The 288358-nt window shown below is 39.9% G+C and overlaps 3 protein-coding genes and 5 pseudogenes across 9 annotated transcripts; 3 read left to right on the top strand and 5 right to left on the bottom strand.

Moving 5' to 3' along the window:
• On the bottom strand, nucleotides 30995-39041 carry LOC148002260 (vomeronasal type-2 receptor 116-like; annotated as a pseudogene).
• On the bottom strand, nucleotides 56800-57699 carry Vom2r-ps107 (vomeronasal 2 receptor, pseudogene 107; annotated as a pseudogene).
• LOC148002259 (igE-binding protein-like) lies at nucleotides 104283-105566 on the bottom strand. The gene has a single exon (XM_087579492.1). The coding sequence runs from the start codon at nucleotides 105564-105566 to the stop codon at nucleotides 104283-104285; it is 1284 nt and encodes a 427-aa protein (XP_087435618.1).
• LOC148002258 (endogenous retrovirus group K member 13-1 Env polyprotein-like) lies at nucleotides 113582-114337 on the top strand. The gene has a single exon (XM_087579491.1). The coding sequence runs from the start codon at nucleotides 113582-113584 to the stop codon at nucleotides 114335-114337; it is 756 nt and encodes a 251-aa protein (XP_087435617.1).
• On the bottom strand, nucleotides 122604-150259 carry LOC148002257 (vomeronasal type-2 receptor 116-like; annotated as a pseudogene).
• On the top strand, nucleotides 159700-192973 carry LOC148002256 (vomeronasal type-2 receptor 116-like; annotated as a pseudogene).
• LOC148002255 (vomeronasal type-2 receptor 116-like) lies at nucleotides 206059-215925 on the top strand (annotated as a pseudogene).
• Nucleotides 266049-274544, bottom strand: LOC148002254 (paired immunoglobulin-like type 2 receptor beta). 7 transcript variants are annotated; one of them, XM_087579561.1, is made up of 5 exons: nucleotides 274005-274544; nucleotides 273324-273739; nucleotides 270794-270983; nucleotides 268986-269016; nucleotides 266049-266374 (listed from the first exon to the last, which is right to left on the bottom strand). In XM_087579561.1, exons 1-4 carry the CDS (start codon nucleotides 274016-274018, stop codon nucleotides 269004-269006), a joined length of 633 nt encoding a protein of 210 aa, XP_087435687.1. In that variant the 5' UTR covers nucleotides 274019-274544; the 3' UTR covers nucleotides 266049-266374; nucleotides 268986-269003. The 7 variants fall into 7 exon arrangements, with proteins under 7 accessions (XP_087435687.1, XP_087435683.1, XP_087435684.1 ...); XM_087579557.1 differs by having other exon boundaries at nucleotides 266049-267955; nucleotides 273324-273710; XM_087579558.1 differs by having other exon boundaries at nucleotides 273324-273710.

Below are 288358 nucleotides of genomic sequence, written 5' to 3'. Positions count from 1 at the left end.
GTTCTTCTATGAAGTTATGATAGAATTCTGCACTGAACCCATCTGGACCTGGACTCTTTTTGATTGGGAGACCTTTAATGACTGCTTCTATTTCTTTAGGAGTTATGGGATTGTTTAAATGGTTTATTTGTTCCTGATTTAACTTCGGTACCTGGTATCTGTCTAGGAAATTGTCCATTTCCTCCAGATTTTCAAGTTTTCTTGAATATAGTCTTTTGTAATAGGATCTGATGACTTTTTGAATTTCCCCTGGCTCTGTTGTTATGTCTCCTTTTTTATATCGGATTTTGTTAATTTGGACACACTCTCTGTGTCCTTTGGTTAGTCTGGCAAAGGGTTTATCTATCTTGTTGATTTTTTTAAAAGAACCAGCTTTTAGTTCTGTTGATTGTTTGTATAATCCTTTTTGTTTCTACATGGTTGATTTCAGCTCGGAGTTTGATTATTTCCTGCCTTCTACTCTTCCTGGGTGTGTTTGCTTCTTTTTGTTCTAGAACTTTTAGGTGTGCTGTCAAGTTGCTGATATATGCTCTCTCCTGTTTCTTTCTGCAGGCACTCAAAGCTATGAGTTTTCCTCTTAGCACAGCTTTCATTGTTTCCCATAAGTTTGGGTATGTTGTACCTTCATTTTCATTAAATTCTAAGAAGTCTTTAATTTCTCTATTTATTTCTTCCTTGACCATGTTGTCATTGACCAGGTTATCATTGAGTAGAGCATTGTTCAACTTCCATGTATATGTGGGCATTCTTTCCTTATTGTTATTGAAGATGAGCTTTAGCCCATGGTGGTCTGATAGGACGCTTGGGATTATTTCTATCTTTCTGTATCTGTTGAGGCCTGTTTTATGACTGATTGTATGGTCAATTTTGGATAAAGTACCATGAGGTGGTGAGAAGAGGGTATATCCTTTTGTTTTAGGATAGAATGTTCTATAAATATCTGTTAAATCCATTTGGTTCATTAGTTCTCTTAGTCTGTATGTGTCTGTTTAATTTATGTTTCCATGATCTGTCCATTTATGAGAGTGGGGTGTTGAAATCTCCTACTATGATTTTGTGAGGAGCAATGTGTGATTTGTGTGTTGGTAAGGTTTGTTTTATGTATGTAGGTTCTCTTCTATTTGGAGCATAGATATTTAGGATTGAAAGTTGATCTTGGTGGATTTTTTTGATGAATATGAAGTGTCCTTCCTTATCTTTTTTGATGACTTTGGTTTGAAAATTGATTTTAAACGGTATTAGAATGGCTACTCCTGCTTGCTTCTTCAGACCACTTGCTTGGAAAGTTGTTTTCCAGCCTTTTACTCTGAGGTAGTATCTGTCTTTGTCTTGGAGGTGTGTTTATTGTAGGCAGCATAGTGTTGGGTCCTCATTGTATATTCAGTTTGTTAATATGTGTCTTTTTATTGGGGAATTGAGTCCATTGATGTTGAGAGGTATTAAGGAATAGTGATTGTTGCTTCCTGTTATATTCGTGTTTGGATGTGAGATTATGCTTGTGCTTTTCTTCTCTTTCTTTTGTTGCCAAACAATTAATTTCTTGCTTTTTCTAGTGTGAAGCTTGCCTCCTTGTGTCAGCCTTTACCATTTATTATCCTTTGTAAGGCCGGATTTGTGGAAAGATATTGTGTAAATTTGGTTTTGTCATGGAACAACTTGGTTTCTCCATTTATGTTAATTGAGAATTTTGCTGGATACAGTAACCTGGGCCGTCATTTGTGTTCTCTTTGCGTCTGTATGACATATGTCCAGGATCTTCTGGCTTTCATAGTCTCTGGTGAGAAGTCTGATGTGATTCTGATACGTCTGTCTTCATATGTTTCTTGACTTTTTTTCCCTTACTGCTTTTAATATTTTTTTCTTTGTTTTGTGCATTTGGTGTTTTGACTATTTTGTGATGGGAGGGGTTTCTTTTCTGGTTCAATCTATTTGGAGTTCGGTAGGCTTTTTGTATGTTTATGGACATCTCTTTCTTTAGGGTAGGGAAGTTTTCTTCTATGATTTTTTTTTTATTAACTTGAGTATTTCTTATATACATTTCGAGTGTTATTCCCTTTCCAGGTTTCCGGGCAAACATCCCCCTCCCCCCACCCCTTCCTTATGAGTGTTCCCCTCCCAACCCTCCCCCCATTGCCGCCCTCCCCCCAACAGTCTAGCTCACTGGGGTTCAGTCTTAGCAGGACCCAGGGCTTCCCCTTCCACTGGTGCTCTTACTAGGATATTCATTGATACCTATGAGGTAAGAGTCCAGGGTCAGTCCATGTATAGTCTTTAGGTAGTGGCTAAGTCCCTGGAAGCTCTGGTTGCTTGGCATTGTTGTACATATTGGGTCTCGAGCCTCTTCAAGCTCTTCCAGTTCTTTCTCTGATTCCTTCAACGGGGGTCCTATTCTCAGTTCAGTGGTTTGCTGCTGGCATTTGCCTCTGTATTTGCTGTATTCTGGCTGTGTCTCTCAGGAGCGATCTACATCCAGCTCCTGTCAGTCTGCACTTCTTTGCTTCATCCATCTTGTCTAATTGGGTGGCTGTATATGTATGGGCCACATGTGGGGCAGGCTCTGAATGGGTGTTCCTTCAGTCTCTGTTTTAATCTTTGCCTCTCTCTTCCCTGCCAAGGGTATTCTTGTTCCCCTTTTAAAGAAGAGGAGTGAAGCATTCACATTTTGGTCATCATTCTAGAGTTTCATGTGTTCTGGGCATCTATGGTGATTCCAGCACTTGGGCTAATATCCACTTATCAATGAGTGCACACCATGTGTGTTTTTCTGTGATTGGGTTACCTCACTCAGGATATTTTCCAGTTCCATCCATTTGCCTATGAATTTCATAAAGTCATTGTTTTTGATAGCTGAGTAATATTCCACTGTGTAGATGTACCACATTTTCTGTATCCATTCCTCTGTTGAAGGGCATCTGGGTTCTTTCCAGCTTCTGGCTATTATAAATAAGGCTGTGATGAACATAGTGGAGCACGTGTCTTTTTTATATGTTGGGGCATCTTTTGGGTATATGCCCAAGAGAGGTATAGCTGGATCCTCAGGCAGTTCAATGTCCAATTTTCTGAGGAACCTCCAGACTGATTTCCAGAATGGTTGTACCAGTCTGCAATCCCACCAACAATGGAGGAGTGTTCCTCTTTTCCGCATCCTGGCCAGCATCTGCTGTCACCTGAGTTTTTGATCTTAGCCATTCTCACTGGTGTGAGGTGAAATCTCAGGGTTGTTTTGATTTGCATTTCCCTTATGACTAAAGATGTTGAACATTTCTTTAGCTGTTTCTCAGCCATTCAGCATTTCTCAGCTGTGAATTCATTGTTTAGCTCTGAACCCCATTTTTTAATAGGGTTATTTGTCTCCCTGCGGTTTAACTTCTTGAGTTCTCTGTATATTTTGGATATAAGGCCTCTATCTGTTGTAGGATTGGTAAAGATCTTTTCCCAATCTGTTGGTTGCCGTTTTGTCCTAACCACAGTGTCCTTTGCCTTACAGAAGCTTTGCAGTTTTATGAGATCCCATTTGTCGATTCTTGATCTTAGAGCATAAGCCATTGGTGTTTTGTTCAGGAAATTTTTTCCAGTGCCCATGTGTTCCAGATGCTTCCCTAGTTTTTCTTCTATTAATTTGAGTGTGTCTGGTTTGATGTGGAGGTCCTTGATCCACTTGGACTTAAGCTTTGTACAGGGTGATAAGCATGGATCGATCTGCATTCTTCTACATGTTGACCTCCAGTTGAACCAGCACCATTTGCTGAAAATGCTATCTTTCTTCCATTTGATGGTTTTGGCTCCTTTGTCAAAAATCAAGTGGCCATAGGTGGGTGGGTTCATTTCTGGGTCTTCAATTCTATTCCATTGGTCTATCTGTCTGTCTCTGTACCAATACCATGCAGTTTTTATCACTATTGCTCTGTAATACTGCTTGAGTTCAGGGATAGTGATTCCCCCTGAAGTCCTTTTATTGTTGAGGATAGTTTTAGCTATCCTGGGTTTTTTGTTATTCCAGATGAATTTGCAAATTTTTCTGTCTATCTCTTTGAAGAATTGGATTGGTATTTTGATGGGGATTGCATTGAATCTGTAGATCGCTTTGGTAAAATGGCCATTTTTACTATATTAATCCTGCCAATCCATGAGCATGGGAGATCTTTCCATCTTCTGAGGTCTTCTTCAATTTCTTTCTTCAGTGTCTTGAAGTTCTTATTGTACAGATCTTTTACTTTCTTGGTTAAAGTCACACCGAGGTACATTATATTATTTGTGTCTATTATGAAGGGTGTTGTTTCCCTAATTTCTTTCTTGGCTTGTTTCTCTTTTGTGTAGAGGAAGGCTACTGATTTATTTGAGTTAATTTTATACCCAGCCACTTTGCTGAAGTTGTTTATCAGCTTTAGTAATTCTCTGGTGGAACTTTTGGGATCACTTAAATAAACTATCATATCATCTGCAAATAGTGATATTTTGACTTTTTCTTTTCTGATCTGTATCCCCTTGACCTCCTTTTGTTGTCTGATTGCTCTGGCTAGAACTTCAAGAACTATATTGAATAAGTAGGGAGAGAGTGGGCAGCCTTGTCTAGTCCCCGATTTTAGTGGGATTGCTTCAAGTTTCTCTCCATTTAGTTTAATGTTAGCAACTGGTTTGCTGTATATGGCTTTTACTATGTTTAGGTATGGGCCTTGAATTCCTATTCTTTCCAGGACTTTTATCATGAAGGGGTGTTGAATTTTGTCAAATGCTTTCTCAGCATCTAATGAAATGATCATGTGGTTTTGTTCTTTCAGTTTGTTTATATAATGGATCACATTGATGGTTTTCCATATATTAAACGATCCCTGCATGCCTGGGATGAAGCCTACTTGATCATGGTGGATGATTGTTTTGATGTGCTCTTGGATTCGGTTTGCCAGAATTTTATTGAGTATTTTTGCGTCGATATTCGTATGGGAAATTGGTCTGAAGTTCTCTTTCTTTGTTGGGTCTTTGTGTGGTTTAGGTATAAGAGTAATTGTGGCTTCATAGAAGGAATTCGGTAGTGATACATCTGTTTCAATTTTGTGGAATAGTTTGCATAATATTGGTATGAGGTCTTCTATGAAGGTTTGATAGAATTCTGCACTAAACCCGTCTGGACATGGGCTCTTTTTGGTTGGGAGACCTTTAATGACTGCTTCTATTTCCTTAGGAGTTATGGGGTTGTTTAACTGGTTTATCTGTTCCTGATTTAACTTCGGTACCTGGTATCTGTCTAGGAAATTGTCCATTTCCTGTAGATTTTCAAGTTTTGTTGAATATAGGCTTTTATAGTAAGATATGATGATTTTTTGAATTTCCTCTGAATCTGTAGTTATGTCTCCCTTTTAATTTCTGAATTTGTTAATTTGGACACACTCTCTGTGTCCTCTCGTTAGTCTGGCTAAGGGTTTATCTATCTTGTTGATTTTCTCAAAGAACCAACTTTTGGTTCTGTTGATCCTTTCTATGGTCCTTTTTGTTTCTACTTGGTTGATTTCAGCTCTGAGTTTGATTATTTCGTGTCTTCTACTCCTTCTGGGTGTATTTGCTTCTTTTTGTTCTAGAGCTTTTAGGTGTGCTCTCAACCTGCTGACATATGCTCTCTCCTGTTTCTTTCTGCAGGCACTCACCGCTATGAGTTTTCCTCTTAGCACAGCTTTCATTGTGTCCCATAAGTTTGGGTTTGTTGTACCTTCATTTTCATTAAATTCTAAAAAGTTTTTAATTTCTTTCTTTATTTCTTCCTTGACCAGGTTATCATTGAATAGAGCATTGTTCAATTTCCACGTATATGTGGGCATTCTTCCCTTATTGTTATTGAAGACCAGTTTTAGGCCGTGGTGGTCTGATAGCACGCATGGGATTATTTCTGTCTTTCTGTACCTGTTAAGGCCCATTTTTTGACTAATTATATGGTAAATTTTGGAGAAAGTACTATGAGGAGCTGAGAAGAAGGTATATCCTTTTGCTTTAGGATAGAATGTTCTATAAATATCTGTTAAGTCCATTTGGCTCATGACTTCTCTTAGTTTGTCTACGTCTCTGTTTAATTTCTGTTTCCATGATCTGTCCATTGATGAGAGTGGGGTGTTGAAATCTCCTACTATTATTGTGTGAGGTGCAATGTGTGTTTTGAGCTTTAGTAAGGTTTCTTTTACGTATGTAGGTGCCCTTGTATTTGGGCCATAGATATTTAGGATTGAGAGTTCATCTCGGTGGATTTTTCCTTTGATGAATATGAAGTGTCCTTCCTTATCTTTTTTGATGACTTTTAGTTGAAAATTGATATTATCTGATATTAGAATGGCTACTCCAGCTTACTTCTTCCGACCATTTGCTTGGAAAGTTGTTTTCCAGCCTTTCACTCTGAGGTAGTGTCTGTCTTTGTCTCTGAAGTGTGTTTCCTGTAGGCAGCAGCATGCAGGGTTCTCGTTGCGTATCCAGTTCGTTAATCTATGTCTTTTTATTGGGGAGATGAGGCCATTGATGTTGAGACATATTAAGGAATAGTGATTATTGCTTCTTGTTATATTCATATTTGGATGTGAGGTTATGTTTGTGTGCTTTTCTTCTCTTTGTTTTGTTGCCAAGATGCTTAGTTTCTTGCTTCTTCTAGGGTATAGCTTGCCTCCTTATGTTGGGCTTTACCATTTATTATCCTTTGTAGTGCTGGATTTGTAGAAAGATATTGTGTTAATTTGGTTTTGTCATGGAATATCTTGGTTTCTCCATCTATGTTAATTGAGAGTTTTGCAGGATACAGTAACCTGGGCTGGCATTTGTGTTCTCTTAGGGTCTGTATGACATCAGTCCAGGATCTTCTGGCCTTCATAGTTTCTGGCGAAAAGTCTGGTGTGATTCTGATAGGTCTGCCTTTATATGTTACTTGACCTTTTTCCCTTACTGCTTTTAATATTCTTTCTTTATTTTGTGCGTTTATTGTTTTGACTATTATGTGACAGGAGGTGTTTCTTTTCTGGTCCAATCTATTTGGAGTTCTGTAGGCTTCTTGTATGTTCATGGGAGTCTCTTAATTTAGGTTAGGGAAGTTTTCTTCTCTGATTTTGTTGAAGATATTTACTGGTCCTTTGAGCTGGGAGTCTTCACTCTCTTCTATACCTATTATCCTTAGGTTTGATCTTCTCATTGTGTCCTGGATTTCCTGTATGTTTTGGGTCAGTAGCTTTTTCCGCTTTACATTATCTTTGACAGTTGAGTCAATGATTTCTATGGTATCTTCTGCTCCTGAGATTCTCTTCCATCTCTTTTATTCTGTTGGTGAAGCTAGTATCTACAGCTCCTTGTCTCTTCTTTTGGTTTTCTATATCCAGGGTTGTTTCCATGTGTACTTTCTTGATTGCTTCTATTTCCATTTTTAATTCCTTCAACTGTTCGATTGTGTTTTCCTGGAATTCTTTCAGGGATTTTTGTGACTCCTCTCTATGGGCTTCTACTTGTTTATTTATGTTTTCCTGGTATTCTTTCAGGCATTTTTGCGATTCCTCTCTGTAGGCTTCTACCTGTTCTCTAAGGGAGTTCTTCATGTCTTTCTTGAAGTCCTCCAGCATCATGATTAAATATGATTTTGAAACTAGATCCTGCTTTTCTGGTGTCTTTGGATATTCCATGTTTGTTTTGATGGGAGAATTGGGCTCCGATGATGCCATGTAGTCTTGGTTTCTGTTGCTTGGGTTCCTGCGCTTGCCTCTCACCATCAGATTATCTCTAGTGTTACTTTGTTCTGCTATTTCTGACAGTGGCTAGACTGTCCTATAAGCCTGTGTGTCAGGAGTGCTGTAGACCCGTTTTCCTGTTTTCTTTCAGCCTGTTATGGGGACAGAGTGTTCTGTTTTCGGGCGTGTAGTTTTTCCTCTCTACAGGTCTTCAGCTGTTCCTGTGGGCCTGTGTCTTGAGTTCACCAGGCAGGTCTCTTGCAGCAGAAAAGTTAGTCTTACCTGTGGTCCCGAGGCTCAAGTTTGCTCGCGGTGTGCTGCCCACGAGCTCTCTGCTGCGGCAGCAACCAGGAAGATCTGCGCCGCCGTTTCCGGGAGCTTCAGTGCACCAGGGTTCCAGATGGCATTTGGTGTTTTCCTCTGGCGTCCGAGATGTGTGTGCAGAGTGCAGTCTCTTCTGGTTTCCCAGGCGTGTCTGCCTCTCTGAAGGTTTAGCTCTCCCTCCCACGGGATTTGGGTGCAGAGAACTGTTTATCCGGTCTGTTTCCTTCTTCTATGATTTTGTTGAAGATATTTACTGGTCCTTTGAGTTGGGAGTCTTCGTTCTCTTCTATACTTATTCTTAGGTTTGATCATCTCATTGTGTCCTGGATTTCCTTTATATTTTGGGTCAGTATCTTTTTCCATTTTATATTATCTTTGACAGTTCTTTCGATGATTTCTATGGAATCTTCTGCTCCTGAGATTCTCTCTTCTATCTCTTGCATTCTTTTGGTGATTCTTGTATCTATGGCTCCTTGTCTCTTCCTTTGGTTTTCTATATCCAGGATTGTCTCCTTTTGTGCTTTCTTTATTGCTTCTATTTCAAGTTTTAATTCCTTCACCTGTTTGACTGTGTTTTCTTGTAATTATTTCTGGGATTTTTGCATTTCCTCTCTATAGGCTTCTGCTTATTTATTTGTGTTTTCCTGCATTTCTCTAAGGGAGTTCTTTATGTCTTTCTTGAAGTCCTCCATCATCATGATCAAATGTCATTTTAAATCCAGATCTTGCTTTTCTGATGTGTTTGGATATTCAGTGTTTTCTTTGATGGGAAAATTGGGCTCCAATGATGCCATTTAGTCCTGGTTTCTTTTGCTTGGCTTCCTGTGCTTGCCTCTTGCCATTAGGTTGTCTCTGGTGTTACCTTGTTCTGCTCTTTCTGACAATGGTTAGACCGTCCTATAGGCCTGTGTGTCAGGTGTGCTGTAGACCTGTTTTCCTGTTTTCTTTCAGCCAGTTATGGGCACAGAGTGTTCTTCTTTCAGGTGTGTAGTCATTCCTGTGTCTACTGGTCTTCAGTTGTTCCTGTGGGCATGTGTCCTCAGTCCACCAGGCAGGTCACTTGGAGCAGAAAAGTTGGTCTTACCTCTGGTCTCAGGCCTGGAGTCCCTTCTCAAAGCCTGGATTTCAGCTCTCCATAAGGGCAGCAACCAGAAGGGCCTGCCCCATCTTCGCTTGGGACCCTGTGCACTTGGGGCCCAGATGGCACCAGGCATTTTCCTCTAGAGTCAGAAATGTGGGCAGAGAGTAGTCTCCTCTGGCCTCACAGGTGTGTCTGCCCCTCTGAAAGTCTATCTCTCTCTCCCAGGGGATTTGGGTGCAGGAAGCTGTTTGCCCAGGTCCCTTCAGATCCGGGGTTGTGTCTGGACCACAGCGTTGAGTATCCCTATCTTCCTGTTCCTAGAGGCCCTATACAGTTTCCTCTTGGGCCAGGGATGTGGGCAAGGGTGGGCAGTACTGGTGGCCTCCCCTGCCCTGCAGTCTCAGGAGTGCCCACCTGTCTGGGCAGTTAGCTCTCTCTCCTCAAGTTTTTTTCTTTGGGCCATTTGCTTGGAAAGTTGTTTTGTAGCCATTTACTCTGAGGTAGTGTCTGTTTTTGTCTCTGAAGTGTGTTTTCTGCATTGAGCAAAATGCTGGGTCCTCCTTATGTATCCCGTCTATTAGTCTATGTCTTTTTGTAGGGGAATTGAGTCTGTTGATTTTGAGAGATATTAAGGAATAGTGATTGTCGCTTCCTGTCATTTTCGTTGTTAGAGGTAGAATTATGTTTGTTTGTCTCTCTTTTAGATTCATTTCAAGGAAATTATATTCTTGCTTCTGTATGGCGTACTTTCTCTCCTTATGTTGGCATTTTCCATCTGTTATCCTTTGTAGGGCTGGATTTATAGAAAGATATTGTGTAAATTTGGTTTTGTTATGGAATATCTTGATTTCTCCATCGATGTTAATTGAGAGTTTTCTGGATACAGTAACTTGGGCTGGCATTTGTGTTCTTTTAGGGTCTGTATGACATCTGTTCAGGATCTTCTGGCTTTCATAGTCTTTGGTGAGAAGTCTGGTGTAATTCTTATAGGTCTGCCTTTATATGTCACTTGACCTTTTTTCCTTACTGCTTTTAATATACTTTCTTTGTTTTGTGCACTTGGTGTTTTAACTATATGTGACAGGAGGAATTTTTCTTCTGGTCCAATCTATTTGGAGTTCTGTAGGCTTCTTGTATGTTTATGGGCATCTCTTTAGATTAGGGAAGTTTTCTTCTATGATTCTGTTGAATATATTTATTGGCCCTTTAACTGGGAGTCTTCACTCTCTTCTATACTTATTATTCTTAGTTTTCATCTTCTCATTTTGTCCTGATTTCCTTTATGTTTTGGGCTAGAAGCGTTTTGTGTTTTACATTATATTTGACAGTTGTGTTGATGTTTTCTATGGTATCTTCTGCCCCTGAGATTCTCTCTTCTATCTCTTGTATTCTGTTGGTGATGCTTGTATCTATGGCTCCTTGTCTCTTCTTTAGGTTTTCTATTAGGGTTGTCTCCCTTTGTGCTTTCTTTAGTTTTCCATTTCCATTTTCATTTCCTGCAGCCATGATGTTCTGATTCCTAGGAATAAGAATTTGAAAGTGTAGGATGCTCATGTGAGAACCAATTACTACTTTGATGTAACTTCTCCTCCCTGGTGAGAGAACCTGCCACCTGGAGGTCTGTTCGCTGGGGACAAACAAACAGTGTCTCACCAGTAGCTGTAGGTAACCCTGAGAGGCAGAGGACAATTGTCCAGAGTCAGTTTTTTCTGTGTATCATTTGGGTTCCCAGGAATCACACCCACATCATTGAGCTAGGCAGTAGTCTCCATTTCCCACTGAGATATCTCATTGGCACATAATACTGTTTTTCCATTAATATGTAAGTTGAAATACTTTCCTTCAAATAAATTTAGAAAATATTATGTCTGTGATTTATCGCCATCAGCAATCCCCATCATTTTAAAAGACATGCTCTATTTTTGGACTGGAATTCACCAATTCTTCTAGACTAGATGGGTAGACGAGCCATGACTCGGCCTGTCTCTTGTTTGACCAGAGCTGGGATTGCAAATGCCTGCCACATCTATAGCTTATAATGTGTGAGTTCCAGATCCATCAAACTCAGGTCCACTTACCCATGTACCATGCATTTCTTGTGAGCAGCAGGCAGTGAAAGTTACCCTGATTCACGGTTGAGACAGTTGAATCCCCTTGCAGACCCTGAAAGGTATGTCAGGCGCATTGTCAGCCTCCCAGATGAGGGTGTCACTATCTGAACCTCCCCACAAACCCTGTAGAGAGGTTCGAGACAGACTAAGTCATGCAGAGCAATGCTCCAACCACCTCTTCCACAGGTGAGGAGGTGACCAGAGGTCATGTGGGCTCAAGACAGATCAGTCGTAGAGGCAGAACCATGACCCTGAATATGTTGATGAGGTCACCATCTACAAAACTGTCATGTTCAGAACTAAAGGTGTGCAATAATCACTCTGTCATCTGAGAGCTTCTGTCGTAAGTGTTGTAACACCACCTCTTGGGGAAGAGATCTGCTCTCTCAAAATCACTGCCAGAAACCCTCCTTTACCTCTAGCTGGCTAGTCCATCTCCTGCTGGCTAACCCTGGCCTGAAACGGAGGCAGAACAACACCTTCTCCTCCTTTCTCCTGGACCTGCCAACCTAGCCAGACCAGAGATCTCCATGGAAAACCTCTGGCATGGAGGCCCAAGTTTCTCACTAAATCCTCTCTCTGGCTCCCTTACATGCCTCTCATAATAAACTTCCCAACAGCCTCTGAGCTGACCCTTGGTATGACAGGTGCCCACCTGGCTGGAGTTTAGGCTTTACCCTGCTGACCTGTAGATGAAGGAACTGTGTCAATGTGTCAGCCATGCTTGTTCTCCATCCTGCCTCTCAGCTCTTCTTTGTTTTCAGACAAAACGAGGGGACCTGTAGTGTTATTGGTGTCTTGGGTCCAATCTGCCACAGAGCTTGGGCTGCTCAGGGAGGCACGACATGGGAAATTTGACTACATTTACCCACCATGCACTTATGTTGGTGTTGGGCTATGGGAAACTGCAGGACACCGTTCTGTGGCTGGGGAAACAAGGTCTGTGTTGCTGGACACAGTTAGAGATGGATTGGGAATCCAGGGTCTGCAAGGAGTCCAGGACCATCAGGTTTTTTTTTCCATTTTTATTAACTTGAATATTTCTTATTTACATTTCGATTGTTATTCCCCTTCCCAGTTTCCAGGCCAACATCTCCTAACCACTCCCCCTCCCCTTCGATATGGATGTTCCCCTCCCCATCCTCCCCACATTATTGCCCTCCCCAAAAAAAATCACGTTCACTGGGGGTTCAGTCTTGGCAGGACCAAGGACTTCCCCTTCCACTGGTGCTCTTACTAGGCTATTCATTGCTAGCTATGAGGTCAGAGTCCAGGGTCAGTCCATGTATAGTCTTTGGGTAGTGCTTAGTCCCTGGAAGCTCTGGTTGGTTGGCATTGTTGTTCATATGGGGTCTCAAGGCCCTTTAAGCTCTTCCAGTCCTTTCTAAGATTCCTTCAACGGGGGTCCCATTCTCAGTTCAGTGGTTTAATGATGGCATTCGCCTATGTATTTGCTGTATTCTGGGTGTGTCTCTCAGGAGACATCTACATCCAGTTCCTGTCAGCCTGCTTTGCTTCATCCATCTTATCTAGTTTGGTGGCTGTATATGTATGGGCCACATGTGGGGCAGGCTCTGAATGGGTGTTCCTTCTGCCTCTGTTCTAAACTTTGCCTCCCTATTCCCTCCCAAGGGTATTCTTGTTCCCCTTTTAAAGAAGGAGTGAAGCATTGGCATTTTGGACATCCTTCTTGAGTTTCATGTGTTCTGTGCATCTAGGGTAATTCAAGCATTTGGGCTAACAGCCACTTATCAATGAGTGCATACCATGTATGTCTTTCTGTGATTGGGTTACCTCACTCAGGATGATATTTTCCAGTTCCAACCATTTGCCTATGAATTTCATAAAGTCATTGTTTTTGATAGCTCAGCAATATTCCATTGTGTAGATGTACCACATTTTCTGTATCCATTCCTCTGTTGAAGGGCATCTGGGTTCTTTCCAGCTTCTGGCTATTATAAATAAGGTTGCTATGAGCATAGTGGAGCACGTGTCTTTGTTATATGTTGGGGCATCTTTTGGGTATATGCTGAAGAGAAGTATAGGTGGGTCCTCAGGTAGTTCAATGTCCAATTTTCTGAGGAACATCCAGACTGACTTCCAGAATGGTTGTACCAGTCTGCAATTCCACCAACAAGGGAGGAGTGTTCCTCTTTCTCCACATCCTCGCCAGCATCTGCTTTCACCTGAGTTTTTGATCTTAGCCATTCTCACTGGTGTGAGGTGAAATCTTAGGGTTGTGTTGATTTGCATTTCCCTTATGACTAAAGATGTTGAACATTTCTTTTTTTTTTTTTTTGGTTCTTTTTTTTTCGGAGCTGGGGACCGAACCCTGGGCCTTGTGCTTCCTAGGCAAGCGCTCTACCACTGAGCTAAATCCCCAATCCGTGAACATTTCTTTAGGTGTTTCTCAGCCATTCAGCATTCCTCAGCTGCGAATTCTTTGTTCAGCTCTGCACCCCATTTTTAAGTACGGTTATTTGTCTCCCTGTGGTCTAACTTCTTGTGTTCTTTGTATATTTTGAATATAAGCCCTCTATCCGTTGTAGGATTGGTAAAGATCTTTTCCCAATCTGTTGGTTGTGTTTTGTCCTAACCACAGTTTCCTTTGAATTACAGAAGCTTTGCAGTTTTATGAGATCCCATTTGTCGATTCCTGATCTTAGAGCATAAGCCATTGGTGTGTTGTTCAGGAAATTTTCTCCAGTACCCATGTGTTCGAGACGCTTCGCCATTTTTTCTTCTATTAGTTTGAGTGTATCTGGTTTGATGTGGAGGTCCTTGATCCACTTCGACTTAAGCTTTGTACAGGGAGATAAGCATGGACCAATCTGCATTCTTCTACATGTTGACCTCCAGTTGAACCAGCACCATATGCTGAAAATGCTATCTTTTTTCCCATTGGATGGTTTTGGCTCCTTTGTCAAAAATCAAGTGACCATAGGTGTGTGGGTTCAATTCTGGGTCTTCAATTCTATTCCATTGATCTATCTGTCTGTCTCTGTACCAATACCATGCAGTTTTTATCACTATTGCTCTGTAATACTGCTTGAGTTCAGGGATAGTGATTCCCCCTGAAGTCCTTTTATTGTTGAGGATAGTTTTAGCTATCCTGGGTTTTTTGTTATTCCAGATGAATTTGCAAATTGTTCTGTCTAACTCTCTGAAGAATTGGATTGGTATTTTGATGGGGATTGCATTGAATCTGTAGATCGCTTTTGGTAAAATGGCCATTTTTACTATATTAATCTTGCCAATCCATGAGCATGGGAGATCTTTCCATCTTCTAGGCTCTTCTTACTTCAGAGGCTTGACGTTCTTATTGTAGAGATCTTTTACTTGCTTGGTTAAAGTCACAATGAGGTATTTTATACTATTTGGGACTATTATGTGTTTTGGTGTTTTTTTTTCTTTTGGTTCTTTTTTTCGGTGCTGGGGACTGAACCCAGGGTCTTGTGCTTCCTAGGCAAGCGCTCTACCACTGAGCTAAATCCCCACCCCCTTTATTTGGGACTATTATGAAGGGTGTCGTTTCCCTAATTTCTTTCTCAGCTGGTTTCTCTTTCGTGTAGAGGAAGGCTACTGATTTATTTGAGTTAATTTTATACCCAGCCACTTTTCTGAAGGTTTTTTTTTATCAGGTTTAGTAGTTCTCTGGTGGAACTTTCGGGATCACTTAAATATACTATCATATCATCTGCAAATAGTGATATTTTGACTTCTTCTTTTCCAATCTGTATCCCCTTGATGTCCTTTTGTTGTCTGATTGCTCTGGCTAGAATTTCAAGAACTATATTAAGTAAGTAGGGAGAGAGTGGGCAGCCTTGTCTAGTCCCTGATTTTAGTGGGATTGCTTCAAGTTTCTCTCCATTCAGTTTAATGTTAGCTACTGGTTTGCTGTATATAGCTTTTACTGTGTTTAGGTATGGGCCTTGAATTCTTATTCTTTTCAGGATTTTTATCATGAAGGGGTGTTGAATTTTGTAGAATGCTTTCTCAGCATCTAATGAAATGTTCATGTGGTTTTTATCTTTCAGTTTGTTTATATAGTGGATTATGTTGATGATTTTCCATATATTAAAGCATCCCTGCATGCCTGGGATGAAGACTACTTCATAATGTTGGATGATTGTTTTGATGTGTTCTTTGATTCGGTTTGCCAAAATTTTATTGAGTATTTTTGCGTCGATATTCATAAGGGAGATTGGTCTGAAGTTCTCTTTCTTTATTGGGTCTTTGTGTGGTTTAGGTATAAGAGTAATTGTTGCTTCATAGAAGGAATTCGGTAGCACTCCATATGTTTAAATTTTGTGGAATAGTTTGGATAATATTGGTATGAGTTCTCCTATGAAGGTCTGATAGAATTCTGCACTGAACCCATCTGGACCTGGGCTCTTTTTTGTTGGGAGACCTTTAATTACTGCTTCTATTTCTATAGGAGTTATGGGGTTGTTTAAATGTTTTATCTCTTCCTGATTTAACTTTGGTACCTGGTATCTGTCTAGTAAATTGTCCATTTCGTGCAGATTTTCAAGTTTTGTTGAATATAGGCTTTTGTAGTAGGAGGTGATGATTTTTTGAATTTCCTCTGATTCTCTGTGTCCTCTGCTTAGTCTGGCTAAGGGTTTATCTATCTTGTTGATTTTCTCAAAAAACCAGCTTTTGGTTCTGTTGTTTCTTTGTATAGTCCTTTTTGTTTCTACATGTTCGATTTCAGCTATGAGCTTGGTAATTTCCTGCCATCTACTCCTCCTGGGTGTATTTGCTTCTTTTGTTTTAGATCTTTTAGGTGTGCTGTCAAGCTGCTGATATATGCTCTCTCCTGTTTCTTTCTGCAGGCATTCAGAGCTATGAGTTTTCCTCTTAGCACAGCTTCCATTGTGTCCCATAAGTTTGGGTATGTTGTAACTTAATTTTAACTGTTGAGTATTACACCATTGTACAAATCAGCCATATATTATTTATCCTTTCTCGAGTTGAGGGAAATCTGGTGTTGTTTACAGTTTGTGGTTATTGTGAAGAAAGCTGCTACGAACATAGTTAAGCAAGTATCCTTATGGGGTGGTAGAGCACCTTTTGTGTATATGCATAGGAGCAGAAGTCTGGTCTTGAAGTAGAATTATTGCCAATTTTCTGAAATACTACCAAATTGATTTCCACAAGTTTGTACTCCTGTCAGCAATGGAGGTGTATTTCTCTTGCTACACATCCTTGCCAGAAATTGTTGTCACTTGAGTTTTTTATTTTATCCATTCTGATGTGTGTGAGGCAGAATCTCAGAGTTGTTTCACTTTGCATTTCACTGATGAGTAGGGATGCTAAGCATTTCTTTAAGTGTTTCTTATCCATTCGCTCTTCCTCTGCTGAGAATTTTCTGTTTACCTCTATATTCCATTTTATATTTGGATTATTTCATGTTTCTAAATTTGAGTTCTTTATATATTTTGGATATTAACCCTCTCTTAGATGAAGAGTTGGTAAAGTTCTTCATTCAATCTGTAAGCTGTTGTTTTGTCCTATTTTGGTGTCCTCTGGCTTACAGAAGCAGTCAGTTTCATGAGGTTTTATTTATTTATTTATTTATTTATTTATTTATTTATTTATTTATTTATTTTTGAGCTGAGGACTGAACCCAGGGCCTTGCACTTGCTAGGCAAATGCTCTACCACTGAGCTAAATCCCCGACCCGAGGTCCTATTTATTAATTATTGATTTTTGTGCCTGGACCATATGTATTCTGCTTAGGAAGTTTTCTCCCGTACCAATGAGTTCAAGGCTCACTAATTTCTGATTTATTAGATTTAGTGTATCAGGTTTTATGTTAAGACATTTGATCCACTTGAACTCGAGTTTTGTGTAGGGTGATAAATATGTATCTATTTGCCTTCTTCTAAATGTAGACATACAGTTAGGCCAGCACCCCTTGTGAAAAATTCTTTCTTTTTCTAATTGTATATTTCTGGCAGTTTTATAAATAATCAAGTGTTATAATATGTCCACTACACTTCTGTAAATCTTCTTACCATGAACAAGAGTAAGTGAAGTTAAAGCTAGGTCAAGAGGAGGAAAATCCACCAGGTTACAGGAAATGGATATAGAAAAATTCCCGAGAGAATGTCACAAAGAGCACACAAGAGAGCACACAATGTAGAGAGGCACACAAGAAGTTTTAGGAGAGACATTAAATTTGATTGAGTTTTGATACATCTTGGAGAGGGAGAACATCTTTCTGGGAAGTCATGTGAGGAGTAGGAAATTTATTCTAAAACAAATCTAGATCCCACTGGGAGAAAGATGGTCTTCCAGAAGTGTTGATACTCCTGAGAGCACAGGTGAGACCTTCACTTCTACTCACATTCCTGGTCCAAGGGGAACCCACCTGGAGGCCTCAGGACACAGGAACTGAGGAGCATTCTTGAACAGTTCCCTTCCAGTTTCTGCCTGTGCCCAGTGCTGACCTGGTCCCACAGTTTTTTGTACCCAGCTCCCGATGGGAGAAAGCCAGTCTTCAGGAGTGCTGACACACAGGTTTAAAGGAGGGGGAGCCACTTTCAGAGACAGCAAGACAAGTTAACTCCAGAGACAAGTTAACCAGATGGTGAGACTCAAGTGCAGGAACCTAAGCAACAGAAATCAAGGACACTTGACACCATCAGAACCTAGTCCCTCCACCACAACAAGCCGTGGATACCTCAACATACGAGAAAAGCAAGGTTTTCATTTGAGGTCACAACTCATGATGATGTTAGAGGCCTTTAAGACAGACATAAATAACTCCCTTAAAGAAATATAGGACAACTACTAAAGCTGATAAACAACTTCAGCAAAGTGGCTGGGTATAAAATTAACTCAAATAAATCAGTAGCCTTCCTCTACACAAAGAGAAACAAGCTGAGAAAGAAATTAGGGAAATGACACCCTTCATAATAGTCCCAAATAATATAAAGTACCTCGGTGTGACTTTAACCAAGCAAGTAAAAAGATCTGTAGAATAAGAACTTCAAGCCTCTGAAGAAAGAAACTGAAGAAGACCTCAGAAGATGGAAAGATCTCCCATGCTCATGAATTGGCAGGATTAATATAGTAAAAATGGCCATTTTACCAAAAGCGATCTACAGATTCAATGCAATCCCTATCAAAATACCAATCCAATTCTTCAAAGAGTTAGACAGAACAATTTGCAAATTCATCTGGAATAACAAAAAACCCAGGATAGCTAAAACTATTGAAATGTAAATAAGAAATACTCAAGTTATTAAAAAAAGAAATATAGGACAACAGAGGGAAACAGGTAGAAACCCTTAAGGAAGAAACACAAAAATCAATCAAACAGGTGAAGGAATTGAATAAAACCATCCATGATCTAAAAATGGAACTAGAAACAATAAAGAAATCACAAAGGGAGACAAACCTGGAGACTGAAAACCAAGGAAAGAGATCAGGAGTTATAGATGCAAGCAAGCATTACCAACAAAATGTAAGTGATAGAAGAGAGAATCTCCGGGGCAGAAGATGTCATAGAAACCAGTGACACAACCATCACAGTAAATGTAAAATGAAAAAACTTCTATCCCAAAACATCCAGAAAATCTAGGACACAATGAGAAGATAAAATGTAAGGATAATGGTATAGAAGAGAGTTATATGAACAACAATGCCAACCAACCAGAGCTTCCAGGGACAAAGCCACTACCCAAAGACTATACATGGACTGACCCTTGACTCCAATTGCATAGGTAGCAATGAATGGCCTAGTAAGGGCACCAGTGGAAGGGGAAACCCTTGGTCCTGCCAAGACTGAACCCCTACTGAACATGATTGTTGTGGGGAGGGCGATGGGGGGAGGATGGGGAGGGCAACACCCATATAGAAGGGGAGGGGGAGGGGGAAGGGGAGGGGGATGTTGGCCTGGAAACTGGGAAGGGGAATCACATTTGAAATGTAAATAAGAAATACCCAATTTAATAAAGATGGAAAAAAAATAAAAAAAATGTACATAGATACAAGTGGCAAACATAATTGCCATTTACCTGTGGATTGTGACATATTTAGTTTAATGTAGGGCACAAAGGGTTGCATGATTAGCTTTCATTTTGTAAAGTGTTAAAAGTATTGTTAATTATAATTGTAAAGTAATAAAAAGGATAAATGACTTTATACTCTTAGAGAGGCTAAAATGTGAATGAAAAAGGAGGGTAACCACAACAGATGAGATAGGAGGATTATCAAGTTCAGGACATGGTTAATAAAGAGAGTTCGTTTCTTTAAAAAAGTCCAATAAAAAAGTACATGTTCCCCCGTTTAAAAAAAAAAGAGGAGAGCAAAGATTCCAAGTTCAAAGGCAAATAAATATCTTCAACAAAATTATGGAAGAAAATGTCCCTAATCTAAAGAAAGAGATGCCTGCAAATATACAAGAAGCCTACAGAACTCCAAATAGATTGGATCAGAAAAGAAATACCTCCTGTCACATAAGAGTCAAAACAACAAATGAACAAAACAAAGAGTATTACAAACAGTAAGGTTAAAAGGGCAAGTAACTATTAAAGGCAGACCTATCAGAATTACACTAGACTTTTCAACAGAGACTATGAAAGCCAGAAGATCCTGGACAGATATCATGGAAACCCTAAAAGAACACAAATGCCAGCCCAGGCTAGTGTATCCACCAAAACTCTCAATTAACAAACATAGAGAAATGAAGATAGACAAAACCAAATTTACACAATATCTTTCCACAAATCCAGCTCAACAAATGATAACAGGTGGAAAATCCCAATACAAGGAGGGAAACTGCACACCAGTAAAAGCGTGAACATTATCTTTTTTTGATTAACCCAAAAGAAGATATCCAAAAACATCAAAAATAATAGGAAATAGCGCTCATTGGTCCCTAATATCTATAAACATCAATGGACTCAGTTCCCCAATAAAAGACATAGAATATCAGACTGGATACACAAAGAGGACACAGCATTTTGCTGCATACAGGAAACACACCTTGGTGACAGACACTACCTCAGATGAAAAGGAAAGAAAACAAATTTCCAAGCAAGTTGTCCCAAGAAAAAAGGTGGAGTAGCCATTCTAACAAGGAATAAAATCAACTTTCAACCAAAAGTTATCAAAAAATATAAAGAAGAACACTTCATCAAAGGAAAAATGTACCAAGATGAACTCTCAATTCTGAATATATATGCCCCAAATGCAATGACACCTCCATTCATAAAAGAAACCTTACAAAAGCTCCAAGCATACATTGCACCTTACACAATTAGAGTGGGAGACTTCAACAGCCCACTTTCATCAATGAACAATTCATGGAAACAGAAACTAAACAGATATACAGAAAAACTAACAAGTCCTGAAACAAATGGATATAACATCTGTATAGAACTTTTCATCCTAAAACAAAAGAATATTCCTTTTTCTCAGCACTCCATGGTATTTTCTCCAGAATTGACCATAAAATCTGTAAATAAACAGACCTCAACAGAAACAAGAAGGTTGAAATACTACCATGCTTTTTATCAGATCACCATGGACTAAGATAAGTCTCCAATAACAACAAAACAACAGAAAGCCCACATACACATGAAAGATGAACAATGCACTCACTACTCAATGATAACTTGGTCAAGAAAGAAATAAAAAAAGAAATTAATGTTTTACAATTTAATGAAAATGAAGGCACAACATACCCAAACTATAATAATTTCTTCTATAATGTTGATGAAGATATTTAAGTTGGGAGTCTTCACTCTCTTCCATACTTATTATCCTTAGGTTTGATCTTATTATGGATTTCTTGGATGTTTTGTGTTAGGAGCTTTTTGCCTTTTACAATATCTTTGATGGTTGTGTTGATGTTTTCTATGGTATATTCTGCCCCCGAGATTCTCTCCTCTATCTCTTGTATTCTGTTGGTGATGCTTGCATCTATGACTCCTGATCTCTTCCCTAGGTTTTCTATCTGCAGAGTTGTCTCCCTTTGTGCTTTTTTATTGTTTCTATTTCCATTTTTGAATCCTGGATGGTTTTGTCCATATCCTTCATCTGTTTGGTTGTGTTTTCCTGTAATTCTTTAAGGGATTTTTAAAGGGATTTTTGTGTTTCCTCTTTAAGGGCTTCTACTTGTTTACTTGTGTTGTCCTGTATTTCTTTAAGGGAGTTATTTATGTCCTTATTAAAGTTCTCCATCATCATCATAAAACATAATTTTATATCTGAATATTGCTTTTCTGATGTGTTTGGATATCCAGTTTTTGCTTTGGTGGGAGAACTGGGCTATGATTATGTGAGGTAGCCTTGGTTTCCGTTGCTTATGTTCCTGTGCTTCCCTCTTGCCATCTGGTTGTCTCTGGTGTTGACTTGTCTTGCTGACTCTGAAAGTGTCTTGGCCCTCCTGTTGGCCTGTGTCCCAGCACTTTTGTAGATCTGTTTTCTTTAAGCCAGATCTGGGAACAGAGAGCTCTTCTCTCAAGTGTGTAGGCATTCCTGGTGACTGGCTTTCAGCTCTCAGGACAGGTAGAAACAGGAAGGTCCTGGTCCTTACTGCTCCTCAGTCCCTGTGACCATGGGTCACAGATGGAACTAGGCTATTTCCTCTTGGGTCAGGAATGTGGGCATAAAGTATTTGTCAACTCTGGGTTCTCAGGAGTGTCTGCGCTTCTGAGTGTCCAGCTTTCTCCTCCACGGGATTTGGGTGCAGGGAGTTGTGGTACTGGTTCAGTTCATTTCCAGATGCAGCCAGAAACCAGCCGTTTCCTGCTGCTGGATGCTCCTATCTTCCTGTATCCGGAGGCACTATGAAGTTCCCTCTTGGGCTGGGAATGTGTGAAGAATTGGGCAGAAGTGGGCAGAAGTGTCAGACTCTCCTGAGGTCTCAGGATTGTCTGCACTCTGGGAGTTCATCTCCCTCTCCCTCATGGGACTTGGGTACAGGGGGCGGTAGGATCACTTCAATTCAGTTCTTGGCACAGGCAGAAACCAGAAGGGTCCTGTCCCTGACTGCTCCTAGATCCCTGTGACCACAGGGCACAGATGGCACCAGGCAATTTCCTCTTGGGTCAGGAATGTGGGCAGAAACGTTTTATTGACTCTTGGTTCTCAGGAGTGTCCACACTTCTGAGTGTCCAGCTCTCTCCTCCACAGGATTTGGGTGCAGGGAGCTGTGGTACCACTTAAGTTCAGTTCCTGGCGCAGCCAGAAACCAGCTGGTTCCCGCTGCTGATTGCTTCTATCTTCCTGAATCCAGAGGCACTATGCAGTTTCCTCTTGGGCCGGGAATGTGGGAAGAAGTGGGCAGAAGGGGGCAGAAGTGGGCAGATGTGGATAGAAGTGGTGGTCTCTCCCGAGGTCTCAGGATTGTTTGCACTTCGGGGAATTCAGTTCTCTCCCCCATGGGATTTGGGAACTGGGAGCTGTGGGATGGTTCATTTCCCTCTCTGTCTCTTAGAAGTGATAACAGTGAGTACTTTCCATGATATAGCCTGAACTCTACCTGATCTAAATATTTATCCATTAAATAACATAGCCATTACCATTGAATTCAGCCTAATTGAAGTTCTATGTACAATACAGAAAGCACTGCCTCATTGACAGAAGATAAATGAATGACCAATCACCTCTTTCCCGATACACTCATTACTGCCCTCTGAAAACCAATGGGTGTGACCCCCACTATTTCTTTGCCTTGGCATTCTCATATGCCAAACTCTAATCAAACGGCCAGTTAATCTCTCCTGATAACATTTCAGGGCTTCTGTATCTTGAAACTCCAAACTCTTCAATAGTCTTCTCAGAGCACAGTTGCAAAGGTATAGCAGACTCTAGTGCAAGCTATGCCTACTAAGTCCTCATAACTCGAAGCCACTCTTTTGATGATTTTCTGAAATGTGCACTGTGAGTAAATACATGACAAAATGTATTCCAGGAAAACTTTTGCTATTTAATAACTAATTGATGTGCATTTCGCTCAAGAATATATCTTCCTCCATAGGATTTTTCCAGTTGCTCGTGGTTACTTGTGTATGTGGGAGGCATCCTGAACATCACCACATGGCATATCTATAGCTGTGCTTCTTCAGCTCTAGTTTAAGCTGTTGTGTTGGTGAAAATTTGATTGTGTAGCTCTGACTTTACTAAGAGACCTGACCTTACAACAAAATTTCCAATCCTCTGGCTCTCCTGAATTTCCCTCACCATTTTCAGAATGTTTCCTGAACTTTAGGTGGAAAAATAGCTTTGTAGGTATATCTGCTGGAACTGGGCTTGAAAACTCTCCATTTTCACTGGTTCTGCTTTTTTGTAATGATATCATACATTCAAGTAACCTTATGTAGACTGACCATGTAACAGGAATATATACATATAAATGTTGGTGTGCTACAACAAATAATGGGAATAGAGGCCATGTGCTATAAATATGACAAACTTTAAAATATAAAACAATTATAGGGGGTAGAGAGATGGCTCAGCGGTTAAGAGCACTGACTGCTCTTTCAGAGGCCCTGAGTTCCCAGCAACCACATGGTAGCTCACAACCATCTGTAATGGGATCCGATGATCTCTTCTGTTATGTCTGAAGTCAGCAACAGTGTACCCACATACATGAAATAAATAAATAAATCATAAAAACAATTATAATATACCATTTAACATTAAATACATAATTTTATTAGTAGGGCTATTCCAAATCACAATATAGGGAGCAGTATGTCACAGCTGAAAATTCATGTCTGCAAGAGTCTGAAGAAGATGGCTAAGTTGCATCTAATTTAGAAAAGAGATTCCTGAATATTAATGCTTAGGTTACTTTCCCTTTACAGTCACCACTGAAATCTTGTCCATGGGATGTAGTTCCAAGCATTGAGATAGATCCTTCTTATTAGGTTAGTATTCTCTGTCAATACTATCATACATATACCAGAAATGTGATTTTATTGTGATGTTATGTTCTAGTAAATTTAACAATGTGATGTAGTCATGACTTCTGATGTTGTAATTCATATGACTGGAATTAAAAATGTATTTAGCATTGCAAATTTGCTGAAGTCACAAATAATCAAACATACAAAGAAAATTTTACCTCAGATGTTGTAAGGAAAACTCTATACTAGCAACAAATACCAGTGACCATAGCCTGAGAATATAGATTACCCCAAATACTGTGTTGATGGTGCCTTTCTGCTGTTCTTTCACAGTAACAGAATGAATTAACATACAAATCAATACTGTTTAAAATTATATTACAGGAATAATTATGTGGTCAAGTTAAAATAAGCCTAGTAAATATATTTATGGAAAATTGTAAGACGATATCCTATATTATCTTAACCTTTGTTTTGGTAGATGTTGCAAACACATTTGGACATTGTGCAAGTATTCATCTGGCAGTCATGACTGCATCACATTGTTAATTTTACTAGGACTGAATATAAAGAGATGAGTTATAGTTGCCTGATTAAATGGCTAAAACAGCTCAAGATAATTTAGTACTTGACATAAAACACTCTACTATTACAAAACATAGACTGTGTAACCACTCTCTCAGGCTTCCAGCGTGTATCACAGATACACAAGATTTAAAACTGATAAACTTTGTTTACAGTACTCAAAATTCTAAAAGAAATATGAGGTATTCAAAAAACCTCTTATTTCCACTGAACTCTATTTCATCTGCATTTCAATGAGTTCATGTCAGGTCTTGCAAGAATAATATAACATTTGGGGATAAAGATACAACCTAGACGACAAGTGCTGGAGGCCAAGATGGAGAAGACTTCCACAGCCACCATGATCTTTCCTTTAGTACTGTGGTAGACAGGGAGAAATGTGACCCAAACACTGAGGAATACCAGCATGCTGATTTTTTAATAGGGTTATTTGTCTCCCTGCGGTGTAACTTTTTGAGTTCTTTGTATATTTTGGATATAAGGCCTCTATCTGTTGTAGGATTGGCAAAGATCTTTTCCCAATCTGTTGGTTGCCGTTTTGTCCTAACCACAGTGTCCTTTGAATTACAGAAGCTTTGGAGTTTTATGAGAACCCATTTGTCGATTCTTGATCTTAGAGCATAAGCCATTGGTGTTTTGTTCAGGAAATTTTTTCCAGTGCCCATGTGTTCCAGATGCTTCCCTAGTTTTTCTTCTATTAGTTTGAGTGTGTCTGGTTTGATGTGGAGGTCCTTGATCCACTTGGACTTAAGCTTTGTACAGGGTGATAAGCATGGATCTATCTGCATTCTTCTACATGTTGACCTCCAGTTGAACCAGCACCATTTGCTGAAAATGCTATCTTTTTTCCATTTGATGGTTTTGGAACCTTTGTCAAAAATCAGGTGCCCATAGGTGTGTGGGTTCATTTCTGGGTCTTCAATTCTGTTCCATTGGTCTATCTGTCTGTCTCTGTACCAGTACCATGCAGTTTTTATCACTATTGCTCTGTAATACTGCTTGAGTTCAGGGATAGTGATTCCCCCTGAAGTCCTTTTATTGTTGAGGATAGTTTTAGGTATCCTGGGTTTTTTGTTATTCCAGATGAATTTGCAAATTGTTCTGTCTAACTCTTTGAAGAATTGGATTGGTATTTTGATGGGGATTGCATTGAATCTGTAGATCGCTTTTGGTAAAATGGCCATTTTTACTATATTAATCCTGCCAATTCATGAGCATGGGAGATCTTTCCATCTTCTGAGGTCTTCTTCAATTTCTTCAGAGTCTTTAAGTTCTTATTGTACAAATCTTTTACTTGCTTGGTTAAAGTCACACTGAGGTACTTTATATTATTTGGGTCTACTAGGAAGGGTGTTGTTTCCCTAATTTCTTTCTCGGCTTGTTTCTCTTTTGTGTAGAGGAAGGCTACTGATTTATTTGAGTTAATTTTATACCCAGCCACTTTGCTGAAGTTGTTTATCAGCTTTAGTAGTTCTCTGGTGGAACTTTTGGGATCACTTAAATATACTATCATATCATCTGCAAATAGTGATATTTTGACTTCTTCTTTTCCAATCTGTATCCCCTTGATTGCTTTTGTTGTCTGATTGCTCTGGCTAGAACTTCAAGAACTATATTGAATAAGTAGGGAGAGAGTGGGCAGCCTTGTCTAGTCCCTGATTTTAGTGGGATTGCTTCAAGTTTCTCAACATTTAGTTTAATGTTAGCAACTGGTTTGCTCTATATGGCTTTTACTATGTTCAGGTATGGGCCTTGGATTCCTATTCTTTCCAGGACTTTTATCATGAAGGGGAGTTTAATTTTGTCAAATGCTTTCTCAGCATCTAATGAAATGATCATGTGGTTTTGTTCTTTCAGTTTGTTTGTATAATGGATCACGTTGATGGTTTTCCGTATATTAAACCATCCCTGCATGCCTGGGATGAAGCCTACTTGGTCATGGTGGATGATTGTTTTGATGTGCTCTTGGATTCGGTTTGCCAGAATTTTGTTGAGTATTTTTGCGTCGATATTCATAAGGGAAATTGGTCTGAAGTTCTCTTGCTCTCTTGTGTCTTTGTGTGGTTTAGGGATAAGAGTAATTGTGGTTTCATAGAAGGAATTCAGTAGTGCCCCATCTGTTTCAATTTTGTGGAATAGTTTGGATAATATTGGTATGAGGTATTCTATGAAGGTTTGATAGAATTCTGCACTAAACCCGTCTGGACCTGGGCTCTTTTTGGTTGGGAGATCTTTAATGACTGCTTCTATTTCCTTAGGAGTTATGGGGTTGTTTAACTGGTTTATCTGTTCCTGATTTAACTTCAGTACCTGGTATCTGTCTAGGAATTTGTCCATTTCCTGAAGATTTTGAAGTTTTGTTGAATATAGCTTTTTATAGTAAGATCTGATGATTTTTTGAATTTCCTCTGAATCTGTTGTTATGTCTCCCTTCATTTCTGATTTTGTTAATTTGGACGCACTCTCTGTGTCCTCTCGTTAGTCTGGCTAAGGGTTTATCTATCTTGTTGATTTTCTCAAAGAACCAACTTTTGGTTCTGTTGATTCTTTCTATGGTCCTTTTTGTTTCTACTTGGTTGATTTCAGCTCTGAGTTTGATTATTTCCTGCCTTCTACTCCTCCTGGGTGTATTTGCTTCTTTTTGTTCTAGAGCTTTTAGGTGTGCTGTCAAGCTGCTGACATATGCTCTTTCCTGTTTCTTTCAGCAGGCACTCAGCGTTATGAGTTTTCCTCTTAGCACAGCTTTCATTGTTTCCCATAAGTTTGTGTATGTTGTACCTTCATTTTCATTAAATTCTACAAAGTCTTTAATTTCTTTATTTCTTCCTTGACCAGGTTATCATTGAGTAGAGCATTGTTCAATTTCCACGTATATGTGGGCATTCTTCCCTTATTGTTCTTGGAGACCAGTTTTAGGCCGTGGTGGTCCGATAGCAGGAATGGGATTATTTCTATCTTTCTGTACCTGTTGAGGCCCGTTTTTTGACCAATTATATGGTCAATTTTGGAGAAAGTACCATGAGGAGCTGAGAAGGAGGTGTATCCTTTTGCTTTAGGATAGAATGTTCTATAAATATCTGTTAAGTCCATTTGGCTCATGACTTCTCTTAGTCTGTCTACGTCTCTGTTTTATTTTTGTTTCCATGATCTGTCCATTGATGACAGTGGGGTGTTGAAATCTACTATTATTGTGTGAGGTGCAATGTGTGTTTTGAGCTTTAGTAAGGTTTCTTTTACATATGTAGGTGCCCTTGTATTTGGGGCATAGATATTGAGGATTGAGAGTTCATCTTGGTGGATTTTTCCTTTGATGAATATGAAGTGTCCTTCCTTCGCTTTTTTGATGACTTTTAGTTGAAAATTGATTTTATTTGATATTAGAATGGCTACTCCAGCTTTCTTCTTCTGACCATTTGCTTGGAAAGTTGTTTTCCAGCCTTTCACTCTTAGGTAGTGTCTGTCTTTTTCTCTGAGGTGTGTTTCCTGTAGGCAGCAGAATGCAGGGTTCTCATTGCGTATCCAGTTTGTTAATCTATGTCTTTTTATTGGGGAGATGAGGCCATTGATGTTGAGACATATTAAGGAATAGTGATTATTGCTTCCTGTTATATTCATATTTGGATATGAAGTTATGTTTGTGTGCTTTTCTTCTCTTTGTTTTGTTGCCAAGACAATTAGTTTCTTGCTTCTTCTAGGGTATAGCTTGCCTCCTTATGTTGGGCTTTACCATTTATTATCCTTTGTAGTGCTGGATTTGTAGAAAGATACTGTGTAAATTTGGTTTTGTCATGGAATATCTTGGTTTCTCCATCTATGTTAATTGAGAGTTTTGCAGGATACAGTAACCTGGGCTGGCATTTGTGTTCTCTTAGGGTCTGTATGACATCTGTCCAGGATCTTCTGGCCTTCATAGTTTCTGGCGAAAAGTCTGGTGTGATTCTGATAGGTCTGCCTTTATATGTTACTTGACCTTTTTCCCTTAGAGCTTTTAATATTCTTTCTTTATTTTGTGCATTTGGTGTTTTGACTATTATGTGATGGGAGGTGTTTCTTTTCTGGTCCAATCTATTTGGAGTTCTGTAGGCTACTTGTATGTTCATGGGAGTCTCTTTCTTTAGGTTAGGGAAGTTTTCTTCTATAATTTTGTTGAAGATATTTACTGGCCCTTTGAGCTGGGAGTCTTCACTCTCTTCTATACCTATTATCCTTAGGTTTGATCTTCTCATTGAGTCCTGGATTTCCTGTATGTTTTGGGTCAGTAGCTTTTTCCGCTTTACATTATCTTTGACAGTTGAGTCAATGAATTCTATGGAATCTTCTGCTTTTGAGATTCTCTCTTCCATCTCTTGTATTCTGTTTGTGAAGCTCGTATCTACAGCTCCTTGTCTCTTCTTTTGGTTTTCTATATCCAGGGTTGTTTCCATGTGTTCTTTCTTGATTGCTTCTATTTCCACTTTTAATTCCTTCAACTGTTTGATTGTGTTTTCCTGGAATTTTTTCAGGGATTTTTGTGATTCCTCTCCGTAGGCTTCTACTCGTTTATTTATGTTTTTCTGTGTTTCTCTAAGGGAGTTCTTCACGTCTTTCTTGAAGTCCTCCAGCATCATGATCATATATGATTTTGAAACTAGATCTTGCTTTTCTGGTGTGTTTGGATATTCCGTGTTTGCTTTGGTGGGAGAATTGGGTTTGATGATGCCATGTAGTCTTGGTTTCTGTTGCTTGGGTTCCTGTGCTTGCCTCTCGCCCTCAGATTATCTCTAGTGTTACTTTGTTCTGCTATTTCTGACAGTGGCTAGACTGTCCTATAAGCCTCTGTGTCAGGAGTGCTGTAAACCTGTTTTCCTGTTTTCTTTCAGCCAGTTATGGGGACAGAGTATTCTGCTTTCGGGCGTGTAGTTTTCCTATCTACAGGTCTTCAGCTGTTCCTGTGGGCCTGTGTCTTGAGTTCACCAGGCAGGTCACTTGCAGCAGAAAAGTTGGTATTACCTGTGGTTCCGAGGCTCAAGTTTGCTCGTGGGGTGTTGCTTATGAGCTCTCCATGGCGGCAGCAACCAGGAAGATCTGTGCCGCCCTTTCCGGGAGCTTCAGTGCACCAGGGTTCCAGATGGCATTTGGTGTTTTCCTCTGTCATCAGAAATGTGTGCAGAGTGCAGTCTCTTCTGGTTTCCCAGGCCTGTCTGCCTCTCTGAAGGTGTAGCTCTCTCTCCCACGGGATTTGGGTGCAGAGAACTCTTTATCCGGTAGGTCCCTTCAGGTTCTGGTGGTGTCTCAGATGCAGCGGACCTGCTTCTCCTGGGCCCTCCTCTACAGGAACCCAGAGGCCGTATACAGTTTCCTCTTGGGCCAGGGATATGAGCAGGGGTGGGCAGTGTTGGTGGTCTCTTCCGCTCTGCAGCCTCAGGAGTGCCCACCTGACCAGGCGGTGAGGTATCTCTCCCATGGGGTTTGGGAGCAGAGAGCTGCTGCGGGCAGGGATCCTCGGGTTTGGGACTCCCCCCCTTGAATACTCATCCTTAATTGAAGCAGGTTAATTTCATAATCTGTGCCTGAACTGAGTATACTGAAGGGAGCCAGCTGTGCAATACCATACTCATAGCTTATTGCTCTTGATTATGGAAATGTATGTGGCAAGCTCCATTAAAATACTGTCAAATTGAGCCCATTCTGATGCTGGTCTATAATATTTTAATTGAAGTAAAAGAAATAATTTCTAATATATAGCCTTTGTTCCCATAATTTATGAGAACAAATGAAATGAATTTAAGAAATAATCTATAGTTGATTAGTTGATACAGTTTCATGAGGTATTTTAAGAATATTTCACTTGGTGGTACTGTACGATTTTTAGGACCTTAAATATGATGCCACTCCTTTCCAAGAACAAGGTGGGAAAAGATTCAGATTTTACTGTTGAGAACCTTAGTAGGGTATGAGACTGACAGCACCTTTAACAGAAACATTGTTTTATCTTGGTTTTTATTTCTATATGATTGGGGTGTTGACTGTCAATTTCACCCAGGTATAGATTTTTTCTTCCAGTCAGTTAAATAGTCTAGAAAACTTGTCTTCTAAAAAGATTCCCATGGTATTTGTTTAGTGTATGTGTGGGCCAATTTTAAAAAGTTACATCAGGGGGCTGGAGAGATGACTCAGCACTTAAGAGCATGGCTCCTCTTCCAGAGGTCTAGAGTTCAATTCCCAGCAACCACATGGTGGCTCACAACCATCTGTAAATGAGATCTGATCCCTCTTCTGACATGTCTGATGACAGCTACAGTGTACTCATACACATAAAATTAACAAATGAATCTTAAAAAAGGTAACATTGGTGACAGTCTACAGAATGAAAAGAAAAACCATTACCTTCAAGGGAGGAAAATCCATGCTTCCTCCATTTTTCATTCCTCGTATGTCTACTTCTTGAATAAGCATCTTGTGTATGGTGTGGGCCACAGCATATACAGCATTGTATGCATGGTAACTACTAGTACTTATAGCTATGTCAAAGTGGTACCAAGGTAACAATCCCAAGTTACCTCTAGATGAACAATTTTTTAATGATTTACAGGTAGCATAAAATATTGCACAATCAAAGTAAATCTCCCACAGTCTGGCAAGAAAAATGTCATCTGGGTATTTGGAAGGTCTCACTGTCTTTACAAACTCTTTAAAAGTAGAAATATTACCCTGGCGTTGTGAAAAGATGAGAGTCCCATGGAATGAGTCAAGAATTAAATGTCTCATAGAAGTGATGACTTCCCACTGTGAAGTGGTCACCCAGATTCTCCATGGAAGTATATATTCCCATCTTCTAAACCGCACACCTAAGGAAGAGTCAGTGTTAGCATAAATGATAACAACTTTGGCTGGGTTTCTCATAATCCGAATAGGATATTCATAAGCCTTATGTGAGTCCATCATGTGAGTATCTGGGATAAATTCCATGAAGGCTACACAGACTGTGTTTCTTTCCATTTGTGGAATCAAGTCTGTGACAAAGTTAACACCATTCTCATCCTCTGAGATGACCAGCCCCACCCAATTCCATCTGAAATGAACAAACAATGAGACCATGCCTAAGGCCAAAGAAGATTCTTTGGCAGCCATCTGATACAAAAAAGGAAACTTCTCAGAGTTATTCATACTTGGTTCAAATGGTCCAATGCTCAGCTGTAAAAATGAAAGCATGGATAGCCATTAATGAGGAGATTCAGGAAATAATCGCATATGAAACAGTGACTTAAAGTTTAGAAATCCAAATTTTTATTTAAAGTCAACTCTAGTACTCGGATATGAAACTGGAAAATGAGTTGAAACACTCCCTTTTGTTGTAGACAATGTGTATATCTTATGGCCAGTATGTACATTTCAAGCAGAAGGAATGCGAATATTATAATATCTCAAAGTATGTAGCTGTGAAGCTATGTATTTTAAAGGAATGTTTGGACAGTTGATTCATTGACACTGTGTATGTGTGTGTGTGTGTGTGTGTGTGTGTGTTTGTGTGTGTGTGTGTTTGTGTGTGTTTGTGTGCATAAAAGTGTTTGTGCCCAGCTTTCTACAGTGCATACAGCATTTGTATGCATGTGAAGGCTAAAAGAGGGCAGTAGGTGTTCTCTACTTTTCTTCACATATTCTTCTGAGGTAGAGTCTCTCTTCATCCCTGGGCTTTATGTCTTTTGCCGTGTGGAGAAGATAAGATGGACACAAGGATTTTCTTGTATCTGGTTTGCTGTCGTGAAGGTAAGTGTGAAGCTGACCTCCGAACTTTTACCCTCCTGATTGCACTGAAACCATTCTTGACTTTTGTGCTGTATTCCAGCCCAATAGTATTATTTTGAATCATGCAAAAATGAATCATTCCCTAATGATTTTTCATAGTACACAAATTATGGAATCAAACGAGAATATTTTGCTTTTTTTCACATGCATCTAATCTCACCTGTGGATATTATAAATACCCAAAAATAGGAAGAAATTAGGGAAGAAATTTCCCATGTTTTTCCTGTGATTGCAGCCACTGATTTTTCCTTGGTTTTGCATGTATAGTTCGGGATGAATATGTCTTGCCTTGTGAGCCATTTGAGGAAACTTAATACTGTCTCACTTTCAATAGACCCAGCATTGTGAATATTATATCCAAGTGTCACGTTAGGTAAAATAATGGGGTTTCTGTTTATCTCCTCTATGGCAAAAATCAAGGCCATCACATATTGGTAGTTGTATGGCGTGATCCTGTGTAGAAGACATAGGGATCATTAGAGCGTAATCTCACATCACTATTGGGGTGTTCAACTGAGCATATTCACTATTATGCATTGAATGAACACACCCCCTCAGAGCTTCAATGTTTGAACTGCATCTTCTTTCCCAAGATTGCTCATGTGTCATCAGCACCGGCTGTTGTCATGTTTAGCAGCTCCTATGGGGACTAATGCCTTTGTAAATATTTGAGCATAGATGAAGAAGCCTATATTTCATTCAGGAACAACCAGCAACTACATGTTTATCTTTAACATGGGATGTCTACTTGTTATAAAACTGAAAAATATATTTTACGTGGTTTGAGGGATTGGGAGTGTATAGGTTGTGAAAGGCCAGACCTAAGCAACACATGCTAAGAGTTCCTGATGAAAGCTGAAATGAAAAAAAATTCTATGCCCTTGTCCAAGGTTACACTTGTCAAGGCCTGTAGAGGTTTGGAGACAGTATTATGAATTAGTGAAATTTGAGGTGTTTGGTGATATTTTCTACCCCTTATACTTCTTGTCTACATCAAAGTTTCTGTATTCAGATCATATATTTGTATAACCTTTAAGATCTAAATGTTTACTTTTGTGCTTTGTTTTTTAGTGAGTTGGTCATTTGGTTCATAATTATGAAATTTTGTATATTCCAAACTCTACATATTCTTTCATCTATACGCATTTCTCTGCTATCTACAATGTATTCTAATTTATCTTTTTCTCTATCTATGTATACCTACATGCATAAATATAAAACATTTAATCTACACAGTTGTACAATGTTAGTTGTATGCACTATTCAGAACAGGACAAGAAACAGACATGCTATCATCTACAGGTAAAAAACCATGACACCTTTGGAAGATAAAATATTGGAAGGTGAGAGAGAAATTCTGAGTCCAGGAGGCATAGTCTACCCCAGGAAGTGAAATATTGGTTGGGCTTCCAATATCAAATGGTTGGATCTGAAAATGTTAATATGTAAGAGCCTATACGGTTTTAAATCTTTTTCTATCTCAACAGTCCTGATACAGTTCTGTGACTCCATGAGAAAATGTTCTGTTTGCTAATTCATTATCTTGTGCATTGTTCATATTTTGTATATGAAGCTAAGCACTCCAGATCATTAGTATTTAAAATTTACTTTTAATACATGGTTAAATTTTATGTATACTAAAAATTTCTTTACAACATATTTATGATTTGTTATTAGTACCTGTTTAATTACATCATTAATATTTTGTATGAGCAAACATTCAAAGTTATATAAAAATTTCTCACCAAAAATGAGGAGCCATGAAAAGATAATATTGAATTCCTGGTTTATTATATATCACCTGATATATAATTGGATGCAGGAATAAAAGGAAACAGTGTCTTTCATGATAAGGTAATTTTTTAAGCATAAGTAACATAATAACTGTGATTCTCTGTGCTATGTATTATCCACTGATTCGGAATGGAATGATGTCCTCATTGTATTTGAAGGATGAATTCCTCTCTGGACTAAATTCCACAATTAGGAAAGAAAGAGCTGGTTTATCATTTTCTCAACAGACTAACTGCAGTGCCTTGTGAATCCATTTCCAATTTGATGATGCCAGGTTCAATAATTTCATAGCTTTCTTTCTCAGTACATATATGAACCCACAAGTATTTGAAATGTTTGATAATCAAGTTACAAATCACTGGTTGTTTGAACACTGTTGGACCTTTATACTGATTTATGTCCTGGTTTTTACTTGAATTTATTCACTTGTTTATTTCTTGCAGAATTTTCTTTATTAAATTTATAAAATAATTTAAAATAATAAAATACAATCTTTCTAAGTATTTATGAACACTTACTTTTAACAATTGAGAGATATATGGCATATGGGTTAATTGAATCCTTTGAAATTGAAGTTCATCAAGTGTACTGTGTGTATATATCAGGATTAAACAAATTTCTCTGGACAATTAATTACCACTGCCAATAAAGTGCATGAGAAAAGAAATTATTCTTTTCTTTTAATGATTAACTTTTTAAATTTCTTTAATTTGACAAATAGGTAGGTACCAGTGATGTTACAACACAGGTTCTACTGATATAGAAATTCTGAGTGCAGGATTCCCAATGATCCTGGCCTTTCCCAACATGTCTGTGCCTATAGCACACTTCACAGTTTTGGAGGTCCACATATTGGAGCAGTGAAATAAATATGAATATTGTAAACCTGTAGCAATAGAATGCATACTCTTTTCCTCTATCATATCTTACAGGGAAAGCAAACATTTGAAATGCTAGAAAATAAAAATTCATATTGTAGTCGGACAAATGGTGTGGCAGCAAACCACATGAAACTCAAGAAGAAGGATGACCAAAGTGTGGATGCTTCAGTCATTCTTAAAAGGGGAAACAAAATATTCACAGGAAAGAATATGGAGACATAGTTTGAAGCAGAGACTGGAGGAATGGCCGTTCAAAGTCTGCTCCACCTGAGGATCCAGCCCATATATATACACCCAACAAAACTAAACAATATTGATGAAGCCAAAAGTGCATGGTGACAGGAGCCTGAAGTAGCTGTCTCATGAGAGGCACAGCCAGAACGTGACAAATACAGAGGCCAATGCTAGCAACCAACAATTGTGCTGATAACTGGGTCCCCCCTTGGAGAAGCTAAAAAAGTATTGAAGGAACTGAAGGGGCTTGCAACCCCATAAGAACAACAATACCAACCAACCAGAGCTCCTAAGGAGTAATCTTCTACTCCAAGACTAAAATGGACATACCCATAGCTCCAACTGCATATGTAGCAGAGGATGGCCTTCTTGGGCACCAATGGGAGGAGAAGCCCTTGGTCATGCCAAGAGTTGATCACCCAGTGTAGGGGAATGCCATAGAGGTGGGAAGGGGGACTGGTTTTGGAGGGAGAACACCCTCATAGTAGCAGGGGAGGTGGATGGGATAGGGGGATTATGGATGGGAATCCTGGAAAGGGAAAAACATTTGAAATGTAAATAAACAATATCCCCCCCCAAAAAGGAAGAAGGGAAGGAAGGATGAAAGAAAGAAAGAAGGAAAAAAAAGAAAGGTATGGTGTGTCAATTCAGAGAACAGGTTCCTTTTTCAGATGACCTGGATCAAAATTGCTGTATAGTAATCCCAACGTCATAAATACAAAAAATTTCCTGAACTCTACATACAGCCTGATATTACACCACCCACAGATAGGCAAACACACACACACACACACACACACACACACACACACACTGTCACACTTTTTTACATTCTTAAGCATACACTGGTTAACAACTAACACTCATGAAATTCTCATATTCAGATTCACATCCACCCCATACACCTTCACATACAATAACATGCCACAAACACAGGCAATCACACTATACATTCACACATATACACACATTCTCCTAAATACATTCCCAAACACAATTATTTGCATACAAACATTTATATATGCACTCAGACACCAATAAAGGTTTTTAAAGAAGCGACAATAAATTACTGAAAATGATGAAATACTTAAAAAAAGAATAATAATGTTTCTTTAAAAAACATTAAAATTCAATTCCTAAGAAAAGAATGAAGAAATTTATTTTATGAAACCAGCATTTAAAGATAGTATGTACAAAAAACAGACACATTTAATGTTTTGTCAAGATAATTGATATTTTCTCCCTTGATATTACTGGTAAATTTATTTTACAATAAAAAACAATTATCTAATGCAAATGAAATGGAAAATTAGAAAAATATTGCAATGGATTTTTCACAGAGTTCTTAAGGGAAAAAACTCATATTTCAAACAGAACTGAAGGAATTTTACAATAGCTGACTTATGAAGATTAAGAAAATTTATTCAGGTTAGTCAAACTGTAATGAGCACATTCAGGGAAGCATTTGAGAAGATGAAAAAGGTGGGAATAATATAAGGAATGAAAGGGGATGAACCTGGCTGAACAAGGGTGTGGCAGTGTGATGAGAGGGGAACGATATTGGAAGATGCAGTGGTGGGGCTGGTAGATGAGAGTATACAGGGGATGAATGTGATCATAGTGGATTGTAAAAATTGTAGTGTTCCACAAATTAAATATAAAGAAGTATTATATATGTTTTGAGGAGCTAAAATATACTTGTGAGAAATATGATAAAGACATTTTGGACTGGAAAATGGCTCCGTTTGTATAGTGCTAGCCTCAGAACAAAACACAAACCTCCTGTCTGCCTAAACATTACCTAAGGTATGATGAAACTGATAGACATGCTAATGTGATAGGGGAAAGTTCATGAGCTCTGAACACAAGACTAATAACTACAGTCAAATAAAGAATGTTGAGAGTGAGAGAAATATTCTCAGGAGACAGCATACCAATTGATTATGTAATAAATACCACAAGGTCACCATTGGAAATATAAATATAATCACATAAAGAATTAATGGGTTGAAATTATATACTTACAAATATATAGAATATATTTCAATGTATATGTAGTATGGGTAAATGGGAAAGTATAGATATGTATTAAAATTAATACAGGGTTCAATCAGCTTGACACAGCTCAATAGGTAAATGGTTGTAGCGAAAGTTAAAGGATAGGAATTTTAATTTTGTGGTCATTTAAACATGCTTTTGTATCCTAGCATTTCTACAGGCAGATGGAATGGGGATGCAGGCATATTTCATTTCTCAACTATCTAGGAAACACTGAATAGACAAATAAACAATGTTTCAGAGATTGTGGCAATCAGGGAATCATATGTTTATCCTTATGTGAGATGTGTCATACATGTGTCCTCACTAACACACACAGATACACAGACTCTTTAACTCTTTCTCTTTTTCTTACTCTCTCCATGTCTCTGTCTGTCTCTCATACACACACACAACACCCACAACACACACAAAGAAAGAGAAAGAGAGGGAGGGAAGGAGAGAGAGAGAGAGAGAGAGAGAGAGAGAGAGAGAGAGAGAGAGAATATTTAAACAAGCTCACATAAGGCTAAAATGAATGATTAATCACTTTCTTAGTCAGAGAAGCAGAACAGCACAATGACAATAGCAAGCATATACCACTGGTAGAAACACACATGAGAGAAAGTAAAGAGAATGCAAATACAGCAGCAAAAATTTAGGAGTTGTGGGGGAATATCAGAGATCCTAAGCATGTAAGTTGTATTTTGTTTTAGATATCTAGAATGGCAACACGTGACACTTCTGTGTCTGACAGGAGGAACAATTACTGCTCTCTGTGGCACCTTCTCTATTCACAGCACCAGAAGTCACCTGTTCAAATTCAGTGCAAGTCCGTTTCACTCTTTAGTAAACAGTTCTCTGATTGCTGTGGTGACATTCCTTAGAGTCAAATGAATGTTCCTGTACAGGTATACTTCAGACAGTAGAGAAAATTTAAAGATCACTGCTGTCTGCTCATAGTGCCTAGACTATCTGTCCTGTAATACCAAAGTGTGGGAAGACAGCTGTAAGGAAATAATTGTCTTCAAAGAGTTTGAAATAACCAAATAGAATAGGTAGTCTCCTGAGAAATATGGCACAGTCAGCAAGTCCCACCCAACTGTACCAACATTAGGAAGTGCACCAAAGGAATATTCAGTGGAAAGTCTTTGTAGAATTGACATTGTTCTGTCACCCTAAGCACTGAACTGTACCTATCGCACAAGACAGGATTCTAAGTTGCATCACTTGTCCTCCTGTGTGACAGAAGTGTTGAACTTGGCTCGAGATTGATTTTCTTCTCAGACTACATCCATAAAAATAGAAGATAATGGATGGAAAGAAAAAGTTATTGTAGTGGAAGAAGTGCTGTTGGGAATAAAAAATGAGATGGGTTAAGGCAGCACACTGGAGAATGTGGTTAGGTAGATCAGGCAGGAGACACTTACTGTGAACTGACATCTATGCTCTCTGCTCCTTCAGTGTGTTGGGAGGTTTGATAGGTACGAAGTGGTAAGAACGCACTGGTCACGAAGTGGTAAGAACGCACTGGTCACCAAATCCCCATCCTGGTATACATTGTCTGTGGAAGAAACAAAACATTTGTGGGTGAGCAATTTGCACAGGAGCATAGGAAACATGAGGGTAAAAGAGAAAAAAATTAAAGTGGGCATTGTCAGGGTTTCTTTGAGCAGAAACGTAATCTGTTGTGAAGCCAGGTGCTCACTTTCAGCAGCTGAATGTGTGGGTCCTTCTGTGGGTTTATAAGAGTTAAAGACATAGGAGTCCTTTGAACTACGTAGTCATTGCAAGACAGTTTTTTCCAGTTCCCTGGAGGAAATTTCAACAATTTGTACCTTCAGGCTTCACAGAGGAGGTCTTCTGTAAAAATGACAAACAGAACTGGAGCCTGAACCTTGCTGATCCGGCCCCACAGCACCCTGCTCCCAAACACCATGGGAGAGAGAGGTCATCGCAGAGACAGGTGGGCACTCCTGAGACTGCAGGGCAGGAGAGACCACAAGTACTGCCCACCCTTGTCCACATCCCTGGCCCAAGAGGAAATTGTATAGGGCCTCTGGGAACAGGAAGATAGGGGCACTCAAGCTGCAGGTACCCTGTGGCTCAGACTGCACCCAGATCTGAAGGGACCCGGTCAAAGAATTCCCTGCACCCAAATCTTGTGGGAGTGAGAGCTAGACCTTCAGAGGGGCAGACATGCCTGGGAAGCGAGAAGAGACTACTCTCTGACCATATTTCTGACTCTAGAGGAAAATGCCTAGTGCCATCATGGCCCCCTGTGCACAGGGACCAGAGAGAAGGCAGGGCAGGCCCTTCTGGTTGCTGCCCTCATGGAGAGCTGAAAGCCAGCCCCAAGGAGGGACTTCAGGCCTGAGACCAGAGGTAAGACCAACTTTTCTGCTCCAATTAACCGACCTGGTGGACTCAGGACAGATGCCCACAGGAGCAGCTGAAGACCAGTAGACAGGAAAGACTACATGCTTAAAAACAGAACACTCTCTTCCCATAACTGGCTGAAAGAAAACAGGAAAACAGGTCTACAGCACTCCTGAAACATAGGCCTATGGGATGGTCTAGTCACTGTCAAAAATAGCAGAAAAAGACAACACCAGAGACAAACTGATGGCGAGAGGGAAGCACAGGAACCCAAGCAACAGAAACCAAAATTACGTGGCATCATTGGATCCCAATTCTTCCCCCAAGGCAAATACTGAATATCTAAACACACCAGAAGAATAAGATCTATATTTTAAATCACATTTGCTCATGATGATGGAGGACTTCAAGAGAGACATAAAGAACTCCCTTAGAGAAATACAGGAAAACACAAATAAATAAGTAGACGACTATAGAGAGGAACAAAAAAAATCCCTGGAAAAATTACAGAAAAACACAATCAAACAGGTGGAGGAATTGAAAATGGAAATAGAAGCAATAAAGAAAGCACAAAGGGAGGCAACCCTAGATATAGAAAACCAAAGGAAGAGACAAGGAACCATAGATACAAGCATCACCAATAGAATACAAGAGATAGAAGAGAGAATCTCAGGAGCAGAAGATTCCACAGAAATTATTGACACAACTATCAAAGATAATGTAAAACGGACAAAGCTACTGGCCCAAAACATACAGGAAATACAGGACACAGTGAGAAGACCAAACCGAAGGATAATAGGTATAGAAGAGAGTGAAGACTCCCAACACAAGGAACAGTAAATATCTTCAACAAAATCATAGAAGAAAACTTCCCTGACCTACAGAAAGAGATGCCCATAAACATTACAAGAAGCCTACAGAACTTCAAAAAGATAAAACCAGAGATTTAAAAAGAAAGTCCTCCCATCACATAATAGCCAAAACACCAAATGCACAAAACAAAGAGAGAGTATTAAAAGCAGTAAGGGAAAAAGGTCAAGTAACATACAAAGCAGACCTATCAGAATCACACCAAACTTCTCACCAGAGACTATGAAAGTCAGAAGATCCTGGACAGATGTCATAAGATGTCATAAGAGAAGACAAATGCCAGCCCAGCTTATTGTATCCAGAAAAACTCTCAATTAACATAGATGGAGAAACCAAGATATTCTGTGACAGAACCAAATTTACACAATATCTCTCTACAAATCCAGGCCTAAAAAGGATAATAAATGGTAAAGCCCAACACAAGGAGGCAAGCTATACCATAGTAAAAGCAGGAAAATAATGGTTTTGCAACAAAACAAAGAGAATACAAGTACAGAAATGTAATGCCAAATCTAAATACAAATATATCAGGAAGCAACTATCACTATTCCTTAATATCTCTCAACATCAATGGACTCAATTCTCCAATAAAAAGACACAGATTGACAAACTGAATATGCAATGAGGACCCAGCATTTTGCTGCCTACAGGAAACACACCTCAGAGACAAAGACAGATACTACATCAGAGTGAAAGGCTGGAAAACAACTTTCCAAGCAAATGATCTGAAGAAGCAAGTGGGAGTAGCCATTCTAATATCGAATAAAATCAACGTTCAACCAAAAGTTATCAAAAATGATAAGGAAGGACACTTCATATTCATCAAAGGAAAAATCCACCAAGATGAACTCTCAATCCTACATAACTATGCTCCAAATATAAGGGCACCTACATACATGAAAGAAACCTTAGTAAAGCTCAAAGCACACATTACACCTCTCACAATAATAGGAGGAGATTTCAACACCCCACTCTCATCAATGGATAGATCATAGAAACCAAAATTAAACAGAGCCATAAACAGACTAACAGAAGTCATCAACCAAATGGACTTAACAGATATTTATAGAACATTCTATCCTAAAACAAAAGGATATACCTTCTTCTCACCACCTCATGGTATGCTCTCCAAAATTGACCATAGAATTGGTCATAAAACAGGCCTCAACAGATACAGAAAGATAGAAATAATCCGATGCATCCTATCCTACCAGCACCGGCTAAAGCTGGACTTCAATAACAATAAGGAAAGAATGCCTACATGTACATGGAAGTGGAACAATGCTCTACTCAATGATAATCTGGTCAGGGAAGAAATAAAGAAAGTAATTAAGGAATTCTTAGAATTTAATGAAAATGAAGGTACAACATACCCAAACTTACGGGAAACAATGAAAGCTGTGCTAAGAAGACAACTCATAATTCTGAGTGCCTGCAGAAAGAAACAGGAGAGAGCATATGTCAGCAGCTTGACAGCACACCTAAAAGCTCTAGAACAAAAAGAAGCAAATACACCCAGGAGGAGTAGAAGGCAGGAAATTATCAAGCTCAGAGCTGAAATCAATCATGTAGAAAGAAAAAGGACTATACAAAGAAAAAATAGAACCAAAAGTTGGTTTTTTTGAGAAAATCAACAAGATAGATAAACCCTTAGCCAGACTAAGCAGAGGACATAGAGATTGTGTCCAAATTAATAAAATCAGAAATGAAATGTGAGACATAACTACCAAATTAGAGGAAATTCAAAAAAATCAGATCCTTCCACAAAACCATATATTCAACAAAACTTGAAAATCTGCAGGAAATGGACAATTTCTTAGACGAATACCAGGTACCAAAGTTAAATCAGGAACAGATAAACCAGTTAAACAACCCCATAACTCCAAAAGGAATAGAAGCAGTCATTAAAGGTCTCCCAAACAAAAAGAACCCAGGTCAGATGGGTTCAGTGCAGAATTCTATCAGACCTTCATAGAAGACCAATAGTATTGAAATTATTCCATAGAATTGAAACAGATGGAGTGCTACTGAATTCTTTCTATGAAGCCACAATTACTCTTATACCGAAACCACACAAAGACCTAACAAAGAAAAGAGAACTTCAGACCAATTTCCCTTATGAATATCAATGCAAAAATACTCAATAAAATTCTGGCAAATCGAGTCCAAGAGCACATCAAAACAATCATTCACCATGATCAAGTAGGCTTCATCCCAGGCATGCAGGGATGGTTTAATATACGGAAAACAATCAATGTGATACATTATGTAAACAAACTGAAAGAACAAAACCACATGATCATTTTATTAGATGCTGAGAAAGCATTTGACAAAATTCAACACCCCTTCATGATAAAAGTCCTGGAAAGAATAGGAATTCAAGGCCCATACCTAAGCATAGTAAAAGCATATACAGCAAACGAGTAGCTAACATTAAACTAAATGGAGAGAAACTTGAAGCAATCCCACTAAAATCAGGGACTAGACAAGGCTGTCTACCCTTTCCCTACTTATTCAATATAGTTCTTGAAGTTCTAGCCAGAGCAATCAGAGAAGAGAAGGAGATCAAGGGGATACAGATTGGAAAAGAAGAAGTCAAAATATTACTATTTGCAGATGTTATGATAGTATATTTAAGTGATCCCAAAAGTTCCACCAGAGAACTAATAAACCAGATACATAATTCAGCAAAGTGGCTGGGTATAAAATTAACTCAAATAAATCTGTAGCCTTCTTCTACACAAAGGAGAAACAAGCCAAGAAAGAAATTAGGGAAATGACACCCTTCATAATAGACCCAAATAATATAAAGTACCTCGGTGTGACTTTAACCAAGCAAGCAAAATATCTGTACAATAAGAACTTCAAGCCTCTGAAGAAAGAAATTGAAGAAGACCTCAGAAGATGGAAAGATCTCCCATGCTCATGGATTGGCGGGATTAATATAGTAAAAATGGCCATTTTACTAAAAGCGATCTACAGATTCAATGCAATTCCCATCAAAATACCAATCCAATTCTTCAAAGAGTTAGACAGAACAATTTGCAAATTCATCTGGAATAACAAAAAACCCAGGATTTCCTCAACAATAAAAGGACTTCTGGGGAAATCACTATCCCTGAACTCAGCATTATTATAGAGCAATTGTGATAAAAAACTGCATGGTATTGGTACAGAGACAGACAGAGAGACCAATGGAATAGAATTGAAGACCCAGAAATGAACCCACACACCTATGGTCACTTGATTTTTGACAAAGGAGCCAAAACCATTGAAAAATAGCCTTTTCAGCAAATGTTGCTGGTTCAACTGGAGGTCAGCATGTAGAAGAATGCAAATCGATCCATGTTTATCACCCTGTAAAAAGCTCAAGTTCAAGTGGATCAAGGACCTCCACGTCAAACCAGATACACTCAAACTAATAGAAGAAAAAGTGGGGAAGCATCTCGAACACATGGGCACTGGAGAAAATTTCCTGAACAAAACACCAATGGCTTATGCTCTAAGATCAAGAATGGATAAATGGGATCTCATAAAACTGCAAAGCTTTTTGTAAGGCAAAGGACACTGTGGTTAGGACAAAACGGCAATCAACAGATGGGAAAAGATCTTTACCAATCCTACAAGTGATAGAGTGCTTTTATTTAAAATGTACAAAGAAATCAAGAAGTTAGACCTCAGGGAGACAAATAACCGTATTAAAAAAGGGGTTCAGAGCTAAACAAAGAATTCACAACTGAGGAATGAAGAATGGCTGAGAAACACCTAAAGAAATGTTCAACCTCTTTAGGCATAAGGGAAATGCAAATCAAAACAACCCTGAAATTTCACCTCACATCAGTGAGATTGGATAAGATCAAAAACTCAGGTGACAGCAGATGCTGGTGAGGATGTGGAGAAAGAGGAACACTCCTCCATTGTTGGTGGGATTGCAGAATGGTACAACCATTCTGGAAATCAGTCTGGAGGTTCCTCAGAATATTGGACATTGAACTTCCTGAGGACCCAGCTATACCTCTCTTGGCCATATACCCAAAAGATGCCCCAACATATAACAAAGACGCATGCCCCACTATGTTCATAGCAGCCTTTTTTATAATAGCCAGAAGGTGGAAAGAACCCAGATGCCCTTCAACAGAGGAATGGATACAGAAAATGTGGTACATCTACACAATGGAACATTATTCAGCTATCAAAAACAACGACTTTATGAAATTCATAGGCAAATGGTTGGAACTGGAAAATATCATCCTGAGTGAGGTAACCCTATTACATAAAAACAAACATGGTATGCACTCATTGATAAGTGGCTATTAGCCCAAATGCTTGAATTACCCTAGAGGCATAGAACACCCGAAAATCAAGAAGGATGACCAAAATGCGAATGCTTCACTCCTTCTTTAAAAGGGGAACAAGAATACCCTTGGTAGGGAATAGGAAGTCAAAGTTTAGAACAGTGGCAGAAGGAACACCCATTCAGAGCCTGCCCCACATGTGGCCCATACATATACAGCCACCAAACTTGATAAGATGGATGAAGCAAAGAAGTGCAGGCCAACAGGAACCAGATGTAGATCTCACCTGAGAGACACAGCCAGAATATTTCAAATACATAGACGAATGCCAGCAGCAAACCACTGAACTGAGAAATGGACCCCCGTTGAAGGAATCAGAGAAAGGACTGAAAGAACTTGAAGGTGCTTGAGACCCCATATGAACAACAACGCCAACCAACCAGAGCTTCCCGGGACTAAGCCATTACCCTAAATCTGTACATGGACTGACCCTGGGCTCCAACCTCATAGGTAGCAATGAATAGCCTAGTAAGAGCACCAGTGGAAGGGGAAGCCCTTGGTCCTGCCAAGACTGAATCCCCACTGAATGTGATTGTTGGGGGGAGCGTTGTAATGGGGTTATGATGAGGAGGGGAAGCCCATGTAGAAGGGGAATGGGAGGGATTAGGGGGATGTTCGCCGGGAAACCGTGAAGGTTAATAACAATCGAAATGTGAATAAGAAATACTCAAGTTAGAAATATAAAAAAATAAAATAAAAAGAGAAATAAAAAATAAAGTAAAAAATAAATATGGTCTTCACTAGTTCTGTCCACTCACCTGTAAAGTTTATGATTTCATTTGTCTTTTGTCGGTTCAAGAAATAGCTATAAAACGTGCTGTTTTTGCTTAATATTAATAACATGCATACCTTTTAGTACTGAGAAGTAGGCCTTCAATAATAACTTAGGAATCTCATGTCTGTGGACGATGTATTCCCCCTCCCAATAGGACTTATTTGCCTTTATCTATTCATGTAGGGTTGGGGATTGTGAGATTTGTCCTTTTTGCTTTGTGCTACTCATTAATGATGTCATTGTGAATGTCATCTTTTAGGCAGCCATATTGTTGAAATTTCATATATCATTTCAACACAGGGAAATAAAGCCTTAGATACTGAGACAGAGAGACAGTTGTCTAGGCATGCCTTTCTCACAGTGAACTTGAGCTCAGGTCCTAGCACAAGTATCAGACACTCAGGAGCCACATCAAACTCCAGGGGCAGGGATGAAATACTTCTGGCCTCTGAGTATATGTACATTCATGCAATCTCCCCTTACATACACCCACAAACCGACACACACACATACACAAGCACACACCCTTACTACATGTAATAATATAATAATAAGGCATAGATTCATAATGTGGAAGAAATAAAAAGTCATGATTGGTTAAGCATTCATTGTCCTAAGAAATTTCATGTATTATCTATAACTTCTGCTCAGAAACTTTCATTTTAGAGCAGATAGATTTCAGGTATTCAGTACTAACACAGGACATGTGGTTACATGACGAACATAAAAAGCATCTGGAAGTAGAGGAGCAACGTTTCCAATCATCTCACTCAGATTAATGTAAGGGAAAACACTGTTGTTTGCTTGTGTCCATATGAGCACTCCTTTCCTTCACAGATTCCTGCACATTGACACCTCACATTTTGGGGACATATGGAACACTTAAAGAACAAACATTTGTTTTCCATCTGATGTACGGTATTGTCTAAACAGTGACTGACATAGTATGTTACCTAACTTTGATACTAATAAATTATTTTTAAAAATTCCTCCATGGTTCCTGTATAGTACATAGCAATTTCCTCTGATATTGTCCTCTGAACTAGGAACCAAATGTTCAACTTTTTCCCACATAACATTTTAATAGATTCTCTTGGAGTTTTCCGTGATCAACTCCTATCATAATCCCTTTTTAGTCCTTCCATTTTTTCTCTTCACTGTGAATCACCCTCCCCAAAACAAGCAGTTCTACTGATGTTATCGATATCCTCACTGGAGCATGATCAAATACTCAGTGACCTGACTGTCTAAATAGGACTGTGTCCTTCCCCTTCCAGACCTCTACCAGAAGCCATCAATTGAACAGAGCCACTTCTCATTAGTTCCATCACCATCACACTTTTAACAATTATCTTCTGTAGATTCTTGCCTAGTCTACTATATCTTACAATTTTAATTTAATTTATTTTACTTTAAAAATTCATTTTACATCATAATCACAACTCCTCTCCTTCCTCTCTTCTCAGTCCCACCCTTACAAAAATGTCCCCCATTGCCCCTTCTCTAGTTCTCAGAGTACCACCCCATTTTATGCCATATGGTCTCACCAGAAGTAGCCACATTCACTCCCAATGAGCCCCAATTAAGCTGTTCAAGTTAGGGAAAGGAGATCCAATGGCAGAGAAGAGAGACAGAGACAGCCCATGCACTATTTGTTATGGGACCCACATGACTACCAAGCTTCACATTTGCTACTAATGTGTAGCTGGTATAGGTCCAAGTACTGTATGCCCCCCAGTGGGTGGCCAAGGCACTGTGGCTCCCCATGGCCCCAGGCTAGTTGATTAGGTGAACATTGTTGGCCTCTCTGACATATTGACTTCTAGCCCCCAATCTTACCAAAGAGTCTCCGGACTCTGTCTGTCCTTTGATTTTGGGTTCCTGTATCTGCCTCCTTGGATATATTGTGGGTGGTGGATTGATGTTCTCCTCCCTCCTCTAATAATCCTTCCTAACTACAGGAGGTGCCCAGTTCAGTCTCTATATCTCTTTCTGGTAACAATCTAAGATAAAGTCATCCACATAGATTCCCAATATCTTGTCCCATCTGAGGCCTTCATAAAGTCACTAGATATCACCCCAGTTTCTCTTCTTTGACTGAGGCTTTTAGGTGTAGGGATCATGACTGATGTCTTCCATACTTCCTCCTTTTAACTCATCTGTGTCTCATCAATATCACTTCAAAAGTATCCTCCTTGTTACTCAAAATCAGCAACAGCTCTAACCATGCATCCCCATAGGGATTCTCATGGGAGTAGAGATCATGAACATGACACCTGCTGCAGCAGGGTCCCAGACACAGACAAGACCCAGACCCTAGAAATCAATAAGTTCTTAGAAAGCAGTGAAGTCTGCCCACATCAATATGGCACAATGTAGCAGAACTGATTTTGGTGCAGCTTCAGGAATCATTTTCCACACATACATGCCAATTCCCAGCAGAGTTTGACTGATTGAGTTCTAGGCAGGGTCTGGCCTGGCTGTTTGGCCCAACTTTCTTTGCTTTTACCAGGTCTCTCAGCGTTTTCTTAGTAGGAGCAAAGAGACACAGAAAGGCTAACAGATTCAGTGGGAAAACTGCAGATTTTAATGTTTGCCCATGTTCCATAGCATCAAAGAATGATTTTTCTCCTGGAAGGATGACCCAAAACACAAGTATAAATTCAAGGTTACTTACATTGACCAAAGCATAGGGCAATGATGAAAAAAGAAACAGTAACATTGATTCTATCTGGGCTTGATCTTCGGATATACATCTCTACCTGCAATCTCAGATCTATGTTCTACTCTCCAGGCCATAGCTCAGCCTGCGTCCTGGGAGGCCTGCTGTCAACGAGTTCAACCAGAGGAGATACCAGCTGCAATCCCATGCTACATGGTACCAAGGCAAGCCCAGCAGGCTGTAAGAATGCTCCCTCTGCTCTGTGCTCCATCTTCTTGTCCACACCTCTACTTGCTATTGAGGATCTCCATTTCCTATCCAAGAATGACCTTGAAGTCCTACATATCCCCTTCAGTTCTCTGCATGCCAGGCAAGTGAGCATTCAAGAACAGGAACCACATCTTTAGCATCAGTGATATCCACAAGGATACTCTACTCCAGATTTCTTTACTGTCTGCCATCTCTAGGTAAAGGTCATCTGCTTGTTAACCGACCCAAGAAGGAGGTGGGACTGACAATATTGTCATTTTCAGATGCTGGATCTAAGCATTTTTACACAATAGGCTCTGGTGAATTCTCCAGGATCCTACCTGTCCCTTGTGGCCTTCCACACTTCTGCTACCTGCTGGCTAATTAATCCCAATTCATGGTCTCTGTCATAGTGCCTGGACTTAGTAGAATCTTCTTGGGACCCTGCTCTTGGGTATGATTCTGTCCAGTGAGGTTTAATCAGTCTCCTGGACTGCCATCCTGTTTTTCCAATAGCAGTGACTCTGCCATGTAGCCATGTTGCTTTCTCAGGGGCAGGGCACTTTCTGTGGAAGCACAGCCTGTGGTTTTGCATGCACACAGGGAGATTTTGTGAACCATGTGACCATGGGGTATGTCCAACTGGACAGTGGGAACCCAGAGTCCAGTGGCACATGTGTGTCCTGCCATGCACAGAATAAATATTAAATGAAAGGTAAACAATTAAACATATAGTGGTCTAGGAATGTTATTGCATGCCCTCAATAGTCATATATGGGAGACAGAGACAAAGGAAAATAGATCCTTGTAAGTTTGATGATAGCCTTGTCTGCAAGGGCTATACAGTGAGATCTTTTCCCCCAAAACCAAAATAAAATCGAAAAGCAAAACAAGTAAACAGAAAAACCCAACCAAACAACAAAACCTACGAACAAAAACCCAAAATGTCTATTCATGTTGGATGGTGTACTCGGTAGTAATGCCTGAGGTTGCCCTCTGTCCTCCATATACATGAACACACTCTTGCACATACATGCATCTTCATGCTGACAAGAATCATGCAAGGACCCTTTCACAGCTCTTATGCCACCAAATGTCTACCAGTTTCCATCCTGAGTAACTACGGCCCCTCCCAGCCCAAGGTCAGTGATTGTTCAGACTCCAGTTTCCACAGCATTCAGACTCTCTGATTTTATACCCAACTTGGTTGTACAATAGTAGCAGTGTGATAGAGAAGACTGAACACTTCCTTTTTGTCTGTGACCCTTCCATTCCAGAGACATCCCTCAAATACCACATACTACAGTCTCTGTGTTTCCTGATCCAGCAGATAACCTCATTAAGCACCCCAACCATTCTCTGTTCTTGTCATTACCTCCTTACCCACATGATCAGTGATCTTCCTTGTTTAGTGACAACACATAGACACAAAGTGGGTCTCCAAACTAAGCCACCCAGACTGGGGCATGGGGAAAGTAGTGAAGATGCTAGAGAGGGTGGTGGAAGGAGTTGGCAGGTGGTCCAGACAGGAGGCTCAGGCTGAAACTGAAGCTTTACAATTGCATAGTTGCCCTGCTGCCATCTGACCTCATGTTTCTCCCCTAGGATGGCATCATCATCTTCATCTTTCTTATCTGCTGCCCACCTCAGCATAAATACCTGCCTGCACCTCCCAAGGTGCAGTTGGCTAGTTCCCAAGAAGGGACTCTATACTGTGTCATAAATTCCCAGCGAGTGCAACTGTGTCCAGCTCAGTCTCTTCTGGAATGAGGTCTCCTAACTTCTGCTGATTGCCAGGACAGAAGCATTTATTTACATGAATCTTTGAGTTTGTGGTCAGAGAAACAAAGAAACTCTCCCTCTCTCCTCAGTGTTATGCATGTAGTTTAAAGAGCCAAACCAAAACCAAAGAAATGAACAAAAACAAAAGAGTATTTTTAAGAGGAATGGCTGTCAGGACTTCATCCCATTCTGTCAGATGCAGCAGCAGGAGATTCTCTGAATTCCAGGGCCACCTTAGAGACCCCATTATCAAAAACAAAACAAAACCAAACAACCAAAGAAAAACTAAGATATTGACAGTCACCAACAATCTTTATGTAAATCTGGAGAGATAACTGGTAAGATCCCCAGGGTCTCCACCTCCAACCAAGAGGGAACTAACTGATGACCTTACTCCATAACTTTTTGATGATTTACAGATTTGGTTTACTTTGCTATTGGTTTCATGATGAAGTTTCATGTAATGGAGGCTGGCCTCAAAGAGGTGCTAAGAATAGCCTTCAATTCAGTGATTCTCAGCCTTCCCAATGTAGTGACAACTTTTCCCCATTTGGTTGACTCCAATCATAAAATTAATTCATTGTTATTATATCACTGTTATCCATCTACTGTTGTGATCATAATTCAAACATATTATATGCAGGGTATCTGACATGCCACTCCTGTAAAAGGGAAGTTCTACCCTGTAAGAGGTTGTGACCCACAGGTTGAGAAGCAGTGCTTCAATTGGTAATCTCCCATCAATATATGTCAATAATTGGGACGACAGGCATGTTTTATGCCTAATTTCCTACAGTACCTATTTCTACTGACTACCCCAAGCTAGGGAACACATGTTATAAACATTGTTAGCCAGGATATAAGCCAATGGTTTTTCCCAGTTGGACCATAATGTTCACTTGTGGCAGATCAGAGATCCAGTCTCCCCAAGTGCCTTCAACAGGGGATGAGGTATATATGTGATTGCAGAATGTTGGCTCTGTGCTAAGTCTTCATTGTGAACATTTCTGTGTTTTTAACTTTGAGCAATGGGAAAGAACCTGGGAATTGATAAGACCATTTCAACAACTTCCTTTAAGCACCTTGTTGGTGTGTGCAGATGCCTGTGACATGAACCTAAAATGTGGACTCCTCTAGATGTCTTGACAGACCACCATCATGGCATCCTGCCTGTAAACACTTCAAGAATGTTCGGAGGAAACATAACTCCAGGGCCCATATCTCAGTGAAAGAATAATATGGTAGGTTCACTGGACCTCTTCGAGATTGGGTCCTATGAAGAAATAGGCTTCTCTGAGATGTTTTCAGTGAAACAGCTGTCTTTCACTGGGGGTTAGGAGGCAGTGTTACAGGGCTGTATGAACCCTCCTGAGTGATTATTAGTTACAGAGGGGAGTATACAGTATTGGCTGGTGCTGAGGTTCTGGTAAAACTTCATTTGCATAAAGAGAAATTCCAGGTGCTTGCTTGGCATGTCCTAATGGGAAGAAAGGAAGTTAAACCTATAATTTGGCCATTTTGCTATGACTACTTCAAGGCTAGTGGTGGTGGGGTCATACAGTCTCCTTGCTCCTAAGCATGCTGACCAGAGCAAAAAAAATATCCCTAACTCTGCTGTTCTCAGAATGTTATTTTCAGGGTTTGGACACAATTCGATTTTCTCCTTGCCCTGAAATGTCTCCCTGAGTTGCACAATGTTCTCTCCCACACTTATTAAAAAGTATCATTAACTCCAAGACCAAACAGGGAACAGCACAGTCAGGCTCTCAGGACCAGAGACACACAGGAAGACATGGGTTCTGAGGACTGGACATCAGAGCCCACATGGCAGAAGAGGGGTTATCTTCCTATCCCTGCCAGAGAACAGGGACATTTCACAGAACAATCCTGCAGCCAGGCATGTTGTGATTCCCAGAATAACAGAAGAAGAATTTGTAAATTGAGATCCTGATGTGTGGTCACCAATCACTACACTGATATAAACTCTCTCTCCTGGTGAGAGAACCAGGCACCTGGTGGTCTGTTAGCTTGGAAGAAACAAAGTCTGTATCACCAGGAGCCTGTGGGTGACCCTGAGAGACAGAGGACAATTGTCCAGAGTCAGTTTTCCCTGTAATCCATTTGGGTACCCAGGAGTTACACCCAGATCATTGAGCTGAGATATCTCACTGTCATATACTATTGTTTTTCCAATAGTACATTATTTGAAATACTTCCCTTCAAATAAATTTAGACGATGTTATGACCTTGATTTATCACCTTGAAAAATCCCCCTTGGTTTTTTTTTTTCATTTTCTTGTTTGTTTTTTTATGTTATTGGATTCCTTTTATTTATATTTCAAATCTTTCCTGGTTTCCTGTCCATAACCCCCCTAGCCAATGCCCCTACACTTCTTGTATAAGATTGTTGCCCCTACCCAAACACCTCCCATTCCTTCCTCACTGTCCTGACATTTTCCTACACTGGGGTCTACCCTTGGCAGGAACAAGTGCTTCCCATGTCATTCATGACCCAAAACATCAATGTTACACATGCAGCTGGAGCCATGTGTCTGTTCATGTGTAATCTTTGGGTAGTGGTTGAGTCCCTGGGAGCTCCTGTTGCGTGGTATTACAGTTCTTATTGTGTTACAAGTACTTTTGGCTCTTTCAATCCTTTCTCTAATTTCTCCAATGGGAACTCGATCCTCAGTTCAATGCTTTGCTGCTAGCATTTTCCTCTGTATTTGTCATGTTATGGCTGAGCCTCTCAGGAGACAGGTGTATCAGGCTCCTGTCAGCACGTATTTCTTGGCTTCATCAATATTGTCTAAATTTGGTATCTGTATCTATCTATCTATCTATCTATCTATCTATCTATCTATCTATCTATATATATATATATATATATATATAGGCTGGATCCCCCAGGTGGGGAAGGCTCTGATGGCCATTCCTTTAGTGTCTGTTCTAAACCTTGTCTCCATATTCTCTCCTATGAATATTTTTTCCCAGTCTGGACATTCCTCAGAAAATTGGATGTTGTACTACCTGAGGACCTAACTATACCTCTTCTGGGCATATACCCAAAAGATGCTCCAACATACAACAAAGACACATGCTCCACTATGATCATAGAAGCCTTATCTATAATAGCCAGAAGCTGGAAAGAACCCAGATGCCCTTCATCAGAGGAATGGATGCAGAAGATGTGGTACATCTACACAGTGGAATACTACTCAGCTATCAAAAACAACTTTATGAAATTCATAGGCAAATGGATGGAACTAGAAAATATCATCCTGAGTGAGTTAACCCAATCACGGAAAAGACACATGATATGCACTCATTGATAAGTGGATATTAGCCCAAATGCACAAATACGCTAGATGCACAGACCACATGAAACTCAAGAAAGATCACAAATATGTGGATGATTCACTCCTTCTTTAAAAGGGGAACAAAAATATATCCCATAGCAGTGGATAGGTAAGCAAAGTTTAGGACAGAGACTGAAGGAACAGCTATTCAGAGCCTGATCCACATGTGGCACATACATATACAACCAACAAAACTAGATAAGATGGATGAAGCTAAGAAGTCCAGGCTGACAGGAACCAGATGTAGTTCTCTCCTGAGAGACACAGCCAGAATATGTCAAATACAGAGGTGACCACCAGCAGTTAACTACTGAACCAAGAACATAACCTCTCTTGGAGGAATCAGAGAAAGGACTGAAAGAGCTGAAGGGGCTTGAGACCCCATAATAGAAACAATACCAACTAAGTAGAGCTTCCAGGGACTAAGCAACTGCCCAAAGATGATACATGGACTGACACTGGGCTCCAAATTAATAGGTATCAATGAATAGCCTTGTAGGGGCACCAGTGAAAGGGAAGCCCTTGGTCCTTCCGAGGCTGGACCCCCACTCTCTGGGATTGTTAGGAGGGGCGGTAATGGGGAGTGGATTGGAAGGGGAACACCCATATAGAAGGGAGGGGACACCCACATAGAAGGGGAGGGGAAGGGATTAGGGGGCTGATGGCCTGGAAACCAGGAAAGAGAATAACATTTGAAATGTAAATAAGAAATACCCAATTTAATAAAAATGGAAGGAAAGAAAAGGTTATTGTTTTTATTAGTTGAGTAGTACTCCATTGTTTAGATGTACTACATTTTCTGTATCCATTCCTCTGTTGAAGGGCATCTGGGTTCTTTCCAGCTTCTGGCTATTATAAATAAGGCTGCTAGAAACACAGTGGAAACTGTGTCTGTTATATGTTGGAGCATCTCTTAGGTATATGCTCAGGATTGGTATAGCTGGGTCCTCAGGTAGTGTTATATTCAAATTTCTGAAGAATCTCTAGACTGATTTCCAGAATGGTTGTCCCAGCTTGCAATACCACCAACAATGGAGGAGTGTTCGTCTTTCTCTATATCCTTGCCAGCATTTGTTATCACCGGAGTTTTTAATCTTAGCCATTCTGGCTAGAGTGAGGTGGAATCTCAGGGTTGTTTAGATTTGCATTTCAAAGATGACTAAGGATTGTGAAAATTTCTTTAGGTACTTCTCAGCCATTCGATATCCATCAGTTGAAAATTCTTTGTTTAGCTCTGTATCCAATTTTTAATAGGGTTATTTCACTCTCTGGAGTCTAACTTCTTGAGTTCTTTTTACATATTGGATATTAACTCCTTACCAGATACAGGATTGATAAAGATCTTTTCCCAATCTGTTGGTTGCCATTTTGTCCTAATTATAGTGCTCATTGCCTTACAGAAGCTTGGCAGTTTTATGAGGCCCATTTGTCAATTCTTATTCTTGGAGTATAAGCCATTGGTGTTTTGTCAAGAAAACTTCTTCAGTGCCCTTGTGTTTGAGGGTGTTCTCCACTTTTCTTCCTAGTAGTTTGAGTGTATATGTTTTTATGTGGAGAACTTTGATCCACTTGGATAGGGCGACAATAATGTGCCAGTTTGCATTCTTCTACATGCTGACCTCCAGTTGAACCAGCACCATTTTTTAAAAAATGCTACCTAGTTTTCACTGGATGGTTTTAACTCCTTTGTTAAATATCAAGTGATGACAGGTGTGTGGGTTCATTTCTGGGTCTTCAGTTTTATTCCCTTGATCTACCTGCCTATCTCTGTACTAATACCATACAGGTTTTATCACTTTTGCTATGTAATAGTGCTTGAGGTCAGGAATGGTGATTCCCCCAGAAGTTCTTTTGTTATTGAGAATAGGTTTTGCTATCTGGAATTTTTATTTGAAATGAATTTGTAAATTTCTCTTTCTAACTCTATGAAGAAGTGAGTTGAAATTTTGATGGGGATTGCAATGAATCTGTAGATTGCTTTTGACAAGATGGCCACTTTTACTATAAAACTATTATATTGCTTAACATTAAGCACATAATTTTATTAGTTGGGTTATTCCAAATCTTGATATAGGGAGCAGTATGTTACAATAGAAAATTCCTGTCTCCAAGAGTCTGAAGAAGATGGTTAAGTTACAACTAATTTAGAAAAGAGATTCCTGAATATTGGTGCTTAAGTTACTATCTCTTTATAGTCACCACTGAAATCTTGTCCATGGGATATAGTTCCAAGCATTGAGATGGATCCTTCCTATTAGGTTAGTATTCTCTGTCAATACTATCATACATATACCAGAAACATGGTTGTATTGTGATATTATATTCTAGTAAATTTAACATGTCATGTAGTCATGACTTCTGATATTGTAATTCATCTGACTGGAAAGGAACATGCTCTTTAGTATTGCAAAGTTGCTGAAGTTACAAATAATCAGACATACAAAAAATTTTACCTCAAATATTGTATGGAAAACTTTATGTTTGCAACAAATACCAGTGACCATTGCCTGAGAATACAGGTTACTTCAAATACTGTGTTCAGATATAATGGTACCTTTCTCCTGTCCTTTTATATAATAGAATGCATTAATATACAAATAAAGACTGTTTAAAATTACATGACAGGAACAAGTTTGTGGTCAAGTTACAATAAAACTTGTAAATCTATTTATGGTAAATTGTACAATATTTTCCTTTATTATCTAGGCCTCTGGTTTGGTACATAACTATAACATGTTGTTAATTTTATGAGAACTTAACATAGAGAGATGAGTTGTAGCTGTCTGATTAAATGTCTAAAAGAGCTCAAGATAATGTAGCCTTTGACATAAAACACTCTAATGTTACCACAGAATAGCTAATCACTCACTAAATCTTCTGGCAGGTGTCAAAGATATACAAGTTTTTAACCTGATAAACTTTATTTTGAGGACTCCAAACTCTAAAAGAAATATGAGGTATTCAAAAACCCTCTTATTTCCACTGAACTCTATTTCGTCTGCATTTCAATGAGTTCATGTCAGGTCTTGCAAGAATAATATAACATTTGAGGATAAAGATACAACCTAGAAGACCTGTGCTGGAGGCCAAAATGGAGAAGACTTCCACAACCACCATGATCTTTCCTTTAGTACTGTGGTAGACAGGGAGAAAGGTGATCCAAACACTGAGGAATACCAGCATGCTGAAGGTCAAGAACTTGGCTTCATTGAAGGCGTCAGGCAGGTTTCTGGCCATAAAAGCTACTGTGAAGCTCACTAGGGACAGAGCTCCAAGGTATCCCAGCACACAGTAGAAGGCTGTTACTGAGCCCTTGTTGCACATAATAATGATATGACCATGTTCAGAGTGTGCATCTGTGTCCACAAATGGAGGAGATATTCCCAGCCAGACTCCACAGAAGACAGTTTGTATTAGTGTACAGATGGGAATGATGAATTTCGGTGCTCCTGATATAAGCAAACACCTCAACCTTCGTCCTGGAGCTGTGCTCTTGAAGGCCAGGATGACTGTAATGGTTTTTGCCAAGACAGTAGAAACAGCCACTGTGAAAACAACTCCAAACGTGGTCTGCTGCAGGATGCAGGTGACTGCGTTGGGCTGACCAATGAATAGAAATGAGCAAAGAAAGCAGAAGGTGAGGGAGATGAGCAAGATGTAGCTGAGAGTACTGTTATTTGCCTTCACCACAGGAGTGTTTTGGTACTTTACAAAAATCCCCAGGACAAATGAGGTGAGGATAGAAAAGCATAGGGCCATGCTGGCGAGTGTCATCCCCAAGGGGTTTTCAAAAGCAAGAAATGTTACAGCTTTTTGGATGCAGAGAGTCCGATCTGTGTTAGCATACTGGTCCTCTGTACTTTTCACACACTGATCAATATCTGGCAAGAAATGCAATGTGACATGATACTACAAACTCGACATCTTCCTATTTGTACATTACCACGCGTGAATGTTGCTCATTCTGAAATGTAAGGCAAGTACTTTTCTGTGCACAGATGGAAATTGGTAACAACATGTTTCTTCTTTCAAGAGTATATCCAATAAATAAAAATTATGTAAATAAGCAAATGCGTTTTCTTTTTCATTTCTAATATGTATTCATGGCACTTTTTTCTTATCTCCAGATTAAAGCACTATTTTTATTCCTATAATATTTATGGTATGCTATGGTAATTTATACTGAGGAATCCATGAAGGGAATGTTATTTACTGTTACATATAGAATATTGAATATTATGTTCTCTGCAGCACGAAGACACTTGTTGGACACTATTACTATTTTTGTCTCATGTGAGAGAAAGTTAAAGACCCAAAAACATGCTGAAGTCTTTGGGAATCCTATTTATTGATATGAAGGCATAATGAACTAGCAACCATCCAAATTTATTTTTCCAAAATATCATCTCTGATGCTGGTTATTGTTTTCTTAACTTAGAACAAAATGAAGGCACATTTGAAATGGGAATATCAAATGAGAAAATGCCTCCATCTGGTTGGCCATAGGGAAGTCTGTGAGGTATTGTCTTAATGATTGTAGTTGGTGGTTCTCCCCATTTGTGGCCTTTGCCAACCTTGGAGATTCATCCTCAGTTATTTTAACAAATACATTAAATGGGCTATGGGGAGCAAGGCAGTAAGCAGCTCCATGGTCTCTCCTTTAGTTTCTGCCTCCAGATTCCTGCCTTGACTTTATTCCATAACTTCCCTTCATGATAAACTGTGAACTGGAAGGTGAAGTAATTTTTTTATTTTTGAAGTGAAGTAAATTCTTTACTTTGATGTTAATTTGGTGAAAGACATAACCAAATGTGAATATTGGAACAGTACACACATTTTTCTTGCACTAAGTTAGATTCCTAAAACCTAGACCCTGTTGGTTTAACTGAGGTACTAGGTAGTCATCTAAGTACGCTTAGGAAGATGACTTGCAAACTACCTAGAAAATGAAAGGAAGATACACTATGTTAAAATGGGGAACATAACTTTCTTTATATAATTTTTAGTTTCTACCACATAATGTTAACTTATTTTTAATTACATAGAAATTGTTGATGGATTGTGTTCATTTTTCCAGCTTTCCCATTCCCATTTTTCAAGTTGCCAACTTCTCAACACTATTTTGTGCAATACTGAGGCCCATGTGCTGTCTTCTGTCTACTTTAAAATATCTATTTTACATGTAAACTATTTCAGTTTACCTTTGGGTACACATATTGATTAGCCTTTATGTACAATTTTGGATATATATTGTATTAAGCTTGGTACTATGGCTGTTAAAATATTTCTTCCTCCTCTTTCACAATGTTTTAGAAACCTTATATGTATGATTTCTTGTGTGTTTTGAAGATATCTCTACTACTGGGACTATGTCTACAACTCTATATTCTGAGCGGTTGTGGTATTCTGTGATGAACTCTATGGGTTGGAAAGTGATCTTCTTGATAATAGGTGGAGAGTAAACTTAGCAGTGGGTAATACTATAACTCAATTTCAAATAAAGATATACTATCTGCTTCACAAGCCCATGTTATGTCCAGTTATGGAGATGATGGGCTCCTTCAAGCTATGTGTAGTGACACTGAACTGATAGGATCATCATGGCTAGTTGTTACAGTGGCTCATAGGTATCATAGGTAGGTAGGTCTGGTTGTTGCTTCTCCTCTTCAGAAGCTTGCACGATGCCTTCTGTTTCCATGAAAGCTACTAGTTAGGAGAGGTCATTTATGTCAGTCCTAACTCAGGAATCTCTGGATCAGTTTATGAAGTGCTGAGTATATTTGGCAATAGGCACTTACACCTCTTGGCCAGAACCTGGGTCAACAGAAGAGGCTATAAACTTTTGTAGATTCTTGGATATCCCTGAGCAACAAGTCCAAGAAGGCTTTTGGGACCTATCATTGGGGTATTGATTAGGTGGTCTTTGACTCAATCATGGACCATGGAGCAATATGTGGAATGTTACATACACTACAGGTCATTCCATTAAAAATTGACTTTGCTTTATTAGTTGCTTGGAAAGATTAATAGCTTCTCAGATAATGGGGACTGTATATATTAACCATAGCATTGACTTCATTTCTGCTCTTGGTGTTCTGCTATGTGTCTCTGTGTGCCTGTGTTTCTACCATTCTCCTCTCTCACTCTTTCTTTTTCTTCATCTTTCCTGTGATGCCTCTGGATCAGAAGTAAGTTTTGAATGATAGCTAGAACATTGTACTTTCCAATTGATTTCCTCGCTCACCATGATTTCTTGAAGGGAATCTACTATGCTATGAAACCATGAGCCCCAAATTATTTTCTTTGTTTTGTAGAAAACATTTTTTGTCCCACTACTACACAAGCGATTGAGACATGATTCAAAACCCTCCAGTATCACAAGTTCACCTCAAAAGAGGTGATAGAAAAAACCTAGAAACTTGGAGTTCATAGCACAGCTTCCTGACAACATCAGAGGATGCATAGTGTCTCCAGAAACCTCACATGTTTCTTGTCGTCTCAGGGATCTGGGCTTACCTCTTCTTGCTTCAGTGAGCTTTTACTTTCAAAACGTTCTAAATTTAATCTTTCCTGCTTCTATACATGTTCTGAGCGAGTGTTCTAATGTATTTGGATATTTTCAGAGTCTCTCTGAAGGCATTAAAAGTGTTACATATTGAGATTAAATATATTCTCTGTGACATTTGTTACTTAAGCTGCTTTAGAGTTTTCTGTGTCTTAATGAGCTTCCATCCATATTAGATGTTTTCTTTCTGAAATACCCTCTATATCACAGTAATATTCTTGGTATGTTTTATGCAAAGTCTTGTGCTTAGAGACTGTCTAATCCTCTGTCTACTAATCAGCAGTGAGAAAGCCTCTAGGTCGGTTTTGCATGTTTTCTCCTTGTTTATGTCTCAGATATGTGGTTTCTACAATAGCAATAGGAACTTAAGATTAAGTAGTGAGGAATTACCAATTATTTGGGGTTGTCTCTATTAGTTCATTGACTAACCCATTGAAAGATTGTAGCACATATGTGTCACGTGGCTATTTACTTGATAGCCAGTGGTGAATCTGCCATGCATTGTCTCTCCATATAGGATTGCTCCAGTGAAATTCTGTGTCTGTAAAGTACAGGTTCTGAAGCTTCAGCAGGTGTGGGTTTATTTATGACATTGTGAAAAGATTTTAGTATTAATTATGTTCCCCCATTCTTCCTCTTCTACTCTTCTAATCAATTGTGGACCACACTCCGCAAATGATTTCATTATTATATTTCTTTTAATCATATGTTTTCAGCATTATGAACCATTTCTAGCTTCCTGACTTCCATACATACTCAATTTGAAACTCTACCTAAAGTTTTAAAGACTATATATAAATATATAGATATAGATATAGATATATAGATATACACGCACATATATGATTGTCGGTGGCAGTATTACTTCTTTGTTTGCATTACCTCACTCAATTTTATTTGAATTAACATTCATTTTCCTGGGAGTGTGATCATTTCATATTCATAGATAAATTATTCTTTTATGTGTATTTGTATACAGTTTAATTAACCATTCATTAGTTGATTAATATGGAGGATATTTCATTGTCTTGACTCTTGTAAGTAAAAGAGCTATTATCATGAATGAGCATGTGTGCATAGCTGTAGATCATGTGTATTGGGTTGCTTTTGGAGATGATGCATGTGATTGTTGGTTTCTGACAACGTGACACATGTATAAACATGTGGAAAAAATAGTCTTACAAAAAGGAAAGCATCCATAAGGTTGACCTGTGGACAAGGTTTTGGTGTATTTTCTTTTCTTTTTTTTCATTCTGATTGACTTGGGTATTTCTTATTTACATTTTGATTGTTATTCCCTTTTCCAGTTTCCAGGCCAACATCCCCCTAAACCCTACCCCTCCCCTTCTCTATAGGTGTTCCCCTCCCCATGCTCCCCCCATTTCTGCTCTCCCCCCAACAATCACGTTCACTGTGGGTTCACCCTTGGTAGGACAAAGGACGTCCCCTTCCACTGGTGCTCTTACTAGCCTATTCATTGCTACCTATGAGGTTGGAGCCCAGGGTTGGAGTCCATGCATAGACTTGGGTAGTGCCTTAGTCCGTGGAAGCTCTGGTTGGTTGGAATTGTTGTTCATATGGGGTTTCAAGCTCCTTCAAGTTCTTTCAGTCCTTTCTATTATACCTTCAACGGGGGTCCCGTTCCCAGTTCAGTGGTTTAGTGATGGCATTCGCCTATGTATTTGCTGTATTCTGGTTGTGTCTCTCAGGAGAGATTTACATCCAGTTCCTGCCAGCCTGCACTTCTTGCTTCATCCATCTTGTCAATTGGGTGGCTGTATATGTATGGGCCACATGTGGGGCAGGCTCTGAATGGTTGTTCCATCTGCCTCTGTTCTAAATTTTGCCTCCCTATTTCCTCCCAAGTGTACTCTTGTTCCCCTTTTAAAGAAGGAGTGAAGCATTCACATTTTGATCATCTGTCTTGAGTTTCATGTGTTCTGTACATCTAGGGTAATTCAAGCATTTGGGCTAATATCCATTTATCAATGAGGGCATACCATGTGTGTTTTTCTGTGATTCAGTTACCTCACTCAGGATGATATTTTCCAGTAGCATCAATTTGCCTATGAATTTCATAAAGTCATTGTTTTTGATAGCTGAGAAATATTCCATTATGTAGATATTCCACATTTTCTGTATCCATTCCTCTGTTGAAGGGCATCTTGGGTCTTTCCAGCTTCTGGCTATTATAAATAAGGCTGGTATGAACATATTGGGCATGTGTCTTTGTTATATGTTGGGGCATATTTTGGGTATATGTCCAAGAGAGGTATAGTTGGGTCCTCAGGTAGTTCAATGTCCAATTTTCTGAGGAACCTCCAGACTGATTTCCAGAATGGTTGTACCAGTCTGCAATCCCAACAACAATGGAGGAGTGTTCCTCTTTCTCCACATCTTTGCCAGCATTTTCTGTCACCTGAGTTTTTGATCTTAGCCATTCTGAGTGGTGTGAGTTGAAATCTCAGGGTTGTTTTGATTTGCGTTTATCTTATGACTAAAGAGGTTGAACATTTCTTCAGGTGTTTCTCAACCATTTGACATTCCTCAGCCATGAATTCTTTGTTTATCTCTGAACCCCATCTTTTAATAGGGTTATTTGTCTCCCTGCAGTCTAACTTCTTGAGTTCTTTGTATATTTTGGATATAAGCCCTCTATCGGTTGTAGGATTGGTAAAGATCTTTTACCAATCTTTGCCATTTTGTCCTAACAAGTGTCCTTTGTCCTACAGAATCTTTGCAGTTTTTTGAGATCCCATTTGTCCATTCTTGATCTTAGAGCATAAGCCATTGGTGTTTTGTTCAGGAAATTTTCTCCAGTGCCCATGTGTTCAAGATGCTTCCCCACTTTTTTTTCTATTAGTTTGAGTGTATCTGGTTTGATGTGGAGGTCCTTGATCCACTTGGACTTAAGCTTTGTACAGGGTGATAAGCATGGATCGATCTGCATTCTTCTACATGCTGACTTCCAGTTGAACCAGCACCATTTGCTGAAAATGCTATCTTTTTTCCATTGGATGGTTTTGGCTCCTTTGTCAATAATCAAGTGACCATAGGTGTGTGGGTTCATTTCTGGGTCTTCAATTCTGTTCCACTGGTCTATCTGTCTGTCTCTGCACCAATACCATGCAGTTTTTATCACTATTGCTCTGTAATACTGCTTGAGTTCAGGGATAGTGATTCCCCCAGAAGTCCTTTTATTGTTGAGGATAATTTTAGCTCTCCTGGGCTTTTTGTTATTCCAGATGAATTTGCAAATTGTTCTGTCTAACTCTCTGAAGAATTGGATTAGTATTTTGATGGGGATTGCATTGAATCTGTAGATCGCTTTTGGTAAAATGGCCATTTTTAATATATCAATTCTGCCAATCCATAAGCATGGGAGATCTTTCCATCTTCTGAGATCTTCAATTTCTTTCTTTAGAGGCTTGAAGTTCTTATCATACAGATATTTCATTTGCTTGGTTACAGTCACACCGTGGTATTTTACATTATTTGTGACTATTATGAAGGGTGTCGTTTCCCTGATTTCTTTCTCAGCTTTGTTCTCTTTTGTGTAGAAGAAGGCTACTGATTTATTTGAGTTAATTTTATACCCAGCCACTTGCAGAAGTGTTTATCAGGTTTAGTAGTTCTCTGGTGGAACTTTTGGTGTCACTTAACGATACTATCATATCATCTGCAAATAGTGATATTTTGACTTTTTTTTCCCCAATCTGTATCCTTTGCTCTTCCCTTGTTGTCTGATTGCTCTGTCTAGGACTTCAAGAACCATTTTGAGTAAGTAGGGAGAGAGTGGGCAGCCTTGTCTAGACCCTGATTTTAGTGGGATTGCTTCAAGTTTCTCTCCATTTAGTTTAATATTAGCTACTTGCTTGCTGTATATGGTTTTTACTATGTTTAAGTATGGGCCTTGAATTCCTATTCTTTCCAGGACTTTTATCATGAAGGGGTGTTGAATTGTGTCAAATGCTTTCTCAGCATCTGATGAAATGATCGTGTGGTTTTTATCTTTCAGTTTCTTTGTATAGTGGATTATGTTGATGGTTTTCCATATATTAAACCATCCCTGCATGCCTTGAATGAAGCCTACTTGATCAAGGTGGATGATTTTTTTAATGTGCTCTTGGATTCAGTTTGTAAGAATTTTATTGAGTATCTCTGCGTCAATATTCATAAGGGAAATTGGTCTCAAGTTCTCTTTTTTGTTGGGTCTTTGTGTGGTTTAGGTATAAGTGTATTGTGGCTTCAAAGAAGGGATTCGGTAGCACTCCATCTGTTTCAATTGTGGAATAATTTCGATAGTATTGGTATGAGCTCTTCTATGAAGGTCTGATAAAATTCTGCACTGAATCCATTTAGACGTGAGCTCTTTTTTGGTTGGTAGACTTTTAATGACTGCTTCTATTTCTTTAGGAGTTATGGTGTTGTTTAAATGGTTTATTTATTCCTGATTTAAATTTGGTACCTGGTATCTGTCTAGGAAATTGTACATTTCCTCCAGATTTTCAAATTTTGTTGAATATAGGCTTTTGTAGTAGAAACTGATGATTTTTTGAATTTCCCCTGATTCTGTAGTTATGTCTCCCTTTTCATTTCTGATTTTGTTAATTTGAACACACTCTCTGTGTTTGGTTAGTCTGGCTAAGGGTTTATCTATCTTGTTGATTTTCTCAAAGAACCAGCTTTTGGTTCTGTTGATTGTTTGTATAGTCCTTTTTGTTTCTACTTGGTTGATTTCAGCTCTGAGTTTTATTATTTCCTGCCTTCTACTCCTCCTGGGTGTGTTTGCTTCTTTATGTTATAGAGCTTTTAGGTGTGCTGTCAAGCTACTGATATATGCTCTCTCCTGTTTCTTTCTGCAGGCACTCAGAGCTATGAGTTTTCCTCTTAGCACAACTCTCATCGTGTCCCATAAGTTTGGGTATGATGTACCTTCATTTTCACTAAGTTCTAAGAAGTTTTTAATTTCCTTCTTTATTTCTTACTTGACAAGGTTATCATTGAGTAGAGGATTGTTCAACTTCCACGTACATGTGGGCGTTCTTCCTTTATTGTTATTGAAAACCAGCTTTAGCCAGTGGTGGTCTGATAGGACTCATGGGATAATTTCTATCTTTCTGTATCAGTTGAGGCCCGCTTTATGCCCGATTATATGGTCAATTTTGCAGAAAGTACCATGAGCTGGTATGAAGAATGTATGTCCTTTTGTTTTAGGATAGAATGTTCTATAAGTATCTGTTAAAACCATTTGATTCATGACTTCTCTTAGTCTGTCTATGTCTCTGTTTAGTTTCTGTTTTCATAATCTGTCCATTGATTAGAGTGCGGTGTTGAAATGTCCTACTATTATTGTGTGAGGTACAATGTGTGCTTTGAGCTTTAGTAAGGATTCTTTTATGTATGTAGGTGCCCTTGTATTTGGAGCATAGATATTTAGGATTGAGAGTTCATTTTGGTGGATTTTTCCTTTGATGAATATGAAATGTCTTTCCTTATCTTTTTTGATGACTTTTGGTTGAAAATTGATTTTATTTGATATTAGAATGACTACTCCCACTTGCTCCTTCAGACCATTTGCTTGGAAAGTTGATTTCCAGCCTTTCACTCTGAGGCAGTGACTGTCTTTGTCTCTGAGGTGTGTTTCTTGTAGGCAGCAGAATGCAGGGTCTTCATTCTGTATCCAGTTTGTTAATCTATGCCTTTTTATTGGGGAATTGAGTCCATTGATGTTGAGAGATATTAAGGAATAGTGATTGTTGCTTCCTGTTATAGTGGTATTTGGATGTGAGTTTATGTTTGTGTGCTTTTCTTCTCTTTGTTTTGGTGCCAAGACGATTATTTTCTTGCTTTCTGTAGGGTGTAGCTTGACTCCTTGTGTTGGGCTTTACTATTTATTATTCTTTGTAGTGCTGAATTTGTAGAAAGATATTGTGTAAATTTGGTTGTCATGGAATAACTTGGTTTCTCCATCTATTTTAATTGTGAGTTTTGCTGGATGCAGTAACCTGGGCTGGCATTTGTGTTCTGTTAGGATCTGTATGACATCTGTCCAGGATCTTCTGTCTTTCATAGTCTCTGGTGAGATGTCTGGTGTGATTCTGATAGGTCTGCCTTTATATGTTACTTGATCTTTTCCCCTTACGGCTTTTAATATTCTGTCTTTGTTTTGTGCATTTGGTGTTTTGACTATTATGTGATGGGAGGAGTTTCTTTTCTGGTCCAATCTATTTGGAGTTCTGTAGGCTTTTTGTATGTTTGTGGGCATCTCTTTCTTTAGGTTAGGGAAGTTTTGTTCTCTGATTTTGTTGAAGATATTTACTGGTCCTTTGAGCTGGGAATCTTCACTCTCTTCTATGCCTATTATACTTAGGTTTGATCTTCTCATGGAGTCCTGGATTTCCTGTATGTTTTTGACCAGTACCTTTTTCCATTTCACATTATCTTTGACCATTGTGTTGATGATTTCTATGGAATCTTCTGCTCCTGAGATTCTCTCTTCTATCACTTGTATTCTGTTGGTGATGCTTGAATCTATGGCTCCTTGTCTCTTCCTTTGGTTTTCTATATCCAGGGTTGTCTCCCTTTGTGCTTTCTTGATTGCTTCTATTTCAATTTTTAATTCCTTCACCTGTTTGATTGTGTTTTCCTGGAATTCTTTCAGGGATTTTTGTGATTCCTCCATATAGGCTTCTACGTGTTTACTTATGTTTTCCTGCGTTTCTCTAACTGAGTTCTTTATGTCTTTCTTGAAGTCCTCCATCATCATAATCAAATGTAATTTAAAATCAAGATCTTGGTTTTCTGGTGTGTTTGTATATTCAGTGTTTGCTTTGGTGGGAGAATTCGGCTCCGATGAGGCCATGTAGTCTTGGTTTCTATTGCTTGGGTTCCTGCGCTTGCCTTTCGCCATCAGGTTGTCTCTGGTGTTACCTTGTTCTGCTATTTCTGACAGTAGCTAGACTGTCCTATAGGCCTGTTTTGTCAGGGGTGTTGTAGACCTGTTTTTCTGTTTTCTTTCAGCCAGTTATGGGTACAGAGTGTTCTGCTTTCAGGCGTGTAGTCTTTCCTGTCTACTGGTCTTTAGCTGTTCCTGTGGGCGTGTGTCATGAGTCCACCAGGCAGGTCACTTGCAGCAGAAAAGTTGGTCTTACCTCTGATCCTGGGCCTGAAGTCACTCCTGGAGGGCTGTGTTTCAGCTCTCCTTGAGGGCGGCAACCAGAAATGCCTGCCCCACCTTTTTCAGGCTACTTTGCACATGGGTCCCAGATGGCATTAGGCGTTTTCTTCTGGAGTGAGAAATGTGGGGACAGTGTAGTCTCTTCTGACTTCCCAGGCATATCTGCCCCTCTGAAGGTTTTACTCTCCCTCCCACAGGATTTGTGTGCAGGGAACTCTTGACCAGGTTCCTTCAGATCAGGGCAGTGTCCCTGGTGTATTTTCTCGATTGATGATTGATGTGGGATGGGATAGTTCAGTGTGGGTGTGGCTACTACTGGACAATTGATACTACATTGCTTCAGGAAGCATCCTGGCCAAACACTGAAGCAATAATGTAAGTTCCATTATCCCATGTCTTCTTTGTAATTTTCTGCCCCCAACTTTCTGCTTTCTATTTTTAGCCTGATTTCCTTACGTAGTGGTAAGCTCAGGGCTAAAACATGAAAGAAAGGATTTCTTCCCTTAACTATAATTTTAACGTTTTATGAGAGCAATACAGTCCCAACAAAGACACTATTCATTTACACAAAGTGGAAGGGAGTTATTTTTACCTTCCGGTAGGTTTTTCAATTTCTTTTCAGTGTTTAAATCTTTCAGTGTACTGATGTTTCCACCCCATTGTTTTAATTATTATCAGGTATATTTAGTTCCCATTGTTTACTTCCTGATTGGTTTGTTTTTTTTAAGAAGCCATTTTCTGAGTTAATATTGTGTCTTGTTACTTTGCTGAATGTGTGCATCAACTGTAGGATATTTCTTGTAATGTGTTTAGGGCCTATTAGGCATATATCCTGTTTGTTAAAGTACAGATATTTTGAGTTTCTCTTTTGTATTCTGCACTTCCTTTGTCTATTTCATTACGCTACTTCTCAAGATAAGATATAAAAAATTTATATAAAATGTATGTATTAGTTAATATTTTCTTGCCCCTGATTTAATAGAACTAGTTAAAGTGAATTTTATATTAGCAGTAGGATATATTTGCCTTTATCATGTCTATAAATACATACATCTAAAGGATGGAACCAAGATTGCATGATTTTCATCACATGTCCATTGCATATAATGCACCATTATATTATGTGCACCATTGCATGCATGTATTGCATGTGTGATTTATAATATATATATATATATAATTATCATATATACATGGTTGAATTAGTCATGGTTTCTATTCTTGCACAAACATCAGCAAAAAGAATCAAGTGTGGGGTGGGGGAGGGTTTGTTCAGCTTACACTTCCACGCTGTTCATCACCAAAGGATGTCAGGTCTAAAACTCTAAAAGGTCAGGAAGTAGGAGTTGATGCAGAGGCCATGGAGGGATGTTTCTTGTTTTTCATATTTAAAATAATTTTTATTAGTGGCATTTTCCCTTTAAGATAAAAACTTTCCTTAGTGACTTTACATATTTATCTTGGTAAGTAACAGTGATAATGCATAAATAAGTAAAAAGTATATGGTAATCCACATTGTGGCTTATTGACATGGTTTTAAAGGGGATTCCTCATTATTATAGCTATAGGTAGGTGCACAATTATATTATCCATGCTTGGCATTTGGGTTTTTTTCTCTTTTTTTCCCCATCTTTATTAACTTGAGTATTTCTTATTTACATTTCAATTTTTATTACCCTTCCCGGTTTCCAGGCCAACATCCCCCTAATCCCTCCCTTTGTCCTTCTATATGGATGTTCCCCATCCTCTCCCCATTACCACTGGAGGGATGTATCTTACTGGCTTGCTTAACCTGGATTCCTCAGTTTACTTTCTTGTAGAACCCAAGACTTCCAGCCCAGGGATGCTACCACCCACAAGGGGCCCTCCCTCCTTGATTACTAATTAAGAAAATACCTTACAACTGGATCTCTGGAGGCATTTCTCCAACTGAGACTCCTTTTTCTGTGACAACTCCAGCTTGTGTCAAGTTGATACACAAAACTGGCCAGTACAATGATATTCAGGAAGATTGATTAATTTTTGGGGGTGGATTTTACTCACCTAATTCAATATTTACTGATTATTACATGATGTATTTTTCCATGCTCAGCCATACCTGACAATACTAAGAAACATTTATGATGTCCTTTAGTCATCTTATGTCTTGGTTCAAACATTTTTAAAAAGCCATGATGAACTCTCACATGTGTGTAGCATCGCTTTCTTCATTCAGCAGGAATTTGCACATAACCCTAATTGTGCATCTACACAGATTTTATTACCTACTTATTTGAGCTACAGATAATCGGAAACAGGATATTACATTGGCAGAATATTATGCCATATATTGTTATGTATGAGGCCTATGAATCTTTTACTACCCATGCTATTTGGATTGAGTTTTTTTACTATATGTTGTTCTGTGCCAGAAATGAGTATGCTATCAAGGTTGGTCATAATGTGGTGTCAGATCCTTGGGCCTTGAATTACAAAGAGTTTCAAGCCATCATAGTACTAGTGGAGGTCACACCCATTTCCACTAAAAGGGAAGCCGCTTCTATTAACTACTAAGCCATCTCTTGAATGCCTGTATTAATTAAAAAGAAATCTACTGTCTATTAAGATCATATCCATTTTAGGATTTGTTCTGGGAATTTTTAAGATGACCTTGTGACAGATTAAAAGTTTTAATATGGTACAAATATAGGTAAAAATTCTGGACAAGATTAGACATAATTATTTGTATCTAGAAGGCACTTGTTACATTCTCTAGAAAAACTATTGTTAGCATCCTTTCACATTCTCAACAAGTATTAACCAAATTAAATATAGCTTGTAATCATATAAAGCTCTAAATGTAGACTAGAATAAGGAGCTATGTTGTTGAATATTACTATTAATTATGAGGACAAAATCTTAAGCATGATTAAAAACAGTGGTGAGAACCTCATCTTTAATGCACGCACTTGCCTGTTCCATTGGAAATTTCATTTTCTGGACATAGGACACAATCAAAACAGCAAGCAGCTTTCCCTTCCTGAAGAGATATTCTGAATCCAGGACCACAACTTTCACTGCATACAGAGACAGGAATCTGAGGATATTAAAGAAATTGGGATATAAAGAATTAGCCTGGTAACTAAAGTATATTACAGGATTGGGTAATAATGAATTTAATATTATGCATGCTCATTCTATTTATTTATGATAATTTATATTGCTAAAATACACATTATCTATAATATATCTATATCTATCTATCTATCTACTTATCACAGAATGAAGAGATTCAAATTGTGTACACACAAAAAAATTACACATTATCAAATAGGTATATATACGTACACATATATGTATATGTAAAATTAGAATTATGCATAACATTGGTAAGAATTTGCTAATCTTTGCAAAGGTAAACACATTAAGAAACACTTGAACATGGAAAGTAAGTTTGGCACTTTATCATTAGATTCATCTTTTAATTTATGTGGAGGCATCAGTCTCACCAAGGCATGTTACATGGTTTTTACCTGTGTTCTCTACAGAATAGTGTAGGATTCCACCCACCTGTTGCTCCACTCCTATACTCCACTCTATTCTGTCCTCAGAAATCGACAATTGTTGACCAGGTGGAAAATATGGAGAAAATGTTCCTACTTTCACTTTATATGTAAGACCTTGTGGAAAATCCCAGAAGTTCAGAATGTCATAATCTATGTGCAAGCTCTCTGAAGGATTCAAAGATATCGGCTCTCCACCAGGATTCATGAATTTAATGTTCTTCAGCAGGGAGTTCAGCTAAGGAAGATTTATGATTCATAATGGTAATTTTATAGGAGTCTGAATTATGTCATATTCACATATTCATTGATCCCAATAAAAAATGAAATAACATTAGGCATATATGATTGGGAAATATGTATACATACATTGAAGTGGCATCATAAGTACCATAATAGTATTTTAACAGGATAGTGAGATAAATCTACTGTTTCTTTTGCACCCTAATGATTTTCAGCACTGGTGAGCAAAGTTTATGTTACATGGACATTTTGCATATGAGACTGATAGTCTACAGGCATCTGGTTTTGTGTTATCAGTGTAAAATTGTCTGTGATATTTTGCACTCTGATTATGTCTAAGTGAGTTTTTGTCATTTGGGTTAATTGAGGTGTGAATACCCATCCTTAACTGAAGTAGGTTCATTTCATAATCTGTGCCTGAACTGAATATACTGAATGGAGCCAGTAAACAATAGCATACTCATAGCTAATTGCTTTGATTATGGAAATGTATGTGGCAAGCTTCGTTAAAATACTGTCAAATTGAATTCATACTGATGCTGGTCTATACTGTCTTATTGGCGTAAAAATTCATTTCTAATATATGGCATTTGTCCACATATTTTATGAGATCAAATAAAATGAATTTAAGAAAGTATCTATAATGTCATACAGACCCTAAGAAACACAAATGCCAGCCCAGGTTACTGTATCCTGCAAAACTCTCAATTAACATAGATGGAGAAACCAAGATATTCCATGACAAAACCAAATTTACACAATATCTTTCTACAAATCCAGCACTACAAAGGATAATAAATGGTAAAGCCCAACATAAGGAGGCAAGCTATACCCTAGAAGAAGCAAGAAACTAATCATCTTGGCAACAAAACAAAGAGAAGAAAAGCACACAAACATAACTTGATATCCAAATATGAATATAACAGGAAGCAATAATCACTATACCTTAATATCTCTCAACATCAATGGCCTCAACTCCCCAATAAAAAGACATAGATTAGCAAACTGAAGATGCAACGAGGACCCTGCATTCTGCTGCCTACAGGAAACACACCTCATAGACAAAGACAGACACTACCTCAGAGTGAAAGGCTGGAAAACAACTTTCCAAGCAAATGGTCGGATGAAGCAAGCTGGAATAGCCATTCTATTATCAAGTAAAATCAATTTTCAACTAAAATTCATCAAAAAAGATAAGGAAGGACACTTCATATTCATCAAAGGAAAAATCCACCAAGATGAACTCTCAATCCTAAATATCTATGCCCCAAATACAAGGGCACCTATGTACGTAAAAGAAACCTTACTAAAGTTCAAAACACACATTGCACCTCACACAATAATAGTAGGAGATTTCAACACCCCACTCTCATCAATGGGCAGATCATGGAAACAGAAATTAAACAGAGACGTAGACAGACTAAGAGAAGTCATGAGCCAAATGGACTTAACAGATATTTATAGAACATTCTATCCTAAATCAAAAGGATACACCTTCTTCTCAGCTCCTCATGGTACTTTCTCCAAAATTGACCATATAATTGGTCAAAGAACGGGCCTCAACAGAAAGATAGAAATAATCCCACGCATGTTATCGGAGCACCACGGCCTAAAACTGGTCTTCAATAACAATAAGGGAAGAATGCCCACATATACGTGGAAATTGAACAATGCTCAACTCAATGATAACCTGGTCAAGGAAGAAATAAAGAAAGAAATTAAAGACATTTTAGAATTTAATGAAAATGAAGGTACAATATACCCAAATTTATGGGACACAATGAAAGCTGTGCAAAGAGGAAAACTCATAGCGCTGAGTGCCTGCAGAAAGAAACAGGAGAGAGCATATGTCAGCAGCTTGACCGCACACCCAAAAGCTCTAGAACAAAAAGAAGCAAATACACCCAGGAGGAGTAGAAGGCAGGAAATAATCAAACTCAGAGCTGAAATCAACCAAGTAGAAACAAAAAGGACCATAGAAAGAATCAACAGAACCAAAAGTTGGTTCTTTGAGAAAATCAACAAGATAGATAAACCCTTAGCCAGACTAACAAGAGGACACAGCGAGTGTATCCAAATTAACAAAATCAGAAATGAAAAGGGAGACATAACTACAGATTCAGAGGAAATTCAAAAAATCATCAGATCTTAATATAAAAGCCTATATTCAACAAAACTTGAAAATCTACAGGAAATGGACAATTTCCTAGACAGATACCAGGTACCGAAGTTAAATCAGGAACAGATAAACCAGTTAAAGAACCCCATAATTCCTAAGGAAATAGAAGCAGTCATTAAAGTTCTCCCAACCAAAAAGAGCCCAGGTCCAGACAGGTTTAGTGCAGAATTCTATCAAACCTTCATAGAAGACCTCATACCAATATTATGCAAACTATTCCACAAAATTGAAACAGATGGATCACTACGGAATTCCTTCTATGAAGCCACAATTACTCTTATACCTAAACCACACAAAGACCCAACAAAGAAAGAGAACTTCAGACCAATTTCCCATACAAATATCGACGCAAAAATACTCAATAAAATTCTGGCAAACCAAATCCAAGAGCACATCAAAACAATCATTCACCATGATCAAGTAGGCTTCATCCCAGGCATGCAGGGATGGTTTAATATACGCAAAACCATCCACGTGATCCATTATATAAAGAAACTGAAAGAACAAAACCACATGATCATTTCATTAGATGCTTAGAAAACATTTGACAAGATTCAACACCCCTTAATGATAAAAGTCCTGGAAAGATCAGGAATTCAAGGCCCATCCCTAAACATAGTAAAAAGCCAAATACAGCAAACCAGTTGCTAACATTAAACTAAATGGAGAGAAACTTGAAGCAATCCCACTAAAATCAGGGACTAGACAAGGCTGCCCACTCTCTCCCTACTTATTTAAAAAGTTCTTGAAGTTCTAGCCAGAGCAATCAGACAACAAAAGGAGGTCAAGGGGATGCAGATTGGAAAAGAAGAAGTCAAAATATCACTATTTGCAGATGATATGATAGTATATTTAAGTGATTCCAAAAGTTCCACCAGAGAACTACTAAAGGTGATAAACAACTTCAGCAAAGTGGGTGGGTATAAAATTAACTCAGATAAATCAGTAGCCTTCCTCTACACAAAAGAGAAACAAGCCGAGAAAGAAATTAGGGAAATGACACCCTTCATAATAGACCCAAATAATACAAAGTACCTCGGTGTGACTTTAACCAAGCAAGTAAAAGATCTGTACAATAAGAACTTCAAGACTCTGAAGAAAGAAATTGAAGAAGACCTCAGAAGATAGAAAGATCTCCCATGCTCATGGATCGGCAGGATTAATATAGTAAAAATGGCCATTTTACCAAAAGCGATCTACAGATTCAATGCAATCCCCATCAAAATACCAATCCAATCTTTCAAAGAGTTAGACAGAAAAATTTGCAAATTCATCTGGAATAACAAAAAACCCAGGATAGCTAAAACTATCCTCAACAATAAAAGGACTTCAGGGGGAATCACTATCCCTGAACTCAAGCAGTATTACAGAGCAATAGTGATAAAAACTGCATGGTATTGGTACAGAGACAGACAGATAGACCAATGGAACAGAAATGAAGACCCAGAAATGAACCCATACACCTATGGGCACCTGATTTTGCAAAGGAGCCAAAGCCATCAAATGGAAAAAAGATAGAATTTTCAGCAAATGGTGGTGGTCCAACTGGAGGTCAACATGTAGAAGAATGCAGATTGATCCATGCTCATCACCCTGTACAAAGCTTAATTCCAAGTGGATCAAGGACCTCCATATCAAACCAGATACACTCAAACTAGTAGAAGAAAAACTAGGGAAGCATCTGGAACACATGGGCACTGGAAAAAAATTCCTGAACAAAACACCAATGGCTTATGCTCTAAGATCAAGAATCGACAAATGGGATCTCATAAAACTGCAAAGCTTCTGTAAGGCAAAAGACACTGTGGTTAGGACAAAATGGCAAACAACAGATTGGGAAAAGATCTTTACCAATCCTACAACAGATAGAGGCCTTATATCCAAAATATACAAAGAACTCAAGAAGTTAGACCGCAGGGAGACAAAGAACCCTATAAAAAATGGGGTTCAGAGGGGGAGGGGGGAGGGTGATGTTTGCCCGGAAACCGGGAAAGGGAATAACACTCGAAATGTATATAAGAAATACTCAAGTTAATAAAAAATGGGGTTCAGAGCTAAACAAAGAATTCACAGTTGAGGAATGCTGAATGGCTGAGAAACACCTGAATAAATTTTCAACATCTTTAGTCATAAGGGAAATGCAAATCAAAACAACCCTGAGATTTCACCTCACACCAGTGAGAATGGCTAAGACCAAAAACACATATGACAGCAGATGCTGGCGAGGATGGGGAGAAAGAGGAACACTCCTCCATTGTTGGTGAGATTGCAGACTGGTACAACCATTCTGGAAATCAGTGTGGAGGTTCTTCAGAAAATTGGACATTGAACTGCCTGAGAACCCAGCTATACCTCTCTTGGCCATATACCCAAAAGATGCCCCAACATATAAAAAAGACACGTCCTCCACTACATTCATCGCAGCTTTATTTATAATAGCCAGAAGCTGGAAAGAACCCAGATGCCCTTCAACAGAGGAATGGATACAGAAAATGTGGTACATCTACACAATGGAATATTACTCAGCTATCAAAAACAATGACTTTATGAAATTCGTAGGCAAATGGTTGGAACTGGAAAATATCATCTTGAGTGAGGTAACCCAATCGCAGAAAAACACACATGGTATGCACTCATTGATAAGTGGCTATTAGCCCAAATGCTTGAATTACTCTAGATGCCTAGAACAAATGAAACTCAAGGCGGATGATCAAAATGTGACTGCTTCATTCCTTCTTTAAAAGGTGAACAAGAATACCCTTTTGAGGGAATAGAGAGGCAAAGATTAAAACAGACACAGAAGGAACACCCATTCAGAGCCTGCCCCACATGTGGCCCATACATATACAGCCATCCAATTAGACAAGATGGATGAAGCAAAGAAGTGCAGGCCGAGAGGAGCTGGATATAGATCGCTCCTGAGAGACACAGCCAGAATACAGCAAACACAGAGGCGAATGCCAGCAGCAAACCACTGAACTGAGAATAGGATCCCAGTTGAAGGAATCAGAGAAAGAACTGGAAGAGCTTGAAGGGGCTCGAGACCCCATATGTACAACAATGCCAAGCAACCAGAGGTTCCAGGGACTAAGCCACTACCTAAAGCCTATACATGGACTGACCCTGGACTCTGACCTCATAGGTAGCAGTGAATATCCTAGTAAGAGCACCAGTGGAAGGGGAAGCCCTGGGTCCTGCTAAGACTGAACCCCCAGTGAACTAGATTGTTGGAGGGAGGGCGGCAATGGGGGGAGGGTGGGGAGGGGAACACCCATAAAGAAGGTGAGGGGGGAGGGGATGTTTGCCCGGAAACCGGGAAAGGGAATAACACTCAAAATGTATATAAGAAATACTCAAGTTAATAAAAAAAAAAGAAAGTATCTATAGTTGATACAGTTTCATGAGATATTTTAAGAATATATATCTTGCTGGTACTCTACAATTTTTAGGATCATAAACCTGTTGTCACTCCTTTTCATATATAAGAATAAGGTGGGGGAAAGATTGAGTTTTTACTGTTAAGAAAGTTAGAAGGTAATGAGATTGCCAGTGCCTTTAGCAGAAACATTTTGTTCCTTGGTTTTCATTTCTATATGATTGGGAAGTTGACTCTCAATTTCACTCAGGGATAGATTTTTCTTCCAGTCAGTAAAATAGTCTAGAAAACTTGTTTTCTAAAAGGACCCCCATTGAATTTGTTTAGAGTACATATGGGCCAATTTTAAAAAGTTACATTGGTGACACTGGCTAGAATCCAAAGAAAAACCATTACCTTCAAGGGGGGAAAATCCATGCTGCCTCCATTTTTCATTCCTTCTATGTCTATTTCTTGAATAAGCATCTTGTGCATGGTGTGGGCTACAGCATATACAGCATTGTATACATGGTAATTGCCAGTACTTACAGCTATGTCAAAGAGGTACCAAGGTAACAACCCCAAGTTACCTCTAGATGAACAATTTTTTAATGATTTACAGGTAGCATTAGATATTGCACAACCAAAGTAAATCTCCCACAGTCTTGCAAGAAAAATGTCATCTTGGTATTTGGAAGGTCTCACTGACTTTACAAACTCTTTAAAAGTAGAAATATCACCCTGGCATTTTGAAAAGATGAGAGTCCCATGGAATGAGTCAAGAATTAAATGTCTCATAGAAGTGACGACTCCCCATTGTGAAGTGGTCACCCAGATTCTCCACAGAAATATATATTCCCATCTTCTAAACAGCACACCTAAGGAAGAGTCAGTGTTAGCATAAATGATAACAACTTTGGCTGGGTTTCTCATAATCCAAATAGGGTATTCATAAGTGTTTTCCAGGTCCATCATGTGAGTAACTGGGATAAATTCCATGAAGGCTACACAGACTGTGTTTCTTTCCATTTGTGGAATCAAGTCTGTGACAAAGTTAACACCATTCTCATCCTCTGAGATGACCAGCCGCACCCAATTCCATTTGAAATGGACAAACAATGGGACCATGCCTAAGGCAAAAGAAGATTCTTTGGCAGCCATCTGATACAAAAAAGAAAACTCCTCAGAGTTATTCATACTTTGTTCAAAAAGTCGAATGCTCAGCTGTAAAAATGAAAGCAGGGATAGACATTAATGAGGAGGTTCTGGAAATCACAGAAAAATTGCATATGAAACAGTCACTTAAAGTTTAGAGATCCAAATTTTTACTTAAAGTCAAGTCTAGTACTGATATATGATTCTGGAAAATGAGTTGAAATACTCTCTTTTATTGTAGACCTGTGTGTATATTTTAAGGCCTGTATGTACATTTCAATCAGAAGAAATGTGAATATAGTAACATCTCAAAGTATGTAGCTTTAAAGTTATGTATTTTAAAGGAGTATTTGGACAGCTGGTTCATTGACTCTCTCTGTGTGTGTGTGTGTGTGTGTGTGTAAAAGTGTGTGTGACCAGCCTTCTACAGTGAATACAGAGTATGTATTAACGTGAAGGCTAAAAGAAGGCAGCAGGTGTTCTCTACTTTTTTCCACATATTCTTCTGAGGTAGGGTCTCTCTTCATCCTTGGGCTCCATGTGTTTTGCCCTGTGGAGAAGATAACATGGACACAGGGATTATCTTGTATCTGGTTTGTTGTCATGAGTGTAAGTGTGAAGATGGCATTCGAACTTTTATCCTCCTGATTGCACTGAAACTGTTCTTGACATTTGTGCTGTATTCCAGTCCACTACTATTATTTTGAATCATGCATAATGAAACATTTCCTTATGATTTTTCATGGTATACAAATTATGGAACCAAATGAGAATAGTTTCCTTTCTTCTCATGCATCTAATCTCACCTGTGGATATTTATAAAGACTCAAAAATATGCCAATTAAGGAAGAAATTTCCCATGTTGTTCCTGTGATTGCAGCCACAGATTTTCCCTTGGTTTTGCATGTATAGTTAGGAATGAGTCTGTCCTGCTCTGTGAGCCACTTGAGGAAACTTACTACAGTCTCATTACCAATGGCCCCATCACTGTGAATATTATATCCAAGTGTCATGTTAGGTAAAAGTATGGGGTTTCTGTTGATCTCCTCTATGGCAAAAATTAAGGCCATCACAAATTGGTAGTTTTGTGGAGCAATCCTGTGTAGAAAACCTAGGAATCATTAGAGCATAATCTCAAATCACATTGAGTCATTCAATTGAGTACATTCACTATTATATATTGAATGAACACACCCCCTCAGAGCTTCAATGTTCAAACTGCATCTTCTTTCCCAAGATTGCTCATGTGTCATTGTCACAGGTTTTTGTCATGTTTAGCAGCTCCTATGGGGACTAATTCCTTTGTAAATATTTGAGCATAGATGAAGAAGCCTATATTTCATTCAGGAAACAACCAGAAACTACATGTTTTTCTTTAACATGGATGTCTACCTGTTATAAAACTGAAAAAATATATTTAATGTGATTTGAGGGATTGCAAGTGTGTAGGTTGTGAAAGGCCAGACTGAACCAATACATACTAAGAGTTCCTGATGAAAGATGAAATGAAAAATGTTCTATGCCCTTGTCCAAGGTTATACTTGTCAAAGCCTGTATAGAGCTGGAGACAGGAATTATGAATTAGTGAAATTTGAGGTGTTTGATGATATTTTCTACCTCTTATACTTCTTTCTACCTCAATGCTTCTGTTTTCAGATTATGTAATTTAATATACTTTAAGATCTAAATAGTTTTTTGCTCTCTTTTTTAAGCAAGTTGGCCATTTGGTTCATAAGTATGAAATTTTATATATTCCAAATTCTACATACTCTTTCATCTACATGCATTCCTTTGGTAGCTACTAAGTGTTCTCATTTATCTTTTTATATCTCTCTATGTATGCATACACCTATATGCATAAATGTAAAAAAATTAATCTGCATATTTGTATAATGTTTCTTGTATGTATTATTCAGAACATAATAAGAAATAGACATGCTAACATGTACAGGTGAAAAGCTGTGACACCTTAGCAAGATAAAATACAGCAATGGTGATTGAGGAATGCTGAGTGCAGGAGGCATAGTCTTCCCCAGGAAGTGGAATATCGGTTGGGCTTCCAATATTAAATGCTTGGTTCTGAAAATGCTAATATGTAAGAGCCTATACAGTTTTTAATGTTTTTCTACCTCAACAGTCCTTATACAGTTTTGTGACTCCATGAGAAAACGTTTTGTTTGCTCATTCTGTATCTTGTGTATTGTCCATTACACAAGTGGGGGCTTAGAAGTTAATGCTGTCCTTTTATATAAAGTGTGTTTTCCTTTGTTGCAGTGAACAGCACTGCATTTCCTTGTGAGTCTGAAGAGTTGTTTTGTCACCCAGAGCTGATCATAGAAAGCTAGTATTTTACAATTTTACATATGTTTATAAATTTGAATAAAGAAAATTCTGTAAGACATAAACAAATGAATGAAATTAAGGGAAAACCAGGATGCTAATCAGTATAAAGTTCCAAAAGTGTTCCAAGAACTAGTTATTTGTAACTTGGTTATGAAGAAATTTGAACACTTTGGGGTTCATGTATTTACTGAGAAAGAAAGAAATAAAAACATTGAACCTAGCAAAATCAAATTGGAAAGGGATTCACAAGGCAATGCAGTTAGTCTGTAGAGGAAATAAGGATAAACCAAAACTTTAAGTTTCATATTGAGTAAATCTAATAGGGAAAACATTGAAGTAAATATAATCAAGAACATATTGTTCACCGCAAAGAAGGAAAACACACTACATAGGATAATAGAAAGGTCCAAAAGAAGGAGGATAACTACACTCTAGAAAGTTATCTTCTTGCAACAAACCAAGAAGAATATAGCCACACAAATGTAAATCCTCTTCTAAGAAGAAATATAACGTGTAACACTATTCATTGGGCATAACTTGCCAATAAAAACACATGGACTAACAGACTGACTACATAAATAGGACCCAGTGTTTTGCCGCATAAGAAAAAAATCTTCTAAGATGAACTCTCAATTCTGAACATTAATGTTCCAAAAGCAAGGGCACCAACATCTATAAAAAAATTTATTAAGCACAAACACAGTGCACCACAGAAAGGGAGATTTCAACACACCACTCTCATCAATGGACAAATCATGGAAACAGAAATTAAATGGAGAGAAAATGAAGCTAACAGAAATTATGAAACAAATGGATTTAACAGACATCTATAGAACATTTCATCCTAAAACAAAAGAATATACCATCTTCTCAGCACAGCATGGTACTTTATCAAAAATTGACCAAATAATTGGTCACAAACAGGATTGAAATAAACCTATGCATTCTGTCAGAACACTATGGACTAAGACTGCTCTTCAATAACAAGAAAAACACCAGAAATTCAACATACACATGGAAACTGAGGAATCCTCAACTCAATGACAAGTTGGTCAAAGAAGAAAGAAAGAAATTAAAGACTTTTTAGAATTTATTGAAAATGCAGGCACAATATAGCCGAACTTATGGGATACAATGAAAGCAGTGTTAAGCTTTGAGTGCCTCAAAAATGGAAAAAGCATAGACTAACAGTTTGACAGCACACTTGAAAGCTCCAGAAGAAAAAGAGGCTAATTCACCCAAGAGTAGACAGCAGGAAATAATCAAACTCAAAGCTGAGATCAACCAAATTGAGACAAAAAGAACTATTTACTGGGTCAACAAATCCAGGAGATGGTTCTTTGAGATAAACCCTTAGCAAACCACACCAGAAAGCAGAGAGACAGTATCCAAATCAACAAAGTCATAAATGAAAAGGGAGACAAAATTCAAGAAAGTGAGAGAGTTCAGAAAATTAGCAGATCCTACTTCAAAAGCCTATACTCAACAAAACTGGAAAATCTGGAAGAAATGGACAACTTTCTGGACAGATACCAGATAACAAAGTAATAAGAGGCTCAGATAAACCATCTAAACAGTCCCAAAACCCTTAAAGAAATAAAAGCAGCCATTAAAAGTCTTCCAACCAAAAAAGTCCATGGTCAGATGGGCCTAGTGCATAATTCTATCAGACATTCATAGAAGACCTAATATCAATAGTGTCCAAACAGTTCCACAAAATCGAAACAGAAAAAACACTACCCAATTCATTCTTTGAAGCCATAATTATGCTTATGCTTAAACCGCCCAAAAACCCAACAAAGAAAGAGAAGTTCAGACAAATTCCCCTTATGAATATTGATGCAAAAGTACAATCATATACTTGCAAACCAAGTCCAAGAACACATCAAATCTTTCCTCCATGATGACCAAGTCTGCTTCATCCCAGGGAGGCAAATATGTTTCAACATACAGAAATTCATCAACATACTCCTCTACTTAAAAAAACTCAAAGAACAAAACCACATAATCATCTCATTGGAATTTGAGAAAGCATTTGACAAAATTCAACACCCCTTCATGTTAGAAGTCCTTGAAAGATCAAGAATTCAAGACCCACATAAACAGTAAAATCAATATACAGCAAACCAGAAGCCAACATCAAACAAAATAGAGCAAAGCTTGAAGCAATCCACTTAAAACAGGTGCTGGACAAGGCTGCCTACTGTCTGTTCACCTATTAAATATAGTACTTGAAGTTCTATCGAGAGCAATCAGACAACAAAAGCAGATCAAAGGGATAAATTTGAAAGGAAGAAGTCAAAATATCACTATTTGCAGATGATATGATAGTACACTTAAGGGACCCCAAAAATTCCATGATAGAACTACTACAGCTGAAAAACAACATTAATAAAGTGGCTGGTTATAAAATTAACTCAAACAAATCGGGAGCCATCTTCTACTCAAAGGATAAACAAGCTAAGAGAGAAATTAGGGAAATGACATATTTCACAATAGCCACAAATGGTATAACTATTTGACTCTAACAAAGCAAGTGAAAATCTGTATGAAAAGAACTTCAAGTCTCTGAAAAAAGAAATCAAAGGTCTCAGGAGATGGAACAATCTCCTATGCTCATGGATTGGCAGGTTAATACAGTAAAAATGCCCATTTAGCCAAAAGTAAACTACAAATTCAATGAAATCCCCATCAAAATTCCAATGCAATTCTTCATAGAATTAGGAAGAGCAATTTGGAGATTCATTTGGAAAAGATAACACACCAGGATAATGAAAACTCTTCTCAACAATAAAAGCAGTTATGGGGGAATCACCATCCCTGACCTCAAGCTGTATTACACAGCAATAGTGATAAAAACTGCATGGTATGGGTACAGAGACAGGCAGGTAGATCAATGGAACTGAATTGAAGACCCAGAAATAAACCCACACAACTATGGTCACTTGATCTTTGATAAAGAAATTAAAAATACCCAGTGGAAAAAGACAACCTTTTCAACAAATAGTGCTGGTTGAATTGAAGGTCAGCATGTAGAAGAATGCAAATTGACCCATTCTTTTCACCTTGTATAAAGCTCAAGTCCAAGTGGATCAAAGACCCCATATCAAACCAGATACACTGAAACCAATAGAAGAGAATGTGAGGAAGAGCTTCAAACAAATAGGCACAGGGGAAAATTTCCTGAACAGAACACCAACGATGCATGTTCTAATATCAATAATTGACAAATGGGTCCTCATAAAATTGCAAAGCTTCTGTAAGTCAAAGGACACTTTCAATAGGACAAAATGGCAACTAACAGACTTGGAAAATTCTTTACCAATTCTATATCTGATAGAGAGCTAATATCCAATATATACAAACAACTCAAGACAGACACCAAAGAATCAAATAATCCTATGAAAAATGAGGTACAGACCTAAACAAATAGTTCTCAACTGAGGAATATTGAGTGGCTGAGAACTGTCTAAATAAATGTTCAACATCCTTAGTCATGAGGTAAGTGCAAATCAAAACAATCCTGAGATTCCACTTCACACCTGTCAGAATGGCCAAGATCAACAACTCAGGTGAAAACAGATGTTGGCAAGGATGTAGAGAAAGAGGAACACTCCTCCATTTTTCATGGGATTTCAAGCTGGTACAACCACTCTGGAAATCAGTCTGGAAATTCCTCAGAATATTGGACGTAGTACTCACTGAGGACCCAAATATACCACTGAAGAGCATATACCCAAAACATGCTCCAACGTATAACAAAGACACATGTCCAACTATGTTCAGAGCAGCCTTATTTAAAATACCCAGAAGTTGCATGCCCTTCAACAGGAGAATGGATACAGAACATGTGGTACATTTACACAATGGAGTACTACTCAGCTATCAAAAACAATGACTCCATGGATTTCATAGGCAAGTGGATGAAACTAGAAAATAACATCCTGAGTTAGGTAAATCATTCACAAAAGATCATACATGGCATACACTCACTGCTAGGTGGTTATTAGCTCAAAAGCCTTGAATACCTGAGAAAAATTCACAGATCATATGAAGTTCAAGAAGAAGGAAGGCCAAAAAGCAGATGATTCATTCCTTTTCATAATGGAGCACAAAATACTTTCAGGAAGAAATACACGGACAAAGAGTGGATCAGGGGATGAAGCAAAGGTCATCCAGATACTCCATATTTTGGGATTTATCCCATATGCTGCCAGCAAACTCAGTCACTATTGCTGATGCCAAGAACTGTTTTTTGACAGGAGGCAGATGTGCCTGTCTACTGAAATGCTCTGCCAGAGTCCTACTGCTACAGATGAATATGGTTGCAGCTAACCATTGAACTTTACATGGGGACCCCAATGGAGGAGTTAGAGAAAATGTTTAAGGAGTTGAAGGGGTTTGCAACAACACAGGAAACAACAATATCAACCAACCAAACCCTACCAGACCTCACAGGGATTAGACCACCAACCAATGAATACACATGGAGGGCCCATAACTCCAGCTACATATGTGGCAGAGGATGACATTGTCCAATATCAATGGGAGGAAAAGCCCTTGATCCTGTGAAGACTTGTTTCCCCAATGTATGGTAATGCCAGTGCACTAAGGATGGAGTGGGTGTGTGGAAATGGAAGCATCCTCATAGAAGCAGGGGAAGGGGGAAGGGAATATGGGACAGGGCAGACAGGGGATAACATTTGAAATGTAAATACATAAGTGCTTGCCTAGAAAGCACAAGGCCCTGGGTTCGGTCCCCAGCTCCAAAAAAAAAAAAAGAAAGAAAAAGGAAAGTAAATACATAAAATATTATCCAAGAAAAGAAAAATTAAAAAATATGATCTTGTGGAAAGCTGTATAATAAAGGTAAGAAGATCCCTAGAAGAAGAAAAATGAAAAATGTATCTAAATAATAATCAACACTGAAGCCATTGAAGATTTTACATCATGCAGTATTAAGTATTCAAGTTACTTTTCATATTTTGTACATGAAACTAAGCACTCCATCTTCAATAGTATTTATAACTTATTTTAATAGAATTTAAAATTTTATGTATACTAAAAATTTCTTTAAATATATTTATGATTTGTTACTAGTACCTGTTTTTTTTACATCATTAATATTTTGTATGAGTAGACATTCAAGATTATATAAAAATTTCTTACTAAGATAAGAGCCATAAAAGGAAAATGTTGAATTCCTGGTACATTATACATCAGCTGAATATATATATAATATTACATCATTCCATGCATTGGATGTAGGACTTTCATGATAAGGTCAACTCTACAAGTATAAGTAAGATAATAACTGTGATTCTCTGTGTTATGTATTATCCAAAGTTTTGGAACGGAATGATGTTCTCATTGTATTTGAAGAATAAATTCCTCAGATGGACTAAATTCCATAATTAGGAAAAAAGAGTTTATTTACCATTTCCTCCACAGACCAACTGTATTGCCTTGTGAATTCCTTTCCAATTTGATGATGCCAGGTTCAATATTTTCATTTCTTTCTTTCTCAGTGAATTTATGAACCCCCAAGTGTTTGAAACTCTTGATAATCAAGTTACAAATCACTGGTTGTTAGAACACTGTTGGACCTTTATACTGATTTATGTCCTGGTTTCCACTTGAATTCATTCATTTGTTTATGTCTTGAGGCATTTCCTTTATTAAATTTAATCAATTAATTTAAAATTATAAAATACCAGATTTCTAAGGATCCATGAGCACTTATTTTAACAAATGAGAGATGTAAAATTTCTGGAATGTGGCTATGGCATATGGGTTCATTCAATCCTTCGTAATTGAAGTTCATCAAGTATACTGTGTATGTATATTCTGAGGATTAAACAGATTTCTCTGGACAAATAATTACCACTGCCAATAAAGTGTGTGAGAAAAGAAATCATCCTTTTCTTTTAATGATTAACTTGATTAATTTCTTTAATATGACAAATAGATAGATACCAGTGATGGTAGGAGACAGGCTCTACTGAATCAGATATTCTGAGTGCGGGATTCCCAATGATCCTGGTCTTTTCCAAGAGGTCTGTGTCTAAAGCACACTTCACAGTTCCTGGGGTCCACATATTGGAGCAATGAAATAAATATGAACATTGTAAACCTCTAGCGATGGAGAGCATACTCTTTTCCTCTATCATATCTTTTTAATGGTAATGCACCCCTTTATTTTTTTAAGACTTATTTTATATATACAAGTACACTGTAGCTGTCCTCAGACACACCAGAAGAGGGCATCAGATCTCATTACAGATGGTTGTGAGCCACCATGTGGTTGCTGGGAATTGAACTCAGGACCTCTGGAAGAGCAGTCAGTGCTCTTAACCACTGAGCCATCTCTCCAGCCCCTCCTCTATCATATCTTACAGGGGAAACAAACATTTGAAATGCTAGAAAATAAAAAGTTCATATTGTGGTTGCAGAAATGGTGTGGCAGCAGACCACACGAAACTCAAGAAGAAGGACGACCAAAGTGTGGTTGCTTCAGTCCTTCTTAAAAGGGGGGACAAAAATATTCATAGGAGGGGATATTGAGACAAAGTTTGGAGCAGAGACTGAAGGAATGGCCATTCAAAGCCTGTCCCACCTGGGGATCCAGCCCATATATATATATGCACCCAACAAAACTAGACAATATTGATGAAGCCAAGAAGTGCATGCTGACAGGAGCCTGAAGTAGCTGTGTCCTGAGAGGCTCAGCTAGAGCATGACAAACACAGAGGCGAATGCTAGCAGCAAACCATTGTACTGAGAACTGTGTTCCTGTTGGAGGAGTTAGAGAAAGTATTGAAGGAAATGAAGGTGCTTGCAACCCCATAAGAACAACAATACCAACCAACCAACCAGAGCTTCTGGGGACTAAGTCACAACCCCAAGACTAAACATGGTCATACCCATGGCTCCAGCTGCATATGTAACAGAAGACAGCCTTCTTTGGTATCAATGGGAGGAGAAGCCCTTGGTCATGCCAAGACCTGATCATCCAGTGTAGGGAAATGTTAGAGCAGGGAGGTGGGAAGGGGGTCTGGTTGGGGAGGGAGAACACCCTTATAGTAGCAGGGAAGGTGGACAGGATAGGGGGTTTATTGATGGGAATCCTGGAAAGGGAGAAACATTTGAAATATAAATTAAAAATATCAAACTCAAGAAAAGGAAGGAAGGAAAGGAGGGAGGGAAAGAGAGAGAGAGAGAGAGAGAGAGAGAGAGAGAGAGAGAGAGAGAGAGAGAGAGAGAGAATATTAAACAAGCTCACTTAAGTCTAAAATGAGTGACTTAATCACTCTCCTAGTCAGAGAAGAGAATAGCACAATGACAATAGCAAGCATATGCCACCGGCAGAATTACAGATAGTAAAATGGAAACAGACATGACAGAAAGTAAAGGAGAAGGCAAATATATTAGCAAAAATTAGGAGTTGTGGGGGAAGATCAGAGATCCTAAGCATGTAGGTTGAATTTCTGTCTAGATATCTAGAAAGGCAACATTTGACACATCTGTGTCTGACAGGAGGAACAATTACTGCTCTCTGTAGCACCTTCTCTACTCACAGCACCAGAAGTCACCTGTTCAAATTCTGTGCAAGTCCGTTTCATTCTTTTAGTAAAGAGTTCTCTGATTGCTGTGGTGACATTCCTTAGTGTCAAATGAATATTCCTGTACAGGTATACTTCAGATACTAGAGAAAATTTAAAGATAACTGCTGTCTGCTCACAGTGCCTAGACTATCTATCCTGTAATACCAAAGTGTGGGAAGACAGCTGCAAGGAAACAATTGTCTTCAAAGAGTTTGAAATAACCAAATAGAATAGGTAATCTCCTGAGAAATATGGCACAATCAGCAAGTCCCACCCAACTGTACCGACATTAGGAAGTGCACCGAAGGAATATTCAGTGGAAAGTCTTTGTAGAATGGACATTGTTCTGTCACCCTAAGTACTGAACTGTACCTATCCCACAAGACAAGATTCTAAGTTGCATCATTCGTCCTGTGTGACAGGAGTGTTGGACCTGGCTGGAGATTGATTTTCTTCTCAGACTACACCCATAAAAATAGAAGATAATGGATGGAAAGAGAAACTTATTTGATGGAAGAAGTGCTGTTGGGAATAAATAATGAGATGGTTAAAGGTGCACACTGGAGAATGTGGTTAGGTAGATCAGGCAGCAGACACTTACCGTGCACTGACGTCTTTGTTCTCTGCCCCTTCAGTGTGTTGGGAGGTTTGATAGGTATAAAGTGGTAAGAATGCACTGATCACCATATCCCCATCCTGGTATACATTGTCTATGAAAGAAACAAAACACTCATGGGTGAACAATTTGCACAGAAGCATAGGAAGCTTCAGGGTAAAAAAAGAAAAAAATCCAAGTGGGCATTGTCAGGGTTCCTTTGAGCACAAACGTAATCTGCCGTTAAGCCAGGTGCTCACATTCAGTAGCTGAATGTGTGGGCCCTTCTGTGGGTTTATAAGAGTTACAGACATAGGAGTCCTTTGAACTAGTCATTGCAAGGCAGCTTTTTCCAGTCCCCTGGAGAAAATTCCAACACTTTGTACCTTGAGGCTTCACAGCTGAGGTCTTCTCTAAAAGTGACAAACACTTGTTGAAAAAACATGGCTGAGATTCAGATCATGCCCTCATAGTATTTTGTATTATTATTATGCCATTCAAATCCAAGAATGAAAAAGAAGTCACCACAAGAATAAAATAAGAATCCAATACAAATGCAGAAGATTGGTTCTTCTACAGGTGTCCATACGCTATTGGCACAAACACCATTTGATAAGAAGAAATTAGTATATACTTGAAGATTCAAAGTTAGATTGGTGAAGAAAGGATCTATCCTGAAAGGGTCCCTCTACATAAATAGGGAACAGTGCCCCCCTCTCTGTTCCAGAGAAAGAGGGTCTTGTATAAAATGTTTAGTGGAGATATTCTGCTTTCTCCAGGATTCCCAGAATCTACACAGATTTCACAGCAGAAGATACTCATTTCCTGATTGATATGCATATGTACATCATATACATATATGCTATATATACATTGACATCTGTATGTACATCTACATAGTGTCACCATTTTCCACTACATACTAAGGCAAGCTGGAACCAGTGTAGTTGGTTATTACTTTGAGATACCTGAGAATGTTGTTTTGATTAGGATTTGTTGTTGTGTAAGGACTTTGCAAGTTTGGTCTAGAAGTGCCATTGAGAGTTGAAATGCATTATTTTTTTCTGGAGGAGGTTAAAAGATAAAAATTGAAAGGCGTTCAGAGAGCAAAGGATTGACTTGTGGATTTTAGAAGGAAACAAAGACTGAATGTTTTTATGTGAAAAATCTAATGTTCTCCTTATTTGGGGCCAAAAAGTCAGCTTTAATTAACAAGCTACTCGAAATACTGAAGTAAATCATTTGCTTTGCTGGGAGACTGATCAGTTTGAGCTGAGAAACCAGTGTTGAGGAAGAAGAGACCTACATTTTGAGGGAAAATCTAATGGTAAGTATTTTCTGAGTGTGAGTACACAGAAGTTATGTTTTATACATGACCAATGTTGGGCCTTATACTGGAAGCCAAACTTGAAAATTTAAGAGACTTCAAGTGTTGGTTTTGAATTTATGAAGGGGTCAAGGAGAGAGGCTGAAGTTTGCCAATCTGTGGCAGGGCTAGAGTCCTTAAAAAGCACCCTGGAGAGACTATTGTATAAATTATAGTCCAGTTGCAGTAAGGGAGTCCAGCAGTTTTAGAGGTTCTGTTACCATGGCATGAACAACAGGAACAACAGCAGTAGAACACAGTCAGCCAGAGCCGAAGACAATTAGTGTGTTCTGCAGAGTAGAGCTGGAGCATTGGTCCATGGTCTTGGAGGAACCTAGAAAACATGACTGACTCCCAGACAAATGATATCGATTTATACCCCATAATTTCTCTCTTATTGTCTCCTCGCTTTCCATCACATTACATTCCCACAACTTTTCTAGCCTCTAGTGACCACTATTCTTCACACTATTTCTCTAGAAACAGAAAGATAATCACATACAAATGAAATGCGTATTTTTGTGTCTGTTCTATAAAACAACACTGTTTCCTTTTCTTCCTAACACAATTTGCTGTACACCCTTATGATTTTTTGTTTATATATGAATAATACTTCATTATGGAAACATATATTTAAAGAGAACAGAAATTCAGTCTTGATTTTAGTACTTTCTTTTTCCGTTTTAATTTTGTGTTTTTAACCCATTTTTATAATTGAGTTTGGTCAGTTCAGATATTTGAATTCATATTCAACTTCTAATAAAATTGTACATATTTTCTTTATAATGTAATATATTAAACAAAATTTACCCTCTTATCATCAAAAGGCATGAAACTGTATGAAGTATCACACATATAATCTTAAGATAAGAGTACTATGTGTATATCTGGCACCATAGAACACTTAATACATATATTTCTTCCAAACTATATGTAAATAAGACTTTGATCTCTATATCTATAATGTGCTACATGAGCATATGGAGAACCATGGTGGAGAATAAATTTTCAGTTCCTTCTCTGAAATTCATTTAAAATACTTTTGATGGTGGAAACAATCCTCAAATGCCCACATATTATGTTCTATGAGTATGACAATGTAAAAATACTGGAATCAAATGTTGGTTAAAATGTTTCTAAGAAGTATGCCAACAAGTTTCCCATACCTCTTTCCCTCTTTTCCCCAGTAATTTATCCATTCTTGATTTTTGTAAAATGTTTGAAGAAAATGTCTTGATTTAACTTTATATCCAAGACCTTATGGAAAATCCAAGATGTTTACAATGTAATATTCTGCATCTAGGTTTCTTTTCTAGTTCAGGTTTCCATAGCCTCCAGAAGAATTGTTAAAAATGTATCTTAAATTTGAAGTGTAGACTAAAAAGCTGCAAATTTGAAAAACAAAGACTAAAGTTACCCCTTTTATCTTTAGTAATTTTCTTAAATTAAATGTTAAAGCTGCAGAAATAAAAATGTAAATATTATAGGGAAATAATTCCTGAATCATGGGAAAATGTTAATAATTCTCAGGAGCACATGCTCTAATACAATGATAAAATTCAGTAAACATGGGAGACACAGACACTGAGAGAGTTTGGTTGAAGCAAAAGTCAAGCTCCAACAATTTATGTTTTCTCATAAACACTTAATACTACATAAGACAAAGTTTTTCTATTAGAAAAAAATTACTTCATAGCCACAAACTACACATGTTCTAGGAACAGCACAAAAAAATCATTCTTCAAAGCACATTGAAGTCATTGCACAACATGAATTCCCAAGCCATTTTGCATATCTACTGGCACTGTCCTTGTTCAGCTCATGTTTGGAAGCCATGTTGGTAAAAATTAATGTATTTTAATTCTGACATTAATAGAAGACATAATAACACAGCACCTCCCTGATCCTCGGGCATTTACAGATTTATCCTATTTCATAGTCAATGTTTCCTCAGGTTTAGGTGCCAGAATGTTTTACACACATATGCATTGTGACTTAGTGCCACAACATTGTGTTTTGATTGTTTCTCTGTTTTCTGGAATCATCTCTATCTGTTGCAAAGAGAAGTGTTCTTGTTGATATATGAGGAAAATACCATGTGTCAAGGATTGGGAGCTAGGAGTCTTCCAGGAAATGTGATTTGTTTGTCTTTGTGGGTGTTTAAGATACATCAATAAATATGGTCTTCACTAGTTCTGTCCACTCACCTGTAAAGTTTATGATTTCATTTGTCTTTAGTTGGTTCAAGAAATAGCTATAAAACTTGCTGTCTTTGTTTAGTATTAATATCATGCATAACTTTTAGTACTGAGAAGTAGGCCTTGGATAATAACTTGGGAATCTTACATCTGTGGATGATGTATTCCCCCTCCCAGTAGTACTTATTTGCCTGTATCTATTCATGTAAGGCTGGGGATTGTGAGATTTGTCCTTTTTGCTTTGTGCTACCAATTAATGTTGTCGTTGTGAATGTCTTCTTTTAGGCAGCCATATTGTTGAAATTTCATACATAATTTCAACAAAGGGAAATAAAGCCTTAGATACAGAGACAGACAGACAGTTGTCTAGGCAGGCCTTTCTCACAGTGAACTTGAGCTCAGGTCCTAGCACAAGTATCAGACACTCAGGAGCCACATCAAACTCCAGGGCCAGGGATGAAATACCTCTGGCCTCTGAATATATGTACATTCATTTAATCTCCCCTTACACCACACACACACACACACACACACACACACACACACACACACACAAAGACCCTTATTACATATAATAATATAATAATCAGGCATAGATTCATAATGTGGAACAAATAAAAGTCATGATTGTTTAAGGATTCATTGACATAAAACATTTCATATATCAACTATAACTTCTACTCAGAAACTTTCATTTTAGAACAGATATATTTCAGGTATTCAGTACTAACACAGGACGTTTGGTTACATGATGAACATGAAAAGCATCCAGAAGTAGAGCAGCAACGTTTCCAATCAACTCACTCAGATTAGTGTGAGGGAAAACACTGTTGTTTGCTTGTGTCCATATGAGCATTCCTTTCCTTCACAGATTCCTGCACATTGGCACCTCACATTTTGGGGACATATGGAACACTTAAAGAACAAACATTTGTTTCCCATCTGATGTATGGTATTGTCTAAACAGTGACTGACATAGTATGTTATCTAACTTTGATACTAATAAATTATTTTTAAAAATTCTTCTATGGATCCTGTATAGCACATAGCAACTTCCTCTGAAAGTGTCCTCTGAGCTAGGAACCAAATGTTCAATCTTTTCTCACATAACATTTTAATAGATTCTCTTGGAGTTTTCCGTGATCAACTCCTATCATAATCCCTTTTCAGTCCTTCCATTTTTTCTCTTCCTTGTGATTCTCCCTCCCCAAAACAAGCAGGTCCACTGATGTTATCCATATCGTCACTGGAGCATGATCAAATACTCAGTGACCTGACTGTCTAAATAGGACTGTGTCCTTCCCCTTCCAGACCTCTACCAGAAGCCATCAATTGAACAGAGCCACTTCTCATTAGTTCCATCACTGTCACACTTTTAACAATTATCTTCTGTAGATTCTTGCCTAGTCTACTATATCTTACAGGTTTTATTTAATTTATTTTACTTTAAAAATTCATTTTACATCATCATCACAACTCCTCTCCTTCCTCTCTTCTCAGTCCCACCCTTACAAAAATGTCCCCCATTGCCCCTTCTCTAGTTCTCAGAGTACCACCCCATTTTATGCCATATGGTCTCACCAGAAGTAGCCACATTCACTCCCAATGAGCCTCAACTTAGGGGAAGGAGATCAATGGCAGAGAAGATAGACAGAGACAGCCCATGCACTATTTGTTATGGGACCCACATGACTACCAAGCTTCACATTTGCTACAAATGTGTAGAGGGTATAGGTCTAAGTACTGTATGCCCCCCAGTGGGTGGCCAAGGCACTGTGGCTCCCCATGGCCCCAGGCTAGTTGACTAGGTGAACATTGTTGTCTCTCTGACATATTGACTTCTAGCCTTCAATCTTACCAAAGAGTCTCTGGACTCTGTCCTTTGATTTTGGGTTCCTGTATCTGCCTCCTTGGATATATTGTGGGTGATGGATTGATGTTCTCCTCCCTCCTCTAAAAATCCTTCCTAACTACAGGAGGTGCCCAGTTCAGTCTCTATATCTCTTTCTGGTAAGAATTTAAGATAAAGTCATCCAAATAGATTCCCAATATCCTGTCCCAACTGAGGCCTTCATAAAGTCACTAGATATCACCCCAGTTTCTCTTCTTGGACTGAGGCTTTGAGGTATAGGGATCGTGACAGATGTCGTCCATATTTCTTCCTTTTAACTCATCTGTGTCTCATCAATATCACTTCAAAAGTATCCTCCTTGGTACTCAAAATCAGCAACAGCTCTAATCATGCATCTCCATAGGGATTCTCATGGGAGTAGAGATCATGAACATGACACCTGCTGCAGCAGGATCCCAGACACAGACAAGACCCAGACCCTAGAAATCAATAAGTTCTTAGAAAGCAGTGAAGTCTGCCCACATCAATATGGCACAATGTAGCAGAACTGATTTTGGTGCAGCTTTAGGTATCATTTTCCACACATACATGCCAATTCCCAGCAGAGTTTGACTGATTGAGTTCTAGGCAGGGTCTGGCCTGGCTGTTTGGCCCAACTGTCCTTGCTTCTACCAGGTCTCTCAGCGTTTTCCTGGTAGGAGCAAAGAGACACAGAAAGGCTAACAGATTCAGTGGGAAAACTGCAGATTTTAATGCATGCCCATGTTACATAGTGTCAAAGAATGATTTTTCTCCTGGGAGGATGACCCAAAACAGAAACATAAATTCAAGGTTACTTACATTGACCAAAGCATAGGGCAATGATGAAAAAAGAAACAGTAACATTGATTCTATCTGGGCTTGATCTTCGGATATACATCTCTACCTGCAATCTCAGATCTATGTTCTACTCTCCAGGCCATAGCTCAGCCTGCATCCTGGGAGACCTGCTATCAACGAGTTCAACCAGAGGAGATACCAGCTGCAATCCCATGCTACATGGTACCAAGGCAAGCCCAGCAGGCTGTAAGAATGCTCCCTCTGCTCTGTGCTCCATCTTCTTGTCCACACCTCTACTTGCTATTGAGGTTCTCCATTTCCTATCCAAGAATGACCTTAAAGTCCTACATATCCCCTTCAGGTCTTTGCATGCCAGGCAAGTGCGCATTCAAGAACAGGAACCAAATCTTTAGCGTCAGTGATATCCACAAGGATGCTCTTCCAGATTTTCTTTACTGTCTGCCATCTCTAGGTAAAGGTAATTTGCTTGTTAACCTACCCAAGAAGGAGGGGACTGACAATATTGTCATTGTCAGAAGCTGGATCTGAGGCTCTGGTGAATTCTCCAGGATCCTACCTGCCCCTGTGGCCTTCCACACTGCTGCTAACTGCTGGATCCTTAATCCCAAGTCATGGTCTCTGTCCTAGCGTCTAGACTCAGTAGAATCTGCTTGGGACCCTGCTCTTGGGTATGTTTCTGTCCAGTGTGGTTTAATCAGTCTCCTGGACTGCCATCCTGTTTTACCAATAGCAGTGACTCTGCCATGTAGCCATGCTGCTTTCTCAGGGGCAGGACACTTTCTGTGGAAGCACAGACTGTGGTTTTGCATGCACAGAGGGAGCTTTTGTGAACCATGTTACCATGGGGTACGTTCAACTGGACAGTAGGAACCCAGAGTCCAGTGGCACATATGTGCCCTGCCATGCACAGAATAAATATTAAAAAATGAAAACAATTAAACCCATATTGGTCTAGCCATGTTCACGCATGCCCTCAATGGTCATATATGGGAGAGAGACACAAAGGATAGTAGATCCTTATAAGTTTGATGATAGCCTGGTCTGCAAGGGCTATACAGTGAGATCTTTTTCTCAAAAGCCAAAACAAAATCAAAGACCAAAACAAGGAGACAGAAAAACCCAACCAAACAACAAAACCTACAAACAAAAAATACAAGATGTCTCTTCATGTTGGATGGTGTCATGAGTAGTAATGCCTGAGGTTGCCATCTGGCCTCCATATACATGAACACACTCTTGCACATACATGCATCTTCATGCTGACAAGAATCATGCAAGGACCGTTTCACAGCTCTTATGCCACCAAATGTCTACCAGATTCCATCCTGAATAACTACGGCCCCACCCAGCCCATGATCAGTGATTGTTCAGACTTCAGTGTCCACAGCATTCAGATTTTCTGATTTTATACCCAATTTGGTTGTACAATGGTAGCAGTGGGATAGAAGAGGCTGTACATTTCCTTTTTGTCTGTGACACTTCCATTCCAGAGACATCCCTCAAATACCACATACTGCAGTCTCTGTGGGCCCTGACCCACCAGATAACCTCATTATGCACATCAACTATTCTCTATTCTTGTCATTACCTCCTTACTCACATGATCAATGATCTTCCTTGTTTAGTGACAACACACAGACACAAATGGGTCTCCAAATTAAGCCACCCAGACTGGGGCATGGGGAAAGTAGTGGAGATGCTAGAGAGGGTGGTAGAAGGAGGTGGCTGGTGGTGTAGACAGGAGGCTCTGGCTGAAACTAAAGCTTTACAATTGCATAGTTGCTCTGCTGCCATCTGTCTTCATGTTTCTCCCCTAGAATGACATCATCATCTTCATCTTCCTTATCTGCTGCCCACCTCAGCATTAGTACCTGTCTGTACCTCTCCCCAGAGTATGCCCAGGAAGGAACTCTATACTGTGTCCTAAAATCCCAGTGAGTGCAACTGGTTCCAGCTCAGCTCCTCTGGAATGAGGTCTCCCAACTTCTGCTGATTGCCAAGGACATTTACATGAATCACTGAGTTTGTGTTCACAGAAACAAAGAAACTCCCCCTCCCTCCTCAGTATTATGTATGTATTTTAAAGAGCCAAACTAACACCAAAGAAATGAACAAAAACAAGAGAGTATTAATAACCAGGCATAGCTGTCAGGACTTCATCCCATTCTGTCAGATGCAGCAGCAGGGGAATCTCTGAATTTCAGGGCCACCTTAGAGACCTCATTCTCAAAAACAAAACAAAACAACAACAACAAAAAACCAACCAAACAAAGAAAAACTAAGGTATTGACAGTCACCAACATTCTTTATGTAGATCTGGAGAGATAACTTGTAGGATCCTCAGGGTCTCCACCTCAAACCAAAAGGGGACTAACAGATGACCATACTCCATGATCTTTTTTGATGATTTAGAGATTTGGTTCACTTTGCTGTTGGTTTCATGATGAAGTTTCATGTAATGCAGGCTGGCCTCAGGTGCTAAGAATAGCCTTCCATTCAGTGATTCTCAGCCTTCCCAATGTAGTGACAGCTTTTCCCCTTCTGACTGACTCCAATCACAAAATTAATTCATTTTTATTACATAACTGTTATCCATCTATTATTGTGATCATAGTAGAAACATCTTGCATGCAGGATATCTGATATGCCACTCCTGTTAAAGGATAGTTCTACCATGTAAGAGGTTGTGACACACAAGTTGAGAAGCATTGCTCAACTGATAATCTTCCCATCACTATCTGTCAATAGTTGGGATGACGGGCATGTTATGATGCCCAATTTCCTCTGGTATCTTTTTTTATTGACTAACTCAGGTCAGGGAACACACATTAAAAACAGCGTTACCAGTGCAGAAGCCAATGATTTTTCCCAGTTGGACCATAATGTTCACTCGTGGCAGATCAGAGATCCAGTCTCCTTAAGTGTCTTCAAGAGGGGATTAAGTATCTATGTGATTTAAGAATGTTGACTCTGTGTAAGTCTTCACTGTGAGCATTTCTGTGTTTTTCCATTTGAACAATGGGAAAGAAACTGGGAATCAATAAGACCATTTGAACAACTTCTTTAAGGCACCTTTTTGGTGTGTGCAGATGCCTGTGGCATGGACCTAAAAAATAGACTCCTGTAGATGACTGGACAGACCACAATCATAACATCTTGCATGTGAACACTTAAAGAATGTTCAGAGGAGACACAGCTCCAGGGCCCATGGCTCAGGGAAGGAAAAATGTGAGTTCACAGGATCTCTTCTAGATTGAGTCCTGTGAAGAAATAGGCTTCTCTGAGATGTTTTCAGTGAAACAGCTGCCTTTCACTGGAGGTTAGGAGGCAGTGTTACAGGGCTGTATGAACCCTCCCAAGTGATTATTCGTTGCAGAGGGGACTATACAGTATTGGCTGGTGCTGGGTTTCTGGTAAAACTTCATTTGCATAAAGAGAAATTCCAGGTGCTTGCTTGTCATGTCCTATTGGGAAGAAAGGAAGTTAGACCTATAATTTGGCCATTTTGTTGTGACTACTTCAAGGAAAGTGGTGGTGGGGTCGTACAGTCTCCTTGCTCCTGAGCATGCTGACCAGAGCAAAGAAAAAAACATTCCTAACTCTGCTGGTCTCAGAATGTTATTTTCAGGGTTTGAACACAATTCGATTCTCTCCTTTCCCTGAAATGTCTCCCCGAGTTGCACAACATTGTCGCGCCCACCTCGTCCGGCAAGGAAGACGCAACACGGTTGGATTCTTCTCAACAGCCTTTACTGCAGGACACCTTCTTTGTTGATACAGGGAGGCGGCGGCAGCCAGCCCTAAGTGTTACAGCTCCAAGTGTTACAGCTCCAAGTGTTACAGCTTTAAGTGTTACCGCGCCGAGCGGCAAAGCCGCTCGGCTTATATACACAACAGTATGCTATTCTTTCAGGGATTGGTGGGGCACGAGTCACCCCACTGCCATCCCAGCTACTTGTCCTCCAGAGATTGGCGAGGCATGAACTCCCATTTAGCATAGTACCGCCCCAGCCAGACTGACGTCAGGTGCAAAACTCCACGCATGCTCAGTACTGTTGTTAGGAGGGCGCCAGATTCACCTCATTATCATACAGCTGTCGCACCGCTCCCTACATCTCCCCCTTTTTTGTTTAATAAAATGACTGGTCTAGATCTGGGTGTCACGTCAATCTTGTCATTGCTCCTGTCTTAGGTCGTTCCTGACGATGACTCGGCCTTACCCGTCGTTGGGTCACCCTATCGCCACCGGGCCCCATGTCTTAGGTTGGTCCGAGCTCGAGGAAAGTTGCCCGTCCCTGGATACAATGACCCCACATGACTGTGACAAAAATGATCTAGGGCAAACTCTTAATCTTTCAAAGAGGCCAGCCATACATTGGGAGAAGCACCATTGTCAATGGCAGTCATAGCCTGGTAAACAACCGCTTTGTGTCTGGCATGTTCTCTTTTTAAACGGCCAATAAGCCAGAGACATACTCCGCATCCCAGGAGGACAATAGCTCCCCAGGCAAACATGCCCGCCCACTCCTTAAAAAAGGAGAAAGCATTGGTAATCCATGAGGTAAAGTCTTCAATTGTGATGGGGTCCAGCCTAGTGCTGTTGAGGACAGCAATCTGCATCAGCAATTGTCTGGATAGTTGCTCTGCTTTCATGGACCAGTTTCCTTTCAGATAATTTGAGATTTCTTTGCTCTGTTGAGAATGCTGAGAAAAGTTGGCTTGCAAAGGAGTAATGCATAAACCTCTTAGGGAGTAAACGCAAGACAGCTGTGTCATATGATACAGTGCTTCAATTTGTTCTTGAACTAAATCTATCCTTTGATTGGCTAATAGAAGGCCAGATGCCAAATGAGTATTAAATTCTTCTTGTATCTCTAGCGCCATTGCAGTTCTTTCTACAATCTGATTGACAGTCTCAGCCGTCTGTATTTGATTGGTCATAGCAATTGCAGCTGTGGTAGCTGCGGCAGCAGACAGCACGATGGCTGAAATTATGGCTGCCGTAATTCCAAAATCTCTTTTGGTTCTCAGCAAATTGAGAATAGGAAAACTATCTGGGTTTGCCTCTACTGGGATTGGCACAAAGGAGGGAATCTTGAACATCACTGCGGTGTCATTGTTGCCATCCCAGCATTCAGCTAAATAGCAGACTACATCAGAGCTATTACAATTTAAAACACCATTGTTGACATTAGTGCTTATCAGAAAGAAAAAGGGTGATCTAACACATACTGAAGTACTAGTGGCAGTATTATGTTCCAAAAGGTTATTATATTGAATATTGGTCAACCTGGTATCATTTTTTCTGGTAGCCGAAACATTATACAGCGTGAAGTTCTCACCCATCAACCTAGCAAAGGGAGTCAGGGATGTATATGCCCCTTGCTCATTGGACAGCACCCATTGAAACCAAGGCCAGAGATTATGCTTGCCAGTCTTATTCTCCCCCCAGTCATACTGTACATGGCCAAGAGGAGGGGAAAATTCAAATCCCGGTAGGAATTGTTTTGTTCTATGGAATGGACTCTGACATGGGGTAAAATTAGGTGGAAACTCTTGATGCGGGGGGCAAGCGGGTAAGACTCTACGATGGGTAGAGCTATTCTGTGCATACTTACCTTGTCCTGGGCGTGATGGAACACTACAATTATGCATCACAATTAGTGTTGTAATGTTCAGATCAGCAGAACTATCGACTGACATGTCCTCGCTGGGTGAAGAGACTCCCTGGGCAATTTGACTCAAAGCAGCCAGGATGATCCCGGTGTTCATTGTGCTGTCACTTATAGGATTCAACCAATTAGCTAACGTGGCTCTATGCAACCAAATACAGGGCAAGGAAGAGTCTTTAATGGTAAAACATAAGGTATGCAACAGAGAAACGTTAGTGGCGGCATACCGTTGGGGCATTTCTCCAGTTGGCACTATACAAGGAACATCACGCAAACAGGAGGTAGAGAAAAAGGTTGGTAAAACAGTAGAATTGCTATGGACTGGCATGGGTACTGGCCAGGATCTGGCAATAGCCCACAGGGTGATCGAATTAACCTGTATTATCATTCCCAGTAGCAATAGTAGGGTTCATAGTCTCATCTTCAGGAAGAGCAGAAGGCAATTTTCGAGTCAAGCGCTCAGGTACCCAAATTGGATTTTCTTGATTCTGCGGAAAAACACAAACAGCTCCCCTAGATCTCGAGATCACCGGATCTGGGCCACACCATTTATCAGTTAAGACATCCTTCCACTTTACTACTGCATTAGTTATAGGTGTAGTAGCAGCATGGCGATCCACAGCAGAGCGGCCATGCGCATCCAAAACTAAGAAATTTAGAGTAAAAAGAGCTAAAGAAAGTTGTTCTTTTGGTGTTCGGCTGCTGGCAATTCCCTCTTTTTGTTTTTTTATCAGCTCTTTTAAGGTACGATGTACACTTTCCATAATTCCTTGACCTTGGGGATTGTATGGCAATCCTGTAGTATGTTTGACCTGCATTGTCTGGCAAAATGCCTGAAAGGACTTTGCAGTGTAGGCAGGCCCGTTGTCCGTCTTGAGACTATCAGGCTTTCCCCAGGCTGCCCATGCCTCTAAGCAATGGCTAATGGCATTAGGAGCCTTTTCACCAGTCATCAGAGTAGCATGTATAATACCAGAACATGTATCAACAGAAACATGAGCATATTTTAAATTTCCAAATTGAGATATGTGTGTAACATCCATCTGCCAAAGATTTAACGGGATCAGACCACGAGGGTTAATCCCTACATGAGGAGGGTGGTGAAATTGAACACAATTCTGGCAACTTAACACCACATCACGAGCAGCAGCTCTAGAGATTTTAAATTTTTGTTGAAGAGTAAAGGCAGGTACATGAAACTTTTGATGAAATTCTCTAGCGAGGTCAACCGGAGCAGCATGAAAAATAAACTCTCTACGAGTACTAGCATCCACCAGGGCGTTATTACTGGTCATGGGACCAGGCAAATTAGTATGGGCTCGAATATGTTGTATGAAAAATTTATTTTTTCTGGCCCAAATCAAATTTTGTAATTCTAAAAGAATTTGACATACAGTACTAGTCGACCGAATTGGCCCTGCAATTTCAAGTGAGCGCACCGCATTAACCACATAAGCAGAGTCAGAAATTAAATTAAAAGAATCATGAAATCTTTTGAAAACTTCCAATACAATTTTACATTCTGTAATTTGGGGGGTACCTGGACTATATTGAATTAATACTGGTTCTTGAGAATCAACCATATAGGCACCTACACCTGTTTTGGAGCCATCTGTATAAATATCTAATGCTCCAGACAAAGGCTCTGAGGCAGTGATCTTAGGAAAGATCACTGGATGTTCAGTAAAAAATTGTAGCAATGGATCCTTAGGATAATGATTGTCAAACTCTCCATCAAAACTACAGTGCAATATGGCCCAATCATCTATCAATGCACACAATGTTTCTACCTGAGTGGTTGTATATGGTATAATAATTTTCTTTGGTGAAATACCAAAATGCTGAATGCAAGATTTAACGCCTAATATAGCTAGCTGTGCAACAGCAGAAGGATAATATTCAAGGGTTTTATTAGGAGAAATATGGGGATAAATCCAAAGAAGTGGACCTTGTTGCCAAAATACTCCTGTAGGTTGACGAAAAGTTCTCAGTATACACAAAAGCAGATCTTCCTCTTCCTTATACCTTTTTAGTATTGCCTTTTCTAGTCTTTCTTCTACTTTCCTCAAGGATAATCGTGCTTCCTTGGTTAAAACACGGGGTGAAGTAAGCTGAGAATCCCCTTTCAGGATCTCATAAAGTGGTTGTAAATCTACATTGGGCATTTTTATATAGGGTCGAATCCAATTTATGCTTCCTAGTAATTTTTGAAAGTCATTTAATGTTTTTAAATGGTCTTTTCGTAATTCAATTTTTTGAGGAGAAATACTATGAGGAGTGATTTTTGTTCCTAAGTATTCTCCCATTTGGCCCATTTGGACTTTTTCAGGTGCTATGCACAATTGGTTGCTTTCAAGCGCCTTAACCACTTTTACATAAGCTACTTCCAGGGTGCCATGATCTTTAGCAGAAAGCAAGATATCATCCATGAAATGAATCATTCTTAATTTTGGGAATTGGTCACGTACAGGCCGTAGGGCCTGTCCTACATAAAGTTGACACATAGTAGGACTATTTGCCATACCTTGAGGTAAGACCACCCACTGATAGCGCTTATCAGGTTCCTCATTATTCATAGATGGCAAAGTAAATGCAAATCGCACGCTATCTTGTGGAGCAAGAAGGATAGAAAAAAAGCAATCTTTAATATCAATAATAATAATAGGCCATTCAGCAGGAATGCTGGAGAGTAATGGTATACCTTTCTGTATGGGACCCATTATTTGCATTTGAGAATTAATAGCTCTTAGATCATGTAATAACCGCCATTTTCCTGACTTTTTCTTAATAACAAATATAGGCGTATTCCAAGGTGATCTGGATGGTTGAATATGTCCTAATTGTAATTGTTCGAATACTAATTCGGCAGCAGCAATTAATTTTTCAGAGGATAGAGGCCATTGAGGAACCCATAAAGGCTCCTCCGTTTTCCATGTAATGGGTATTCCCCCCTCAACGGCCCCTAGGAAAAACCCAGACCCGTCCTGTCATGTTTTTGTTTTGACAGTACTGGGTCAACTCGTCCTTGTAATTTCTTTCCCAGACCCTTTCTAGGCACGTAACCCATTTTTGCCATCATATCCTGGACTTGTGGGGAGTAATCATTTGTCAGTCTCATGTCCAGCTCTACCAAAACATCTCTGCCCCACAGCGTTACTGGAATGTCTATAACATAAGGAGTGATCTTTCCTGATCTCCCTTCTGTATCTCTCCACGTCAATTCTTTTGAGCTCATTAAAGGAGCCATTTCGTACCCTAAACCACGTAGGGCCTGAGACGATGTTTGTGTAGGCCATCTGGGTGACCAGTCATGAGCAGAGATAATACTACGATCTGCTCCAGTATCCAATAGACCAAGGAATGAACGTCCCTCCACAGTCAATGTTAACATTGGACGATCACTCATTTCCAATGAGATAAAGGCAAATCGGGAACCTGTAGATCCCAAGCCCCTATCCCTTCTAATCCTATTTTCAGCAGGAAAGCGCTTATGTAAGCTGGGCAGAAGCAGCATTTGAGCGATTCTGTCTCCAGGGGAAATGGCAGTGACACCCTGGGGGGAGGCTACCAGCACTTTTACTGTACCTAAATAATCAGGATCAATTACTCCGGGCACAATCTGCAAACCGTCCAGGGCAGAGGAGGAGAATCCCAACAAAAGCCCAACTGTATCTTTAGGGAGGGTTCCTCTAAAATCTGTATCTACAGGCTGCACTCCCATTTGGGGGGTCAGTATGAGTCTGGTGGTGGAGTGGAGGTCCAGTCCTGCGGAGCCTTTAACGGCTCTCCTTCGGGTGGCGAAGGAAAGGCCAAGGCCTCTGATTGTCCTGTCCTTGTCTGTCGCCCTGCAGAGCCCCATATATTTGAGGGCCCTGGGGACGTGGGCCCCGTTGTCCGTTTTTTGGCTGTGCACCACCATATCCTGTCACTAGGGGTCGGCCATCCAAGTCTTTCACAGATCGACACTCATTTGCCCAGTGGTTTCCCTTCTTACATCGTGGACATAGTCCAGGCTGCTTGGGTCTATTGCTAATTTTCCCCCTACTCCTTTCAGGGCACTGTTTTCGATAATGCCCTTTATGGCCACATTGGAAACAGGTATCCGTGGTAGCGGTTTTCCCTAATTGTACCACAGCTGCCGCTAGACCAGCATTAGTCAATGGTCCTCCCAGTTCCCTGCAGACTTTCATCCAAATCTCTAAACCTTTATGTTTGTATGGTGTTATGGCATTCCTACATTCTTTTGTACATTGCTCATATACCAGCTGTTTAATGAGCGGCATGGCTGCATCAGGGTCTCCGAAGATTTTGGTAGCGGCCTCTACCATGCGGGCCACGAAGTCTGAAAACGGCTCTGTAGGTCCTTGCAGAACCTTGGTAAGGTTCCCGGAGACTGCGCCCCTATTAGGCAGTGCTTTCCATGCCTTGATGGCTACTCCATTAATTTGGCTATAAACTTGCTCTGGATAACCGGTCTGGTCCAGAGCGAATCTCCCTAGACCCAATAGCATGTCAGCATCCCAATGTCTCTGAGGGTCTGCTCCTGAGGCCAGATAAATGGCGGCCTGAGCATTAGCATGTTCAAAAAGATAAGATTTCCAATCCAAGTATTGACCTGAGGAGAGGCAGGCCTTAGCCAGACTCCCCCAATCCCCAGGGGTGAGGCAATACCTAGCAAGAGCCTCAACTTGAGCCACAACAAAAGCTGCACTGACCCCATAAGTTCTAACTGATTCTGCCAATTGCTTTATAGTCTTAAAGTCAACGGGTTCATGATATCGTTGCCCATTGGCATCCAAAAATACTGGGAAACTTAATCCCACTTCTCTCCATACCTCTGGGCAAAAGGAAGTACCTTTTGCAGGCCTCGCTATGCTTTTATGTTGAGGGTTGTACGGAGGTGCGTTTGGTATAACTACCTTTTTGCCTAATTGTCTGCCTCCTTGCCACGTGGTGTTAGCATGTGGCCAGTCTGGATCACATCTCTCCCCCTCATACTGAGCAGCCTCTTCCTCAAGATCAGCCTCACCATCCTCACTAAGTTCTGACTCATCTGACATTTCTAAAGTCAAGGCTTTTAAGGAGGGATATATCTTATCTATTTCCTGGTCCTGATTATCTCCTTTTTTATCTCTGCCTTCTCTCTGTTCCTTTTGTCTCCTTTTCTTTTCCTTTCTTTCTTTGGGACCTTTTCTCCCTCTGACATACTTTCTTGATGCTCTGCAAGGATTCTCTGACCTGTTCTAACGACTTCCTCACATCGCTTATCCTCTAAACAAGCACGGACTATTCGCCAAAGAGGCTTTGATCCGGGTCTAAGCTTGCCCTCTGTGGCTTCTTTATCTAGATCCCTTCTCAATTTGTCCCATGCTCACAAGGTAAGAGATCCTGACACTATAAACCACGGAGCACAACGATCGCATTCATCAAGAAAACTTGACAGGATTTTCCTTTCAACTTTTAGCTTACGCCGATTAAGGAGCTCCTGGAGAGCTGTCAGGAGTGGGCTGGAATGTGAGCTTCCCATACTCAATGAACTTATTTGCAAGCGGTTTTTTAGCAAGCTGGCCTGTTGGTTTATACCCAACTCCGTAGCCTGGCACCTGTTGGCTACTCCGAGCAAGTGCACTCCCGTCCGGGACGGTGGCAATTTTAAAGAAAGCAAACACACAACACAAAGACGAAAAGAAACAAAATTATAAAACCTGCCCACAAAGGAACAACTTGAAACAACATTGCTGCAGACCGCAGACCTTTTAGCCTCTAACCCAAGGCTCCCATCGTCTCTGCTCACCTCCAGAGAACTTTATCGTCCCTTACAAACTTTTCCGACGTCGCTCCTCCTGAAGCTGAAGAGTTCTGAGATCCACGAGGATGTCCTCGTCCCTGTACGGGCCACCACTTTGTCGCGCCCACCTCGTCCGGCAAGGAAGACGCAACACGGTTGGATTCTTCTCAACAGCCTTTACTGCAGGACACCTTCTTTGTTGATACAGGGAGGCGGCGGCAGCCAGCCCTAAGTGTTACAGCTCCAAGTGTTACAGCTCCAAGTGTTACAGCTTTAAGTGTTACCGCGCCGAGCGGCAAAGCCGCTCGGCTTATATACACAACAGTATGCTATTCTTTCAGGGATTGGTGGGGCACGAGTCACCCCACTGCCATCCCAGCTACTTGTCCTCCAGAGATTGGCGAGGCATGAACTCCCATTTAGCATAGTACCGCCCCAGCCAGGCTGACGTCAGGTGCAAAACTCCACGCATGCTCAGTACTGTTGTTAGGAGGGCGCCAGATTCACTTCATTATCATACAGCTGTCGCACCGCTCCCTACACAACATTCTCTCCCACGTTTATTAAAAAGTATCATTACCTCCAAGACCAAACAGGGAACAGCAAAGTCAGGCTCTCAGAACCAGAGACACACAAGAAGACATGGGTTCTGAAGACTGGACATCAGAGCCCACATGGCAGAAGAGGGGTTATCTTCCTATCCGTGCCAGAGAACAGGGATGTTTCACAAAACAATCCTGCAGCCATTCATGTTGTGATTCCCAGAATAACAGAAGAATTTGTAAATTGAGATCCTGATGTGTGGTCAGCAATCACTACACTGATGTTAACTCTCTTTCCTGGTGAAAGAACCAGGCATTTGTTGGTCTGTTAGCTGGAAACAAACAAAACCTGTCTCACCAGGAACCTTTGAGCGACCCTGAGAGGCAGAGGACAATTGTCCAGAGTTAGTTTTCCCTGTAATCCATTTGGGTCCACAGGAGTTACACCCAGGTCATTGGGCTAGGCAGCAGGCTGCATTTCCCACTGAGATATCTCACTGACACATACTATTGTTTTTCCAATAATATATAATTTGAAATACTTCCCTTCAAATAAATTTAAAAAATATTATGACCATGATTTATTACCTTGAGTAATCCCCCTTGGTTTTTTTTTTCTTTGGTTTTTGGTTTTTGTTTTATTGGATACTTTTGATTTGCATTTCAAATGTTATCCCCTTTCCTCGTTTCCTGTCCATGTGCCTCCTAGCCCATCCCCCTACCCTCTATAAGATTGTTCCCCCTCCCCAAATACCTCCCATTCTTGCCTCTCTGCCATGACATTTTTCTACACTGTGGTCTAACCTTGGCAGGAACAAGGGCTTCCCTTCCCATTGGTGCCCCAAAGGGCCATCCTCTGCTACAAATGAAGCTGAAGCCATGTGTCTGATCATGTGTAAGCTTTGGGTAGTGGTTGAATCCCTGGGAGCTCCTGTTGGGTGGCATTACAGTACTTATGGGTTTGCAAGTTCTTTCAACTTTTTTAATCCTTTCTCTAATTTCTCCAATGGGGACCCCATTCTCAGTTCAATGATTTGCTCCTAGCATTTGCCTTTGTATTTATCAAGTTCTAGCTGAGCAGCTCAAGAGACAGGAGTATCAGGCTCCTGTCAGCATGTACCTCATGGCTTCATCAATATTGTATAATTTTAGTAGCTACACACACACACACACACACACACACACACACACACACACACACACATATATATATATATATATATATATATAGGCTGGATCCCCATGGTGGCCGGCTGTGAATGGCCATTCATTCAGTCTCTGCTCCAAATTTTGTCTCCATATCCTCTCGTATCAATATTTTTCTTCCCAGTCTGGATGTTCCCCAGAAAATTGGATGTTGTACGGCCTGAGAACCCAGCTATACCACTCCTTGGCATTTACCGAAAAGATGCTTCAACATACAACAAAAACACATGCACCACTATGTTCATGGCAGCCTTATTTATAATAGCCAGAAGCTGGGAAAAACCCAGATACCCTTCAACAGAAGAATGGATACACAAAATGTGGGACATCTATACAACGGAATACTACTCAGCTATCAAAAACAATGACTTCATGAAAGTCATAGGTAAATGGATGGAACTAGAAAATATCATTCTTAGTGAGGAAACCCAATCACAAAAAAAAACACACACACACACACAAGGTATGCACTCATTGATAAGTGGATATTAGCCCCAATGCTCAAATAACCCAAGATGCACAGAACACATGAAACTCAAGTAGGATGACCAAAATGTGGATGCACCACGCCTTCTTTAAAAGGGGAGCAAAAATACAAATAGGAGGGGATATGTGTAGGGAGTGGCTAAAGATGGCGCCAACATCCGGTGGTCTTTTGTGGTAAACACCTACAGCGCATGTGTTGGCATACCCCCAGCACCTACAAGGCCAGAGTGATATTCATGCTAAATAGGTATTTCATACCCCACCAATCCCCAGTGGACAAATTTACAGCCACAGTCTGTTTTATATATAAGGCAAGTGCCTTTGTTCCTTGGGGTCCCCGTATTAACAATTAGGTGTTCCTGCAATAAAGGCTGTTAAGAAGAGTCCAACGGTGTTGCATCTTCCATGCTGGTCAGGGTGGGCGCTTCAACTGGTGGCCCGTACGGGGACCCCGAGTCTTATCTCTTGTGGATCTCAGAACTTTTCAGCCTCAGGACGGTGACATCAGAAAGCTCCCAGGTAAGGGACCAGCCAGTTCTCTGGAGGTAAGCAGAGACTGTAATAGTCCTGGACACAGGACTGTAAGGCTCCCGGGTAAAAGGGACTATAAAGTTCTCTGGAGTAAACAGAGACGGTGAGAGCCTTGGATTAGAGGAAAAAGGGGTTTGTGGAGCACAGCAATGTTGTCTTTCTCATTTGATCCTCTGTGGGTTGGACTAGCACTTTTGCCGTTTACTCTTTTTGTGTTGTGGTGTTGCTACTGTTTGAATTTCCACCGTCTGGGGCACGAATGCATTTGCTGGGAAGAGCCAACTAGTGATGGGCCACAGGATCGTGTGTAAATAAACATGCCAGCCCACCCTGCTCGTAAATCGATTGTAAAAACTCGTTAAGCATGGGAAACTCACACTCCACCCCACTCCTGTCAGCTCTTCAGGAGCTTCTTGGTCAGCGTAAGCTTAAAATCGAAAGGAAAATCCTGCTGAGTTTTCTTGATGAGTGTGATCGTTGTGCTCCGTGGTTTATAGTGTCAGGGACTCTTACTTTACAGGCATGGGACAAGTTAGGAAGAGATCTGGATAGGGAAATAACAGAGGGCACGCTTAAACCAGGGACAAAGTCGCTCTGGCGAATGGTCCGTGCCTGCTTAGAAGATAAACGATGTGAGGAAGCTATTAGAATAGGTCAGAGAATCCTTACAGAGCAACAAGAAAGCATGTCGGAGGGAGAAAAGGTCTCGAAGGGAGAAAAGAAAAGAAAAGGAGATTTAATTTTATGGACCCCGCTCTAGTGGCAGTGTGTTGGTTGATAGCCAACGTTAATTTTTGAAGCACAGTGTTTTATCTGTGCTTGTGCTCCCAGCCCACACAGTAGTGGGGGGTGAAACTAGCTGTAGATCTGCTGCAGTGAGCATGGAGACTTCTCAGTCTCACCCAATTTTTCTGGCTCTTCAAGAGCTGTTTAAAAGAAAAAGGCTTAGGATAAAAAGAAGCACTATAGAGAGATTTCTTAGTGAATGCGAAGCCATTGCACCTTGGCTCGCTGTCTCTGGGGATCTGAGGGTGGACAGCTGAGATAAGCTGGGAAAGATTTAAATTTCACTTGGGAGCAAGGAATCCTAAAGGCAGAGTTTCAGCCGGTATGGCACTTAATGTGTAGCTGCCTAGAAGATCAGAAGTGCTGTCAGCAGGCTATAAAAAAGGGACAGGCTTCGTTAGAAATGCTACAGGAGGAACAATCTGAAAAGGCTGAGAGTGAGGTGGGGAAAGACTCTAAAGAAACAAGAACAAGAAAAGCATTTCTGCCTTTAGTGGCCTGACCTTCAACTTTTGCTCACAGAAAGAGAGTGCTCATTAAGAGAAGTTCTTTAAGGGAGCCTACCTTATCTGCTGGCCTTATTCCAAGAGAGGAGTCAGTCTCCAGCATTAAGTTACATTTCCCGTTAGTCATCATTAACATGGAGAGTGCCTTTGATCCTATCCCCTCAGCAGCCAGCTCCTGCCCCTATGGTAAAAATGCCCCAGGTTTGGGGACAGAGAAGCCCCTAAAATAGTTTCAGAAAAAAAGAATCTACAACAAACTGCGAAAAACTTTGTTTTGCCAGTCAAAATTTAGAATTCAGGAATTTGTCTGTGGGCAAGGTCAAGATTAATGTTTTCTTTTCCATGGGCCTTTAGCCCACTGAGAAAGTTTGATAAAGGGCCGCTACTGAGGTCCTGAAAGTCCCAGGTGAACTGGTTACAATTCTTTTGTCAGCTACTTGACGGAAAAGATCATTTAAAAACATTAAATGATTTTCAGAAATTACTAGGAAGCATAAATTGGATTCGACCCTATATTAAAATGCCAAATATAGATTTACAGCCACTCTATGAGATCCTGAAAGGGGATTCTCAGCTTACTTAACCCCGTGCTTTAACCAAGGAAGCACGATTATCTTTAAGGAAAGTAGAAGAAAGACAGGAAAAGGCAATGCTAAGAAGGTACAAGGAAAAGGAGGATCTCTTTTTGTGTATACTGAGAACCTTTCGTCAGCCTACAGGAGTGCTATGGCAACAAGGACCGCTTCTGTGGATTTATCCGCATATTTCTCCAAATAAAACCCTTGAATATTATCCTTCTGCTGTTGCACAGCTTGTTATCTTAGTTGTTAAATCTTGTATTCAGCATTTTGGTATTTTACCCAAGAAAATTATTATACCATATACTGCAACTCATATGGAAACATTGTGTGCCTTGATAGATGATTGGGCCATATTACACTGTAGTTTTGATGGAGAGTTTAACAATCATTATTCTAAGGATCCTTTCCTACAATTTTTTTTACTGAACATCCAGTGATCTTTCCTAAGATCACTGCCTCAGAGCCTTTGTCTGGAGCGTTAGATATTTATACAGATGGCTCCAAAACAGGTGTAGGTGCCTATATGGTTGATTCTCAAGGACCAGTATTAATTCAATACAGTCCAGGCACCCCCCAAGTTATAGAATTCAAAATTGTATTGGAAGTTTTTAAAAGATTTCATGATTCTTTTAATTTAATTTCTGATTCTGCTTATGTAGTTAACGCTGTGTGATCACTTGAAATTGCAGGGCCAATTAGGTCAACTAGTACTGTATGTCAAATTCTTTTAGAATTACAAAATTGATTTGGGCCAGAAAGAATAAATTTTTCATACAACATATTCGAGCTCATACTAATTTGCCTGGTCCCATGGCCATAATTACGCCCTGGTAGATGCTAGTACTCCAATTGATCTCGCTAGAGAATTTCATCAAAAGTTTCATGTTCCTGCTTTCACACTTCAACAAAAATTTAAAATCTCTAGAGCTGCGGCTCCTGATGTGGTGTTATGTTGCCAGAATTGTGTTCAGTTTCACCACCCTCCTCAGGTGGGGATTAACCCTCGTGGTCTGATTCCACTAAAACTTTGGCAGATGGATGTCACACACATGTCTCAATTTGGAAATTTGAAATATGCTCATGTTTCTGTTGATACCTGTTCCGGTATTATATATGCCACTCTGGTGACTGGTGAAAAGGCTCGTAATGTCATTAGTCATTGCTTAGAGGTGTGGGCAGCCTGGGGAAAGCCTGATAGTCTCAAGACAGACAATGGGCCTGCCTACACTGCAAAGTCCTTTCAGGCATTTTGCCAGACAATGCAGGTCAGTCATACTACTGGATTACCATACAATCCCCAGGGTCAAGGAATTGTGGAAAGAGCACATCGTACCTTAAAAGAGCTTCTACAAAAACAAAAAGAGGGAATTGCTAGCGGCCGAACACCAAAAGAACAACTTTCTTTAGCTTTGTTTTCTCTAAATTTCTTAATTTTGGATGCGCATGGCTGCTTTTCTGTGGATCGCCATGCTGCTACTAAACCTATGACTAATGCAGACGTAAAGTGGAAGGATATCTTAACTGATGAATGGTGTGGCCCAGATCCCATAATTTCGAGATCTAGGGGAGCTGTTTGTGTTCTTCCACAGAATCAAGACAATCCAATCTGGGTGCCTGAACGTTTGACTCCCAAACTGCCTCCTGCTATTTCTAAAGATGAGACTACGAACTCTACTATTACTACTGGGAATGGTGATCCAGGTTAATTCACTCACGCTGTGGGCTATTGCCAGATCCTGGCCAGAACCTATGCCAGTTCATAGCAATTCTACTGTCTTGCCAACTTTTTTCTCCACCTCCTGTTTGCGTGGTGTTCCTTGTATAGTGCCAAATGGAGAATCGCCCCAACAGTATACTGCCACTAATCTTTCTTTTTTTACATACATTATGTTTCACTCTTAAAAATTCCTCCCAGCCTTGTATATGGCTGCAAAGGAACACATTGGCTAATTGGTTAGATCCTGTTAGCAATGTGATATGGGCACTGAGACCATCCTGGCTGCTTTGAGTCAAATTACCCAAGGAGCCTCTTCAGGCAGTGGAGACATGTCAGTCAATAATTCTGCTGATTTGAACATTACAACTTTGATTTTTATACATAATTGTAGTTTTCCATCACATCCGGGGCAAGGCATTCACACACTGCATAACTCTACCTGCCGTAGAGTCTTACCTACTTGCCCCCCATATCAAGAATTTCCACCTGATTTTACCCCATGTCAGAGTCCATTCCATAGAGAAAAACAATTCCTACCAGAATTTGAGTTTTCCCCTCCTCTTGACCAGGTACAGTATGATCGGGGGAAAAATAAGACTGGCAAGCAAAATTTTTGACCTTGGTATCAATGGGTATTATCAAATGAACAGGGAGCATACACATCTCTAATTCCTTTTCCCCAATTATTAGGTGAAGACTTTACATTGTATAATATTTCAGCCACTAGGACGAATAACAAAACCAGTTTAGTAAATGTAAAGATTAATGGCCTTTTGGCAAATGATACTGCCATTGGAGCTTCAGTATGTGTTAGACCACCTTTCTTCTTTCTGATAAGCACTAATGTAAGCAATAATGCTTTAAATTGTAATAGCTCTGATGTAGTTTGTTATTTAGCTGAATGCTGGGATGGCACCAATGATACCGCAGTGATGGTCAAGATTCCTTCTTTTGTGCCAGTCCCAATAGAAGCCAACCCAGATAATTTTCCCATACTTCATTTACTAAGAACTAAAAGGGATTTTGGTATTACGGCAGCTATAATTTCAGCCATTGTACTGTCAGCCGCTACAGCAACAACAGCCAAGATTGCTATGACTAATCAAGTACAGACGGCTGAGACTATCAACCAGATTGTGGAAAAAATCGCAGTGGCACTAGAGATACAAGAAGAATTTAATTCCCACTTGGCATCTGGTCTTCTATTAGCTAATCAATGGATAGATTTGATCCATGAACAAATTGAAGCATTATATTATATGACACAGTTGTCCTGTGTTTCCTCCCTTAGAGGCTTTAGTATTACTCCTTTGCAAGCTAACTTCTCTCAGTATTCTCAACAGAGCAAAGAAATCTCGAATTATCTGAAAGGAAACTGGTCCATGAAAGCAGAGCAATTATCAAGACAATTGCTTATGCAGATTGCTGTCCTTAACAACACTAGATTGGAACCTATCATGTTTGGAGATTTCACTTCATGGATTACCAATGCTTTCTCCTTTTTTAAAGAATGGTGTGGCATGTTTGCCTGGGTGGCCATTGTCCTCTTGGGATGTGGAGTATGTCTATGGCTTTTTTGCCGTTTACAACGAGAGCATGCCAGACACAAAGCGATTGTTTACCAAGCTATGGTTGCCATTGAAAGTGGTGCATCTCCCAACATATGGCTGGCCTCTTTGAAAAGTTAAGAGTTCGCCCTAGATCGTATTTTGTCATTTTGTCACTGTCATGTGAAACCATTGTATCCAGAGACGGGCAACTTTCCTCGGTCTCAGACCAACCTAAGGCAGGAGCCAGGTGGTGATAGGGTTAATCCAAGGATGGGTAAGGCCAAGCTATCGAGAGGAATGACCTAAGACAGGAGCAATGACAATATTAACGTGACACCCTGATCTAGACCAGTCATAGACAGAGGTGGCTACACCCCGTTTGAACATAAGGGCTGGTCAAATGCTCCTCTGCACAACCAACACATATAGCCCAGAATGGTGTGTTACAGCATAAGTTCATTTATTGCCATTAGGGTGCAGTCCTAACTGCAAGAGTGGCTCGGCATGGCTGAGCTGTGCACTCTGTGAGGCATGTCTGACCTCTCTCAGACCACTACCTCCATCTAATGGGTTCATTTTTAATAAAACAAAAAAGAGGGAGATGTAGGGAGCGGCTAAAGATGGCGCCGACATCCAGTGGTCATTTGTGGTAAACACCTACAGCACATGTGTTGGCATACCCCCAGCACCTACAAGGCCAGGGTGATATTCATGCTAAATAGGTATTTCATACTCCACCAATCCCCAGTGGACAAATTTACAGCCACAGTCTGTTTTGTATATAAGGCAAGTGCCTTTGCTCCTTGGGGTCCCCGTATTAACAATTAGGTGTTCCTGCAATAAAGGCTGTTAAGAAGAGCCGACGATGTTGTGTCTTCCTTGCTGGTCAGGGCGGGCGCTTCAGATATGCAGGCAAAGTTTAGAACAGAGACCAAAGGAATGGCCATTCAGAGCCTGGGTCACATGTGGCCCATACATATACAGCCACCAACTAAATGAAATGGATGAAGCTAAGAAGTGCAGGCTGACAGGAAACTGATTCAGATCTCTCCTGAGAGACACAGCCAGAATATGTCAAATTCAGAGGTGAATGCTAGCAGCAAACTACTGAGCCAAGAACAGGAGCCCGTTGGATGAGTCAGAGAAAGGACTGAAAGAGCTGAAGGGGCTTGAGATCCCATAAGAACAACAATGCCAACCAACTAGAGCTTCCAGGGACTAAGCCACTACCCAAGACTATACATGGACTCACCCTGGGCTCCAAATTCTAATATCAATGAATAGCCTTGTAGGGGCACCAGTGGAAGGGGAAGCCCTTGGTCTCTCAAAGGCTGGACCCCCAGTGTATGTGATTGTTGGGAGAGACCAGTAATGGGGGGTGGATTGGGAGGGGAACACCCATATAGAAGGGGAGGAGGAGGGCTTAGGGAGCTGATGGAGTGGAAACTGGGAAAGGTAATAACATTTGAAATGTAAATAAGAAATATCTAATTTAATGAAAACGGAAGAAAAGAGAAGTCATTGATTTTATTAGATGAGCAGCACTCCATTGTGTAGATGTACTACATTTTCTGTATCCATTCCTCTGTTGAAGGGCATTTAGGATCTTTCCACTATGAACATAGTGGACCATGTGTCTTTGATGTATGTTGGAGCATCACTTAGGTAAATGCCCAGGATTGGTATAGCTGGGTCCTCAGGTAGTTCTATATTCAAACATCTGAAGAATCGCTAGGCTGATTTCCAGAGTGGTTGTACCAACTGGCAATCCTACCAACCATGGAGGAATTTTCCTCTTTCTCCATATCCTTGCCAACATCTGCTGTCACCTGAGTTTTTATCTTAGCCATTCTGAGTGGTGTGAGGTGGAAACTCAGGGTTGTTTTGATTTGCATTTCCAAGATGACTAATGATTTTGAACATTTCTTTAGGGACTTCTCAGCCATTTGATATCCATCAGTTGAAAATTCTGTCTTTAGCTCTGTACCCCATTTTTTCTTCATCTTTATTATATTGGGTATTTCTTATTTACATTTCAATTATTATTACCTTTCCCGGTTTCCAGGCCAACATCCTCTTAATCCCTCCCTCTACCCCCATTACTCCCCTCCCCCCAACAATCCTGTTCACTGAGGGTTCAGTATTGGCAGGACCAAGAGCTTCCCCTTCCACTGGTGCCCTTACTAGGTTATTCATTGCTACCTATGCAGTTGGAGCCCAAGGTCAATCCATGTAGAGTCTTTGGGTAGTGGCTTAGTCCCTGGAAGCTCTGGTTGGTTGGCATTGTTCATATGTGGTCTCAAGCCCCTTCAAGCTCTTTTAGTCATTTCTCTGAATCCTTCAACAGGGATCCTGTTCTCAGTTCAGTGGTTTGCTGCAGGCATTAGCCTACAAATTTACCATATTCTGGCAGTGTCTCTCACGAGAGATCTACATCCAGTTCCTGTCGGCCTGCACTTCATTGCTTCATCCATCTTATCTAGTTTGGTGGCTGTATATGTATGGGCCACATGTGGGGCAGTCTCTGAACGTGTGTTCTTTCAGCCTCTGTTGTAAATTTGCCTCCCTATTCCCATACAAGTGTACTATTGTTCCTCGTTTAAAAAAAAAGAGTGAAGAATACACATTTTGGTCATCTTTCTTGAGTTTCATGTGTTCTGTGCATCTAGAGTGATTCGAGCATTTGGGCTAATGTTCAATTAACAATGAGTGCATACCATGTGTGTTTTTCTCTGATTGGGTTACCTCACTCAGGATGATATTTTCCAGATCCATCCATTTGCCTATGAATTTCATTGTTTTCGATAGCAGAGTAATATTCCATTGTATAGGCGTACCACATTTTCTGTATCCATTCCTCTGTTGAAGGGCATCTGGGTTCTTTTCAGCTGAGGAATATTCTCTCACTACTTATTCAATATAGTTCTTGAAGTTGTAGCCAGAGCAATCACACAACAAAAGGAGATCAAGGGGATACAGATTGGAAAAGAAGATGTCAAGATATCACTATTTGCAGATGATATGATAGTATATTTAAGTGATCCCAAAAGTTCCACCAGAGAACTACTAAAGCTGATAAACAACTTCAGCAAAGTGGCTGGGTATAAAATTAACTCAAATAAATCAGTAGCCTTCCTCTACACAAAAGAAAAACAAGCCGAGAAAGAAATTAGGGAAACAACACCCTTCATAATAGACCCAAATAATATAAAGTACCTTGGTGTGACTTGAACCAAGCAAGTAAAAGATCTGTACAATAAGAACTTCAAGACTCTGAAGAAAGAAATTGAAGAAGACCTCAGAAGATGGAAAGATCTCCCATGCTCATGGATTGGCAGGATTAATATAGTAAAAATGGCCATTTTACCAAAAGTGATCTACAGATTCAATGCAATCCCCATCAAAATAGCAATCCAATCCTTCAAAGAGTTAGACAGAACAATTTGCAAATTCATCTGGAATAACAAAAAACCCAGGATAGCTAAAACTATCCTCAACAATAAAAGGACTTCAGGGGGAATCACTATCCCTGAACTCAAGCAGTATTACAGAGCAATAGTGATAAAAACTGCATGGTATTGGTACAGAGACAGACAGATAGACCAATGGAACAGAATTGAAGACCCAGAAATGAACCCACACACCTATGGTCACTTGATTTTTTACAAAGGAGCCAAAACCATCCAATGGAAAAAAGATAGCATTTTTAGCAAATGGTGCTGGTTCAACTGGAGGACAACATGTGGAAGAAAGCAGATCGATCCATGCTTATCACCCTGTACAAAGCTTAAGTGAAAGCAGATCAAGGACCTCCAAATCAAACCAGATACACTCAAACTAATAGAAGAAAATTGGGGAAGCATCTCGAACACATGGGCACTGGAAAAAATTTCCTGAGCAAAACACCAATGGCTTATGCTCTAAGATCAAGAATCAACAAATGGGATCTCATCAAACTGCAAAGCTTCTGTAAGCAAAGGACACTGTGGTTAGGACAAAATGGCAACCAACAGACTGGGAAAAGGTCTTTACCAATGCTACAACAGATAGAGGGCTTATATCCAAAATATACAAAGAACTCAAGAAGTTAGACCGCAGGGAGACAAATAACCCTATTAAAAATATGAGGTTCAGAGCTAAACAAAGAATTCACAACTGAGGAATGCAGAATGGCTGAGAAACACCTAAAGAAATGTTCAACATCTTTAGTCATAAGGGAAATGCAAATCAAAACAAGCCTGAGAATTCACCTCACAGCAGTCAGAATGGCTAAGATCAAAAACTCAGGTGACAGCAGGTGCTGGCGAGGATGCAAAGAAAGAGGAACACTCCTCCATTGTTGGTGGGATTGCAGACTGGTACAACCATTCTGGAAATCAGTCTGGAGATTCCTAGAAAATTGGACATTGAACTGCCTGAGGCAGTTCTCCTGGGTATATACCCAAAAGATGCCCCAACATATAACAAAGACACGTGCTCCACTATGCTCATAGCAGCCTTATTTATAATAGCCAGAAGCTGGAAAAAAACCCAGATGCCCTTCAACAGAGGAATGGATACAGAAAATGCCGTACATCTACACAATGGAATATTACTCAGCTATCAAAAACAATGACTTTAGGAAATTCGTAGGCAAATGGTTGGAACTGGAAAATATCATCCTGAGAGAGGTAACCCAATCACAGAAAAACACACATGGTATGCACTCATTGATAAGTGGCTATTAGCCCAAATGCTTGAATTACCCTAGATGCCTAGAACAAATGAAACTCAAGACGGATGATCAAAATGTGAATGCTTTACTCCTTCTTTAAAAGGGGAACAAGAATACCCTTGGCAGGGAATAGAGAGGCAAAGATTAAAACAGAGACAGAAGGGACACCCATTCAGAGCCTGCCCCACATGTGGCCCATACATATACAGCCATCCAACTAGACAAGATGGATGAAGCAAAGAAGTGCAGGCCGACAGGAGCCGGATGTAGATCTCTCCTGAGAGACACACCCAGAATACAGCAAATGCAGAGGCGAATGCCAGCAGCAAACCACTGAACTGAGAACAGGACCCCTGTTTAAGGAATCAGAGAAAGAACTGGAAGAGCTTGAAGGGGCTCGAGACCCCATATGAACAACAATTCCAACCAACCAGAGCTTCCAGGGACTAAGCCACTACCTGAAGACTATACATGGACTGACCCTAGTCTTTGACCTCATAGGTAGCAATGAATATCCTAGAAAGATCACCAGGGGAAGGGGAAGCCCTTGGTCCTACTAAGACTGAACCCCAAGTGAATGTGACTGTTGGGGGGAGGGCAGCAATAGGGGGATGATGGGGGGGAACATACATAAAGAAGGGGAGGGGGAGGGGTTAGAGGGATGTTGGCCCAGAAATCGGGAAAGGGAATAACACTCGAAATGTAAATAAGAAATACTCATGTTAATAAAAAAATTAATAAAAAATAAATAAGGCAGTTATGAACATAGTGGAGCATGTGTCTTTTTTTATTTGTTGGAGCATCTCTTGGGTACATGCCCAAGAGAGGTATAGCTGAGTTCTCAGGTAGTGCAATGTCTAATTTTCTGGGGAACCCCCAGACTGATTTCCAGAATGGTTGTATCAGTCTGCAATCCCACCAACAATGGAGGAGTGTTCCTCTTTCTCCACATCCTTGCCAGCATCTGCTGTCACCTGAGTTTTTGACCTTAGCCATTCTGACTGGTGTGAGGTGGAATCTCAGGGTTGTTTTGGTTTGCATTTCTCTTATGACTAAAGATGTTGAACATTTCTTTAGGTGCTTCTCAGTCATTCGGCATTCTTCAGGTCTGTATTCTTTGTTTTGCTCTCAACTCCATTTTTAATAGGGTTATTTCACTCTCTGAAATCTAAGTTCTTGAGTTCTTTGTACATATTTGATATTAACCTTCTTCTGATATAGGATTGATAAAGATCTTTTCCCAATCTGTTAGTTGCTATTTTGTCTTAATTACAGAGTTCTTTGGGTTACAGAAGCTTGGCAGTGTTATAAAGCCCATTTGTCAATTCTTGATCTTGGAGTATACGCCATTGATATTTTGTTCAAGAAAATTTCTCCAGTGCCCTTGTGTTTGAGGCTGTTCCCCACTTTTCTTCCTAGAAGTATGAGTGTATCTGGTTTTATGTGGAGGTCCTTGATCCCCTTGGACAGGGCGACAATAATGTGCAAGTTTGCATTCTTCTACATGCTGACCTCCAGTTGAACCAGCACCATTTTATTTTAAAATCCTACCTAGTTTTCACTGGATGGTTTTAACTCCTTTGTTAAAGATGAAGTGATGACAAGTGTGTGGGTTCATTTCTGGGTCTTCAGTTTTATTCCTGTGATCTACCTGCCTGTCTCTATACCAATACCATGCAGATTTTATCACTTTGCTATGTAATACTGCTTCAGATCAGGAATGGTGATTCCCCCAGAAGTTCTTTTGTTATTGAAGATAGTTTTTGTTATACTGTTTTTTTTTGTTAATCGAAATGAATCTGCAAATTGTTCTTTCTAACACTATGAAGAAGTGAGTTGAAATATTTGATAGGGATTGCAATGAATCTGTAGATTGCTTTTGACAAAACGGCCATTTATACTATAAAACTATTGTAGTATAATGTTTAACATTGCACACATAATTTTATTATTCTATTTATTCCAAATCTCAATATACGGCACAGTATGTCACAATGGAAAATTCATGACTCCAAGACACTGAAGAAGATGGTTAAGTTACATATAATTTAGAAAAGAGATCGAATTACCAAGATGCAATCCACAGACCACAGGAAGGTCAAGATGAAGGATGACCAAAATGCGTATGCTCCCATTCCTTCTTAAAAGGGGAAAAATATCCATAGGAGGGGATATGGAAGCAAAGTTTAGAGCAGCAACTCAAGGAACGACCATTCAGAGCCTGCCCAACATGTGGCGCATATATATATATATATATATATATATATATATATATATATATATATATATATATCCACCAAAACTAGATAAAATTGATGAAGTTAAAAAATGCATGCTGAAAGTGACCAGCTTTAGATCTCTCCTGAGAGACACATCCAGAGCATGTCCAATACAGAGGTCAATGCTAGCGGCAACCACTGGACTTTGAACAGGACCCCCTTGGGGGGAATTAGAGAAAGTATTAAAGGAGTTGAAGGAGCTTGCAATCCCATAAAAACAAGAATGCCAACTAATCAGAGCTTCCAGGGACTAAACCACTACTGAAAGACTATAAATGGACTGACCCAGGGCTCCGACTGCATATATAGCAGAGAATAGCCTTGTCGGGGCACCAGTGAAAGGCGAAGCCCTTCGTTCTGCAAAGTTTGGACCCCAAGTGCAAGGAAATATGGGTGGGAAGTAAGGGGGAGGTACGCGGGGAACACCCAGATGGGGAAGTGGGAGGGGAGGGGCTGGGGGCTTATGGACAGGAAACCAGGAAGGGGAATAACATTTGAAATGTAAGTAAAGAAATACATCTAATAAAAAAATAAAAAATGAAAAGAGATTCCTGAATATTGGTTCTTAAGTTACTTTCTCTTTATAGTCACCACTGAAATCTTGTCCTTGGGATGTAGTTCCAAGCATTGAGATGGATCCTTCCTATTAGGTTAGTATTCTCTCTCCACACTATCATACACATACCAGAAATGTGATTTTATTGTGATGTGATGTTCTAGTAAATTTAACAATGTGATATAGTCATGACTACTGATGTTGTAATTTATATGACTGGAATGGAAAATGTACTTAGCATTCCAAATTTGCTGAAGTTACAAATAATCAAACATAGAAAGATATTTTACCTCAAATATTGTAAAGAAAACTTTATACTAGCAACAGATACCAGTGACATAGCCTGAGAATATATTACCTCAAATACTCTCCTCAGATATAATGGTACCATTCTCCTGTCCCTTTTATACTAAAGAATGCATTAATAAACAAATAAAGTAGTTTAAAATTATATGACAAGAACAAGAATGTGGTCAAGTTACAATTAACCTCGTAACATAAATCTATGGTCAATTGTAGGACATTTTATGTATTATCTTGACTTTGGTTTGATAGATGCTGCAATAACATTTGGAAATTGTGAATGTATTCATCTGGAGTCATAATTGCACCATATTGTTAATTTTACTACAACTTAACAAAAAGAGATGACTTAGAACTGTCTGAATAAATGGCTAAAACAGCTCAAGATAATGTTGTCCTTGACATAAAACACTCTGATGTTACAAACCACAGAAGAGCTAACCACCCACTCATCTTCTGGTATGTGTCAAAGATGTACAAGCCTTTAACCTGACAAAGTTTGTTTAGAGTACTCAAAACTCTAGAAGTAAACTGAGGTATTCTAAAACCAGCTTATTTCCACTGAACTCTATTTCGTCTGCATTTCAATGAGTTCATGTCAGGTCTTGCAAGAATGATATAACATTTGGGGATAAAGATACAACCTAGAAGACCTGTGCTGGAGGCCAAGATGGAGAAGACTTCCACAGCCACCATGATCTTTCCTTTAGTACTGTGGTAGACAGGGAGAAATGTAATCCAAACACTGAGAAATACCAGCATGCTGAAGGTCAAGAATTTGGCTTCATTGAAGATGTCAGGCAGGTTCCTGGCCATAAAAGCTACTGTGAAGCTCACTAGGGACAGAGCTCCAAGGTATCCCAGCACACAGTAGAAGGCTGTTACTGAGCCCTTGTTGCACATAATAATGATATGACCATGTTCAGAGTGTGCATCTGTGTCCACAAATGGAGGAGATATTCCCAGCCAGATTCCACAGAGGACAATTTGTATTAGTGTACAGATGGGAATGATGAATTTCGATGCTCCTGATATAAGTAACCCCCTCAACCTTCTTCCTGGAGCTGTGCTCTTGAAGGCCAGGATGACTGTAGTGGTTTTTGCCAAGACAGTAGAAACAGCCACTGTGAAAACAACTCCAAATGTGGTCTGCTGCAGGATGCAGGTACTGCGTTGGGCTGACCAATGAATAGAAATGAGCAAAGAAAGCAGAAGGTGAGGGAGATGAGCAAGATGTAGCTGAGAGTACTGTTATTTGCCTTCACCACAGGAGTGCTTTGGTGCTTTACAAAAATCCCCAGGACAAATGAGGTGAGGATAGAAAAGCATAGGGCCATGCTGGCGAGTGTCATCCCCAAGGGGTTTTCAAAAGCAAGAAATGTTACAGCTTTTTGGATGCAGACAGTCCGATCTGTGTTGGCATACTGGTCCTCTGTACATTTCACACACTGATCAATATCTGGCAGGAAATGCAATGCGACATGATACTACCTTGACATCTTTCCTCTTTGTACACTACCATTCCTGAATGTTGCTGATTCTGAAACATAAGCCCAGTACTTTTTTGTTCACAGATGGAACTTGGTAATGGGTTTCTCTTTCAAGATTATATCCAATTAATAAAAATCATGTAAGTAAGTGAATGTGTTTTCTTTTTCCTTTCTAATGTGTATTCCTGGCACTTTTCTCTTGTCTCCAAATTAAAGCACTATATTTATTCTTATAATATATATGGTATGCTATGGTAATTTGTGCTAAGGAATCCATGAAGGGAAAAGTTTTTTTATTATTACATCTAGAACATTAAATCTTATGTTCTCTGCAGCATGAAGACACCTGTTGGACAATATTACTCTTGGTCTCATGTCAGAGAAAAGTTAAAGTCCCCAAAACATGCTGAGGTCTTTGGGTATCCCATTAATTAGTATGAATGCATCATCAGCTAGCAACCATTCAAGATTATGTTTCCAAATTATCATCTCTGGTGCTGGTTATAGTTTTCTTAACGTAGAATAAAATGAAGGCACGTTTGAAATGGGAATATCAAATGAGAAAATGTCTCTATCTGGTTGGCCATAGGCAAGTCTGTGAGGTATTGTCATTTTAATTGTAGTTGGTGGTTCTCCCCATTTGTGGCCTTTGCAAACCTTGGAGATTCATCCTCATTTATTTTAACAAATACATTAAATGGGCTATGGGGAGCAAGGTAGTAAGCAGCTCCATGGTCTCTGCTTTAGTTTCTGCATTCAGATTCCTGCCTTGACTTTATTCTATAACTTCCCTTTATGATAAACTGTGAGCTGGAAGGTGAAGTAAATTCTTTACTTTGACGTTAATTTGGTGACAGACATAACCAGACATAACTATTGGAACAGTACAAAACACATTTTTATTGCACTAAGTTAGGTTTCTAAAACCTAAACCCTGTTGGTTTAACTGAGGTACTAGGTAGTCATCTAAGTATGCCAAGGAAGACGATTCGCAAACTACCAAGGAAAGTTTTAACTTATAAATTATAACTTATAAATTAACATAATGTTAATTTATTTTTAGTTACATAGAAATTGTTGATGGAGTATGTTCATTATTCCAGCTTCCCTGTTCCCATTTTATAAGTTGGCAAGTTATCAACAGTATTTTGTGTAATACCGAGGCCCATGTGGTGTCTTTTGTCCACTTTAAAATACCTATTTTACATGAAAACTGTTTCACTTTACCTTTGGTTACACATATTGATTAGCCTTTATGTACAGATTTTGATATATGTTGTACTAAACTTGTTGGTACAATGGCTGTTAAAATATTTCTTCCTCCTCTTTCACAACATTTTAGAAATCTTAGGTGTATGGTTTCATGTGTCTTTTGTAGATGTCTCTACTATTAGGACTGTGTCTACAGCTCTATATTCTGAGCGGTTGGGGTATTCTGTAGTGAACTCTATGGGTTGGAAAGTGATCTTCTTGATAATAGGTGGAGACTAAACTTAGCTGTGGGTATGACTATAATTCAATTTCAAATAAAGATATACTATACTATCTATCTTCACAAGCCCATGTTATCTCCAGATATGGAAATGATGAGCTCTATCAAGGTATGTGTAGTGACACAGAACTGATAGTCATCATCATCACATGCTAGTTGTTACAATGGTTCAGAGACATCATATGTGGGTAGGTCTGGTTGTTGCTTCTCTTCTTCAGAAGCTTGCATGATACCTTCTGTTTCTATGAAAGCTACTAGTTAGGAGAGGTCATTTATGTGAGTCCTAGCTCAGGAGTCTCTGGATCAGTTTATGAAGTGCTGAGTATATTTGGCAATAGGCACTTACACCTCTTGGCCAGAACCCGGGTCAACAGAAGAGGCTATAAACTTTGGTAGATTCTTGGATATCCCTGAGCAACAAGTCTAAAGAAGGCTTTTGTGACCTATCATTGGGGTATTGATTAGGTGGTCTTTGACTCAATCGTGGACCATGGAGCAATATGTGAAATGCTACATACACTACAGGTCATTCCATTAAAAATTGACTTTGCTTTATTAGTTGCTTGGAAAGATTAATAGCTTCTCAGATAATGGGGGCTGTATATGTTAACCATAGCATTGACTTCATTTCTGCTCTTGGTGTCCTGTTATTTGTCTCTGTGTGCCTCTGTTTCTACCATTCTCCTCTCTCACTCTTCCTTTTTCTTCATCTTTCCTGTGATGCCTCTGGATAGGAAGTAAGTTTTGAATGATAGCCAGAACATTGTACTTTCCAATTGACTTCCTTGCTCACCATGGTTTTTTGAAGGGAATCTACTATGCTATGAAACCATGAGCCCCAAATTGATTTTTTTCTTTTCTATGTTGCCTTAGAAACCATCTTTTTTTCAAACTGCTACACAACTGATTGAGACATGATTCAAAACCCTCCAATATCACAAGTTCACCTCAAAAGAGGTGATAGAAAAAAACTAGAAACTTGGAGTTCATAGCACAGCTTCCCGACAACATCACAGGGTGCATAGTGTCTCCAGAAACCTCAAATGTTTCTTGATATCTCAAGGATCTGGGCTTATTTCTTTTTGCTTCAGTGAGCTTTTATTTTAAACACGTTCTAACTTTAATCCATCCTGCTTCTATACATATTGGGAGCGAGTGTTCTAATATATCTGGACATTTTCACAGAGTCTCTGAAGGCGATAAAAATGTTACATACTGAGATTAAGGATATTCTCTGTGACATTTGTTACTTAAGCTGCTTTAGAGCTTCCTGTGTCTTAATGAGATTCCCTCCATATTAGATATTTTTTCTCTGAAATGCTCTCTATATCACAGTAAGATTTTTGATATGTTTTATCCAAAGTCTTGTGCTTAGAGACTGTCTAATCCTCTGTCCATTAATCAGCAGTTAGAAAGTCTATAGGTCAGTTTTCCATGCTTTCTCCTTGTTTATGTCTCAGATATGTGGTTTCTATAACAGCAATAGGAACTGAAGATTAAGTTGTGAAGAATTACCAAGTATTTGGGGTTGTCTCTATTACTCCATTGACTAACCCATTGACAGATTGTAGCACATATGTGGCATGTGACTCTTTACTTGATAGCCAGTGGTGATTCTGCAATGCATTGTCTCTCCATATAGGATTGCTCCAGTGAAATTCTGTGTCTATAAAGTACAGGTTCTGAAGCTTCAGCAGGTGTGGGTTTATTTATGATATTGTGAAAAGATTTTAGTATTAATTATGTTCCCCCATTCTTCCTCTTCTACTCTTCTAATCAATTATGGACCACACTCCCCAAGTTATTCATTATTATATTGTTTTAAATCATATGTTCTCAGCATTATGATCCATTTCTAGTTTTCTGACTTCCATAATACTCATATTAAAACCATATCTAAAATTTTAAAAGATATATACATTTGTAGATATAGAAATATAAATATATATATACACACACATATATGATTGCTGATGGCAGTATTACTTCTTTGTCTGCATTACCTCACTGAATTTTATTTGCATTAACATTCATTTTCCTGGGAGTGTGATAATCTCATATTCATAAAGAAATTATTCTCTTATGTATATTTGTATATAGTTTAATTATCCATTCATTAGTTGATGAATATGGAGGATATTTCATTGTCTTAACTCTTGTAAGTAAAAGAGCTATTATCAAGGATGAGCATGTGTACATAGAATAGGTTATAGATTATGTGTATTGGGTTGCTTTTGGAGATGATGCATGTGCTTGTTGGTTTCTGGCAACCTGACACAAATGTATAAGCATTTGGAAAAAATAGTCTTACAAAGGTAAAGGCATCCATAAGGTTGACCTGTGGACAAGGTTTTGGTGTATTTTCTTGATTGATGATTGATGTGGGATGGGACAACTCAGTGTGGGTGTGGATACTACTGGACAATTGATACTACATTGCTTCAGAAAGGATCCTGGCTCAACATGTGAAGCAAGCTTGTAAGTTCCATTATCCCATGGGTTCTTTGTAATTTTCTGCCCTCAACTTTTTGCTTTCTATTTTTAGCCTGATTTCCTTACGTAGTGGAATTTAAGCTCAGGGCTAAAACATGAAAGAAAGGATTTCTTTCCTTAACTACAATTTTAACCTTTTATCAGAGCAATACAGCCCCAACCAAGACACTATTCATTTACACAAAGTGGAAAGGAGTTATTTTTACCTTCCAGTAGGTTTTTCAATTACTTACTTCAGTGTTGAAATCTTGCAGTGTACTGATGTTTCCACTCCATAGTTTTAATTTTTGTAAAGTGTATTTAGTTCCCACTCTTTACTTCCTGAGGGGTTTGTTTTTATTTAAGAAGCATTTTTTTCTGAGTTAATATTGTGTCTTGTTACTTTGCTGAATATGTGCATCAGCTATAGGATATTTCTGTGAAAGTCTTTGGGGTCTATTAGGCATATATCCTGTCTGTTTAAGTACAGATACTTTGAGTTTCTCTTTTCTATTCTGCACTTCCTTTGCATATTTCATTGCCCTACTTCTCAAGATAAGATTTCAAAAAATTTAGATCAAAAGTAGATATTGGATAAAATTTTCCTGTGCCTGATTTAATAGAACTAGTTAGTCTCTTTTCTGTGAATATTATATTAGCGCTAGAATACATTTTCCTTTATCACGTCTGTAAATAGCTACATTTCAAGAATGGAGCCAACATTACATTATTGTCATCACATGTCCATTGCACATAATGCACCATTATATTATGAGCATCATTGCATGCATGTATTGCATGTGTGATTTATAATGTATATGTAATAATTATATATACATGATTGAATTAGATATGGTTTCTATTCCTGCACAAACATTAGCAAAAAGAATCAAGTTGGGGAGGAAAGGGTTTATTCGGCTTACACTTCCCCGTTGTTCATCACCAAAGGAAGTCAGGACTAAAATTCAAGAAGGTCAGGAAGTAGGAGTTGATGCAGAGGCCATGGAGGGATGTTTCTTACTGACTTGCTTAACCTGGATTCCTCAGGTTGCTTTCTTGTAGAATCCAAGATTTCCAGTCCAGGGATGCTATCACCCACAAGTGGCCCTCCCTCCTTGATCACTAATTAAGAAAATACCTTACAGCTGGAACTGTGGAGTCATTTCTCCAACTGAGGCTCCTTTCTCTGTGATAACTCCAGCTTGTGTCAAGTTGACACACAAAACCAGTAACTACAATGATATTGAAGAAGATTGACCTATTAATTTTTGCGGTGTGGGTTTTATTCAACTAATTCAATATTTACTGATTATTACATGATGTATTTTTTCCATACTCAGCCATACCTGACAATACTAAGAAACATTTATGGCGTCCTTTAGTCATCTTATGTCCTGGTTCAAACACTTTTAAAAAGCCATGATGAACTCTCACATGTGTGTAGCATCACTTACTTCATTCTGCAGGAATTTGCACATAACTCTAAGTGTGCGTCTCCACAGATTTTATTACCTACTTATTTGAGCTACAGATATCAGGAAACAGGACTTTACATTGGAAGAATTTTATGCCATATATTATTATATATGAGACATATGAATCTATTAGTATTCATGCTGTTTGTATTGAGTGTTTTTAATATATGTTGGTCTGTGCCAGAAATGAGTATGCTATCAAGGTTGGTCAAAATGTGCTGTCAGATCCTTGAGCCTGGAATTACAAAGAGTCTCAAGCCATCATAGTACTAGTGGAGGTCACACCCATTTCCACTAAAAGGGAAGCTGCTTCTATTAACTACTAAGCCATCTCTCGAATGCCTGAATTAATTAAGAGAAATCTACTCTCTATTAATATCATATCTATTTCAGGATTTGTTCTGAGAATTTTAAAGTTGACCTTGTGACAGATTAATGGTATTAATATGGTGCAAATATAGGTCAAAAAGACTTGACAAGACTAGATATAATTATTTGTATCTGGAATCCACTTGTTATATTCTTTAGAAAAATTATTCTTAACTTTCTTTCACATTCTCAACAAGTATTAACCAAATTAAATACAGCTTGTAATCATATAAATCCCTAAATATACAGTATAAGAAGAAGCTATGTTCTTGACTATAACTATTAATTATGAGGACAATATCTTAACAATGTAATCTGTGTACATCTTTTGTGCCTGATTTTAACTTCAGTATGTGGATTAAAAACAGTGGTGAGAACCTCATCTTTAATGCACGCACTTGCCTGTTCCATTGGAAATTTCATTTTCTGGACATGGGACACAATCAAAACAGCAAGCGGCTTTCTCTTCCTGAAGAGATTTTCTGAATCCAGGACCACAACTTTCACTGCATACAGAGGCAGGAATCTGAGGATATTACAGAAATGAGGATATAAAGAATTAGCCTGGTAACTATAGCATATTGCAGGATTGGGTAATAAAGAATTTAATATTATGCATGCTCATTCTATTTATTTATGTTAATTAAGATATTAAAATACACATTATCTATATATTATATATATACTTATCAACAGATTAAAGACATTCAAATTGTGTACACACCAAAAATTACACATTATCAAATAGGTTAATATAGATATATATTTAGAATCATGCATAACACTGGTAAGAATGTGCTAATTCTTGGCAAAGGTAAACTCAGTAAGAAACACTTGAACATGGAGAGTAAGTTTGGCACTTTATCATTAGATTCATCTTTTAATTTATGAGGAGGCATCAGTCTCACCAAGGCATTTTACATGGTTTTTACCTGTGTTCTCTACAGAATGGTGTAAGATTCCACCCACCTGTTGCTCCACTCCTATGCTCCACTCTATCCTATCCTCAGAAATCGACAATTGTTGACCAGGTGGAAAATATGGAGAAAATGTTCCTACTTTCACTTTATATGTAAGACCTTGTGGAAAATCCCAGAAGTTCAGAATGTCATAATCTATGTGCAATTTCTCTGAAGGATTCAAAGATATTGGATCTCCACCAGGATTCATGAATTTAATGTTCTTCAGCAGGGAGTTCAGCTAAGGAAGATTTATGATTCATAATTTATGAAACATAATTTTTATTGTTAAGTGTCTGAATTATGTCACATTCACATTTTCATTGATCCCAACAAAAGTGAAATAACATTAGGCATATATGATTGGGAAATATGTATACTTACATTGATTTGACATCATAAGTACCATAATAGTATTTTAACAGGATAGTGAGATAAATCTACTGTTTCTTTTGCATCCTAATGATTTTCAGCACTGGTGAGCAAAGTTTGTGATACATGGACACTTTGCATATGAGACTGATAGTCTACAGGCATCTGGTTTTGAGTTATCAGTGTAAAATTGTCTAGGATATGTTGTTCTATGATTATGTCTAAGTGAGTTCTGTCATTTGGGTTAAGTGGGGTGTGAATACCCATCCTTAATTGAAGCAGGTTTATTTCATAATCTGTGCCTGAACTGAATATACTGAAGGGAGCCAGCTGTGCAATAGCATACTCATATCTTACTGCTCTTGATTATGGAAATTTATGTGACACGCTACATTAAAATTCTGTCAAATTGAGTCCATCCTGATGCTGGTCTATAATGTCTTAATTGGAGTAAAAGAATCCATTTCTAATATATGGACTTTGTCCACCTATTTTTTTTCTTCTTTCTTTTTTTTTCGGGGCTGGAGACTGAACCCAGGGCCTTGCGCTTGCTAGGCAAGCACTCTACCAGTGAGCTAAATCCCCAACCCTTGTCCACCTATTTTATGAGAGCCAATGAGACTAATTTAAGAAAGTATCTATAGTTGATACAGTTTCATGAGATATTTTAAGAATATTTAACTTGCTGGTACTGGACAATTTTTAAGATCTTAAATATGAAGTCACTCATTTTCATATATATGAACAAGGTGGGAAAAGATTGTTTTTTTTTTTTTTACTGTTGAGGATCTTAGAATGTAATGAGATTGACAGAGCGTTTAACAGAAACATTTTGGTTATTATTTCTATATGATTGGGAAGTTGACAGTCAATTTCACCCAGGCATATATTTTTTTCCAGTCAGTAAAATACTCAAGGAAATTTTCTTCTAAAAAGTTCCCCATGGTATTTGTTTAGAGTACATGTGGGCCAATTTCAAAAAGTTCCATTGGTGACAGCCTACAGAATCAAAAGAGAAACCATTACCTTCAAGGGGGGGAAATCCATGCTGCCTCCATTTTTCACTCCTTGTATGTCTATTTCTTGAATAAGCATCTTGTGCATGGTGTGGGCCACAGCATACACAGCATTGTATACGTGGTAACTGCCAGTACTTACAGCTATGTCAAAGTGGTACCAAGGTAACAATCCCAAGTTACCTCTAGAGGAACAATTTTCTAATGATTTACAGGTAGCGTTGGATATTGCACAATCAAAGTAAATCTCCCACAGTCTTGCAAGAAAAATGTCATCTGGGTATTTGGAAGGTCTCACTGTCTTTACAAACTCTTTAAAAGTAGAAATATCACCCTGGCGTTGTGAAAAGATGAGAGTCCCATGGAATGAGTCAAGAATTAAATGTCTCATAGAAGTGACGACTTCCCACTGTGAAGTGGTCACCCAGATTCTCCATGGAAGTATATATTCCCATCTTCTAAACAGCACTCCTAAGGAAGTGTCAGTGTTAGCATAAATGATAACAACTTTGGCTGGGTTTCTCATAATCCGAATAGGGTATTCATAAGCGTTTTCCAGGTCCATCATGTGAGTAACTGTGATAAATTCCATGAAGGCTACACAGATTGTGTTTCTTTCCATTTGTGGAATCAAGTCTGTGACAAAGTTAACACCATTCTCATCCTCTGAGATGACCAGCCCCACCCAATTCCATTTGAAATGGACAAACATTGAGACCATGCCTAAGGCCAAAGAAGATTCTTTGGCAGCCATCTGATACAAAAAAGGAAACTTCTCAGAGTTATTCATACTTGGTTCAAATGGTCCAATGCTCAGCTGTAAAAATGCAAGCAGGGATAGACATTAATGAGGAAGTTCTGAAAATCACAGAAACATTGCATATGAAACAGTCACTTAAAGTTTAGAAATCCAAATTTTTAATATTTAAAGTCAAGATTAGTGCTGGGTTATGATTCTGGAAAATGAGTTGGAATACTGACTTTTATTATAGACATGTGTGTATTTCTTAAGGCCTGTATGTACATTTCAAGCAGAAGAAATGTGAAGACAGTAATATCTCAAAGTATGTAGCTTTAAAGGTATTTATTTTAAAGGAATGCTTGGATAGTTAGTTCATTGACTCTGTGTGTGTGTGTGTGTGTGTGTCTGTGTGTGTGTACGCGCACACGCGCATAAAAGTGTGTGTGCCCAGCCTACTACAGTGAATACAGAGTATGTATTCATGTGAAGGCTAAAAGAGGGCAGCAGGTGTTCTCTACTTTTCTCGACATATTCTTCTGAGATAGGGTCTCTTTTCATCCCTGGGCTTCATGTCTTTTGCCCTGGAGAGAAGATAAGGTGGACACAGGGATTATCTTGTATCTGGGTTGCTGTAATGAGGGTAAGTGTGAAGCTAGCATCTGAACTTTTATCCTCCTGGTTGCACTGAAACCATTCTTGAATTTTTTGCTGTATTCCAGCCTAATATTGTCATTTTGAATCATACAAAAATGAATCATTCCCTTATGATTTTTCATGGTACACAAATTATGGAACCAAATGAGAATATTTTGCTTTCTTCTCATGCTTCTAATCTCACCTGTGGATATTTATAAAGACCCAAAAATATGCCAATTAAGGAAGAAATTTCCCATGTTGTTCCTGTGATTGCAGCCACAGATTTTTCCTTGGTTTTGCATGTATAGTTTGGAATGAGTCTGTCCTGCCCTGTGAGCCACTTGAGGAAACTTACTACTGTCTCACTTTCAATGGACCCAGCACTGTGAATATTATATCCAAGCGTCATGTTAGGTAAAAGAATGGGGTTTCTGTTGATCTCATCTATGGCAAAAATTAAGGCCATCACAAATTGGTAGTTTTGTGAGGTAATCCTGTGTAGAAAACATAGGAATCATTAGAGTATAGTCTAAAATCACCATTGGTTCGTTCAACTGAGTAAATTTGCTCTTATGTATTCAATGAACACACCCCTCAGAGTTTAAGTGTTCGAACTGCATCTTCTTTCCCAAGTTTGTTCATGTGTAATTGGCACAGGTTGTTGTCATGGTTATCAGCAACTATGGGGAGTAATACCTTTGTAAATATTTGAGCATAGATGAAGAAGCCTATATTTCATTCAGGAAACCACCAGAAACTACATGTTTTTCTTTAACATGGGATGTCTGCCTGTTATTAAACTGAAAAACATATTTAATGTGGTTTGAGGGATTGGCCATGTGTAGGTTGTGAAAGGCCAGACTGAACCAATACATACTAAGAGTTCCTGATGAAAGCTGAAATGAAAAAAAGAATTCTATGCCCTTGTCCAAGGTTATACTTGTCAAAGCCTGTCTAGGGCTGGAGACAGTATTATGAACTCAAGAAGTTAGACCGAAGGGAGACAAATAACCCTATTAAAAATGAGGTTCAGAGCTAAACAAAGAATTCACACCTGAGGAATGCCGAATGGCTGAGAAACACTTAAAGAAATGTACAACATCTTTAGTCATAAGGGAAATTCAAATCAAAACAACACCGAGATTTCACCTCACACAAGTGACATTAGCTAAAACTCAGGTGACAGCAAATGCTGGCAAGGATGTGGAGAAAGAGGAACACTCCTCCATTGTTGGTGGGATTGCAGACTGGTACAACCATTCTGGAAATCAGTCTGGAGGTTCCTCAGAAAATTGGACATTGAACTACCTGAGGACCCAGCTATACCTCTCTTGGGCATATACCCAAAGATGCCCCAACATATAAGAAAGACACGTGTTCCCCTATGCTCATAGCAGCCTTCTTTATAATAGCCAGAAGGTGGAAAGAACCCAGATGCCCTTCAACAGAGGAATGGATACGGAAAATGTAGTACATCTACACAATGGAATATTACTCAGCTATCAAAATCAACGACTTTATGAAATTCATAGGCAAATGGTTGGAACTGGAAAATATCATCCTGAGTGAGGTAACCCAATTACAGAAAACCACACATGGCATGCACTCATTGATTAGTGAATATTAGCCCAAATATTTGAATTACCCTAGAAGAACAGAACACATGAAACTCAAGAAGGATGACCAAAATGTGAAAGCTTCACTCCTTCTTTAAAACGGGAACAAGAATACCCTTTGGAGGGAATAGGGAGCTAAAATTTAGAACAGAGGCAGAAGGAACACCCATTCAGAGCCTGCCCCACATGTGGCCCATACATATACAGCCACCAAACTAGATAAGATGGATGAAGCAAAGAACTGCAGGCTGGCAGGAACCAGATGTAGACCTCTCCTGAGAGACACACCCAGAATACTGCAAATACATAGGCAAATGCCTGAAGCAAACCACTGAACTGAAAACGGAACCCCTGTTGAAGGAATCAGAGAAAGGACTGGAAGAGCCTGAAGGGGCTCGAGACCCCATATGAACAACAATGCCAACCAACCAGAGCTTCCAGGGACTAATCACTATGCAATGACTATACATGGACTGACCCTGGGCTCCAACCTCAAAGGTAGCAATGAATAGCCTAGTAAGAGCACCAGTGGAAGGGGAAGCCCATGACCCTGCCGTACTCAATCCCAGTGAACGTGATTGTTGTGGGGAGGGTGGTAATGGGTGGAGGATGGTGAGTGGAAGCCCATATAGAAGGAGAGGAGGAGGGGATATGGGGATGTTGGCCTGGAAACCGGGAAAGGGAATAACAAACAAAATGTAAATAAGAAATACTCAAGTTAATAAAGATAAAAAAATGAATTAGTGAAGTTTGACGTGTTTGAGGATATTTTCTACCCCTTATACATCTTGTCTACATCAATGTTTCTGTTTTCAGATTATATTGCTTTGTAACCTTTAAGATATAAATTGTTTTGTGCTTTGTTTTTTAAGTAAGTTGGTCATTTTGTTCATAATTATGAAATTTTATATATTCCAAATTCTACATATTCTTTCATCTACATGCATTTCTTTGGTAGCTGCTACATATTCTCATTTATCTTTCTCTGTCTCTCTCTGTCTCTCTCTCTGTGTTTGTGTGTTTGTGTGTGTGTGTGTGTGTGTCTGTGTGTGTATATATATATGTGTGTGTGTTTAAAAATTTAATCTGCACAGTTGTATAATGTTTCTTGCATGATTCAGAACATGATAAGAAATAGACATGCTAACATGTACAGGTAAAAAGCTGTGACACCTTAGTAAGACAAAATACAGCACAGGTGAATGAGAAATGCTAGTGCAGGAGGCATAGTCTTCCCCAGGAATTGAAATATTGGTTGGGCTTCCAATATTAAATGCTTGGATCTGAAAATGTTAATATGTAAGAGCCTATACAGTTTTTAATCTTTTTCTACCTCAACATTCCTGATACAGTTTTGTGACTCCCTGAGAAAATGTTCCTTTTGCTCATTCTGTATCTTGTGTATTGTCCATTACACAAGTGGGGGCTTAGAAGTTAATTCTATCCTTTCATATAACGTGTGTTTTCCTTTGTTTCAGTGAACAGTATTGTATTTCCTTGTGAGTCTGATTTTTTTTATTTCAAAGTTTTCCTTATTTGCACAGTATGATACCTAAATAGTTGGTTTGTCACCCAGAGCTGATGGCAGAAAGCTAGTATTTTACAATTTTACATAAATTCATAAATTTGAATAAAGAAAATTCTGTAAGACAAAAACAAATGAATGAAATTAAGTGAAACCCAGGATGCTAATCAGTGTAAAGGGCCAAAAGAGTTCCAAGAATTAGTTATTTGTAACTTGATTATCAAGAATTTTGAACACTTTGGGGTTCATGTATTACAGAGAAAGAAAGAAATAAAAACATTGAACCTAGCATCATCAAATTGGAAAGGGACTCACAAGGCAATGCAGTTAGTCTGTAGAGGAAATGATGATAAACCAAAGCTTTAAGTTTCATATTGAGTAAATGTAATATGAAAAACATTGAAGTAAAAATAATCCAACACAGGTTGCCTACTGTCCCTTTACCTATTCAATATAGTACTTGAAGGTCTATCGAGAGCAAGTAGAGAACAAAAGCAGGTCAAACGGATAAATTTGAAAGGACGAAGTCAAAATATCACTGTTTGCAGATGATATGATAATACACTTAAGGGACCCCAAAAATTCCATGAGAGAACTACTACAGCTGATAAACAACTTTAACAGAGTGGCTGGTTATAAAATTAACTCAAACAAATCGGTAGCCATCTTCTACTCAAAGGATAAACAAGCTAAGAGGGAAATTAGGGAAATGACACATTTCACAATAGCCACAAATGGTATAACTATTTGACCTAACCAAACAAGTGAAAGATCTGTATGAAAAGAACTTCAAGTTTCTGAAAAGAAATCAAAGATCTCAGAAGATGGAACGATCCCCCATGCTCATGGATTGGCAGGTTAATAAAGTAAAAATGCCCATTTTGCCAAAAGCAATCTACAAATTCAATGCAATCACCATCAAAATTCCAATGCAATTCTTCATAGAATTAGAAAGAGCAATTTGCAGATTCATTTGGAAAAGGAAAGACACCAGGATAATGAGAACTCTTCTCAACAATAAAAGAAGTTATGGGGGAATCACCATCCTTGACCTCAGGCTCTATTACAGAGCAATAGTCATAAAAATTGCATGCTATGGGTACAGAGACAGGCAGATAGATCAGTGGAATTGAATTGAAGATCCAGAAATGAACCCACACAACTATGGTCACTTGATCTTGGACAAAGGAGCTAAAAATGTCCATAGAAAAAGACAACCTTTTCAACGAATAGTGCTGGTTGAATTGAAGGTCAGCATGTAGAAGAATGCAAATTCACCCATTCTTATCACCTGGTACAAAGCTCAAGTACAAGTGGATCAAAGACCCGATATCAAACCAGATACACTGAAACTAATAGAAAGAAAGTGAGGAAGAGCTTCAAACACATAGGCAAAGGGGAAAATTTCCTGAACAGAACACCAACGATGCATGTTCTAATACCAAAAATTGACAAATGGGATCACATAAAATTGCAAAGCTTCTGTAAATCGAAGGACACTTTCAATAGGACAACATGGCAACCAACAGATTTGGAAAATTCTTTATCAATTCTATATCTGATCAAGGACTAATATCTAATATATACAAACAACTCAAGACAGACTCCAGAGAATCAAATAATCCTATTAAATATGAGGTACAGACCAAAACATGCTCCAACATATAACAAGGACACATGTTCCACTATGCCCACAGCAGCCTTATTTAAAATATCGAGAAAATGGAAAGAACCTAAATTCCCTTCAACAGAGGAATGGATACAGAAAATGTGGTACATCTACACAGTGGAGTACTACTCAGCTATTAAAAACAATGACTCCATGAAATTCATAGGCCAGTGGTTGAAACTACAAAATATCATCCTGAGTGAGGTAACTCATTCACAAAAGAACATGCATGGTATACACTCACTGCTAGGTGGATATTAGCCCAAAATCCTGGAATACCTGAGAAAAAATTCACAGATCATATGAAGTTCAAGAATAAGGAAGGCCAAAATGCAGAAGATTCATTCCTTCTTATAAAGGAGCACAAAATACTTTCAGGAAGAAATATAGGGACAAAGAGTGGATTAAGGACTGAAGGAAAGGTCATCGAGAGACTCCACACCTTGGGATTTATCCCGTATGCTGCCACCAAACCAAGTCACTATTGCTGATGCCAAGAACTGCTTTCTGACAGGAGGCAGATATGCCTGTTTACTGAAATGCTCTGCCAGAGCCCTACTGGTACAGATGAGGATGGTTGCAGCTAACCGTTGAACTTTACATGGGGAACCCAATGGAGGAGTTAGAGATAATGCTTTAGGAGTTGGGGGTTGCAACACCACAGGAAACAACAATATCAACCAACCAAACCATACCAGACCTCCCATGGATTAAAACACCAGCCAATGAGTATACATGGAGGGACCCATGACTCCAGCCACATATGTGGCAGAGGATGGCAATGTCCAATATCAGTGAGAGGAAAAGCCCTTGATCCTGTGAAGGCTTGTTTCCCCAATGAATGCTAATTCCAGTCAGCTGAGAATGGAGTGGGTGGGTGGAAATGGGTGCATCCTCATAGAAGCAGGAGGAGAGGGAAAGGGACATGGGAGAGGGCAGGCAGAGGATAACATTTGAAATGTAAATACATAAAATATCCAAGAAAAATAAAATTAATAAAATATGATTTTGGGGAAGGCTGTATAATAAAGGTAAGAATATCCTTAGAAGAAGAAAAATGAAAAATATATCTAAATAATAATCAACACTGAAGTCATTGAAGATTTTACAACATGCAGTATTGAGTATTCAAGTTACATTTCATAGTTTGTATATGAAACTAAGCACTCCAGCTTCAGTAGTATTTATAACTTATTTTTAATAGATGTTCAAATATTATGTATGCTAAAATTTCTTTAAAATATATTAATGATTTGTTACTAGTACCTGTTTTTTTTACATCATCAATATTTTGTATGAGTATACATTCAAGGTTATATAAAAATTTCTTACTAAAAATGAGGAGCCATAAAAAGAAAATATTGAATTCCTGGTATATTATATATCACCTGTGTACATATATATCCATCCATCCATTGGATGTAGGAATAAAAGCAACAGTGACTTTCATGATAAGGTCAACTTTTCAAGTATAAGTAAGATAATAAATGTGATTTTCTGTGTTATGTATTATCCAAAGATTTGGAACGGAATGATGTCCTCATTGTATTTGAACAATGAAATCCTCAGCTGGACTAAATTCCATAATTAGGAAAAAAGTGTCATTCCTCCGCAGACAAACTGCATTGCCTTGTGAATCCCTTTCCAATTTGATGATACCAGGTTCAATATTTTCATTTCTTTCTTTGTCAGTAAATAGATGAACCCCCAAGTGTTTGAAACTCTTGATAATCATGTTACAAATCACTAGTTCTTAGAAAACTGTTGGACTTTTTTTAAAAAATCTTTATTAACTTGAGTATTTCTTATTTACATTTCGATTGTTATTCCCCTTCCCGGTTTCCAGGCCAACACCCCCTTAGCCCTTTCACCTCCCCTTCTATATGGGCTTCCCCTCCCCATCCTCCACCCATTACCACCCTCCCTCCAACAATCACGTTCACTGGGGGTTCAGTCTTGGCAGGGCCAAGGGCTTCGTCTTCTACTGGTGCTCTTACTAGGCTTTTCATTGCTATCTATGAGGTTGAACCCCAGGGCCAGTCCATGTATAGACTTTGGGTAGTGGCTTAGTCCCTGGAAGCTCTGGTTGGTTGGCATTGTTGTTCATATGGGGTCTCGAGCCCTTCAAGCTCTTTCAGTCCTTTCTCTGATTCCTTCAACGGGGTCCCATTTTCAGTTCAGTGGTTTGCTTCAGGCATTTGCCTATGTATTTGCTGTATTTTGGGTGTGTCTCTCAGGAGAGGTCTACATCTGGTTCTTGTCGGCCTGCAGTTCTTTGCTTCATCCATCTTATCTAGTTTGGTGGCTGTATATGTATGGGCCACATGTGGGGCAGGCTCTGAATGGGTGTTCCTTCTGCCTCTGTTCTAAACTTTGCCTCCCTATTCCCTCTCAAGGGTATTCTTGTTCCCGTTTTAAAGAAGGAGTGAAGCTTTGACATTTTGGTCATCCTTCTTGAGTTTCATGTGTTCTGTACATCTAGGGTAATTCAAACATTTGGGCTAATATTCACTTAGCAATGAGTGCATACTATATGTGTTTTTCTGTGATTGGGTTACCTCACTCAGGATGATATTTTCCAGTTCCATCCATTTGCCTATGAATTTCATAAAGTCATTGTTTTTGATAACTGAGTAATATTCCATTGTGTAGATGTACTACATTTTCTGAATCCATTCCTCTGTTGAAGGGGATCTGGGTTCTTTTCAGCTTCTGGTCATTTATACTCATTTATACAATGTCCTGGTTTTCACTCATTCATTTGTTTATGTCTTGAGGAATTTTCTTTATTAAATTTATCAATTATTTTAATATTATAAAATACAAGGTTTCTGACGATTTATGAGCACTTATTTTTAACAAGTGAGAGACGTAAAATTTCTGGAATATGGCTATGGCATATGGATTCATTCAATCCTTTGAAATTGAAGTTCATCAAGTACACTGTGTGTATATTATTAGGATTAAACAGATTTCTCTGGACAATTAATTACCACTGCCAATAAAGTGTGTGAGAAAAGAAATCATCCTTTCTTTTAATGATTAGCTTGATTAATTTCTTTAATTTGACAAATAGATAAATACCAGTGATGGTAGGAGACAGGCTCTACTGAATCACATATTCTGAGTGCGGGATCCTGGCATTTTCCAACAGGTCTGTGTCTATAGCACCCTTCACTTTTCCTGAGGTCCACATATTGGAGCAATGAAATAAATATGAATATTGTAAACCTCTAGCAATGGAATACATACTCTTTTCCTCTATCATATCTTACAGGGGAAAATGCATTCAAAATGCTAGAAAATAAAAAGTTCATATTGTGGTTGCAGAAATGGTGTGGCAGCAGACCACAAGAAACTCAAGAAGAAGGATGACCAAAGTGTGGTTGCTTCAGTCCTTCTCAAAAGGGAGGACAAAATATTCATAGGAGGGGATATGCAGAGAAAGTTTGGAGCAGAGACCGAAAGAATGATCATTCAAAGCCTGCCCGACCTGGGAATGCAGCCCACATATATACACCCAACAATACTAGACAATATTGACCAAGTCAAGAAGTGCATGTTGATAGGAGCCTGAAATAGCTGTCTCCTGAGAGGCTTTGCCAGAGCATGACAAACACAGAGGCGAATGCCAGCAGCAAACCATTGTACTGAGAACTGGGCTCCCGTTGGAAGATTAAGAGGAAGTATTGTAGGAATTGAAGTTGCTTGTAACCCCATAAGAACAACAATACCAACCAACCAGAGCTTCTAGGGACTAAACCACAACCCCAAGACTAAACATGGACTTACCCACGGCTCCAACTGCATATGTAGTAGAAGACAGCCTTCTTTGGCATCAACGGGAGGAGAAGCCCTTGGTCATGCCAAGACTTGTTCATCCAGTGTAGGGGAATGTCAGAGCAGGGAGGCAGGAAGGGGGGCAGGTTGGGGAGGGAGAATACCCTTATAGTAGCAGGGAAGGTGGATGGGATAGAGGGTTTATGGAAGGGAATCCTGGAAAGGGAACTACATTTGAAATGTAAATTAAAAATATCCATCCCCCAAAAAAGGAACAGAAGGAAGGAAAGTAGGGAGGGAGGGAGGGAGGGCGGGAGAGAGGGAGAGAGAGAGAAGGAGCTAGATAGGTAGGTAGGTAGGTAGAGAGAGAGAGAGAGAGAGAGAGAGAGAGAGAGAGAGAGAGAGATTATGTGACAATTAAGAGAACTGGCTACTTTTTCAGATGACCTGGGTGAAATCTTCTATACAGTATTCCCAAAATCATAAATACAAAAAATTTCTTGAACTCAACAAATAGCCTGCTATTACATTACCCACTGATAGGAGTGTTACATTACAGATTACATTACACACACACACACACAAACACACACACACACACACACACACACACAAACACTCAGATTTTTATACATTCTTAAACATACACTGGTTAAAAACTAACACTCAGGAAATTCTCATATTCAGGTTCACACCCACTCCCATACACCTTCACACACAGTAACACACGACAAACACAGGTAATCACATTATACATTTACACATATACACACATTCTCCCAAATACTTTCCTAAACACACTTATTTGCATACATACATTCATACATGCACTCAGATACCCATAAAGGTTTTTAAAGGAATAATAATAAATTACTGAAAATGATGAAATGCTTTTTTAAAAAAGAAAGATAATGAATCAAGTTCTTTAAAAATACATTAAAACAAATTAAAAGGGAGACATAACAAGAGAATCAGAGGAAATTCATAAAAACATCAGATCCTACTACAAAAGCCTATATTCAACAAAACTTGAAAATCTGGAGGTAATGGACAATTTCCTAGACAGATACCAGCTACCGAAGTTAAATCAGGAACAGACAAACCATTTAAACAACCCCATAACTCCTAAAGAAACAGAAGCAGTCATTAAAAGTCTCCCAACAAAGAAGAACCCAGGTTTAGATGGGTTCAGTGCAAAATTCTATCAGACCTTCATAGAAGACCTCATACCAATACTGTCCAAACTATGCCACAAAATTGAAACAGATGGAGAGCTACCGAATTCGTTCTATGAGGTCACAATTACTCTTATACCTAAACCACACAAAGACCCAACAAAGAAAGAGAACTTCAGACCAAATTCCCTTATGAATATCAACGCAAAAACACTCAATAAAATTCTTGCAAACTGAATCCAAGAGCACATCAAAACAATCATCCATCATGAACAAGTAGGCTTCATCATAAGAATGCAGGGATAGTTTAATATACAGAAAACCATCAACGTAATCCACTATATAAACAAAGTGAAATATAAAAACCACATGATCATTTCATTAGATGCTGAGAAAGCATTTGACAAAATTCAACACCCCTTCATGGTAAAAGTCCTGGAAAGAACGGGAATTCAAGGCACATACTTAAACATAGTTAAAGGTATATACAGCAAACCAGTAGCTAATATTAAACTAAATGGAGAGAAACTTGAAGCAATCCCACTCAAATCAGGGACTAGACAAAGCTGCCTACTCTCTACCTACTTATTCAATGTAGTTCTCAAAGTCCTAGCCAGAGCAATCAGACAACAAAAGGAGATCAAAGGGATACAGATTGGAAAAGAAGAAGTCAAAATATCACTATTTCTAGATAATATGAGAGTATATATAAGTGATCCCAAACTTCCAGCAGAGAAATACGAAACCCATAAACACCTACAGCATAGTGGCTGGGTATAAAATTAACTCAAATAAATCAGTAGCCTTAATCTACACAAAAAAGAAATGAGCTGAGAAAGAAATTAGGGAAATGACACCTTTCATAATAGTCTCAAATAATATAAAATACCTCAGTGTGACTTCCACTAAGCAAGTGAAAGATCTGTATGATAAGAACTTCAAGCCTCTGAAGAAAGAAATTGAAGAAGATCTCAGAAGATGGAAAGATCTCCCATGCTCATGAATTTGCAGGATTTATACAGTAAAAATGGCCATTTTACCAAAAGCCATCTACAGATTCAATGCAATCCCCATCAAAATTCTAATCTAATTCTTCAGAGATTTAGACAGAACAATTTGCAAATTCATTTGGAATAACAAAAACCCAGGATAGCTAGAACTATCCTCAACAATAAAAGGACTTCTGGGAGAATCACTATCCCTGAACTCAAGCAGTATTACAGAGCAATAGTGATAAAAACTGAATAGTAGGGGGCTGGAGAGATGGCTCAGTAGTTAAGAGCACAGACTGCTCTTCCAGAGGTCCTGAGTTCAAATCTCAGCAACCGCATGGTGGCTCACAACCATCTGTAATTGGATCTGATGCCCTCTTCCGGTGTGTCTGAAGACAGCTACAGTGTACTCATATATAATAAATAAACAAATCTTTAAAAAATCTGTATAGTATTGGTACAGAGACAGGCAGATAGACCAGTGGAATAGAATTGATGACCCAGAAATGAACCCACACTCCTATGCTCAATTGATTTTTGACTAAGGAGCCAAAACCATCAAATGGAAAAAAAAAGATAACATTTTCAACAAATGGTGCTGGTTCAGCTGGAGGTCAGCCTCTAGAAGAATGCAGTTCGATCCATTCTTATCACCCTGTACAAAGCATAAGTCCAAGTGTATCAAGGACCTCCATATCAAAACAGATACACTCAACTAATAGAAGAAAAAGTAGGAAAGAATCTCGAAACATGGGCACTGGAGAAAATTTCCTATACAAAACAACAATGGTTTATGCTCTAAGATCAAGAATTGACAAATGGGATCTCATAAAACTACAAAGCTTCTGTAAGGCAAAGGACACTGTTGTTAGGACAAAATGGCAACCAACAGATTCCGAGAAGATCTTTACCAATCCTACAATTGATAGAGGGCTCATATCCACAATATACAAAGAACTCATGAAGTTAGACTGCAGGGAGACAAATAACCTTATTAAAAATGGGGATCAGAGTAAACAAAGAATTCACAGCTGAGGAATGCCGAATGTCTGAGAAACACCTAAAGAAATGTTCAACATCTTTAGTCATGAGGGAAATGCAAATCAAAACAACCCTGAGATTCCACCTCACACCAGACAGAATGGGTAAGATCAAAAACTCCGGTGACAGCATGTGCTGACAAAGATGTGGACGAAGAGGAACACTCCTCCATTGTTGATGGGATTGCAGATTGGTACAACCATTCTGGAAATCAGTCTGGAGGTTCCTCAGAAAATTGGACATTGAACTACCTGAGGACCCAGCTATACCTCTTTTGGGCATATACACAAAAGATGCCCCAACATATAACAAAGACACATGTTCCACTATGTTCATAGCAGGCTTATTTATAACAGCAGAAGCTGGACATGCCCTTGAAGAGAGGAATGGATACAGAAAATGTGGTACATCTACACAATGGAATACTACTCAGCTTTCAAATCAATGACTTTATGAAATTCATAGGCAAATGGATGGAACTGGAAAATATCATCCTGAGTGAGGTAACCCAATCACAGAATAACACACACAGTATGCACTCATTGATAAGTGGATATTAGCCCAAAATCTCGAATTACCCTAAATGCACCAAACACATGAAACTGAAAAAGGATGACAAAACTGCGGATGCTTCACTCCTTCTTTAAAGGGGAACAAGAATACCCTTGGGAGGAAATATGGAAACAAAGTTTAGAGCAGAGGCTGAAGGATCGCCCATTCAGAGCCTGCCCCACATGTGGCCCATACATATACAGCCACCAAACTAGATAAGATGGATGAAGCAAAGAAGTACTGGCTGATAGGAACCAGATGTAGATTTCTCCTGAGAGACATAGCCAGAATATGGCAAGTACATAGGCGAATGCCAGCACCAAACCATTGAACTGAGAACGGGACCCCCGTTGAAGAATTCAGAGAAAGGACTGAAGGAGCTTGAAGGGTCTTGAGACCCCATATGTACAACAATGCCAACCAACAAGAGCTTCTAGTGACTAAGCCACTACCCAAAGACTATATACATGGACTGACCCTGGGCTCCAACTTCATAAATAGCAATGAATAGGCTAGTAAGGACACCCGTGGAAGGGGAAGCCCTTTTCCTGCAAAGACTGAACTCCCAGTGACCAGGATTATTGGGGGGGAGGGTGGTAATTGGGGGAGGATAGGGAGGGGAACACCCATATAGGAGGGGAGGGGGAGGGGCTAGGGGAACGTTGGCCTGGAAACCCAGACAGGGAATAACAATTGTAATGTAAATAAGAAATACCCAATTAAAAAAGATGAAGGAAAAAATCACCAACGGAAAAAAAACATTAAGTCAAACAAATCAGTAGCCTGCCTCTACTCAAAGGATAAACAGGCTGAGAAAGAAATTACAGAAAAGACATCTTTCAAAGTAGTTACAAATAATATAAAATACCTTGGGTAATTCTAACCAAGCAACTGAAAGATCTGTATGATAACTTCAAGTTTCTGAATAAAGAAAATGAAGAAGATCTCAGAAGATGGATAGATCTCCCATGTTCCTGAATGGGCAGGATTAATATTGTAAAACTTGCATTTTGCCAAAAGCAATCTACAGATTCAATGCAATCCCCATCAAAATTCCAACACAATTCTTCATAGAGTTAGAAAGAGAAATTTACAAATTCATTTGGAATAACAAAAACCTAGAAAATATCATTCTAAGTGAAGTAACCCAGTCACAAAAGAACACCATTGTATGCAGTCACTGATATGTGGATATTTTCCAAAAAGCTTGGAATACCTAACATACAATTCACAAACCACATGAAGCTCAAGAAGGAAGACCAACGTATGGATCATTCAGACCTTCTTAGAAGGGTGAACAAAAATACTCACAAGTGGAAATATGGAGACAAAGTGTGAAGACTGAAAGAAAGGCCATCCAGAGCCGGCCCCACCTGAGGATCCAGCCCATATACAGACATCCAACCCAGATAATACTGTGGATACGAAGAAGTGCATGCTGTCAGGAGTCTGATATAGCTGTCTCCTGAGAGGCTCTGCAACAGCCTGACAAATACAGAGGGTGATTCTGGTAGCCAATCATTGGACTGAGAACGGGGTTCCCAGTGTAGGAGTCAGAGAAAGGACTGAAGGAAGTGAAGGGGTTTGCAACCCCATAAAAAGAGCAACAATATTAACCAACCAACCCCCCCAGAGCATCCAGGAACAAAACCACCATCCCAATAGTACACAGGGATGGACCCATGGCTCCAGCCACATATGTAGCAGAGGATGGCCTTGTTGGGCATTAATGGGAGGAAAGGCCCTTGGTCCTGTCAAGGCTCAAAGCCCCAGTGTAGGGGAATGCCAGGGCAGGAGGTGGGAGGGATTGGGTGGGTAGGTGAGGGAGCATCCTCAGAGAAGCAGGGGGAGGAAGGATGGGATAGCTGGTTTATGGAGTGGAAACTGTGAAATGGGATGACATTTAAAATTTGAATTAAAAAATATCCACTAAAAGGAAAAAAAAAAACACCTCCAAATGTAGTTTTGCTGGATGCTTGCTGTCTTCCACTTGTTTAGTTCTATTACATTAGCATACTTGCTGGCTTCTAGTTTCTGTCTAAAATTCTACTCAGAATCAGTAAATATCCATTCTCCCATCTTTCAATATTTATTCAGTGCTTTTATCTATTTTTATCGATGTTTTTAATATTTTCATTGTGAAAACATTATTTTATAAAATGTCTTAGTGTATTTTATGGGGGGAACTCTGTATTGCAAATACACGAATCTGTAACTGACTTGTCTTACAATTGTCCTTACAAAAAGTTAATAAGATAAAAAACATTAAAATAAATTCCTAAGAAAAGAATGAAGAAATTTATTTTATGAAACCAGTATTTAAAGATAGTATGTACAAAAAAAAACTAGACACATTTAATGTTTTTTCAAGAAAATAGAAATTTTCTCCCTTCATTTTATGGGTAAATTTCATTTTACAATAATAACAGAATTATCTAATGCAAATGAAATGGAAAATTATAAAAATATTGCAATGGATTTTTCAGAGTTCTTAAGGGAAAAAATTCAAATCTCAAGCAGAACTGAATGAGTTTTGAAATAGCTGAAATTTGAAGGTTAAGAAAATTTATTCAGGTTAATCAAACTGTCATGAGCACATGCAGGAATGCATTCTAGAAGATGAAAAAGGTAGGAGTAATACAGGGCGTGAAAGGGAATGAACCTGGCTGAACAAGGGTGTGGTAGTGTGATGAGAGGGGAACGATATTGGAAAATGCAGTGGTGGGGCTGGAAGGAGGATGAGAGTTTACAGGGGATGAATGTGATCACAGTGCATTGTAAAAATTATAGTGTTCCACAAATTAAATATAAAGAAGTATTATATATGTTTTGTGGAGTCAAAATATGTTTGTGAGCAACATGATAAAGAAATTTTGGACTGAAAAATGGCTCAGTTTCTATAGAGTTACATGCAGAAAAAAACACAAACCTTCTGTCTGCCTAAACATGACCTCAGTTATGATGACACCAATTGACATGATAATGGTGACAGGGGAAAGTTCATGAGCTCTGAACACAAGACTAATAACTACAGTCAAAGAATGTTGAGAGTGAGAGAAATATTCTTCTGCAGGAGGCAGCATACCAATTGATTAGGTAATAAATACCACATGGTCAGCATTGGAAATATGAATATAATCACATAAAGAAATAATGGGTTGAATTTATATCCTTACAAATATATAAAATATATTTCAATGTATATGTAGTAGTGAGTAAATGTGAAAGATTGGACATGGATATGAATTAAAATTAATACAGGGGTCACTGAGCATGACACAGGTCAATAGGTAAATGGTTGCAGTGAAAGTGTAAGGACAGGAATTTTAATTCCAGTAACCAACAAAATTGGCATCATTTAAACATGCTTTTGTTACGTAGCATTTCTGCAGATAGATGTGATGGGGATATAGCCAAATTTCCTTTGTCAGTTTTCCAGAAAACACTGAATAGAGAAATAAACAATGTTTCAAATATTGTGGAAATCAGGGAATCATATAAGTTTGTCCTGATGTGACATGTGGCATACATGTGTCCTCACTGACACACAGATACACAGACTCTCTAACACTTTCTCTATACCTCACTCTCTCAATGTCTCTGTCTGCCTCTCTGACTCTCATAGACAGAGAGAGAGAGAAAGAGAGAGAGAGATACAGAGACAGAGACAGAGACAGAGAGAGAGAAAGAAAGATATTAAACAATCTAACTTAAGGCTAAAATAAATGACTTAATCACTATCTTAGTCAAGAAGAGAATAGCACAATGACAAGAGCAAGCATATGCCACCGGCAGAATTACAGATAGTAAAATGGAAACAGGCATGACAGAAAGTAAAAGAGAAGGCAAATATATCAGCAAAAAGTTAGGAGTTGTGGGGGAAGATCAGAGAACCTGAGTAGATAAGTTGTATTTCTTTCTAGATATCTAGAAAGGCAACACCTGACACATCTGTGTCTGACAAGAGGAACAATTACTGCTCTCTGTGGCACCTTCTCTGCTCACAGCACCAGAAGTTGCCTGTTCAAATTCTGTGCAAGTCTGTTTCATTCTTTTAATAAACAGTTCTCTGATTGCTGTGGTGACATTTCTAAGTATCAAATGAATGTTTCTGTACAGGTATACTTCAGAGACTAGAGAAAATTCAGAGTTCACTGGTGTCTGCTCACAGTGCCTAGACTATCTATCCTGTAATACCAAAGTGTGGGAAGAGAGCTAGAAGGAAATAAGTATCTTCAAAGAGTTTGAAATAACAAAATAGAGTAGGTAGTCTCCTAAGAAATATGGCACAGTCAGCAAAGTCCAACCCAACTGTACCAACATCAGGAAGTGCAGAGAAGAAATATTCACTGGAAATATTTGTAAAATGGACATTGTTTTGTCAACCTAAGTGCTGAACTGTACCTGTCCCACAAGACAGGATTCTAAGTTACATCATTCGTCCTGTGTGACAGAAGTGTTGGACCTGGATCGAGATTGATTTTCTTCTCAGACTAAACCCATAAAAATAGAAGATAATGGATGGAAAGAAAATCTTACTGTAATGGAAGAAGTGCTGGTGGGAATAAAAAACGAGATGGGTTAAGGGTGCACACTGGAGAATGTGGTTAGGTAGATCAAGCAGGAGACACTTACCGTGGACTGACATCTATGCTCTCTGCCCCTTCAGTGTGTTGGGAGGTTTGATAGGTATAAAGGGGTAAGAACGCACTGATCACCAAATCCCCATCCTGGTATACATTGTCTGTGGAAGAAACAAAACACTCATGGGTGAGCAATTTGCACAAGAACATAGGAAGCTTGAGGGTAAAAAAGAAAAAAATCCAAGTGGGCATTGTCAGGGTTTCTTTGAGCACAAACGTAATTGGCTGTAAGCCAGGTGCTCACTTTCAGCAGCTGAATGTGTGGGCCCTTCTGTGGGTTTATAAGAGTTACAGACACAGAAGTCCCTTGAACTACCTAGTCATTGCAAGACAGCTTTTTCCAGTCCCCTGGAGAAAATTCCAACACTTTGTACCTTCAGGCTTCACAGCTGAGGTCTTCGGTAAAAGTGACAAATGCATGTTGAAAATCCATGGATGAGATTCATCTCATGCCCTCATAGTATTCTGTAGTATTCTTATGTCATCCAAGTCCAAGAATAAAAAAGAAGTCACCACAAGAATAAAATAGGAATCCAACACAAATGGGGAAGATCGGCTCTTCTACAGGTGTCCGTAAGCTATTGGCACAAACACCATTTGATAAAATGAAATTAGTATATACCTGAAGATTCAAATTTAGATGTGTGAAGAAAGGATCCATCCTGGAAGGGTCTGTCTACATAAATAGGGAACAGTGTCCCCCCCCTCTGTTCCAGAGAAAGAGGGTCTTGTATAAAATATTTATTGAAGATACTCTGCTCTCACCAGGATTCCCAGAATCTACACAGATTTCACAGCAGAAGATCCTGATTGCCCGATTAATATGCAAATATACATCATATACATATATGCTACATATACATTTACATCTGCATGTACATCGACATAGTGTCACCATTTTCCATTACATACTAAGGCAAGCTGGAACCACTGTACTTGGTTATTACTTTGAGAGTCACTGGACTCCATCAGCATAGGTAGCAATGAATAGCCTAGTAAGAGCACCAGCGGAAGGGGAACCCTTGGTCCTGCCAAGACTGAACCCCCAGCGAATGTGATTGTTGGGGGGAGGACGATAATGGGGGGAGGATGGGGAGGGGGAACACCCATATAGAAGGGGAGGGAGAGGGGTTAGGGGGATGTTGGCCCCGAAACTGGGAAAGGGAATAAAAATAGAAATGTAAATAAGAAATACCCAAGTTAATAACGACAGAGGAAAATAAAAGAATATACATAAAAAAGGAAAGGATTGCAAAGAGCAGAGGTTTGACTTGTGGAATTTTAGGGAAACAAAGATGATTTTTCTGTGAAAAATCTGATGTTCTGGTTATTTGGGGCCAAAGAGTCAGCTCTGATTAAAAAGCTACTCAAAATACTGATGTAAATCATTTGTTTTGCTGGGAGACTGATTAGTTTGAGCTGAGAAACTAGTGTTGATTAAGAAGAGACCTGCATTTTGATGGAAAATCTAATGGAACACATTTTCTGAGTGTGAGTACACAGAAGTTATGTTTTAGACATGACCAATGTTGGACCTTATACTGGATGCCAAACTTGAAAACTTAAGAGTCTTCAAGTCTTGGTTTGAATTTATGAAGGGGTCAGGGAGAGAGGGTGAGGCTTAGAATTGTGTCAGGACTAGAGTTCTTAAAAAGCACCCTGGAGTGACTAATCGCGAAATTATAGTCCAGTTGAAGCAAGAGATCCAGCAGTTTTAGAGATCTGTTACCATGGCATGAACAACAAGAAGAGCAACAGCAGTAAAACACAGTCAGCAAGAGCAGAAGACAATTTCTTTGTGCTTCAGAGCACAGATCTGGAGAATAGGTCCATGGCCCTTGGAGGAGCCTAGAAGTCATGACTGATGCCCAGTCAATAGTATACTGAGTTATTTACCCTTTTTAATTTTGGGTTTGTTCATCTCAGATTTCATTGGTTCTATTCTCTGAGTAAGACACTACTTAATGTATCAATTACGTTTTCTATGAAGCCCTTGTTTAGAGAAAGAATATTGAAAAATCTTAGCTTTTTCCCCCCTCCATCTTTATTACATTGAGTATTTCTTATTTACATTTCAATTGTTATTCCCTTTCCCGATTTCCAGGCCAACTTCCCCCTAAGTCCTCCCCCCTTCTATATGGGTGTTCCTCCCACCATTACAGCCCTCCCCCTAACAATCACGATCACTAGGGGTTCAGTCTTGGCAGGATCAAGGGCTTTCTCTTCCCCTGGTGCTCTTACTAGTCTATTCATGGCTACCTATGAGGGTGGAGCCCAGGGTCAGTCCATTATAGTCTTTGGGTAATGGCTTAGTCCCTGCAAGCTCTGGTTGGTTGGCATTGTTGTTCATATGAGGTCTTGAGCCCCTTCAAGCTCTTTCAGTCTTTTCTCTGATTCCTTCAACAGAGGTCCCAATCTCTGTTCAGTGGTTTGCTGCTGGCATTCACCTATGTATTTGCAATATTCTGGCTGTGTCTCTCAGAAGAGTTGTACATCCAGTTCCTGTCACCCTGCACTTCTTTGCTTCATCCACCTTATCTAGTTTGGTGACTGTATATGTATGGGCCACATGTGGGGCAGGCTCTGAATGGGCGATCCTTAAGCCTCTGTTCTAAACTTTGCCTCCAAATTCCCTCCCAAGGGTATTCTTGTTCCCCTTTTAAAGGAGTGAAGCATTTGCATTTTGGTCATCCTTCTTGAGTTTCACATGTTCTGTGCATCTAGGGTAATTCGAGCATTTGAGCTAATATTCAATTAACAATGAGTGCATACCAGGTGTGTTTTTCTGTGATTGGGTTACCTCACTCAGGATGATATTTTCCAGTTCCATCCATTTGCCTATGAATTTCATAAAGACATTGTTATTGATAGTTTAGTAGTATTCCATTGTGTAGATGTACCATATTTTCTGTATCCATTCCTCTGTCGAAGGGCATCTGGGTACTTTCTAGCTTCTGGCTATTATAAAGAAGGCTGCTATGAACATAGTGGAACATGTGTCTTTTTTATATGTTGGGACATCTTTTGGCTATATGCCCAAGAGAGGTATAGCTGGGTCCTCAGGTAGTGTAATGTCCAATTTTCTGAGGAACCTCCAGACTGATTTCCAGTATGGTTGTACCAGTGTGCAATCCCAACTGTAGAGGATTGTTCCTCTTTCTCCACATCCTTGCCACCATCTGCTGTCGCCCGAGTTTTTGATCTTAGCCATTCTGACTGGTGTGAGGTGGGATCTCAGGGTTGTTGTGATTTCCACTTCTCTTATGACTAAGGATGTTGAACATTTCTTCAGGTGCTTCTCAGCCATATGGCATTCCTCAGCTGTGAATTCTTTGTTTAGCTCTGAGCCCCATTTTAATAGGGTTATTTGTCTCCCTGCAGTCTAACTTGATGAGTTCTTTGAATATTTTGGATATAAGCCCTCTATCAGTTGTAGGATTGGTAAAGATCTTTTCCTAATCCGTTGGCTGCTGTTTTGTCCTAACCACAGTGTCCTTTGCATTACAGTAGCTTTGTAGTTTTATGAGACCCCATTTGTCGATTCTTAATCTTAGAGCATATCAGGATATTTTCTACAGTACCTATGTGTTCGAGACTCTTTGCCACCTTTTCTTCTATTAGTTTGAGTGTATCTGTTTTGATGTGGAGGTCCTTGATCCACTTGGACTTAAACTTTGTACAGAGTGATAAGAATGGATCCACCTGCATTCTTCTACATGCTGACCTCCAGTTGAACCAGCACCATTGGCTGAAAATGCTGTCTTTTTTCCACTGGATGGTTTTGGCTCCTCTGGCAAAAATCAAGTGACCATAGGTGTGTGGGTTCATTTCTGGGTCTTCAATTCTATTCCACTGGTCTATCTGTCTGTCTCTGTACCAATACCATACAGTTTTTATCACTATTGCTCTGTAATAGTGCTTGAGTTCAGGAATAGTGATTCCCCAAGACGTCCTTTTATTGTTGAGAATAGTTTTAGCTATCTTGGGTTTTCTGTTATGCCAGATGAATTTGCACAATGTTCTGTCTAACTCTCTGAAGAATTGGATTGGTATTTTGATGGGGATTGCATTGAATCCATAGATCGCTTTTGGTAAAACGTCCATTTTTACTATATTAATCCTGCCAGTCCATGAGTGTGGGAGATCTTTCCATCTTCTGAGATCTTCTTCAATTTCTTTCTTCAGAGGCTTGAAGTTCTTATCACACAGATATTTCACTTGCTTGGTTAAAGTCACCCCGAGTTATTTTATATTATTTGAGACTATTTTGAAGGGTGTTGTTTCCCTAATTTCGTTCTCAGCTTGTTTCTCTTTTTGTAGATGAAGGCTTTTGATTTATTTGAGTTAATTTTATACCCAGCCACTTTGCTGAAAGTGTTTATCAGGTTTAGTAGTTCTATAGTGGAACTTTTGGGATCACTTAAATATACTCTCATATCATCTGCATTAGTGATATTTTGACTACTTCTTTTCCTATCCGTATCCATTTGATCTCCTTTTGTTGTCTGATTGCTCTGGCTAGGACTTTGAGATCTACATTGAATAAGTAGGGAGAGAGTGGGCAGCCTTGTCTAGTCCCTGATTTTAGAGGGATTGTTTCAAGTTTCTCTCCATTTAGTTTAATATTCGCTACTGGTTTGCTGTATATGGCTTTTACTATGTTTAGGTATGGGCCTTGAATTCCTATTCTTTCCAGGACTTTTGTCATGAAGGGGTATTGAATTTTGTTAAATGCTTTCTCAGCATCTAATGCAATGATAATGTGGTTTTTATCTTTTAGTTTGTTTATATAGTGGATTTCCTTGATGGTTTTCAGAATATTATACCATCCCTGCATCCCTGGGATGACGCCTACTTGATCATGATGGATGATTGTTTTGATGTGCTCTTGGATTTGGTTTGCAAGAATTTTATTGAGTATTTTTGTGTTGATATTCATAAGGTAAATTGATCTGAAGTTCTCTGCCCTGTTGGGTCTTTGTGTGGTTTAGGTATAAGAGTAATTGTGGCTTCATAGAAGGAATTTGTTAGTGCTCCATGTGCATCAATTTTGTGGAATAATTTGGATAATTTGGTGTGAGGTCTTCTATGGAGGTCTAATAGAATTGTATACTAAACCCATCTGGACCTGGGCTCTCTTTTGTTGAGAGACCTTTAATGACTGCTTCTATTCCTTTAGGAGTTATGTGGTTGTTTAAATGGTTTGTCTATTCCTGATTTAACTTTGGTACCTGGTATCTGTCTAGGAAATTTTCCATTTCCTCCAGATTTTCAAGTTTTATTGAATATAGACTTTTGTAGTAGGATCTGATGATTTTTTTTATTTTCCTCTGATTCTGTTGTTATCTCTCCCTTTTCATTTCTGATTTTGTTAATTTGGACACACTCTCTGTGTCCTCTTGTTAGTCTGGCTAAGGGTTTATCTATCTTGTTGATTTTCTGAAAGAACCAGCGTTTGGTTCTGTTGAATGTTTGTATAGTCCTTTTTGTTTCTACATGGTTGATTTCAGCTCTGAGTTTGATTATTTCCTGCCTCCTACTCCTCCTGGGTGTATTTGCTTCTTTCTGTTCTAGAGCTTTTAAGTTTGCTGTCAAGCTTCTGTTATACGTTCTTTCCTGTTTCTTTCTGCAGGCACTCAGCGCTATGAGTTTTCCTCTTAGCACAGCTTTCACTGTGTTCCTTAAGTTTGGGTATGTTATACCTTCATTTTCATTAAATTCTAAGAAGTCGTTAATTTCTTTCTTTATTTCTTTCTTGACTAGGTTATCATTGATTAGAGCATTGTTCAATTTCCATGTATATGTGGGCGTTATTTCCTTATTGTTATTGAAGTCCAGCTTTCGCCCTTGGTAGTCTGATAGGACGCATGGGATTATTTCTATCTTTCTGTATCTGTTGAGGCCTGTTTTATGACCAATATGGTCAATTTTGGAGAAAGTACCATGAGGTGGGGAGAAGAATTTATATCCCTTTGTTTTAGGATAGAATGTTCTATAAATATCTGTTAAAACCATTTTGTTCATGAGTTTTCTTAGTGTGTCTTTGCCTCTGTTTAATTTCTTTTTCGATGATCTGTCTATTGATGAGAGTGGGGTGTTGCAATCTCCTACTATCATAGTGTGAGGTGCAGTGTGTGCTTTGAGCTTTAGTAAGGTTTCTTTTATGAATGTAGGTGCCCTTGCATGTGGAGCACAGATAGTCCATGCACCTTCTTCTAGCCATTGGGTTGTCTCTGGTGTTTGCTTGGCTTACTGTTTCTGAGAGTGACTTGACCCTGCTGTAGGCTTCTTTGTCAGCACTCCTGTAGAACTGTTTTCTGTTTTGTTTCAGCCTTTCCTGAGAACAGGTTCTCTGATTTCTGGTGTGTCCATGCTCCTGGAAACTTGTCTTCAAGCTCTATGCATGGGCAGGAATCAAAGGGTTCTGTCCCTGATTGCTTGTGTAGGTTCCTGCACACCGCGGGCACAGTTGGCAATATGTGATTCCCCCTTGAGTCTGGACTGTGGGCAGAGGGTAGTCTCCTCTGACTTCTCAGGAGTATCCATCCTTCTCAAGTTCCAGCTCTCTTCTCCATGGGATTTGGGTGCAGGGAGCTGGCTGGCTGGCTCAGTTTGGTCCTGGGTGCAGACCAGAACCGTGGGTGCTGGCAGCTGTCTGTTCCTATATCCCTGTGTCCAGAGTCACTGTGCAGTTTCCCCTTGGACCAGGGATGTGGGCCGAGGTTTTGCAGAGGTAGAAGTCTGTTCTGCAGCCTCAGGATATCTGCACTCCTGGGTGGTCTGCTCTCTTCCCCCTATTTCTAAAGAAATAGTGTGAAGAACAGGGATAACTAGAGACTAGAAAAATTGTGGGAATGTAATGTGATGGAAAGAGAGGAGACAAAAAGAAATAAATTATGGAGTATAAATCAATATACGTTTGTCTGGGAGTCAGTCATGTTTTTTAGGTTCCTCCGAGGACCATGGACTAATGCTCCAGCTCTGCTCGCTGCAGAACACACTAATTGTCTTCTGCTCTGGCTGAAGACTACTGCTGTTGTTGTTCTTGTGGCTCAGTAAATAAATGCTTTCCCTGTATGCATGAATCTTGAACTTCCACATACACATCATATATGTGCACATCCACACTTGCACACAGGACACAAACATCTTACTGAAATTCATAACCACATTTGCTCACAACGGAATGTCAGGCTTTACATATCTGCACACAACAACACATGTTATTCCACCATTACACACACAGACACATTTACACACATGCCTACCCAGATGTTTGCAGAACCATTCCCATTCTAAGACTCCAAATACTCATTCTAATGCACACTGCCATCCACATGTGATTACTATACTCAGAAACAAAATATAATTCAAAATCTATACTATGTAGAAGACTATTTAACATATTGAAGAGTAGTTCAATATTGTGTGTGTGTGTGTGTGTGTGTGTGTGTGTGTGTGGTTTTTGCATGTCTCTCTTTCTGTTTCCTTCATGTTCAGGTGATCTCACATGCTAAGAGGTTGTGACTGCAATAGCCATGTCACATTCAGAAGATGAAATACTATTCTACTTCTCCCCAGACTTTTTCCTTGTCATTTCTGTTAGATGAGAGTTACTATTTTAACATCTTTTAAAATAAGCATTTGATATTCTATTATTAATATCACTTTGTCCAAATATTAGTCTCTGTTTTACCCTAAACCTCTAACTATGAAAATACATTATATGCCTCCCGACAGCAGGCATATACTGACGTTTCCTTCTCCCAGATTATTTCTCTCTTGTGTTGGGATGACATAAAAATCCAGCATAACTGACCTGTTTCCTCTTGACACACAAACACATTCCTGTTAAGCTACAACCTTTTCCTTATCATTCATATCTAGTATCTCACATTAAATTGTAACTAGCTTAAAATTCACATTTTTTTTACATTCAACCACATGGAATTATTAGTCTCCTTAAAATAGCAATTATTCTTTAAAATCTAACATATTTTAACATTTTTCTCTAAACTGGGGCCTCATAGAAAACTTAAGGATAAATTACTTTATCACTTTGAGAGTAGAACAAAGGAAGAACAAATCCTAATTTGAAAAGTGTAAATAAATCAATAAACTTTTGTCTGGGAGTCAGTCATATTTTCTAGGTTCCTCCAACAACCATTGTCCAATGCTCCAGCTCTACTCTCTGCGGAACACACTAATTGTCTTCTGCTCTGCCTGACTGTGTTCTACTGCTGTTTCTGTTCTTGTTGTTCATGCCATGGTAACAGAATCTCTAAAACTGCTGGACTCCCTTACTGCAACTGGACTATAATTTATACAATAGTCTCTCCAGGGTGCTTTTTAAGGGCTCTAGCCCTGCGACACACTATCAAGCTTCAGCCTCTCTCCTTGACGCTTCATAAATTCAAAACAAACACTTGAAGTATCTTAAATTTTCAAGTTTGGCTTCCAGTATAAGGTCCAACATTGGTCATGTCTAAAACATAGCTACTGTGCACTTACACTCAGAAAATACTTCCCATTAGTTTTTCCCTCAAAAATGTAGGTCACCTTTCAGCACAAACTCATCAGTCTCCGAGCAAAGCATATGATTTGCTTTAGTCTTTCTAGTAGCTTGTTAATCAAAGCTGACTCTGGCCCCAACTAACGAGAACATTACATTTTTCACATAAAAACATTCAGTCTTTGTTTCCTTCTAAAATCCACAAGTCAAGCCTCTGCTCTGTGCACTCCTTTCAATTTTTATGTTTTAACCTCCTCCAGAAAAAATTAATGTGTTTTCAAATCTCAATGGCACTTCTAGGCCAAACTTCAAAAGTCCTCGCACAACAACGAATCCTAATCAAAACAACATTCTCAGGGACGTCAAAGTAATGACCAACTACACTGGTTCCAGCTTGTCTTAGTATTTAATGGAAAATGGTGATACTATGTAGATGTACATGCAGATGTAAATGTATATGCAGCATATATGTATATGATGTATATATGCATATTAATCAGGCAATGAGGATCTTCTGCTGTGAAATCTGTGTAGATTCTGGGAACCCTGGTGAGAGCAGAGTACCTCCACTAAATATTATATAAAGACCCTGTTTCTGTGGAACAGAGAGGGGGCATTGTTCCCTATTTATGTAGAGAGACCCTTTCAAGATGGATCCTTCCTTCACACATCTAATTTTTGAATCTTCAGGTATATACTAATTTCATCTTATCAAATGGTGTTTGTGCCAATAGCTTACGGACATCTGTAGAAGAGCCAATCTTCCTCATTTGTGTTGGATTCTTATTTTATTCTTGTGGTGACTTCTTTTTTATTCTTGGACTTGGATGGCAAAGAATACTACAGAATACTACGAGGGAATGAGATGATTCTCAGCCATGTTTTTTCAACAAGTGTTTGTCACTTTTACAGAAGACCTCAGCTGTGAAGCCTGAAGGTACAAAGTATTGAAATTTTCTCCAGAGGACTGGAAAAAGCTGTCTTGCAATCACTAGGTAGTTCAAGGGACTCCTGTGTCTGTAACTCTTATAAACCCACAGAAGGGCCCACACATTCAGCTGCTGAAAGTGAGCATCTGGCTTCACGGCAGATTACGTTTGTGCTGAAAGAAACCCAGACAATGCCCATTTTGATTTTTTTCCTTTTTACCCTGAAGCTTCCTATGCTCCTATGCAGATTGTTCACCAATGAGTGTTTTGTTTCTTCCACAGACAATGTATACCAGGATGGGGATTTGGTGATCAGTGCGTTCTTACCCCTTTATACCTATCAAAACTCCCAACACACTGAAGGGGCAGAGAGCATAGACGTCAGTTCACGGTAACTGTCTCTTGCCTGATCTACCTAACCACAGTCTCCAGTGTGCACCCTTAACCCATCTCATTTTTTATTCCCACCAGCACTTCTTCCATCAAATAAATTTTTCTTTCCATCCATTATCTCCTATTTTTATGGGTTTAGTCTGAGAAGAAAATCAATCTCTAGCCAGGTCCAACACTTCTGTAACACAGGACGAATGATGTCACTTAGAATACTGTCTTGTGGGATAGGTACAGTTCAGCACTTAGGGTGGCAAAACAATATCCATTTTACAAATACTTTCCACTGAATATTCCTTCTGTGCACTTCCTAATGTTGGTACAGTTGGGTGGGACTGTGCTGACTTTGCCTTATTTCTCAGGAGACTACCTATTCTATTTAGTTTTTTTTCAAACTCTATGAAGATAAATATTTCCTTCCAGCTGTCTTCAAACACTTTGGTATTACGAGATAGGTAGTCTAGGATCTATGGGCAGACAGCAGAGATCTTTGAACTTTCTCTAGGATCTGAAGTATACCTATACAGGAACATTCATTTGACACTTAGCAATGTCACTACAGCAATCAGAGAATTGTTTGCTAAAAGAATGAAACAGACTTGCACAGAATTTGTACAGGTGACTTCTGGTGCTGTGAGCAGAGAAGGTGCTACAGAAAGCAGTAATTGTTCCTCTTGTCAGACACAGATGTGTCAGGTGTTGCCTTTCTAGATATCTAGAAAGAAATACAACTTATCTACTCAGGTTCTCTGATCTTCTCCCACAACTCCTAACTTTTTGCTGATATATTTGCCTTCTCTTTTACTTTCTGTCATGTCTATTTCCATTTTACTATCTGTAATTCTGCCGGTGGCATATGCTTGCTATTTTCATTGTGGTATTCTCTTCTCTGACTAAGAGAGTGATTAAGTCATTCATCTTAGCCTTAAGTAAGCTTGTTTAATATCTTTCCTTTCTCTGTTTGTGTCTCTGTCTCTCTATCTCTCTCCCTCTCTCTCTTTGTGTGTATGTGAGAGAGAGAAAGATAGACAGAGAGACAGACAGACATTGAGCAAGTGAGGTATAGAGAAGGAGTTAGAGAATCTGAGTATCTGTGTGTCAGTGAGGACACATGTATGCCACATGTCACACGAGGACAGACTTATATGATTCCCTGATTTCCACAATATTTGAAACATTGTTTATTTCTCTATGCAGTGTTTGCTAGAAAACTGACAAAGGAAATTTGGCTGTATCCCCATCACATTTGTCTGTAGAAATGGTACATTATAAAAGCATGTTTAAATGAGGACAATTTTGTTGGTTACTGGAATTAAAATTCCTGTCCTCACACTTTCACTGCAACCATTTACCTATTGACCTGTGTCAAGCTCAGTGAACCCTATATTAATTTTAATTCTTATCCATGTCCAAACTTTCGCATTTACCAAATACTACATATACATTGAAATATATTTTAATGCAACCCATTAATTTTTATGTGATTATATTTTTATTTCCAATGCTGACCATGTGGTATTAATTACCTAATCAATTTGTATGCTGCCTCCTGCAGAAGAATATTTCTCACTCTCAACATTCTTTATTTGACTATAGTTATTAGTCTTGTGTTCAGAGCTCATGAACTTTCCCCTGTCACCAGTAGCATGTCTATTGGTTTCATCATACCTTAAGTCATGTTTAGACAGACAGGAGGTTTGTGTTTTGTTCTGAGGCTAGCACTATACAAACGGAGCCATTTTTCAGTCCAAAATTTCTTTATCATATTGCTCACAAACATATTTTAGCTCCACAAAACATATATAATACTTCTTTATATTTAATTTGTGGAACACTATAATTTGTACAATGCACCGTGATCACATTCATCCCCTGTAAACTCTCATCCTCCTTCCAGCCCCACTGCATCTTCCAACATCGTTCCCCTCTCATCACACTGCCACACCCTTGTTCTGCCAGGTTCATTCCCTTTCATTCCCTGTATTACTCCCACCTTTTTTCATCTTCTAGAATGCATTCCTGCATGTGCTCATGACAGTTTGATTAACTGAATAATTTTCTTAATCTTCATATTTCAGCTATTTCAAAATTCATTCATTTCTGTTTGAGATTTGAGTTTTTCCCTTAAGAACTCTGAAAAATCCATTGCAATATTTTTTATAATTTTCCATTTCATTTGCATTAGACAATTTTTTTATTGTAAATGAAATTTACTCATAAAATGAAGGCAGAAAATTTTAATTTTCTTGACAAAATCTTAAATGTGTCTTTTTTTTGTACATACTGTCTTTAAATACTGGTTTCATAAAATAAATTTCTTCATTCTTTTCTTAGGAATTTATTTTAATGTTTTTTATCTTATTAATTTATTGTAAGAAGATATGTTAATTGTCAGACACGTCAGTTAAAGATTCGTGTATTTGCAGTACAGAGTTTCCTGCCCCATACACATACACTAAGACATTGTATAAAATAATGTTTTCACAATGAAAATATTAAAAACATCTATAAAAATAGATAAAAGCACTGAATAAATATTGAAAGATGGGGGAATGGATATTTACTGATTTTGAGTAGAATTTTAGACAGAAACTAGAAGCCAGCAAGTATGCTAATGTAATAGAACTAAACAAGTGGAAGATAGCAAGCATCTTGCAAAACTACATGGGAGGTGTTTTTTTTCTTTTATTGGATATTTTTTAATTCAAATTTTAAATGTCATCCCATTTCACAGTTTCTGCTCCAGAAAACAGCTGTCCCATCCCTCCTCCTCCTGCTTCTCTGAGGATGCTCCCTCACCTACCCACCCAATCCCTCCCACCTCCTACCCTGGCATTCCCCTACACTGGGGCTTTGAGCCTTCACAGGACCAAGGGCCTTTCCTCCCATTAATGCCCAACAAGGCCATCCTCTGCTACATATGTGGCTGGAGCCATGGGTCCATCCCTGTGTACTATTGGGATGGTGGTTTTGTTCCTGAATGCTCTGGGGGGGTCTGGTTGGTTGATATTGTTGCTCTTTTTATGGGGTTGCAAACCCCTTCACTTCCTTCAGTCCTTTCTCTGACTCCTACACTGGGGAGGCCATTCTCAGTCCAATTATTGGCTGCCAGAATCACCCTCTGTATTTGTCAGGCTGTTGCAGAGCCTCTCAGGAGACAGCTATATCAGGTTCCTGAGAGCATGCACTTCTTGGCATCCACAATATTGTCTGGGTTGGATGTCTGTATATGGGCTGGATCCTCAGGTGGGGCAGGCTCTGGATGGCCTTTCCTTCAGTCTTCACACTTTGTCTCCATATTTCCACTTGTGAGTATTTTGGTTCACCCTTCTAAGAAGGTCTGAATGATCCATACGTTGGTTTTCCTTCTTGAGTTTCATGTGGTTTATGAATTGTATGTTAGGTATTCCAAGCTTTTGGGCTAATATCAACCTATCAGTGACTGCATACCATGATGTTCTTTTGTGACTGGGTCACTTCACTTACAATGATATTTTCTACTTCCATACATTTGCCTAAAGACTTCATGAAGTCATTGTTTTTAATACCTGAGTATTATTCCATTGTGTAAATGTACCACATTTTCTGTATCCATTCTTCTGTTGAAGGGCATCTGGGTTCTTTCTTGTTCCTGGCTATTATAAATAAGGATGCTATAAACATAGTAGATCATGTGTCTTTGTTGTATGTTGGAGCATCTTTTGGGTATATGCCCAAGAGCGTTATAGCAGGGTCTTCAGACAATATTATGTCCAGTTTTCTGAGGAACCTAGAGACTGATTTCCAGAGTGGTTGTACCAGCTTGAAATCTCACCAACACTAGAGAAAATTTCCTCATTCTCCACACCTTTGCCAACATTTGCTGTCATCTGAGTTTTTTATTTTAGCCATTCTGTCTGGTGTGAGGTGGAATCTCAGGATGGTTTTGATTTTTCTGATGACTAAGAATGTTGAACATTTCTTTAGGTGTGTCTTGGCCATTCAATATTCCTCAGTTCAAAATTCTTCGTTTAGCTCTGTATCCCATTTTTAATAAGGTTATTTGGCTCTCTGGAGTCTAACTTTGTGAGTTCTTTGTATATTTTGGATATTAACCCTCTATCAGATATAGGATTGGTAAAGATCTCAATCTGTTGGTTGATATTTTTGTCCTAATGACAGTGTCCTTTGCCTTACAGAAGCTTTGCAGTTTTATGAGGTCCCATTTGTCTATTCTTGATCTTAGAATATGAGCCATTGGTGTTTTGTTCAAGAAATTTTCTCCAGTACCTATGTGTTCGAAATTCTTCCCCACTTTTTCTTCTATTAGTTTGAGTGTATCTGGTTTGATGTGGAGGTCCTTGGTCCCCTTGGACTTGAGCTTTGTAAAGGGCTATAAGAATTGGTTGATTTGCATTCTTCTACATGCTGACCTCCAGGTAACCAGCACCATTTGTTTAAAATGCTGTCTTTTATCCATGGGTTGATTTTAACTCCTTTGTCAAAGATCAAGTGACCATAGATATGTGGGTTTATTTCTGGGTCTTCAATTCTACTCTGTTGATCTACCGGCCTGTCTCTGTATCAATACAATACAGTTTTTATCAGTAATGTTCTGGAATACTGCTTAAAGTCAGGGATGGTGATTCATCTCAGAAGTTCTTTTATTGTATAGTTTTCGCTATCCTAGGTTTTTGTTATTCCAAATGAATTTGCAAATTTCTCTTTCTAACTCTATGAAGAATTGTGTTGGAATTTTGATTGGGATTGCAATGAATCTGTAGATTTCTTTTGGCAAGATGGCAACTTTTACAATATTAATCCTGCCAATCCATGAACATGGGAGATCTTTCCATCTTCTAAGAACTTCTTCAATTTCTTTCTTCAGAAACTTAAAGTTGTCATACAGATCTTTCACTTGCTTGGTTAGAATTACCTCAAGGTATTTTATATTATTTGTAACTACTTTGAAAGACATCTTTTCCCTAATTTCTTCCTCAGCCTATTTATCCTTTGAGTAGAGGCAGGCTACTGATTTGTTGGATTTAAATTTTTTTCCGTTGGTGATTTTTTTGTCCATGTTTTTTAAATTGCATATTTCTATTTACATTACATTTGTTATTCCATTTCCGAGTTTCCAGGCCAACAATCCCCCTAACCCTTCCTCCTACCCTTCTTTATGGGTGCTCCCCTCCCCATCCTCCCCCCATTACTGCCCTCCCCCCAACAATCCCGTTCACTGGGGATTCAGTCTTGGCAGGACAAGGGCTTCCCCTTCCACTGGTGCTCTTACTAGGCTATTCATTGCTGCCAATGCAGTTGGAGTCCATGTATACTCTTTGGGTAGAGGCTTAGTCCCTGGAAGCTCTGGTTGGTTGGCATTGTTGTTCATATAGGGTCTCAATCCCCTTCAAGCTCTTTCAGTCCTTTCTCTGACTCCTTTAACGGGGATCCCATTCTCAGTTCAGTGGTTTAATGATGGCATTCGCCTATGTCTTTGCCATATTCTGGCTGTATCTCTCAGGAGAGATCTACACCCAGTTCCTGTCACCTTGCACTTCTTTGCTTCGTCCATCGTATCTAGTTTGGTGGCTGTATATGTATGGGCCACATGTGGGGCATGTTCTAAGTGGGCGTTCCTTCAGTCTCTGTTCTAAACTTTGCCTCCCTATCCCCTCCCAAGGGTATTCTTGTTCCCCTTTTAAAGAAGGAGTGAAGCATCTGCATTTTGTTCATCCTTCTTGAGTTTCATGTGTTCTGTGCATTTAGGGTAATTCGAGGATTTGGGCTAATATCTACTTATCAATGAGTGCATACCATGTGTGTTTTTTTGTGATTGGGTCACTTCACTCAGGATGATATTTTCCAGTTCCATCCATTTGCCTATGAATTTCATAAAGTCATTGTTTTTGATAGCTGAGTAGAATTCCACTGTGTACATGTACCACATTTTCTGTATCCATTCATCTGGTGAAGGGCATCTGGGTTCTTTCCAGCTTCTGGCTATTATAAAGAAGGCTTCTATGAACATAGTGGAGCATGTGTCTCTGTTATATGTTGGGGCATCTTTTGGGTATATTCCCAAGAGAGGTATACCTGGGTCCTCAGGTAGTTCAATGTCCAATTTTCTGAGGAAACTCGAGACTAATTTCCAGAATGGTTGTACCACTGTGCAATCCCACCAACAATGGAGGAATGCTGTTCTTTCTCAACATCCTCGCCAGCATGTACTGTCGCCAGAGTTTTTAATCTTAGCCATACTGAATGGTGTGAGGTGGAATCCCAGTGTAGTTTTGCTTTGAATTTAACTTATGACTAAAGATGTTGAACATATCCTTGGGTATTTCTCAGCGATTTGACATTCCTCAGCTGTGAATTCTTTGTTTAGCTCTGAACCCCATTATTAATAGGGTTATTTGTCTCCCTGCAGTCTAACTTCATGTGTTCTTTGTATATTTTGTATATAAGCCCTCTATTAGTTGTAGGATTGGTAAAGATTTTTCCCATCTGTTGGTTGCCGTTTTGTCCTAACAACAGTGTCCTTTGCCTTACAGAAGCTTTGCAGTTTTATGAGATCCCATTTGTCAATTCTTGATCTTAGAACATAAGCCATTGGTGTTTTGTTCAGGAAATTTTCTCCAGTACCTATGTGTTCGAAATTCTTCTCCACTTTTTCTTCTATTAGTTTCAGTGTATCTGGTTTGATGTGGAGGTCCTTGATCCACTTGGACTTAAGCTTTGTACAGGGTGATAAGCATGGATCGATCTGCATTCTTATCCATGCTGACCTCCAATTGAACCAACACCATTTGCTGAAAATGCTATCATTTTTCCATTGGATGGTTTGGGCTCCTTTGTCAAAAGTCAAGTGACCATAGGTGTGTGGGTTCATTTCTGGGTCATCAATTCTATTCCACTGGTCTATCTGCCCGTCTCTATACCAATACCATTCAGTTTTTAAAACTATTGCTCTGTAATACTGCTTGAGTTCAGGGATAGTGATTGTCCCAGAAGTCCTTTTATTGTTTAGGATAGTTTTAGCTATCCTGGTTTTTTCTTATTCCAGATGAATTTGCAAGTTGTTCTGTTCTATGAAGAATTGGATTCTAATTTTGATGGGGGTTGCATAGAATCTGTAGATCGCTTTTGTTAAAATGGCCCTTTTTACTATATTAATCCTGCCAATCCATGAGCATGGGAGATCTTTCCATCTTCTGAGATCTTCAATTTCTTTCTTCAAAGGGTTGAAGTTCTTATCATGCAGATCTTTCACTTGTTTGGTTAAAGTCACACCCAGATATTCCATATTATTTGGGACTATTATGTATGGTGCCGTTTCCCTAATTTCTTTCTCGGCTTGTTTCTCTTTTGTGTAGGGGAAGGCTACTGAATTATTTGAGTTAATTTTATACCCAGTCACTTTGCTGAAGGTGTTTATCAGGTTTAGTACTTCTCTGGTTTGACTTTTGGGATCAGTTAAATAGACTATCATATCATCTGCAAATAGTGATATTTTGACTTCTTCTTTTCCAATCTGTATCTCTTTGATCTCCTTTTGTTGTGTTATTGTTCTGGCTAGAACTTCAAGTACTATATTGAATAAGTAGGGAGAGAGTGTGCAGTCTTGTCTAGACTCTGATTTTAGTGGGATTGTTTTAAGTTTCTCTCAATTTAGTTTAATATTAGCTACTGCTTTGCTGTATCTGGCTTTTACTCTTTTTAGGTATGGGCCTTGAATCCCTGTCCTTTCCAAGAATTTTATCATGAAGGGGTACTGAATTTTGTAAAATCTTTTCTCAGCATCTAATGAAATGATCATGTGGTTTTTATCTTTGTTTGTTTATATAGTGGATTATGTTGATGGTTTTCCATATATTAAATTATCTTGTGTCCCTAGGATGAAGCCTACTTGATCATGATGGATGATTGTTTTGATGTACTCTTGAATTCAGTTTGCAAGAATTTTATTGTGTATTTTTACATTGATATTCATAAGGGAAATTGGTCTGGAGTTCTCTTCCTTCGTTTGGTCTTTGTGTGGTTTAGGTATAAGAGTAATTGTGGCTTCATAGAAGGAATTCGGTAGTGCTCCATCTGTTTTCAATTTTGTGGAATAGTTTGGATAGTATTGGTATGAGGTCTTCTATGAAGATCTGGTAGAATTCTGCACTGAGCCCATCTGGACCTGAGCTCTTTTTGGTTGGTAGACTTTTAATGACTGCTTCTATTTCTTTAGGAGTTATGGGGTTGTTTAAATGGTTTATCTGTTCCTGATTTAACTTTGGTACATGGTGTCTGTCTATGCAATTGTTCATTTCCTCCAGATTTTCAAGTTTTGTTGAATATAAGCTTTTGTAGTAGGATCTCATGATTTTTTAAATTTCCTCTGATTCTGTTGTTATGTCTCCCATTTCATTTATTTTAATGTTTTTTTAAAGAATTTGATTCATCACTTTTCTTTTTTTTAAAAAAAGTATTTTATCACTTTCAGTAATTTATTATCATTCCTTTAAAAATCTTTATGGATGTCTGAGTGTATGTATGAATGTGTGTTTGTAAATACGTGTATTTGGGAACGTATTTAGGAGAAGGTGTGTATATGTGTGATTTTATAGTGTGATTTCCTGTGCTTGTCGTGTGTTATTGTGTGAGAAGTTGTATGGGAGTGGATGTCAATCTGATTCTGAGAGTTTCATGAGTGTTAGTTGTTAACCAGTTTATGTTTAAGAATGTATAAAAATGTGAGGGTGTGTGTGTGTGTGTGTGTGTGTGTGTGTGTGTGTGCACGCATGTGTCTATCCATGGATGGTGTGATATCAGGCTATTTGTGGAGTTCAGAAAATTTGTTTGTATTCGTGATGTTGGGATTACTGTATAGAAATTTTCACACAGGTCATCCGAAACGATAGCCAGTTCTCTTAATTGTCACATAATTTCTCTCTCTCTCTCTCTCTCTCTCTCTCTCTCTCTCTCTCTCTCTCTCTCCCTTCCTTCCTTTCTTTTTTTGGGGGTGGACATTTTTAATTTACATTTCAAATGTTATTATCTTTCCAGGATTCCCATCCTTAAACCCCCTAACCCATTCACCTCCCCTGCTACTATAAGGGTGTTCTCCCTCCCCAACCAGACCCCCTTCCTGGCTCCCTCCTCTGACATTCCCCTACACTGGATGATCAAGTCTTGGCATGACCAAGGGCTTCTCCTCCTGTTGATGCCAAAGAAGGCTGACTTCTGTTACATATCCAGCTGGAGCCATGGGGATGTCCATGTTTAATCTTGGGGTTGTGGCTTAGTCCCGTTGGTTGGTATTGTTGTTATTATGGGGTTGCAAGCATGTTCAATTTCTTCAATATTTTCTCTAACTCCTCCAATGGGAACCCAGTTCTCAGTACAATGGTTTGCTGCTAGCATTTGTCTCTTTGTCAGGCTCTGGCTGAGCCCCTCAGGAGACAGCTATTTCAGGCTCCTATCAGCATGCACTTCTTTGCTTCGTCAATATTGTCCAGTATTGCTGGGTGTATATATATGGACTGCATCTCCAGGTGGGGCAGGCTTTTAATGGACATTCCTTCTGTCTCTGCCCCAAACTTTCTCTCCATATCCTCTCCTATGAATATTTTTGTCCCCCCTTTTAAGAAGGACCGGAGCATCCACACTTTGGTCATCCTTCTTGAGTTTCGTGTGGTCTGCTGCCACAACATTTCTGCAACCACAATATGAACTTTTTATCTTCTAGCATTTCAAACATTTGTTTCTCCTGTAAGATATGATATAGGAAAAGAGTATGCTATCCATCGCTAGAGGTTTACAATATTCATATTTATCTCATTGCTCCAATATGTGGACCTCAGGAACTGTGAAGTGTGCTATAGACACAGACCTGTTGGGAAAGGCCAGGATCATTGGGAATCTCACATTCAGAATATCTGATTCAGTAGAGCCTGTCTCCTACCATCACTGGTATCTATCTATTTGTCAAATTAAAGAAATTAATCAAGTTAATCATTAAAAGAAAAGGATGATTTCTTTTCTCACACATTTTATTGACAGTGGTAATTAATTGTCCAGAGAAATCTGTTTAATCCTGATAATATACACACAGTACACTTGATGAACTTCAATTTCAAAGGATTGAGTGAACCCATAACCATAGCCATATTCCAGTAATTTTACATCTCTCACTTGTTACAGTAAGTGCTCATAAATCCTTAGAAAGCTTGTATTTTATAATTTTAAATTAATTGATAAATTTAATAAAGAAAATTCCTCAAGACATAAAGAAATGAATGAATTCAAGTGAAAACCAGGACATCAATCAATATAAAGATCTTACAGTGTTCTATCAACTAGTGATTTTTAACTTGATTATCAAGAGTTTCAAACACTTGGGGGTTCATATATTTACTGAGAAAGAAAGAAATGAAAATATTGAATATGGCATCATCAAATTGGAAAGGGATTCACAAGACAATGCAGTTTGTCTGTGGAGGAAATGATAAACTAAATATTTTCTACTAATTATTGAATATAGTCCAGCTGAGGAATTCATTCTTCAAGTACAATGAGGACATCATTCCGTTCCAAATCTTTGGATAATACATAACACAGAGAATCACAGTTATTATCCTAATTATACTTGAAAAGTTGGCCTTATCATGAAAGTCACTGTTGCAATTTATTCCTACATCCAATGGATGGATGGATGGATATATATTCAACATTTTCCTTTTATGGCTTCTCATTTTTAGTAAGAAATTTTTATATAACCTTGAATGTATAATCATACAAATATTAATAATGTAAAACAAACAGGTACTAGTAACAAATCCTGAATACATTTTAACAAAATTTTTAGTATACATAAAATTTCACCATGTATTAAAAATACGTTATAGGCTCCCAAACCCCGTGGGGCAGACAGCTCATCGCCCAGACACTCCTGAGACTGCAGGGCACGAGAGACTTCCAGTACTGCCCACCCTTGCCCACATCCCTGACCCAAGAGGAAAGTGTATAGGGCCTCTGGGAATAGGAAGAGAGGGTCACTCAAGCTGCAGGAACTCTGAGGTCCAGGCTGTGGTCCAGACTGCACCCAGATCTGAAGAGTCCCAGTCAAACAGCTCCATGTACCCAAATCCCATGGGAGGGAGAGCTAGAATTTCAGAGGGGCAGACATGCCTGGGAAGCCAGAGGATACTACTCTCTGCCCACATTTCTGACTCTAGAGGAAAACGCCTAGCACCATCTGTGACCCATGAAAAGGCCAGGCAGGCACTTTTTGTTGCTTCCTTCACGGGGAGTTGAAACCCAGCTCTAAAGAGAGCCTTCAGGCCTGAGACCAGAGGTAAGACCAACTTTTCTGCTCCAAGTGACCTGCCTCGTGGACTCAGGACACATGCCCACAGGAACAGCTGAAGACCAGTAGACAGGAACGACTACACACCTGAAAGCAGAGCACTCTGTTCCCATAACTGGCTGAAAAAGAACAGGAAAACAGGTCTACAACACTCCTGACACACAGGCATATATAACATTCTAGCCACTGTCAGAAATAGCAGAACAAGATAACACCAGAGACAACCTGATGTTGAGAAGCAAGCGCAGGAACCCAAGGAACAGAAACCAAGATTGCATCGCATCATCAGAGCCCAATTCTGCCACCAAAGCAAATACAGAATATCCAAACACACCAGAAAAGCAAGACGATCTAACCACTGTCAGAAATAGCAGAACAAGGTAACACCAGAGACAATGTGATGGCAGGAGGCAAGTGCAGGAAGCCAAGCAAAAGAAACCAAGACTACATGACATCATTGCAGCCCAATTCTCCCACCAAACCAAACACTGAATATCAAAATACACCAGAAAAGCAAGATTTAGATTTAAAATCACATTTGATCATGATGATGGAGGACTTCAAGAAAGACATAAAGAACTCCCTTAGAGAATGCAGGAAAACGCAAATACACAAGTAGAAGCCTATAGAGGAATCACAAAAAGCCCTGAAAGGATTCCAGGAAAACACAATCGAACGGGTGAAGGAATTGAAAATGGAAATAGAAGCAATAAAGAAAGCACAAAGGAAGAAAACCCTGGATATAGAAAATGAAAGGAAGAGACAAGGAGCTGTAGATATAAGCATCACAAACAGCATACAAGAGATAGAAGAGAGAATCTCAGGAGCAGAAGATTTCACAGAAATCATCAACACAACTGTCAAAGATAAGGTAAAATGGAAAAAAACACACAGGAAATCCAGGACACAATGAGAAGATCAAACCTAAGGATAATAGTTATAGAAGAGAGTGAAGACTCCCAAATCAACAGACCAGTAAATATCTTCAACAAAATCATACAAGAAAACTTCCCTAACCTAAAGAAAGAGATGCCCATAAACATACAAGAAGCCTACAGAACTCCAAATAGATTGGATCAGAAAAGAAACTCCTCCTGTCACAAAATAGTCAAACCACCAAATGCACGAAACAAAGAAAGAATATTAAAAGCAGTAAGGGAAAATGGTCAAGTAACATATAAAGGCAGACCTATCAGAATCACACCAGACTTCTCCCCAGAGACTATGAAAGCCAGAAGATCCTGGACAGATGTCATACAGACCCTAAGAGAACACAAATGCCAGCCCAGGTTACTGTATCCAGCAAAACTCTCAATTAACATAGATGGAGAAACCAAGATATTCCCTGACAAAACCAAATTTACACAATATCTTTCTACAAATCCAGCCCTACAAAGGATAATAAATGGTAAAGCCCAACACAAAGAGGCAAGCTACAGCCTATAAAAAGCAAGAAACTAACCATTTTGCAACAAAACAAAGAAAAGCACACAAACATAATCTCACATCCAAATACGAATATAACAAAAGCAACAATCACTATATCTTAATATTTCCCAACATCAATGGACTCAAGTCCCCAATAAAAAGACATAGACTAACAAACTGTATCCTCAATGAGGACCCTGCATTCTTCTGCCTACAGGAAACACACCTCAAAGACAACAACAGACACTACGTCAGAGTGAAAGGCTGGAAAACAACTTTCCAAGCAAATGGTCTGAAGAAGTAAGATGGAGTAGCCATTCTAATATCAAATAAATTCTCTTTTCATCTAAAAGTCATCAAAAAAGATGAGGAAGGACACTTCGTATTCATCAAAGGAAAAATCAACCAATATGAACTCTCAATCCTAAATATCTATGCTCCAAATACAAGGGCACCTACATACATAAAAGAAACATTACTAAAGCTCAAAGAACACATTGCACCTCACACAATAATAGTAGGAGATTTTAACACCTCACTCTCATCAATGGACAGATCATGGAAACAGAAATTAAACAGAGACATAGACAGACTAAGAGAAGTCATGAACCAAAAGGACTTAACAGATATTTATTTAACACTCTATCCTAAAACAAAATGGTATAACTTCTTCTCAGCTCCTCATGGTACTTTCTCCAAAATTGACCATATAATTGGTCATAAAACATGCTTCAATAGAAATGGAAAGATAGAAATTATCCCATGCGTCCTATCACACTACCACGGGTTAAAGCTGGACTTCAAAAATAAAAGGGAAGAACACCCACATATACATGGAAATTGAACAATGCTCTACTCAATGATAACCTAGTCAAGGAAGAAATAAAGAAAGAAATTAAAGACTTCTTAGAATTTAATGAAAATGAAGGTACAACATACCCAAAATTATGGGACACGATGAAAGCTGTGCTAAGAGGAAAACTCATAGCTCTGAGTGCCTGCAGAAAGAAACAGGAGAGACCATGTATCAGCAGCTTGACAGCACACCTAAAAGCTCTAGAACAAAAAGAAGCAAACACACCAAGAGGAGTAGAAGGCAGAAAATAACCAAACTCAGAGCTGAAATCAACCAAGTAGAAACAAAAAGGACCATAAAAAGAATCAACAGAACCATAAGTTGGTTCTTTGAGAAAGTCAAGAAGATAGATAAACTCTTAGCCAGACCAACGAGAGCACACAGAGAGTCTGCCAAGTTAACAAAATCAGAAATGAAAATGGAGACATAACTACAGAATCAGAGGAAATTCAAAATATCATCAGATCCTACTACAAAAGCCTATATTCAACAAAACTTGAAAATCTGCAGGAAATGGACTATTTCCTAGACAGATACCAGGTTCTAAAGTTTAGTCAGGAACAGATAAACCATTTAAACAATCCCATAACTCCTAAAGAAATAGAAGCAGTCATTAAAGGTCTCCCAATCAAAAAGCGCCCAGGTCCAGATGGGTTCACTGCAGAATTCTATCAGACCTTCGTAGAAGACCTCATAGCAATACTATCCAAATTATTCCACAAAATTGAAAACAGATGGAGCGCTACCGAATTCCTTCTATGAAGCCACAATTACTCTTATACCTAAACCACACAAAGACACAACAAAGAAAGAGAACTTCAAACCAATTTCGCTTATGAATATCCACGCAAAAGTACTCATTAAAATTTTGGCAAACCAAATCCAAGAGCACATCAAAACAATCATCCACCATGATCAAGTAGGCTTCATCCCAGGCAGGGAGGGATGGTTTAATATATGAAAAACCATCAATGTAATACATTATATAAACAAACTGAAAGATAAAAACCACATGATCATTTCATTAGATGCTGAGAAAACATTTGACAAAATTTAACACCCCTTCATGATAAAAGTCCTGGAAAGAGTAGGAATTCAAGGCCCATACTTAAACATAGTAAAAGCCATATACAGGAAACCAGTAGCTAATATTAAACTAAATAGAGAGAAACTTGAAGCAATCCCACTCAAATCAGGGATTAGACAAGGCTGCACACTCTCTCCCTACTTATTCAATATAGTTCTTGAAGTTCTAGCCAGAGCAATCAGACAACAAAGGAGATCAAAGGGATATAGTTTGGAAAAGAAGAAGTCAAAATATCACTATTTGCAGATGACATGATAGTATATGTAAGTGATCCCAAAAGTTCCACCAAAGAACTACTAAACCTGATAAACACCTTCATCAAAGTGGCTGGATATAAAATTAAGTCAAATAATTAAGTAGCCTTCCTGTACAAAAAAAGAGAAACAAACCAAGAAAGAAATTAGGGAAACGACACCTTTCATAATAGTCCCAAATAATATACAATACATCAGTGCGACTTTATCCAAGCAAGGGATCTGTATGGTAAGAACTTCAAGCCTCTGAAGAAAGAAATTGAAGATCTCAGAAGTTGGAAAGATCTCCCATACTCATGGATTGGCAGGATTAATATAGTAAAAATGGCCATTTTACCAAAAGCGATCTACAGATTCAATGAAATCCCCATCAAAATACCAATCCAATTCTTCAGAGAGTTAGACAGAACAATTTGCAAATTCATCTGTAATAACAAAAAACCAGGATAGCTAAAAGTATCCTCAACAATAAAAAGACTTCTGGGGGAATCACTATCCCTGAACTCAAGCAGTATTACAGAGCAATAGTGATAAAAACTGCATAGTATTCGTACAGGGACAGGCAGATAGACCAGTGGAATAGAATTGAAGACCCTGTAATAAACCCACACATCTATGGTCACTTGATTTTTGACCAAAGGCCCAAAACCATCTAATGGAAAAAAGATAGCATTTTCAGCAAATGGTCCTGGTTCAACTGGAGGCCAGTATGTAAAAGAATGCATATCGATCCATTCTTATCACCCTGTTGAAAGCTTAAGTCCAAGTGGATCAAGGACCTCCACATCAAACCAGATACACTCAAATTAATAGAAGAAAAAGTGGGGAAGCATCTCAAACACATGAGCACTGGAGAAAATTTCCTGAACAAAACAACAATGGCTTATGCTCTAAGATCTAGAATGGACAAATGGGATCTCATAAAACTGCAAAGCTTCTGTAAGGCAAAGGACACTATTGTTAGGGCAAAACGACAACCAACAAATTGGGAAAAGATCTTTAGCAATCCTACAATGATAGAGGGCTTATATCCAAAATATACAAAGAACTCAAGAAGTTAGACTGTAGGGAGACATGTAACCCTATTAAAAATTGGGGTTAGGAACTAAACAAATAATTCACAGCTGAGGAATGCCAAATGGCTGAGAAGCATCTAAAGAAATGTTCAACATCTTTAGTCATAAGGGAAATACAAATCAAAACAACCCTGAGATTCCACCTGACAGAAGTCAGAATGGCTAAGATCAAAAATTCAGGTGACAGAAAATGCTGGCTAGGATGTGGAGAAAGAGGAACACTCCTCCATTGTTGCTGGGATTGCAGATTGCAGATTGTGTAGAACCATTCTGGAAGTCAGTCTGGAGCTTCCCCAGAAAATTGGACATTGAACTACCTGAGGAGCCAGGTATACCTCTCTTGGACATATACCCAAAAGATGCCCCAACATATAACAAAGACACGTGCTCCACTGTGTTCATAGCAGCCTCATTTATAATAGCCAGATGCCCTTCAACAGAAGAATGGATACAGAAAATGTGGTACATCTACACAATGAAATATTACTCAGCTATCAAAAACAATGACTTTATGAAATTGATAGGCAAATGGATGGAACTGGAAAATATCATCCTGAGTGAGGTAACGCAATCACAGAAAAATACACATGGTATGCATTCATTGATAAGTGGCTATTAGCCCAAATGCTTGAATTACCCTAGATGCACAGAACACATGAAAATCAACAAGGATGATCAAAATGTGAATGCTTCACTCCTTCTTTAATAGGGGACCAAGATACCCTTCACAGGGAATAGGGAGGCAAAATTTAAAACAGAGGCAGAAGTAACACCCATTCACAGCCTGCCCCACATGTAGCCCATACTTATACAGCCACCAAACTTAATAAGATAGATGAAGGTAAGAAGTGCAGGCTGACAGGAACTGGATGTAGATCTCTCCTGAGAGACACAACCAGAATATGGCAAAGACATAGGCGAATGCCAGCACCAAGCCTCAGAACTGTAAACGGATCCCTGTTCAAGGATTCAGAACATGAGTGAAAGATCTTGAGGGGGTTTGAGACCCCGTATGAACCATGCCACCCAACTAGAGCTTCCAGGGACTAAGACCCTACCCAAAGAGTGTACATGGACTGACCCTGGGCTCCAACTGCCTAGGTATCAATGAATAGCCTAGTAAGGGCACCAGTGGAAGGGGAAGTCTTTGTCCTGCCAAGACTGAACCCACAGTGAATGGGATTATTGGGGGGGCGGTAATGGGCAGAGGATGGGGAGTGGAACACCCATATAGAAGAGGAGGGTGAAGGGTTAAGGGGATGGTGGCCTGGAAACCTGGAGAGTGCATAACAATTGAAATGTAAATAAGAAATACCCACTTTAATAAAGATGGAGAAAAAAGAATGAAAAAAGAGAAGAAAAGAGAAGAAATAAGTTATAAATACTACTGAAGCTGGAGTGCTTAGTTTCATATACAAAATGTGAAATGTAACTTGAATACTTAATACTGCATGGTGTAAAATCTTCAATGGCTTCAGTGTTGATTATTATTTAGATATATTTTTCATTTTTCTTCTTCTAAGGTTTTTCTTACATTTATTATACAGCTTTCCCCAAGATCACATAACTTTTTATTAATTTTATTTTTCATGGATATTTTATGTATTAACATTTCAAATGTTATCCCGTTTCTGCCCTCTCCCATATCCCCTTCACCCTCCCCCTGCTTCTATGAGGATGCTCCCATTTCCACCCATCCACCCCATCCTCAGCACACTGGCATTACCATACATTGGGGAAACAAGCCTTCACACGATCAAGGGCTTATCCTCCCAGTGATATTGGACAATGCCATCCTCTGTCACATATGTGGCTGGTGTCATGGCTCGCTCCCTTTTTACTCATTGTTTGGTGGTTTAATCTCTGGGAGGTCTGGTAGGGTTTGGTTGTTTCCTGTGGTGTTGCTAACCCCTTCAACTCCTTAAGCGTTTTCTCTAACTCCTCCATTGGGTTCCCCATGTAAAGTTCAATGGTTAGCAGCAACCATCCTCATCTGTACCAGTAGGGCTCTGGCAGAGCCTTTCAGTAGACAGGCACATCTGCCTCCTGTCAAAAAGCAGTTCTTGGCAACAGCAAGAGTGACTGGATTTGGTGGCAGCATATAGGATAAATCCCAAGGTGTGGAGTCTCTGGATGGCCTTTTCTTCAGCCCCTGATCCACTCTTTGTCCCTGTATTTCTTCCTGAAAGTATTTTGTGCTCCTTTATAAAAAGGAATGAATCATCTGCATTTTGGCCTTCCTTCTTCTTGAACTTCATATGATCTGTGATTTTTTCTCAGGTATTCCAGGTTTTTGGTCTAATAAACACCAAGCAGTGAGTGTATACCATGCATTTTCTTTTGTGAATGAGTTACCTCACTCAGGATGATATTTTCTAGTTTCATCCACTGCCCTATGAATTTAATGGAGTCATTGTTTTTGATTGCTGAGTAGTACACCATTGTGTAGATGTGCAACATTTTCTGTATCCATTCCTCTGTTGAAGGGCATTTAGGTTCTTTCCATTTTCTGGATATTTTAAATAAGGCTGCTATGAACATAGTGGAACATGTGTCCTTGTTATATGTTGGAGCATATTTTGGGTGAATGCCCTTGACTGGTATATTTGGGTCCTCAGTTAGTACTATGGTGATATTTCTGAGGAACCCCCAGACTGATTTCTAGAGTGGTTGTACCAGCTTGAAATCTCACCAACAATGGAGTGTTCCTCTTTCTCCTCATCCTCACCAGCATCTGTTGTCACCTGCGTTATTGATCTTAGCTGTTCTGACAGGTGTGAGGTGGCATCTCAGGATTGTTTTGATTTGCATTTCCCTGATGACTAAGGATGTTGAACATTTATTTAGACAGTTCTCAGCCATTTGATATTCCTCAGCTGAGAACTCTTTGTGTAGGTCTTTACCTTATTTTTAATAGGATTATTTGATTCTTTGGAGTCTGTCTTGATTTGTTTGTATAAATTAAATATTAGCCTTCTATCAGATATAGAATTGGTAAAGAATTTTCCAAATCTGTTGGTTGCCATTTTGTCCTATTGAAAGTGTCCTTTGACTTACAGAAGCTTTTCAATTTTATGAGGTCCCATTTCTCAATTTTTGATATTAGAACATGCATCGTTGGTGTTCTGTTCAGGAAATTTGCCCCTGTGCGTTTGTGTTTGAGGCTCTTCCTCATTTTCTCTTCCATTAGTTTCAGTGTATCTGGTTTGATATGGGGTCTTTGGTCCACTTGGACTTGAGCTTTGTACAAGGTGAAAAGAATGGGTGAATTTGCATTCTTCTACATGCTGACCTTCAATTCAACCAGCACTATTTGTTGAAAAGGTTGTCTTTTTGCATGGATATTTTTAGCTCCTTTGTCCAAGATCAAGTGACCATAGTTGTGTGAGTTCATTTCTGGATCTTCAATTCAATTCCATTGATCTACCTGCCTGTCTCTGTAGTAAAATAACACGCAGTTTTTATCACTATTGCTGTGTAATACAGCTTGAGGTCAGGGATGGTGATTCCCCCATAACTTCTTTTATTGTTGAGAAGAGTTCTCATTATCCTGGTGTCTTTCCTTTTCCAAATGAATCTTCAAATTGTTCTTTCTAATTCTATGAAGAATTGCATTGGAATTTTTATGGTGATTGCATTGAATTTGTAGATCGCTTTTGGCAAAATGGGCATTTTTACTGTATTAACCTGCCAATCCATGAGCATGGGAGATCGTTCCATCTTCTGAGATCTTTGGTTTCTTTTCAGAAACTTGAAGTTCTTTTCATACAGATCTTTCCCTTGTTTGGTTAGAGTCAAATAGTTATACCATTTGTGGCTATTGTGAAATGTGTCATTTCCCTAATTTCTTTCTTAGCTTGTTTATCTTTTGAGTAGAAGATGGTTACCGATTTGTTTGAGTTAATTTTATAACCAGCCAATTTGTTAAAGTTGTTTATCAGCTGTAGTAGTTCTCTCATGGAATTTTTGGGGTCCCTTAAGTGTACATTCATATCATCTGCAAATAGTGATATTTTGACTTCTTCCTTTCAAATTTATCCCTTTGACCTGATTGTGTTGTCTACTTGCTCTCAATAGAACTTCAAGTACTATATTGAAGAGGTAAAGGGACAGTAGGCAGCATTGTCCAGCCCCTGTTTTTAGTGGATTGCTTCAAGTTTCTCTCTATTTCATTTGATGTTGGCTTCCAGTTTGCTGTATATTGTTTTTACTGTTTAGATGTAAACCTTGAATTCCTTATCTTTCCAAGACTTCTAACATGAAGGGGTGTTGAATTTTGTCAAATGCTTTCTCAGCTTCCAATGAGATGATTATGTGGTTTTGTTCTTTGAGTTTTTTAAGTAGTGGAGTATATTGATGAATTTCTGTATATTGAAATATCTTTGCCTCCCTGTGATGAAGCAGACTTGATCATGATGGAGGAACGATTTGATGCGTTCTTGGATTAGTTTTCCATGTATATTATTGTGTAAATTTACATCAATATTCATAAGAGAAGTTTGTCTGAAGTTTTCTCTTTGTTGGGTTTTTGTGCGGATTAGGTATAAGCATAATTACGGCTTCAAAGAATGAATTGGGTAGTGTTTTTTCTGTTTCTATTTTGTGGAACTGTTTGGACACTATTGATATTAGGTCTTTTATGAAGGTCTGGTAGAATTATACACTAAGCCCATCTTGTCCTGGACTTTTTTTGTTGGTAGACTTTTAATGACTGCTTTTATTTCTTTAAGGGTTTTGGGACTGTTTAGTTGGTTTATCTGAGCCTCTTATTACTTTGTTATCTGGTATCTGTCCAGAAAGTTGTCTATTTCTTCCAGATTTACCAGTTTTGTTGAGTATAGGCTTTTGCAGTAGGATCTTAATTTTCTGAATTCTCTCAGTTTCTTATGTCTCCCTTTTCATTTATGATATTGTTGATTTGGATACCGTCTCTCTGCTTTCTGTTTGCTAAGGGTTTATCTCAAAGAACCTTCTCCTGGATTTGTTGACCCAGTGAATAATTCTTTTTGTTTCTACTTGGTTGATTTCACCTTTGAGTTTGATTATTTCCTGCTGTCTACTCTCTTGGGTGAATTAGCCCCTTTTTCTTCTAGAGCTTTCAGGTGTGCTGACAAACTGTAAGTCTAAGCGCTCTCCATTTTTGAGGCACTGAAAACTGTTATTAACACTGCTTTCATTGTATTCCATAAGTTTGGCTATATTGTGCCTTCATTGTCATTAAATTCTAAAAAGTCATTAATTTCTTTCTGTCTTCTTTGACCAAGTTGTCATTGAGTTAAGGATTGCTCAGTTTCCATGTGTATGTGGGATTTTTGATGTTTTTGTTGTTATTGAAGAACAATCTTAGTCCATAGTGTTCTGACAGAATGCATAGGATTATTTCAATCTCCTTGTATCTATTGAGGCCTGTTTTGTGACCCATTATTCGGTCAATTTTGATACCATGCTGTGCTGAGAAGAAGGTATATCCTTTTGTTTTAGGATGAAATGTTCTATAGATATCTGTTAAATCCATTTGATTCATAATTTCTGTTAGCTTCATTTTCTCTCCATTTAATTTCTGTTTCCATGGTTTGTCCATTGATGAGAGTGGTGTGTTGAAATCTCCCTTTCTGTGGTGCACTGTGTTTGTGCTTTAGTAAATTTTCTTTTATAAATTTCTTTATTCAAATTTATAAATTTATGTAAAATCATAAAATACTTGCTTTCTAAGATCAGCTCTGGGTAACAAACCAACTATTTAGGTATCATACCGTGTAAATAAGAAAAACTTTGAAATAAAAAAATCAGTCTCATCTATGCTCAATTATTTACAAAGGCATTTGTCCCCATAGGAGCTGATAAACAAGACAGGAACATGTGCCAATGACACATGAGCAATCTTGGGAAAGAAGATGCAGTTCAAACATTGAAGCTCTGAGAGGGTGTGTTCATTCACTACATAAAAGTGAATGTATTCAGTTGAACGACCCAATGGTGATTTGAGATAATGTTCTAATGATCCCTATGTTTTCTACACAGGATTAACCCGCAAAACTACCAATATGTGATGGCCTTAACTTTTGCCATAGAGGAGATCAACAGAAACCCCATTCTTTTACCTAACATGACGCTTGGATATAATATTCGCAGTGCTGGGTCCATTGAAAGTGAGACAGTAATAAATTTACTCAAGTGGCTCACAGGGCAGAACAGACTCATTCCAAACTATACATGCAAAACCAAGGAAAAAATCTGTGGCTGCAATCACAGGAAAAACATGGGAAATTTCTTCCTTAATTGGAATATTTTTGGGTCTTTATAAATATCCACAGGTGAGATTAGATGCATGAGAAGAAAGGAAAATATTCTCATTTGATTCCATAATTTGTGTACCATGAAAAATCATAAGGGAATGATTCATTTTTGTATGATTCAAAATAATGGTATTGGACTAGAATACAGCAAAAAATTACAGTGCAACCAGGAGGATAAAAGTTCGGATGCCAGCTTCAAACTTACTCTAATGACAGCAAACCAGATAAAAGATAATCCCTGTGTCCACCTTACTTCTCTCCAGGGCAAAAGAAATGAAGCCCAGGGAGGAAGAGAGACCCTACCTCAGAAGAATATGTGGAAAAAAGTAGAGAACACCTGCTGCCCTCTTTTAGCCTTCACATGCATATATATGCTATATGCACTGTAGAAAGCTGGGCACACACATTTTTATGCACACACACACACACACACACACACACACACACACACAGAGAGAGAGAGAGAGAGAGAGAGTCAATGGACCAGCTGTCCAAACATTCTTTAAAATACATAACTTTAAAGCTACATACTTTGAGATATTACTATATTCACATTTCTTCTGATTGAAATGTACATACAGGCCTTAAGATATACAAACATGTCTACAATAAAAGAGAGTATTTCAACTCATTTTCCAGAATCATATCTCAGTACTAGACTTGACTATAAATGAAAATTTGGATCTCTAAACTTTAAGTCACTGTTTCATATGCAGATTTCCAGAACCTCCTCATTAATGTCCATCCCCAATTTTATTTTTACAGCTGAGCATTGGACCTTTTGAAACAAGTATAAATAACTCTGAGAAGTTTCCTTTTTTGTATCAGATGGCTGCCAAAGAATCTTCTTTGGCCTTAGGCATGGTCTCATTGTTTGTCCATTTCAGATGGAATTGGGTGGGGCTGGTCATCTCAGAGGATGAGAATGGTGTTAACTTTGTCACAGACTTGATTCCACAAATGGAAAGAAACACAGTCTGTGTAGCCTTCATGGAATTTATCCCAGTTACTCACATGATGGACCTGGATAACGCTTATGAATACCATATTCGGATTATGAGATACCCAGCCAAAGTTGTTATCGTTTACGCTAACACTGACTCTTCCTTAGGTGTGTTGTTTAGAAGATGGGAATATATACTTCCATGGAGAATCTGGGTGACCACTTCACAGTGGGAAGTCATCACTTCTATGAGACATTTAATTCTTGACTCATTCCATGGGACTCTCATCTTTTCACAACGCCAGGGTGATATTTCTACTTTTAAAGAGTTTGTAAAGACAGTGAGACCTTCCAAATACCCAGATGACATTTTTCTTGCCAGACTGTGGGAGATTTACTTTGATTGTGCAATATCTAATGCTACCTGTAAATCATTAAAAAATTGTTCATCTAGAGGTAACTTGGGATTGTTACCTTGGTACCACTTTGACATAGCTGTAAGTACTGGCAGTTACCATGTATACAATGCTGTATACGCTGTGGCCCACACCATGCACAAGATGCTTACACAAAAAGGAGACCTACAAGGAATGAAAAACGGAGGCAGCATGGATTTTCCCCCCTTGAAGGTAATGCTTTTACTTTTGATTCTCTAGACTGTCACCAATGTAACTTTTTGAAATTGACCCATACATACTCTAAACAAATACAATGGGGATCTTTCTAGAAGACAAGTTTTCTAGACTATTTAACTGACTGGAAGAAAAATCTATACCTGGGTGAAATTGAGAGTCAACTTCCCAATCATACAGAAATAAAAACCAAGATAAAAAATGTTTCTGTTAAAGGTGCTGTCAGTCTCATACCCTTCTAAGGTTCTCAACAGTAAAATCAGAATCTTTTCCCACCTTGTTCTTATATTTGAAAAGGAGTGGCATCATATTTAAGGTCCTAAAAATTGTACAGTACCAGCAAGTGAAATATTCTTAAAATATCTCATTAAATTGTATCAACTAATCAACTATAGATTATTTCTTAAATTTGTTACATTTGCTCTCATAAAATATGTGGACAAAGGTCATATATGAGAAAAGGTTTCTTTTACTTCAACTAAGACATTATAGACCAGCATCAGGATGGACTCAATTTGACAGTATTTTAATGAAGCTTGCCACATAAACTTCCATAATGAAAAGCAGTAAGCTATGAGTATGCTATTACACAGCTGGCTCCCTTCAGTATATTCAGTTCAGCCACAGATTATGAAATGAACCTGCTTTAATTAAGGATGGGTATTCACACCTCACTTAATCCAAATGACAAAAACTCACATAGACATAATCAGAGTACAAAATATCCCAGACAATTTTACACTGATAACACAAAACCAGATGCCTGTAGACTATCAGTCATATATGCAAAATATCCATGCTCACCAGTGCTCACCAGTGCTGAAAACCATTAGGATGTATTAGCAACAGTAGATTTATCTAACTATCCTGTTAAAATACTATTACGGTATTTATGATGTCAATTAAATATAAGTGTACACATTACACAATCATATATGCCTAATGTTATTTCATTGTTAATTGGGATCAATGAATATGTGAATGTGACATAATTCAGACTCTTATAAAATTACCATTATGAATCATAAATCTTCCGTAGCTGAGCTCCCTGCTGAAGAACATTAAATTCATGAATCCTGGTGGAGATCCAATATCTTTGAATCCTTCAGAGAAATTGCACATAGATTATGACATTCTGAACTTCTGGGATTTTCCACAAGGTCTTACATATAAAGTGAAAGTAGGAACATTTTCTCCATATTTTCCACCTGGTTAACAATTGTCGATTTCTGAGGACAGGATAGAGTGGAGCATAGGAGTGGAGCAACAGGTGGGTGGAATGTTACACTATTCTGTAGAGAACACAGGTAAAAATCATGAAAAATGCCTTGGTGAGACTGATGCCTCCTCATAAATTAAAAGATGAATCTAATGATAAAGTTACAAACTTACTTTCCATGTTCAAGTGTTTCTTAATGTGTTTACCTTTTCCGAGAATTAGCACATTCTTACCAGGGTTATGCACGTTTATATATATATATATATATATATATATATATATATATATATATATACATATATATATACATATATATATACATATATATATACATATATATATACATATATATATATATGTGTGTGTGTGTATGTATGTATATATACATAACTTTATTCTGTTGATAAGTATATATAATATATAGATAATGTGTATTTTAGTATCATAAATTAACATAAATAAATAGAATGAGCATGCACAATATTACATTCATTATTACCCAATCCTGTACTATAGTTACCAGGCTAATTCTTTATGTCCTCATTTCTCTAATATCCTCAGATTCCTGTGTCTGTGTGCAGTGAAAGTTGTGGTCCTGTATTCAGAAAATCTCTTCAGGAAGGGAAAGCCGCTTGCTGTTTTGACTGTGTCCCATGTCCAGAAAATGAAATTTCCAATGGAACAGGCAAGTGCGTGCATTAACGATAAGGTTCTCACCACTGTTTTTAATCTACATACTGAAGGTAAAATCATGCACAAGAGATGTACACAGAATACATTCTTAAGATATTGTCCTCATAGTTAATAGATATATTCAACAATATAGCTCATTGTTATACTCTACATTTAGGGATTTATAGGATTACAAGCCATATTTAATTCAGTTAATACTTGTTGAGAATGTGAAAGGATGCTAAGAATAAATTTTTCCACAGAATTTTAAAAAATGGATTCTAGATATAAATAATTATGTCTAGTTTTGTCCAGTCTTTTTGACCTATATTTGCAATATATTAAAACCATTAATCTGTCACAAGGTCAACTTTAAAATTCCCAGAACAAATCCTGAAATAGATATGATATTAATAGACAGTAGATTTGTCTTAATTAATTCAGTCATTCGAGAGATGGCTTAGTAGTTAATCGAAGGATCTTCCCTTTTAGTGGAAATGGGTTTGAACTCCACTAATTCTATGATGGCTTGAAACTCTTTGTAATTCCAGGCCCAAGGATCTGATACCACATTTTGACCAATCTTGATAGCATACTCATTTCTGGCACAGACCAACATATAGTAAAAATATTCAATCCAAACAACATGGGTACTAATAGATTCATATGTCTCATATATAACAATATAAGGGATAAAATCCTTCCAATGTAAAATCCTGTTTCCTGATATCTGTAGTTCAAATAAGTAGGTAATAAAATCTGTGGAGATGCACAATTAGGGTTATGTGCAAATTCCTGCAGAAAGAAGTAAGTGATGCTACACACATGTAAGAGTTCATCATGGCTCTTTAAAAACGTTTGAACCAGGATATAAGATGACTAAATGACATCATAAATGTTTCTTAGTATTGTCAGATATGACTGAGTATAATTATTAAATCAGTAAATATTGTATTACTTGAATAAAATCCACACCCCAAAAATTAATAGTTCAATCTTTTGAATATCATTGTACTGACGGTTTTGTGTGTCAACTTGACACAAGCTGGAGTTAACACAGAGAAAGGAGCCTCAGTTGGAGAAATGCCTCCATAGATCCAGCTGTAACATATTTCCTTAATTAGTGATCAAGGAGGGAGGGTCCCTTGTGCGTGATAGCATCCCTAGGCTGGAAGTCTTGGGTTCTACAAGAGAGCAAACGGAGGAATCCAGAGTAAGCAAGCCAGTAAGAAACATCCCTCCATGGCCTCTGCATCAACTCCTACTTCCTGACCTTCTAGAGTTTTAGTCCTGACTTCCTTTGGTGATGAACAGCGTGGAAGTGTAAGCTGAATAAGCCCTTTCCTCCCCAACTTGACTCTTTTTGCTGATGTTTGTGCAGTAATAGAAACCATGTCTAATTCAATCATGTATATACAATTATTATTATATATACATTATATATCACAATACAATGCATGCATGCAATGGTGCACATAATATAATGGTGCATTATATTCAATAGACATGTGATTACAATCATGTAATGTTGGCTCTATCCTTGAGATGTAGGTATTTATAGACATGATAAAGGCAAATAAATCCTACTGCTAACATAATATTCACAGAAAAGAGACTATAACTATTTCTACTAAATTAGGCACAAGAAAATATTATTCAATATCTACTTTTGATCTAAATTTTTTGAAATCTTATCTTGAGAAGTAGGGCAATGAAATAGACAAAGGAGGTGCAGAATAGAAAGACAAACTCAAAGTATCTGTACTTAAACAGACAGGATATATGCCTAATAGACCTTAAAGACTTTACCAGAAATATCCTACAGCTGATGCACACATTCAGGAAAGTAACAAGACACAATATTAACTGAGAAAAATGCTTCTTAAATAAAAACAAACTCCTCAGGAAGTAAATAATGGGAACTGAATACACCTTATAATAATTAAAACTATGGAGTGGAACTGGAGTACACGGAAAGATTTCAACACTGAAGTAAGTAATTGAAAAACCTGTTGGAAGGTAAAAATAACTCCCTTCCAAATAAATAGTGTCTTGGTTGGGGCTGTATTGCTCTGATAAAACATTAAAATTGTAGTTAAGGGAAGAAATTCTTTGTTTCATGTTTTAGCTCTGAGCTTAAACTCCACCACTTAAGGAAATCAGGCTAAAAATAGAGAGCAGAAAGTTGGGGGCAGAAAATTACAAAGAACCCATGGGATAATGGAACTTACATGCTTGCTTCACATGTTTGGCCAGGATGCTTTCTGAAACAGTGTTATATCAATTGTCCAGTAGTAGCCACACCCACACTGAGCTGTCCCATCCCACATCAATCATCAATCAAGAAAATACACCAAAACGTTGTCCACAGGTCAACCTTATGATTGCTTTTCCTTTTGTAAGACTATTTTTTCCAGATGTTTATACATTTGTGTCAGGTTGTCAGAAATCAACAAGCACATGCATCTTCTCCAAAAGCAACCCAATACACATAATCTATAACCTATTCTATGTACACCTGCTCATCCAGGATCATAGCTCTTTTACTTACAAGAGCCAAGAAAATGAAATATCTTCCAAATTCATCAACTAATGAATGGATAATTAAACTATATACATATCCACATAAAAGAATATTTTATCTATGAATATGAAAATACTACACTCCCAGGAAAATGAATGTTAATGCAAATAAAATTGCGTGAGGTAATGCAGACAAAGACATAACAGGGCCATAAACAATCATATATATGTGTGTATATCTATCTATATATCTATATATGTATATGTACCATTTAAAACTTAAGATATGGTTTTAAATTGAGTATGTATAGAAGTCACAAAACTACAAATGGTTCATAATGCTGAGAAAAGATGATTAAAAATATAATAATGAAAAAACAAGGACTTGGAGAGTGCGTGTCTGTAATTGATTAGAAGAGTAGAAGAGGAAGAATGGGAGAACATAACTAATACGAATATCTTTTCACAATGTCCTAAATAAACCCACCTGCTGAAGCTTCAGAACCTGTACTTTGCAGACACAGAATTTCACTGGAGTAATCCTATATGGAGAGACAATGCATGGCAGATTCACCACTAGCTTTCAACTAAAAAGCCACAAGCCACATATATGCTATAATCTTTCAATGGGTTAGTCAATGAAGTAATAGAGACAACCCCAAATATTTGGTAATTCCTCACAACTTAATCTTAAGTTCCTATTGCTGTTGTAGAAATCACATATCTGAGACATAAAGAACAAGAAAGCATACAGAAACTGAGTTAAAGGTTTTCTTCCTGCTGATTAGTGGACAGAAGATTAGAAGGTGTCTAAGCACAACATTTTGGATAATATATATGAAGAAGCTTATTGTGGTATAGAGGGAATTTCAGAGAGAAAACACCTAATATGGAGGGAAGGTCATTAAGATACAGGAAGCTCTAAAGCAGCTTAAGTAACAAATGTCACAGTGAATATCCTTAATCTCAGTATGTAACACTTATAATGCCTTCAGAGACTCTGTGAAAATGTCCAGATCCATTAAAACACTCACTCCCAACATGAATAGAAGCAGGAAGGGTTAAAGTTAGAACGTTTTTAAATAAAAGCTCAGTGAAGCAAAAAGAGATAAGCCCAGATCCATGAGACAACAAGAAACATGTGAGGTTTCTGGAGACACTATTCACCCTGTGATATTGTCAGGAAGCTGTGCTATGATCTCCAAGTTTCTAGGTTTTTTTTAATCACCTCTTTTGAGATGAGCTTGTGATTTTGGATGTTTATGAATTATGTCTCAAATACTTGTCTAGTAGTGTGACAAAAATGATTTCCAAGACAGCATATAAAAGAAATTATTTAGCATCTCATAGTTTCATAGCATAGTAGATTCCCTTCAAAAAATCATGCTGAGCTAGGAAGTATATTGTAAACTACAATGTTCTAGCTGTCACTCAAAACTACTTCTGATTCAGAGGCATCACAGGAAAGATGAAGAAAAAGGAAGAGAGAGAGAGAGAGAGAGAGAGAGAGAGGTGGAGAAGGTAGAAACAGAGGCATACAGAGACATATAGCGAGACAACAAGAACAGAAATGAAGTCAATGGTACGGTTAAGATATAGAGCCCCCATTATCTGAGAAGCTATTAGTATTTTCAACTAACTATTAAAAGCAAAGTCAATTTTTAATGGTATGACTTGTAGTGTAAGTAGCACATTCTACATGTTGCTCCATGGTCCATGATCGAGTCAAAGACCACCTAATCAATACCCCAATATTAGGTCACAAAAGCCTTCTTTTGACTAGTTGCTGAAGGGTATCCAAAAGTCTACCAATGTATATAGCCTCTTCTGTTGACCTGGGTTCTGGCCAAGAGGTGCAAGGTAAGCTCCTATTGCTGAATATACATAGCACTTCATGAACAGTCCAGAGTCTCCTGAGCTAGGACTGACATAAATGTCTTCTTCTGAGTAGAAGCTTTCATAACAGAAGGCATCATGCAAGCTTCTGAAGAAGAGAAGCAACAACCGCACCTACCTATGATACCTATGAACCATTGTAACAACTGGCATGCCAGGATGACCCCGTCGGTTCTGTGTCACTACACATACCTTGATAGAGTCCATAATTTCCATATCTGGACATAACATAGGCTTGTGAAGATAGATAGTATATCTTTATTTGAAATTGAATTATAGTCATACCCGCACCTAAGTTTAGTCTCCCTTTATCATCAAGAAGATCACTTTCCAACCCATAGAATTACAGAATACCACAACCACTCAGAATATAGAGCTGTAGACAATCCCAATAGTAGAGATATCTACAAAACACACATGAAATCATACACCTAAAGTTTCTAAAACATTTTGAAAGAGGAGGAAGGAATATTTTAACAGCCATAGTACCAACAAGTTTAGTACAACATATATCTGTCTGTAATATCAAAAACTGTACATAAGGGCTAATCAATATGTGTACCCAAAGGTAAGCTGAAACACTTTACATGTAAAATAGCTATTTTAAAGTGGACAGAAGACACCACATTGGTCTCAGTACTACACAAAATACTGTTGATAACTTGCCAAATTATAAAATGGGAATGGGGAAGCTCGAATAATGAACACACTCCATTAATAATTTCTATGAATTAAAAATAAATTAACATTATGTGGTAGAAATTAAAAATCATGTAAAGGAAAGTCACGCTCCCCATTTTATCATAGTGTATTTTCCTTTCATTTCCGGGTAGTCTGAAAATCGTTTTCTGAGGGGTACTTAGATGACTACCTAGTACCTCAGTTAAACCAAAAGGGTCTAGGTTTTAGGAATCTAACTTAGTGCAAGAAAAAATGTGTTTTGTACTGTTCCAATATTCACATTTGATTATGTCTTTCACCAAATCAACTTAAAAAAATTTACTTCACCTTCCAGCTTACAATTTATCATAAAGGGAAGGTATAGAATAAAATCAAGGCAGGAATCTGGATGTAGAAACTAAAGGAGAGCCCATGGACCTGCTTACTACCTTTCTCCCCATAGCCCATTTAATGTATTTGTTAAAATAACTGAGGATGAATCTCCAAGGTTGGCAAAGGCCACAAGTGGGGAGAACCACCAACTACAATCATTAAGAAAATACCTCACAGACTTGCCTATGGCCAACCAGATGGAGGCATTTTCTCATTTGATATTCCCATTTCAAATGTGCCTTCGTTTTGTTCTAAGTTAAGAAAACAATAACCAGCACCAGAGATGATATTTTGGAAATACAAATTTGGATGGTTGCTAGTTCATTATGGCTTCATACCAATTAATGGAATTCCCAAAGACCTCAGCATGTTTTTGTGTCTTTAACTTTCTCCCACATGAGACAAATATAGTAATACTGTCCAACAGGTGTCTTCATGCTGCAGAGAACATAAGATTCAATGCTCTAGATGCAACAGTAAATAATATTTCCCTTCATGGATTCCTCAGCACAAATTACTATATCATACCGTATATAAGAATAAATATAGTGCTTTAATTAGGAGATAAGAAAAAAGTGGGGGCTGGGGATTTAGCTCAGTGGTAGAGCGCTTACCTAGGAAGCACAAGGCCCTGGGTTCGATCCACAGCTCCGAAAAAAAAAAAAAGAAAAAAGTGCCATGAATACACATTAGAAATGAAAAAGAAAGCACATTTGCTTTTTTTTTTACATGATTTTAATTAATTGGATATAGTCTTGAAAGAAGAAACATGTTACTACTTTCCTTCTATGCACAAAAACGTACTTGGCTTACATTTCAGAATGAGAAACATTCAGGCGTTGTAGTGTACAAAGAGGAAAGATGTCGAGGTTGTAGTATCATGTCACAATACATTTCTTGCCAGATATTGATCAGTGTGTGAAATGTACAGAGGACCAGTATGCCAACACAGTTCGGACTCTCTGCATCCAAAAACCTGTAACATTTCTTGCTTATGAAAACCCCTTTGGGGATGACACTCGCCAGCATGGCCCTATGCTTTTCTATCCTCACCTCATTTGTCCTGGGGATTTTTGTAAAGCACTTCTGTGGTGAAGGCAAATAACAGTACTCTCAGCTACATCTTGCTCATCTCCCTCACCTTCTGCTTTCTTTGCTCATTTCTATTCATTGGTCAGCCCAACGCAGTCACCTGCATCCTGCAGCAGACCACATTTGGAGTTGTTTTCACAGTGGCTGTTTCTACTGTCTTGGGAAAAACCACTACAGTCATCCTGGCCTTCAAGAGCACAGCACCAGGAAGAAGGTTGAGGGGGTTGCTTATATCAGGAGCATCGAAATTCATCATTCCCATCTGTACACTAATACAAATTGTCCTCGGCGGAATCAGGCTGGGAATATCTCCTCCATTTGTGGACAGAGATGCACACTCTGAACATGGTTATATCATTATTATGTGCAACAAGGGCTCAGTAACAGCCTTCTACTGTGTGCTGGGATACCTTGGAGCTCTATCTCTAGTGAGCTTCACAGTAGCTTTTATGGCCAGGAACCTGGCTGACACCTTCAACGAAGCCAAGTTCTTGACCTTCAGCATGCTGGTGTTCCTCAGTGTTTGGATCACATTTCTCCCTGTCTACCACAGTACTAAAGGAAAGAGCATGGTAGCTGTGGAAATGTTTTCCATCTTGGCCTCCAGCACAGGTCTTCTAGGTTGTATCTTTATCCCCAAATGTTATATTATTCTTGCAAGACCTGACATGAACTCATCGAAATGCCAACGAAATAGAGTTCATTGGAAGTAAGCTGGTTTTAGAATACCTCAGATTAGTTTTAGAGTTTTGAGTACTCTAAATAAAGTTTGTCAGGTTACAGACTTGCATATCTTGGACACATGCCAGAAGATTGAGTGAGTGATTAGCTATCCAGTGGTTTTATGTCAAGGACTACATTATCTTGAGCTGTTTTAGACATTTAATCAGACAGCTATAACTCAATATAATTTTAAACAGTTTTTATTTGTATATAAATGCATTATGTTATGTGGTACATCTATACAATTGAATGTTATTCTGCTATCAAAAACAATGACTTTATGAAATTCATAGGCAAATGGATGGGACTGGAAAATATCCTGAGTGTGGTAACCCAATCACAAAAAACAGACATGGTATGCACTCATTGATAAGTAGATATTAGCCCAAATGCTCAAATTACCCTAGATGCACAGAACACATGAAACTCAAGATGACCAAAATGCAAATGCTTCACTCCTTCTTTAAATGGCGAACAAGAATACACTTGGGAGGGAATAGGGAGGCAAAGTTTAGAACAGAGGCTGAAGGAATGCCTATTCAGAGCCTGCCCCTCATGTGGCCCATACATATACAGCCACCAAACTAGATAAGATGGATGAAGCAAAAAGTACAGGCTGACAGGAACTGGATGTAGATCTGTCCTGAGAAACACAGCTAGAATATGGCAAATTCATAGGCGAATGCCAGCAGCAAACTAGTGAACTGAGGATGGGAACCCCGTTGAAGGAATCAGAGAAAGGACTGAAAGAGCTTGAAGAGGCTTGAGACCCCATATGAACCACAATAGCAGCCAATCAGAGCTGCCAGGGAGTAAGCCACTACCCAAAGACTATACATGGACTGACCCTGGGCTCCAACCTCATAGGTAGCAATGAATAATCTAGTAAGGGCACTAGTGAAAGGGAAAGCCCTTGTTCCTGCCAAGATTGAACCCCCAGTGAACAGGATTGTTGGGGTGAGGACGGTAATGGTAAGAGGGGGAGGGTTTAGGGGGATGTTGTCCTGGAAACCAGAAAAGGTATTAACAATTAAAATGTAAATGAGAAATTCCCAATTTAATAAAGATGGAGAAAAATGGGGTACACAGATAAACAAAGAATTTTCAACTGATGAATATCGAATGGCTGAGAAACACCTAAAGAAATGTTAAACATCTTTAGTCATAAGGGAAATGCAAATCAAAACAACCCTGAGATTCTACCTCAAACCAGTCAAAATGGCTAAGATCAAAAGCTCAGGTGACAGCAGATGCTGGCAAGGATATGAAGAAAGAGGAACAGTCCTCCTTTTTTGGTGGGATCTCAAACTGTTACAAGCACTCTGGAAATCAGTGTAGAGATTCTTCAGAAGTTTCAATGTAGAACTATTTGAGGACCCAGCTATACGAACCATGGGCATATACCTAAATGATGCTCTGGCATACAACAAAGACACATGCTCCACTATGTTCATAGCAGGCTTATTTTTAATAGCCAGAAGCTGGAAAGAACTTAGATGCCCTTCAACAGAGGAATAGATACAGAAAATGTAGTACATCTACACAATGGAGTACTGATCATTTAATAAAATCAATTCCTTCTTTTTTCTCCCATTTTCATTAAATTGAATATTTCTTATTTACATTTCAAATATTATTACATTTCCTGGTTTCCAGTCCATCAGCCTCCTAAGTCCTCCCCTTACGCTTTATATGGGTTTTACCCTCCCAACCCACCCCCACTTACTGCCCCCTCACATCAATCATGTACAATGGGGGGTACAGACTTTGCCAGACCAAGGGCTTCCCCTTTAACTGGTTCCCTTACAAGGCAATTCATTGTTATAAGAATTTGGAGCCCAGGGTGAGTCCATGTATAATCTTTGGTTAGTGGCTTAGTCCCAGGAACCTCTAGTTGGTTGATATTGTTGTTCTTATGGGGTCTCAAGCCCCTTCAGCTCTTTCAGTCCTTTCTCTGATTCCTCCAATGGGCTCCTGTTCTTGGGTCAGTAATTTGCTGCTGGCGTTCGCCTCTAAATTTGACATATTCTTGCTGTGTCTCTCAGGAGAGAACTGCATCAGTTTCCTCTCAGCCTGCACTTCTTAGCTTCATCCATCTTATTTAGTTTTGGTGGCTGTATATGTATGGGCCACATGTGGTGCAGGCTCTGAATGGCCGTTCCTTCAGTTTCTGGTCTACGCTTAGCCTGCATATCCCCTCCTATGTGTATTTTTGATCACCTTTTAAAGAAGGAGTGAAGCATTTGCATTTTGGGGCATCAGTGGGAAGGGAAGCCCTTGCTCCTGCCAAGGCTAGACCCCAGTGTAGAAAAAAGACAGGGCACAGGGGCAGGAATGGGAGGTGTTTGGGGAGGGAGCACAATCTTATGGAAGAAGGGTAGAGGGATGGGCTAGTGGGCTTATGGACAGGAAACCAGGAAATGGGATAACATTTGAAATGCAAATCAAAAGTATCCAATGAAACAAAAACCAAAAAGGAAAGAAAAAAACCAAGGGGGATTACTCAAGGTGATAAATCATGGCCATAATACTTTCTAAATTTATTTGAAGGGAAGTATTTCAAATTACATATTATTGTAAAAACAATAGTATGTGCTAGTGAGATATCTCAGTGGGAAATGCAGCAGGCACAGATGAAATGCACAGGCAGGATGTCATGATCATGGTCTGTCCAGTCATCTACAGGAGTCCATATTTTAGGTCCATGCCACAGGCATCTGCACACACCAACAAGGTGCCTTAAAGAAATTGCTCAAATGGTTTTATAGATTCCCAGGTTCTTTCCCATTGTTCAAATGGAAAAACACAGAAATGCTCACAGTGAAGACTTACACAGAGTCAACATTCTTAAATCACATAGATACTTAAACCCCTGTTGAAGACACTTAAAGAGACTGCATCTCTGATCTGCCACAAGTGAACATTATGGTCCAACTGGGAAAAATTATTGGCTTCTGCACTGGCAAACAGTGTTTACAATGTGTGTTCCCTGGCCTGAGGTAGTCAGTAGAAAAAGGTACCAGCGGAAATTGGGCATCATAACATGCCCGCCATCCCAACTATTAACAGATAGTGATGGGAAGATTATCAGTTGAGCACTGCTTCTCAACTTGTGTGTTACAACCTCTTACAGGGTAGAACTGCCCTTTAACAGGAGTGGCATATCAGATATCCTGCATGCAAGATGTTTCTACTATGATCACAACAGTAGATGGATGACAGTTATGTAATAACAATGAATTAATTTTATCATTGTAGTCAGCCAAATGGGGAAAAGTTGTCACTACATTGGGAAGGCAGAGAATTACTGAATTGAAGGCTATTCTTAGCACCTCTTTGAGGCCAGCCTGGATTACATGAAACCTCATCATGAAACCAACAACAAAGTAAACCAAATCTCTAAATCATCAAAAAGGTCATGGAGTATGGTCATCTGTTATTTCCCTTTTGGTTGGAGGTGGAGACACCGAGGATCCTAACACTTATCTCTCCAGATTTACAAAAAGAATGTTGGTGACTGTCAATATCTTAGTTTTTCTTAGTTTTTTTTTTTTGGTTTTTTGATTCGTTTTGTTTTGTTTTGTTTGTGAGAATGGGGTCTCTAAGGTGGCCCTGGAAGTCAGAGAATCCCCGCTGCTGCATCTGACAGAATGGGATGAAGTCCTGACAGCCATGCCTGGTTATTAATATGCTTTGTTTTTTGTTCATTTCTTTCGTGTTAGTTTGGCTCTTTAAACTACGTGCATAACAATGAGGAGGGAGGGGGAGTTTTTTTATTTCTGTGACCACAAACACAATGATTCATGTAAATGTCCTTGGCAATCAGCAGAAGTTGGGAGACCTCATTCCAGAGGAGACAGAGCTGGAAACATTTGCACTCACTGGGGTTTTAGCAAACAGTGTAGAGTCCCTTCTTGGGGACTACACTGGACAGAGGTACAGACAGGTACTAATGCTGAGGTGGGCAGGTTATGAGGAAGATGAAGATGATGATATCATCCTAAGGGAGAAACATGAAGTCAGATGGCAGCAGGGCAACTATGCAATTGTAAAGCTTCAACTTCAGCCTGAGCCTCCTGTCTGCACCACCAGCTACCTCCTTCCACCACCTTCTCTAGCATCTCCACTACTTTCCCCATGCCCCAATCTGGGGGGCTTAATTTAAAAACCCACTTTGTGTCTATGTGTTGTCCCTAAGCAAATGAGATCATTGATCATGTGGGTATGGAGGTGATGACAAGAATAGAAAATGGTCGGGGTGCTTAATGAGGATATCTGCTGAGTTAGGTCCCACAGAGACTGCAGTATGTGGTATTTGAGGGATGTCTCTGGAATGGGAGGGTTCACAGACAAAAAGGAAGTGTTCAGCCTCTTCTATCCCACTGCTATCATGGTACAACCAAGTTGGGTATAAAATCAGATAGTCTGAATGCTGTGAACACTGGAGTCTGAACAATCACTGATCCTGGCCTGGGAGGGGCCGTAGTTACTCAGGATGGAAACTGGTTGACATTTGGTGGCATAAAAGCTGTGAAAGGGTCCTTGCATGATTCTTGTCAGCATGAAGATGCATGTATGTGCAAGAGTGTGTTCATGTATATGGAGGACAGAGGGCAACCTCAGGCATTACTACTCAGGACACCATCGAACATGAATAGACATCTTGGATTTTTGTTAGTAGCTTTTGTTGTTTGGTTGGGTTTTTCTGTTTGCTTGTTTTGCTTTTCAATTTTATTTTGGTTTTTGGGGAAAAGATCTCACTGTATAGCCCTTGCAGACCAGGCTATCATCAAACTTAAAAGGATCTACTATCCTTTGTCTCTGTCTCCCATATATGACCATTGAGGGCATGCATGAACATGCCTAGACCAATATAGGTTTAACTGTTTACATTTCATTTAATATTTCTTCTGTGCAAGGCAGGGCACCCATGTGTCTGGGTTCCCACATTCCAATTAGACATACCCCATGGTCACATGGTTCACAAAAGCTCCCTGTGTGCATGCAAAACCACAGGCTGTACTTCCACAGAAAGTGCCCTGCCCCTGAGAAAGCAACATGGCTACATGGCAGAGTCACTGCTATTGGTAAAACAGGATGGCAGTCACAGAGACTGATTAAACAACACTGGGCAGAATCATATCCAAGAGCAGGGTCCCAAAAAGATTCTACTGAGTCTAGACGCTAGGACAGAGACCATGACATGGGACTAAGGAGCCAGCAGATAGCAGCAGTGTGGAAGGCCACAAGGGGCAAGTAGGATCCTGGTGAATTCACCAGAGCCTATTGTGTAAAAATGCTTAGATCCAGCATCTGACATATTACAATATTGTCAGTCTCAGCCCCTTCTTAGGTAGGTTAACAAGCAGGTGACCTTTACCTAGAGATGGCAGACAGTAAAGGAAATCTGGAGGAGAGCATCCTCATGGCCATCACTGAGGCTAAAGATGTGGTTCCTGTTCTTGAATGCTCACTTGCCTGGCATTCAAAGAACTGAAGGGGATGTGTAGGACTTCAAGGTCATTCTTGGATAAGAAATGGAGATCCTCAATAACAAGTGGAGGTGTGGACAAGAAGATGGAGCACAGAGCAGAGGGAGCATTCTTACACCCTGCTGGGCTTGCCTTGGAACCATCTAGCATGGGATTGGAGCTTGGGTATCTTCTCTGGTTGAACTCATTGACAGCAGGCCTCCCAGGACGCAGGCTGAGCTATGGCCTGGAGAGTAGAGCATAGATCTGAGATTGCAGGTAGAGGTGTGTATCCAAAGAATAAGCCCAGATGGAATCAGTGTCACTTTTTCTTTTTTTCATCATTGCCCTATGTTTTGATCAATGTAAGTATCTTTGAATTTATATTTGTGTTTTGGGTCATCCTTCCGGGTGAAAAACCTTTCCTTTACCCTATGTAACATGAGCATACATTAAAATCTTCAGTTTTCCTACTGAATCTGTTAGCCTTTCTGTGTCTCTGTGCTCCTACCAAGAAAACGCTGAAGGCCCTGGTATAAGTAGGGACACCTGGGCCAAACAGTCAGGCCAGAGCTTGCCAAGAACTCAATCAGTCAAACTCTGCTGGGAATTGGCATGTATGCATGGAAAATGATTCCACAATAGGTCATGTAGACATATGTGGTCTGCTCTTCAGCCAAAGGCACATTCATAGGCCATACTGTTCTCCAGACATCAAGGGCCATATTGATGTGAGTGCCCTCTGCTGCCACCAGAGTTTACGGTGATGTCTGATTACTTACTGCCAGGAAGTACCATGTCTGGGCTAAAGGACCTACAGTAGCTGGATCTTTGTTGATGGCCAAGGTGTGAATTCTTACCAGAGGATATTCAGGATCCTCTCGCCTAAGTTGTCACTTAAAGGTTTTCCAAGGTATGTAAATCCTGCTGCCACCTGGGGTCATTCTGAGCAGAGTAGTAGTGCTGCACCTGAAGCCATGTCTTGGTTATATTCAAGTCAGTGTTTCCAAGGTCATTTCTTGGTCTATGATGTTATTTTAACCAGGTTGTGTGTTGTTCTCTTATGTCCCATCTTACTACTAATAGCTGTGCAGATGTTCCTAAAGTATGATTCTGCCTGAAGCTGCACCGAAATCAGTTCTACTGCATGGTGCCACATTGATGTGGGCAGACTTCACTGCTATCTAAGACCATATTGATTTCCAGGGTTCTGGGTCTTGTCTGTGTTGGGGATCCTGCTGCAGCAGGTGTCATGGTCATGATCTCTACTCCCATGAGAATACCTGTGGAGATGCATGATTAGAGCTGTTGCTGATTTTGAGTAACAAGGAGGATACTTTTGAAGTGATATTGATGAGACACAGATGAGTTAAAAGGAAGAAATACGGAAGACATTAATAACAATTCCTACACTTCAAAGCATCAGTCCAAGAAGAGAAACTGGGGTGATCTCTAGTGACTTTATGAAGGCCTCAGATGGAATAGGATATTGGGAATCTTGTGGATGACTTTATCTTAGATTGTTACCAGAAAGAGATATAGAGACTGAACTGGGAACCTCCTGTAGTTAGGAAGGAATTTAGAGGAGGGAGAAGAACATCAATCCATCACCCACAATATATCCAAGGAGGCAGATACAGCAGCCCAAAATCAAAGAACAGACAGAGTCTGGAGACTCTTTGCTAAGCTTGGGGCCTAGAAGTCAATATATCAGTGAGGCCAACACTGTTCACCTAGTCAATTAGCTTGGGGCCATGGGTGCCCACTGTGCCTTGGCCACCCACTGGGAGGCATACAGTACTTGAACCTATACCCTCTACACATTTGTAGCAAATGTGAAGCTTGGTAGTCATGTGGGTCCCCTAACAAATAGTGCACAGGCTGTCTCTGTCTCTCTTCTCTGCCATTGGATCTCCTTCTCCCAACTTGAACTGCTTAATTGGGGCTGAGTGGGAGTGAATGTGGCTACTTCTGGTGAGGCCATATGGCATAAGATGGAGTGACACCTCTGAGAACTAGAGAAGGGGCAATTGTGGACATTTTTGTACGTGTGGGACTGAGAAGTGAGGAAGGAAAAGGGGCTGTGATGATGATGTAAAGTGAATTTTTAAAGTAAAATACATTAAATAAAACTGTAAGATATAGGAGACTAGGCAAGAATCTACAGGAGATAATTATTAAAAGTGTGATGGTGATGGAACTAATGAGAAGTGGCTCTTATCAACTGATGGCTTCTGGTAGAGTTCTGGAAGGGGAAGGACACAGTACTATTTAAACAGTCAGGTTACTGAGTGTTTGATCATGCTCCAGTGAAGATACAGATAACATTAGTGGACCTGCTGGTTTTGGGGAGGGTGAGTCACAAGGAAGAGAAAAAAAAGTGGAAGGACTGAAAAGGGATGATGATAGGAGTTGATCATGGAAAACTCAAAGAGAATCTATTAAAATGTTATGTGGGAAAAATTGAATATTTGGTTCTTAGCTCAGAGGACAACTTCAGAGGAAATTTCTATGTGCTATACAGGATCCACAGAAGAATTTTTAAAAATAGCATACTAGTATCAAAGTTAGGTAACATACTATGTCATTCACTGTTTAGACAATAGCATATATCAGGTGGAAAACAAATGTTTGGACTACAAAATCCTTCCACAACAATTTCTAACCTAAAAAACATTCTCAGGTATCACAAAGTAATAAACAACTACACTGGTTTCAGCTTGCCTTAGTATTTAATCGAAAATGGTGACACTATGTAGATGTACACACAGATGTAAATGTATATATAGCATATATATATATATATACATATATATATATATATGATGTATATATGCATATTCGTCAGGCAATGAGGATCTTCCGATGTGAAATCTGTGAAGATACTGGAAATCCTGGTGAAAGCAGGATATCCCCACTAAAGATTTTATACAGGACCCTCTTTCTCTGGAACAAAGAGTGGGGCACTGTTCCCTATTTATGGAGAGAGACCCTTCCCAGATGGATCCTTTCTTCACACATCTAACTTTGAATCTTCAGGTATATACTAATTTCCTTTTATCAAATAGTGTTCATGCCAGTAGCTTACCAACAATCTTCCCCATTTGTATTGTATTCTTATTTTATTCTCGTGATGACTTCTTTTTTATTTTTGGACTTGGATGGCATAAGAATACTACAGAATACTACCAGGGCATGAGATGAATCTCAGCTATGTTTTTTCAACATGTGTTTGTCACTTTTCTAAATAATTTTTCAATTTTATTTCCTATCTTTATTAAATTGGGTATTTCTTATTTACATTTCAATTGTTATTAACTTTCCTGGTTTCCAGGGAAACATCCCCCTAACCCATCCCCCTCCCCTTCTATATTGGTGTTCCCCTCCCCATCCTCTCCCCATTACCTCCCTCCCCCCAACAATCGAGTTCACTGGTGGATCAGTCTTGAGAGGACCAAGTGCTTCCCCTTCCACTGGTGCCCTTACTAGGCTATTCATTGCTACCTATGCAGTTGAAGCCCAGGGTCAGTCCTTGTATAGTCTTTGAGTAGTGCCTTAGTCCTTGGAAGCAGAGCTTGGTTGGCATTGTTGTTCATATGGGGTCTCAAGCCCCTTCAGCTCTTTCAGTCCCTTCTCTGATTCCTTCAACGGGGGTCCCATTCACAGTTCACTGGTTTGCTGCTGGCATTCACCTATTTATTTGCCATATTCTGCCTGTGTCTCTCAGGAGAAATCCACATCCAGTTCCTGTCAGCTTGCACTTCTTTGCTTCATCCATCTTATCTAGTTTGGTGGCTGTATATGTATGGGCCACATGTGGGGCAGGCTCTGAATGGGCATTCCTTCAGCCTCTGTTCTAAAATTGCCACCCTATTCCCTCCCAAGCAAATCCTGGTTCTCCTCTTAAAGAAGGAATGAAGCACACGATTTTGGTCATCCTTTTTGAGTTTCATGTTTTCTGTGTATCTAGAGTAATTTGAGCATTTGGGCTAATAGCCACTTATCAATGAGTGCATACCTTGTCTGTTTATCTGTGATTGGATTACCTCACTCAGGATGATATTTTCCGGTTCCATCCTTTGCCTATGAATTTCATAAAGTCATTGTTTTTGATAGCTGTGTAATATTCCATTGTGTAGATGTACCATATTTTCTATATCCATTCCTCTGTTGAAGGGCATCTGGGTTCTTTTCAGCTTCTGGCTGTTATAAATATGGCTGCTATGAACATAGTGGAGCATGTGTCTTTGTTGTATATTGGAGCATCTTTTAGGTATATGTCCAAGAGAAGTATAGCTGGGTCCTCAGGTAATGCAATGTCTAATTTTCTGATGAACCTACAGACTAATTTACAGAATTGTTGTACCAGTCTGCAGTCCCACCAACAATGGAGGAGTTTCCTCTTTCTGCACATCCTTGCCAGCATTTCCTGACGCCTGAGTTTTGGATCTTAACCATTCTCACTGGTATGAGGTGAAATCTCAGGGTTGTTTTGATTTGCATTTCTCTTATCACTAAAGATGTTGAACATTTCTTTAGGTGTTTCTCAGCAATTCAGCATTCCTCAGCTGTGAATTCTTTGTTTAGCTCTAAGCCCCATCTTTTAATAGGGTTATATGTCTCCCTGCAGTCTAACTTCTTGAGTTCTTTGTATATTTTGGATATAAGCCCTCTATCAGTTGTAGGATTGGTAAAGATATTTTCCCAATCTGCTGGTTGCCATTCTGTCTTAACAACAGTGTCCTTCGCCTTACAGAAGCTTTACAGTTTTATGAGATCCCACTTGTCGATTCTTGGTCTTAGAGCATAAACCATTGGTGTTTTGTTCAGGGAATTTTCTCCATTGCCCATGTGTTTGAGATTCTTCCCCACATTTTCTTCTATTAGTTTGAGTGTATCTGGTTTGATGTGAGGTCCTTGATCCACTAGGACTTAAGGTTTGTACAGGGTGATAAGCATGGATATATCTGAATTCTTCTACATGCTGACCTCCAGTTGAACCAACACCATTTGCTGAAAATGTTACCTTTTGTCCATTAGATGATTTTGGCTCTTTGTCCAAAATCAAGTGACCATAGACATGTGTCTGTTCATTTCTGGGTTTTCAACTCTATTCCTCTGGTCTATCTGTCTGTCTCTGTACCAATACCATGAAGGTTTTATCACTATTGCTCTGTGGGATAGTGATTCCCCTGGAAGTCACATTATTGCTGAGGATAGTTTTAGCTATCCTCGGTTTTTTTATTCCAGACAAATTTGTAAATTATTCTGTCTAACTCTCTGAAGAATTGGATTGGTATTTTGATGGGGATTGCTTTGAATCTGTAGATCACTTTTGGTAAAATGGCCATTTTTACTATATTCATCCTGCCAATCCATGAGCATTGGAGATCTTTCCATCTTCTGAGATCTTCTTCAATTTCTTTCTCCAGAGGCTTGAAGTTTTTATCATACAGATCTTTCACTTGCTGAGTTAAAGTCACACCAAGGTATTTTATATTATTTGGGACTATTTTGAAGGGTGTCATTTCCCTAATTTCTTTCTCGGCTTGTTTCTCTTTTGTGTAGAGGAAGGCTACTGATTTATTTGAGTTAATTTTATACCCAGCCACTTTGCTGAAGGTGTTTGTCAGGTTTAGTAGTTATCTGGTGGAACTTTGGGATCACTTAAATATACTATCATATCATCTGAAAATAGTGATATTTTGACTTCCTCTTTTCCAATCTGTATCCATTTGATCTCCTTTTGTTGTCTGATTGCTCTGGCTAGAACTTCAAGAACTATATTGAATAAGTAGGGAGAGAGTGGGGAGTCTTCTGTAGTCTCTGATTTTAGTGGGATTGCTTCAAGTTTCTCTCCATTTAGTTTAATGTTAGCTACTGGTTTGCTGTATATGGCTTTTAGTATGTTTAGTTATGGGACTTGAATTCCTATTCTTTCCAGGACTTTTATAATGAAGGGGTGTTGAATTTTGTCGAATGCTTTCTCAGCATCTAATGAAATGATCATGTGGTTTTTATCTTTTAGTTTGTTTATATAGTGGATTATGTTGATGGTTTTTCATATATTAAACCATCCCTGCATGCCTGCGATGAAGCCTACTTGATCATGATGGATGATTGTTTTGATGTGCTCTTGGATTCGGTTTGCAAGAATTTTATTGAGTATATTTGCGTCGATATTCATAAGGGAAATTGGTCTGAAGTTTTCTTTCTTTGTTAGGTCTTTGTGTGGTTTAGGTATAAGAATAATTGTGGCCTCATTGAAGGAATTCGGTAGCGCTCCGTCTGTTTCAATTTTGTGGAATAGTTTGGATAGTATTGGTATGAGGTCTTCTATGAAGGTCTGATAGAATTCTGCACTGAACCTGTCTGGACCTGGGCTCTATTTGGTTGGGAGACCTTTATTTATTTATTTATTTTTGGTTCTTTTTTTCGGAGCTGGGGAACGAACCCAAGGCTTTGCGCTTCCTAGGCAAGCGCTCTACCACTGAGCTAAATCCCCAGCCCCGGTTGGGAGACCTTTAATGACTGCTTCTATTTCTTTAGGAGTTATGAGGTTGTTTAAATGGTTTATCTATTCCTGACTTAACTTTGGTCCCTGGTATCCGTCTAGGAAATTGTATATTTCCTGCAGATTTTCAAGTTTTCTTGAATATAGGCTTTTGTAGTAAGATCTGATGATTTTTCTGAATTTTCTCTGATTCTGTAGTTCTGTCTTCCTTTTCATTTCTGATTTTGTTAATTTGTACACACTCCCTTTGTCCTCTCATTAGTCTGGCTAAGGGTTTATCTGTCTTGTTGATTTTTTTCAAAGTACCAACTTTTGTTTCTGTTGATTCTTTCTATACTCGTTTTTGTTTCTACTTGGTTGACTTCAGTTCTGAGTTTGATTATTTCCTGCCTTCTACTCCTCCTGGGTGTATTTGCTTCTTTTTGTTCTAGAGCTTTTAGGTGTGCTGTCAAGCTGCTGATATATGCTCTCTCCTGTTTCTTTCTGCAGGTACTCAGATCTATGAGTTTAGCTCTTAGCACAGCTTTCATTGTGTCCCATAAGTTTGGTTATGTTGTACCTGCATTTTCATTAAATTCTAAGAAGTCTTTAATTTCTTTCTTCATTTCTTCCTTGACCAGGTTATCATTGAGTAGAGCATTGTTCAACATCCATGTATATGTGGGCGTTCACACATATGCTGTGTGAACTGTAGAAACCTGTGTACACACAATTTTATGCACATGAACATACACACACACACACGCACACACACACACACACACACAGAGAGAGAGAGAGAGAGAGAGAGATTAAGAGAGAGAGAGAGAAAGAGAGAGAGGGAGTCAATGAACCAACTGTTCAAACATTCCTTTAAAATACATAGCTTTAAAGCTACATACTTTGAGATACTAGACTATATTCCCATTTCTTCTGCTTGAAATGTACATACAGGCCTTAAGATATACACGTGTCTACAATAAATGGGAGTACTTCAACTCATTTTCCAGAATCATATCCCAGTACTAGACTTGACTTTAAATAAAAATTTGGATTTCTAAACTTTAACTCAATGTTTCTGTGATTTCCAGAACCTCTTCGTTAATGGCTATCCCTGCTTCCATTTTTACAGCTGAGCATTGGAACTTTTGAACCAAGTATGAATAACTCTGGGAAGTTTCCTTTTTTGTATCAGATGGCTGCCAAAGAATCTTCTTTGGCCTTAGGCATGGTCTCATTGTTTGTCCATTTCAAATGGAATTGGGTGGGGCTGGTCATCTCACAGGATGAGAATGGTGTTAACTTTGTCACAGACTTGATTCCACAAATGGAAAGAAACACAGTCTGTGTAGCCTTTATGGAATTTATCCCAGTTACTCACATGATGGACCTGGATAACGCTTATGAATACCCTATTCGGATTATGAGAAACCCAGCCAAAGTTGTTATCGTTTACGCTAACACTGACTCTTCCTTAGGTGTGCTGTTTAGAAGATGGGAATATATACTTCCATGGAGAATCTGGGTGACCACTTCACAGTGGGAAGTCATCACTTCTATGAGACATTTAATTCTTGACTCATTCCATGGGACTCTCATCTTTTCACAACGACAGGGTGATATTTCTACTTTTAAAGAGTTTGTAAAGACAGTGAGACCTTCCAAATACCCAGATGACATTTTTCTTGCCAGACTGTGGGAGATTTACTTTGATTGTGCAATATCTAATGCAATGTAAATCATTAGAAAATTGTTCATCTAGAGGTAACTTGGGATTGTTACCTTGGTACCACTTTGACATAGCTGTAAGTATTGGCAGTTACCATGTATACAATGCTGTATATGCTGTGGCCCACACCATGCACAAGATGCTTACTCAAGAAGTAGATCTACAAGGAATGAAAAACGGAGGAAGCATAGGTTTTCCCCCCTTGAAGGTAATGGTTTTACTTTTGATTCTCTAGACTGTCACAAATGTAACTTTTTGAAATTGGCCCACACATACTCTAAACAAATACAATGGGGATCTTTCTAGAAGACACGATTTCTAGACTATTTAACTGACTGGAAGAAAAATCTATACCTGGGTGAAATTGAGAGTCAATTTCCCAATCATATAGAAATAAAAACCAAGATAAAAAATGTTTCTGTTAAAAGTGCTGTCAGTCTCATACCCTTCTAAGGTTCTGAACAGTAAAATCTGACTCTTTTCCCACCTTGTTCTTATATGTGAAAAGGAGTGACATCATATTTAAGGTCCTAAAAATTGTACAGTACCAGCAAGTGAAATATTCTTAAAATTTCTCATTAAATTGTATCAACTAATCAACTATAGATTATTTCTTAAATTTGTTACATTCGCTCTGATAAAATATGTGGACAAAGGCCATATATGAGAAATGATTTCATTAACTTCAACTAAGACATTATAGACCAGCATCAGGATGGGCTCAATTTGACAGAATTTTAATGAAGCTTGACACCTAAATTTCCATAATCAAGACCAATAAGCTATGAGTATGCTGTTGCACAGCTGGCTTCCTTCAGTATATTCAGTTCAGCCACAGATTATGAAATGAACCTGCTTTAATTAAGGATGGGTATTCACACCTCACTTAACCCAAATGACAGAAACTCACATAGACATAATCAGAATACAAAATATCTGAGACAATTTTACACTGATAACACAAAACCAGTTGCCTGTAGACTATCAGTTTCATATGCAAAATGTCCATGTATCACAAACTTTGCTCACCAGTGCTGAAAATCATTAGGATGCATAAGGAACAGTAGATTTATCTAACTATCCTGTTAAAATACTATTATGGTATTTTGATGTCAACTAAATGTAAGTATACAAATTTCCCAATCATATACGCCTAATGTTATTTCATTTTTAATTGGGATCAATGAATATGTGAATGTGACATAATTCAGACTCTTATAAAATTACCATTATGAATCATAAATCTTCCTCAGCTGAACTCCCTGCTGAAGAACATTAAATTCATGAATCCTGGTGGAGATCTGATATCTTTAAATCCTTCAGAGAGCTTGCACATAGATTATGACATTCTGAACTTCTGGGATTTTCCACAAGGTCTTACATATAAAGTAAAAGGAGGAACATTTTCTCCATATTTTCCACCTGGTCAACAATTGTCGATTTCTGAGGATAAGATAGAGTGGAGCATAGGAGTGGAGCAACAGGTGGGTGGAATCTTACACTATTCTGTAGAGAACACAGGTAAAAATCATGAAAAATGCCTTGGTGAGACTGATGCCTCCTCATAAATTAAAAGATGAATCTAATGATAAAGTTACAAACTTACTTTCCATGTTCAAGTGTTTCTTAATGTGTTTACCTTTGACGAGAATTAGCACATTCTTACCAGGGTTATGCATAATTCTAATTATATATATATATATATATATCTTTATTCTGTTGGTAAGTATATAAGTATTATATAAATAATGTGTATTTTAGTAACATAAATTAACATAAATAACTAGAATGAGCATGCACAATATTAAATTCATTATTACCCAATCCTGTAATATACCCAATCCTGTAATATACCCAATCCTGTAATTACCAGGAGAATTCTTTAGGTCCTCATTTCTCTAATATCCTCAGATTCCTGTCTCTGTATGCAGTGAAAGTTGTCCTGGATTCAGAAAATCTCTTCAGGAAGGGAAAGCCGCTTGCTGTTTTGATTGTGTCCCATGTCCAGAAAATGAAATTTCCAATGGAACAGGCAAGTGCGTGCATTAACGATGAGGTTCTCACCACTCTTTTTAATCCACATACTGAAGGTGAAATCATGCACAAGAGATGTACACAGATTACATTCTTAAGGTATTGTCCTCATAATTAATAGTTATATTGAACAATATAGCTCCTTGTTATAGTCTACATTTAGGGATTTATAGGATTACAAGCCATATTTAATTCAGTTAATACTTGTTGAGAATGTGAAATGATGCTAATAATAAATTTTTTCCATAGAATTTAACAAGTGGATTTTAGATATAAATAATTATGTCTAGTTTTGTCCAGTCTTTTTGACCTATATTAGCACCATATTAAAACCATAAAAAACCATTAATCTGTCACAAGGTCAACTTTAAAATTCCCAGAACAAATCCTGAAATAGATATGATATTAATAGACAGTAGATTTGTCTTAATTAATTCCGGCATTCGAGAGATGGCTTAGTAGTTAATAGAAGCATCTTCCCTTTTAGTGGAAATGGGTGTGAACCCAACTAGTTATATGTTGGCATGAAACTCTTTGTAATTCCAGGCCCAAGGATCTGACACCACATTTTGACCAATCTTGATAGCATATTCATTTCTGTCACAGACCAACATATATTAAAAATAATCCAAACACCATGGGTACTAATAGATTCATAGGTCTCATATATAACAATACATGGCATAAAATCCTTCCAATGTAAAAATCTGTTTCCTGATATCGGTAGTTCAAATAAGTAGGTAATAAAATCTATGGAGATGCACAATTAGGGTTATGTGCAAATTCCTGCAGAAAGAAGTAAGTGATGCTACACACATGTGAGAATTCATCATGACTTTTTAAAAATGTTTGAACCAGGATATAAGATGACTAAAGGACATCATAAATGTTTCTTAGTATTGTCAGGTATGACTGAGTATGAAAAAATACATCATGTAATAATCAGTAAATATTGAATTAGTTGAATAAAACCTACCGCCAAAAATTAATAGGTCAGTCTTCTTGAATATCATTGTACTGGCTGGTTTTGTGGTCAACTTGACACAAGCTGGAGTTAACACAGAGAAAGGAGCCTCAGTTGGAGAAATGTCTCCACAGATCCAGCTGTAAGGTATTTTCTTAATTAGTGATCAAGGAGGGAGGGCCCCTTGTGGGTGATAGCATCCCAGGACTGGAAGTCTTGGGTTCTACAATAAAGCAATTTGAGGAATCCAGGGTAGCAAGCCAGTAAGAAACATCCCTCCATGGCCTTTGCATCAACTCCTACTTCATGACCTTCTTGAGTTTTAGTCCTGACTTCCTTCGGTGATGAACAGTGTGGAAGTGTAAGCCCAATAAACCCTTTTCTCCCCAACTTGATTCTTTTTGCTGCTGTTTGTGCAGGAATAGAAACCATGTCTAATTCAATCATGTATATTATTATATATACATTATAATTATTATATATACATTATAAATCACACATGCAATGCATGCATGCAATTATGCACATAATATAATGGTGCATTATATGCAATGGACATGTGATGACAATCATATAATGTTGGCTCCATCCTTGAAATGTAGGTATTTATAAACATGATAAATGCAAATAAATCCTACTGCTAACATAATATTCACAGAGAAGAGACTGTAACTAGTTCTACTAAATCAGGCACAGGAAAATATTATTCAATATCTACTTTTGATCTAAATTTTTTTGAAATCTTATCTTGAGAAGTGGGGCAATGAAATAGACAAAGGAGGTGCAGAATAGAAAAGAGAAACTCAAAGTATCTGTACTTAAACAGACAGGATATATGCCTAGTAGACACAAAACTTTACCAGAAATATTCTACAGCTGATGCACACATTCAGCAAAGAAACAATTCACAATATTAACTGAGAAAAATGCTTCTTAAATAAAAACAAACTCCTCAGGAAGTAAATAATGGGAACTAAATATACCTTATAATAATTAAAACTATGGAGTGGAAACATCAGTACACTGAAAGATTTCAACACTGAAGAAAGTAATTGGAAAACGTCCTGGAAGGTAAAATAACTCCCTTCCACATTGTGTAAATGAATAATGTCTTTTTTGGGGCTGCATTGCTCTGATAAAACGTTAAAATTTTAGTTAAGGGAAGAAATCCTTTGTTTCATGTTTTACCCTGAGCTTAAATTCAACAACTTAAGGAATCAGGCTAAAAATAGAAAGCAGAAAGTTGAGGGCAGAAAATTACAAAGAACCGAGGGGGTAATGGAACTTACATGCTTGCTTTGCATGTTTGGCCAGGATGCTTTCTGTAGAAATGTTATATCAGTTGTCCAGTAGTAGCCACACCCTCACTGAGCTGTCCTATCCCACATCAATCAATCAAGAAAATACACCAAAGCGTTGTCCACAGATCAACCTTATGGTTGCTTTTCCTCTTGCAAGACTATTTTTTCCAGATGTTTATACATTGTGTCAGGGTGTCAGAAACCAACAAGCACATGTATCATCTCCAAAAGCCACCCAATAGGAATAATCTATTGCCTGCTCTATGTACACATGCTCATCCAGGATCATAGCTCTTTTACTTACAAGAATCAAGACAATGAAATAGCCTCAAAATTCATCAACTAATGAATGAATAATTAAACTATATACATATACACATAAAAGAATAATTTGTCTATGAATATGAAAATACTACACTCCTAGGAAAATGAATATTAATTCAAATAAAATTGAGTGAGGTAATGCAGACAAAGAAATATCACTGCCACCAACAATCATATATATGAGTGTATGTATCTACATATCTATATCTATATATGTATATATATCCTTTAAAACTTAAGACATGGTTTTAAATTGATTATGTATAGAAGTCAGGAAACTACAAATGGTTCATAGTGCTGAGAACATATGATTTAAAAAATGTAATAATGAAAAACCAAGGACTTGGAGAGTGTGGTCTGTAATTGATTAGAAGAAGAGAAGAGGAAGAATGGGGGAACATAACTAATACTAAAATCTTTTCACAATGTCATAAATCAACCCACACCTGCTGAAGCTTCAGAATGTGTACTTTGCAGACAAAGAATTTCACTGGAGTAATCCTATATGAAGAGACAGTGCATGGCAGATTCACCACTGGCTATCAAGTAAAAAGCCACATGACACATATGTGCTACAATCTTTCAATGGGTTAGTCAATGAAGTAATAGAGACAACCCCAAATACTTGGTAATTCTTCACAACTTAATCTTATTATCCCATTGCTGTTGTAGAAATCACATATCTGAGACACAAACAAGGAGAAAGCATGCAGAAACTGAGCTAGAGGTTTTCTTCCTGCTGATTAGTGGACAGAGGATTAGAAGGTGCCTAAGCACAACACTTTGGATATGTATCAAGAATCTTACTGTGGTATAGAGGGAATTTCAGAGAGAAATAACCTAATATGGAGGGAATCTCATTAAGACACAGGAAGCTCTAAAGCATCTTAAGTAACAAATGTCACAGTAAATACCCTTAATCTCAGTACGTAACATTTTTGTCGCCTTCAGTGACTCTGTGAAAAGGTCCAGATACATTAGAATACTCACTTCCAACATCTATAGAAGCAAGAAGGGTTAAAGTTAGAACGTTTTTAAATAAAAGCTCACTGAAGAAAAAGAGATAAGCCCAGATCCCTGAGAAAACAAGAAACATGTGAGGTTCCTGGAGACACTATTCACCCTGTGATGTTGTCGAGAAGCTGTGCTATGAACTCCAAGTTTCTAGGTTTCTTTATCACCTCTTTTGAGGTGAGCTTGTGATATTTGAGGGTTTTGAATTATGTCTCAAATACTTGTCTAGTAGTGTGACAAAAAATGATTTCCAAGACAGCATATAAAAGAAATTAATTAGGGGCTCATGGTTTCATAGCATAGTAGATTCCCTTCAATAAATCATGGTGAGCAAGGAAGTATATTGTAAACTACAATGTTCTACCTGTCACTCAAAACTACTTCTGATCCAGAGGCATCACAGGAAAGATGAAGAAAAAGGAAGAGAGAGAGAGAGAGAGAGAGAGAGAGAGAGAGAGAGAGAGAGAGGTGGAGAAGGTAGAAACAGAGGCATACAGAGACATATAGCGAGACAACAAGAACAGAAATGAAGGCAATGGTATGGTTAAGATATAGAGCCCCCATTATCTGAGAAGCTATTAGTATTTTCAACTAACTATTAAAAGCAAAGTCAATTTTTAATGGTATGACTTGTAGTGTAAGTAGCACATTCTACATGTTGCTCCATGATCCATGATCGAGTCAAAGACCACCTAATCAATACCCCAATATTAGGTCACAAAAGCCTTCTTTTGACTAGTTGCTGAAGGGTATCCAAAAGTCTACCAATGTATATAGCCTCTTCTGTTGACCTGGGTTCTGGCCAAGAGGTGCAAGGTAAGCTCCTATTGCTGAATATACATAGCACTTCATGAACAGTCCAGAGTCTCCTGAGCTAGGACTGACATAAATGACTTATCCTGCGTAGTAGCTTTCATAACAGAAGGCATCATGCAAGCTTCTGAAGAAGAGAAGCAACAACCAGACCTACCCACTTATGACACCTATGAACCATTGTAACAAGTAGCATGCCAAGATGATCCCGTCGGTTCTGTGTCACTACACATACCTTGATAGAGCTCATCATTTCCATATCTGGACATAACATGGGCTTGTGAAGATAGATAGTATATCTTTATTTGAAACTGAGTTATAGTAATACCCACAACTAAGCTTAGTCTCCACCTATCATCAAGAAGATCACTTTCCAACCAATAGAATTCATTACAGAATACCACAACCACTCAAAATTTAGAGTTGTAGACACAGTCCCAATAGTAGAGATATCTACAAAACACATGAAATCATACATGTAAGGTTTCTAAAACATTGATAAAGAGGGGGAAGAAATATTTTAACAGCCATAGCGCCAACAAGTTTAGTACAAGATATATCTGCTTGAAATTTCAAAATCTGTACATAAAGGCTAATCAATATGTGTACCCAAAGGTAAACTGAAACACTTTACATGTAAAATAGCTATTTTAAAGTGGACAGAAGACACCACATTGGTCTCAGTACTACACAAAATACTGTTGATAACTTGCCACTTATAAAATGGGAATGGGGAAGCTGAAATAATGAACACACTCCATCAATAATTTCTATGAATTAAAAATAAATTAACATTATGTGGTAGAAATTAAAAATAATATAAAGAAATGTCACACTCCCCATTTTATCACAGTGTATTTTCCTTTCATTTCCTAGGTAGTCTGCAAATCATCTTCCTAGGGGTACTTAGATGACTACCTAGTACCTCAGTTAAACCAACAGGGTCTAGGTTTTAGGAATCTAACTTAGTGCAAGAAAAATGTGTTTTGTACTGTTCCAATATTCACATTTGGTTATGTCTTTCATCAAATTAACTTCAAAAATAAAGAATTTACTTCACTTCCAGCTCACAGTTTATCATGAAGGGAAGTTATAGAATAAAATCAAGGCAGGAATCTGGATGTAGAAACTAAAGGAGAGACCATGGAGCTACTTACTGCCTTGCTCCCCATAGCCCATTTAATGTATTTGTTAAAATAACTGAGGATGAATCTCCAAGGTTGGCAAAGGCCACAAATGGGGAGAACCACCAACTACAATTAAAATGACAGTACCTCACAGACTTGCCTATGACCAACCAGATGGAGGCATTTTCTCATTTGATATTCCCATTTCAAACGTGCCTTCATTTTGTTCTATGTTAGGAAAACTATAACCAGCAACAAAGATGAGATCTTGGAAATATAAGCTTCATGGTTGCTAGCTGATGATGCATTCATACTAATAAATGGGATTCCCAAAGACCTCAGCATGTTTCTCTGACAGGAGACCAAAAGAGTAATAGTGTCCAACAGGTTTTTTCATGCTGCAGAGAACATAAGTTCAATGTTCTAGATGTAACAGTAAATAACATTTCCCTTCATGGATTCCTCAGTAGAAATTACCATAGCATTCCGTATATATTATAAGAATTAATATAGTTCTTTAATTTGGAGACAAGAAAGAAGTGCCATGAATACACATTAGAAATGAAAAAGAAAGCACATTTGCTTTTTTACATGATTTTTTATTAACTGGATATAATCTTGAAAGAAGAAACATGTTAGCACTTTCCAACTGTGCACAAAAATACTGGGCTTACATTTCAGAATGAGCAACATTCAGGCATGGTAGTGTACAAATAGGAAAGATGTTGAGGTTGTAGTGTCATGTCACATTGCATTTCTTGCCAGATATTGATCAGTGTGTGAAATGTACAGAGGACCAGTATGCCAACACAGATCAGACTGTCTGCATCCAAAAAGCTGTGACATTTCTGGCTTTGGAAAACCCCTTGGGGATGACACTCGCCAGCATGGCCCTATGCTTTTCTATCCTCACCTCATTTGTCCTGGGGATTTTTGTAAAGCACCAAAACACTCCTGTGGTGAAGGCAAATAACAGTACTCTCAGCTACATCTTGCTCATCTCCCTCACTTTCTGCTTTCTTTGCTCATTTATATTCATTGGTCAGCCCAACACAAGCACCTGCATCCTGCAGCAGACCACATTTGGAGTTGTTTTCACAGTGGCTGTTTCTACTGTCTTGGCAAAAACCATTACAGTCATCCTGGCCTTCAAGAGCACAGCACCAGGAAGAAGGATGAGATGGTTGCTTATATCAGGAGCATCAAAATTCATCATTCCCATCTGTACACTAATAGAAACTGTCCTCTGTGGATTCTGGCTGGGAATATCTCCTCCATTTGTGGACACAGATGCACACTCTGAACATGGTCATATCATTATTATGTGCAACAAGGGCTCAGTAACAGCCTTCTATTGTGTGCTGGGATACCTTGGAGCTCTGTCCCTAGTGAGCTTCACAGTAGCTTTTATGGCCAGGAACCTGGCTGACACCTTCAACGAAGCCAAGTTCTTGACCTTCAGCATGCTGGTGTTCCTCAGTGTTTGGATCACATTTCTCCCTGTCTACCAAAGTACTAAAGGAAAGATCATGGTGGCTGTGGAAGTCTTCTCCATCTTGGCCTCTAGCACAGGTCTTTTAGGTTGTATCTTTATCCCAAATGTTATATTATTCTTGCAAGACCTGACATGAACTCATCGAAATCCAGAAGAAATAGAGTTCAGTGGAAATAAGCTGGTTTTAGAATACGTCACATTAGTTTTAGAGTTTTGAGTACTTTAAATAAAGTTTGTCAGCTTAAAGACTTGTATATCTTTGACACTTGCCAGAAGATTGAGTGAGTGACTAGCTATTCTGTGGTTTTATGTCAAGTACTAAATTATCTTGAGTTGTTTTAGACATTTAATCAGATAGCTATAATTCAATATAATTTTAAACAGTTTTTATTTGTATATAAATGCATTCTGTTACTATAAAAGGACAGGAGAACGGTACCATTATATCTGAACACAGTATGTGAGGTAACTTATATTCTCAGGCTATGGTCACTGGTATTTGTTGTTAGTATAAAATTTTCCTTACAATATTTGAGGTAACATTTCTTTGCATGTTTGATTATTTGTAACTTCAGTAACTTTGCAATGCTAAGTACATTTTCCATTCCAGTCATACGAATTACAACATCAGAAGTTATGACTACATGATTTTGTTAATTTTGCTAAAATGTAACATCACAATAAAATCACATTTCTGGAATGTGTATGATAGTATTGATAGTGAATACTAACCTAATAGGGAGGATCCATCTCAATGCTTGGAACTACATCCCGTGGACAAGATTTAGTGGTGACTATAAAGAGAAAATAACTTAAGCACCAACATTCAGGAAACTCTTTTCTAAATTAGATATAACTTAACCATCTTCTTCAGACTCTTGGAGATATGAACTTTCCATTGTGACATATAGTCTCCTATTTTGAGATTTGGAATTACCTGACTAATAAAATTATGTGTGTAATGTTAAATGATATAGTATAATAGTTAAGTGACCATTTTGTCAAAAGCAATCTACAGCGTCGGTGCAATCCCCATCAAAATTTCAACTTAGTTCTCCATAGACTTAGAAAGAGAAATTTGCAAATTTATTTCAAATAACAAAAAAAAAAACCCCAAAAAACCCAGGATTGCAAAAACTATCTTCAACAACAAAAGAACTTCTGGGGGAGTCACCATTCCTTACCTCAAGCAGTATTATATAGCAAAAGTGATAAAAACTGCATGGTATTGGTACAGGGACAGGCAGGTAGAACAATGGAATAAAATGAAGACCGAGAAATGAACCCACACACCTGTCAGCACCTGATCTTTAACACAGGAGTTAAAACCATCCAGTGAAAACTGGGTAGCATTTTTTAAAAATGTTGCTGGTTCAACTGGAGGTCAGCATGTAGAAGAATGCCAATTGGCCCATTATTATCACCCTGTCCAAGTGGATCAAGGACCTCCACATTAAACCTGTAGAAAGAAAAGTGGGGAACAGCCTAAAAGAAAAGGCTACTAGAGAAATTATCTTGAACAAAACACCAATGGCTTATACTCTAAGATCAGGAGGAACACTCCTCCATTTTTGGTGGTATTTCATACTGGTACAACCACTCTGGAAATCAGTCTGGAGATTCTTCAGAAATTTGGATATAGCACTACCTGAGGACCCACTTATACCAATCCTGGGAATATACCTAAGTGATGCTCCAACATACAACAAAGATACATGCTCCACTATGTTCATAGCAGCCTTATTTATAATAGGCAGAAGCTGGAAAGAACCTAGATACACTTCAACAGAGGAATGGACAGAGGAAATGTGGTACATCTATACAATGGACTATTACTCAGTTAATAAAATCAATGTCTTCTTAAAATTTATAGGCAAGTAGATGGAACTAGAAAACACCATCCTGAGTGAGGTAATCCAATCACAAAAAAAACCACATGGTATGGTCTCACTGATAAGTAGATATTAGGCCAAAAGCTCAGAATACCCAATTTGCAATCCACAGACCATGTGATGCTCAAGAAGACAGAAGACCAAATTGCAGATGTGTTACTCCTTCTTAAAAGTGTTAACAAAAGTAGTCATAGGAGGTGATATGGAGACAAAGTTTGGAGCAGAGACTGAAGGAATAGCCATTCAGAGCTTGCCACAGCTGGGGATCCAGCCCATATATATATATATATATATATATATATATATATATATATATATATATATATATATATATATATATATATATACAGGTACCAAAATTAGACAATATTGATGAAGCCAAGAAGTGCATGCTGACAGGAGGCTGATATAGTGGTCTCTTGAGAGGCTTGGCAATAACATGACAAATATAGAGGCAAATGCTCACAGCAAACAATTGAACTGAGAATGGCGTCCACACTAGAGAAATTAGAGAAAGGATTGAAAGAGCTGAAGAGACTTGAAACACCATAAGAACTGTAATAGCAACCAACCAGAGTTCCCAGGGACTCAGCCACTACCCAAAGATTACACATGAACTGACACGTGGCTCCAGCTGCATAAGTAGCAGAGGCTGGCTCTTTTGGGCATCAATGGGAGGGGAAGCCCTTGTTCCTGCCAAGGCCAGACCCCCAGTGTAGGAAAATGTCAGGGCAGAGAGGCAGGAATGGGAGGTGGTTGGAGAGGGGAGAACAATCTTACACAAGTGTAAGGGCATGGGCTAGGGGGGTTTATAGACAGGAAAACTGAAAGGAGATAACATTTGAAATGTAAATAAAAGGAATCCAATAAAATTAAACAAACAAACAAGCAAACAAAAAACCAAGGGGGATTTTTCAAGGTGACAAATCGTGGTCATAACATTTTCTAAATTTATTTGAAGGAAATTATTTCAAATTATGTATTATTGGAAAAACAATAGTATGTGTCAGTGAGATATCTCAGTGGTAAAAACAGCCTACTACCTAGCCCTGGGTGTGATTCCTGTGTACCCAAATGGATTACAGGGAAAACTGACTCTGGACAATTGTCCTCTGCCTCTCAGGGTCACCCATAAGCTCCTGGAGATACAGACTTTGTTTCTTCCCAGCTAACAGACCACCAGGTGCCTGGTTATCTCACCAGGAAAGAGGGTTTATATCAGTGTAGTTATTGGTGACCACACATCAGTATTTCAATTTACAAATGTTTCTGTTATTTTGAGAATCACAGAATCCATGCATGACTGCAGCATTGTTCTGTGAAACATCCCTGTTCTCTGGCAGGGATAGGAAGATAACCCCACTTCTGCCATGTGGGCTCTGATGTCCAGTCCTCAGGGACCCATGTCCTCCTATGTGTCTCTGGTCCTGAGAGCCTGACTTACTGTTCCCTGTTTCATCATGGAGTTAATGATACTTTTTAATAAGTGTGGGAGAGAATGTTGTGCAACTCGGGGAGACATTTCAGGGCAAGGAGAGAATCGAATTGTGTTCAAACCCTGAAAAGAACATTCTGAGACCAACAGAGTTAGGAGTGTTTTTTTCTTGCTCTGGGTCAGCATGCTCAGGAGCAAGGAGACTGTATGACCCCATCAACACTAGCCTTGAAGTAGTCACAACAAAATGGCCAAATTATAGGTCTAACTTCCTTTCTTCCCCTTAGGACATGCCAAGCAAGCACCTGGAATTTCTCTTTTCGCAAATGAAGTTTTACCAGAACCTCAGCACCAGCCAATACTGTATACTCCCCTCTGTAACTAATAATCACTCAGGAGGGTTCATACAGCCCTGTAACACTGCCTCCTAACTCCCAGTGAAAGACAGCTGTTTTGCTGAAAACATCTCAGAGAAGCCTACTTCTTCACCGGACTCAATCTAGAAGAGATCCTGTGAACTCACCATATTTTTCCATCCCTTAGCTCAATTTACCTGCATACCTTGAAGAAGAAGAACACCCAGGCCAGAAAATAAATATATTACTGCCAGCAATCTATTTCAGAGTTCCTCATGACCCTTCCATATGAGACCTGTAAGAGAGTTTCAGATAATGTCCAGGATACAAGTCAGCAGGAGAGGGGCAAGGCCTATGAGAACCACAGCATGAGATTTGGGGTTTTCCTGGACCTTACTCCCTGGACACTGCTTTCTCATTCAGAACCCTGACCCCTCTCTCCATGCTTCACATCCAGTGACAGACCATGGCTTGCTTAATCCCATCTTGGGCTTCTGTTCCCCACAAGCCCAACTATATGCACTCAATTTCTCATTTCCTGCCATGTTGACAATCTGAACTCTGGGTTCTCTTTTAGGACAGGAGACTATTGTTGCAAGTCAAGTCTGTCTTAACTTTTGATAATCGGCAGGTCAGCTTCTAACAAAAAGCCTAGAGATGGGGCTGGGGTGACAGGAAACCATGCAGATTGACCGAGCAAGAGTGAAATCAGGTTTCTATTATAGCTCAAGAGATTCATGCCCTTGCTTGATAGAGACCTACCAATTACAGTGCATCACAGATAGAGATCCAGTGCACCAATCACAAGCCTCAAATGAATACTATTCATGGGACTTTACTGAAGCATTGAGAAAACTATCTCCAGTCCCATGAGTCAAAATGGGTATGTTTGTTGTGCAGTGGTCACTAAGGCTTTTTTGTGACTAAAGCGAACTGTCCCAGAGCAGCTGTGAGGTGTGGGCAGTGGTGACGACTGCATTCAAGCCTCCTAGCACAATGATCTTGGGACTTTGGGTATTGCTTACTCTGAGCATCCCTAAAGTGATCACAAAGCAGGATGCCACAATGGCGGCCTCTCCAGTTATCTAAATGAGTCCATTTGTCAGGTCCACAACAGAAGCAGCTGCACAAAAAGAAGAGGCCTGAATACAGTTTCTCAAATGGGGAGAAGCATATTTGGCCCACAGCAAAAACTCACAAAGAGCCTATGCTTTCTACATCACATAAGTGCTTAAACATGGTTGGACAGAATTTAAGAGACTGTCACTGATCTACTAATAGGGAACATTATGATCCAAGTGTAGAGCAGACACTGGCTTCTGCCCTGGCAACTAGTGTTTGGAATTTGTGTTCTGTAGACAGAACTGGTCAATAAGAAAAAATGCCAGAAGAAATCGGGCATCATAACATGCCTGTCAACCCAACTATTGACAGGTAGTGATGGGAAGATTGTCAATTGGAGCACTGGTTCTCAACCTGTGGATCACCACCTCTTTGAAGTTAGAAGGACTTTTTCACAGAAGTAACATTTCAAATATTCTGAATATCAGATGTTTATACTATGATCATAACTGAAGCAAAATTAGAGTCATGAAATATGAACAAAATACCTTTATGTTTGCAGTTATCTCAACGTGAGGAAATGTCACAGCATTAGGAAGCTTGAGAACCACTGAAATGGAGGCTATTCTTGGTATATCTTGAGTGTAGGCCAGCCTGGGTTACATGAGACTCTGTCTTTAAATCAACAGCAAAGCCTAACAAAACTGAAAACAGTAAAGAAGGGTCCTGGAGAAAGGTCATCTGTTAGGTCTCTTTTGGTTGGAGATGAAAAACTTGAATATGATACTAAGCTTCTCTCCAGATTAATATAAAAAATTATGCCTGCCGATACTTTAGTTTTTGTATACTTGTTTTTTGTTTTTGCTTTCTTATTTTTATTTTTGAGGCAGTGATTTCTCTATTATATGGGTCTGATTATCCTGGGTTTGAACACCAAGGTTGGCCTCAAAGTCAGAGATGCCCCTGTCCCTACATTCTACAAAATGCAACACGAAACCAGGGCTATTAACATTTTTTGGATTTTTGTTCATTTTTTAAAGCTAAACACTAACTCTGAGGTGAGAGGTGGGAGTTTCTTTATTTCTGTGAGCAGAGACTTGATGACACATGTATGAATATCTCTGTCCTTGGCTATCAGCAGATGTTGGAGGAGACCAAGCTTCCCGCCCAGTCCCAATCACTGGGCCTATAGGGAATAGTATAGAGTCTCTTCTTGGGGATCCCCCTGGACAGGGGTATGAGCAGGAGTTCATGCTGTGGCTGGGCATCAGATGAGGAAGAGGAAGATGATGATGTCATCCTAATGGAGAAACACAAGGTCAGATAGCAGCAGGCAACTCTGCTATTCTAAAATTTCAGCTGCTGCCTGAGCATCCTGTCTACACCACAAGCTGCCAATATCTCTAGCTTGTCCACTCTGATCAGGCCTCAGTCTGCATATGTTACTTTGTTAACCTACTCTGGGTCTCTGTGCTGTCACTAGGGAAGAGAGATCAATGAACGTGTGTGTAAGGAAGTGGTGAGAAGAACAGAGAAGACAGGGACAGTTTTCATCTATGAAGGGTACCTGCTGGGCCCACAGAGCCTGCAGTATGGGCTATCTGAAGGATGCCTCTGGAATTGGATTATCTACAGAGAAACAGGAAGGATATAGCCTGTTTTCTTCCCCTGCTGTAATGGGATAAGTTAATTAGTTATAAAGTCAGAGAGTCTGAATGCTGTGAACAACGTCAGGAACTAGAGTCTCCAGAATCACAGAGCCTCATCTTACAGAGGCCTTGTTTAGTCAGAATGATAATGGCAATATGTTGTAGCAGACTATATGTGAAAGGATTCTTGCATGATATGTGTTTGAGATCTGGTGCATGTGTGTGCAAGTCAGTTTGGGTTCATGTATGGAAGTGCAGAGGACAACCTCAGGTATAGTAATTAGCAACACCATCCAAGTTCACCATGAAGTTTGTGTTTCTGTTTTTGATTGGTTGGTGTTTTGCTTGATACATAGGCTTTTGTAGGTTTGGCTGGGATTTATTGTTCATGTTATTAAATTTTTTTTGGTTTGTTTATTCTTTGACACAAGTTTTCACTCTGTTCCCTTTGCTGTCTAAAATCTGGATACATAGACCATACAGCTTCAAACTCTATGAGATCCATGTGCTTCTGTCTTCTTTCTCCCAAATCTAGACTTGTATGCCCATGAACAATGTGGGTTATAATATTTTAAATAAAAAATACTCATTCATTTTGGGGTGTGTAGGGTAGGTAGGGAAACATGTGCTACTACCTCAGCATCACTCATATTCCTATCTGCAGGCTGACACTTCCCATGGTCCTGTGATATCCAAAAGCCCTGTGTGCACACCAAAACCACAGACTTCCTGTCCCAAGAATAGTTCATGATTTGAGACTAAGGAGCCAGCAGGTGGCAGTAGTGCAGCTGAGCACAGGGCGTAGTTGGCATTCTTAGAACCCACCAGAGGCTGCTGTATTAAAAATGTGGTGTCCAGCAGCTGACTTATGGCAGTCTTGTCAGGACCAGGCCCTCCTTGGGTGGGTTAGTAACCAGATGACCTTCTACCCAGAGAGCTCTGATAGGCAGGGTAAGGTAGATTAAATCTGGAGGTGAGTGCTCATGGTCACTAGGACACTCTTACCTCACTGAGCCAAAGATGTTCATCTGGTAGAGTGTGTTTTTGCCTGTCATGGACAGAAAATGATGTTCTTTGTCCACTGAGAGACAAAGGATAAGCATTATGCACACCTGTATTCACCACTGAGGAGAGGGACAGATAGGATGGTCTGTAGGAGTTTCAGATCCTCCTTGAATACATAAGAAATTTAAGGACAAGCTTGGTCAAACCACAGCCTAAATACCTGTCAGATGATCACCTGTCATCCCAAAAGGTTGGGGCCCCTTTGGGGAAGTTTATTGTGAGAGGCATGCAAGGGAGCAAGAGAGATTATTCAGCTAGAGAGGTATACATGGGTAGCAGGGCCTGAGGTTGATCTGGAGCAGCCACACTATAAATCAGGGATATGACAGGAATTTGTCATCCCAGCCCTGCATTTGCAAGAGAAAGGGAGAGGCATGGGGCTGACCGTGTAGCTAGTCTAGCCTACTTGGTGAGGTGCATACCCATGAGAGCCATGGTATAAAAAACTGTGTGGATTTCTCAAGACGATCATCATGGTCATAACCTTTTATAAGTTTATGGTAAATGAAGTATTTTAAAATGCTACATTAATGAACAACAAAACAGTGTATGGCAGTGAGATATGGAGCTCAGTAGAAATGCTGCCTAGCACAGTGACCTGGGTGTGATTCCTGGGGACTCAAATGGTACATGGAGAAAACTGACTGTGGACAATTGTCCTCTGCCTGTCAGGATCACCCACAGGCTCCTGGTGAGATATCATCTGTTAGTCCTCAGGTAACAGACCTCCTGGTGACATGACCTCTCACTGTGGAGGTGCGTTACTTCAAAGTAGTGATTGAGGGGACCCACCCTGAATATCACCACCCTCCCTACTTCTTTCATGGGAATGAGAGCACTTGGATTGAGGTTCGTGTGTGATATATCCTAGGAATCCATGTCAGCTCTGATGTCCTCTCCTTTGGTCCCATGTCATCCTGTCTTTCTCTGGTCATGAGAGCCTGACTGGTGTTCTCTGTGTGTTTATGAATTTGTAATACTTTTTAATGAATGTGGGATAATACATAGAACAATTCAAGAAGCCAGTTCAGAGCAATACTAAGATCAAGCCAGAAAATCACATTCTGAGAGGAGCAGAACTTAGGAGTGTTCCCTCCTTCTCCAGTCTGCATATTCAGGTCCAAGAAGTGTGTACCACCCCCACCTCTGCCATTACTGAAGAAGTAATAACAAGATGGCCGAATTACAGGTCTAATTTCATTTTTTGCCATAGAGACATATCCATAGCCTGTAATATCTTTTCATGCAAATGAAGCTCTCTCAGACCCTCAGCACAAGCCAATCATGTACATTCATCCTATAACCAATAATCATTTTGGAAATTTCATATAGCCTCTGTTACTTCCAATAAATCACAGCTCTATCACTGAAAACCTCTCAGAGAAACCTGTTTCTCCACAGGACACAATTCAGAAGAGATCCTGTGAGTGAACAGTCTGGAAAAACGTTGTTCCTATCCTTCCAGCAGAGAGCTCATCTTTTCTGTAGACCTTTAGGTCAGAAGAAGAACCAGTCCAGCAAATGAAAGTCTCACTCCAAGCATCCTTCTCAGTTTTTGTCTTGACCCTTTTCTCCCATGTGTGACCTCTAAGAGAGTGGCAGACTCTGTCTAGGATACAAGTCAGTGGGACAGGGGCAAGGACCAGGGTCCATATTGAGAATAACAGCCTGAGAATCAGGTTTCCCCACTCCCTTATTCCCTGCACACTGCCATCTCATCTAGAAACTTGACCCCCCCCCTCCATACTTCACATTCAGTGACAGACAACATGTCATGTTTAAGGCCCATGTTGGGCTTTTCCTGAAAGGTCCAAGTATACACACTAATTTTCTCATTTCCTGCCATGTTGATATTCTGGACTCTGGGTTCTCTTCTAGGATAGTTCCTTTTTGCCATGTTCAGTCTGTCTTAACTTTTGATAGTCAGCAGACCTGCTCCTAACAGAACACAGAAACTTTCCATTCGGACACATGCTTGATAGAGTTCCTTCAGGCACAGGGTGTCATAGCTGCAGTGTGGTACCAATGTGTAGAGGGCCACAATAACATTCGCCACCGCTAGATGGCGCTGGCTTCCACTGTGCCCCATGTGGAAGGCCAGGATAGCCTCCGCCATTACAAGATGGCGCCAGCCTTCGCCGCGCCAGCCAACTCCCTTTCAGGAAGTTAACTGTGCGCATGTGCAAGAGTGCCTTCATGCCAGGTCTTTGCCCACTCCGGGGCGTGCCTGATGAGATCATGGGTAAACAACCAATCAGGTGTGGATGCGCCACGCTAGGGTGTATATAAGCGCACCATGTTGGCGCGCCGAGGCTTCCTCTTTAAGATCATAATAAAGTTTGGTCACAGTAAGGATTTCTATGTACCCGCGTGTTTCTTGCCAGCGAGAAGTCACACGTGGGACATTTGGTGCCAAGAACCCGGGACACAAAAAAGCTACATCATCACTGGTGTCAAGAGGAGGCTCTGTTTCACGGAAGAAGTCCAGAAGCTGAGAGACTATGTTTAGCCTTGATCTGTTCCAGCTCAGTCCTCTGCCGGATGCGGCAGGAACCTTTATGGTTGCTCTGGCCGCCCTCAGGTTGTTTCTATTGACCTTTGAGTTTCTAGTTACCGCCAAACGGCGTCAGAGGTCGCATGGGAACTGCTCAGCTGTAACAGCAAAGCGGAGAGTGTTGGGGGAAGGGCGAGGCGGCAGAGTGTCAGAAACAGAGGGTAGTGAAAGGTTGCAACGAGAAAAGGATCCTGATCTATCTCAAGCACCAGGCCCTTCCAATGCAGAAGCGAAAGGTTGGGGAAAGAACGCCCCGGGTGAGGAGAAGGGAGGAGATAAAAGGAACACAGCATTTTGGGAGAAAAATTTTGTCTTTGTGCCTGTAAGAAGTGTGCTTAAGCTCCGGCGCCGGCTCTCGGGACGCCGCAGCATCTGTGCGCTGACGAGACAGCTTTACAGAGTCATACTGATCAGACTTGATAGAAGCAGACCGCCTGAAAATTTATTCAGGAGAATCAAACAAAAGGACATCTCAGTGCCCATGCACAGCTTGATGGAGTTAATGTAATTTGGTTGTGAGTAAAAATATTCAGGGCTGTGTTTCACTTCCATACCATTGGCGAATGTCAGTCATGCTGCTCAGATAATATATCTCAGTATCTTACAGGAATTGGGTTTCAACACGTTGGTGGACTCGTCCAGGAATTGAGACAATCCATCGCCCATATCAACTCCACTCAAGTGGCTAGTCACTGTGAACACCATCTGTTTTTTTCACTCTTTGTCTATTGTTTGTCTCTGGTGCACCAGGATGTCCCCACGTCTGTCAATGTATGTCTGTGGTTTTTGTTTCTCGTTGTTTAAATGTTTTATGTTTCATGTTCAAAAGAAAAAATGGTAAAAACTTTATCTGCCGGGTGTTCACACCTTGACTTGGTTTTAACTCGTTTCAAAAAGGAACAAATGAATAAAAAACAGTCAATCAGGCCCTTGGAGCCCTGTGCCTGGAGCCAGGTGTCTAGATTAGCTGGAGAAGCTGCCCAGAGGCTAAGCGTATACACAAGCTGATCTTAAAGGTGCCAACAGCTTCTCAGCTTCTTCGATACAAGAGTTGATAGCTGTTTCTCTTAGAGAGATCCCTGACTTATTATTTGACTCAACAGGTGACAAGGTGGTTCTCTTATAATCATAGCTAAAAAGGTAAAAATGGTATTTGGTCTAAATATTAAAGATATGTGTAGCCACTTCAATTTTGTTTCTCATTGGTTTTAAATGTATAAATATGCTCTACTTGCCTTGGTTATGGACTATTGTCTTTCAAGTTATTGGATACGGTTAAAAGGTATAATATTGGTAACAGAAAGTTGACATAAAGCTGGTAATCTGGATGTAGTCATTCTAGATAACATGTGACATGGGCCAACCTAGGGAAACAGGTCTAAATTGAGGTAATGTTTTTATGGAATTCTTATTCTAGGAACCAGGCTTCTTAAAGAATTTAGGACAATGTCTCTTTGTTGAGGTACTAGAGACTACGCCATCGTGCGTTCATATATAGGAATTGGCAGTCAAACTTTGTATCTGCATTTTGATGCTAATTCCACTGCCCTAAGGACAGCTGCCTAGTCACGTACTCAGAACTCAGGTGACCTTCCAAAGTTGTGGCTGTGTTCTGGTGTTACAAAGAGAACTTAAAGATTGTGATTAAGGATTGCCAGTGTTACATTGACTAACTCAAACTTATTTTTAATTAAGGAAAAATCAAACAGGTAGAGATTGTTACAAGATTTACGAAGGATTGATGAGGTTTTGGAACTTGTGAGAACATTACAGCCAGTTTACTTACTCCAACTGCCATTTCAGGATAGATTTAGAGGATTGCTAACAGCCTTATATTAGGTAATTTTGTTGCTTCCTCAGTGTAAGAAGTTAGAACTTAAATCTTTCAATATATACGGAAATTTTTACTACAAACCTTTGCTCTCAAAATGAGCTTTGATATTTGGGGAGTAGCTGTTACACTACTCCAGATAAGAATATTTGAAGCTAATTTTAAGCTACTAAAGATATGTTAGTTGGCTAAGTACCTCACCCTACCAGAGGACTTAGGTCTTTGTTATGCACATTGGAGATAAAGCTTCAGCTGTGTTAGTACAGAGTTGTGGACTGGAGTCATAGAAGTATTTTGAAAAGAAACCTGGTAAAACATATCTTATTCCAAACAACAGTTAATTGGTTATTACAAAATACTGATATTTGGCTTATTACATATACAAATTTTTCAGACAAAATTGATAATTTTACTCTTTACATGCTTTTGTACTTCCTGTATATTTGTGCATACAACCCATAGGAAATGTGCTTACTGTATTTATAGGTGGTTCATCTAATGAAAAGGCTACATGTATGATTGGATCACTTGTTTATTCTCTTGAGTTTCTATTGCTTCAACACAGATTATTAAATTCCGTAATTTAGCCACTGTTTTTAAATCAAACTTTCAATTCACATACTGATAGCCAATGTGTGGCTTGTGGTTTACAATTGATTTCAATTACTTAATGCTTTATTAGAGACAAGTTTTCTACATGAAATCAGTGAGTGATTTCAGTATAAATTGTCTGACAACTCACTGTCCTTTCAGTGCTCTGGCACAGACAGCTAAACAAAACCATAGACCCAGCTCTTTAAAAATGGTAATGGAGTTGATAACACACCCTCACGAAAAGAGAAAGACTCCATTTGCTTGTTTTCAATTCCCAGCCGCCCCCTACCAGCTCAGGGATTTCTAGTAACACTGAAATTGGACAATATTTAAAAAATTTGACATTTCTAATTAATGCTTATGTTTAGGTAAATAAAGTTTGTGATGTGCTAGAAAAATGGCTTAGTGGTTAAGAACACTAAGTACTGTTCCTTTATAGGACATTTAAGAACTCAAACTGGATTGCCTGGGCTCTTTAGCAAGGGAGGACAATGATAGCAGACAGATTATAGGCCTTACATAAGAACAATTAGTCAAAAAGTCTCATTCTTTAGACTGTACGGAGATGCTGTGATGGCTGCTTTGCAGAGTAACTTTCTTCTCCTGCTGAAGCTCTCAGAAGAGTTATTAAACAAATGGCTGTCCTACCCATAGACCCAGCACATACCTCTGAGCCAACATATTCCAAAAGATTCATGACACAGTGTGGTCTGAGATTGGAATAGGCTTTCTAGATGGGTCACTTGATAAAAACACCACTCGGAAAAACCAGTATCAAGAGGGCTTCCCGACAAGCTTCAGGAATTCCAGGGCTTCTCAGTGTCATCAATTTAATCATCGAGGACTTACCTTAATAAATAATATCTTTAATATATCTTAATAAATAAAAAGGGGGAGTTATCCCTGTATGGTAAATAATGCTCCTTTTATTTCAATTTTAAATTTTGGATGCCAAAGTTTATGGCACCCTACAACTAGGCATACTTCTGCCTAGGTGAAATAGAGAGATCCACGTATTGACATGATCCTATCCAGATATTTTATATGGGGAAGAGGGAATGTTTGTGTTTTCTCTACAGGATGCTACAAGAGTGTGCCAGCTGCCTGAGTGGTTGCTGAGACTTGCTGATCCTGGTTACATGAAGATTCAGCCTGGTTACATGGCTCGGGTCCCTGGAGTCATCCCTCTGCCCTGAGAGGAAGATGAAAGATTCCCCTTCATCCTTTGTCATCACAGAGATTTTGCCATTGCTGCAGTCAGTGTTACCACTGTGTGTGTCCCGTCCCACTATGGCCTGCTCTCTGACCCTCTGTATACTGCTGCTTGCTGGAGAAGACTGGACTCCAGCCGTTGCTGCCCCCTTCATTTCCCTAGTGACTCTTGCTCCCTTAACTGGTAACTGGTGTTGTCATTTTACAGACTGTAGCTTCACAAGAAAGCCACCTGCGTAAAGCTACAGTGGACTGGGGAACTCTGTCCTGGTTATACAGATCTCAGAAATGGTTCCATTGTCTGCTATTTGTTCCAGAGAAAAATGACTGATCCTGAACTGTCCTGGAAAAGACCTTAACACTTTCGCTGCTATTGTAGCAGCCATTACTGCTGCAGACATTGTGTCTGCAGTGTCTGGAGTTATCCTCCCCCAATCTATTGTTAGACAAACACAGTGGGTGAACTTTCTGGAGTAGTTACTAACAATTGGGAATTCTAAATTTTATTATACGAGTGGCTTGACTACGGCCCTTGGTGGTAACAGCTGAGGAGGACCAAATGAGGTGCCCACTACTTATCGGGTGTGGCTCTGTCTGGTGCAGCCCTATGCTGTGGATCAGTGTTCATACTATGGTTGCTTTGCAAACTCAGATCTCTACAGAAACGAGACAAGGCCGTTATCACTCAAGCACTTGTGGCCATTTTACAAGGGGCCTCCACTGGAATTTGGTTATCTTGCTCAGGAATTAGTCGGTATCTGAGTTCTCTGCTCCTGCACCCCATGGATCTGTGGATCCATTTCACTGGGAGGAGAGAGGCTCTCTTTCTGTATCTGAGTTCTCTGCTCTTATACCCCATGGATCTGTGGATCCATTGCACTGGGATGAGAGAGACTCATTGATCCTTTGATCAGCCCTTCCACATCGCTGAGGTTTCCTCATTGCACGCAATAGGGTGATCATGACTGCTATAAAATAATATAAATTATAAGGGTGAGATGTAGAGGGCCGCAATAACATTCACCACCGCTAGATGGCGCTGGCTTCCACTGCGCCCCACGTGGAAGGCCAGGATAGCCTCCGCCATTACAAGATGGCGCCAGCCTTCGCCGCGCCAGCTGACTCCGTTTCAGGAAGTTAACTGTGCACATGTGCAAGAGTGCCTTTGTGCCAGATCTTTGCCCACTCCAGGGCTTGCCTGATGAGATCATGGGTAAACAACCAATCAGGTATGGATGCGCCGCGCTAGGGTGTACATAAGCTCACCATGTTGGCGCGCCGAGGCTTCCTCTTTAAGATCATAATAAAGTTTGGTCACAGTAAGGATTTCTATGTACCCGCGTGTTTCTAGCCGGCGAGAAGTCGCGCATGGGACACCAATAAACTCCAGTCCACCAATTACAAGCCTCAAATGAGTATCATTCATGGGACTTTGCTGAGGAATTTGGAAAATAATCTCTAATCCCATGAGAGTAAATGGAGATAACTGGGGTCATAGAGTGGTCATCAAGCCTTCTTATGGCTAAAGTGAAGGGTCCTGGAATTTTTTCGTTATGTCTGCAGTGGTTGTCACCCAACCCTTTTGAGGTTGAACTCAGCAGCACTCATGGGGATGGTGACCTTTGGAGCTGGGGTGGTGTTTTCTCTGAGCATCCCTGATGTGTTCATACAGAAGGATACCATGATGGTCTGTGTAGTCATCCATAGTTGTCCATTTGCATCTCAGCACCGTAGGCAGCTGCACACAGAAAAGGCCTCAGGAGTAGACCCTCAGAGACATTGGGACGCTGACATGCTATTGGGTCTAGGGAGATTCGCTCTGGACCAGACCGGTTATTCAGAACAAGTCTATAGCCAAATTAATGAAATAGACATCAAGGCATGGAAAGCACTGCCTAATAGGGTTGCAGTCTCCGGGAACCTTACCAAGGTTCTGCAAGGGACCACAGAGCCTTTTTCAGACTTTGTACCCTGCATGGTAGAGGCCACTACTAAGATCTTCCGAGACCCTGATACAGCCATGCCTCTCATTAAACAGCTAGCATATAAGCAATGTACAAAAGAATGTAGGACTGCTATAACACCATACAAACATAAAAGTTTAGAAATTTGGATGAAAGTCTGCAGGGAAATGGGAGGGCCATTGCCTAATGCTGGCCTAGCGGCAGCTGTGGTGCAGTTAGGGAAAACCGCCACCACGGATACCTGTTTCAAATGTGGTTGTAAAGGGCATTATTGAAGACAGTGTCCTGAAATGAGAAGGGGGAAAAGTAGCGATAGACCCAAGCAGCCTGGACTATGTCCACGGTGTAAGAAGGGAAACCACTGGGCAAATGAGTGTCGATCTGTGAAAGACTTGGATGGCCGACCCCTATCGACAGGATATGGTCGTGCACGGCCAAAAAACGGACAACAGGGCCCATGTCCCCAGGGCCCTCAAATATATGGGGCTCTGCAGGGCGACAGGCAGGGACAGGACAAACAGAGGCCTTGGCCTCTCCTTTGCCACCCGAAGGACCGAGGAGAGCCACTAAAGGCTCCGCAGGACTGGTCCTTCACTCTACCACCAGAACCGTACTGAACCCCCAAATGGGAGTGCAGCTGTAGACACAGATTTTAGAGGACCCCTCCCTAAAAATACAGTTGGGCTATTGTTGGGACGCTCCTCCTCTGCCCTGAAAGGTTTACAGATTGTGCCCGGAGTAATTGACCCTGATTATTTAGGCACAGTAAAAGTCCTGGTAGCCTCCCCCCGCCCCGGAATCACTGCCATTTCCCCTGAAGAGAGAATTGCTCAAATGCTTCTTCTGCCTAGCTTGCATAAGCGCTTTCCTGCTGAATTGTATTGGAAGTTTTTAAAAGATTTCATGAGTCTTTTAATTTAATTTCTGACTCTGCTTATGTAGTTAATGCTGTGTGCTCACTTGAAATTGCAGGGCCAATTCGGTCGACTAGTACCGTATTCTTTTAATTCTTTTAAATTTTGTAATTCTTTTAGAATTACAAAAATTGATTTGGGCCAGAAAAAATAAATTTTCCATACAACATATTCGAGCCCATACTAATTTGCCTGGTCCCATGACCAGTAATAACGCCCTGGTGGATGCTAGTACTCATAGAGAGTTTATTTTTCATGTTGGTCCGGTTGATCTCCCTACAGAATTTCATCACAAGTTTCATGTTCCTGCCTTTACTCTTCAACAAAAATTTAACATCTCTAGGGCTACAGCCCAGGATGTGGTGTTACGTTGCCAGAATTGTGTTCAATTTCACCACCCTCCTCATGGAGGATTAACCCTCATGGTCTGATATCGCTAAAACTTTGGCAGATGGATGTCACACACATATCTCAATTTGGAACTTTAAAATATGCTCATGTTTCTGTTGATACCTGTTCCGGTATTATACACGCCACTCTGATGACTGGTGAAAAGGCTCGTAATGCCATTAGTCATTGCTTAGAAGCATGGGCAGCCTGGGGAAAGCCTGATAGTCTCAAGATGGACAATGGTCCTGCCTACACAGCAAAGTCCTTTCAGACTTTTTTCCAGGCAATGCAGGTTGGCCATGCCACAGGATTGCCATACAACCCCAAGGGCCAGGGCATCATGGAAAGAGCACATCGTACTTTAAAAGAGCTGATACAAAAACAAAAAGAGGGAATTGCTAGCGGCTGGACACCAAAAGAACAACTTTCTTTAGCTCTTTTTACTTTAAATTTTTTAATTTTAGATGTGCATGGCCGCTCTGCCACGGACCGCCATAGTGCCATTACCCCTATGACTAATGCAGAAGTAAAGTGGAAGGATGTCTTAACTGGTGAATGGTGTGGCCCATATCCTGTGATTTTGAGATCTAGGGGAGCTGTTTGTGTTTTTCCACAGAATCAAGAAAATCCAATTTGGGTACCTGAGCGCTTGACTCGAAAATTGCCTTCTGCTCTTCCTGAAGATAAGACTACGAACCCTACTATTACTGGGAATGGTAATCCAGGTTGATTCAATCACCTTCTGGGCTATTGCCAGGTCCTGGCCAGTACCCATGCCATTCATAGCAATTCTACTGTTTTGCCAACCGTTTTTTCCACCTCCTGTTTGAGTGATGTTCCCTGTATAGCGCCAAATGGAGAAATGCCCCAACAGTATGCCACCACTAACTTTTCTCTGTTGCATACCTTATGTTTTACTGTTAAGAACTCTTTCCTGCCCTGTGTTTGGTTGCATAGTGCCACATTAGCTAATTGGATGGATCCTATGAGTGGCAGTGCACTGGGCACCGGGATCATCCTGGCTGCTTTGAGTCAAATTACCAAGGGGGTCTCTTCAGCAAGTGGAAACACGTCAGTCAATAGTTCTTCTGATTTGAACATTACAACACTGATTATGATGCATAATTGTAGCGTTCCATCACACCCAGGGCAAGGTAACTATACACAGGATAACTCTACCTGTTGTAGAGCCTTACCCACTTGCCCCCCCGTATCAAGAGTTCCCACCTGGTTTTACCCCATGTCAGAGTCCATTTCATAGAGCAAAACAATTCTTGCCAGGATTTGAGTGTTCCCCACCTCTTGGCAAAACACAATTTAATTGGAAACAGAATAAGTATGGCATGGAAAATCCCTGGCCTTTGTTTCAATGGGTGCTGTCCAATGAGCAAGGGGCATATACATCCCTGATCCCCTTTGCTAGGTTGATGGGTGAGAACTTCACACTGTATAATGTTTCAGCTACCATAAAAAATGATACCAGGTTGATCAATATTCAATATAATAACCTCTTGGCAAATGATACTGCCACTAGTACTTCAGTATGTGTTAGATCACCTTTTTTCTTTCTGATAAGCACTAATGTAAGCAATGATGTTTTAACTTGTAATAGCTCTGATGTAGTCTGCTATTTAGCTGACTGCTGGGATGGCACCAACGACACCACAGTGATGGTTAAGATTCCCTCCTTTGTGCCAATCCCAGTGGAGGCAAACCCAGATAGCTTTCCTATTCTTAATTTGCTAAGAGCCAGAAGGGATTTTGCAATTATGGCAGCTATAATTTCAGCTATTGTTCTGTCTGCTGCCGCAGCTACTACAGCCGCAATAACCATGACTAATCAAGTACAGATGGCTGAGACTGTCAATCAGATTGTAGAAAGAACTGCAGTGGCACTAGAGATACAAGAAGAATTTAATACTCATTTGGCATCTGGCCTTCTATTAGCTAATCAAAGGATAGATTTAATTCAAGAACAAATTGAAGCACTGTATCATATGACACAGCTGTCCTATGTTTCCTCCTTTAGAGGAAACTACTCCTTTGCAAGCTATCTTTTCTCAGCATTCTCAACAGAGCAAAGAAATCTCGAATTATCTGAAAGGAAACTGGTCCATGAAAGCAGAGCGACTATCAAGACAATTGCTGATGCAAATTGCTGTCTTTAACAGCACTAGGTTGGACCCCATCACAGTTGAAGATTTTACCTCATGGATTACCAACGCTTTCTCCTTTTTAAAGGAGTGGGCTGGCATGTTTCCCTGGGGAGCTATTGTCCTCCTGGGATGCGGAGTATGTCTCTGGCTTATCGGCCGTTTAAAAAGAGAACATGCCAGACACAAAGCGGTTGTTTACCAGGCTATGATCGCCATTGAAAATGGTGTTTCTCCCAACATATGGCTGGCCTCTTTGAAAGATTAAGAGTTCGCCCTAGATCATTTTAGTCACTGTCATATTTAGTCATTGTGTCCACTGACGGGCAACTTTCCTCGAGCCTGGGCCAACCTAAGACATGGGGCCCGAAGGCAATAGGGTTACCCTATGATGGGTAAGTCCGAGTCTCATCAGTAATGACCTAAGACAGGAGCAATGACATACTGGCATGGCACCATGATCTAGGCCAGTCATTTTTTTATAAAACAAAAAAGGGGGAGATGTAGGGCACAGTCCTAGAGAACTAAGATGGCGCTGACATCCGGTGCCCTCCTGTGGTAAACAACAGTACTGCGCATGCACAGGTTTGCCCCTGGTGCCAATCCGTCCAGGGTTGTACCATGCTAATGGGGTGATTCATGCTCCGCCAATCCCTGGAGGACAAGTAGTACAGCCATAGCCTGTTGTGTATATAAGGCGAGCACATTTGCTGCTCGAGGTCCCTGGTATCAGCAATGAGGTGGTCCTGCAATAAAGGCTGTTGAGAAGAATCCGACCGTGTTGTGTCTTCCTTTCTGGCCGAGGTTGGCGTGACATTTATGGTCCAAGTTGGGAGCAGATGTTGACTTCTTCCCCTTCTAAACTTGTTTACAATGTATGTTCTCTGGCCTGAGAGAAACAGTAGGAAAAAGTACTAGAGGAACTTGGGCATGAGAACAGGAAGTGACTGCAGTCTACCTTTCATTCATGAGCACTTCAAGGACGGGCTCAGCCTGAACTGGACACAGGGTCAGATATCTGGACTCCTAAGAATCCTTATGTTGAAGGAGAATGACCAGGCCACACACTTCTGTAACATCTGCCTGAGCACCACAGAAGATAGGAAGAGATGGCAGAGGATACCTGGCTTCCAACTCTCCATCATCCATGGTGAGCCACCATGGCTCAGGCTTTGACACCTGCAGCTTGCTTTCCTCTAGATATCACCTCAGTCTCCACAGCTTTGAGCTTTCTTCACATCCCTTTCCCTTGGCCCTGCTAACACCTCTTCCAGCAGCATCTTTTCTGTATAATCGTGACAAGTCTTTCCTGACTCCTCCGCTCTTGTCTGTTATTCTCTGCTCAGGCAGAATCACACCTACTCCCTAGGCTTCAGCATGTGCCCTCCCCCTTATCTCAAACTTTCCTCCCAGTGCAACTGCTGTCCTCCCCAAGTACACCCTTCCTTATGACCTCAAGTTGCATGAAAGTGTCCAGAATATGGCTAATACTCTTGGTCCTGAGACAGGGCTCCAATTGGTCCCTGTATGCAGCATCTCCACATAGTTCGACCTAAACCCAGAACATATAGTGGGTACCACTGGATCATTTTGGTAACTTCTGGTCTAAGTGTAACTGCACCTGTCTTTGTTGTCCCTCATTATCCCTTCCTGTTCCCCAGGACACATTTGTCATTTCTCCCTATCTACTGTCCTGTCTTGGTTTTCCAACTTCCGGTTCCCCTCCCTTCCCCTCCCCTCTCTCACACAAGACAGCAGGCTCTTCAAATATAATGTCCCCATTTACATGATTTGGATGTTTTGTCTTTTGTTCCCTGTGGTCTTTGTAAGCAGATGTAACTGCATTCTCCCCATGGAACCCTGAGCCCCAGCCTAGTCACTGTGTGGTCATACACATGGCGCTACTACAGCTGGGGATGCTCCCAACTGTCAGTGTTTATCAGGACCTTACTCAGTGGCTCTTGTTATCATTGTTGTTTGTTTGTTTAAGTTTTTGTAAGATAGGGTCTTAGCATTTATCCTGACTGTCCTTATACTCAGTATGTCGACCAGGCTGGCCTGGAACTCAGAGAAATCTGTTTTGAATCTGCCTCATAAGTGCTGACATTAGCTTATGATCACATCAAGGTCCACCTACAAGAGGGATACCTGTAGCTTCATTATTTGTGCAGGCTACAGCTGACATTGACCTAATGCAATCTCAAACCACAGTTTTTAGGGTTTACGGGAAAGAGAGAATATAGCTGTTTCCGGAGTCAGCCTTCCTAATGCTGCCATTCTTTAACACAGTTCCTCATGTTGTGACACCAAAAAAAAAACACTATCATGTGCTACTTTATAATTTTACTTTACTACTGTTATGAGTTATAGTGTAAATATCTGATATGCCAGATACCTGTTTTGGACCCCAGTGAGATTCTTACCTACTGGTTGAAAACTGCTGTTCTATGATGTTTGTACAGTAAAGGAATGACCTCTGCCATTTTCTGAGCTGTTTTGTACAGCTTAAATGATATAGTTCCTATTATACACACTTTGTATATAGTATATATTAACAGCTTGGTCTATTAAGCTGTGTGTGTGTGTGTGTGTGTGTGTGTGTGTGTGTGCCTGTGTGTGTGCACATTTGTTCATCTACACGTGGAGACTAGAGGAGATTCTAAGGTCTCATCTGTTTAATTTTGGACCAGGTGCTCACACTGACTTGAAATTCCCCAAGAACACTACTTTGGCTGGCCAGTGAGCCACAGGGACAATCCTAATTCCACCATCAAAGTATTAGGATTACAGCTTACTCTGCTCTGTTTGGTGTGGAAGTAGACAGGCTGGCTGTCAGCTCACAGAGTTCTGCCTGCTTCTGCCTCTTGGGCTTGGATTAAAGGTTTAGGTGGTTCTTCATATGGATATTCAAGATCAAACTCAGGTTCTAAGATTCAAGTAGAATGTGGACGGTTCATGTCAGTTACTTAGTTAAGTTTATGTCAAAATTCACTATATTTCTCTGGTTTAGTTATTTGTGACCCAATAAAAATCTGTGGACACACAGCCAGGACAGTTGGGAACTGTGAATTTGAGCTTGCTCTCCTAGAGTCTCAGTCTCAAGGATGTGTTTCCTGTTCTGTGTCAACATCTGACAGCTGTTTCCCATTTCACATCCCACAGGGGACACACGACGTGACACTCACCCATCCTCCCTCATTCAGGGATGGTCTGCTCACTTCTCATCTCTCCACAGTACTCAGCACCACCATGAGGATCCCCTCCATCATCTCTTCTGTAGTCTTCACAATTGGTCTGGAGGACACAGGATGTCAGATGAATCATTCACTGCTGAATCTGGTAGCCATAGATGGGATGGTCATGGCCAAAGTTGTGGTCACCTTCCCCATCTGTGGATAGATGATCTTTCTGTTGTGGAAGCAAAAGTAAGTGGTCCATGACCGTTCTCATCTGAACTTCCCACTGGGAGTGTTCTCAGAGCAGTGGGAGATGGAGAATGGCAGACTTGTGCAGGGATCAGTAATGAGAACAAAAGTAGGGAAATATGCCTGAACTGGACAAGGACTGCATCCATGAAGCCTGTTGTCCCTCCTGACCACCTGGTAATTAGAGGAACAAATGCAGATGAATACAGAGCCTGCTTTTAAGGAATTCAATGAGGAACTCAGGAGCCTCAGGGGCTGTCTGTTCATCTGGAAATAGCTGTGGCTGCTTAAGAAGGTCTGAGGGTAGACCAGCATTTGCAGACAACATGTTACAGGCAATGATATGTATAAAAAGAAACACCTCTTTTTGTTTGGCTTGTGTGACTAAAATGGAACGTAATAGACCCCTAAACAGAAAGATGTCTATACAGAGAACCTATCACTACAACCAGCAATAGAGTTGAACACTAGAAATATAATCCTCCTGAGCAAAAATATGAAACACCTATTGAAGGGTCTCAGTTGAAGTGATTGCCCCACAAACAGGGACATGAGTATCCCATAAACCACATAAAGAGTTGTCAGATACTTGGACAGGCAGAGCCACTACAATTCCTGGGTATCACTGTGTTGTAAGCCTTACCTAGTGGGTTAGAACTATGACTGTCCTGTCTCAAAATTCAGAGATAACATCTAGCAAAGGATAATGCCAAGGTTTTCCTCTACCTTTCACATGTGTCTGCACATATGCAAATATACACATGTGTCTCTTAAAGTACATTTTAAAAAACACTGGAGAAATTCTTTAAATGTAACGATATTTGCAGAATAGCAAATTTTATACATTAAGTCCTGACTACACACATGCACACAAACACACACATACAGCTAAAAATACAATGAAATTCCTGTTTGAAATCCAATTGCATTTGTGTAAAGTAAATGATTTGTCTTCAAACATTCATGGTTACTCTAAGCAATAAAGATGGGGACACAGAGGGGGACACAACAATCCCAGGCCCTGGAAATTGCCATGTGGTTCAAGGTTATCTACAGTTGCATAGCACCATAGGTCGCTAGGTTCCAAAGTCCTTGTACACACAACACAAGGCTCAAGTGCAGATGGAGGTCACAGCGGATTTAAAGCCGTGGGACCTAGAAGAGTAAACGATAAGGACTTATATGCATGGATGGTAGAGGGTTTGCAAATACCATTTAACAATGTTAAATGTTAAGTAGAAAAACTTAGAGGAGGGAGAGCAGCAGCATAAGAGACAGCAGAAGTCTGACAGGATCCATAACCTGAGGCTGAACCTGCAGGGTGGCAGCAGACAGGGTGAGACATGGTGAGTGCAGAGCAGAGAAGGCATGAAAGGGTCAAAAGGTCAGAGCAGGGGGAAGGTGGGAAAGGGAGATGGGACATGGACATGGGTCAGTGGACTAGTAGAGTTTTCCTTTGATTTGCTGTGTTGTACAGAAGGTCAGCTGAATACTACTTTCAGGACCTACTGATTTTCAGACCTGTCCCTCATGACTGCAGCAGAGCTCTTTCTGGTCTTGGACCCCTCATGTTGTCTGAACACAGAGAATATCTGAGAGGCAGGACTGAGAACGAGTCTGGCTGGCACACTGACACAGTTTCTTCTCCTACAGCCCAGCAGAGGAAAGACTAAACCGCAGACAGGTGAGCACCTGTCATCCCAAGGGGCAGCTGAGGATCTGTTGGGAAGTTTATCCTGAAAGGCATGCAAGCGAGACAGAGAGATGATTCAGTCAGAAATGCATGGGACATGGGTAGAAGACCCGAGTTTGATCTCCAGCTTACACATTATAACCCGGGGATGTGCCAGAAATTTGTAACTGCAGCTCTGGACAAGCAAGAGACAGGCAGGTTCATGGGTTTGCTGTCCACCTATTCTACCCTAATTGATTAGTTCCAGGGCTAATGATAGATCCCTTTTAAGAAATGGGCAATTTCTCAAGGTGATAAATTACAGTCATAATATACTCTATATTTATTTGAAGGGAAGTATTTTGTATTACATATTAATGGAAAAGCAATAGTGTGTGTCAGTGAGATAGCTCAGTGGGAAATGTAGTCAGCTGCCTAGCACAGTGACTTGGGTGCGATTCCAGAACACCCAAATTGTACACAGAGAACACTGACTCTGGAGAATTGTCCTCTGCCTCTCAGGGTTGCTCACATGCTCCTGATGAGACAATGTCTTTTTGGCCCCAGCTAACAGACATCCAGGTGCCAGTTTCTCATACCAGGGAGGAGAGTTTGCATCAAAGTAGTAATTGGTGAACCCACATCAGCGTCCTACACCTTCAAATTCATGTTCTTGGGAATCAGAACATGCATGGCTGCAGGACTGTTCTGCAAAACATTCTTGGGCAGGGATAGCAAGATAAACCCACTTCTGCCATATGGGTTCTGATGTCCTATCCTCAGAACCCAGGTCATCCTGTCTGTCTTTGGTCCTGAGAGCCCAACTGTGCTGTTCTCTCTTTGCTCATGGAGTTAATGATACATTTTAGTAAATGAGGGATCAGATAGTCAGGCAACTCAGGGAGTTAGTTGAGAGTAAAACTGAGGTGTAGATGTGTCCAAACCCTGAAAATCTTATCTTGACACCAACTGAATTAGGACAGGTCTGAGTGTTCAGGAGCAAGAAGCCTATAGCACCCCCACCTCCTACACCCTTGTGGTAGGCACAGAGACACTTGGCTGTATTACAGGTCTGACTTTCTCTTGGGCTATAAGGACAGGTTCAACAAGCACATGGAATTTCTCTTCATGCAAATGAAGCTTTCCCAGAACCTATCGCACAGAGAGTTTCATATAACCCTTGTTACCTCCATAAAAAAGAAGTGTTTCATTGAAAATCTGTTGGAGAAGCCTGTTTCTCTACAGGACTCAATCTTGAAGACATCCTGGGAACCCGTCAATCTTGATGAGCTCAGTCCATTACATTCCAGCCCTGTGCTCAGCTAATCTGCATACCCTACAGGCAGAAGAACCTTGACAGCAAATAAATATTTTATTTCCCTGAATTATATCTCAGAGTTTGTCTTGACCAACTTCTCCCATATGAGGCCTCTAAGAGAGTTGCAGAATGTGTCCCGGAAACAAGTCAGTGGTAGAGGGGCAAGGACTATGGTCCACAATGAGATCCACAGCCTGAGATTTGGGGTTCTACTCTCCTTACTCCATGGGCACTGCCCTCTCACCTACAGCCCCAATCCGTCCATGCTTCACATTTAGTGACAGACCATGGTTTGCTTAAGTCCCATGTTGGATTTTCTTTCCTCATATATATTCCTACATATAATGCACTCAATTCCTCATTTCCTGCCATGTTGATATTCTTGAAGCTTTGGTTTTTCTTAGCACAAAACTTCTGTGCCAAGTCCAGTCTCTCTGTAAATTTGGTAGTCAGCTGGCCAGCTTCTAACATAAAACTTGTGGGAACACAGGAAACCATCCAGATTGACTAAGTAAGAGTGAAATCAGGCTTTTCTTGTAGCCAGAAAATGTGCATGGCCATACTGGATAGAGATCTTCCAATCACAGTGAGCCATAGGTGCAGTGTGGCACAGATGCAGTCCACCAATTACAAGCCTCTAATGAGTATCATTCATGGGCCTTTGCTAAGGCATTGAGAAAATGACCTCCAATCCCATGAGACCAAGTGGAGATAATTGGGGTCATGGATAGGTCAGCAATGCTCCTTGTGGCTAAAGGGAAGTGTTCTAGTCCAGGTGTGAGGTGTTTGCTGTGGTTGTGACTACACCCAAGCCTCCTGAGGCTGAACTTAACAGCTCTCATGGGCATGGTGACTTTGGGATCTGGGGTAATGTTTCCTCTGAGTATCATTGAATATGAACACTCCTAGATTCTTTCCCATTGTGAAATGGGAAAAAAACACAGAGATGCACACAGCAAAGACTTACACAAGCCAACATTCTCAACATCACATAAGTGCATAAATCGTGGTTGTATACACTTAGGCACACTGTATCTGATCAGCCAAAAGAAAACATTATGGTCCTACTGAGAAGCAGACTTTGGCCTCTGACCTGGCTACCAGTGTATTCTCATGCCCATCCTCCCCCTCTTGCCACCCTCCCCCCAACAATCTAGTTCACTGGGGGTTCAGTCTTAGAAGGACCCAGGGCTTCCCCTTCCACTGGTGCTCTTACTAGGATATTCATTGCTACCTATGAGGTCAGAGTCCAGGGTCAGTCCATGTATAGTCTTTAGGTAGTGGCTTAGTCCCTGGAAGCTCTGGTGCTTGGCATTGTTGTACATATGGGGTCTCGAGCCCCTTCAAGCTCTTCCAGTTCTTTCTCTGATTCCTTCATCAAGGCTTCTTATGGTAAAAGTGAAGGGTCCTGGAATATTTTCATTGTGTCTGCAGTGGTTGTCACCAAGCCTCTTGAGGTTGTTGAGGTTGAACTCAGCAGCAATGATGGGCATGGTGACCTTTGGAGCTGGGGTGGTGTTTTCTCAGGATCGATCTACATCCGGCTCCTGTCGGCCTGCACTTCTTTGCTTCATCCATCTTGTCTAATTGGATGGCTGTATATGCATGGGCCACATGTGGGGCAGGCTCTGAATGGGTGTTCCTTCTGTGTCGTTTTTAATCTTTGCCTCTCTATTCCCTGCCAAGGGTATTCTTGTTCCCCTTTTAAAGAAGGAGTGAAGCATTCACATTTTGATCATCCGTCTTGAGTTTCATTTGTTCTAGGCATCTAGGGTAATTCAAGCATTTGGGCTAATAGCCACTTATCAATGAGTGCATACTATATGTGTTTGTCTGTGATTGGATAGCCTCACACAGGATGATATTTTCAGTTCCGACCATTTGCCAATGAATTTCATAAAGTCATTGTTTTTGATAGCTGAGTAATATGCCATTGTGTAGATGTACCACATTTTCTGTATCCATTCCTCTCTTGAAGGGCATCTGGGTTCTTTCCAGCTTCTGGCTATTATAAATAAGGCTGTGATGAACATAGTGGAGCATGTGTCTTTTTTATATGTTGGGGCATCTTTTGGGTGTATGCCCAAGAGAGGTATAGCTGGATCCTCAGGCAGTTCAATGTCCACTTTTCTGAGGAACCTCCAGACTGATTTCCAGAATGGTTGTACCAGTCTGCAATCCCACCAACAATGGAGGAGTGTTCCTCTTTCTCCGCATCCTCGCCAGCATTTGCTGTCCCCTGAGTTTTTGATCTTAGCCATTCTCACTGGTGTGAGGTGAAATCTCAGGGTTGTTTTGATTTGCATTTCCCTTATGACTAAAGATGTTGAACATTTCTTTAGGTGTTTCTCAGCCATTCGGCATTCCTCAGCTGTGAATTCTTTGTTTAGCTCTGAACCCCATTTTTAATAGGGTTATTTGTCTCCCTGCGGTCTAACTTCTTGAGTTCTTTGTATATTTTGGATATAAGGCCTCTATCTGTTGTAGGATTGGTAAAGATCTTTTCCCAATCTGTTGGTTGCCGTTTTGTCCTAACCACCGTGTCCTTTGCCTTACAGAATCTTTGTAGTTTTATGAGATCCCATTTGTCGATTCTTGATCTTAGAGCGTAAGCCATTGGTGTTTTGTTTAGGAAATTTTTTCCAGTGCCCATGTGTTCCAGATGCTTCCCTAGTTTTTCTTCTATTAGTTTGAGTGTGTCTGGTTTGATGTGGAGGTCCTTGATCCACTTGGACTTAAGCTTTGTACAGGGTGATAAGCATGGTTCGATCTGCATTCTTCTACATGTTGACCTCCAGTTGAACCAGCACCATTTGCTGAAAATGCTATCTTTTTTCCTTTGGATATTTTTGGCTCCTTTGTCAAAAATCAAGTGACCATAGGTGTGTGGGTTCATTTCTGGGTCTTCAATTCTATTCCATTTATCTATCTGTCTGTCTCTGTACCACTACCATGCAGTTTTTATCACTATTGCTCTGTAATACTGCTTGAGTTCAGGGATAGTGATTCCCCCTGAAGTCCTTTTATTGTTGAGGATAGTTTTAGCTATCCTGGGTTTTTTGTTATTCCAGATGAATTTGCAAATTGTTCTGTCTAACTCTTTGAAGAATTGGATTGGTATTTTGATGGGGATTGCATTGAATCTGTAGATCGCTTTTGGTAAAATGGCCATTTTTACTATATTAATCCTGCCAATCCATGAGCATGGGAGACCTTTCCATCTTCTGAGGTCTTCTTCAATTTCTTTCTTCAGAGTCTTGAAGTTCTTATTGTACAAATCTTTTACTTGCTTGGTTAAAGTCACACCGAGGTACTTTATATTATTTGGGTCTATTATGAAGGGTGTCGTTTCCCTAATTTCTTTCTCGGCTTGTTTCTCTTTTGTGTAGAGGAAGGCTACTGATTTATTTGAGTTAATTTTATAGCCAGTCACATTGCTGAAGTTGTTTATCAGCTTTAGTAGTTCTCTGGTGGAACTTTTGGGATCACTTAAATATACTATCATATCATCTGCAAATAGTGATATTTTGACTTCTTCTTTTCCGATCTGTATCCCCTTGACCTCCTTTTGTTGTCTGATTGCTCTGGCTAGAACTTCAAGAACTATATTGAATAAGTAGGGAGAGAGTGGGCAGCCTTGTCTAGTCCCTGATTTTAGTGGGATTGCTTCAAGTTTCTCTCCATTTAGTTTAATGTCAGTAACGGGTTTGCTGTATATGGCTTTTACTATGTTCAGGTATGGGCCTTGAATTCCTATTCTTTCCAGGACTTTTATCTTGAAGGGGTGTTGAATTTTGTCAAATGCTTTCTCAGCATCTAATGAAATGATCATGTGGTTTTGTTCTTTCAGTTTGTTTATATAATGGATCACGTTGATGGTTTTCTGTATATTAAACCATCCCTGCATGCCTGGGATGAAGCCTACTTGATCATGGTGGATGATTGTTTTGATGTGCTCTTGGATTCGATTTGCCAGAATTTTATTGAGTATTTTTGTGTCGATATTCATAAGGGAAATTGGTCTGAAGTTCTCTTTCTTTGTTGGGTCTTTGTGTGATTTAGGTATAAGAGTAATTGTGGCTTCATAGAAGGAATTCGGTAGTGCTCCATCTGTTTCAATTTTGTGGAATAGTTTGGATAATATTGGTACAAGGTCTTCTATGAAGGTCTGATAGAATTCTGCACTAAACCCATCTGGACCTGGGCTCTTTTTGGTTGGGAGACCTTTAATGACTGCTTCTATTTCCTTAGGAGTTATGGGGTTGTTTATCTGGTTTATCTGTTCCTGATTTAACTTCGGTACCTGGTATGTGTCTAGGAAATTGTCCGTTTCCTGCAGATTTTCAAGTTTTTTTGAATATAGGCTTTGATAGTAAGATCTGATGATTTTTTTGAATTTCCTCTGAATCTGTAGTTATGTCTCCCTTTTCATTTCTGATTTTGTTAATTTGGATACACTCTCCATGTACTCTCGTTAGTCTGGCTAAGGGTTTATCTATCTTGTTGATTTTCTCAAAGAACCAACTTTTGGTTCTGTTGATTCTTTCTGTGGTCCTTTTTGTTTCTACTTGGTTGATTTCAGCTCTGAGTTTGATTATTTCCTGCCTTCTACTCCTCCTTGTTGTATTTGCTTCCTTTTGTTCTAGAGATCTTAGGTGTGCTGTCAAGCTGCTGACATATGCTCTTTCCTGTTTCTTTTTGCAGGCACTCAGCGCTATGAGTTTTCCTCTTAGCACAGCTTTCATTGTGTCCCATAAGTTTGGGTATGTTGTACCTTCATTTTCATTAAATTCTAAAAAGTCTTTCATTTCTTTCCTTATTTCTTCCTTGACCAGGTTATCATTAAGTAGAGCACTGTTCAATTTCCACGTATATGTGGGCATTCTTCCCTTATTGATATTGAAGACCAGTTTTAGGCCGTGGTGGTCCGATAGCACGCATGGGATTATTTCTATTTTTCTGTACCTGTTGAGGCCCGTTTTTTGACCAATTATATGATCAATTTTGGAGAAAGTACCATGAGGAGCTGAGAAGAAGGTATATCCTTTTGCTTTAGGATAGAATGTTCTGTAAATATCTGTTAAGTCCATTTGGCTCATCACTTCTCTTAGTCTGTCTATGTCTCTTTAATTTCTGTTTCCATGATCTGTCCATTGATGAGAGTGGGGTGTTGAAGTCTCCTCCTATTATTGTGTGAGGTGCAATGTGTGTTTTGAGCTTTAGTAAGGTTTGTTTTACGTATGTAGGTGCCCTTGTATTTGGGGCATAGATTTTTAGGATTGAGAGTTCATCTTGGTGGATTTTTCCTTTGATGAATATGAAGTGTCCTTCCTTATCTTTTTTGATGAATTTTAGTTGGAAATTGAATTTATTTGATATTAGAATGGCTACTCCAGCTTGCTTCTTCTGACCATTTGCTTGGAAAGTTGTTTTCCAGCCTTTCACTCTGAGGTACTGTCTGTCTTTGTCTCTGAGGTGTGTTTCCTGTAGGCAGCAGAATGCAGGGTCCTCGTTGCATATCCAGTTTGTAATCTATGTTTTTTTATTGGGGAGTTGAGGCCATTGATGTTGAGAGATATTAAGGAATAGTGCTTATTGCTTCCTGTTATATTCATATTTGGATGTGAAGTTATGTTTGTGTGCTTTTCTTCTCTTTGTTTTGTTGCCAAGACGATTAGTTTCTTGTTTCTTCTAGGGTATAGCTTGCCTCCTTATGTTGGGCTTTACCATTTATTATCCTTTGTAGTGCTGGATTTGTAGAAAGATATTGTGTAAATTTGGTTTTGTCATGGAATATCTTGGTTTCTCCATCTATGTTAATTGAGAGTTTTGCAGGATACAGTAACCTGGGCTGGCATTTGTGTTCTCTTAGGGTCTGTATGACATCTGTCCAGGATCTTCTGGCTTTCATAGTTTCTCGCGAAAAGTCTGGTATAATTCTGATAGGTCTGCCTTTACATGTTACTTGACCTTTTTCCCTTACTGCTTTTAATATTCTTTCTTTATTTTGTGTGTTTTGTGTTTTGACTATTACGTGACGGGAGGTGTTTCTTTTCTGTTCCAATCTATTTGGAGTTCTGTAGGCTTCTTGTATGCCTATGGTTATCTCTTTTTTTAGGTTAGGGAAGTTTTCTTCTATGATATTGTTGAAGATATTTACTGGTCCTTTGAGCTGGGAGTCTTCACTCTCTTCTATACCTATTATCCTTAGGTTTGATCTTCTAATTGAGTCCTGGATTTCCTGTATGTTTTGGACCAGTAGTTTTTTCTGCTTTACAATATCTTTTACAGTTGAGTCAATGATTTCTGTGGAATCTTCTGCTCCTGAGATTCTCTCTTCCATCTCTTGCATTCTGTTGGTGAAGCTCGTATCAACAGCTCCTTGTCTCTTCTTTTGGTTTTCTATTACCAGGGTTGTTTCCATGTGTTCTTTCTTGATTGCTTCTATTTCCATTTTTAATTCCTTCAACTGTTTGATTGTGTTTTCCTGGAATTCTTTCAGGGATTTTTGTGACTCCTCTTTATGGGCTTCTACTTGTTTATTTATGATTTCCTGGAATTCTTTCAGGGATTTTTGTGTCTCCTCTCTATGGGCTTCTACTTGTTTAATTATGATTTCCTGGAATTCTTTCAGGGATTTTTGCGATTCCTCTCTGTAGGCTTCTACTTGTTCTCTAAGGGAGTTCTTCACGTCTTTCTTGAAGTCCTCCAGCATCATGATGAAATATGATTTTGAAACTAGATCTTGCTTTTCTGGTGTGTTTGGATATTCCGTGTTTGCTTTGGTGGGAGAATTGGGCTCCGAAGATGCCAGGTAGTCTTGGTTTCTGTTGCTTGGGTTCCTGCGCTTGCCTCTTGCCATCAGATTATCTCTAGTGTTACTTTGTTCTGCTATTTCTGACAGTGGCTAGACTGTCCTATAAGCCTGTGTGTCAGGAGTGCTGTAGACCTGTTGTCCTGTTTTCTTTCAGCCAGTTTTGGGGACAGAGTGTTCTGCTTTCGGGCGTGTAGTTTTTCCTATCTACAGGTCTTCAGCTGTTCCTGTTGGCCTGTGTCTGGTGTTCACCAGGCAGGTCTCTTGCAGCAGAAAGTTTGGTCTTACCTGTGGTCCCGAGGCTCAAGTTTGCTCGTGGGGTGCTGCCTACGACCTCTCCGCGGCGGCAGCAACCAGGAAGATCTGCGCTGCCCTTTCTGGGTGCCTCCGTGCACCAGGGTTCCAGATGGCGTTTGGTGTTTTCCTCTGTCGTCAGAGATGTGTGCAGAGTGCAGTCTCTTCTGGTTTCCCAGGCCTGTCTGCCTCTCTGTAGGTTTAGGTCTCACTCCCATGGGATTTGGGTGCAGAGAATTGTTTATCCGGTCTGTTCCTTCAGGTTCCTGCGGTGTCTCAGGTGCAGTGGTCCTGCCGCTCCTGGGCCCTCCCCCACGGGAACCCAGAGGCCGTATACAGTTTCCTCCTGGGCCAGGGATGTGGGCAGGGGTGGGCAGTGTTGGTGGTCTCTTCCACTCTGCAGCCTCAGGAGTGCCTACTTGACCAGGCGGGGAGGTCTCTCTCCCACGGGGTTTGGGGTTTTTTTAGTACCTCTTGAGTTTTACACTAGCCTGCATTATAGGAGACTTTTTCTTAAAACCAACAATGCTAACCAAAACTCCAAATACTCAGAGAGGTCATGGAGAAGAGGCATCTGTTTGTTCACTTTCTGTTGAGGATAAGGAGAACTTGAAGATGATACCAGTTTCCTCTTCAGACCTTGATGTTTAACAATGTGAGTATCAATACTTTAGCTTTTTGTTGTTTGGTTGTTCAATGTTGTGTGTTTCTGTTTTTGTGAACAGGCTCTTTCTACTATGTAGATCTGACTGTTCTGGAACTTGCTCTGTAGACCAAGGCTGGCCTCAAATTCAGTGGCACCCCTGCTGCTGCACATTACAGATTGGGATGAAGTCCTGACCACCATGCCTGGTTATTGTTAGGTTTTGGGTTTTTTTGGTTTTGACTTGGTTTGTGTTAAGCCACATACCACTTACAGAGGAGTGAGGGGAAGTTTCTGTCGTTCTTTGGCAGACCTCAAACCATACGAGACAGAGCTGGTCACCCAGTATCACTCACTGGCCCTCTAGAACACAGTATAGTGAGTTAGCATTTTGTCTACTCTTCACCCCATGGTTATCTGGCATTCTTACTTTATTTTCATGAAACACAACTTAGAATCACTTCCTGGCAGCTCCCCTATACAGGGGTGGAACAGACGCTCCTGCTGAGGTAGGGAGAAGATTAGGGAGATGAAGCTGATGACTCAGGAAGAAACAGCAGTTCAGATGGCAGCGGGCAACTGTGCTATTGTAAAGCTGCAGCCTGTGCATCGGGTCTGCATCACCAGCCACCAACCTTCCACCACCATTTCTAGCATCTCCTCTACAGTCTTGAGGCCACGTTCTGGGTGGGTATTTAGAGCTTCCATCTGTGTGTTGTCACTAGGGAAATCAAGGAATATGTGTGCAAGTGGTGTGACATATGGAGTAGAGTTCCTTTTCATCCATGAAGTTATCTGCTGGGTCAAGGCCCACAGAGCCGGGGGTTTGTGTTATCTGAGGGTTGTTTCTGGAATGGGAGGATTCAGAGAGAAATCGAAAGCCTTGAGCCTGTTCTCTTTCACTGCTGTCATAGGATAGCCCAGTTGTATATAAAATCAGAGAATCTGAATGCTGTGAACTTGTCAGGAACTGGAGTCTGAAGAGTCACCGAGCTTGGTCTCTCTCTCTCTCTCTCTCTCTCTCTCTCTCTCTCTCTCTCTCTCTCTCTAGATGGGGGTTTCTGCGCAAGTAAGTGTGTGTTCAGATATGTGGAGTCTGGAGCACAACCTGACAACACCATCCAACTTGACTATCGACTTTGGGTTTTTTGGTTGGTCTCTTGGTATTTTGATATGTGCTTCTTTGTCGTTTTGATTTGGTTTCCTTTGTTTTTTGTTTTTATTTGTTTGTTTTAGGGAGATGTGTTCTTTTGTGTTTCCTTTTTGGGTTTCCGGTTTTGTTTCATTTGTTTGAGACATATATGTACTTTGTAGTAGTTGCTACCATGAAACTAGATATGTAGACCAGGCTAGCTTCAAAGCCAGAGAGATGCACTTGTCTCTTTCCACATCAGGGTCCCCATGGCAATTCAGCTGAGTCCAAACCATGAAACCAGAACAGAGCTCATGATCTGTGTGTGATTAAGCAGCCAGCAGGTGGCAGCTGTGGAGCAGGGCATAAGAGGCATCTGGGATCCTTTAGAACCCACCAGAGACTGTTGTGTAAAAATGATGCTGTCCAGTTCATGACATGGCAATCTTGTCAGGTCCATCCCCTTCCTGGGTGAGTTAACAATCGAGTCACTATTTACACAGAGACCTCAGGCAGTAAGGGAAAGGCAGATGTAATCTGGAGGTGAGAACTCTGACCAGGAGGGCATCCTCACAGACCTCACTGCTGCTATAGATATGGTGCATGTGGTAGAGTGCTTACTTTCCTGGCATGCAGAGAACCAAAGGTTTTATGTCCAATAGAGGATAAAGAGACTTGATGGTGCACATGTGTAAATTTAGCTCAAGGGAGGACCAGGCAGGATTATCATGGTCGTCCTTGGCAACATAACAAGTTCACAAACCAGCTTGGACTACTTGAGATAAAATTGAAGAGCACACACACACACACACACACACACACAAACACATGCATGCACACTTGCACATGCACGCACGCAGGCCCACAAGCATGCACGCATGCAAAGCAACAAAAAGCTCATTCTTACAAGTACCATATCCATAATTCGGGTCCTGAATGACCTTCCATGTTGGGTCAACTCATCTCAAAGGTTTGGTGCCTCAGTGTCTCCAGGGTACTCTGGATACAGAAGTCTGTCCATGTGTGGCTGGCGGTGAGGCCAGGAGAGATTGGGTCTAGCTCAGGTCAAGGGATCTGAGGACTATGGAGACTGTGAGGATGGCAGATGTGAGAGAGTGCAGGCTACATAGTCAGCTTCAGGGAAGCATGGGCAAGGCAATCAAAGCCAGGAAACCTAAGGAAATGGGAAGATACCCCTGCACATGCCACTCAGGGGGAATGATTTCTCTTGCTCTGATACAACCACATCTTCCTGCCTTCCATGGAGCTGATCATGGGGGAGGAGGTAGAAAGACTCCTTTGGAAATTTGAGTATCTTCAGAGTCACTGTCCAGGAAGCCCAGGGAAGCTGGAGTCTTTCAGCAGGGATCAGGCCAAGGCAGTGAGAGTCCATCAGGTCGTGGTTCTGCCTGAACTCTGTGAAAGGTCCTTGAAAGGCGAGAAAAGTCCAAAGAGTAGAGTGCGAAGGGGAGTGAAATGCAGAGGGAGGGGCAGGTGGCCACTGTGCTCAGACCAGGGACTGAATGTGTTTTCTCATCACCACCTTCCTCATTGTGTCTGAAGTGGTTTAGAGACTGACAACTTCATTATGTTAGATTATTAGAGAGAGACCCAGATAACCAGCCTGCTGTGAAATACAATAAGAAACAGAATGAGGAGGGGAGGTAAGGAATGAAGAAAACACAGAATACACTTGATCTTAGCCAAAAGGCCGAGAAGCAATAGAGAAAACACAGAATAAAGAGAGCGATGACAAGCCACCTAGGAAATGGAAAAGAGTAGGCGAGGCAGAAGGTCAAGGTGGTAGAGAGGTGAGTGCTGCCTGTGGAGGACAAGGCCATCTTTCCCAGCCAATAATGGAGGTTGAGCTCAAGGGCCAACCTTCTTGTCATGATCAGAGGTGTACCTTCTTCAACATAGGAAAATATAGGCCAGATAATTAAAGAAAGTTGCTGGCCATAGGAGGTAGAGATTTGGAGAACCTGTCTCCAATTAGTCCTCCAATTAGGAAGCCTGGCTGTTGTTCTCACTTTGCTCTGATTCTCTCTGGACTCCTGAGCAACTCAGTGTTGCTGTTCAAGTCCTCGTCTTCTACTTGTAAGCTTTCATGGTCTCATTATCTGGTGGGACTCTGGTCATGATGAGTCACCATGTCTCAGGCTTTGAACCAACCCCTTCTTTGTCCCCTGCTGTGCCTCACAACTCTGAGCTTCCTTTCATATTCCTTTCCATTGGCTCTGCTTTAATCATCTTTTGCTTGTAGTTGTGACAAGTTTTTGCTGCCTCCTATGTCTGTCATCCTCTGCTCAGACAAAAGGAGACCTAACTGTAGGCTTCAGCCACCCTTTCCTCACACCCTTATTGTTCCAAATCTGACTACAGCCCTGCCCACTTTCACCCATGACCTCAAGGTGGATGTACTTCTTTAGGATGGAGCTGACTCTCTTCATCCTGTGGCAGGGCTCCAATTGGTCTCTGTATGCAGCATCTCCACGCAGCTCCGACCTCAGCTCAGAATACATAGTAAGTGCCATTGCATGTTCTGGTGTTCTCAGGTCTAAGTGTAGCTGCCACATGTCACCACAGTCCCTCATTTTACTTCATAGTTCCCAAGGACACGTCTATCTTCTCTCCCCACTCCTTCAGACATTAGAAAATGAAAAACAGATGTCCCCATTTCTGACGTGGCTGCTCTGTCTTGTGTTCCCTCCAGCCCCCCTGAGGCAGAAGGAACTGCAGTCCCCTGGACTGGGAACCCTGAGGCCAAGCATATTCACTGTGTTACTCTACATGGCTATATAGCACCTAGGAAATGTGTGTTGCTGCACTGTTTCGTATACCCTTGCTCTGTTTTTAAACTATTTTTTAAAGCTAAGTGCTTCTTTATTTTTCCTTTCTTCCTTCTGCTTATTAATTAATTTTATGTAGAGGTCCCAGCATGTAGTCCTGTCCTAATACTGACTACGTAGTCCTCTCTGGACTTGCACTCACAGCAATCTGCCTTGCCTCTGCTGCCTCTGTGTGGACAGTAGAGCATGTGCCACCACATCCAGAGGTGGCTCTGGACTGTACTAAAGGTAACCTATGAGAGGATGCCCACAGTGCACTCATCTGTGCAGGCTTCTGCTGCCACATTGACATGATTACATTCAGATAGCAGCTGCCTGGATTCTGGGCAGAGAGAGAAAACAGGTGTTTCCTGTATGTGTCTAGCTCACTGGTTTTCCACCTTCCTAATGCCACGAATCTTTTATAGAGTTCCACATGTTATGAGAATGCATAAAAGCATGTCATTGTTACTTCCTAACTTTACTATCCTACGATTATGAATCACAATGTAAATATACTTGATATTCATGATATGTAATCCATATAGGAAACAGTGATGCCCAGGTTGAGAAGCACAGTTCTAGAATTCCAAAAAAGGTAAATGCTGTGGAAATTACCCTTAGTGATGTTTGTAAAGCAAAGGAATATATTCTGCCCTGGACAGAGCTGTACATATGTAGCTAAATTGTTTATTTTTTTACACAATTTGGTGCACTCAATGTGTGTGAATTTATGTTTCTGTTAACTCAGATGTGTGTGTGTGTGTGTGTGTGTGTGTGTGTGTGAGTGTGCAAGTTCCTGTGTCTGTGTGTCTCTGCATGTGTTATCTGGGTTATGTCTATGTCTCTGTTTCTGTGTTTGTGTCTCTGTGTGTATGTATTTCTGTGTATCTATGTGTGTGTCTGTGTATAAGTCTCTGTGTAGTTGTGTTTATATGTCTGGGTGTCTGTTTCTGGGAATGTGTGTGTGTTTGTGAGTATATGTATATGTGTATGTGTGTGTGTATGTGTGTGCGCGTGCGTGTGTGCACACACTTGTTCATTTACATGAGGAAGGTAGAGGACAATCTAAAATGTCACCCACCTTATTCTGGGGACAGCCTGCTTATTGGCTTCAAGTTTCCCATTGAGACTAGGCTGGAAGGCTATAGATTCAGGGAGAAGCTTGTCTCCACCTCCTCTGTATTAGCATTATATCTCACTCAGTTCTGTTTGATGTGGATTTAGACACATAGACCAAGCTTCTGGTCAGCTCACAAAAACTTGTCTGCTTCTGCCTCTTGAGCTAAGATTAAAGGTTTTGTAGGCTCCTCATATGGATACTCAAGATCAAACTCTGGATCTAAGGGCCAAGCAGAAAACTCTATGAACTAATCATATTTGTATGCTACATACATGTAAGTAAAAGATTATGACTGTATTAGTCTGGGTTAGTTATCTGTGACAAATGAAAAACTCTGGACCCACAACCAGGACAGTTGGAACTGTGCATTTGAGCTTAATCTCCTAGAACCATCAGTTCCATTCCCTGTGTGAACTTATTTTTAACTGGAAGTTTTCAAATTTACATTTCAAATGTTATGCTGTCCCTCAGTTTCCAGTTAATAAATCCACTATCCCATCCTCCCTCCCCCTTCTTCAATGAGGATGTTGCCTCATAGTGTGAACGTCTAATAACTTTTCCCTATCACACATCCCACAGAGGAGACAAGATGGGACACTCACCCAACCCTGGGGATTGTCCTCAGCAGTGGGAGATGGAGAAGAGTAGGCTTGTGTGGTCAATATTAAAGAGAAGAGAAGAAAGGAAATGTGCCTGAACTTACAGGGACTGCATCCATGAAGCCTGCTGTCCTTCTAGACCAGCTGGAAAATAGAGTTGCAAATGCAAATAAACACAGAACCTGCTCCTAAGGAGTTCAAGGAGGAACTGATGGGCTGACCGCTCATCTGAAAAGAGCTGTGGCTTTTAAAGAATATATGGGGGTAGACTAGCATTCAGGGACAATATGTCAGAGGATATCTATAAAAAGAGAGACTTGTTAGAGTGGTGGATGAGCGATTAAAATGTAAATGGTATGGAAGAGACTCACAAACAGAAAGAAATGTATAGGGAGAACCTAAAATCTATCAGAGGCAGAAGAGTTGGACACTAGTTGCTAAGCAAAATTACCAAATGGCCAGTGAGGTTGTGGCTCAGTTGAAATATTTGTCCCTCAAACAGGCATGAGTATCATCCCAGGAGCCACATAAAGAGTTGTCAGATGCTTGCACAGGCAGAGCCACTAGGATCCCTGTGGCTCATTGTGCTGCCAGCCTTCCATAGTGGGTGAGAGCAATGACTGAGGTGTCGCATAATCCAGAGAGGACACCTCCCAAAGGACAATGCCCAAGGCTGTCCTCCATCATCCACATGTGTGTGCACAATGCAAATATATACATATGGAAACAAACTGTCCAAAGTAAAATTTTAAAACTTTAAGAAAATGCTATACATATAAGAGTATGTGTAGAATGGAAAATTCTGTACCTTGACCTCCTTACAACATAAAAACACTACAGAGACAGTGCACAACATTTTCAAAATCTAATGGCAGTTTTGCAAAAGCAAAGGATTTGTTTTCTATTATTAATGAGTATTCTAAGAAACAAAAGTGGGGACACAGTGAAAGAGGCCATAATCCCAGCACTAGGTAAGGGGAGAGAGGAGCATCAGGAGTTCAAGGCATCAGCAGTTACATAGCTGTAGGCCACTGTGCTCCAAACCCCTTGTATACACAACATGAGATCCAGGCGAGGACTGAGGTCAGGGCATATTTAAAGTCATGGGATCTGGAAGACTATGGAATAAGAACAGAGATTAATAGATGGTGGAATGTGATGGAAGTTTACAAATAAACATTTAAATTTGCATAGCATCATTTCAGACAGGCTCAGCTATCCAATGGGATCAGTAGAGGTGTGGAAGAGCTGCAGCCTGAGAGGCAGCAGAAATCTGACTGAGTCTGTCAGGAAATCAGAGCAGGGGAAGGAAGAAAATGGACACAGGACATGGGTCAGTACATTAGTAGTCATTCCTCTGACTTGCTGTGTTGTACAGAAGGTTAGCTGACTACTGGCCTCAGGTAGTTGTGATTCTCAGACCTGTCCCTGCCTGGGTGGAGCAGAGCTGTTTGCTGCCTTGGTCCCCTCTGTTGTCTGCACAGAGAGAACAGCTGAGAGGCAGACTGAGAACCAGCATGGCTGAAACACGGATACTGTTTCTTTTTTTTTTTTATTAACTTGAGTATTTCTTATATATATTTCGATTGTTATTCCCTTTCCCGGTTTCCGGGCAAACATCCCCCTCCCCCCTCCCCTTCTTATGGGTGTTCCCCTCCCCACCCTCCCCCATTGCCGCCCTCCCCACAACAGTCTACTTCACTGGGGGTTCAGTCTTAGCAGGACCCAGGGCTTCCCCTTCCACTGGTGCTCTTACTAGGATATTCATTGCTACCTATGAGGTCAGAGTCCAGGGTCAGTCCATGTATAGTCTTTAGGTAGTGGCTTAGTCCCTGGAAGCTCTGGTTGCTTGGCATTGTTGTACATATGGGGTCTCGAGCCCCTTCAAGCTCTTCCAGTTCTTTCTCTGATTCCTTCAATGGGGGTCCCATTCTCAGTTCAGTGGTTTGCTGCTGGCATTCGCCTATGTATTTGCTGTATTATGGCTGTGTCTCTCAGGAGCGATCTACATCCGGCTCCTGTCGGTCTGCACTTCTTTGCTTCATCCATCTTGTCTAATTGGGTGGCTGTATATGTATGGGCCACATGTGGGGCAGGCTGTTTCTTCATCTACAGGCCAACGGAATAAAGTCTAAACCCCAGGCAGGTAAGTGAGTGCCTGTCACCCCAAGGGGCAGTTGAGAGGCTGTTGGTAAGTTTATTATGAGAGGAATGGAAGGGAGCCAAAGAGATGATTCAGCCAGATATGCATAGGTAGCAGGACCTGAGTTTGATGGATCCGGAGCTCACACATTATAAGCCAGGGATGTGACAGGAAATTGTAATACCAGCCCTGGTCAAGCAAGAGACAGGCAGAGTCATGATTTGGCTGTCTACCTAGTCTAGAACAATTGGTGAGTTCCAGTCCAATCAAAGAGCATGTTTTTAAAAATGATGGGGATTGCTGATGGTGATAAATCACAGACAATATTTTCTAAATTTATTTGAAGTGAAGCATTTTAAATTAATTAATTAATTTTAAATTACATATTTATCAGTAAAACATAGTGTGTGCCAGTGAGATATCTCAGTCGGAAATGACACAATGACCTGTGTGATTCCTGGGGATCCATTGGCAGCAGGCTCCATTTTCACTGAGATATCTCACGGATATACACTGTTCATTAATATATCATTTAAAAATACTTCATTTAACATAAATTTATAAAAGGTTATGACCATAATTGATCATCTTGAGATGATCCACACAGTTTTTCATATCCTGGCACTCATGGGTTTGGGAATTACCAATTAGTCTTGAGTAGCTACACGGTCTACATGACTCTCCCTGTCTCTTGCTCATGCAGGGCTGGGATAACAAATTCCTGCCATATCCCTGATCTATAGTGTGGCTGCTCTGGGCCAACGTCAGGCCCTGTTACCCATGTACACCTCTCTGGCTGAATCATCTCTCGTGCTCCCTTGCATGCCTCTCATAATAAATTTCCCCAAAGTGTCCTCTACCTGCCTTTTGGGATGACAGATGCTCATCTGACAGGTATTTAGGCTTTGTTTTCACCAAGCTTGTTCTTACATTTGCTATGTAATCAAGGATGATCTGGAACTCCTACAAATCCTCCCAACTGGGCCTCCCATCAGTGGTGAGTACAGGTGTGTAACATTCTTCTCCTTTGTCGAATGTGGACAAAGAACCTCATTTTCTGTCCATGACAGACATGAAAGCACTCTACCAAATGAACATCTTTGGATCAGTGAGGTAAGAATGTCCTTGTGGTCATGAGTACTCACCTCCACATTCATCTACCTTAACTTGACTGTCTGAGGTTTGTGGGTAGAAGGTCATCTGATACCTAACTCACCCAAGAAGGGGGCTGGACCTGCTGCTGCACCCCAGCATTTGTATACAACAGGCTCTGATGGATTCTAAGGATGTAAACTACACCTTGTGCTCAGCTGCACTGCTGCCACCTGCTGGCTCCTTAATCCCAAGTCATGATCTCTTCTTGGGACAGGAAGCCTGTGGTTTTGGTATGCACATGGGGATTTGCATATTGCAGGACCATGGGGAGTGTCAGCTTGCAGGGTTGGAATATGTGTGATGCTCAGGCACACGGGTCCCTATCCACACCACACAACCCAGAATGAATAAGTGTTATTTAAAATATCATAACCCATGATAGACATACACATACATGCTTCAAGTCTGACTTTGGGAGGAAGAAGGCAGAGGCACATGGATCTTATTGAGTTTGAAGCTTGCCTGATCTATATATCCAGGTTTTAGACAGCAGAATCTGCATAGTGAAAATTTGTATCAAAGAATAAACAAACAAACAAACAAAAAACCCCAACAACATAAACCAAGGAATCCCAGTGAAACCTAAAATAGCCTATGTATCAAACTAAATATCAACCAATCAAAAACGGAAACACAAAGTTGAGGGTGAACTTGGATGGTGTTGCTAATTACCATACCTGAGGTTGTCCTCTGCACTTCTGTACATGAGCCCAAACTGACTTGCATACACGGGCACTGGATCTCAGAAAGAAATCATGTAAGGATCCTTTCATAGCTGATCTGCCACCACATATTAACCCAGTATTTATCCTGACTAAACAAGGCCTCCCTACGTCCAGGCTCTGTTATTCTTCAGAATCCAGTTCATTTCATTGTCTACAGCATTCAGACTCTCCACTTTATACCCAATTAACTTATCCCATGACAGCAGAGGGAGAAAACAGGCTCAAACCTTCCTGTTTTTGGATGATTCAATTCCAGAACCATCCTTCAGATAATGCCTACCTAGGCTCTCTGGGCCTAGTAGATACCCTCATAAATGAAACCTGTCCCTGCCTTTTCCAGTCTTGTCACTACTTCCTTACACACACTCTCATTGATCTCTCTTCCCTAGTGACAACTCATAGATCCAGAGTGTGTTCACAAAGAAACATCCCTGACTGGTGCCTGAAGAGAGTGGAGAAGCTAGAGAGGATGGCAGAAGGATGGCAGCTTGTGGTATATACAGGATGCACAGGCTGCAGCTTAAGCTTTACAATAGCACAGCAGCCTGCTGCCATCTGACCTTGTGTTTCTTCCCTAGGATGATGTCATCATCTTGATCTGCCTCACCTGCTCCTCAGTCTCAGACGAGCTCCTGCCTGAACCCCTGCCCAGGGTGTTCCCAGAAAGAAACTCTATTCTGTGCCCTAAAGGCCAGGTGAGTGGGACTCGGGGAGAAGCTCAGACCCCTCCAACATCTGCTGATATCCAAGGAGAGAGACATTTATAAATATGTCATCAAGCTTGTGGTCACAGAAACAGAGAAACTCCCACCCTTTCTCAGACTTATTATATTTAGGTTAAAACAAACTAAAACCAAAACAAATAAATGAACAAAAGCCAGAAAACTGTTAATCCCCTGGCATGGAGGTACATTTTATAGGATGCAGCAGGAGGAGATTTTCTGACTTCGAGGCTAGCCTTTGTGTGTAAAGCAAGTTCCAGGAGAACAGACCTAAATAAGAGAGAAACCCCCCCCTCCTCAGAAACAGAACAAAACAAAAACAAACGTGCATGGGGTTGGGGATTTAGCTCAGTGGTAGAGCGCTTGCCATGGAAGCGCAAGGCCCTGGGTTCGGTCCCCAGCTCCGAAAAAAAAAGGAACCCCCCCAAAAAAAACAAATGTGCAAAAGCTAAAGTATTGGTAGTCACAATTTTTTATGTAAATCTGGAGAGAATACTGGTGCCATATTTGAGTTCTCCGTCTCTAATCAAAAGGGAGCTGAGGACCTTTATCCTTTGTAGGGAGTGGCATGGTAAAAGAAAGATGGCGCTGACATCCAGTCCTGTCTGGATGTAAACAACTTATTGCACATGCGCAGGCTTGTCCCCTTGCCAGGGCAGTCGTAGGATAATGAGGTGATCAGGCACCCTCCTGTGGTACACAACAGTACTGCGCATGAGCAGGTTTGCACCTGGCGTCAATCTGGCTGGGGTGGTACCATGCTAATGGGGTGGTTCATGCTCTGCCAATCCCAGAAAGACAATTAGCATAGCCCCAGCCTGTTGTATATATAAGGCGAGCGCTTTTGCTGCTTGAGGTCCCCGTATCAGCAATGAGGTGGTCCTGCAATAAAGGCTGTTGAGAAGAATCTGACGGTGTTGCGTCTTCCTTGCCGGCCGAGGTGGGTGTGATAACTGGTGGCCTTTACAGGGAACCGAGGCCATCCTCGTGGATTCAGAACTCTTCAAATTCAGGATGGCAACGTCGGTAAGTTCCCGGATGGGACAATAAAGCTCCTGGATAAGGGACAATAAAGCTCCTGGATAAGGGACAATAAAGCTCCTGGGTAAGGGACTATAAAGCTCCCAGGTAAAGGGACAATAAAGTTCCCAGGTAAAGGGACAATAAAGTTCTCTGGAGGTAAGCAGAGAGGACGAAAGCCTTGGTTTAGAGGCTAAAAAGTCTGTGGTCTACAGCAATGTTGTTTCCAATTGATCCCTTGTGGGTAGGACTTGTAATTTTGTTTCTTTTCTTTTTTGTGTGGTGGTGTTGTTACTGTTTGAATTGCCACTGTCCCAGGCATGAGTGCATTTGCTGGGAAGAGCCCACTAATGATGAGCTAAAAGATCGTGTGTAAATAAACACGCCAGCTTGCCATGCTCGTAAATCGATCGTAAATAAGCTCATAAAGCATGGGAAACTCACACTCCACCCCGTTCCTGTCAGCTCTTCAGGAGCTTCTTGGTCAGCATAAGCTTAAAATCAAAAGGAAATTTAATTTTATGGATCCCGCTCTAGTGGCGGTGTGTTGGTGGATAGCCAACGTTATTTTTTGAAACATAGTGTTTTATCTGTGCTTGTGCTCACAGCCCACACAGTAGGGGGGAGTGAAACTAGCTGCGGAGCTGCTGTATCGAACATGGGGACTTCTCAGTCTCTCCCAATTTTTCTGGCTCTTCAAGAGCTGTTTGAAAGAAAAAGGCTTAGGAAGAAAAGAAGCACTATAGAGAGATTTCTTAGTCAGTGCAATGCCATTGCACCTTGGTTCGCTGTCTCTGGGAACCTCACGGTGGACAGCTGGGATAAGCTGAGGAAGGATTTAGATTTTGCTTGGGAGCAAGGAACCTTAAGGTGGGGGTTCGGCCGGTATGGCACTTACTGTGTAGGTGCCTAGAAGATCAGAAATGCTGTCAACAGGGTATAGAAAATGACAGGCTGTGTTAGAAATGCTATAGGAGGAACGATCTGAAAAGGCTGAGAGTGAGGCAGAGGAGGACTCTAAGGAAAACAAGAACAAGAAAGGAATTTATCCATCCCTCAAAGAACAGGGTCAGAAAAAAAATTCCAGTTGCTGACTTTAGCGGCCAGACCTTCAACACCTGCTCACAGAAGGAGAGCGTTCATTAAGAGAAGTTCTTTAAGGGAGCCTACCTTATCTGCTGGCCTTATTCCAAGAGAGGAGTTGATCTCCAACATTAATTTACCTTTCCCGTTAGTCATCATTGACATGGAGAGTGCCTTTGATCCTATCCCCTCAGCAGCCAGTTCCTGACCCTGTGGTCAAAATGCCCCAGGTTTGGGGACAGGGGATCCCTTGAAGTAGTTTCAGAAAAAGTCTGCAGCAGACTGTGAGTAACTTTGTTTTGCCAGACAGAACAGGCTTTACTATAGGATGATAAGAGGAGAAAGTCTTGACACCGGCTCTTCAGCTTACTCCAACTGGAGGCTGTGGCCAAGTCAAGATTAATGTTTTCTTTTCCATGGGCCTTTAGCCCACTGAGACAGTTTGATTAAGGGCTGCTACTGAGGTATTGAAAGTCCCAGGTGAACTGGTTACAATTCTTTTGTCAGCCACTTGACATCTAACACCCAGGTCTACCACCAGGCTCCAAGGGTGGGTCTCCAAGGGGCTGGAAAATGCCCCACCAATCTGACTAAGGTTATATTTTGCTTTCCGCTAAAGATTGTAGCACCTTAAAAACGGCCTATGCAAAAGTTGTTAAGGTGCTTGAAAACAATCAATTGCTCATAGCACCTGAAAAGGTTCAAATGGGCCAAGTGGGGGAGTATTTAGGAACTAAAATCACTCCTCATAGTATTTCCCCTCAGAAAATAGAATTATGAAAAGATCATTTAAACACATTAAATGACTTTCAGAAACTACTAGGAAACATAAATTGGATTTGGCCCTATATTAAAATGCCCAATGTAGATTTGCAACCACTCTATGAGATCCTGAAAGGGTATCCTCAGCTTACTTCGCCCCGTGCTTTAACCAAGGAAGCATGATTATCCTTGAGGAAAGTAGAAGAAAGACTGGAAAAGGCAATGCTAAGAAGGTACAAGGAAAAGGAGGATCTCCTTTTGTGTATACTGAGAACCTTTAGTCAGCCTACAGGAGTGCTGTGGCAACAAGGTCCACTTCTTTGGATTTATCCCCATATTTCTCCTAATAAGACCCTTGAATATTAACCTTCTGCCGTCGCACAGCTTGCTATGTTAGGCGTTAAATCTTGCATTCAGCATTTTGGTATTTTACCCAAGAAAATTATTATACCATATACTACAGCTCAGATAGAAACATTGTGTGCCTTGATTGATGATTGGGCCATATTACGCTGTAGTTTTGACGGAGAGTTTGACAATCATTATCCTAAGGATCCTTTGCTACAATTTTTTATTGAACATCCAGTGATCTTTCCTAAGGTCACTGCCTCAGAGCCTGTATTGGGAGCGTTAGATATTTATACAGATGGCTCCAAAACAGGTGTAGGTGCCTATATGGTTGATTCTCAAGCACTAGTCTTAATTTAATACAGTCCAGGCAACCCCCAAATTACAGAATGTAAAATTGTATTGGAAGTTTTTAAAAGATTTCCTGATTCTTTTAATTTAATTTCTGACTCTGCTTATGTAGTTAATTCTGTGTGCTCACTTGAAATTGCAGGGCCAATTTGATCGACTAGTACTGTATGTCAGATTCTTCTAGAATTACAAAAATTGGTTTGGGCCAGAAAAAATAAAATTTTCATACAACATATTCGAGCCCATACTAATTTGCCTGGTCCCATGACCAGTAATAACGCCCTGGTGGGTGCTAGTACTCGTAGATAGTTTATTTTTCATGCTGCTCTGGTTGATGTCGCTAGAGAATTTCATCAAAAGTTTCATGTTCCTGCCTTTACTCTTCAACAAAAATCTAAAATCTCTAGAGCTAGAGCCCATGATGTGTTACATTGCCAGAATTGTGTTCAATTTCACCACCCTTCTCAGGTGGGGATTAACCCTTGTGGTCTGATCCCACTAAAACTTTGGCAGATGGAAGTCACACACATTTCTCAATTTGGAAATTTAAAATGTGTTCATGTTTCTGTTGATACCTGTTCCGGTATTATACATGCCACTCTGATGACTGGTGAAAAGGCTCGTAATGCCATTAGTCATTGCTTAGAGGCATGGGCACCCTGGGGGAAAGCCTGATAGTCTCAAGACAGACAACGGGCCTGCCTACACAGCAAAGTCCTTTCAGGCATTTTGCCAGACAATGCAGGTCGGTCATACTACAGGATTACCATACAATCCCCAGGGTCAAGGAGTTGTGGAAAGACGCATCGAACCTTAAAAGAGCTTATAGAAAAACAAAAAGAGGGAATTGCCAGTGGCTGAACACCAAAAGAACAACTTTCTTTAGCTCTTTTTACTCTAAATTTCTTAACTTTGGATACACATGGCCGCACTGCCGCGGATCGACATGCTGCTACTACAACTATGACTAGTGCAGAAGTAAAGTGGAAGGATGTCTTAACTGAAGAATGGCATGGCCCAGATCCCATGATTTCGAGATCTAGGGGAGCTGTTTGTGTTTTTCCACAGAATCAAGAAAATCCAATTTGGGTACCTTAGCGTTTGACTCAAATATTGCCTTCTGCTCTTCCTGATGATGAGACTACGAGCCCTATTACTACTGGGAATGGTAATACAAGCTGAGTCACTTATCTTGTGGGCTATTGCCAGATCCTGGCCAGTACCCATGCCAGTTCATAGCAATTATATTGTTTTGCCAACCTTTTTCTCCACCTCCTGTTTGCGTGATGTTCCCTGTATAGTGCCAAATGGAGAAATGCCCCAACGATATGCTGCCACTAACTTTTCTCTGTCACATACCTTATGCTTTACTGTTAAGAACTCTTCCCTGCCCTGTGTTTGGATGCGTAGAGCCACGTTAGCTAATTGGTTGGATCCTATGAGTGACATTGCAATGAGCACCGGGATCATCCTGGCTGCTTTGAGTCAAATTACCCAGGCAGTCTCTTCACACAGAGGAAACAAGTCAGTCAATTGTTCTGCTGATTTGAACATTACAACACTGATTATGATGCATAATTGTAGCGTTCCATCACGCCCGGGGCAAGGTAACTATACACAGGATAACTCTACCCATCGTAGAGTCTTACCCACTTGCCCCCTTATCAAGAGTTCCCACCTGATTTTACCCCATGTCAGAGTCCATTTCATAGAGCAAAACAATTCTTGCCAGGATTTGAGTTTTCCCCACCTCTTGGCAAAACACAATTTCATTGGAAACAGAATAAGTCTGGCATGGAAAATCTCTGGCCTTAGTTTCAATGGGTGCTGTCCAATGAGCAAGGGGCATATACATCCCTGACCCCCTTTGCTAGGTTGATGGGTGAGAACTTCACACTGTATAATGTTTCAGCTACCAGAAAAATGATACCAGGTTGATCAATATTCAATATAATAACCTCTTGGCAAATGATACTGCCACTAGTACTTCAGTATGTGTTAGATCACCTTTTTTCTTTCTGATAAGCACTAATGTAAGCAATGATGTTTTAAATTGTAATAGCTCTGATGTAGTCTGCTATTTAGCTGAATGCTGGGATGGCACCAACGACACCACAGTGATGGTTAAGATTCCCTCCTTTGTGCCATTCCCAGTGGAGGCAAACCCAGATAGCTTTCCTATTCTTAATTTGCTAAGAGCCAGAAGGGATTTTGGAATCATGGCAGCTATAATTTCAGCTATTTTGCTGTCTGCTGCTGCAGCTACTGCAGCCGCAATAACCATGACTAATCAGGTACAGACAGCTGAGACTGTCAATCAGATTGTAGAAAGAACTGCAGTGGCACTAGAGATACAAGAAGAATTTAATACTTATTTGGCATCTGGCCTTCTATTAGCTAATTAAAGGATAGATTTAATTCCTGAACAAATTGAAGCACTGTATCATATGACACAGCTTTCCTGTGTTTCCTCCCTTAGAGGTTTATGCATTACTCCTTTGCAAGCTAACTTTTCTCAGCATTCTCAACAGAGCAAAGAAATCTCGCATTATCTGAAAGGAAACTGGTCCATGAAAGCAGAGCTACTATCGAGACAATTGGTGATGCAAATTGCTGTCCTAAACAGCACTAGGTTGGACCCCATCACAGTTGAAGATTTTACCTCATGGATCACCAACGCTTTCTCCTTTTTTAAGGAGTGGGCTGGCATGTTTCCCTGGGGAGCTATTGTCCTCCTGGGATGCGGAGAATGTCTCTGGCTTATTGGCCGTTTAAAAAGACAACATGCCAGACACAAAGCGGTTGTTTACCAGGCTATGATCGCCATTGAAAATGGTGCTTCTCCCAACATATGGCTGGCCTCTTTGAAAGATTAAGAGTTTGTCCTAGATCATTTTAATCACTGTCATGTGGAGTCATTGTATCCAGAGACAGGCACCTTTCCTCGAGCTTGGACCAACCTAAGACACGGGGCCCAGTGGCAATAGGGTTACCCTATGATGGGTAATTCTGAGTCATCATCAGGAACAGCCTCAGACAGGAGCAATGACAAGATTGACGTGACACCCAGATCTAGACCAGTCATTTTATTAAACAAAAAAGGGGGAGATATAGGGAGCTGCGCGGTAAAACAAAGATGGCACTGACATCCAGGCCCGTCTGGATGTAAACAACTTATCGCGCATGCGCAGGCTTGTCCTCTTGCCAGGGCAGTCGTAGGATAATGAGGTGATCCGGCACCCTCCTGCGGTACACAACAGTACTGCGCATGTGCGGGTTTGCATCTGGCGTCAATCTGGCTGGGGTGGTACCATGCTAATGGGGTGGTTCATGCTCCACCAATCCCTGGAGGACAGGTAGCAGGGGTGATAGTGGGGTGATCCGTTCTCTGCCAATCCCTGAAATACAATTAGAATAGCCCCAGCCTGTTGTATATATAAGGCGAGCACCTTTGCTGCTCGAGGTCCCCGTATCAGCAATGCGGTGGTCCTGCAATAAAGGCTGTTGAGAAGAATCTGACGGTGTTGTGTCTTCCTTGCCGGCCGAGGTGGGCACGACAATCCATGACCCTCCTTATTGTTTTCAGTTTTGTTAAGCTTTGCTGTTGATTTGAAGACAGTCTCATGCAACCCAGGATGGCCTAAACTCAAGAGGTACCAAGAGTAGCCTCCAATTCAGTGGTTCTCAAGCTTTGTAATGCTGTGATCTTTCCTCATGTTGGGGTGACTCCAACCATAAAATTATTTTATTGGTAATTTATGTCTGTGATTTTGCTACAGTTATGATCATAATATAAACGTCTGATATTCAGGATATCTGAAATGTGACGCCTGTGAATATGTCCTTCAAACTTCAAAGATGTAATGACCCACAGGTTGAGAACCTGTATTCCAATTGACAATCTTCCCATCACTACCTGTCAATAGGAGGGATGACAGGCATGTTTTGATTCCCAATTTCTTTTAGTACATTTTTTTACCGATCATCTCAGTCTAGGGAACACACATACCAAACACTTGTCACCAGGACAGAAACCAATATCTACTTCCTAGTTGGCCCATAATGTTCCCTTTGGCACATCAGAGATACAGTCTGCCTAAATGTATTCAACTGGAGCTAAAGCACCTATGTTGTTGAGAACGTTGTTTCTTTATGTCTTACCTCTGGGTTTGTCTCTTGTTTTCCCCTCTTGAGCAATAAAAAGGACCTGAGAATTCACATTTGAGCAAGTGGATTAAGGCCCCTTCTCTGAGTACAGATGCCTGAGACATGGACCTGACAGATGGACTCCTTGAAACGGCTGGGCAGACTTCCATCATGGCATCCTGCTGTGACAACCCTTCAGGAATGCTCAGAGAAAATATCATCCCTGCTCTCAAGGTCCCTGTACTCATGAGAGCTGCTGTGTTCAGTCTTAGGGTGTTAGGATGCAGTCACAACAACAGTAGATACCTCATAGCTGCTCCAGGGCGTTTCACTTTAGCCACATGAGTCTTGGTGACCTCTTCATGACACCAAGTAGCTCTAGCTTGCTTCATGGGATTGGAAGCAGTTTCCCCAATTACTCAGAAAATGCCCATGTATGGTACTCATTGAGCCTTGTGATTGGTGAACTGGAGCTGTATTTGTGCCATTTCAATTATGGCTCACTGTCGTTGGTAGATCTGTATACAGTATGTCCATGAACTTCTGTCATGAGAAGCCTGGTTTCATTCCTCGTGGGTCACTCTGGATGGTTTTCTGTGTCCCCACAGGGTTTTATTAGAAGTTGATGTAATGACTATCAAATGTTAGGACAGATTGGACTTGCAACAAATGTCCTATTCTAGGAGAGAACCCAGAGTCCAGAATGTCGACATGGTAGGAAATGAGAATGTGAGTGCATGCAGTTGGGCTTGTGAGGAAAGGAAGCCTTGGTCTGACACTTGATGTGAAGCATGTGGGGTGGGGGTTGGTCTCTGGATGAGATAATCAGCCTCCTGAGAGTAAGGAAGAGGTGAACCTTGATTATCAACTGTTGGTTTCAATGCAGACTATTGTCCTTATATCTATCCCAGTGACCCACATCCTAGACACAGTGTGCCACTCTCTAAGTTGTGTTATGAGTGAGCACAGGAGAGACATGGAGATGGATTGCGGGAAGTGAGGTATTTATTAAAAGTGTCAATAAGTCCATGAGCAGAGAATGAAGAGCACAGTCAGGCTCTCAGGCCCAGAGACATACGAGATGAAGTTGGTTCCAAGCAGAGGGTTTCAGAGACCATGTGGCAGAAGTGGGGGTTATCCAAATATGGTGATCTTTTACAGCAGAATTCTGCAGCCATGAGCTCTGATTCCCAGAGAGAATCACATGGGAGGTTGTGGGATGCAGGGTATGTGGTCACCAATAACTATTTTGATATAAACTCATCTCCCTGGTGAGAGATCCTAACACTGGGAGGTCTCTTATTTGAGGAAGAAGGGATGATGTCTCATCCAGAGCCTGTGGGTGACCATGAGAGGCAGATGACAGTTGTCCTGAGTTAGTTTTCTCTTTAATCCATTTGGGTCCCCAGAAATCATTCCCAGGTCATTGAGCTAGGGAGCAGGCTCCATTTCCCATTGAGTTCTCTAACTGGAACTCACTGTTTTTGTTCATTAATATCTAATTTAAAATATTTCACATGAAATTATTTTAGGAAATGTTATGACCATGACTTATCACCTTGAGAATTCTCCCTAGTTTTTAAAGTCATGATCTTTCATAGGCCTGAAACTCACCAATTGTTCTAGACTAGGTGTTCGGCCATCCTGTGACTCTCCCTGTCTCCTGCTTGACCAGGGCAGGACTTGCAAATTCTAGCCTCATCCCTGGCTTATAATGTGTGAGCTCTGGATACATCAAACTCAGGCCTTCCTCCCCATGTCCCCTGCGTTTCTGACCGAATCATCTCTCTGGCTCCCTTCCATTTTTCTCATAATAAACTTCCCAACGGCCCCTCATCCTCCCTTGAGATTACAGTCACTCACCTGGCTGGGGTTTAGGTGTTACTCTGCTGGCCTGTAGGAGAAGAAACTGTGTCAGTGTGTCAACCATGCTGGTTCTCAGTCCTGCATTTCAGCTGTTCTCTGAGTTCAGATAACATTAGGGGACCTGGGCACCAAACAGCTCTGTAGCAGCCAGGCAGAGACAGGTTTGAGAATCACCAGGACCTGAGTCCAGTAGTCAGCAGACCTTTACAACACTGCAAATCAGAGGAATGAACTAGTGTACCAACACACTTCTATTTATTCCTCTTCTTTTCTTCCCTCTTCTCTGACCTCTTGACACATCTCTGCTTTCTTCACTCTGTTCACACCATATTTCCCTTTTCCCTTTCTGGAATCTGGCTCTCTAGTTCTTCCTTTGAGTGTAGGCTCCTGCACCCTGCAGACTCAGTCTCATTGTTTGAATCCTGGTGAGTCTTCTGTTCCCTCCCTGGCTGCTGCTTTTCCACCTCTCACTTCTTCTACTTACGGTAATCGAAGGCAGAGCCTGTCTGAAACTGTTGGATGCACATTTAAATGTTCATTTGTAAACTTCCATTATATTCCAACATCTATGCATCTCCATCCTTATCCTGTAGTCCCACAACTTTAAATCTGCTCTGACCTCAGTCCACACGTAGGTATTGTGCTGTGTGTGCAAAGTCTTTGGAGCCCAGTTGCCTACAGTTTGCTATGTAACTGTAGATATCCATGGACCCATGATTCTCCTGTCTGCATTTTCCGAGGGCTGAGATTATTGTGTCCCCCTCTGTGCCCCCATTTTTATTTCTTAAACTACACACCAATTTTTGAAAACAAATCTTTTATTTTTACAAAAATGCTATTGGATTTTGAAAAAGAACTTCATTGTATTTTCAGGTGAAAGTGTGTGTGTGTGTGTGTGTGTGTGTGTGTGTGTGTGTGTGTGTGTGTGTGTGTTTGCAGGGACTTAGTGTATAAAATTTTCCATTGTGCAAATATTCTTACATTTATAAGACTTCTCTAATGTTTCTTTTTAAATTCATTTTGAACAGCGCATAACCACATGTGATTATTTGCAAATGTGAAGACTCATGTGCTGCTGGCAGACCACCTTGGGCATTGTCCTTTAGGAGCTGTCCTCTCTAGATTGTGAGGCAGGTCAGCCATTGGTCTCACCCAGTAGGTAAGGTTGGCAGCACAGGGAGCCACAGCGATCCTATTGTCTCCACCTGCCCAAGCATCTGGCAACTCTCATTGTGGCTCCTGGGATGATACTCATGTCCCTGTTTGTGGAGCAATCACTTCAACTGAGACACTTCAATGGGTGTTCCATACTTTTTCAGGGGGTTAAGTTTCTAGTGCTCAACTCTTTTACTTGTTGCAGTGTTATGTTCTACATACACATTTCTTTCTGTTTGTGGCTTTATTACACACCACACTCTTACTTTCCATTTTAGTCACTCACGCCCAACTGAAGAAGTGTCTCTTTTTATTGCTATCACTTCCTGTAACATGTTGTCTGCTTGTGCTGGTCTACTCTCAGATATTCTTCATCAGGTACAACTCTTTCCATTTAAGCAGTGAGCCCATGAGTCTCCTGCACGCCTCTTTGAATTCCTTAGGAGCAGGCTCTGTGTTCATCTGCATTTGCTACTCTAATTTCCAGGTGGTCTGGAAGGACAGCAGGATCCAGGGATGCAGTCCTTGGGGAGTTCCAGCACATTTCCCTCCTTCTGTTATCTTTATTGTTCCTTGCCCTTCTCCATCTTCCACAGCTGAGAACACTCCCAGTGGGGAAGCTCAGGTGAGGCCTGTGCTGGACCACTTACCTTTGCTTCCACCACAGAAAGATTATCCATCCGTAGAGGGGGATGATGACTACAACTTTGGCCATGACCATCCCAATGATGGCTCCCAGGTTCAGCAGTGAAGGATTCCTTTGGCCCCTTATGTCCTCCAGGCCAGCTGTGGGGTCTGCAGAGGTTATGATGGAGGGGGTCCTCATGGTAGTACTGAGAGCTGTGGAGAGATGAGAAGTGAGCAGATCACCCCTGGATGAGGGAGGGATGGGCGAGTGTCACATCTCGTCTTCTGTTGCATGTGGGATGGGGAAGAGCTAGAATTTCTCACAGGGAAGGGAACACATGCTTAAGGCTGAGACTCAAGGAGAATAAGCACAAATATACAGTCCACAACTATCCTGGCTGTGTCCACATATTTCCATTGGCACACAGACAAATAAGTTAGAGAAATACAATGATTTTTTTACAGTTATATATATGTAACATACAGATACACTTATTTCATAGAGTGCTTGTTTCTTGGGCCACAGAGCATGAGTTTGGACCCTAAAATACATTTCAAGCACACGGTGAAATGTGCCTGATCCTTGATCCTAGCCCAAGGGACAGTGGCATGCAGAGCTCTGAGAGTGGACAATTAACCTGACCTGTGTGTCTAGTTCCACATCAAACACAGCCAAATGAGCTGTAATCCTAGTACTGAGGAGGTGGAGACAGAATTGTCTCTGTGGCTCATTGGAGTGCCAACCTAGCCTCCATGGGAAACTTAAAGCCAGTGAGAGGGTTTATCCCCCAAAATAAGGAGGCTAATACCTCAGGATCTCCTCTAGCTTCTACATTCATAAACACATAAACATATAAACATAAACATAAACACACACACACACACACACACACACACCATGACTTTCAAGCACAGATACATACAGTCTTACACACACACACACACACACAGAAACAGACACAGAGACACAGAGAGATGGAAACTTACACACACACACAGAAATAGACACAGAGACACAGAGAGATGGAAACTTACACACACACACACACACACACACACACACACACACACACACACACACAAATCTGCCTTTACAGACCCACGAGTTCATACACACTGAATATACCAAAATGTTTATTTGCGAAAATAAGATTTTAGCCATATGTGTGCAGCTCAGTCCAGGGAAGAATACATTCCTTTGCTTCACACACATAACTAAGAATAATTTCCCAAACATTTACCTATTTTTGAATTCTAGACCTGTGGTTCTCTACCTGTGCATTGTTATTCCAACATGGATTGCATATCAGGTAATAGACATGTCAGGTCTACTGTGATTCATAACAGTAGGATAATTAAAGTTATGAAGTAGCAATGATATACTTTTATGCATGTGGGTCCCCATATCATACAGAACTGTATAAAAGATTTGCAGCTTTAGGAAATTAGAGAATGACTGAGCTGGACACATATATGAAATGGCTCCTTTCTCTCTGATTGCAGGCAGCTGCTGACTCTACTACAGGTCAACATGTTAGCTGTAGCCTGCACAGTTAACTGTGCTGTGGGTGTCCTCTTATAGGTTGTCATAAGTACAGTTAAGAGTCACTTCTGGATGTGGTGGCATATGCTCTACTGTCAACACTCAGGAGGCAGAGGCAAGGCAGATTGCTGTGAATTTAAGGCCAGATGGGTCTATATAGTGAGTACTAGGACAGCCAGGACTACATGCTGAGACACCAACACAAAGTAAATAGAAAAAAACAGAAAGAAAGCAGGAGAAAAAAACAGGAAATAAAGAAGTATTCACATAAAAAGTGGGGTTTTGGGGAGCAACAGAGAAAGGTTGTAAGCAACAATGCACAACACACAGTTCCCAGGTTCTGCTGGTCCATATGCAGGAACACACAGTCACTACACTGAGCTCAGGGATCCCAGTACAGGGGACTGCATTTCCTTCTGCATCAGAGGGGCTGGAGGGATCAGAAGACAGAACGGCCACATAATGGAAATGGCGATATTTTCTTATTAATTTTCTAATGACTGAAGAGACTGGGGAGAGAAGAAAGATGTGTTCTGGGGAACTATGTGGTGAAATGAGGGACTGTGGAGACATGTGGCAGTTAAAGTTAGACCAGAGGACATCAGAACATCCATGGTCCCTACTATAAGTTCTGAACTGAAGTTGGAGCTGTGTGTAGATGCTGCATACAGGGACCAATTGGAGCCCTGCCACAGGACAAGAGAGTCAGCTACACCCTGGAGAAGCTCATTCACCTTGAGGTCATGGGTCAAAGTGGGCAGGACTATAGTTAGATTTGGAACAGTAAGGGTGTGGGCAATGGTATGCTGAAGCTTAGAGTTAGGTCTGGTTCTGTCTGAGCAGAGGCTGACATATACAGGAGGCTGCAAAGACATGTCACAACTACAAAGTAAAGATTTTTTGCAGATATTTTAACAGATCCAAGGGAACGTAATATGAAAGGAAGATCAGAGTTGTGAAGCCTGAGGTGACAGTAGGGAACAAGGAAGCCATGTTCCATGGTTGCTCACCATGTGTAATATTGAGTTTTGTCCCAGGAATAGACTGCCAACACTTCATGCCTTCTGTTGTTTGCAGACAAACTTGGCTGAAGTATATGGCCTGGTCATTCTCCTTCAAGTTCAGGATTCTGAGGACTCCAGATGTTTGACCCTGTGTCCAGTTTAGGATGAGCCGGTCCTTGAAGTGCTCATGAATGAAAGATAGAGTGGACTGGTAGATGAATTCCCCATGGACTTCCTTCCATCTCCAGGCTATGCTCATCTGTGGATCCTTGGCCAACTTCCAGGGGAAGTAGAAGGAGAAGGGGATCTCAATGGAGCCACCCTGGACTCCAGAGAGGACAGCTGGTTGGTTCATCCCAAAGTAATTTTTTCTTGTGTATCCTCCTGAGTTCCCTGGGAAGGACAGGGAGAATCTGACGCCACTGCAGGGATTTAAAGGACAACCCTGAGCATCCTGTGCCTCATCTGAAGGGAGGTGTGGGACACAGGGCAGGACTGTCCCTATGGCTGGGGGGACAGCAAAAAGAGGGAAGGGTTGGGTTGGACTTACTCTGAGTGTTGAACTCTTATATCAGAGAGACCTGGCTGGCTCCTCTACCAGACACTGGACACAAGACACCTACTTTTCCCAGCCATGCTCTTCCTGCCTCTGGTTCAGTCCCTGCTAGAGAGGTTCCCACCACTCACCAGTGTGCAGACATGTTGCTGACAGCAAAAGAAGGAGAATCTGAGCCATGACCAGATTATGTCCAGGAAGTGAGGGCAGCAGGGCTATCAGGAAGGCATCGATGCACTGTCTAGGGGCACTGGGGTGCTCAGGAGTCCAGAGAGAATCAGAGTAAAGCAACACCCATGTTCAGACCTTCTCAAGTAGAGGACTGAGTTGGGCAGGACCTCTCCGTCTCCACCTTCTTGTGGACAGCAACTTCCTTTATTGATCTGGCTTCTTTTTTTCTCATGTTGCAGAAGATCTGCTCTTATGGTTACTGACAACATAACAGGGCTCTTGGGCCCCCATTTTTTGCTGGGAGACACACCCTAGTGTTTGGGAGGGCTGGTTCTCCCCTCTTCCACCTTGACCGTCTTCCTTATCTACTCTATTCTACTTTGTAAGTGGCTTGTTATCACTCTGCCTCTTTCCTCTGTATTTCCTCTATTCCTTTCCTCTCCCTCCTCAATCTCTTTTGTCTCCCACCATGCTGGTTACTGTGTCTCTCTAATAATCTCACATAATGAAGTTGTTCATCTCTAAATACTTCATACAGAATGAGGAAGTTGGTTATGAAACACATTCAGTCCCAAGCCCTGGCCCAGTGAGCCTTTACCCTATTCCTACTTCCCCCTTCCTGCACCTCATACACACTTTAGTATTTTTGTGTCTTTTAGGTGCCCCTCACAGTGCCCAGGCAGAGCCAAGGCCTGGTGGACTCTCTTTTGACTTGGTCTGCTCCCTGTGGCACAGTCTCTAACTTCCCTCCACAAGAGGACAGTCACTCTAAATCTTATCTAGTTTTTAATTGAGCCTTTCTACCAGAGTCCCACCCCTTTCCCTCCCCACCAACAACACTCACTCAGAATAGGATAGCAAGTATCAGAGAAGACCTGGCACAAGTCACATGACAGTCTCATGGCTGATTGACTGGACATTAGTCACATTGAGTTCTTATAGTCTTCCTTTCCACACAGAGACTTCCATAAGCTGGCTCAGTGCAGCCTCTGAGAAGGCTCCTTCCACAAAGCTCCTGAGTGACTCCCTCTAATTATTTTTAGTTTATTTGGAAAGTCATTCCAGAATTTTCTTTGGAATAAGTGGGCAGCCATGGCTCAGTCAGCTATGTGTCACTCAAGACATAAGGCCTGGGACATGTCTGACAGTGAATACAGCTGGCCTGTGACTTGGGTGACGACATGAGACATGCAAGCAGAGGCTGTGGTGGCTTCAGTGCTGGTCCTAAGGAGATTCATCCTACCCTTCCCCAGGACATGGTGACATCAGCTCCCCAAAGGGCAGAAAGACATGATTGCAACAGAGGAGGTGACATCATTCTTCCTGAATGGAATGTGCAGAGTCATCTTCCCATTTCTTTATTTTCCTGGCATTGGCTGTCTTGTCCACACTTCTTTGAAGCTGTCTATGCAGCCTGCCCTCTCATGTCTGCTTCTCTGTCCTACTTGCATTCCTCTGGTTCTAAGGTACATTGTCCTGAGCCAGAAACAATCTCTCATGGCCTCTCTGCCAGCTGCACATATCCATAGTACCCTTGAGACACTGAGGCACAGAACCTTTGGGATGAGTTGGCCATACATGGAAGGTCTAGGACTATGGTCCTTGTCAGAAAGATGTGTGTGTGTGTGTGTGTGTGTGTGTGTGTGTGAGAGAGAGAGAGAGAGAGAGAGAGAGAGAGAGAGAGAGAGAGAGAGTAGCCCAAGCTGTCCTTGAAATTTTATGTATCTAAAGATGACAATGAAAGTCTACAGGTCCTCCTGCCTGGACTTCACATGAGCAGGGATTACAGGTGAGCACCATCATGCCCCTTTATCTCCTGTTGGACATAAAATGTTTGCTTCTGTGTATGCTAGGCCAGCTCTACCACATGAACCACATTCTTAACTACAGTGAGGTCTGTGACGATGGCCTCCTTGTCCTGAGTCCTTACCTCTAGATTTCCTCGGCCTTTCCTTTACTCTCTGGGGCCTCTGGGCAAACACAATTGCTAACTCATGCAAGAAGGGGGTGGACATGACAAGGCTCTCATATGCCATGTGTTAAGCGTCAGTATTTTTACACAACAGGCCCTGGTGAGTTCTACAGGATCCCATCTGTCTCTTGTGCCCTGCTCTACTGATGCCACCTGCTGGCTCCTTAATCCTGAGTCATGGGTCTGTCCTAGTTTCATGTTTTGGACTCAACTGAATTTCTATGTGAACCCTGCTATGGGAAGAGACAAATGAACCTCTCTGAGTTTGAAGCCAGTCTGGTCTATATATCCACTTTCAGGTCAGTAAGCACTACATAGTAAAAATTTGTCTCAAAAAACCCAATCCCAACCAACCAAACAAAAAACAAGAAAAACAAAACTAACCAACAAACAAAACCCAAAGAAATGCAACCAAACAACAGCAAATTCCCACATATCAAAGTGCTATGAAACCAAGCAAAGGAAGCAAAGTTTAATAATCAAGTAGGATGGTGTCCCTAATCATATGCCCAAGGGTGTTTTCTGGACTCTATACATTGAGTACACACTTACTTATGCATGCACTTGAGATTGAACACAGGCTCTCTCTCTCTCTCTCTCTCTCTCTCTCTCACACACACACACACACACACACTCACACACGCACCCACTCATACAAATACACACTCACACACATTCACAGAAACACACGCAATCACACACACACTCCTTCTGCCTTTCTCTGTCTCTGTTTTTTCCTCTCTCTCTCTCACACACAATCATACAAACACACACTAAAACACACTCACAGAAACACTCACTCACACTCTGCCTATCTCTCTGTCACACACACACTCACACATACACACACTCTCACACACACACACTGACACACACATAGAGAGATTGAGCCCAAGATCATCAAAGGCACCTTTAACAGTTGATCAACTTCCACAACTTTCCCCAGTCTTCATCCTGAGCAAACTTGGCCTCCCTCAGACCAGGCTCAGTGACTCTTCAGACTCCAATTTCTGACAAACCCACAACATTCAGACTCTCTGTTTTATGCCCAAATTGATTATCCCATGACCAAGATGAGAGAGAAAAGCCTGTAGTCTTTTCATTTCACTCTGAACTCTCCCATTTGAGAGAAATCCCTCAGATAAGACATACTGCAGGATCTTTGGGCCCTGACCCAACAGATCACCTCGGATGAAAAGTATCCCTCTCTTCTCCATTTGTGTCACATCACCTACCTATACACTCCTTGATTTCTCTTCCATAGTGACAACACAAAGACCCCAAGGAACCTCAAATTACCCTATTCAGACTGGTGCCTGAAAAGATTGGAGAAGCCTAAGACGGTGGTGGAAGGATGGCAGGTGGTGGTGGTGATGACATGCTCAGGCTACAGCGGAAGCTTTACAATAGTTCAGTTGCCTGCTGCCATCTGACTTCGTGTTTCTCCCTACAATGACATCATCATCTTCCTCTCCCTCATCTGCTGCCATCTGACTTCGTGTTTCTCCCTACAATGACATCATCATCTTCCTCTCCCTCATCTGCTTCAGCAGGAGCATCCATTGCACCCCTGCACATGGGAGCCCCCATGAAGAGACTCTATGTTGTGTTTTACCAAATGAAAAAGAGACGGAATGCCAGGTAACTGTGGGATGGGTCCTAGACAAATGCTAACTCTCTATACTGTGTTCTAAAGGCCCAGTGAGTGGTACTGGGGGACCAGCTCAGTTTCCTCTGGTTTGAAGTCTGCTGACTTCTGCTAATACCCAAGGGCAGAAACATTTATATATGTGTCATCAAGTTTGTGGCCACAGAAAGAAATAAAATCCCCCTTCCTCCTCTGTAAGTGGTGTGTGGCTTAAAACAAAACAATTCAGAAACAAACAAACAAACAAACAAACAAACAAACAAAAACCAAAACCTTTTAATAAGTCAGGCATGGTAGTCAGGACTTCATCCCGTTCTGTAAAATGAAGCAGCAGGGGGAGCTGCTGAATTTGAGGCCAGCCTTGGTCCACAGAGCAAGTTCCAGATCATTCAGATCTATATAGTAGAGAAGGCCATTTCTCAAAACCAGAAACATACCACAAGGAGTGAAAAACCAAACATCAAAAAGCTAAAGTATAGATACTCACATTTTTTTTGCTTCCATATGCCCTCCTATGGATATTTTTCCCCTTTGAAGAAGGAGTGGGAGCATCCACATTTTGGTCATCCTTATTGAGTTTCCTGTGGTCTGTGGATTGCGCCTTGGGCAATTAAACTTTTTGGCTAATATCCACATATCAATGAGTACATACCAAGTGTGTTTTTCTGTGATTGCGTTACCTCACTCAGGATGATATTTCCTAGTTCATTCCATTTGCCTATGAATTTCATGAAGTCATTGTTTTTGATAGCTGAATAGTACTCAATTGTGTAGATGGACCACATATTTGAATCCATTCCTCTGATGAAGGGAATCTGGGTTCTTTCCAGCTTCTGGCTATTATAAAGAAGGCTACTATGAACATAATGGAGCGTGTGTCTTTCTTGTATGTTGGAACATCTTTTGGGAATATGCCCAGGAGAGGTATAGCTGGGTCCTCAGGTAGTGGAATGTCCAATTTTCTGAGGAATCTCTAGACTGATTTCCAGGGTGGTTTTACCAGTTTGCTATTCCACCAACAATGAAGGAGTGTTCTTCTTTCTCCACATCCTTGCCAGCATCTGCTGTCATCTGAGTTTTTTTATCTTAGCCATTTTGACTGGCATGAGGTGGAATCTCAGGGTTGTTTTGATTTGCATTTCCCTGATGACTAAGGATGTTGAACATTTCTTTAGATGCTTTTTGGCAATTCGATAATCCTCAGCTGAGAATGTTTTGTTTACCTCTGTACCCCATTTTTTTAATGGGGTTATTTGGCTTTCTGGAGTCTAACCTCTTGAGTTCTTTGTATATTTTGGATATTAGCCCTCTAGCAGATGTAGGGTTGGTAAAGATATTTTTCCAATCTGTTGGTTGCCGTTTTTGTCCTAATGACAGTGCCGTTTGCCTTACAGAAGCTTTGCAGTTTTTTTCTTCATCCTTATTAACTTGGGTATTTCTTACTGACATTTTGACTGTTATTCCCATCCTGGTTTCCAGGCCAACATCCCCCTAGCCCCTCCCCCTCCCCTTCTATGTGGGTTTTCCCATCCCCATCCTCCCCTCATTACCGCCCTCCCCCCAAAAATTACATTCACTGGGGGTTCAGTCTTGGCAGGACAAAGGGCTTCCCTATTCACTGGTGATCTTACTAGGCTATTCATTGTTACCTATATGATTGGAGTCCAGGGTCAGTCCATATATAGTCTTTGGGTAGTGGCTTAGTCCCTGGAAGCTCTGGTTGGTTGGCATTGTTGTTCATATGGGGTCTCAAGCCCCTTCGAGCTCTTTCAGTCCTTTCTCTGATTCCTTCAACAGGGGTCCCATTCTCAGTTCAGTGGTTTGCTGCTGGCATTCGCCTATGTATTTGTTGTATTATGGCTGTGTCTCTCAGGAGAGATCTACATCTGGTTCCTGTCAGCCTGCACTTCTTTGCTTCATCCATCTTATCTAGTGTGGTGACTGTACATGTATGGGCCACATGTGGGGCAGGCTCTGAATGGGTGCCTCTGTTCTAAACTTTGCCTTGCTATTCCCTGCCAAGGGTATTCTTGTTCCCATTTTAAAGAAGAGGAGTGAAGCATTCACATTTTGGTCATCCTTCCTGAGTTTCATGTGTTCTGGGCATCTAGGGTAATTCCAGCACTTGGGCTAATATCCACTTATCAATGAGTGCACACCATGTGTGTTTTTCTGTGATTGGGTTACCTCACTCAGGATATTTTCCAGTTCCATCCATTTGCCTATGAATTTCATAAAGTCATTGTTTTTGATAGCTGAGTAATATTCCATTGTGTAGATGTACCACATTTTCTGTATCCATTCCTCTGTTGAAGGGCATCTGGGTTCTTTCCAGCTTCTGTCTATCATAAATAAGGCTGCTATGAACATAGTGGAGCATGTGTCTTTTTTATGTTGGAGTGTCTCTTGGGTATATGCCCAAGAGAGGTATAGGTGGGTCCTCAGGTAGTTCAGTGTCCAATTTTCTGATGAACCTCCAGACTGATTTCCAGAATGGTTGTACCAGTCTGCAATCTCACCAACAATGGAGGAGTGTTCCTCTTTCTCCACATCCTCACCAGCATTTGCTGTCAACTGTGTTTTTGATCTTAGCCATTCTCACTGGTGTGAGGTGAAATCTTAGGGTTGTTTTGATTTGCGTTTCCCTTATGACTAAAGATGTTGAACATTTCTGTAGGTGTTTCTCAACCATTCAGCATTCCTCAGCTGTGAATTCTTTGTTTAGCTCTAAGCCCCATCTTTTAATAGGGTTATTTGTCTCCCTGCGGTCTAACTTCTTGAGTTCTTTGTATATTTTGGAGATAATCCCTCTTTCAGTTGTAGGATTGGTAAAGATCTTTTCCCAATCTGTTGGTTGTCGTTTTGTCCTAGCCACAGTGTCCTTTGCCTTACAGAAGCTTTGCAGTTTTATGAGTTCCCATTTGTCGATTCTTGATCTTAGAGCACAAGCCATTGGTGTTTTGTTCAGGAAAATTTCTCTAGTGCCCACATGTTCAAGTTGCTTCCCCACTTTTTCTTCTATTAGTTTGAGTGTGTCTGGTTTGATATGGAGGTCCTTGATCCACTTGGACTTAAGCTTTGTACAGGGTGATAAGCATGGATCGATCTGCATTTTTTTATATGCTGACCTTCAGTTGAACCAGCACCATTTGCTGAAAATGCTATCTTTTTTCCATTGGATGGTTTTGGTTCCTTTGTCAAAAATCAAGTGACCATAGGTGTGTGGGTTCATTTCTGGGTCTTCAATTCTATTCCATTGGTCTATCTGCCTGTCCCTATACCAATACCATGCAGTTTTTATCACTATTGCTCTGTAATACTGCTTGAGTTCAGGGATAGTGATTCCCCTGGAAGTCCTTTTATTATTGAGGATAGTTTTAGCTATCCTGGGTTTTTTGTTATTCCAGATGAATTTGCAAATTGTTCTGTCTAACTCTATGAAGAATTGGGTTGGAATTTTGATGGGGATTGCATTGAATCTGTAGATCACTTTTGGTAAAATGGCCATTTTTACTATATTGATCCTGCCAATTCATGAGCATGGGAGATCTTTTCATCTTCTGAGATCTTCAATTTCTTTCTTCAGAGGCTTGAAGTTCCCATCATACAGATCTTTCACTTGCTTCATTAAGATCACACCGAAGTATTTTATATTATTTGGGAGTATTATGAATGGTGTCATTTCCCTAATTTCTTTCTCGACTTGTTTCTTTTTTCTGTAGAGGAAGGCTATTGATTTATTTGAGTTAATTTTATACCCAGGCAACTTGCTGAAGGTGTTTATCAGGTTTAGTAGTTCTCTGGTGGAACTTTTGGGATCACTTAAATATACTATCATATCATCTTCAAATAGTGATATTTTGACTTCTTCCTTTCCATTCCTTTTTCCTTTGATCTCCTTTTGTTGTCTGATTGCTCTGGCTAGGACTTTGAGAACTATGTTGAATAAGTAGGGAAGGGTGAGCAGCCTTGTCTACTCCCAGATTTGAGTGACATTGCTTCAAGTTTCTCTCCATTTAGTTTAATATTAGCTACTGGTTTGCTGTATATGACTTTTATTATGTCAAAGTATGGGCCTTGAGTTCCTGTTCTTTCCAGGACTTTTATCATGAAGGGTTGTTGAATTTTGTCCAATGCTTTCTCAGCATCTAATGAAATGTTCATGTGGTTTTTATCTTTCAGTTTGTTTATATAGTGGATTACGGTGATGGTTTTCCGTATATTAAACCATCCTTGCATCCCTGAAACGAAGCCTTCTTGATCATGATGGATGACTGTTGTGATGTGGTCCTGGATTCAGTTTGCAAGAATTTTATTGAGTATCTTTGTGTTGGTGTTGATATTCATAAATGAAATTGGTCTTAATTTCTCTTTATTTGTTGGGTCTCTGTGTGGTTTAGGTATAAGAGTAATTGTGGCTTCATAGACAGAATTTGGTAGCACTCCATCCGTTTCAATTTCATGGGATAGTTTGGATAGTATTGGTATGAGTTCTTCTATGAAGGTATGATAGAATTCTGCACTGAACCCATCTGGACCTGGACTCTTTTTGGTTGGGAGACCTTTAATGACTGCTTCTATTTCTTTAGGAGTTATGGGATTGTTTAAATGGTTTATTTGTTCCTGATTTAACTTCGGTACCTGGTATCTGTCTAGGAAATTGTCCATTTCCTCCAGATTTTCAAGTTTTGTTGAATATAGGCTTTTGTAGTAGGATCTGATGATTTTTTGAATTTCCCCTGGCTCTGTTGTTATGTCTCCTTCTTTATATCTGATTTTGTTAATTTGGACACACTCTCTGTGTCCTTTGGTTAGTCTGGCTAAGGGTTTATCTATCTTGTTGATTTTTTTTAAAGAACCAGCTTTTAGTTCTGTTGATTGTTTGTATAGTCCTTTTTGTTTCTACATGGTTGATTTCAGCTCTGAGTTTGATTATTTCCTGCCTTCTACTCTTCCTCGGTGTGTTTGCTTCTTTTTGTTCTAGAGCTTTTAGGTGTGCTGTCAAGTTGCTGATATATGCTCTCTCCTGTTTCTTTCTGCAGGCACTCACAGCTATGAGTTTTCCTCTTAGCACAGCTTTCATTGTGTCCCATAAGTTTGGGTATGTTGTACCTTCATTTTCTTTAAATTCTAAGAAGTCTTTAATTTCTCTATTTCTTCCTTCGCCATGTTATAATTGACCAGGTTATCATTGATTAGAGCAGTGTTCCACTTCCATGTATATGTGGGCATTCTTTCCTTATTGTTATTGAAGACGAGCTTTAGCCCGTGGTGGTCTGATAGGACGCTTGGGATTATTTCTATCTTTCTGTATCTGTTGAGGCCTGTTTTATGACTGACTGTATGGTCAATTTTGGATAAAGTACCATGAGGTGGTGACAAGAGGGTATATCCTTTTGTTTTAGGATAGAATGTTCTATAAATATCTGTTAAATCCATTTGGTTCATTAGTTCTCTTAGTCTGTCTACGTGTCTGTTTAATTTCTGTTTCCATGATCTGTCCATTGATGAGAGTGGGGCGTTGAAATCTCCTACTATGATTGTGTGAGGAGCAATGTGTGATTTGTGCGTTGGTAAGGTTTGTTTTATGTATGTAGGTTCTCTTCTATTTGGAGCATAGATATTTAGGATTGAAAGTTGATCTTGGTGGATTTTTTTGATGAATATGAAGTGTCCTTCCTTATCTTTTTTGATGACTTTGGTTTGAAAATTGATTTTAAACGATATTAGAATGGCTACTCCTGCTTGCTTCTTCCGACCATTTGCTTGGAAAGTTGTTTTCCAGCCTTTTACTCTGAGGTACTATCTGTCTTTGTCTTGGAGGTATGTTTATTGTAGGCAGCATAGTGTTGGGTCCTCACTGTGTATTCAGTTTGTTAATATGTGTCTTTTTATTGGGGAATTGAGTCCATTGATGCTGAGAAGTATTAAGGAATAGTGATTGTTGCTTCCTGTTATATTCATGTTTGGATGTGAGATTATGCTTGTGCTTTTCTCCTCTTTCTTTTGTTGCAGAACAATTAATTTCTTGCTTTTTCTAGTGTGAAGCTTGCCTCCTTGTGTCAGCTTTACAATTTATTATCCTTTATAGGGCCAGATTTGCGGAAAGATATTGTGTAAATTTGGTTTTGTCATGGAACAACTTGGTTTCTCCATTTATGTTAATTGAGAATTTTGCTGGATACAGTAACCTGGGCTGTCATTTGTGTTCTCTTTGCGTCTGTATGACATATGTCCAGGATCTTCTGGCTTTCATAGTCTCTGGTGAGAAGTATGGTGTGATTCTGATACGTCTGTCTTCATATGTTTCTTGACTTTTTTCCCTTACTGCTTTTAATATTTTTTTCTTTGTTTTGTGCATTTGGTGTTTTGACTATTTTGTGATGGGAGGAGTTTATTTTCTGGTTCAATCTATTTGGAGTTCTGTAGGCTTTTTGTATGTTTATGGACATCTCTTTCTTTAGGGTAGGGAAGTTTTCTTCTATGATTTTTTTTTATTAACTTGAGTATTTCTTATATACATTTCGAGTGTTATTCCCTTTCCAGGTTTCCGGGCAAACATCCCCCTGCCCCCTCCCCTTCCTTATGGGTGTTCCCCTCCCAACCTTCCCCCCATTGCCGCCCTCCCCCCAACAGTCTAGTTCACTGGGGGTTCAGTCTTAGCAGGACCCAGGGCTTCCCCTTCCACTGGTGCTCTTACTAGGCTATTCATTGCTACCTATGAGGTCAGAGTCTAGGGTCAGTCCATGTATAGTCTTTAGGTAGTGGCTTAGTCCCTGGAAGCTCTGGTTGCTTGGCATTGTTGTACATATGGGGCCTCGAGCCCCTTCAAGCTCTTCCAGTTCTTTCTCTGATTCCTTCAAAGGGGGTCCTATTCTCAGTTCAGTGGTTTGCTGCTGGCATTCGCCTCTGTATTTGCTGTATTCTGGCTGTGTCTCTTAGGAGCGATCTACATCTGGTTCTTGTTGGCCTGCAGTTCTTTGCTTCATCCATCTTGTCTAATTGGGTGGCTGTATATGTATGGGCCACATGTGGGGAAGGCTCTGAATGGGTGTTCCTTCAGTCTCTGTTTTAATCTTTGCCTCTCTCTTCCCTGCCAAGGATATTCTTGTTCCACTTTTAAAGAAGGAGTGAAACATTCACATTTTGATCATCCGTCTTGAGTTTAATTTGTTCTAGGCATCTAGGGTAATTCAAGCATTTGGGCTAATAGCCACATATCAATGAGTGCCTACCATGTATGTCTTTCTGTGATTGGGTTAGCTCACTCAGGATGATATTTTCCAGTTCCAACCATTTGCCTACGAATTTCATAAAGTCGTTGTTTTTGATAGCTGAGTAATATTCCATTGTGTAGATGCACCACATTTTCTATATCCATTCCTCTGTTGAAGGGCATCTGGGTTCTTTCAAGCTTCTCGCTATTATAAATAAGGCTGCGATGAACATAGTGGAGCACGTGACTTTTTTATATGTTGGGGCATCTTTTGGGTATATGCCGAAGAGAGGTATAGCTGGATCCTTAGGCACTTCAATGTCCAATTTTCTGAGGAACCTCCAGACTGATTTCTAGAATGGTTGTAACAGTCTGCAATCCCACCAACAATGGAGGAGTGTTCCTCTTTCTCTGCATCCTCGCCAGCATTTGCTGTCACCTGTGTTTTTGATCTTAGCCATTCTCACTGGTGTGAGGTGAAATCTCAGGGTTGTTTTGATTTGCATTTCCCTTATGACTAAAGATGTTGAACATTTCTTTAGGTGTTTCTCAGCCATTCGGCATTCCTCAGCTGTGAATTCTTTGTTTACCTCTGAACCCCATTTTTTAATAAGGTTATTTGTCTCCCTGCGGTCTAACTTCTTGAGTTCTTTGTATATTTTGGATATAAGGCCTCTATCTGTTGTAGGATTGGTAAAGATCTTTTCCCAATCTGTTGGTTGCCGTTTTGTCCTAACCACAGTGTCCTTTGCCTTACAGAAGCTTTGCAGTTTTATGAGATCACATTTGTCGATTCTTGATCTTAGAGCATAAGCCATTAGTGTTTTGTTCAGGAAATTATTTCCAACGCCCATGTGTTCCAGATGCTTCCCTAGTTTTTCTTCTATTAGTTTGAGTGTGTCTGGTTTGATATGGAGGTCCTTGATCCACTTGGACTTAAGCTTTGTACAGGGTGATAAGCATGGATAGATCTGCATTCTTCTACATGTTGACCTCCAGTTGAACCAGCACCATTTGCTGAAAATGCTATCTTTTTTCCATTGGATGGTTTTGGCTCCTTTGTCAAAAATCAAGTGACCATAGGTGTGTGGGTTCATTTCTGGGTCTTCAATTCTATTCCATTGGTCTTTCTGTCTGTCTCTGTACCAATACCATGCAGTTTTTATCACTATTGCTCTGTAATACTGCTTGAGTTCAGGGATAGTGATACCCCCTGAAGTCCTTTTATTGTTGAGGATAGTTTTAGCTATCCTGGGTTTTTCTTATTCCAGTTGAATTTGCAAATTGTTCTGTCTAACTCTTTGAAGGTTTGGATTGGTATTTTGATGGGGATTGCATTGAATCTGTAGATCGCTTTTGGTAAAATGGCCATTTTTACTATATTAATCCTGCCAATCCATGAGCATGGGAGATCTTTCTATCTTCTGAGGTCTTCTTCACTTTCTTTCTTCAGTGTCTTGAAGTTCTTATTGTACAGATCTTTTACTTGCTTGGTTAAAGTCACACCGAGGTACTTTATATTATTTGGGTCTATTATGAAGGTTGTCGTTTCCCTAATTTCTTTCTCGGCTTGTTTCTCTTTTGTGTAGAGGAAGGCAACTGATTTATTCGAGTTAATTTTATACCCAGCCACTTTGCTGAAGTTGGTTATCAGGTTTAGTAGTTCTCTGGTGGACCTTTTGGGATCACTTAAATATACTATCATATCATCTGCAAATAGTGATATTTTGACTTCTTCTTTTCCGATCTGTATCCCCTTGACCTCCTTTTGTTTTCTGATTGCTCTGGCTAGAACTTCAAGAACTATATTGAATAAGTAGGGAGAGAGTGGGCAGCCTTGTCTAGTCCCTGATTTTAGTGGGATTGCTTCAAATTTCTCTGCATTTAGTTTAATGTTAGAAACTGGTTTGCTGTATATGGATTTTACTATCTTTAGGTATGGTCCTTGAATTCCTATTCTTTCCAGGACTTTTATCATGAAGGGGTGTTGAATTTTGTCAAATGCTTTCTCAGCATCTAATGAAATGATCATGTGATTTGGTTCTTTCAGTTTGTTTATATAATGGATCACGTTGATGGTTTTCCGTATATTAAACCATCCCTGCTAGCCTGGGATGAAGCCTACTTGATCATGGTGGATAATTGTTTTGATGTGCTCTTGGATTCGATTTGCCAGAATTTTATTGAGTATTTTTGCGTCGATATTCATAAGGGAAATTGGTCTGAAGTTCTCTTTCTTTGTTGGGTCTTTGTGTGGTTTAGGTATAAGAGCAATTGTGGCTTCAGTGAAGGAATTTGGTAGTGCTCCATCTGTTTCAAATTTGTGGAATAATTTGGATAATATTGGTATGAGGTCTTCTATGAAGGTCTGATAGAATTCTGCACTAAACCCGTCTGGACCTGGGCTCTTTTTGGTTGGGAGACCTTTAATGACTGCTTCCATTTCCTTAGGAGTTATGGGGTTGTTTAACTGGTTTATCTGTTCCTGATCTAACTTTGGTACCTGGTATCTGTCTAGGAAATTGTCCATTTCCTGTAGATTTTCAAGTTTTGTTGAATATAGGCTTTTATAGTAAGATCTGATGATTTTTTGAATTTCCTCTGAATCTGTAGTTATGTCTCCCTTTTCATTTCTGATTTTGTTAATTTGGACACACTCTCTGTGTCCTCTCATTAGTCTGGCTAAGGGTTTATCTATCTTGTTGATTTTCTCAAAGAACCAACTTTTGGTTCTGTTGATTCTTTCTATGGTCCTTTTTTGTTTCTACTTGGTTGATTTCAACTCTGAGTTTGATTATTTCCTGCCTTCTACTCCTCCTGGGTGTATTTGCTTTTTTTTGTTCTAGAGCTTTTAGGGTGCTGTCAAGCTGCTGACATATGCTCTTTCCTGTTTCTTTCTGCAGGCACTCAGCGCTATGAGTTTTCCTCTTAGCACAGCTTTCATTGTGTCCCATAAGTTTGGGTATGTTGTATCTTCATTTTCATTAAATTCTAAAAAGTTTTTAATTTTTTTCTTTATTTCTTCCTTGACCAGGTTATCATTGAGTAGAGCATTGTTCAATTTCCACGTATATGTGGGCATTCTTCCCTTATTGTTATTGAAGACCAGTTTTAGGCCGTGGTGGTCCGATAGCACGCATGGGATTATCTCTATCTTTCTGTACCTGTTGAGGCCCGTTTTTTGACCAAGTATATGGTCAATTTTGGAGAAAGTACCATGAGGAGCTGAGAAGAAGGTATATCCTTTTGCTTTAGGATAGAATGTTCTATAAATATCCGTTAAGTCCATTTGGCTCATGACTTCTCTTAGTCTGTCGACATCACTGTTTAATTTCTGTTTCCATGATCTGTCCATTGATGAGAGTGGGGTGTTGAAGTCTCCCACTATTATTGTGTGAGGTGCAATGTGTGCTTTGAGCTTTAGTAAGGTTTCTTTTACATATGTAGGTGCCCTTGTATTTGGGGCATAGATATTTAG

The sequence above is a fragment of the Rattus norvegicus genome, chromosome 12 (genome assembly GCF_021556685.1).
Source record: "Rattus norvegicus strain SHRSP/BbbUtx chromosome 12, alternate assembly SHRSP_T2T, whole genome shotgun sequence".
NCBI lineage: Eukaryota > Metazoa > Chordata > Mammalia > Rodentia > Muridae > Rattus > Rattus norvegicus.
This window is presented reverse-complemented; position numbering and strand designations above follow the sequence as displayed.

What these genes read in the sequence shown, in the direction of transcription:
- LOC148002259 (XM_087579492.1), bottom strand. Translation starts at nt 105,566, where the DNA reads ATGTCAGATGAGTCAGAACTTAGTGAGGATGGTGAGGCTGATCTTGAG.
- LOC148002258 (XM_087579491.1), top strand. Translation starts at nt 113,582, where the DNA reads ATGGTCAAGATTCCTTCTTTTGTGCCAGTCCCAATAGAAGCCAACCCA.
- LOC148002254 (XM_087579557.1), bottom strand. Translation starts at nt 274,053, where the DNA reads ATGGCTCAGATTCTCCTTCTTTTGCTGTCAGCAACATGTCTGCACACT. An exon ending in AGCAACATGTCTGCACACTG is followed by an intron (nt 273,711 to 274,004) that starts GTGAGTGGTGGG and finishes TGTCCTTCCCAG; the next exon opens with GGAACTCAGGAGGATACACA. An exon ending in AAAACTCAATATTACACATG is followed by an intron (nt 270,984 to 273,323) that starts GTGAGCAACCAT and finishes ATCTCTCCACAG; the next exon opens with CTCTCAGTACTACCATGAGG.